Source organism: Parambassis ranga, chromosome 2, assembly GCF_900634625.1.
Source record: "Parambassis ranga chromosome 2, fParRan2.1, whole genome shotgun sequence".
NCBI lineage: Eukaryota > Metazoa > Chordata > Actinopteri > Ambassidae > Parambassis > Parambassis ranga.
The window spans coordinates 21,035,359-21,323,716 of record NC_041023.1 but is presented as its reverse complement, the minus strand read 5'-3'; the positions used below and the strand labels follow the sequence as shown (position 1 = coordinate 21,323,716).

General features: G+C 42.9%; 1 protein-coding gene across 10 annotated transcripts; it reads left to right on the top strand.

Annotated features, from left to right (window-relative positions):
• Positions 1–123,903: 123,903 nt before the first annotated feature.
• celf2 (cugbp, Elav-like family member 2) lies at positions 123,904–280,191 on the top strand. 10 transcript variants are annotated; one of them, XM_028420431.1, is made up of 15 exons: positions 123,904–124,149; positions 155,716–155,751; positions 220,743–220,939; positions 231,411–231,493; positions 244,134–244,182; positions 246,728–246,862; positions 251,567–251,646; positions 258,857–259,018; positions 260,456–260,519; positions 265,298–265,432; positions 268,817–268,942; positions 271,905–272,084; positions 273,341–273,484; positions 274,730–274,902; positions 276,801–280,191. In XM_028420431.1, exons 1-14 carry the CDS (start codon positions 124,097–124,099, stop codon positions 274,855–274,857), a joined length of 1,572 nt encoding a protein of 523 aa, XP_028276232.1. In that variant the 5' UTR covers positions 123,904–124,096; the 3' UTR covers positions 274,858–274,902; positions 276,801–280,191. The 10 variants fall into 10 exon arrangements, with proteins under 10 accessions (XP_028276232.1, XP_028276166.1, XP_028276159.1 ...); XM_028420365.1 differs by lacking the exons at positions 123,904–124,149; positions 155,716–155,751 and adding an exon at positions 166,767–166,891 and having other exon boundaries at positions 268,817–268,930; XM_028420358.1 differs by lacking the exons at positions 123,904–124,149; positions 155,716–155,751 and adding an exon at positions 166,767–166,891.
• The last annotated feature ends 8,167 nt before the right edge of the window (positions 280,192–288,358 follow it).

The following is a 288,358-nucleotide window of genomic DNA, read 5'->3' as shown; positions in this document are numbered from 1 at the left end:
CCTATCCTTTTCTTCTCTTTTCCTTACCACGCTGCCCGACGTTCACCAAGGGAAAACAGATGCTGACCTGTTCTTATGCCTGAAGAGAAAGAAGAAGCTAACAAACAGGACTTGCCTTTTTAGACAGCCAAAACCCCAATCCGTCCACTGTCCACAGGTCATACCGCATGTTTTCAGGACTGTGCTTTCTGTTGATCCTCCTTATAATCATACAAACAAGCATGTTCTTTACAAGCACAGAAAATAGATGCCTTTGGTGTTTAAACATGAACTTTGGAAAGTTCACATCTAGGGTCCGCTGAGGCTGCTCCTCAGGGATGCCTTTGGTGGTAATAGCCTCCAGCATTAACATCCACCTGACAAGTAAAATGGAGGAGAAAGTAAAATGTGGTATATTGGACTTGACTTTACTTGACTCAAACATCAATTGCTGTCTTGTCTCGGGTTGTGATGTCAGTCACGTAGGTGACATGGAAGGTGAAGCCCCGACAAGAAAAAGACAGAAGCGTGTTCGTCAGCTCTTGGCTTCCGTTTCTCTTCACTTGAATGTAATTTCTGACAAGGTGCTACTTTTTAACAAGCTAACTGAAAAGCTAGCAGAATCTTTTTTTTATTGGCCGATGCTCCAAATCACATCAGTTCTACTTTGCATTGCATTTTTCATTCTGTGCACCACATCCTGTCTTTGCCTTTTTTTTTGTTGCCTCCATTTTGTATGGGGGCTTCCAGAATTGTGTTGCTGAGATACAAATCTTATAGACAACCGACTGTCACAAAATTCTCCATCTACTGCTGGTGTCACATGCAGTCTCAACTCTGGGAGGCATCCATGTTCATTGATCAGCAGTGTGGTTGTCTATAAGATTTGTCGTTTCTCTTCCTTTCATTTGGTTTTGGTTTCTCCATGTCGTCTACATCTGATGGGAGAAGTTAGCATATGCTTTGGATACAAGTGTGTATTCACATGTGCATCAAAAGACCAGATGGAGTTCTAACCATGGTTTGTCTTAATGTACTGAACTCCCTTGCACAGGTCTTGACATATAGGGGTGAAAGCTGTGTCTGGTTGTGTTGCTTTTTCTGAAAAAAAATTGAACAGTTTCTACATTCTGCTTGATTGGGATATAGTCCAACTTATTGTCTGTGGGCAGACACAGAAGAGCGGGCTGGTTATGGTTTGTTTTTGGGCTACCCAAGCCTCTTGCCAACTTACTTGCCCCTCAAGTGATAATACACGAGGGTTAGCCTGCTGCCTAGTTAAAAAAAAATCCCTGTCATAATACATGGATGCCTTTAGCTTAACTTTGTAACTTTTCTTTATTGTGAACACATAAATCCTTTGTCTGTCATTATACTCCCATATTTTCCCCTTCCTGTCCAGTTTTTTTTATTGCCCTCCTGCCTCTCTCTGTCTTACCTACCATAAGAGAGTTCATTACTTCCACTCCGCACATCTGACAGATACATGAAAGTGTGAAAAGTAAAGCTGGGATTAGCCTGTATCATTTGTATTGGTCAAAAGGTGAAAGGGCAAGTCCAGCTCTTTGTCTCAGCCATGGTGTCGTATATAGTTATGTATGTACCGTATGTGTGTGCGATCTAGCCGGTGAAGTGAAGCGAGGGAGATGGGCTGCCGGCTGTCAGTCTGATTGGAGCTCTCGATTGTCTGATCACTGGTCCGGAAGCTTGGATATTACATCTCGAGAAGGACTTTAACCTCAGCATGTGTAAGAGAGACCAGTGTGTATGTCTGATAGTCTCTCTTCCTGACTCAGCTTTCTCGTCATCCTCATTCCTATCTCTTTCAGTCACTTACCTTATCTTAGTTCTTCATTTCATACCTCTCCATCTGTGAGGGTATTTGTGTATTTGTCTCTCTTTGTCCCTCTGTTTATTTGTCAGTTTTCCCCCTGAAGGCGTCCTTGATATTAGATCGTGAAGGGCAACATGTTTCTCTCATTTAAGAGTCATTTTTGTCTCTTTTGGAAGGCAAATCAGAAAAATGCTTGAGTTATTTTGAAGGTTAATAGAGTTGTACGGTAAAAGTTTCCTTTCTTATGCTTTATTCCCTTTAAAAAAGGTTCTTTCATGTGAGTATGAACACGAGATTCCAACTCTCACCTTTACCCCAGTGATTTCACAATATCAGAAATTTAGATTATATTTATAATCTCTTTTTACTGGAAGCATATTTCTTGAACTTGGAAGCAGAATCAGTTTTTCAGTGCAGGCACAAGGAAACAGGAAGCCTTAACTGTTCTACTGTTCATCATTGTGCATTTTCTGGGTTGCATTTTTTTTAAGTCTACTTGTCTTTTACCTAAAAGGAAGCACAAGGCTGGATTCTTGTAAGATGTTTGCTAGTAAACACATTTTTTTGGCTAATAACTTGCTAGCTACAGCTTGCATGTTGGGTTAGCACCAGCATGTAACACTGTCTCATATGTTTTTAAAGCTGAACAGAAGCATCTACTGGGCCAGTAAGAATGAGTTTTTTTGAAAAAAACAACCTTTTGCATTCTGAAATTTAGGACTCTTTCATGATGTTTCGTGTTCATAAACAGCATGCTCCACAATTTATTTTTCATTTATTAAAGGTGCTTTGATTTCTTCAATATGTGGTATGGATTGGTCCAATAATGCTGCGATCAATCCAACTGTGTCTTGCTGTTGCTTCAGAGGTGGACAGCATAATGTCACTTTTCAGTTAAAGGCCAATATTTATCAGACTGAAATATTTACAAACTGGATATTACCTCCATCCTCCTCGTAGCTCCTTCTCTTTCCCCCACCAGTGGTAAAAATGCTCTCCCCCTCTCATTAGGGCCTTTATTCCTGCGGATTTATTTCATTCCTCCTCTGCCTCCTTCTCTCACTCTCTCTCTCTCTCTCTCTCTCTCTGTCACCCCCTCTAATTTGAAGTGCAATAGTTTCCCTCTGGCATGAAAATATTGCGTCATTCATCATGTCTCTCTAATTCGTCTTAGATATCCTCCACCACTCCACCCCCTCCTCCGATCACCCACCACCCCTGCTGCACCACTTAGCTGTGATATTGCCCAGAGTCAATGAATACAAGGCAAGTTATATCCATCCGTGCAGTGATTTTTGATACATTTGAACAGACATACAGTTCAGGAATGTGCTATCACTCTCTTATGGCCCTTTCACCTATTTGCACACACACACACACACATACACTCACCCTTGAACTGACTGTATGCTCTGGGCGGTGTCTGCCTGGGCTCATTGCAAGGCGATGGGTGTGGGCCATTTTTGCGGCTCAATGCTCAGTGCTAAGCTGTTTGCTGCGGTGACTGGCCAGAGGTGTATTGGGCTAAATTGAACTGGCTGCTGATTAGATGGCTACCTATCGATAAGGCCGGAGTGGAATTTCAGCTTCAGCTTGTGTGTGAGAGTTGAAATGTAACTATGGGCTCACCTGTCAGTTTGCTTCGAAAATATTGTTAGTAGAGTCGAGCCTGGGCCAGAAGTTTCAGACCTGCTCCTCTATTCTGTACATACAGACTTCTTTGCTATGACTGCATCTCTTCTAATAATTTGTGCATAAATTATGTTTAAATTTGCCATGTCATGATACATAATTTTTGTTTTGACTTTAGAGATGGGCAAAAAAATATTGTTTCTGTCTGAACAACCAGCTGAGCCAGTCCAAGACTCAAAGATATTTCATTCAGATTGATTTTTAGATTTAAGAAGCTGAGCAATCAGTTTTTTTCTTGATTAATTTTCTGTTCATCAAGCAGAGCAGAAATGGTTGATTATTATTATATTATAATTACAACTGCCTTGTCTGTTTACAATAAGCCCTTCTATTTAAAAGAAAGAAGCAGGAAGTGGAGGGAAAATGTGGCAAAGATAGCAAAAATTCATAGGAGGGTACAGACATGCATCTAAAAAATTATCTATAAATTAGCATGCTGATCAGAAGTCAAAAGTTAAATGTTAAGAGGTCTTTTGTCAAGTATTAACACATCTTAAATAGACCTTTGTAGACATTTTGCCACATCATGATCAACTCTTTTATTATTAAACATTAGCAAGAAGTGACAGTGTTGAGTGACTTGAGTAAACATATTTTAACTTTCTGGTTGTTTTTTTTTTTTACAAATCAGATCAATTGTTTAAAGATTTTTTTTATGAATAGATATTAGTATTCATAAACATACAAAATTTCAAATGCTGTGGAATGAAGTTGTGACCATCACGGTCAGGTCAAATAAGACTTTAAGAGAATTGATGCTTATGTAGGCTGGGTATGGACTATTTTTCTATGGTGTGTATGAATTCAGGCCGTCCAGTGTTGGTCATATTGATGTGAGTTTATCTGCAATTCATCTGCCTCAGACGACACAGTGGCTTGCTGTTGTTCCCATTCACGGCTCTCGCTATCATTATCCCTGACAGAATAAAGCTGTATTGAGCGACAGCATGTACCTTGCTCTTATTAAATTGTGTGTGTGTTTCTGTGTATGTCTGTGTGTGTGTAGGGAGGGGGTGCATGGTGCTACAGCAGGCTGTCTGTGATACTGCTGACAGCAGCATTTTGCGTTGCTGCTCTGGCCATACTGACTGCTCGCTGTTATTATTGTGATCACTATTAAACTCCGTTCAGGTACAATGTGATGTGAGTTTTTGTCCCACTTTATTTGCGCTGAGAGGTTCTTCTCTGTTTTTTTCCTGTAGAAGAGCTTATTGGCTGACAGTGTAGACATTAACTGCAATAGCACACACTGACATATACACTGCAGAGAGTGTCAGTGTAAAAACGACAGCTTGGGTTAACTCAGACTTATGTAAGTTTATTAAAACAAATGTTTTTTGTTTTTTGTGGATGTTTCAAGTAATATGTATTGGTTTTTAAAGACTCTAAAACTATTGAATGGTGCAGACATACTATGTGTTCCTTTTCTACAGCCTTGTCATCAGAATACCATACCTGTACCACGCCTTTTACCCATTGACAGTTGGGATAGGTTCCAGGAGGCGCTTATGATCCAAAGCACACCACATCCTCACTCCACCACATGGTGGAGGCAGTTCAGGGTCACTAGTCACTGGTGGTTTATTGGTGGTGTGACTGCTGCTAGAAGCAGCAGGATGTATTCTGAGGTGTATAGATCTGTACTCATTGAGTGACATGAGTTTCTTGAGGCGGAGAACTGGGATATTCTTCACTGACCAAGTCAGTCACCTGATCTCAGCCCAACAGAGATTTTCACTTACTAAAGACAAGCAGCTGAAGGCAGCTACGGGAAAGGTCTGGCCAAGTATATACAGGGAGGAAGCTTGTTCAATTTGGTCACATTCTTAGGTTCCGGCAAAGGATTTTGTTTAAGTATTGGAGGCAGTTGTAATGTTTATAGCTGTTGGCTTATTCCTCTATATGTGAGCCATTAATGTGTGTGTGCTATAATTCCTGAGAGGTTATTGTCAATTTTAGTCTAAAATACTCACATCTCGGATGATTCATTTCAAATTTATTGTAGTGGTGTACAGAGGTCAAATGCCAAAGACCTTAACATTGTTCCAATAATTATGCTCTTAAAGGTAGGGCAGGAGATTTCATTCTGATGCACTTTTTGTTAAATTACTGTAGCTTCTCTTTACAATCTGATAGCAACCAATTAGTTTGGCAGTTTATAGCTATCTAGCTATAAAATGCTAAAAACATCACCCAATCCTCCGGGACGACCCTGCGCGGAGTATTGGCTTGTTGTCACTGTCTTCCTGCTCAGCGTGCATGATGGCTGAAGTCACAGACTGCAGCTCGTCTTCAGGTAATGCACGTTCACGTGATTGGAGGCGTGGTATCGGGGTGAGCTCCGAGAGAAAGGGGCGTGTGTTTACTTTTGAAATCTGGCTGACTCTCATTGAGTTTTCAAAATCTCCTACCCTACCTTTAAGCAAATGGCCTACTATGCTCACTTGTTAGTCACTGAGTCTGTAGGTTGTTTGGTGGCTGGCTTGGTGAAAAATGCTATTAGAGTAGAGTGTACCGAAAGGGGAAAGTTGTAGGATTGCTCAGAAGTTTTGTAGAGTCAGATTCACCATTAACCCTTTTCACATTGTCTATTGTCATTATAGTAAAAATACGTATTTGTGCAGCGTTTTATCAATGGCTAGTGTCTGTAGTAGCACATTGTTGGCGTTGATGGTGTGTGATGCCTTTTTTTCCAAACTCTCGACAGAAATAAAAACCTGTCGGCTCAGTAATGGCATGTGTTGGTCTAATCATGATAAATAGTAACACTGATGGAGTCTAGTGGTTCTGCTGTGTGGGAGTGACACTGTTAGCTTAGCATGGCTATTTCAGGGCTCTTCCATGTGCACCCACACACACGAGTGCTGGCACTCACATGCAAAAGGAGTGTTGAACTCCATTAATACACAAATGAAAGCGGAGGCCTTTGTGTCTTTTAGCTCTGTAGTTCTGCAGTTCTTTGTTCATAGAAAGAAAGCAGGATTTTTATTTCCTGCCCCTTTTTGTCATATCAAAGCACTAATTTAAACATTTTATGTTTGCTTCGTGGCTACCACATGCGGGAAATTGAGAATAAAATGACAATTTCTGTTAGCATTTAATGCAATAAACATTCAGTCAATAATGTGCGAACACTAAAGGACAAAAACAGACTTTAATTAATTGCTCTTGGTAATTCAACCTCTCATGTCTCTGCTGTCTTTCTGTCTCGCCCACTCGCCTCCTTACATCGCTCCTGGTTTCACCCCAGCGCATCAATGGAAACGTGACGCCTCTGACAGGAATACTTGTAATTATCCTCCCACACTCCTGTCTCTTGAAGGTGATTGGACGGCAGGTCCCGTTCCGATGCACTAGCCACCGCCCACGCCAGATCTGTCAATCACCTCCTGCGAGCCCCCCCCCCCCCCCCCCCAACTCCCTCTCCTCCCAATCATCATCACCCATCATCCGATCCCCACTGCCACCCTCCAAATGCTTCAGCAAGCGCCTCCCACTTGGGATCCTGTGTAGAGCACATCTCACATTAAATGCAATTTAGGTGAGCTGACAGGTGAAGTACACACACGTAGTGTAAGCACGCATAGAATCACAGCTCAGCCTGGCAGTGACGCACATTCAGTCACATAGGTGAGTAATTCTAAACACTTGTCACTCAGATGCTGTCACACTCAGGAGGTTATACTTTTTTTATCCAGTCTGCTTCTCTTTTTTGTCTGAACTTCTGAATTTTATTATGTCAAATTTCTTTGCAAATTAGATGCATTTTGTGGCCTTAGGTACAAGTCTGCACATTCATTTTTCCTACATTAATACATTTACTATCATGGAGCCACAAAGGGCCACTCAGACTAGCAGGATTCGCTAGCCAGATTTGCGTTCAGACCTGAGCCACATTTAAGCCAATCCGGCTAGGTCCACCTCCAAGAGGTCAATCGAGATCTATCCGGATATTTCCGGATTCAACGTTGTTCAGACACAAATCTATTCAGATATATCCGGATACAGCCCGAAACCCGCTCTAGCCGGATATATTTCCCCAGTGTGAACGGGGTCTAACTGGTCCTACAGGCTATATATCAGCAGTGGAAGTGTAGTAGTTCCTGGAGTCGAAATGCACCTTTGGTCTTGTTTCTGTAGGGTGCCTCATAGTTTACCAGGGCTGCTCACAGGTGTGTACCCTGCAGTTGGTACTTTTTCTACCTAAAACAGGTCTCTATGTGCTCAAACATGGCATTTTCCTGTAGTTCCTCCATGCTAAAAGCACATTTTGCTTCTACTGGGTTGGTTGCATCTTTAGATGTCCTTTTGATATTGTGATGTTGTTAAGGGCCATTCAGATGTACCTACCCATTCCTGCTGGGGTACTCACTCTCCAGACTGCAGTGACACCCTGCAGTGCTCCATAATTTCACTGTGAATCCTGATTTGGGTGTCATTCTTACGTACGTCCTCAGAATAATTATTTTAGCCTGAGTGATCTTGGAATTCCTTTAAGTCTAATACACATACCACTCAACAAGCTGAGCAGTTCAACTTTGACCAAAAGAAAATGTCACACATTGTCCTCCTATAAAACAACACTAATTGCTTTTAAATAGCACTTCTAGAAAAGTCCTTGAGTGTTTATCATGACAGTAGCGACTCAAAGATCAGTGAGTCTTTGTTGGTCTGAATGAATAAGTCTCTGCAGCTCATCATAAATTGCCAGGCATATTAATTAAAGGCTCACCAATGCTCTTGAACCTATTACCTAGCCTCCTGCTAATGAACGAAATGATAGCAATTTTTTTTAAGAATGAAAAGGAAGGAAACAAGCTTTATCTAGGAGGATACTGGAGGCAAGAAAATCACTTAGAGCTCTTTCACTGCTTCACCTTTACAGAGAAATAACTCTTTCTCTCCTTCCCACTGCCCATATCTGTGCTGTAATGGCAAGTAATTTAACGCAAATTAACATTTTGACATGCTCCTCAGGGGTTGAGAAAAAGTAGAGAGGAGAGGATAAGAGAAAAGAGGAGGAGGAGGGAGTATGGAAAGGAGACAGGACGAAAAGAGGACGAATTAGTATTTAATTCACTATGGTTGAATCTTTATTCCACAGGTTAAGTGCAGTTGTCATCAGCAGTCCCATTGGACGAGAACCGTTAACTGTGTAATGGACTTTATAACCAGCAGCCCAGAGTAGATGTTGGACAGACAGAGGACATTGTAACCACACAAAAATGGAAATTTAAGTTTGATTGGTCAGTTCAGATGAATTCAGACATCTTGAATTAGACTCTCGAGTGTCCCTCTGTTTCTTGGGTAAACTGATAAAGAATCCTCTGGACTGGGTTGGGCCTTGGGTACCCAGACTGCTGCACTCACAGTGCAAGAAAGAACGCTACTGAAGGTCTGTTGTCCCGGCAGAGTCAGACCGTATAACACCGTATGACTGCTAATGTGTTTCCTCTGCTCCTGTAGGACCTACATCCTCAGGGCAATATCTGAATCAATATTTAAATCTTCATGTTTGCAAATTTGAATATCACTAAAGTCACCCAGTCCACTTTCTATCTGTGCAATAGTATCCTCACTCTTAGTCCACTTCTCTTATTGGAGTTGTTAGTATTCCTGATAGTATATTCAACACCTCTATTTCTAAAAGCTGTTCCATAAACAGCCTGAAGGTAGTAGGTGGTAGGCCTATTACCATGGCTTATCTAAGCATAGTCAATGGAGTTAAGACAAACCAACTAGCACGTCATGAGCAACAGAGCCAAACAACACGCACTCTCTGGGAGTGGGCTCACCTGTATGCACATGTGCTTGTGTGCGCACGCGTTTGTGTTTGCATGTGTGTATGCGCATCAGGCCGCTGCAGACAGTTGCAGTGAATTTTACAAACGCCACCATGTAGACAGAAACACATAGAAACTGATAGCAGATATGGCACAAGAGGACTGGGCAAGAGAACTAGAATGGGTGGCGCTGCAGCGAGTGCCGCCAGTGAGAAGGCAGAGAACTTCACTCGTACAACGCGGACTCTCTCTGATAGCAGGTTCTATACATGAGCATGTTTAGTGTCGTGGTGAATAGTGGCAAAGTGTTGAAACGGTGTTGAGCAGCTTCACAGCTCTCTGTGTCGCTGTAACGTCCAAGCCCTGCAGCGCTGTGACGCACCGTGGCGATGCAGACAGCGAGCTGACCGTGGTCTGCTCAGAACATCCCGTAAACGTTACACAATGAGTTAAAAAAATAAAAACTACCTGTTGATTTGACACATTTTAAGACAGAAGCCACGGGCCATATAAAGTCCGACGGCCTTTATACGCTACGACGCACCGGAGTGACGCCTTTTGTCATCCAGTCTCTTTGGCAGCGAGAGGGAGAGAGAGAGAAAGAGAGGAAAACAAACCAGCATGCAAATGTAATTTATCGCGGCCGAAAAACTTAACTTATCATGCAATTAATTGATTTATTGTTTATCGCGACAGGCCTAGTCATACCCCTACGCCACAGGACACAGAGCCACCCTGCACAGAAGGCGTTAACTTTGAGAGCCCTAATAAATATATATCCGAGTCCTGATCGGGAGGTAACATCCGATTCCGATCGAGTCTGAAATCACGGGCCCGATTTCCAATAACGTGATCGGATCGGGACATCCCTAATAGAAGCTGTCAATGCACTACAATTGTATTTGAAGATACCTAATTACTAGGGATGCACCGAATTTTCGGCCACCGAAAAACATTTTTTTTCACCGAAACATCTTTCTTGCCCAAAACAGGATGTTGTTGTGATGACGCTCCAGCATGTCTGCGGTGTCTTTTCTCGCTCCATTTGAGCAGCTAACTAAAGAGATCCACTCCTCTGATGCAGCTGACGTTATTCCTTTAAACGCAGCACTAAAGCATCTTCTAAGCAAAGAGGTTGAGACGGACTGCGGAGTGAAAATGTTAAAAAGTACACTCGTAGTCCGTCAGCACACGTTTCACTACTCGGATTCTCTGCACTTCATCACAGTATTGATCCACGTCATAGTTGGATGTGGGAATAAAGCAGCGCGCACGAGAAATGATCCAGGCTGCGTGGATGCGTAGAACCTGCTTGTAAACGGGGAAGTGCACAGCGCGTCCTCGCTGTCTGATATGTTCAGTCAGATCCTACAGTAGAGTGCCTCAAATCATAGACAGATTTCGTTTTCTGCTGGACAATTTAACAAAATGATTATTTATGCACTGGCCCTATTTAAATAAGATGTACACATAATGACACATGAGTGGGGTCAAGCTAAGTTATTTCATTTTATATTGTGCATTGTTTGAATGTGCTAAATAAATATTTTCAATTGCTTTATTCTTTGAAACATTAATATTAAGTTGTGCATTTGCAATGCCTTGATTTTAGCAAGGTCAGTACACAGTCATAGCCATTAATGCAATGGTACTAATAATTGGCATAATACGGTTTGTTTCGGTTTTTCGGTTTTGGGCCTTGGATTCCCCATTTTCGGTTACGGCCAAGATTTTCATTTTGGTGCATCCCTACTAATTACCTATTAGATATTTAACCATTGATGTCAGTTTAACATTTTGGCTAGTTTAAACAACCACCGATTGCGACTTTCAAGCACCCTTGGACCTCATGGCAATCCCTTATTTCTGGTGCTGCTTGTGGAATGGCAATAATCTTTCACACTATGGAGCAGATAATATGAATGTATAGCTGATACTACTTGAGATATTTGCATGTTTTCTTTTGAAGAAATGATAGGAACTGAAAGGTCTTCACCCAACTTTACTAAAAAAAACACTTTTAATTGCACGGACATCTTAAATCATTCTGAAACAAACAACTTGCAATTAAGTTTTATGGTATCTTTGTGTGTCTGCTGATTCTTTACCTTTTATTATTATTTTCTTTATCTCATTCTCTTTGTCTCTCGCTTCATATCCCCAGCAGGGCCATGTGGATTAGCACTGAAAGCTAATGAAATGTAATTACCGCCTTTGTCGATAAGAATCGATCGGCTTGGGTCTCACAGACCCCTCCACTGAGAGGGTCCCGGAGGGGCCAGTGTACCGCAACACTACCCCCCCTCCTCCTCCCCTTCCCTCCACCAGTGCCCAGGCTCTATTTCCTGTCTGGTTGCCATGAGCAATGGGAGATAGCATTGATAGGGCAGTATGAAGTGGAGTCAGATCTGTCGGACGGTCCCTCAGCGTGGCCTTGCAGAGGGGAATGAGATTCCTTATCAAATCAGCCAGATTAGAGAAGGGTCCCAGGGAAAATGTCAATTCCTACATCAAGCACAAGAAGATCATGTTTTGGCACGTTTTGTGTGCGCATGAGATGAAATGAGTGTGTTAATTTGTTCTTCCCTCTGCCTCACCTTGTGTGAACCAGAATGTGTTTTTGATGGTAATTTATATTTCTAATTATGATTTTGGTTTGAAAATTAAGTTGGTTAGTTTCAGATCAGTTCTTTTTTTTTTAAATTTTATTAAAACACCTCATGGCTTCGCAGCTGAACAGATGTTTCGAAAAAAGAAGTAGGAAGACTGAGAAAAGTGGCATCCTCTGTGGCTGAGAGGATGTTCTTGACATAAATCTTAAATTGTCTATAGAGTAGATGAGAGAAAACAGGTAAAGATACTACAGATAGGCTGACTGATTAGTGGCAGTAAAGTGAAGTTCTGAAGCTCTGGTGGTGAAGTACCCTGAAAGTTTCAACATTATTTCTATGGTCTGCAGTGAATGCCTGATAAACTATTCCTTGGAACACTCACAAATGTGCAAGTTAACGTTTACTTTATAGAGGGAGAGACTTATTTTTCACTTATGCGATAGGAAATTAATTCTTTTTTTCATGACCTTCACTGCTTGTTTAGGTTTTATGTTTTTTTGTTGCATTCTCACATCGACAACAGCTGAAAAGAGTTCATTAAATACACATTTTGACCTCGTCTGACTTTAGGTTTTTCTAAAGAATGGAGTATTTTCCCCTTTGTCGCTGTTGTATATTTAATCTTACAGCACAGAATTACACATGCAGAAGGTGACTTCACATGGCTGGGGAAAGGGCTCACGCCTCTATGTGCTGCTTAATGCCCAGTTTGAACTAAGATCACTGTTTAGTGATCTTATAAGACCATTGCATTGAATCTAATAAACTTTGGTAGGGCGTAAAGTCTGATGCGTGCACATTGTACAATGACTATTTACTGAATCGCAGGCGATCACAGGTTACGACGTATGTCAACATGCGAGGAGGAGGAGGACGTGGACGCGGAGTGACAGGTTGTAGCAGCTGTCACTCTGTGAGACAGTCATCCTAAATTTCTGACACTGCTAGAATTTTATCTCAGCTTGTCTTTGGTCGCAAGACGCTGACAACGGCCGTCGTTGAACCTGTCTCACAGTGCGACGTAAGACCACCGATTTAGAGCCACGACCAATGATATCTTCACGATTCTCCTACTAAGCTTGTCTTTTGTCTGCGACAGCTCAAAATCGCAGTGTAAACCGCGCATAATGGAGAGAAGCAGGTTCAAGTGCTGAACACTTTCTAGTTGCTTTAAGTGTTAGCTGAGGACAATGCTCCCTCTGTTTATCTGTCTTATCAATGAGGGGAATATTCTGTGCACACTCATGCTGCAAAGTGCTAAAAGCTCCAATGATTTCTGTGAACCTCTGAACTTTCAACTGACATCCTATATCACTGCAAGAAGAAGGCAACAAAGATGCCTGCACAACTGTTCCATCATTAACCCTGACTGAGGTGTAAAACATGATTTTTTTTTGGATGAAACTCATTTTTTGGGAAAGTATTTCTGTGAGGTAAATGGCAGCAAGCAATGGACAAACCGTGTTGTACCTCTCCCACACACTCGCACACATTTCTGTGGTGGTATGGGGAAGGGGCCAAGTGTGTGGGAGAGATGGAAGGGAGGATCGATAGAGCAGCGAAAGAATGCTGTAAACCATGAAAGAAGACAAAAGCCTCCTGTTTTCCCACAGTGCACCAGACTCTGTTAGCCTGGGAGCTACGGCGCTACCACCAACACTCTTACTCTCACACTCTCATACGTACAGAAACACTTGCATGCAATCACCTGATCAGACTAATAAAGGGAAGAAATAGTATGTACTCAGGAAATATCAATAAGCATCTCTGGGAGTGAACACATACTTTAGCTGAGGGAGGAATAGCATTATTCTGTGCTCCTTCACACCGCCATCTACGTATGGGGGATTGATCTTTATTCTGTGTTTATATCCTGCGGTGCATTGCAAAACTTAGTTTATGCTTCACCTTAAATGCCGCTGTGTGTGTCTCTAATGTGAAACTCTTGTGTGAGACTTTTAGGCTTTCTTTTCAAAAATGACATTAGGTCAATATATATATATATATATATATATATATATATATATATATATATTGTACATTCTGAATACATATCTGGCATTCCAGCAGGAAAAATCAAAAACTTCTTCAATGTTTATTTTTGTTATTAAAAGGTTTTTAGCCATGCTGTGTAGCAGAGTGCTCCCAGAAAGGCTTCCTGTTGGCTTTAGGGATCCTTAGAGCTTTCCTCTAGTGAGAGATGTTTTTTTTTTTTCATGAATAAATGAACAAAAATGCTAAGATGTTTTGGAAGTCATACTTTGGCGGCTCATTTCTGTATGTGAGAAAAGTCTGACACATTCGGAAAAAGCAGCAGGTGAATGGTTATGAAGGATAATAATTAACTAGTTAGATAAGTTGTTGTTGAAATCTTCTTTACGAGTGCCTCAGCTAGCGCTACGCTAAACAAAATCGAGAGGCAGAAACACAAAACAAACTAAGCCTCAGTATAGTGCTAGCCACACACGAATCCAGCTGTTTAGAAAATGAAACACAAGCCACACAGTCGGCACAGAGCGAGAGGCAGTCGGGTGAACTACATACACCAATACAGCCACCTTGAGGAAACACCGTCATCTTCTTTTAAAACTTCCTGTCCTCCCGCTGATTGGTCCAGTAATTATCGCTGCTGGTGTAGATCAGCCAGTCAGCGAGCACCGTGGATGCACATCATCATGACGCCGACGTCGGGTAGCTTCCGTGACGTCACCCGTTTGTTTCTGAAGAGCCGTTTTGAGGCTCGGTGGGAGGAGAGCTCTGACCACCACCATGTTGGCAGCGTCACGTCCACCAAAACTCCAAATATATGTACAAATAGGGGGCGCACGAGTGGAGTTTGGGGGGAGGCCAAATGCGCTTGCGGCATGAACTACACGTTTTGACACTTCCGCATGGGCTTCAAGGTTGCTGCTTGGTCCAAACGAACAGCAGATAGGTGTAACCAAAGCAAACCCTCAAAAAGAAGTTAAACGGCCTAGGGCTGAAAAATGGTGGAGATCAGTACAGGTAATGAATTGGTTCAAATGTAAACAGTACCTAAATCTACTTATTGTGAAAGGACTTTGACAATCCCACCACTTTTTGATCATTGATTTTGTCTATAGTACATTTGTTTGTGACTCCTTTAGCAAACGTTAGCTTTAACTTGGGTTATAGATATTATAAATTCCACACATTCATGCTAGTGCTTTATTGGGGCTGAAAATACTTAACATTTAAACTGATAGGTTAGTGCTCTTTTGGCTTCATTCAAGGCCTCTTAAACGGACTAAAATTCTCTGACACACACATACTAACACACACATAGTGCAGGCCCAGTTTTGGAGCACACAGCGCAAAGAATGGGCACAGCGTGTATTTGTTTGACCATACAACAGTATCACAGCAGTTAGCACAAAGATTGGGTTTATTTAACAAGCATCTAAGCAGAACCAGCAAAGCCCTCACTAATAATAACTCAAACAAATGCCCTTGAACTGTATGAGAGCAGTGGGAATACTATTAATACTCATGTAAATAACTGCCTATTTTTAGCAGGCTGTTGTGCTGCCGGGGCATCTCATCATACTGTCAGAAAACAGGGAGGTGTCTGGGATGACTCCGATGAAAAAAGTTTCTGTAAACACTCAGTGCAGATTAATATACAGAAGCCCGTTGCCTTTGCATTTTGTGGAATTAATTTTTCACAGCTTGAGCTTCATTTTTGGGTGTGTAGGTTTTCACAAAGCTTGTTGCTATACTTGTTGCTTCTCTTTCCTTCTGGAGCGAGACGCTGGCATTATTATCATATTTACAAGATTTATTGCCAGCACCCATGTAACCTAAAGATTTTTCTCTAAAGGCCACCTCTTTTTTCCTCTCAACCTTCTTCCTTCTTGGTTTTTATTTCCCTGCTGCGTTTTCTTTCCACTGACAGCTGCCTGCCCATCTATCCCCTTTTTCCTCACCCACCATCCTTCCGTTTCTCTCTCTTTCTGTCAGTTTGTCTTTCATTTCGTGCCCCCAGAGCGGCAGGATTCCTGCAGAGGAGTGGCATTTGGAGAATCTCACTCTCCTATTGCTGTCTCTCCACTGGGGTTAGAGAAAATCAATCCCACTAATTAGATCTGTGCATCACTGTTATTTTGTCTCTCTCTCTCTGTGTGTGTGTGTGTGTGTGTGTGTGTTCTGCATGTCCTGTAATCTATATTTAATGTTAGGAAGCAGAGCTTTAAAGAGCGCCACAGCTGGCCTGTTTGCTAATTAATGACATTTTCCCCTTTAATTACCATTCAGTGGAAGCCTCTGCTCTGCTCCTCTCTGTCTTTGTCTTTGCATTGTTTTTTTTTCTGTCCTTCTCTCACTTTTATTTCTTTTCATCTTTTCCCTTTATACTCTCAGAAGTCTCTCTTTTCAATCTTTTTCTTATTTCTTGCCTTAAAACACTGATCCTGGTACAGTTTACCAAAGTCCAAAGCAACATCTTACCCCTCTGTGACTGTGCCTCCACTGCAGAGCTGCATGTGATGATTCATCAGTCATGCGTCTGGACCACCTGGTCTTAAAGGGATACATACACATATGTTGCTTCAGGGGCATTTTGCAGCTCTGTTGCTGTCAACCTCATGAAAGAGCTCAAAATTGACGTCCTTTTCTGGAGACCGTTAAAGATTGTTGGTTCAAAATGTAACCAGAATCCAACCAGCAGTTGGAAAGATATTGGAAGGAACCACTCCCACTAAAGACGGGAGCAACCGTAGTACCATTGCTAACGTTTACTTCTTGTATCACAATAACCCATCAGGAAAAGTCCCATGCAAGCTAGCTACCATTGTTGGTTTAAAAATAGGTGATTTTGCTGTAATAATCAATCAAACCCATCTGTTATTGATGAGGTTGCGTTGGTGTACGCAGCTATTGTCAGTTGCAAATGTTTGAATGGTTTGAGAAGCACAGAACTCTATATGTTTAAAAACTTTTGATGGATAAAAAAAAAATCATTGTCAAATTTATATTTTTCTATATATCTGCCCTCTTGTTTCCATCTCTTTGTGGCTCAGATCTCAGATCAGCTGTTTGTCTCCCCAGGGAGAGAGAGCGAGAGCTGAGTCTCCATCTGCCTCTCGGCCTCCTCGTCCCCTCCTCACCTTCTCTTCCTCTCTCTCTCGTTCTCTTTCTCTCTCTCGGTCCTGCACCACCTGTCAGATGCTCGTCTCTCTCCCTCACACCACTCCAGTCTTGATCTGACTGTCAAATTAGTTAAAATTGTTTAACAGAAAAACAGAAACTCTGAGACAAACATTGCTATTTGTGAGTTTATAAAAGGCTACAATCACGCGTACTTTTATGAAAACTGTTTCTGTCTGTGACATAGCAGGTTAAGGTTATCAGGAAGTGACCAATGTTCCACTTTCTTAATGCTGATAAATCAATAAATCTCCATGTCAAATTAACAACCTTTCATGTAGGGTAAATGTCTGAAAAGAAGCAGCAACTGCTTCTCTTTGTTGAGAATACAGCTCGGAGAGAGGGGCCACTGTAGGTCCTCTCACTAATACTAAGCAGAATATACTGTAATTTGCCATGAGTGATACTTCCAGATATAAACACAGGTATGATAAAGGACTGACTGACTCATAAACCTCTGTGACTGTGTGTCAGTCGGTGGGAAAGTTAGCAATAAGTGTTGCTTTGCCTGTTTTTTCTTCTTCTTTCTTCTCTAACGAGGATTAAAAAACCTCCGAGATCAAACTTACTCAGTTGAAGACATGTTGGCTGCCCACACCTTGTCGTAACACCTCAGACGGAGTGCCTCGACACGGCTGACAAAGCACCCGTTGCTAAGAGACAAAGTGAGAAAATAGCATGGTACAAACAGAAAAACCTACAGATTAGTCTGAAATGCAGAACATGCTGGCATTCAGACCCTTAAGTTCCAACCATTCAGTGTTTGTTTTGATGTCTCAATCTGTTTCATTCAGGGAAAAGCAGCGTTTCTTATCTTTTTTAACCACTTAAATTTGAGCAGGTTGGGCAGAGAGACTTTGTCGGATGTTTAATTTGTCTGCTGTAAGGAATATGAAAAGACTGAAAACCCGTAAATAAAGAGAAACCATGTAGAAGACACACGCTTGTAAGTGGTCCCTCTTACATATGTTTCAGACCTTGATCAGATGGAGTTTTTTCCAGGTACATGTTGCTGCATATTTTCACAGACAGTATCTGACAAAAGAGCAAAGGATGCAGTGTAGGATTCCTCCTCCATCAATAAAAATGACCAAACTTCAAAGTCCCTTAGCAGCAGGAACCAACACCATGAGCTCTTAACAATTACTACTTTTCAGCGAGCGAATCATACTGTTGTTGGATGTGTGCTGTAACCATGGTAACTGCTGCAACCTAAACATATACATATATATATATATATATATATATATATATATATATATATATATATATATATATATATATATATATATATATGGCCAGACTTGAAACATGATGGGATAGGTTTGAGAATGTGTTGGTAATTCAGGGTCTGGTTCCATGACTGACTGAAAGTTTGGCTCTAAAGCGAAGTGATCTGTGTTTCTCTGCTCAGGATTTAAACGTTTTTATCTCGATGTGCACCCGATAAGAGAATGCAAAATGTTTCCTCTTTGAGTGCTGCTTTAGACTCAAATATTCAATGTTCTGCTTCCTCCTTCAGGCTCACTGGCTCCTACATCTTCCCAATTTCACTCCGGTTACATTCAAATGGTCACATTATCCTCTTTGTTTTTGCGACATTGCAATTTTGTTTATGACTAAATAGAAGAAAGAAATCTTTTAATGCACGGCCCCCTGATTTTGTTGTGTGCGCACACATGATTTTTTTTTCTCCATATCACTGCATAGACGCCACCCTACTGCTCCTCAGGCTGCAGCAGTTAGGACACTTGACCGGTCACATTAGATTGGCCATTTGTCAACCTCTAGCGCCTGAATCGGCCTGTCCTTCCGTTCAGGGTCTCTCGAGTACAAGCACTGTGAGAATACAAGGATTGAAATGCACCAGTTAGCTTAATTCTGTTCCTCTTCCCCCTGCAGATGTCCCACTGCCAGTCGCCTGAATCAAATCTCACCCTCCAGTCATTCATTCAGAGTTGTGGGATGTGGGCTGTCTCTGCCGTGTCTACAGCACTGGCTGTTCCTTTTGCCTTTATTTACGCTGTGTCTGTGAATATCCCCTTGTATCCCACAGCAGCAGATGACATATCACATCCCTCTCAAGCTTTTGTCAGGCAGCTAAATCCAGTCCCCATTGGTTCGGCGGGCCAACCGCAGATTGGGATACCTTAACTCACTCGCTGCAAAGCCCCAGCAGACAGTGGCTGCGACCCCACAGCTTCCGATCAATTCCACTTCCTCTGAATATCAGTAAATCAAGCAGCAGCAAGATCCCTCCCCTGGTCCGTTGACGCAAACTAATTCTGCCGGTTTCCTCGATAGTGATCTCACTAAGACCCCAGTGAATGGTGGAGAGAGAGAGAGAGAGAGAGAGAGAGAGAAAGAGAGAAAGAACTAGTGTTGTATAAAAAGCAAGCCAACAGGTCTGCGGAGCAGGGATTAGTGGGTAAAGTGGATTAGAAGAGGTATTCTGATATTCCGCCCAGGCTGCTCGGAAGGTCTTTAGAAAAGCAGAGAAACATCTGCTGGAGCTTAGTGAGGCAATGAAAACACTGGAAATCAGAATGGTTAGAAGACACGCGCGCTAACACAGTGAGAGATTTAAAACAACGAATCCATGGCACGGGAACATAACAAAAAACCTTCCCACTTTTATATATATAAATGTACACACAGCAGCACCCCGGGGTGCTAGCATTCTTGGCTCTGTGTTTGTGCATATGTGTATTTTTATAGATGGAGTATGTGTGTGATTGCACCAGCTCGACAGGTCCTGGCAAATTAGAGCTCGTATCCCGATTGAAGTCTTTGTGTTTTTGAAAGCCACAGGACATGAAGTCTCCGTCGCTCTTCTTTTACCTCCATCTCTTGTTGTCTGTCTCCTCTACCTTTTATTTACAGCTCCATTGCGGAGCTGACATAATGAGGACATGAGTTTCAAATGAGATGAAATGAGGTAAAACAAGGCTGCCTGTCAGCATCGTTTTCTGGACAGCTTCTAAAAACAGCCGCCGTCGCTTCCTTAACTGGGCCATTAACTTAGAAAGGAAGCCTTCAAAGTCCTGCTTTGACTGAGCAAACAGTCCAGCAGGATGGTAATGTGCAGCAGAGTGTGATGCCGCTTTGATGGGACAGGCAGTGCTGCACAGCTGAGTGCAGACATAAAGCAGAGATGGGAGAAATTTAGGATCAGAAAGAACTGTATGACAGGACGTTACTGTACTATTTTTACTTTTTCCACAAGACTTGAAACTAAAATTATGTCAGTATCCATCCTGAATCCTAAAATGAGAAGGCTTCAACTCATTGTCATCTTCACTGTGTGTTCCCAATTAATCTTTGATCTTTTGGATTTTTCACTGTGTGACACCTCCATGGTGGAAAAAGAAGAACTCTTGATTTCCCAATTGGTCTACATCCTTACCAGATTAAACTTTAAATTTGGCATGACCAAAATGGTTGAAAGATCACAGCTCACTCTTCTGAGGTTCTGACTGTAGGTTCTTCCGGATCTAGTTGAGGCACTTCATAAGAATGGCCCCCTTAGAGGTCTTCCAGGAATGGCCAGCTGGCCAGAGGGCTACAGGTTGACTAAGGGACTCACTGGGGGGATTATTCCTTCAGGCTGGTCTAAGAGTGGTTTAGGATCCCCCAGGAGGAAGGGGCAGATGTTCCTGGGGCTTTGGTGCTCCATTTGTTGCTCTTGACTGATTTGAAGAGTCCAGGATAATATCTTCAGTTTGCACATTTTTCCCCCTTTGGACCAAAATTTATGACACAGTATATATTGAGTTTACAGTGATATGAAATGGGGGCCTCATTTGTACCCAGCTGGACAAAAGACCCACTAAGACCCACTGAGACCTGGAAATATTTATCAGCAGTAGCTTCGATCGTCAGTGAGGGACACAAATTTTGGCTTCTTTCCTCCCACAAAGCTCTGATGGGCCTGTTGTCTCAAATATGAACAGTCTGGACTTTTATTTTGAAGTCATTGACCAAACCAAACAGATTTAATTATCGTAACCTTCCTGTTCTTCAAAAAATCTAGTGATTAAAATATCTGGTCATCATTAATGCTATGCTAACATTTAATGACATACGCATACTTGCCAACCCCTTACCCTGGACAAATGATACACTTTTACACTGAATGTTAACATGCTCCAAGGGGATGAATGTGTTGTCTCACTCTGACCTTTCAACAGCATTATGTGTATGTACGTGGCGTAACTAAACGTGCAGGCATTTTTTTTTCAATGTGCCCGTGTGTCTCTCCACTGATGCGGCCATAAGTCCAGTCAGTGTGTTAAATATTGATGGCAAGCAGCGCCTGACCAATCCCTGGGGAGTGCAGTGTAAAGGTTGTGGCTCTAACAGCAGGCTCCTGGGAGCTGCAGTATATTGCTCACTTTCCTCTCCCCAGGGCCACATTTTCCCTCTTTGCCTCTGTGGACTCACAGCTGCGGTAAATGCACCCTCTATTTCCCCTAAAAAAAAAGCCATAAGATATCCTCTGCCAAATCTGCAGACTGCCACACAACCCCGTCCGTTTATCTAACACAGTAACAGTGTGCTGTTTTGACACCAAAGGAAAGCCAAACAGGCTTTTCTGATGCACGTTTTCTTCTTCACCTGAAAACAAGAATAGCAGTTTGAGGCAAGTGTGGGCCGAGGTAGTTATTTATATCTCATAGAGGTGGAGAGCAGGCGAAAGGGCAAATCATACTCATGAGCCGACTGCTACAGTATGCATTTAAAACCATGGAACACACTGTTCTTTGGTTATTCAGCCTATGTCTTCTTTGAAGGTTCTGATCAGCTAATGCGCTAAATTAGTTAGCGATAGTTGTGACAAGTGGATGGAATTATTATGATGGGAACTTCATGTTAAAGTAATTATCTTAAGAAGCTTGTAGGTGTCAATAACATGTGATAAAACCTCATTTTTAACTCACTTACACTTGTCTTCTTCGATCAATGTGCAGCAATCGTCTCCCTGGTAACCAAAGAAGAAAGAGGGTGGAGATATGGATAGCTCTCTTTATTATGAAAGTTCTTCAGCAAGGCTGGTTGTGTTGTTGTGTTGTAAATGTTTTGTTCTGTGCAAATAGGTTGAACATATTCACGTTTATATATCAACAATTTGTCCAAAAAAGTGTTGGACATCAGCTGCATATTAATATTAGCCTGCGACAACCCAAAGGTCCCCTGAGAACTCTGAGTTGTATTTTGGATGTGCAGAGTTGGACTGGGGCACAGTAATTGAAATAAATTCATCCACATTGCCTCTGGTCTCTTTTCCTTTATGTTTGAGCAATAACAGTGCAGCTGTAGAATTTGGGTCCTCGTGCTTTTGAATTTCAGCCAGAAAAAAAAAAAAATCTTCACACTCCTGCAGAGGTCAACGTTTTAAAGAGAAACCCACAGCTGATATACCTTTCGGCGCAGACAGTTTCATTTTCAATAACAACACAGATGTTCTGAACATTTCAGCAGCCAGGTGAGAAGCCCCCCTCTCAGCAGCAGCCTCATGTTTTGAATTGGCCCGTTGTTTGTGGAATAATGTATGCATCCACCCGTGTGGTGCTACACAGAGAAGTGAGTGTCTTTGTGCTTATGTTACAAATGTCTAAATGCAATATGGCCTCCAGGGCTGTGTCGCAACCAGATGTTCATTTCCTCTCACACTCTCACTTTTTTTTGTCCTCCCTGTTCTCAGGCCAGATGTCCGTCTCTCCCAGGTCCTCTTCTGTGTTTGGGAGTGTGTGACAGCTTGCGGTCCCTTCCTCTCAGCTGGATGGTGCAGCACAGGTGTGCAAAGGTTTGTGAGTTTAAACTATACTAATTTATGGCTCCTTGTCCTTTACTGCATGGTGTAATCAGGTTTATGACCATGTAATTTGGCTGGAATAGCATTAAATCCATTTTTTAAACACATACTATATTAACATCTTGTAAGTTTAAAATGTGGGAAAACAGCAGCTGTGGCCAGCCACACATAATCATCATTGGAAGAATTATTTGTTCCACAGTGAGAGTAAATGGCTGTTTGTGTGGTGTTACATTATAACACCTGAACCAGGAGCTACCTAGCACATTAGCCAGCTTGCTAACTAAAATCAGCTCAAACCTGCCTGGCTTTGAGTAAAAGAGGCATTAACTGTGGGGTTGATTACATCAACAAAGATTTTAATTAGCTAATACTCCGCTTTAATTTCATCATCCTCGACTATATATGGATAAGCTGATCAGAACCTACATACCTGATCCATACATGGATAAAAATCCACACAGTGAAGGTGGAGCCAGATATGAAACACTGCTTGTTTCAAAGCCTTAAAGTTTCAACCACCTTTTTTTTTAATAGAATCATAACGCAGAAAAGATGCTTAGGAGAATTTAGAAAAGGTGTTATCACATTTTTTTGTCCAGCAGAGGGCACTCATTTTACAGTGTTTGTGGTACACTCAGCACTGCCTGCAGCACATGTAGCACATGTACGTGTCACAGCTGAGGAGTGTTTGAATCGGGGTTAAGCGATCGTTAAAAGAATATTAGAATTAGCATAATTTGACTCCTTAAAATTGGATTTTTTTATTTATATAAATTCTCTGAAGCTCCACCAATGGGATTATTTCTGCTGGCTTTGGGAAGGACAATCCGATACTTATTCAGACCTGGATTTATTCTTGTGCAACAATAATCCCAGACTGAAGGTCGCCGTTTTCCCGCCTTATTGTTTCCCAGCACACTGCTGGGTGTCTCCATGTTGTGCGCGCCACCACGTTTGAGATGGAGACAGAGGGGAAAGACAAACAGAGACAGGGTGTGCGGGATTGTGCATTGCTGTCAATATAGTCACCGAATTGAGTTATGCTCCTAAAGCTGCTCCTGCAATCTGGCCTCCTCCTCGTCGTCCCCTCCCCTCAGCTTCTCTCTGCTCCCCATCTACTTCTCACTCTTTCAATTTCTCTCCTTCACACACATGCTCTGAGACTGCGTGTATTTGTGTGTGTCTTTGTGTGTGTGTGTGTGTAGGAGGCATTTTGGCAGCCACTGGTTGTAGAGTATAATAACAAAAACTGTCCGGTTGGCATTCTCACACATATCCCAGTACGCCCTCCGTCCTTCGCCCTATCCCCCTTCCTCCTCCTCCTCCTCCTCCTCCTCCTCTTCCTCTGCCTCTTGTTTTCTTTTTTACTATCCCTATTCTCTCTCTGCCATCTTTTCACAGCACAGATGAATCTCTCTCCTTCACTCCTACGCTCTCTTTACTCCTCTCAAAATCTTTATCATTTGCCTATCTGATTCTCTGAAGTAGTTTCTGCGCTCTACGTGTCGAGATGCTTGGGCAGTTCTTGCACTTTAATTATGTACAAATCGCATTTGTGCACTCTCTGAGGCTGTGTGTACTGTTATAATTCTATCCAGGGAGCACCAAATGTCCTGACAAGATTAGAAAGATGAGAAGCCTTCTGATGTGTGGACATTTTGGCGAGCACTCATGAGTTGATTTAGAAGTAGAGATGACCTGATTTGAGGGCTTTGATTTCAATACTGGTATTCTGGTAAGGTCTATTTCTACTCTAAAAAAAGCACACAGTGGACTCTGGAATAAATCTGGGACTAGATACTGTGTTAATAAATTAAGCTATGACAGTCAAACATGTAAAGAGAGGTGGCTGTTTGAGTTTGATGTCTCTTCAACCAAAAATACTGCTGTGTAATTGACCAACTGATAAACCCCTCCCCCTAACAATTACTGTCAAGTCATGGCTTAGTATATTGGCATCAGAAGCTTTGAAATCTGTTGAGGATTATATTCACATAACATCAACAGATGTCACACATTTGTCACACACATCTATAAGACCAGATGTCAACATCACTTTTTTACACATGTAGTCAGGGTTAGGTAAAGATCTCATGGTTTTGGACCTTTTAACAACACCAAGACAGTTCCTGAAATGGCCACTTGAGGGCTGGCTCTGAAAGTGCCCCATAGAGTACTGTGTAAAAATGTCCGACCTATTTAGCATTTTTTAGAGCCTCTTAAAAAAAAGTGTCGCAATAGACCGTTGTTAGGAACCGTTACAGATCCGCGGCTCAGCTTCACCCATGACTGATCGGACTTGTCTATTTTTATTGACAGTTCTCTCTCTTGGAGATATGGACAGCTAACGTCTGTATTTTATATGACAGCTATAAAATCACACCTGCAAGTTAAAAATAATAAAAATAAAACTGAAGGAATATGCTATTAATGAGTGTTAATGCAACAATATCTAAGAAGTCAGACCGTTTCTGTGTACTCAAACACAGATGGGACACAGGTTTGCCATGAATAAATCTTCACAATATTATAACATTTTAAGGTTATTTTAATAATCTAGGGTCAATTTCTTTCTCTCCTGTTATTCTACCTATAAAAAGAAAGCAATTTGGTTTTGTTGGTTCTAACAATTTATTTTAATTAACATACAAAAGACCTTTTATCCTTTAACAAAAGAGTAAGTTCGTCATTATTCAACCATCAGCTAACCACTTTGACATGACTAATTTTAACTGTAGTTAAAAGAGGTTTATTCTAAGCCACAGGAGCTGTTTTTTTTCCCAACCAGCGGTTGCTGAAATTGTCAATCTGTCAACATTTGCTTCTCTGCAGGAGAATGATCCCACTGTGGTCAGATAAAACCCTCAGCAGTACCTGCTCATGTAACCAGTCGCTGGACTGAGTCAAACAAATCACAACCAGGACAGGCAGCATTGTGAAACATACGAAAAAGAAAAGACCGCACACTGCACTGATTCACTGAGGCTTTTTATTTAAAGCATGCAAAAAAATTTGAGGAAATCAGTACATGCAGGGATAAGGAAGCATTGGTTTAATTTTAAATGTGCAGAATTCATCATGTCAGAGGTTTTTCTGCCCACCATTGTTCCTCTCGGTGACCCATCCGTGACACCTGACACAGATATGGTGGACTCAGAGAAAGTCAACAAGAATACATTGAGAATATTCTCTCAAAGTACTGCCAGACCTGTGAAATGAATCATATATTTGCTCCAAGAGCACCGCCACATTTGATGATTCGTGAATCAAGCGGATGGATGTGTCTTATGCATTAAAATCAAGATAATCAGCCTGATAGACATACTTGATACCAGATACAGTACCTGATTTACATGATGAAGAGATTGATTACTGCAGCGCTCCATTCATTGGGAAGTAAAATATGCACACATGCCTTTACAGAATCAGAAGGTGGTTTAGCTAAATTCATTTTATGAGAAGGTCCATGGTGTTGTAAGCCTGTCCTGCTTCAGAGGCTTCTGAAAATGTGCCAGAGAATACAACAATCCAGCAAAATACATAAACTCTGCATTTATTTAGGTTTTTAAGGACTCTGCATCTGTACTATCACTCCAACAAAGACACACATCCCATATAAATCATGGAAAACAAGCTCTTTTGATATTATTCTGCTGTTGAAGTACTTCAATGAATGTACCTTGTCCATCTGAAAGCATGCAGCGGTGTAAAAGGCTGTCGTGGAAAGGTTGTTGTTCTGTCATTTTTCCATACAAAGCAGTAATGGTATAGTTTTCTTTGTAATTAGAGTCCTGCGCGGCTGTGCTGAGATCGCCACGTCTATTCCGAAAACAGATGCAAGTCCTTTAACCTCAATCAGTAATTTCCTGTAATACAGGCAGCTTAAACAGTAGCCCTAACGAGTCCACATTGTGCGAGTGTGTGTGTTTTTTTAAAGACATTCATTAAAAATGGTCTGATTGTTTGAGGAAATGTTTTGGTTCATGTTGAACAAAAAAAAAGAACTTTAAAGGAGATAATGGCTCTCTGGTTAATGGCTTTTTTCAAAATTTCATCAGTGTTGCTTTACTTGTCTGTTACGAGTAGAGTGGCATAATTTGGGTTTATTTTATGAATCCCCCCAACCTACTGTCGTCTCACGTACACATACACACAGTCGGAAGAAGAGGGTGATAATAGAATCATTGATGAATGGGCTGAATGCAGTTAGGGAAGCATGAAAGAGAGAGAAGGGGCGTGTTGAGATTAACGTAGCACAAAGCAAATTGGGTTTGCCATTATTACACAATTCAGACTGCAGAAAGCCCCTAACCATGAGAGACAAATGAGGCCTGAGATTCATAAAAGCTCCATTAACGGGAGCAAAGGGAGTGAGGGCAGGCCGTCAATGGGTCTGTTTAATACCAAACATTTATAGATCTGTGTCTATGGCCTGTGGCATGTAATGACTAAACTGCAGGGCTGCTGCTTTCCATGAACGTTCAGGATCAAAACAGATTCTTTCAAAGCTTGTCTTCACAAAACCCAAATCTGATCCTTAATAATGCAGAGAGCGTCTCTCTCTTCTTAGCATGTTTTTATTTAACCGTTTCAACTTTTTAATTAAACTAAATCTTCTTCACCCCGTGGTGGTGCTTTGCAAATTTCTATCGTCTACGCAAATCTCCCATGATTTTGTTCCACGCTCAGATGTTGGCATTAGCAGGTGCATCTGGAGATCAATTGAGTTGTCAAGGACTCCATAAAGCCATCACCATAACCATAACACAGCCACTATCATACTCCACTTAACTGACTGAGAGCACATCATCGCCCATTCAGGCTAATGTGCTAATACGTCTTAACGCTAATGTCAACGCAATGGTGGGACTCGATGGATGAGGCCTCCAGCACAAACCAGATTATCCGGCCGTCTGACTGTCTCTCAAATGGCCGTAGTAGGGAAAATAGAGTGTCTCATTATCATCATCTGCAGACGGTTCGCCACTAATCTATTAAAAAACGATGCCATCAGAAGCCTGTGAATATTTGCTCAGCGGGCAGGAGTGCAGACTGGCAGACGCAAGTCCCTGCACACTCATCACAAGTAGTGTCAGCGCGCAATGTCAGGCGCGTATGGGTACAGATGGAGGGTCAAGTTTCAAACTGAGTGAGGAACGAGGGGGGGTGGGTAGGTGGAGTGTTTCTGGGATTGTTTATTGCTGAGCTGTAATTGGATAAACCTGGTGTCTAACCTCTTTAGGCCTGTCACATTGTTTCACCCTCACGAGGCCAATCTCAGGTGCCCTGATTGAGTTTAGGCACAATTGAACCCCCCCCCCCCCCCACACACACACACACCCACACACACACACCCTCCTCCTACTCCAGTTTGATAGAGCGCTGAGCAAAATAAAGTGTGTAAGAGCTGACAAAATGTAGAATTTTTAAATCATCACTTTTTGTTCCTCTGGGCTGCAAACCAACAAGAAGCTGCCTCAGGACCATCTTTGAACTAGAAAACATTATTGCCACAAGCTAACATATGGTGGGGTCTGTTACGATGAAGACTGACATCATCCACCTTATATAAATCTTCCTTAGATAAACGATGACAACATCTGTGCAGCTAAATGTGGAAAGAAAAACAGTTATGGTTTATTTGTTATTCGTCTTGCTTTATTTGTAGCAACAGGTGGGATCATGCAGATGTTGGCTTGGTTAATGTGCAATGAATTCTGTTTCACTGTCCCTTCTATCGCTCAAGTGAGAGAGTAAAACTGGCTGTTTGACCCGAATTATTTCAGAAAAGAGCAGTGTCCTGCCAGATCTAATCACATCTAACAGGTTTGTTTTTTATAGTTGCCACTGTTCGGATCAATCAGTCACTGGCTTGTACTCTTGGCACTATTTTAGCAAGAAGAGAGAAAACCCACCAACAAGTTGGGACATTGTGTGAAATTTACATTAAATACTAAATATATTGCTGTATATAATTGATGATGGTGCAAAGAATATCTCCTTTATTTTGGTGTCTCTGCAGCAAGAATCCAGACCTGTCACCCACTGGAGACATTTTACAGCAAATGCAGCAAAGGAAGCCTTGAACTGTTGAGCAGCTGACAAAAAGTAAAAAAGTAAAAAAACAAATTCAAGTTTGCAAGGTTTTTTTTGACTAACCCATGTGCACACTTCTTCCGTCTGGCACCCAGTCACACACACATGTAGTCGGCTCCTTTCAGGTTTGTCCATTCAACCTCTCATGCCGATTCGTGCCCCTCTACCGTCCTCCCTTTCAGGAGTTGCTTTCCAGAACCAAGGTGCTCTTTACATTTGAAAGACCAATTTCTTCTATTGGATTAATTCATCAAAGATGCCTTGGAGCTCAGTGACCACTACAGCGGGAGCAGAGGAAGGAGACATGAATGTAGAGGGAGCATGAAAGGCCTGTATCACTGACTGTCTGCTTTTCTATGGACATTTTACTTGGAGAGCCGACTGTAATCCAAAGAGCCCGTGACACGTTTAAACCTTTTGAACTGGTTTCATTTCCTGCTCATCCTCCCTTTTTCCTATTGATTCCCATTGATCTTAACTCTATTGTATACACGCCTTCATCACATTAGGCACAGGGTTTTTATGGGGGTATGTGTATAATTTGGTGCATGTGGTTGAAAAATTAGTTATATTTGTCCAAATGGCGCAGTCACCGTGAACCTCTAAACTGCTTTGGTCTAACCCCAATTTGTTTTTCATTGGTTCAGACTGCGATGTCATCCTTTTAAGATGAAAAGCTCAACGTTCTGGCTGAGCTGAAACACAATCCAAACTGTGGTTTCCCCTCTGTTTACAGCTTCATGCTAGACTTTCCATGAGTAATTACTGAATAACAGATGTCAGCACCACATACTCTTGTGTTGACTTGTATGTACTGTGGCTGCTCTGATGTGCCAATAGGCCTCATTAGTACAGCACTCAACTTTAATCTTAAACACTGGTTTAAGCCAAGGGTTTCTGCCTTATAGAGATTGGTGGCTGCAGTTAGTGCTGCTCCATGGTTTAGGGGAAAAAGTGTTCTTCCAAACAGTTACACTATGTAACAACTGTGGTTTCATGCACTGTTTCAAGCTAGCAGATATTTTAAAAATGGAAAACTAGAAACTGAGAGATGTTGACCACAGCAACTACTGACCCTTTGTAGGTCTTTCAGTGCCATTTTTGGGGGTAGAGAAAGCTCCTAGTGTGGGTGTTTGATTAAACTTAACTTCGAAGCAGCATAAAGATCAGCAGGACAAACTGAGACAAGATGGAAAGGAAACGTGAAAATAGGCCGACCTATGAGGTGAGGCTGATGCTGAAGATTGAGCCAAGAGATATTGATTTATTGATTAGTTACATGAGTGCCCCACACCGCAGTGGAAACACAAATGCTGCACTGCATTTAAAAACGAGTTGTTACTGTGGAAGCCCCAAATTACAGTGTTTGGAAAAACACCATAGGTTGGCCAATATGCCTCAAAGAAGGCACAACAAGAAGATGTTTTGGAACAATTTAAAACTGCCCCCCCACTATAAATCTCACAGCATTTTATTTTCCAGTTTCCCCTGCCCTCATTGCTTGGATGACCATGATAACTTGTTTGCCTCCGTTGGATTAAAGTGAGTCAGAACGCGCCGATTTAACTTCCCTCTTCTTTGTGACCTGGGATACCTCTGAGTTTTCTCTGTCTCTGCGTCCCACAGTAGAGCCACAGGTTGAGTCTGTTAGCCGGGGTTGCATCCCTGTTCATTAACCAAGGGTTTGATGTGGCCCCCAGATGACAGCTGAGCCCCTATATTACCTCGGCCACTCGCCAGATTTAAAATCAAATTAGCCGAGCGGCTGAACGAAAGCTCTTTAAAGCTCCCTATGTGCACACACACACACACAGAACCACACAAACAGAGAAGTATTACATATCCAAACCTCAGACTCAAATGTCTGCCACACGCTGCTGGATCTTTTGTTTGTATAAGGGAACAGTATATGTTGTACAAGATAAACATATTATGAACATTATGGATATTATTCTAATGTTTGTAATGTATTTTTATAAACAAGCTCTAATAGTCCCTGCCGTTGCAGAATGCCCATCAATTCAGCAGCACAGACTAAAATGTGCCTGTTGTTTCTCTCAATTAACTTAAAGACATAATTGGAAAAGGCTAAGTAGCTGTCGTCTGTCTTCAGCGTGGGCTGGAAGTTCAGTCAGTGGCTTTTAAGATGTGTGCGGTTGCTACAGTGCGATTTGCAGCAATACACGACTGTCAAAAGCAATGAATCACATTACTTAAGTCAGTCATTAAAGACATGCTATTCCTGTTACACAAAGTACTCACATCAGCAGCTCTGCGCGACTCCAAAGCAAGCTTTTAAAGCCCTCACCTCTGACATTCCTCTGTGTGTGCGTGTGTGTGTTTTTTTTCAGTTCTGGCACACTCTTTGGTGTTTAGTGCTTACTGCTGTGTGTTTTTCTGAGATCACTTGTCAATCAAACGGCACACACAGATGTCTTTGTCCTTGGTTTCGCTGTTAAAGAAATGGAGGGAAGGAAACGGTAAACGTGAGGCTCAATAAACTTTGCACTGAAGTGGCAAACATTTCGTTTGTTGTACTTAAACTTTCAAAATGAACAATATTTACGTGCTTATACAAAGAGGAGATGAGCTGATGGTCTGATGGAACACCGCATTCCATTATGTTCACGCATGAGCCCATGTAAATTTAAAGAAATTTGATGTATCAGGGTCTTCAGATATCAAAACGATATCATGCCTCAGACCATGACTGACACCGGCACGATGGCATGAAGAGTCTGGTTGTGTGAAACAGGAGGACGTCACCTCCGATATCTTTCTCCTCACTTGCAAAAGCATTCCTTTCACAGAGTCTGAGCAGACAGCAGTGATCTCAGTGATGTGGTCAGCTGTGCATGTAGTACCACAAGTTGACTAATAAGAAGGAAACAGACTGACGCAAGTAGACCCAATCTCTTGCCCCCATGCTGCTTCTTCACATTCCCACCCTGCCACGTCTTTCTACACCCACTCCCTGCTGTAATGAGGGTCCCCGGAGCGCCGGGAAAAAAAAAAATCTGCCCTCTTTCTTTAGCCCCCTGCCGCGTGTGTTCATGTAGTGTGTGTGTGTGTGTGTGTGTGTGTGATCATTTGCTTATTAGTGTAGCTAGCCTGCGCCAGATTTGTGTTGAGGTTGAGCACAAACAGCAAGTCCAGTTTGTGAGAAAAAAACTCCACATTAGAGATTTACAGCATTATTTGTTGTAGAATATCAATAAAAATTTAGTATAATCTGAAGAGCTAATTTGATTTGTGTGGATTTGAATTAATTAGAGCCAGCAAAAACAGACATTTTTACATTTTTACATTGGCTTTATTTCTCAGCTTCAGAGGTTTCTGCTTGGTTAAAACAGTGATGGTCAAATTTATGTTGGTCAGACATAATCAGTGTGTTGTGCTAATTAAATGGTCTTTAATGAATAATGCAACACCTTGCTTTAGTTCAGTAGATCAGCCAGTCAGATGTTGCTCAGTATTTTCCTGTGTAAGCACAACTGAGATACTAGTTTACTGGCATAGCAGCTAGCAGCTACATTAGTCATTAATTAGCAAAAGTGCATTGACACATATAGCTAGTGATTTTTTTCAGTGTTCAGTAAATATAAGAAGAAAGAATCGGTCAGGACCTGCTGTGAGTGCCGTTCAATAAAAAAAAATGACATTTAGGTGTGATTACTGTGTACGCTTTTAATATTGGTCTGGATTTCAATGCATTTTTTTCATTTGCAATGTGCCATATTAAACTTAACTCTTGCTATTTACACTTTACATGCATATGCAACTGGCAACGTCTAATACAGATTTATGTCTGATCCTCATAAATTCGATGCCATTTTGCCTGTCGAAGGCCCCAAGGAAACACAATCAGTGTAAATGTCAGGTGAAATGTTGCTCATTTCTTTTCTTCTGTCGTTGGGAAATCAAGATGTAGATTAAACATTTTCACTAATGAACAAAGGCAGCAGCTATAATCGTACCCAAAAGATGGACTTAAAGCATAAAGTGTCATTTTTTTTTTCCGATGGACTGATCTTTTGTGCCTTTCTAAATGGCATCGGGTGGGGGCAACTACTGCAAAACCCACACACAAAAGAATCGTTGAGGCCCATTACATTACATGGAGATAGACTGTGTGGGTATGTCAAGGACTCTTGCATAGCCATTACTGTTAAAAAATAATTGATTGCATTAACCTGCCCTTTCACCATTTTACAAGTCCGATCCATATTCCTAAGTGGCCGTGTAGTGTGTGGGGTTTTAACCTAAGAGGAAACGGCGTAATGATTTTGTCAGGCCTGTATTGAATTGCTCAGTGGTGTTGATGTTACTCATGGTGTGCTGCTTTTCAAGCATTCACACCGCAACAGAAATGTCAGTGTGTTGTGTTCCAGTACACACACACACACACACACACACTGGACATTTTTTTCCTTGCTTTTTTTGTTTAGCCAGCTGGTCAAAGGCTTTCATGAGATTATTTTTATTTGTTTGTTGAGGTAAAGGCACCACTGATCTATAGGTTTACCTTTAAAGGGAAACTTTGCACTTTGTATTATTTGAGTGTGCTACTCCCAGAGCTTCTCACAAGCCAAACGTGTCATCTGCTGAAGATGTCATAGCATGCAAGGCAAATAGCTGCCTCTTGCTGTTGTTACATCTAAAACATAAGTGCTGGCCAGCACTTTGTTACAGCCAGACCCCGATTGGTCCAAACTACCCATGGTTCAGATGCAAGCGCATAGCGTGAAGCCTGTTAGTATGGATTTGTTTGTGATTTTAGGTCATTTGTAAGTTAACTTAAAGTCACGTTTGAAGGATTTCCTCAGCTTTGAATGTCCAGAAACAGTCAAAGAAGTGAAACAGCCAGCAGATACTGCGTTTAACAACCAGTCAGTCTGCAAACTGATCAGTCTGATATCTGCTGAGCCATCTGCTCGACTTGTCATCTTTTGTTTTTCTTCTTGACTTCATAGCTTCTATATCATATACTCACTTTTTTCTGGTTGACTTGAGAAAGCAACACAGTGTAAAGTGCAACATTTTGATGCTACAAATGCTATTAAATTAATAACCCCCTCCCTCACCCTCTCTCCCTTCCTTCCTTAGTGTCTCTCCCTCTCGTTCCTCTTTCAAGGCGGTGCTGAGGGAGAAATATAGATTTGATAAGGCCGCTGTGTGCGCGCGCTCCACATCCATGCAGAGAAAATACATTTCCCTCTGGACAGAGCCAAGCCTCATCCTTCCTCTCTGGAAAGATTACAAAGCAGGCAGAGTTGGCGAATGACACAATCTGCCTCGCTATCCCCTCCTCGACGGCAGGAGGCTGCTTCTACACCGGCGTCCATAGGTTACGATGACAAGACTCCCAAACTGCTCAATCTATAACGTCTGGTGCTGCACATGTCTGCCATCTTGTATATTATTCAGCATTATGTACTTGCTTCCTGCACGCCTCACAAACTGCAACTCTGATTCATTGCAAAGGGAATAGAAGCACTTTAAACCAGCTTTATTATGGAGAGCGCAGTTCTCCACCACAGCACCTAGATAGATGCTTTGTTATGTCGAAGCTTTATTAGTACTACTAAATCACTTGATAGCAGTGTGGCTGAAACGGAGATAATTATTGACGTTGTATCTTGCAGTTTAATGGCGTGGCACCGAGACATGTAGCTCAACGAGTCACAAAGGACCCGCACGTTTTTTTAGTCCTTCCTGCTTCTGCACGTTTTGTCTTTCGTTAGATTCTGCAGATGCTTCAGTTCGCTCTTTTATCTTTCACTCCTGTACGATTCCCTTTTATCTATTTTTACTCGGTCCCTCTTTGTCTTCTTTTTCGTCCCTCGCCTTCCTCTCATTACATAGTTTTGTGAACATTGTTTCTTGTGCCTTGCATTGCTACACAGTGCAGTCGCATTTAAGCCATTAGTCTTAAAATGTGTTTGTGTCAATGCATGGCCTGTTGTTGTTGTTGTTCTCCCACCTCCTCCTCTGCTTTTTCTAAGGCTGATGTGTCTTTCATTACCGGGGTCTGACAGCGGTGAGCTGAGTGGACGTCTGTTTGTCACCCTCTAATGGGGCTTGGCAGCCTACAAGGTGTGCACAACACCTCAGAGAGAGTGGCCTTATCCTTCTGTCTCCCTCAGTGGAGGAAAAGACCAATAATGCTGCCTCGCACATTCAGTCCACTGTTCAATTTCACTTCACGTCCGCGTCAGTGCGGCGAATTGGATCAGGCACCTATGGACAAATTCCACGTCCAGTTGACTTGATGGAAATTGACCAAACCTTGCCAGGATCTCACACGGCGCTGGCTTTGATCCCTCTGCCGCTGTCAATTGCAATATACAGTTTAGAAGTAAGGCCATCTAATCCATTTTGAGTAAATCCTGCTTTTTGGTGTCAGCCCATCGACCCACTCTCAGCTGTACTGTTGCTTATCTATCTCTCCTGAGCAAATGTTTCCATTTGATGGATTCCCAGACAGAGCCATATTAAAGGCATGGACCACCAATTGAATTCTGTGGTGAAAAGAATTCACCAGATCTGAAATAGGAAGACTTGGTTTGAATTAAAATATAGACAAATTATCCAAAATTTGACTGGAATTCTTTTAGTTATATCTGAAGGCAGCAACTGTCAGGGTTTCAGGTTTGAGCCAGGGCTTTTGTGTTGAGGTTGGTTTGTGTTACTTCCTGTTTTATTTTGGTATTTCCTGTTAAGTTCTGTATCACTGACTCTCCTCTCGTTTCAGGTGTCTTGACTTCCCCCTCCTTGTGTTCTCCCTCCTCCTCCTGGTGATTACCTGATCCTCCCTCATGTGTCACACCTGTGTCTAGTTGTCTACCCTGCTTCCTTTGTATTTAGTCTGCGTCCTCCCTGCACTCGGTGCCAGTTTGTCTCGTCACCTTGGGTAATGTGGGTGCACATTACCAGCCTTGACCTCGCGATCTCCTGGTAACTTTGCCTTGCCTTGTTCTGGACTCTCGTTTATGATCAAGTTTTGTTTTTGCATTTTTCCCACGTCAAGTGTGATTTTGTGTTTGGTCTTGAGACTGTTTGCCCTCCTGGCCTTTTTATTAAAGACTCTGCTCAGAGCACTGCACCGCATTCTGCGCCTGTGTCCTCTTTTTTTGCTAAGCCTTGACAGTACAAACTGGCCACTATGGACGCAGCAGATGCGGAGGCAGTACGCTCGGCGCTGGCCACTCAGGGCCGAAGACTGGCGCAGCAGGAGGAACAGCTGGACCGCCTCCACCAGTCCCTCGTGGAGGTCTCGGGCAGCTCCCAGCGCCAAGCCGCTGACCTGGGGAGCCAGCTCGACCGCCTCAGCCAGCAGTTCCAGCTGCTCCTTTCTACCCTCGCTCCTGCTGTCCCTCCCACTGACCGCGCCGAGGCAGCCCCGCCGGCTCTGGCTTCCTCGCCCGCCTCGCCGTTCCAGATCCCGGTGCCCACGCCTGCTCGCTTCTCGGGCGACTCCGGTGACTGCCGGCCCTTCCTCACTCAGTGCAACCTCCTGTTTGGCCGTCATCCCTCCGCCTTCGCCACGGATGAGGTCAAGATCTCCTTCCTCATCTCCTGCCTCTCCGGACGAGCCGAGGAGTGGGCCACCACGGAGTGGAATCGCCGCACCCCTGCCTGTGCCACCTACGCTGATTTCACCAGGGCCCTCTCTCAGGCCTTCCAACGTGCCCGCCCGGGTAGGGAGGCAACCCGGGCTCTGTTTAGGATTCATCAAGGAGGAAGGAGCGCCCTTGATTACGCTATCGAGTTTCGATCCCTGGCCGCTGACAGCGGCTGGAACCAGTCCGCTCTGATCGGAGCCTTCCTCAACGGTTTGAGCGAGAAGTTAAATGACAGAATAATTTCTTTAGAGTTACCTGAGACTCTTGATGAGCTGATAAACCTTGTAACCCGTATTGATAATAGACTACGTGACCGTACGAGGTCGGAACCATCACCCTGCTCCCGCTGCTGTAAAAGCACGGGGAAACACTCCCCCACCTCTCTAACCCGTCCTTCTTCTACCCCCACAGGTGACCTGCCAGCTGCTTCACGGGGAGAGGAGCCCATGCAGCTGGGTCGTAGCCGGCTGTCCCCGGCCGAGCGGGAGCAACGGAGACGGTCAGGTGAGTGTTTCTACTGCGGTCAGGGGGGTCACGTGGTCGCAGACTGCTCAAAACGCCCAAACGCCCCCGCTCATCAGTAACGGTGGGCAGTCTGATGAGCGGGAGTAAGCAGCCCAAGAATTCTAAATCATGTCTACTAAGTTCCACACTTATTTTCAAGGAGGGATCCACCTCCGTTCTTGCCCTTGTTGACTCTGGTTCCGAGCAAAATTTAATTGATCTTGAGCTGGCCAGGCAGGTGGGTGTTCGCCTGGAGCCTTTAGTTTCCCCCATCTCTGTTACCTCCCTTAACGGTCGCCTAGTTTCCACTGTTAAGTTTATTTCTGACCCCGTGCACCTTATTGTTTCTGGAAATCACCACGAGCACATTCGATTTTATGTTTTTTCTTCCCCCCAGAACCCTGTAGTTCTTGGTCACCCCTGGCTAGTTTTGCACAACCCGGTAATTGATTGGCCCTCCAGCCGCCTCACCGGCTGGAGTGATCACTGCCATGCCACCTGCCTGCGCTCAGCTCAGCACCCGACCACGAACCCTTCTGGCCCAGCGGAGACGCCGCCCTCTCCTGATCTGTCTCTCGTCCCTCCCGAGTATCATGACCTGGCTGCAGTTTTTAGTAAAGATCGGGCCCTCTCCCTCCCACCTCATCGGCCCTATGACTGCTCGATCGACCTCCTGCCCGGGGCCCCGTTGCCCAAAGCCCGGCTGTATAGCCTGGCCAGGCCGGAGCGGGAGTCGATGGAGCAGTATATTTCTGACTCTTTGGCAGCCGGCATCATCCGTCCTTCTTCATCTCCGGTGGGGGCGGGTTTTTTCTTTGTGGGTAAGAAGGACGGAACCCTCAGGCCCTGCATTGATTACAGGGAACTTAACCGCATTACTACCCGCAACTCTTATTCTCTACCACTCATGAACTCCGCCTTTGAGTCCCTCCAGCAGGCCCGCTTCTTTACGAAGTTGGACCTGCGCAACGCTTACCACCTGGTGCGCATCAAGGAGGGAGATGAGTGGAAGACTGCTTTTAACACACATCTGGGGCATTTTGAATACCTGGTGATGCCCTTTGGCCTCACTAATGCCCCCGCAGTCTTCCAAAACTTGATAAATGATGTACTCCGAGACCTTTTGTATCGCTTTGTTTTTGTATATCTAGATGATATTTTGGTGTTTTCACGGAGCCTGGCTGAACACAGGCGGCATGTTCGGCTAGTGCTCCAGCGGTTGCTAGAGAACCGCTTGTTTGTCAAGGCTGGTAAATGTGAGTTTCACTCTCCTTCTGTTTCTTTTTTAGGTTTTGTTGTGGCGGAAGGAGAGGTGAGACCCGACCCGGGGAAGGTCAAGACCGTGCTGGAGTGGCCGACCCCGTCCAGCCGGAAGCAACTACAAAAATTCCTTGGCTTTGCCAACTTCCTCCGGAGGTTCATCAGGGGCTACAGCACGGTGGCGGCCCCCCTCACGGGTCTCACGTCTCCTTCCGTCCCCTTCGTTTGGTCAGCCGACGTAGACGCCGCTTTCCATCGGCTGAAGGTTTTGTTTACCTCCGCGCCTGTCCTGATCCAGCCGGACCCCTCCAACCAGTTCATAGTCGAAGTTGACGCCTCAGATTTTGGGGTGGGGGCGGTCCTGTCTCAACGAGCACCGCAGGACAACAAGGTGCATCCGTGCGCCTTCTTTTCTCGCCGGCTTACTCCGGCAGAGAAGAATTATGACGTGGGTAACAAGGAGCTCCTCGCCATTAAGCTGGCACTGGAGGAGTGGCGTCACTGGTTGGAGGGGGCCGAGCAGCCCTTCGTGGTCTGGACGGACCATAAGAATCTGTCCTACATCCGGACCGCGAAGCGGCTAAATTCCAGGCAGGCGCGGTGGGCTTTGTTTTTTGATAGATTTCAGTTTGTTATTTCCTACCGCCCTGGCTCTAAGAACACGAAACCTGACGCCCTCTCTCGCATGTACGAGCCACCTGAGGCCCCCCAGGAACCAGAGACCATCGTGCCCCCCTCCTGCGTCCTGGGTGCACTTTCCTGGAACGTCACCAGGGAGATCCGGGAGGCCCAAGCAAGGGAACCTGATCCAGGTGGGGGCCCCCCTAACAGACTTTTTGTCCCCAGCAGCACCCGCTCTAAGGTTCTGCAATGGGCTCACGCCTCCCGCCTGACCTGCCACCCCGGGGCCCGCCGGACCGAGTCCTTCCTCCGCCGCCGCTTCTGGTGGCCCGGCCTGGCCAAGGACGTCCGTGAGTTTGTGGCAGCCTGCTCAACCTGTGCTCTGGCTAAGGTGAGCAACCAACCCCCAGCTGGAGAACTACACCCCCTTCCGGTGCCAGGTCGGCCATGGTCCCACATAGCATTAGATTTTGTCACTGGACTTCCCCCCTCTAAGGGCAGAACCGCCATCCTAACCATCGTAGACCGGTTTTCTAAGTCAGCACATTTCATCGCCCTATCTAAGTTACCCACCGCCTCAGAGACTGCCCAGCTACTAGTCAAGCATGTGTTCCGCCTCCATGGCATCCCAAATGACATTGTTTCTGACCGCGGGCCCCAGTTTGTTTCTCAGGTCTGGCGGTCCTTCTGTGCTGCGTTTGGTCCTTCTGCTAGCCTCTCCTCAGGGTTCCACCCCCAGTCCAACGGCCAGACGGAGAGGACCAACCAGGACCTAGAAGCCGCCCTCCGCTGCATCTGTGCCCGCCATCAAGCCACCTGGAGCTCGGACCTCCCCTGGGTAGAGTACGCACACAATTCTCTCACCTCCTCTGCCTCTGGTCTCTCTCCCTTTGAGTGCTCCCTGGGATACCAGCCCCCCCTCTTCCCGGAGGAGGAAACAGACATCTCCGTCCCCTCCGTTCAACACCATTACCGACGCTGCAGGCGTATCTGGAGGGAGGCCCGAGCTGCCCTGCTCCGCTCGTCTGCCCTGAACAAGAGGCTGGCTGACCGTCACCGCTCCAAGACCCCTGCCTACACCGTTGGACAGTCAGTCTACCTCTCCACTGCCCACATCAAGCTCCGCACTGAGTCCCGGAAACTTTCCCCCAGGTTCATCGGCCCCTTTGAGATAATCAAGATAATCAACCCCGTGTCTGTCAAACTCCAGTTACCACGCTCCATGAGAATCCACCCGGTGTTCCACGTGTCTCAGCTCAAGCCCCGCATCTCCAGCCCTCTTCAGCCTCCTGCCACACCACCTCCACCTCCAAGATTGGTCGACGGTCAGCCAGCCTACACCGTCCGGCGCCTACTGGATGTGAGACGACGGGGCAGAGGCCTCCAGTACCTGGTGGACTGGCAGGGCTATGGCCCTGAGGAGAGGTCGTGGGTCCCCACCTCCCGCATTCTGGATCCCTCTCTCATCCGCGACTTCCATCGCCGCCACCTGGAGGCGCACGTTGAGGGGGGGGTACTGTCAGGGTTTCAGGTTTGAGCCAGGGCTTTTGTGTTGAGGTTGGTTTGTGTTACTTCCTGTTTTATTTTGGTATTTCCTGTTAAGTTCTGTATCACTGACTCTCCTCTCGTTTCAGGTGTCTTGACTTCCCCCTCCTTGTGTTCTCCCTCCTCCTCCTGGTGATTACCTGATCCTCCCTCATGTGTCACACCTGTGTCTAGTTGTCTACCCTGCTTCCTTTGTATTTAGTCTGCGTCCTCCCTGCACTCGGTGCCAGTTTGTCTCGTCACCTTGGGTAATGTGGGTGCACATTACCAGCCTTGACCTCGCGATCTCCTGGTAACTTTGCCTTGCCTTGTTCTGGACTCTCGTTTATGATCAAGTTTTGTTTTTGCATTTTTCCCACGTCAAGTGTGATTTTGTGTTTGGTCTTGAGACTGTTTGCCCTCCTGGCCTTTTTATTAAAGACTCTGCTCAGAGCACTGCACCGCATTCTGCGCCTGTGTCCTCTTTTTTTGCTAAGCCTTGACAGCAACACTGTTGCTTTCATCCTATTTCTACCACATATCACACATTTCTTTCCTAAATCTTAAACGATGTGTTTTTTTCTGGGATATTTGAAAAGCTCATGAAAGTGATTGTTCGTTTCATTTAAGCATAATTTTGGTCAGGATGTCAAACACCAGTCAAAAAAACACAGAAGCTGAAAAGCTGGAAGAAGAGAGGAAAATGGAATTATGCTGATAGAGAATGGAAATGAGACAAAGCAAGAGATCAGAGTGAAATGATTAGAAGACTGTCAGCAGATGGAAATGGTAAAGAATAGAGTGAATGAGAGAAGGGATCTTAATGTTATTCAGTGGGTCTGACTCTTACGGCCACAATGACCGGCCTCTAACCAGCATTACCGCACACATTCAGACCAGAGCCAACATCCCTACCTTAATTTGTTTCCACATAAGGCAGAGGAGATGGAGGTGGAAGGGCTGAACACGATGTGGGAGTCAGAATCACGCCTTTCTCTGCTCGCGAATGAAAGATGAAAAAGCCAGATAGATCTTTCCATTTTTAAATGCACCCCTGCACCCGGGTGTTCAGTTCCAAGTGTGTGTGTGTGCGTGCTGATTCATTTGTGCAGCGTTTATCTGCGTGCCAAGTGTGTTAGAATAACGGGGGGAACGCTGGCTAATAACAAGATGTTCCTTTGAAAATCGCGGTGCATTCATCCTGGTGTGTTCTTTCAGGCGAGCGGCAACAGGGCGAAATGTCAACCATTAGAAATAAACAGCCTTGTCATGACAACTCTTGACAGAGAGAACAATACCGCAGAGGAAGTGAGAGAGGAGAAAAGAGTGATAGATGTAACGGGATGAAAATAGAAAAGGATGGAAAGGCAACGGGGGAAAAGTGAGCGAGGAAGATGAAAACACTTCCCTCTGAGTCAGCCTGCCAGTCCCTCCTTCAAAAGCGTCTCTCTCTCTCCTCTTTATTTTTTTCGCAGTCTTATTGTGTTTTTGGCTAAAACCGTGCAGGAACCTCAGCTGTTCAGCAATCCACAGCGGCCGGCTGGTTCTCCTTTTTCCTCAGTTTGTGTCTCTGCTATTAGCAGATAGAGTTGTTATTTATTAGCATATGTGATATATTGTAATGTTGACAGTTGTGTGAAGACATTTTCTCTTTTATAGGCAGAATTATTACAGTCAAACAAAAGAATTTTTTATTTATTTTTTCACCACATCTCCAATAATAGTTCTATAGAGAGTTTAATTAGTTTTCCCTCTAAAATACACACTATGTAGTGTGAACGTTTCTTGAGATGGAGGTGATGTTGGGTTTGGCTTGTGTTAGTAACTAGTGAAAAAGAGAAGTTGGCAGAAACATGACCATACTTTCTTATTTATTTTATTCTTTATATAGAAAACTACTGCAACAATAAGTATTAACATTATTGTTAGTCCTCATTGGTTTTGTCAGTTCAGGTTCATTAGCATGAGCTACAAACAGCCAACACAAATTCAAAAAAAGGTGTAATTGATGCCATTAATTTCAATGATGTGATGAGTCCATTCACAATTTTGACTATAAGGCAAGAAGTGACAAGCTAAATGCATAGCATTTATTAAACCCGATCAATTACAGCCTCTTAAAATCCTACTTTCATTGGACATTTCAACCCCAATTGATTCCTTGACCTTGAAAACATATCGTAAGGATTTTAGGTCAAATTGCCATCTCTCACAGTTCCATGATCAAAGATGAAAAATACAAACATAGAAGAAATCCAAGATCCGGTTCATCACCAATATCTAATCAACAGTTCCTTTGCCCAAGGCCAGTTATTTTAACAGCAGACATTCTGTCAGGCTATGTTTGGAACCACCAGACATTACATTTGTGGCATACAGAAATAACATGTGACCAAACAACTTAAATTGTGACAAGTTTAAACATAAAGTTTAAATAATTACCGTCCTCAACATTAGAACTAGGCAAATGTTGGTTAAAAACAAAAATCTACAATTATGCTAATATCTTCCCACTTTGGGGAAAGTGTGAAAGAACTGAACAAAAAGCTGCAGACTGCACACCTTATCTCTAATGTGACGCGGGTGTATCAAGGCCTGTTGTGGCCAATAGATTAATGAACTGTCATTACTGGTTGTCAGCGCTGTGTCCACCACACTTATAGTGTTTTTCAGTGATGGACCTTCGCTTCATCCCTGGGAGGTTTATAAATTGCTGTCTGCCAAAAACAAAAATGTCAAATTACTCACACCTCCCTTGGAGTCATATTCAAATTCTGCAAACCAGCCAGAAAAAAACTGGCACTGAGTTTTTCATGTACAGAGTGTAGATTTGAAGTGCTTGTTCATTTTTTTGTTTTTGTTTTGTTTGGTAAGGCAGTTTTCTACCAAACTTGAGCAAACATCTGAAAGTAGTAGATGTTTGAACCATTATGTGCGGTTATGTAATTTAATGGTAGCTCATCAGATCCTAGCTCACCTTGTTATCCAGCAGAGGGCACTCTAAAAGTTCAGCTCAGCTCAGCCGGCTGTTTGTGTTGTTGTTGTTTTTTTGTTTTGTTTTGTTTTTTTAAACAAAAAATGGAGGATGCTTGTTAGCAAAGCTGTCCAAAGTCAAAGTGTGTGGGTAACAGTGTGTGGTGTGTGTACACTCTTGGTGAGAAACTAGAACACAGATTTTGGGTGTTTCCCAGGACACATTTTTCGAATGTTACCCTCAAAGGCCCGTTTTGATGTCCAGGGTACCTTGAAAGGCCTGAGTCCTTTATGTTACCATTTTGGGTGGGTGCTCGTATGTTCTCAAAGCACTCAAACATCTCTGTACATACAAAGAATGCAAAACAGCGAGCAACACTCATGCACAATTGAGAGACTGCTCCATCCACTTCAAATCCTAGAAGGCAGTCTTACCCAGCCTCTGAAGGACTGGGCTTTGAAGGATCTGTCCTACCAAGAAATAGAATCTCTCAGGTCTGTGGAAGCTCATTACTGCCTCTACTGTGAGTAGCAATGTTTAGCTAATGTCTCCTCTGTAATAATGACTATACTGAAATGTGGAGAGTACTAGCAGACTGCAACAATCTGCCAAAGCACTTAAACTGCCATCAGAATATACCATATTCTTTTAGCTTGTTGGTGATACATCATGGATTCTGTGGGTGTGTGTTTGGCATAGTATTTATTTCCAAGTATGATGAGGTTGGAAAAAGCCTCAGCCCCGCAAGGCGAATTCCCCTTTTCCCACCGCACACCACCTGGGATGTCAGTCCTGATTGTTCCAAAGTGACACCCAACACCCAGATTCTGCCATCACTTGTCGGCACTCACAATAACACTCTCCCCGGTCCTCCCCTCCCTCCCATCCTGTCTCTCCATTCTTTTTCGTCTATTCAGCTGCCTGTCTGGAGCAGTGACTGGCTCATCCTCATTTGCTCCACTCATATCCCAAGACTTGACATCGCCAAGCAGCCGCCACTGGCTCCTCTCTCTGCCACTGATTGTTTTTTTGTGCTCTATCTTTTTAATTGGTACTGTACACACAAGCTTCATCACGAAAGATTCTGCCCTCATAACATCAGGTCGGGACCTTGTCTTAGCGAGTAATCCAATTTTTAAATGTCCTAATGCCATTAGATTTAGATTTATTCTAAGTGGGAATGCATCAATGGGAGGCAGAGAGATTTAAGATGGACAAGAGGTGATGAACAGAGGAATAAGAATAAAAAAAAGAGTTCCAGCTGAGATTTTGATTGGGCCGTTCCTCTCCAGGTTGTAATCTGCCTCATCTGTAATTAGTGGCAACAGTGTCACAGTCAGATATGCTAAGAAAGTAAAGACACACACACAAAAACATGTAAAAAAGTAAATACATGCTTGTTTACATTCATAAAGGCACATGAGGAAACAGGAAATGCACCCAAACTCAGAGCTTTAAGATTCTTATTCACAGTTTAGAGAAACCAAGTGCTCCATCAGCAGCGGCAGAAGGTTGAAAGCTCATCTTCCCTCTGAAGCAGATAAAATGAAAATATACCAGAAATCCACTGAGGGACAAACTCCCACGTTATGCTTTTATATCCGCTCTGCCTTCTGTAAACACTTAGAAGCTTTCCTCAAAAAAAAAAAAAAAATCACCCATCGACACACATTCACTCGGTGCTGCATCTCTCTGCCTTGGCTCCGCAGCAGATCTTATGGTGTCTTGCTAGCCCCGGGCTACATGCTGCTCCTGATTGCTATGCACCCGGACTAACGGCACATCAAAAGTGGCCCCCGCACAGGGCTTGTGTGTCTTTATGTGAGTGCGTATGTCTAACATAGGTCATTTTGGCTCTTTTTCACAGATTAAAAGGCTCGAGACAAATGATGAGCAAACCACGTAATCTCTCCCTCTGTCTCCGCAGGGTGTGATTTAATAAGATTGATTCTCACAATAAATGACTGAAGAGGCTTTTACACCTCTATTTTTACATTTTACTGCCAGTGACAGCTCAGTGCTGCGTTGTTAGATTTGAATGCTTGTGTCAGTCCCCTACATATGCATAATACGTTTAAAGAACCAAAGAACAATGCTCTACTCTTAAAAGATGAGAATGATATGTGAGTTTACATGAATTTGAATAATTGATTCCAACATTCATTATCACAGAGGTTTGGCCTAGCGTGTTTATAATCTTTTTAGCTTGCACAGCAATGCCCATTTGCGACCCCTCATCACAGACTGAATGTGTTTATGAGCTTTAATCACTTCAACCACACAGTGATTTTAAATTGTTTCATTTAAATATTTTATAGAGGGCTGAAGAGGTATGATCCAGTGTTTCACAAGAATGAGATTAGAGAAACAATGAAGGGAAATAATTATGACTTTTGTACAAAAGAGACGTCATTTCTTATTTTTTATCCCGTTGATAAACTCAGCTACTAAGCTGAGCTTTATTCCACTGTAAGCCCATATCAACAGCACAGATTACATTCACATCAATCCAGGAGACCTAAGCCTAAACCTTTAGTTTGTTGATTAAACAAGTGACTATAGTACTATAGAGCACCACTGATGTAGTGCCTTCATTCTAATAACGTCAAAAATCGAAATATAGATTTGCACTACCACTCAAAAGGTTGGGGTCACCAGGCCAGTTCTATAGCTTCTCTGATCAGAAAAACTGTTTCAGCTGTGCTAACATCATTTCGCAGGAGTTTTCTAATCATCAATCAGTCTTTTAACACGATTAGCTAACACAATGTACCATTAGAACACAGGAGTGATGGTTGCTGGAAAAGTGCCTCTGTATAACTTTGTATATATTCCATTAAACTAGAATAGTCATTTACCACATTAACAATGTCTAGACTGCATGTCTGATTACTTTAATGTTATCTTCAAAAAAACAAAAAAACATTTCAACAAACTTTCGAACGGTAGTGTAGCTCACCTTTAACTAATAATATTCTGCATCAATCCTGTTAAGGGTGCTTAGCCACTTTAAACCTAAACAACAACCAACTCAGTCCAGCTTTAAATCTGTTAAGGAAACGAAGTTCTAAATTAAGTTTGGTCCACTTTAAACTTATTTGGGAGCTGTCCATCCATCCGATCAATATTTTGATAAGTATGCCTTAGACATTTTTGGCAAAACACAATTTTGTACAGCCACATGTAGTCCACTTTAACATTGATTGTGCCTCAAACTGTGTTGGGTGCCATTGCTTGTAACCTCTTTTTTTCGGATCTACTCATCTGCTTTTATCAGTTTTCATCATGGTGCATTAAAGCTGTTTTTAAAACTGCTGATTTCTGCCTAATTTTATACAGTTTCTGTCCCCTTTAAACCTGTTTTTTTTAGAGTCCACCTTAACTTTTCATTTTATGTCTCACATAGGGCTGGGTAGATGAAGTTTTGCGTAGAGTATGTTGTTTACAATATTTTTCTTCCCCACCATTCCTGTGTTTATGTAGACAAAAACACATCATGCGTCATTTTAACATTTCACTTTCTCTGGATGGGAACAGAGCTTGACCTCAGCCAAGCAGAGCAGCACTAGCTCCAGGCGAAAAGCACATACACGCTCTTCTAAGTCTGTTCAGAATGCATCTATACCGTGGAGGAAAAAGGTGTGAAATCACGATACACTTCCATCCAGTGAGTGAAATTTGTTCGTTTTGTCACGCATACAAAGTCGCACGGTTATTTTTTTTCTCTCCCCCCTACTTTGTTTACCTCTTGCTGTGAAGGTGTGTTTCATGAGAAAAGTGCGATGGTTGCACCTGTCAGTCCCTGCTTGTCGAGCCACATTTTCAGCAGAGAACATGCACACGTGCCACCTATGTTCATAAACCCTGTGAAACTGCCAGAGTTGTTTTCCTGCTAATTGCCTATGCTAATTTTATCTCCAGATTTGCAGTAAAAGTATTAGTACAAAGTGTTTCTTGGCGCTTAGATGTTTTTTTTTTTCTTTCCCTGATGTCCTTAAAAAAAAAAACACTGGGGAAAAAATCTGGCAAACCTCAACAGTCAACAGCAAATCTTGAAAAGTTTTAATCAAAATGGTGCACACAATTTAGGTAATGAATCATTACTTCCCTTTATCACAGCCTGAAGTTTATCGATTAGGACAAACCAGATGAGGGAAAAATACATAAATCACATACATGCAAGATGGAGACTTATGGGTTCTTTCTTCAACAAAAGCCTCAGTGATTTCCTTTATTCCCACAAACATGTGTGCCCCTTTCTGCTGACCGACAATTGCGGCCCTCTCTGAAATACGTCACTTATCGGTTCTGGCTGCGACCTCTAATCACAGTGTGACCTTTGAACTCGTGAGCCCTGCCGCTGCTGGGATATTCCCATTTGGATGGCTTGGTATTGACTCAGAGGTTATTGGTTCAGCTAATTGCTATTTGCATAGCTTTATTAGTATCCCAGCACTGCCTCTGTGACATTTCGCTCCTTTTTTTTCTTTCTCCCTCTCTGTCTCTCTGGCTCCGTCTTGTTCCTTGCATTCTGGGGAGAGGAATTAGACAGTGTTTGGTGTGTGATTAAGTATTCATGCTTAAAGTAGCAACGGGTAGATCTCAGGAGAGAAAGCCATGGAGGAGAAGCGCAAACATTAATATGCGCTTAATAACTCTTTCTATCTGCTTCCTTGTTTTCCCATTCTGTTTTTGTCTGTCTGTCCCTTGCTCGGTTTTCCTCCACATATTTTTTTGGGGGGACATGATAAAATAATGAATGTGAAAGGATGAATGGAAATGGAAAAATCTCATAGCATTTTTAAGTTGTTTTTTTTTTATCCCAGTAAAAGGAAGTACATATCAATGCAGCACACATTTGTAGGACTGAGATGGGAACTTGACATGTCTGTGCCTCACTGTTTCAACATGATGTGGATGAGTTTTGTTTCTGACCCAGCATCTCTTGCCATTGTGCAAGGCCTTTCCTCAAATCTTGAACAGAAGGAATTTCTAAAGAACATCTCTGAAATAGTGTTGTTGTCACAATGACTGCTGTAGAGCAAAGCCGATGACTCTGAGTCTGTGTTCCGACTGACGTCGGGACTTGGGGGTAAATGTAATGCTCTTATTAATTTGAATGAGACTGCTGCATTGTCACAGATGTCCCAAGCGCAGAGGGCTGCAGCAGAGACAGTTCATTTCTGCATTCCTGGCAGCAGCGTCAGTCATTTGAAATCTCACAAATTTGATTCTTGGGATCAGGAATTTGATCCGAAATCAAGAATCAAAGCACAGATTTGTCTTATCCGTTAAAGGATATAAAGGTTGCAAAACAGTTGTTAAAATGGCCAATCTGATCTGTGGAAGACTTGCTGGTTAGTATTACATTCTTCTCCTGACACCTAGCAATCTGCAGTTAATATTAGCATCTAGAAGTCCATTTTACAGCTGTTCCTGGATTTTAAAAATTCAGAATTCCAAACAAAACAATCTGTCTTGTACCTTTGTCACTCTCTGTGCTCCTGTCCTCTCTGGCTTGTTGTGTGTCTGTGTGTATTTGTCTTGTGGTCTCTCAGCGTACAAAGTGTGTGCGACCGGCTGACTGAGTGAGTGAAATGTCAGTCTCATTTCGCTGTTATTACTTGAGGGACGAAGAGGGGGGCTTTACTCTGTAATCTCAGCCTCCCCGCGGCCGCCACTCAACCACTGATGTACCTGGAACACACTTGCTGCAGTTACAGAGAGGCTTTTAAACACCTTATTCTCACACTATTCCATTATAACCACAAAACAGTTTTATATATATCTGCATTCCTGCTGTGCGCAGTACTGTGAAACTGCGGGTAAAGGGTGACAAACGGTTCGGCTAAAAGCATCACAAAAAGAGCGTTTGATTGATTGATTGTTTGTGATGGATTGGCCTGTGGGGGTATGTATCAGAATAATGAACACCTCCATGCCAGGGGTGGTTATGTAAAGCACAGACTCTTGTGAAAGACCTTTTGTCCAAAACACTTGTCAAGAATTAGCTGTGAAGGAAATAATGGTTCTGCGCATGGTACCGGTAGACATGTCAGAGTACAGTTCTCAGACATTTAATGCTGCAGTGTGGGGATAATGCATAAGTGTTTTTGCAGGGTTTCCCACGCTTATAATCAGGGTTGAGTTCTTAGCGAAGTTTTAGAAAACCCATCCTACCACATTTTAAGCCACATGCTCAGGGCCGAACCACTTGTGGGTTAATGAGGGGCAGCATGTGGGTAAGAAGCAACTGTCTGACATGCTAGTAGTTACTTGCTAGTTTTAACAGATCCTTAGTAGCTTCTTTTGTGTCCTCTGTGACAATCTGTTGATCTGGTGCGCCAAAGTTATCAAGCGGTTGCCCCTGACTGACAGATGGTTCATCAAATCACTTTCTAACTTTTCTAACATTAGGTTAGAGCCAGATTCTGGTGAGGTTTCTGTGGTAACTTCCTTTGGGTGATGAACTTGCTTAATGCTGGCTTAATGAATGTTAGCAATCTCTTTCCCATTTTTGGGTCCTTTGTCCCAACAGCAGTCGGTCTGTATAACATCTTATCTTGTTCCTCATCTCTTTTCATCTCAAAGGGGGGTCAAAGAGGGTTATTCCTTGCCATTCTAGTTTTCGTGCAGGCTCTGGATTGTTTTTGATTTCCACCCATGAACCTACAGCTCTTTAGATTCCCTCTGATGAACTTTTAAACACACTCAAACACCTGTTGAACAAATAAAATGACAAATACACTTAAACTGTCTGACTTCTTCCTTCCATGCACAGCCCTTTGAGAAAGTGCGTAGATATTTGTCTAACGAGGCTCATTGCAGAGCAGACTGTGGGTAGTCACCCCCTAAAGGCCCACTCAAAGGCAGGAAAAGCCCTAAAATACATGTATGAAGTCATGTAAAGCACATAATAAAAAATTATTATGCTTAGGCACAGCAGGGGTCAACTTGGTGGGAAACCCTGCTATGTTCACGACGATTTACCATGAAGGCCATCCACATATTTAATAATCTGGAAGCAGTTTTATGTGTTGAATTACTTAATGTTACGAAGACAACAACACTTCAACTTTGCTCTGTTTTTGCGGAATTAATATAATAAACACAGGAGATAATCTGCATAAGTAGTTGATGTTTAGTTAAATTTATACTCCCTTTTTAATGCCATCTATTTTCCCCTTATTGCGCTTTATGTACCTACCACTGGAAAACACTTACATGCTCCATAAACAGGATTATTATAGATCCCCCCCTAAAGCATAATGTTCTGCAGTTACAGGGATGATTATTTTTTTTCTCCAGCCGTCCAGTTTTATGTCAAGCACCAACCACTGGCCTCTCCCGCAATGAGGCAGCTGTGATCTGGCTGTCTGTGAATATGTTAGCATGCCAATGAGGCCCATGTAGATCCATGCTGCGCATCTTTTCAAACCTGTGTGTGTGTGTGTATATGCACTGTGCATATACACTGTGTGCCCTCAGCCCACACTCCGCTGAGCCCAAGGGAAAAGGTGTCTCTTAAAAACACCAACATGCGTCTGTTAACTTGCAGCTAGAGATGCACAGCAAGAGGTGAGGCGGGTCAGTTTCATATCACAAATGTGTTTTTATTTATTTGTTTTTCCCCCTCCTGCAAAGGGCGACTTGAGGAGGAGGAGAAGGAGGAGAAGGAGGAAAGGGCAGTGAAGGAAGGAAGGGAGGAGGAGAGGAAGGAAGGAGGGGAGTAAGGGAAGGGGCAGATGAAATTGAAACAGAAGTCGGTAGATAAAGAAACGGGACTCTTCATTTTGCCTTGTTGTGCAACCATGTATATTTCGCCGTCGCCATCGCTTTTTCTTTCCGTCTCTGTGTCCCTGCCCTGCAGCATCCCGTGATGATTGATACGCACCCAAAGCGAAGCTAGCTACAGAGACAGAGAAAATCATGCATAAAAGATGAGCACAGTTTATTGTGTTTTCCTGGGGGCCGAGGGGAGAACCGAAGTTATGGATTTATGCGGTGTGTGATTGGATGAGAGCCCGGACCCCTATGGGACAGATGTTGAGGAGGGAGGGAGGGGTGAAAGGTGGTTTAGGGTTTGGAGGTACAGAGCAGGAACTTGTGTCTGACAGGTGTGGATCACTTTATGACAAGTGGCCGCAAGAAGCCGCAGGTACTCGCCTCAATGCCTGCGATGGAAGTTGACATCATAATTACATTATAATGGCCGCCTCCACCTCTTCATTCTGCAGCCCGATGGAGTGAGTGGGCTCCTCTGAACCCCGGCAGAGGGACGGCACCTCGTCAGGTTACGCTGATTAATTGGTTTGCTGATACACCGGGTCACTCCTTATTCAGCATCGGATATCAGCCGACATGATGGATGCGACGCAGTTTGTTTGATGACAGTGCTTAATTGATCAATTTCTATGGGAAGCCATTAAAGTGAAATCATTCTAATGAGACATTTTGATTGGATTCCACACAAGTAGCTTGAATATATTTTCTTCTTATTATGAAGAGTTTAAGTGTCCTATTATACTGTATGTATGCAGTTAATGAGCTTTTTCCACCCTGCCACGAATAAAATGAGGCTAAATATTCTGAATAATTGGGAAGTTTATTGTAAACGTTTTGACAGGAAGATTCAAAGCGTCAAGTCCTGAGTCCTGAACTTTATGGCCATCTGCAGAAAAAAAAAACACCTAAAAACGATGTAGTGTAGTGCGTGGTTTCTTAGGACATCACTAAAAAGTGACCCAAACGTATACAAAAATGCAAAAAAGTACCAGTAATACAATATGTACGTATCTCGGTGCAAATGGAATCAGGATAAGGAAGGAGGAGGAGGAGGGGAAGCAAGTGTTTTGTGTTTGCAGTATTAGCTCCTCTCAGCTAATGCAGCAACTAATTTTGGGGAAAGACTCAATAACAACCTTCTGTATCTCTGTTTTTGCATTCTGGGAAAATGCTCTTTTTTTTAGTTTGCAGCAAAGGTGCTGAAGTCCATGCACAGAGCCCTCAGCCAGTGCAGCAGTTATGAAAGTTTACCTCTTGATTATGGACAGGTTAGCTGTGACTCGGTGATCTCTAATCACGTCCATCTCTCAGAGCAGCCGCTATTGATCGGTGGCTGCACAGCAGTAGTGAATCTACCTTATTGATCTGCTTTGATTCCTTTGTTTCATCTCCCCATAGCTCAACTAATTGGCCTATTCTTTGTCGACAAGATTGACTTTTATGCCTGATATTACGGAGCTGTATTTGTTCCCTTGAGGGGAAAAACAAATTAAAGGGAGTGTTTTTTTTCACATTTCTTCTCCCCTCTTCTTCTTTCATACTGATAAAATTCATTTGAATCCCTTTTATACAAGATGCTCATAAATTCAGAGAAGAAATCATTATTTTCTCATAAATGTGATGATATTGCTCTCATCGGGAGGCCTGTAATGTAAAAGCACTTTATGAGATGGGCTATCTATCCCACATGTCATATGACAGCTAGTGTCTGTCTCTGATTGGCTGAGCAACATTAGCAGTAATGCCATTTCATTAAAATGAGACACATGGACTTTCTCTATGTGGGTGCAGAGGATTCACCTCGTCCCCTCTCTGTCAGAGGAGAGTTAAAGATGATAAGTGACCCAATGGCTTCCATTCACTCTCTCCCTTGAAGGGCAAGGCTTTTTTATATAGCACCATTTATACACAAGGCAATTCAGAGTGCTTAACATAGATAGTAAAAAGCAAAATTTTAAAACATTAAATTAGGATGGAAACAACATAGAAATTAAAATAATAAAATAAATAATTAATAAGAAGGATTAAATGAGAAAAGTGCAGTCATCAAATAGCTGAGATTAATATATAGGAATTTAAGAGATTGCTGCAGTAAACAAAAAGGTTTAAGGCCTGACTTAAATAAACTGACTTTTTGAGCAGACCTCAGGTATTCAGGAAGGTTGTTCCACAGGTGAGCGGCAGAAAAACTGAATTATGCTTCACTCTGGTTGGTCCTGACCATAGGTACACACAGCAGGCCTGTCCCTGATGATCTCAGGATCTGGATGCTTCATAAAGAACCAACAAGTCCATGATGTATTTTTGGTCCAAGACATTCAGTGCTTTGTAAGCCAAGAGTAACGTTTTGAGATGTATCGCTTGACTCACAGGAAGCCTGTGGTCCAGTTTCCTGGTATTACTCAGAACTCTAGCAGCAGTGTTTTGGACCAGCTGCAGCTGCCTGGTTGATTTTGTGTTAAGACCTGTGAGGATGCCATTACAATATTATACATTTCTGTGTCTTGTTTAGATAGAAAGAAGCAATGTTTTTTAGGGGACACGATGTCTCTGTAAAGACTGTCTGTCTCCATGACTGGCCGTCTAGTAAACAGAGATGCATTGATGTCAGTGTGTCCCCTTTAGCCCTGAGGCCAGTATTGACCAATGCATTACTAGGAGGTTTTGTCCAACTGGAGTGATTACAGCGTTTAGCTGAGATTTACTCAGCAGTTACTGAGACGGAGCTGTCTGAGGGAGATGGACTGCTCTACAGGCAGGTTGTGGGTTCAGTTCCTTGGGGACAGGTTTGTGAGTATCTCCGAGTGCTGCTTCATTACATCTTGCGGGTTATTCACAGGGAGGATTATGGATGCATATTTTCAGTGAAGACACAGTGAGAGGCCTAGGCGATGGTATGAGGCAGAGCCCGGTCACAGAGGCTTTTCTTTCTGCATCAGGTGTGGAACAAGAAATAAATGATCATCAAAGGTTAAGGACACACAGATGGTGCTTGACTGCAAATTAATGACAGTTCTTAGAACATAATGTTGAATTCACTCAGCATCATACACTGTAACAAATATAGGGGAAACTTTAATAACTTCTTCTGCAGTTTTGGGGTCTCTGTGAAGGCCGGCATGTTGGCAGCATTGCTGCTGTAAAGTTCAGGATTATAACATAAAGGGGTTTGAGGATTTACCACCTTTGGAATCAGTCCCAAGAAGCCACTCAGGGGTCATTCAATCAACTGCACACCAAACACCTGTTTCCTGGAACTAGCTCCCATATTGTTTTAGAGCAAGTCATTTTAATGGAGGTGGAGAATAGGCTGTTATATTCCCTGAATATTCCCTGTTATATTATTCTCATTTCATTTTCAGATGTACACTGCCGTTCAAAAGTTTGGGGTCACTTGGAAATGTCTTTATTTTTTTTTGAAATGTTGTAATCAGACATACAGTCTAGACATTGTTAATGTGGTAAATGACTATTCTAGTTAGAAAAGGCTGATTTTTAATGGAATATATGCAAAGGTATACAGAGGCACTTTTCCAGCAACACTCTTATGTTCTAATGGTACATTGTGTTAGCTAATCGTGTTAAAAAGGCTAATTGATGATTAGAAAACTCCTGTGAAATGATGTTAGCACAGCTGAACTGTTATGCTGATCAGAGAAGCTATAGAACTGGCCTGGTGTCCCCAACCTTTTGAGTGGTAGTGTATATATATATTATTTTCAGGTGTATAAGATAAGAGATAAGATAAGATAATCCTTTATTAATCAAAAACAGTGTCTAACCTTTTAAGGTACAAACTATAGTACAAAGTAACTACTCTAAAAAAAACATTTAACTAGGTAGAAGTGGCATCGCTATAGCGACGGCGTATTGAGCAGCATCAACAATTGTGAGGCATGTAGGCCAAAAATGGGAATTTGATCTTTTCCTAACTCTAACCAGCAGCTTTAAATCATCAATTTAAAATAAAAGTTAAAAAAAAAATACCTGACCGATGAAGTACACAGACCCCTTCTCCTTGGTAAAAATTTGGAGGTGTGCCTGCACAAGACAGATTGATAGTCTTTATAGCTGTAGAGATTGCTTTTCACATGAACATGTTGTTATGAACAATCAAAGATGCAAGATATAAATAATTAGTAACATGTTGACACAAAAGGTTCATGATAGTAACCTAACCAAGTAATGGTATTCTAATAATCTTGTAACTCTGGAAAATACCTGTGAAATTAATTCGGCAGCTATTGGTTTTACGGTGCCTCCCTGTGGGCAAACTAAGGCCCATTAGCTGTAATGAAAATGACTGAATCAGCCCAGCTTCCTGGCAACTTGAATATTTCCCTGAAGACTCCTTTCACTTCTTTAGTGTTGTGCATGTATTGTCATCCTGTTCCTGCATTAACTTCTGACACATTTTGCAGCCTGGAGCAAAGGTATGCAGGCGATGAGGGTGAGCTTCACCGCCTCAAGCCAGAAAAATGTAGCTTTACTTTGTAATTCCTGTCTATAATGTTTCCTCTTGGTGAGTGGACATGCATGCGTACACACGCAAACACACTTCTGGCTATCAGCATGTCTATGAGGCATGACGGTTGCTCCGCGCTGCATGTTTTCTGCGGTCGCTTGGTTTCCGAGCCGCTTCCACATCCGAGCGGAATTACAGGCGAGCGTGAGAGCGGCCTTGTAATTTTCAGTGAGGAGGTGTCATGTTTAGTTACGCTCTCTGTAATGGAGAGCTCCTCTTTTCATTACCCTTGCTTTTAAATGGGCCACACCATAGCAACATGTGGTGGTGATCAATTTGAATGTCATTAACACGGGCGGCTTTAAGGTCCAGCCTTCATTCTCTCCACTCCCTAAACCGCAGTAATTGAATCAAGGAAACGGGCGGCGTTGGAGAGCTCCCGGTCAAGCAAACAAAAGGATTATTAACATCGCCGATGACATTGTATTTACAGGAGAGGCTGAGGGAACTGTGCCATTTACAAAGCAATTTGCCGCTGTGATGATGCAAGAATAAATAAATGGGAATTTGTTGTTGATTTGTGTGCGGGAATGGGGAGTGTGACATGAGGGATATGGCAGCCGGAGGAGTCATGCACATCCTTAGGCGAGCTTTGAATGACTGGGGACAGTGCTTTAATATTCTGTTTGATGCCTTGAGTACAAAACACTGATGCTCAACATTCAAAGCACAACATGTCCTCCTCTAACCTTTAAGAAGATTAGAACTATGGAAGAAATAATAGCTTTCGAGTAAAGGCTTGTTTTTATGTTTTTCGTGTGCTTGTTGATTTAGACTGCTGTGGTAGTGTCGCGGATGGCAGCTTTAGTCTATTTTCTGTGAGAATAAAAAAAAATCCCATCTGTAATTTGTCTTGATTAAGCAGGGTCTCCATCTGCGAGCACCGATCTCTTGTTGGTGTCTTTTCCCATTTGCAATATATTTCATTCCAGCAAGGTCCCCTGTCCACTTAACACCCCCACCTCCTTCTCCAAGCTAAAGATTAACAGATTAGAAGTAACATGATTGCCTTCTTCCTCTTTTCTTTTGTGCCTTTTTTTTCTCATGAAGAACTGAGCAAGAAGGGGGGAAAATCATCAGCTATGATTTGCTTCTTTGTGTCCCTGTCTGCAATATCAAGCCAGTCGAAAGCACTTAATGTCCCCGCTATTCTAATTTCATCTGTCATTCTGGCTCACATGACACATATTCACTCGCTCTCTCTCACACACACATTCATTAGAATTCGGCACCAATGTATAGTGTGACCAGACCTATTTCTCCGGTGTAGTGGTATAGAGGCCTGTCACACACTTCAGCAATGCGTAACCAATAACTGAAAAAACGCATGACTGAAAAGATGAAAAGAGATAGAAGCAGATGAAGTGCAGTAGAAAGTTTTTTTACTGGATGGAGAGGGCAGAAGAGAGGAGTGAGCGATAGAAAATGATGGTGGGGGGTTGGTGGTGGAGGTGAAGCAAAGGATGGAGGATCTAGCAGGCTGGGTGGTATTAGTAGGGAAAGCCTCTCTCTACTCCGGCTAGATAAGAGATGGCCCTGGCCAATGATGTGGAATGGTTCTGATTGGCTGAGCCTGATCCCCCAGCAGAGCGAACCAGGCTCTTCTCCCGGTGCCCGGAGCACTACCGTAACACTGTCGGATATTTCATACTTCACTCCTACAATCCTGACTCCTGCAGGGTGCTGTAAGTTTGACCCCCCACCCCCCATCCCCCATCACCCCACTGTTCAACACTTTGACACTGAGACAACCAGCACTGCAGATGCCTCTGCTCTCATTCCCTGATCTTAGTGGTTCCATTGTGGGATTTTTTAGACATTCTTGATCTGACAGAAACTGGACACACACCATATCCCAAAGCTTCCCCTTCAGTTTAATTGAAGCTGGCATCTGTTCCAGCTGTGAGCCATATGGGAAAACTTCACATTAGAAGAAAATTGGCTGAAAACTGCTGCGTTGAAGACTTCAGTCTCCTGGGCTGCGTGTCCCCACAGCGAGTGTACTCACTTCGAATCATCATCAGGTCATTTGTCCGCCATAAACAAAAATACGCTTTTCAGGTCACTGAAAAAGCAGTGTTGACTGCTGTAGAGGCCACGTGCATACTGGGGAGTCCTTGTATTGATATCGTGGGCATTTGATTAAATAAGCTGTCTAGTATTGTTCTGGTATGGACAGTCTACTCAAGAAATGGCTCTTTATGCCGTGGGGTTGTCCGTTCATCTGCCCATTGCTATTCAAGACCATCTGCTTGACAATCACACACATATCAGGGACGCCGTGCAGAAATTTCTTAAGGTTTGGCACAAACCTTCAGCTGGAGTTGTAGATCCATCACTTGAGCTTCACACAAAAAGGTCAAGGTCACGGTCAGCTTCACTTTGATCTTAGTCATTTATTCTTCATGAATTATAGAAAATGCCAAAACACATAGTTCCAAGATGGCTGGAGTCATATGCAGATACCTTGAATTGAATACAGCCTGCATCCATGCCTCACTGTGCAAAGCATGACAGCTAGGGGACCTCATAGTTTACCATAAACTGCCTTCACTGCTCTGACATGGCTGTTTGTTCAATCTTCTAAAACACAACCATGACTACTTCTGGGCATCCTGACCTCACTGTTACCTAGCAAACCATCTGGCTATGATTATGTAGCATGAGACATTGGCAGCAGTGGCTGAGGAGCCATCTGGAGAAGCAGGAGGTTTTTGTTCCCAGTGGGCTGGTCAACCTGTGGGCCAGAAGTGGTGGGAATCCAGCAAAGTTAAAGCGATAGTGTATTGTCGTCCGAACAAGAAGGCATGAATAAGCAGAATGTGTCAGGGACTGCCTGTCGGTCATTTCTTGACCCTGAAGCAGCTGGAACACGAGGTCCAAAGAGGGTCATCTCTTGGCTACAAACACAAAAACCTATCTCAAAACATGTTTTCGCTGGTTTTTTTTCTCGGCCTTGTCACCACTTGGCAGGTCTTACTTATGTGCTCAAACTGTTGCTGTCAAATACATTTTAAGCTGCTTTTAAGGCCAAAAAACCTGCTCTTTGACTTACCACTAGCACACCCTATTATTTAGGTCTATACTCTGTGCATAATATGATGAATTGAGTGCAATCTTAATGACAGTTTCCGCAATGTACCAGATAGTTAAATTATTTAAAATCACAATTAAAGTAGATATGGCTGAAGTGGTTTGGCTCCAGTTTAGGATTCACCATATCTGACACATTTAACAACATGTAATGAGCCACTAAGTGACTTTACTTGAAGTGTTAATTACAGTTAATTATTTCAGATAAAATTTAAATGATGCTTGAAGGGAGACAAGGTCAAAGCAGTGAGTGAAAAATACTGAGTGAGAATACTGCAATTAGTTTTGGAACATAATGGGAGTTACACAACAGAGATGGTGTAATCTCTGACAGATCAACACAAATCATTATCAAAGATGTAAGGTGTGTGTAGTGTCTTTTATTGTGACAGTAATCTCTCCGCCGCACAGTTTCATCCTGTCTTTATCTATGGCATGCCATGTGCCCCCATGTCTGTCTGTCCTTTCCATCCACTGTCCACGTAGTAACTTCTTATGGCTGAGAGAAAGCTTATAGCTGCAAGGTCAGACCTAAAGTCCAAACCTCAAAGGCCCACACAGCACCCGCTGGACACAGCTGCAGATTGCTGTCTGACTGAACTGACCATGGACAAAAGAACTGGACTGTCACTGGGTCCTTTTTTTTTTTTTATGAACGTTTCAACATCGAGGCCCAGCCGGTTTTTGAAGTTGAGTCTTATCGTGGTGAGCTGCACAGATGAGATGCTCTGTATCCTCACTTTTATCAGATCAGACGCTGACAGGAGGGACGTTAGCAGGAGGCGAGTCAGCTGCTTAGAAACCTGCTGGAGGACATGAAAAGATTCCTGAGAGATGAGGACAACTTGGCTTTCTCCTCATCATCCTCAGACTGAGCTGCCTCTGCTTGCGTGTTTTATGTGAAGACCTACTTACTTATAATATAGATCTATTACACAATGCCTAGATGCACCTTGGTTGGTAGTAGAGCTTTTGGTAGACTGATAGAAGTGGGTAATTAAGAAGAGGCTATTTGTGAGTGGTATTATAGACTTCCTTCCCTTTCAAGTGTTCTATTTCCTCCTTTAGGACCAGTAAACCTCCTCTGGGTAATGGCAGGGCCCATCCTGACAACCCCTGAGCTGCTTTACTTGAAAGTCCCACTTAATATTAAATATATGTGTATATATATGTTATTTACCATGATGTATTCATCCCAGTTGTAGTACAACGCAACTGACCTGATGAACATTAGCTGCGTCTGAATTTAGGGTTGATCCTTCAAAAGCTTTGTGCGAAGGCGGAATGCATCAAAGTGGCACAAAAAGAATGCTTTGATTCAAAGTGTCCTTCAAATGCAGCCTAAAACGGCTGGCCTTTTTTTCCTGGTTACAAGAGATACAATGTAAAGACACTTTGCATGATAACGGATCACAGAGTTTGTTGTACAACAGTGAAGCAATCACAGCAACTCCTGGTCTGACCAGCAAAGGCCACACCTTTGTAGACTTTGTCCTTTAAAGGATGTGGCCCCTACAATGATAAGGAGCCATCAAATTAGATCTATGTCAGTGATTTGAACTTGTTTCCTTTGTACGTTAGTGCCTGTAAACCTGTGCATTTGCCTGACACTGGTGTATCTCATATGTGTTGCTGCACATTCTTTGTTTTTTTGTGGGATTGTGCGCTCAGAGATACTGTGGGTGGTTTCTCTGCCTCTCTGGCTCAGCTCCAAATAGCTGCACTTCCTCTCGGATGTGACTGCAGCATCCAGCTTGGAGCTTACACCGGGAAAGCGAAGGTTATTGGCTGCAGTGTTCAGTGGATGAGGAGAGATCAACCTAGACAGAAAGAGATATACCTTCAGGTGAGAAATTAATTGAGCCTGTAGATTTTTGTTGCAGTGTGATACTTGAGCTGTATTCTCACTGCCTGGTTGTGTAACTTCTTTTTCAAATACCCTAAGAACATTTTAGCACTAGTTCGTGGAGCACACTGAATAGAGAGGCATTAGGTCTGAGGAGTCAGACTTTATATATATGCCTGTCAGCTGCAGTCAGGCCTGTTTTCCCTCAGTAGAGCTGATGACTCCATAACCACATCCACAAGGCAAAGCGATGTCAAAAAACCAGGAAATCACAAGTAGCACTTAAATTATCCTGTTTCATTTCTGAACTGAGGGAAGTAAAAAATCTTCATAGCAGTGTGTACGTGTGGTCTGTGTTTTCATGTGGGGCAAGGTTTCCATAGAGACTAGGCCAGCTAATCCGACGAGCTGTGGAAGACGGAGAGAGCAGGTCTGAAGTGCTCAGCATTACGGCGGCTTCTAAAAGCTCCCTGCCTCTCAGCGCCTTAGTCTTCATTACCTCCACATCCCCTTTTGATTGGCTGCGTTTATCCTGAGTACCCCAGGTTTGGGAGGGAACCGTAACCCCATACACCCCCCACTGCCAACAACACACACCGCCTGCATCGTTCATGTTGTCATAGCAACCCCTGAAGGCAAGAATTTGGACTCATAAACTAGATATTGTATTATGTTGTGTACCTGGTACTTTTCATCCTCCGGCCCTGCCAAATGTACCAAAGAGTGATTACACAGTATAGATAGTGGTATAAAAATTATATAAAACTGATTTTTGCCTGCTCTTGGATGTGCTAAGTGGCGAGATAATTTGGCTGTTCTGTTTGGTTTGGATAGCGCTGGTTTGTTCAACACTTTGGCAAGCTTTCAGTCATCCTGTGATTGAAATAGGAAAATTAGCTGGGGGTCTTAAGCCCCTCTGCCTGTGCCATACAGTGCCCAGTGTGTTCACATTGCTTATCTGGAGTCAACTTGGATGCTCCAGTAGAGTTTTTTTGGGGGGGTGGGGGGTGGGGGTAAATGCTGGCTAGACACTGGAGCCTTGCCATGATGCTTTGGTTTTTGGGCAGATGGAGCATTAAGATTTTTTTTCTACACAATATGAAATAACTCATTACATGGTCTGTAGTTAGACATTGAAGCAGCATGACATGCTGTCATCTTTGCTGAGGGGCCATTGCATCATTAGCATTAATTTGGAGTTGTGTTTTTGGCGTCCAACCTTTATTATGTTTCTCGCTCAGTTTTTGGTCTCCAACTGAAATATTTGGCTTTTTAGATTGTAAATGTGTCACTTTCTTTACCAGCTGGTTACACGTGCACCAGCTAACAAATGATCAAACCAAACCTAGTTTGGCCTCGACTGGCCTGATGCTGATCTGAGACCACAGTATGGAATCCACATGCTTTGTGGATCAGTGCAAAAAATTGGCAGCTTCTTTAAACACTGTTTAAACTCCCCCTTTGATAAATAGTATCTCAACCCTGCAGAATGGTATCAGCTAAAGAGAAGGTAGTGGTCCCCTTTAAAAATCAGTGCTTCAAAGTACACACATGGTTGTACACTGGTCTTTCCCGACAAGGAAATTCATTGGTCACCATTATTTCTCTCCCAAAAGGCTCAGCTTTCATCTTGACTCAGCATCCGCTCTTTATTCCTCCTTCTTTCTCTCTAATACACACATGCAAAATCACCCACTGAAAGCTTTTCATCTTGTTCTTTCACACCTTTTTTCTGTTCTCATTTTAGACTCCTTCTGACCCACATACTTTTTATTCCTCTTCAAATTCCACCACACTAACCCCCTCTTGTTTTTTGTCAACTTCATTCCAACCTTTACCATTTGCTTTCACCACCTCAGCTCCCTTTAGGTTTTTGTTTTTTTGTTTGTTTTTGGACATTCATATTTGACCATTTCCATTAAATTCTTGAATCATATGATTCTTGTCATCATAAAAAAGCCACTAAAAGGCTTCACAGAAATGATATCAACAGCATTATTAAACAGGCCTGACCTGAAGTGTATCTTTTGAATTTTCTCTGAAATGAACCATAACATTTTTCCAGCTGCTCTAAAAGAAAAACACTTTGGCTCGCTTCCAAAAGCGTAGTATTGATTGTGGTGTGCTAGCTTCTGAAGCAATTTTATGGTTAAATTACTGTATATTTTGAAGCTCTTTAGAAACTGCCTTGACTAGTCTTGAGTGCATTTAGGCTAACGATGTCTTAGAAGTTTGGAACATCTATAATTCTTTCAGGACAAAAAAAATGACTGACCACGGATTTACACCAGACGCGTTGTGTAAGCATAGCTTCCATTTTAGTCAGTAAAGCTATACCAGACACGTAGCAGTGCATATGCGTTGCTCAGTGAGTTTTACGCGCCAGTTCTATTTTGAATCTGTGTCTTTACCAAGACGCGAGCAGGCAGGAAGTCCAGCACCAGAACACTACAGAGAATCAGGTTGATTTTCAAAATAAAACTCCAAACTCTCCTCATTTAACATTGCAACCAGTAGAGAAACACAGCCACGTATGAGGAGAGATTCATTTTGGAAGTAGAGAAACAGTTTTACATGATATAACATGCTTTTTATAAAGATATCAGAAAGGAAAAGGCAGAGAGAGAAGCAGCAACTGTTTTCAGAGTGGAAGATGAGAAGCTGCTATGTCTGTACGTGTGTCGATGGAGTAAAGCTGGATCCATACTCCACGAGACAAAGACATTTCCCCCCCCTGCAGACGTTACGCCCACAAAATGACATCATTTTTTGTCTCTGACCGCCCGCTGATCCGCACTTCTGTGCACAGGGTCTGGGCCGAACTTTGTCTTTCAAGGCTGTGCGGCAACCATGCTGTGATTGGTCGGAATTTATTGTGGGTGTGATGAAAGTGGAGAAGCGCAAGAGCCTCTCCAGGTATATAGGTAGGTGTATAAACAGCACTGATTCAACAGATTTAGATAAGACCATACCGGTTTTGCATGATGAGCAATAAAAGAAAGAAAGAAAGGCAAGTTAGGGTGATTTGTCACCAATAACTCCAGACAGCCATTCACACATACCAGATGGTGACTTTTACCATTCTATATACTCCTACATACCCGGGCATAATAGGCTCGTTAACAATGTCTGTATATCTTTGCTATTGTTACTTTTAATGTTGCATCTTCACAGCTCATCACCGGACAGTTTGAAGTATCGCAGGCATATTGGAACACAGTAGATGTGCAAATGTGGTCATAAAGGCACAAACACTGAATCTTTGCTATTGTTACTTTTAATGTCGCATTTTCACAACTCGTCTCCGGACATCTCACGCTGTTGCAGGCACCCTCTCTGTATAATGCCCTCTTGCCATGGCACAAGTCCTTGTGGTGTGTTAAAAAACTCAGTAAAGTCTTTCCTTATAGTTTAGTGGGCGGGCCGTATGAGGAGTTCTGCACACACGCGTCTCAGTGCGGAAAAGACCTTTTTTTTATCTCTTACCACCCGTGGAGTGCGTTCTCCGCTGTTTGTCTCGCGGAGTATGGAACAGCCTTAAACAGAGGTTTCAGTAACACTGTAACCCAGCCTGATACATGTAGAGAGGACATGAACCATCAGGTTAACAGGCAGATTACTACGTGATTTTGTGACTCTTGCGGCAGCTCGAAACATTTGCACGGATACCCTACACTTCAGAATCGTGCCTGGTGGGAGGACGCAACAAAAACGTGCCGCTTGCGTTACGTGGTTGATTATACAGCCAGTGTAAATCGGGGGGAGACATAAAGAGTAAAGAGTAAATATCAGATATGTATATTCCAATAACCTTAGCACAAGGGGATTGATAAGCAGATATAGGATTGGCAAAAATCAAAGTGACAAAGTAATATGTGTGTATTTATTTTCTCTTTTGCTCCACCATCAGCCTGACCCCAGTCATATATTTTCATAATGTGTATCAGCGACTCTCATTAGGGTAAGGTCAGCCTGGTGAAGTGGTAATCGCTCCCAATCAGCTGCACTATCATAAATTATGCAGAGCAGCCGTGAAATACTATTTATAGCTGTGGCTATGGCTAAAGCATCTATTAGCCATGCTGGTTAGCAAATGAAGCCTCCTTGTCGACTTTTAATCCCCCAAGGAGGTGAGTCCTGGTTACCGAGAGGCAGACCAGGGGAATTTCAGTGGTAAAGATTATAACCTTGACTAAATTGTGCCAGATATTGTGTGCATACATGTGAGCTTTGTGTCCTCGCTGGCAGTAATGTGAAGCAGAGCATGTCTTTTAATTGGTAGCTGGGGTGCTCTCTTTCTGGAGCTGTGATGTGCTTGCTCTTGTATTCACACACACACATACACACACATCCACACACACAATGCCAGCCATAAATCCATAATGGAGGGAAAGACAATGGCACATGAGGTAATTTCTGTCCAACCACACCCACCAGGCTCTAATTGCGCTGCAAGGCATGTAAAGGAAAATCAGCGGCTGTGCAGGGCTGGACTGTCAAACCCTGGGAACACTGTGGCTCTGACAACTTTAATTGGTAGTTGTCGTGTATATCCCTGTCTTCATTAGCAGCCCAAGACTACCTGCTTCTCCTCCCACACATGCACACACACACAAGCACAGCTATTGGTGAAAAGGTCATTAGATGTGCTTGGTTTAATAGCAGATTGTCATCCACAACTGCCGGTGTTCCACAGACTCGTACACTGAAAAAAAAAACGCTCTGAGAGGTATTTTCATTCACTTAATTCAAATTTCAAGAATACCCACTCACATGCATTGTAGGCGAGCTATGGGCTTCAAAATAAGTAATTATAACAGAGCCACTGACAGACTGACTTTTTTTTTTGCCTCCAACCTCTGAAGCCTTTTTAAAGCAATGTTGCTTAAGAACCTGAAAGAAATGTACGTTGCTTTGGAGTTTTAACATATATACTGTATATATATATATATTTATTGAAATCTGACAAATTTTTCTTGTTGGTAGGGGAACCACATCATTTATTAAAATGATGCCGTCTTTACGGAAAACGTTTTTAAAACAAAAACAACTTTCTCTCCATGTGGCTGAGGGGAGAATCCAGTCCTTCCAGAGCTTCCTGAGGAAGAAGCCCACAATGACCTCCTTGGGTCTTGCTGGTGTTCAGGACAAGATTGTTGTCTGAACACCATCCTGTCAGGTGCTGGATCTCCTCTCTGCAGTGAGTCTCATCATTGTCTGATTTAAAACCCACTACGGTGGTGTCATCTGCAAACCTCACTATGATGTTTGTGGATTGAATAGCAGAACAGTCATGTGTGAACAATGTGAACTCTTATATTATATTTTAATTTCAATGCAGTTTCACTAAGCAACCCATTTTTTTCCCATGATCTGGGCTCACACTTTGCACAGTGCTAGCAGCTGCAGATCATTTAAAGTGTGGTGTCCATTACATTCTCTTTGTTAAAAGTAAATGCTACTGGGATGCAATGTATGTTGGGATGGGTCATGAAGGACCCAGTGCTTCCTTCATTTCCGGGTATCACCTTGCGAATGGGATTGCCTCTTTTTTACAAGTCCAGTTGCCTTGCTTCAACATTTCTCTTTGTGTCACTGTGCTCCAGTATTGAGACACACCTCTTGGTTTACATAGACTCTCCATAATAACTTTAGTGTAAAATAGCCCTCAGCCATCATGTATCACTTCATTATTAATTGGTACTACAAACACAGTGCACTTCATCAACGCAATTCAGGGCAGTGACACACTGTGTTGGTCTGTCCAGCATACACAAAGATAAGGGTGTGTCTATCACTGACACTATGAGGGTGAGCCCTGTAAGCTCTGCCTTCATCGAAAGCAGCCACTCTAGGTGGCCAAGAGAGAAGCTATGCATTATTGAGGAAGGGCTTAGGGGGGGTAAGAGTGGATTAGTCTGATATTAACCTCCAGAGGAAGAGAGAAAGGAAAGAGGATGACATGATGAGGATCACCCCTAGCCATTCAAACTGCTTTAATTAAATCCTGGTTGGAGAGGCCACCACTCAGACTCGGAAAAAGGGGAGAGGGAAGAAGAAGAGAAAAGGGATGAAAATGAGGAAAGGTAGAGCAGCTGTGAAAGAGACTGATTGGAGAAAATGAAGAAAAAGGAAATAGGCGAGGAAAGAAAGAGGATGAGACGAAAGGAAAGAGTGTGTGCATATCAGTGTGTGTGTTCGCTTGCAAAAACCTCCCACTGTGATGAGGCAGACTAATGAGTTAGCCTTTTGCCATGCTGGTCACATGTGTGCGTGGCTGACAGGGACCGGGGCGAGATGATAAATCAGCAGCAGAAATGAGATTTATAAAAACCTGATCTCCATCTCAACCTCCTGCCTTGCTCCCCGGCCACCCTGTCACCTTGCTATCTTCATCTGCAGAACTTAGAGGGGCCGGCGGGGTGGAGGCTTCTCTTCCAGATATGTATTTAGTGATATAGTTTTTTGTAAATACAATATGTTGTACATTATTGTCCAGCATTTCAGAAATCGAAGGCTACCTCTGATCAAATAGTGATTATAATAAACTTCATACTCTTCAGGAAACCTGCAGTTTTGTTTGCCTGCTCTGCCCCCGACACTCTGAACTACACCAGCTTAAAACTAAAGGCCTTTCTGGCTTCGAACTTACCACTCTTACGGACACATCTTACCTTATCTAAGCCCTCTACTGCCCATTCAATCCCTTACCCACTTACTTAGCAAAAGCCTGACCGTTTTCATTGACCCCTCTCATAACCTACATTATAATATTTCTCTTTTATCTGGTCTTGTTCCAACACCCCTCAAAACTGCTATTATAACCTCCACAATCAAGAAATCAGACACACATCCCAACAATTTCAATAACTTTCGACCAATTTCTTACCTGCCATTTTGGTCAAAAAGATCAAGGTGATCCTCTGTCTTGCAGTAATCTCAATGCACCAAATGTGCATTGAGACAATCTGGTTTCCGTGCATTTTACAGTACAGTGAGTGCCCTGGTAAAAATCACCAATAACCACAGACCTTCAACACAATTTCTCACTTAAGATTCGTAACACTTTCAGCACTCACCTTGTTCCACTCGTACCTGTCTTCATCTTAAAAAATGTAAATCACAATCCTCCCCTGACCTCTGGAGCTATGTCCTGGAGCCCCTTGTCTTCATCATCTATTTAATTTTTCAGTTTCATTGCTACCCTGATGACAGCCAGCTCTACCTGTCCACCAAGCCGACTACTCGACTACCCTTCCACCATATTCCCTTTGAAATCAACACATGGTTTTCACACAAGTCTGACAGTTTCTTCAATGACCATAGACAACTCCATTGTTCCTCCATCCCTTCAGGTTAGGAGACTTGGTGTCATCCACGTCAACACACTTTCCTGCAATGCTCACATCAATAATCTGCTTCCTTTCCTCTACATAATATCAACCGGCTCACACCCAATAGCACTGCTGTTCTGGTACACACCCTGGATATATCCCATATTGATTATTTTAATTCTCTTCTTTTTGGCCTTCCTCACAAGTTTTTCCAAAAACTACACTAGTTTAGACCAGTGTACACCTAGATGTCATCCCTCAAAGACTGCATTTCACAGAGACATAACTTAGCTATGTTTTTGAGGGGTCCTTTAATGCAGGCAGGTGGATCCTTTGACACTCAGACTGTCCAAAAATTAGTTGGGCACTTGCTGAAAATTGAACTTTCACAGCGTAGTATAGCAGAGACAATTCCTCCCGGCTCTTGGTTTGACCTTTGCATTCAGTAAAGACAAAGCCTTCTTAGGCTGCATCCTTTAAAGAATGCAAGCCCCAATTTGAGACCCAACAAAGTAAATGCAACCTGATGGAGTATTTATCTGCTACATAATTAACTTGGGTTAGTGGAAAAGTGATCATAGCTAAGAGTATGATTGTTGTACTTCGATAAAACAGGCAGAACAACTACAAAGCTAACGTTTTCTGTGATTTCTGTCATTATATACAGTCTTCAGTGTTTGAATTTGGGGTTATCTGGTTTTACTTCATGGCCTCAGTGAGTGAGCCTCTTTCTGACACGAGCCAGCAGAAACTCAGTTTGTCAAAGGTAGAAGTTACTATATTGCAGGGTTCTTGCGCTGGATTTCATTAAACTCTAAGATCATGTTGTTATTTTGTTCAGCCCCTTGTAGGTACAGACTTCTGTACGTATGCCTGTGAAACAGCTCCTCCCTCAAAGAAATGCCATTAGAAATGGACAGGACAAAGCTGCTGCTGCATGTTTTTAATCATGAAAAACAATGGCAGAGAACGTTAGATCGACACTCGACAAGTTGTCGAATAAAAATGGTTTTTCTGCGATGTATCATCATGACTTGTCAGAGTTTGCAAGTACAGTATGTGCACACAGTTTCCAGGCTACGCTGCCTGCACAGATAATACACAGCTCATATCAATCACCTCATCAGACTCATCTAGGGGCTTGAATGTAATTTTGTCTCAATGTGGTGTGTACACATCGTCTTAGCATTATCAGTCAGCACTGCCACAAGTGTGGCTCATTAGAAGTGCTATTACAGTATTGTAATAGGGAAAGCCACAGCAAGGCGTGAAGGCACAGTGTTTGATTATCTCCACTCCGCCTCGTTGGCTCCACCCCTGCTCATCCTGATCTCTTTCTTCTGATCCATCCACACAGCCGTGTGCTTTAATAGGCCTGTGTGTAATGAGTAATGAGCAAGCCTACAGCCAGGTAGAACAAAGCTCAGGAAATGGATGTGCACATCAAAGAATGAGTACACACAGAGCTTCACAGAAGATGACCAGAACACTGAGGCTGTTTTATTTGGTTAAATTAACAAAGTCTTGTCTAGCATAGCATTTAAGTTTGCAAACATTATTTTAAGTATAATATTCAGCAGCAATTTTCAAAGAATGGTAAGATGGGTGGTTTTTTAACCCTGCATTCTTTTTCTCAGAGTTTACCTTTCCTTTTCAAATAATCAGATATATATAATCAGATTTTATAAATACATCCATTATACAAACCATCTAATTGATCTGGTTTGCTGTAAAGGGGAAGCAGAAAATCCAGGCCTTCCCTGAATATCTTTTGGGATCTTCCTCCAGTCACTCTCATAAAATCCCCCCAACACATCCTGGTTCAGGTCTCCAACCAGCTAGCCCTGCTTAGTAGACCTCTAAACCTTCAACCACCTCAATTATCTCCTTTCACTGTGGAGGATCTACCACAATCTTTCCTGGTTTCTAAATGTGCCACTCAGTTGTGGAGAGAAAGTCCAGCCAGCACATTAAATTCAACCACTTGTGCTATTGTTTTCTTTGGTCATTATCTAAATTTATTTACTATAGTTTAGGACAACAGAGAGAACTTTGCTCATTGCTCAGCCCTCTCTTCATCATTATACCAAAGCCACTGTATCACTGTAAATGCTACACTCCACCTATGGCTGATTTCATGGTTCATTTTTTCTCCATCACAAGTAAACAAGACCCTGAGAGACTCATTTAAGGTTAAAAAGAGTAGAAACTGCATTTGCAGTCCCTGGAGTTGCACTTCTTGTATCAGTCACAGTGTGATTGATTCATTGATCTTGTTAATGATGCCACTTTGTTGCATATTCCCAAGCATTCTGGTAAAGAACCCTCTCCCTGCACTCTGCATTGTGTTTCTACAGCTCTGGGGCAGGCAGCTATTATCAGGCCAGAGACAGCGGTATTCTCTACACATAGTGTGTCTCCTGTTTACTGTGCTGTAATCTGTTGAAATTATTGATTTTCTTCACTACCACTGTACAGTAGGCTGAGGCTGTGAATGGAAACGAGGTGTGAATTCTCCTCCACCAACATGCAGATAAATGTTTCCTGGATACCCTCGGTGGGATGAAAAGGTTGGAAAGGTCACCTTAAAAGTAAAATAAATAATATGGAATCTGCTTTTTAAAATAAACATAATTCTGTGTTTTTGTGCAGCATACCTTTATGCTTCATCTTGTGAACATGGCTGCGCAGTGGTGGGATGACAGACGCAGCGGGGGTTGTGTTGGTAACAGCCAGGTAGTGCCATGTAAGTCTAGACTTTCTTTTCAGTTGATTAAATTCCTTTACTATCTGAGGGTGGCAGGGCAGGTATAAGCATTTCATAGGCTTGTAAATTACAGGATGAGGTGTGCATTTTCAAAGAGTGGCACAATTACGCATGCCTCTAGTGCTGTGGGTGCCCTGATGAAATCTTGCGCAACCCAGTATCAGGCCTGGAAATGCACAACCCAGGCTGGTTTGCCATAAATTGGTTGGTGACTCTGCAGGGCTTTGAATTGATCAGCACCCTCCAGACCATGCTGTGACAAAAGTTAACCATATCTTCAACAAATCAGGACATGTAAATAAGGAACATCCCTAAAAAAGTGACAATTTCTAACCATGAATGCCTCTTGGACCCACCACTCTAAAATATAAATAGATCTAAACAATGTGTACAACCAGAGCACAACCACAGAACACGTCTAATGCTTGCCCTAATCGGCTCACATGAAACCCCTGTTGCCACAATAAGAAATGTATGCAGTCTAGTTAAAGTGGGCATGTGAAAAGAACAACCATTCAAAGAGTAAATATGTCATAAAAGCTTATCCCTAAAAGCAATCTTACATATATGAGAAATTATAATGTAGTTGTACAATTAAAAACTAAATATATTAATATTTGTAGTTTGCTCTGTTTTTTTTTTATTCAGCATCTGATCTGGTTCGTTGACATGACACCCCCATCCTTTGTATGAGAACTATTCTCTACCCCTGTCATCAAGCCGAATGACAGGCTATCTTAGACCTCTATTGTGCCAAGCAGACTGCGGCACACATTTACTCTGAGAGCAGATAGCACTTTTCCATTTACTAATGATTAGTTTGTGTCCCAGCACGAGGGCTGTTTGTACCCACTCTGCACAGGAGAATCATATTTTATCAAGGAGAGAGGGGTTACAAGAACAGGGGAGAGAGGCTCTGAGTGTCCTATTACCTATTCAATAGTTTTATGTATTTCTACCTAAGAGGGTCCCAAATTTTAGAATAGCACTTATAGCAGTAACATTGTGTCCCCTTCTCCAGCACTCTTTGTCAGTCCTGACTTTGTTAAATTTGGGTGATATTCAATAGCCCAGCTGTTGCAGACAAGATATTTTTAATTGCATGAATCTTTTTCTATTAGTCTTCCTCAAACTTAAAAGCAAGCAACTGTGGCTCACTGTTTCCAGGCTAACAAAAATGTACCCTTGAATTTTGATTAGATCTCACTCAAAAAGAGTCTTCGTACAAGTACCACAATTCACCTGAAACATATTGTCCATGGCAGCCCCTATCAGTCATGTGACCATCAGTAAGCATGCAGCACCCTCATGGAGAATCTTTGCTTCTGCCATTTTTCAAACACTATATTTACCTCACAAACAATGCTGCAGTTTTATGATGAAAGAAAAAAATAAATAAATGAATATAAGAGAGTTAAACGTAGACCCCAGACCTCACTGCTTATGACATGCTATCTACTCAGTCAGTTAAACACTAACAATTTCTGCATCATATGATTGTCATCAACAAACATTGTGCAGTGGAAGTGGCTAAATATATATTTCGTCATATGTATTTACTTACAGCCTGTGTGTGTTTTTAAATGTGTGTTTTATACATGTGGACCAACGTTTTGATGGACGGGCACCAAGCTGTTGTATTTGCAGCAGAGATTCAGATCCAATCAAGTGTGCCTTCACTGTGTTTATCTGCAGTCTATACACACAGGAAGGCCCAGACACACTCATGCTGGAATGTCACTAAAAAATACCTAACTACAAGTCCTTAAAGAAAACTCATAATCACTGGCACCCAAATCACTGCCCCCCCCCCCCCCCCCCCCCCTGCCTTAACCACTGGGTTTCTCTCTCCACCGCAGCTGCTGCCTACTTATGGTAGAACTTGCTGAGAGAATAACAGGCTGCTAAAGCTTCCAATCTGACCGCTTACCACAGTGCTAAAACATCAGACACAACCACAGTCTGCTTTACCCTCTGCTGGTTTGGCAGCTGCAGTTTGGTCGACTGGACGATGTGTGTTGTACATTGGTTCATGACATGAAGTCTGAGAGACCTCCCTCTTCTCAGAGTTGACTTCTGTGCAAATCAGAAACATGTTTTAAAGTTAACAAGCCAATGATAGCACTAATAAACTGCTTATCTTCCCAGAATCTAAATTACTACTTAAAATATCTAATATTTAATATTCAAAGCTAATAATGGCCCCCTCTTGTGCAGGTTTCAGGCCAGCAGAACAGAAAGACAAAACTGTGTCACAGGATGGCAGGAATAGATCTGTGTCAGCTGGAGAAAGTACGAGATAAAATGCTAAATACTAGTGCTGGCCACAAAAACTTATCTTGTTTGTACATTTGTCGACGTATTTTAGTGCCTTCGGTTATTTTGCCAACCAGGAACTGGATCAAAAGCAGAACTTGTAATTAAAAACCAACCCTACCAATAGATAAATGGTGGCAGTAATGTGCCAAGAAGAGGATCCACATGCCAGAAAAAGTCTGTGAAGAAGACTGTTTGCCAACACAAATGGTTGCATTAACTATATGAGCTTGTTTCTTGGGCTTTAAGAATCGGTGTTCTAGTGAGAAACACAGGAGAGGAAATTCTGTTGCATTTGTGTGAATTGTCTTGAATCAAATGAATGAATGAATGAAAGTTTCCTCGGTTTTTAGCGCCATAGTGTGTTTTAACCTGGAGGCACACTCCTCAAACCTCCCTTCCCCCAAACTACTCAACCTGATTCCTGTCTTTGAAATAGAGAGAAGAACGTGATTGAACTGCTCTCTTTTATTTTTCCCCCTTCGCTCGTTTCTCTCTGATTGAATGTGTTTTATCTATTCGTGCGAGGGGGTGAGGAAGAGGAGGAAGAAGGGAGGGAGGGATGAGGAGGGGTTCAGTGGCACAAGTCGTCATGATGAAAGGGGTCTTTCACTCCTTTACTCTCCCCGTCTTTCCTCTTTTCAGCCGTTTGAGGCGTCTCATCAAATGGGCATGAATAGTAGACGTGACACTATCTGTCTCTTCACCACCACCACCCCTCTTCTTAGTATCTCACCCACACATCCTTCCATCCTTCCCTCCCTCTCTATCTATCTAGACTCTGTCCTCTATCTACCTGCAGCCACAGGCATCCAGTCGCCCATTCACTCGCTCACAATGGTCCTCAGTGACCACTGACAGCAGGCCAGAGGAAAGAAAGCCAAGTTCAGGCTGAACACTAAAGATCACAATTGTACTTTTGGTACCTTCCGTTTGCAACAAGGAGTTTACCAATGGCCACTTTTATGGCACTTCAGCAGTGGATTTTTTAGCCAAACAACAGATGCAGGGGGATTGAAGCTAGCCCCCAAGTGGCTATTTGAGGAGCTGCAGTTTTAGCTTTATAATCCCACCCTGGGACCAAACTTAATGTTTTGCATGTTTTGCAAGGGCCAGTGCAGCTAGATATAATCTATGGGGCACATCTGTCCTGGTATCTTTCTGAAACCACATACCATCTTTTGCTGCCGGTGCAATCGCTTTTGAGTGCAGGCATGAGTGTTGGTTTGTCAGCAATGAAAACATGACACAGAATGAAAAACAAAAGATATCTCATTGCTTCCAAAACATCAAGCATCTCTGCAACATTTGACACTGTCCCTGAGCTTCCATCACCTCACTGGCCGAAAGGACCAATTGCTGAGCTGCCACTGGTTTCTCATTAGTGAATGGCTTGGAAATCATTCTTAAACTGTACTTACACTTAGTGTATGTGTCTACTTAGGTTGTGTGTTTTTGGATCAATGAAATCTAATGGACCACATTTTGACTGTTTATATCACGTGAACCATTTTCTTTCTTGTGTTAGTCCACTTCAGAAATTTTGGAGGAAATATGTGCAGAATAGTTGTAAAAGCTGCAGCTGCTCCAAGGCTGCCGGGCAGCTCATAGAGGTGGGAATTGAAATTATAAAGGAGTCAGGTTGAGAAGAAAGAAAAGGTGGTAAAAGCTCTGCAGTTGAAAGAAAATGCTGGCAATCGGCGAGCAAGAAAGATAGGGTTAGGAGATATGTTTAAAAGGGTGCGCATGAGATGGATAAGGGGAGGAGTGGAATGAGAGAGGGTGAGAGATAATGAGAGGGAGAAGGAGAGAGCGAGGGGAATGAGAAGATAGAGACGATTTCCTATTCCGTCAGACGCACTGTGGCTCATTCATTATATTCCCCAGGCAATTACCCAGGCCACCTGCTTTGTCTCTCCCCTCATTGTTTCCATCTCTTTCTGTCTCTATCTTTCTCTCTGTCTTTCACTCGATCTCTGTCCGTCATTCTTCCTATTGCTCCTTCACCATTCCTGTGTGATCCTTGCTGTTTTGCCAACTCTTTCCCTGTGCTCTCCTCATTTCTCGGTTTCTCGCCCTGCATTGTCTCCATCCTCCTGATTTTGTGTGTGTGTGTGTGTGTGTCTGCTTGTTTAATGTGAAAAAATGCTGACAGATTGGTGTGTGTGTGCGTGTGATGTTGGGCCAGTCCTAATGAGCTCAGCCTTGCATTTAGCAGGATTCCAGGTCCAGGCTAGCTGCTGCTTTACTTGTCTCATACGCAGAAATTATCTCAACGACGTTTTGGGTTTCCGACCTATAAATGTTCGCCGCTTTTCTTTTATTAACGTCTTCCTTTCAAAACACAACATTACCTAATCGCTGTCAGTGTAGGAAATAATGCATTTCTTTTCCATTGTCTTTTAAGCCGTATCTGGTCTACCTCCCTATTTTCTTCTCCTCAGATGCTGCAATTTTTGCTTCATCAACTCCCTCACTGTGTGTTTATGAGAAATGATAATTACCCACATACAGTAATGATTTTCATTATTTGTAACTTTAATTCCCTCTCCCTAAAAGAATTACCTAACCAACCTGGCTTGGCAAATACATATTGGAAGAAATATGATGCCAAAAAAGATTTTTGTAATCCCCAAAATATGTATTTTTTTTTATTATTGTTTTAACACATCTGCAAAACCCTACTATGAATCATCGGGGAAGTTGCCAAAGAAAACTGCTCATAAAGGATATGTGCTTTCAAAACTTGGCAGGTGATTGGATGAACCATCTTTCAGTCAGTGTTCATCATGACCCTTAGCTAAACCAGATCAACAAAATGCCTTTGAGGAAACACTCGATGCTAAGGAAATTTGTTTCAGAAGCTTCTGTGCCATATTCTTGTCAACCTTGGTGACACATTACACTCATATGACTGCAGGAGGATGTCAGACAGGTCATTTAAATCACCTTAAAAAAACTGACTGTGTAGTGTAGTATATGTAGTTTTGTGTTTGTGAGCTCCCTGATAAATTGTAAGAATCTGACAGTGAATATTATCCATGTCTTTATAGAAAGATTTTTCTGAGCTTTAGGTAGTCTTTGTGTTAAAAGGAAAACAAACAAAAGGCAGATAGCAATTCTCACTGAGAGAATTAATTGGCTGAAAGCTGCCTGGATTGCCTCATTTTTGCGGCAAACATACACAGTGACTTTAAGAAGGGTATCTCATTTCAGCTTTGTTTGCAGTCGTCTGTTTAAAAGGAAAACTGTAACATCAGTTTATCGTAACAACTCGCGCTTTCCTCCACAGTCAACAAAATTGAGACATCTGCCATGTTAGATTCCAGCTCATAAAACAGCATCGGTCCTGTTGGCCATGGTTTGGGGTGTGATGAAGGGGGCTGTCTCACTAAAGGTCAGATGTCGAGTCCCAGCTGCCCAAGTCGCAGCAGGGGTTCACGGCTGGAACGATTGGGTTTGGCGATGGGACAGCCGAGATGTCATTAGGACACAGTGGGCTCTAGCATTAGACCTCATTACTGCACTCAGATGGATCAACCCAAATTACATCCTGGCAAAAAAGTGCATTCACACACAAAGACAATAACAACTGGAGCTTTCTCTCTCTCCTCTCATGTATTCTATTTCTTTCTCCGTTTGTGTGTTGTTGAAAATGAAGACATTTAAAGCCATTATGGGGTAAATAATAGGTGTTGACGAAGAGGCTGTGGACAAATATCATTAAAATGCAGAAAATTCTTTAACACAGCAACACCTTTAGCATGTGATCCTCCCATCCCCCATCGATGGAGTACAGTAGTCTTTTATCTCCTACAGTAAGAAGACACACCACTGACATTAAACATACTACATGGAGGAAATCATGAATATTTCACTGTGAAATTAGGTGTGATGCCATGATTCCACTCCTAGCTTATAAATAAATTCATTTAAGCTATTGAAAACACTGAAGTATGCTCAGCTTCCTACTATGATTTGCTCCAAATTCTGGAGTTTGTGACACCACAATATCTAAAAAGAAAGAAAGATGTTTTTAGGATGCAAAATGAAGCTATAGCACATGCAGCTAATCCGCTGTATGGATTCCCTCATAATTTTTCATTAAACATAATTTCATAAAACCCTATACAGAGCGAGCTCTGCGTAGCATCTATAAATGCTGCATTCTGTCTCTTTGCACTCACGTTGTGATCCATCCTTAACACAGTTCATAAATACACATTTTAGCACTTTCAAGCACGCCTGCAGCAAGCTGCAGACGCCCACGCAAACCCCAGATTTCATACATGGGCAGGAATAATGAATTTTTCACATGTCCAATTGGGCCGTGGATGTGAGATGTGTGTTTGTGCTGTGCTCTATATGAGGAACCTAATAGATCCTGGTTATTCCCCAGCAGTGACCTTTTGCCTTGTGTGTTATCCTGGAGTATGTGGCCCGTTGTTTTGACCCCCAGCAAACAGCAGACTTAAAGAGATCAGACCCAGCATCACAGGCTTTGCAGGGCTGCAGAAGGTGCTGGTAGAGGTAGTATGAAGGGAGTTCACCGGGCAGGGGTTAGACTGAAATACTATTGGTTGACAAAAGGCTAAAATTAGTGTGTTATTCTAGAAAAAAATGTTTACACTGACATTATTTCCTGAATATGAGTTATTCTCTACAGCTCTCGTAGTGTGGTTGCAGATGATGAGCTGCCTCTCTCATTCAGTTAAAGAAGGGCCCTTCGTCTTGTTGTGCATCATTTTTTAAAAAGACACCCTGCTTTGTGGACAAACCCCAAACAATAGGACCCCCCCCCCCCACCCCCCAACAAGTTCATGATGGACACTCTATTCTGAAGCTAATAAATTGTTTTTCCTCCCATGGTTTCCCCAGTGGTGGTCATGGCCGCCCCACCATCTTTTTCTCTTTTTTTTCCTCCCCAAAGCTTTACAGATCAAACTAGACTTGGTCCATAAACAGTCATGCATGCAAGTGGAACCAAACACACTGGCTTTTCTCCATGTGGATCGGTCTGTCGTATGTGCATCTCAGGCCCAGTAGGCGAATACAGTCTGAACATACTGGCTTTGCTTTAATGATCAGTGAGCAAATATACTCTAATAGCAATACAGCAAGGGATTAGGCATGCAACACACACAGATACGGAAACATAAACCCAACCATGAAAGGATTGGGGACTGCAGTTTCGTACAACAGTTTTATATTTGAAACCTTGGCAACCATTTCTTTATAGAGAGAAATGACAAGAAACCCAATTTAAATTTTCCTTTGCATTTTCATGGTTATTCATAGTTAATAAGCACCAAGATGCAGAAAACAGCAGCATCCAGAATTTGAGTCAACATAAAGTCCTAGTCTAGGTCACCCCTGGTTGATTTGGGAGCACAATTGTGCATTGTGTGTATTCTGTTTACTACACAGCTAAACAAATTTAGGCTGTGGGCATTAAGTCAGGAAGAGATCACAGTCTCAGGGTTTTGAACTTGGATTGACTCCTACAGTATTAAGGAATATTAATTCTGGCAGAGATAGGTGTGTGATGGAAATACCCAATGCATGCTTCTTATTATTATGTGTTACTTGTTTTATGTATGCACCAAATCACTAAGGCCAATCCTAGTAATGTGAAACCATCTAAACCCAAACCGTGATAGTTTTCTAAATTGTTTATTCAACAGGACATACAGCAAAAATCTTCCTACTGGGAACTTGAACCCAATCTCTTAGAGAAAGGGTGGAACAATATTTTACCACTACAGCAACTATTGTTGGCCTTTGAGGTCCACTACCGTCGCCACATGATCAAAAAGCATGTAGAAGAGACTCTAGCTTGCAGGTAACAGTGAAAGGTGACATTTAAGAGGCGTTCTTTTGATAATTAGGTGGACTGTGTAAGTAAAGCATTTGGTAGTTCACATTAAATTCACATTATTTGAGGCTGGAGGACGCTTACACTTCTTACCCAAATATGTGCTGGTTTGTTTCCCCAAACCTTTTAACAAGGTGCAACGTTTGAACAACACAAAGAGGTACATTAACCACATTGGTGAGAATTAACCCAGGTCAAATTAAAACAAAGGTGCTGCGAAACGCAGGCAACTCATAAAGCCAGTAATTACTGACCCTACAAGAATGGACAGTCACCACATTTAGTAACCAACTCATTAGAAAGCAATCAGCCACTGTTGTTTATAGACCCAAAATGGTGTGCAGCACTAGATGGTGACATCACTGCTGAACCTTAATTGGCCAGAGGGTTGCAGTCATCCAGGATTTCCGTTGGCTCCGGGCTACAGTAGATCTGGACCAGCACTGGCCCGGAGCTTCCATTTATCAAGGCCAGGAAAATGCTGCAGGCCCTTTGGAACAGTGATACAATGAGCATGCCTGTTGTTCACAATTCCGGTTTTATAGGCAGTGTTAGTAAAAATATGTTATTTTATGTAACTAGACCACATCTTTTTATAGGCAGTGTCATTAAAACGGAGCTTATGTAAGGCCCTCCTCTGCCGGGCAGCTGATAAAGGCAGGTCACTTGCCAAAAAGAAAAAAAAAGAAACCCCCGCTCCCCTTCACACACACACACACACACACACATACTCAGCACCCCACACCCGCTGCCCAACACTCACCGGCTGCATCACACATGCACCATGGGAACCTGTTACCATGGTTACAGCTGGCAACTGCACCACTAGGGCCCTGGCAACCCACCACCCACCATCACCACCCCCACCACCACCACCGCTTCCATCAGTTGTCTCGTTTTCTCTCCTTCAGTCTACCTTTATCATCTCTTTCTTTCTCTCTCTGCACCTTCTAAAGCCCCTCCCATCTGCCCTCATACCCTCCTCCCTCACCTTCCTTCACCCCAGCTCCCTCCGCTCCCTCTCTGTCTCTCTGAGGTGTTTTACTGTGGTGTAGATTTCAGGAGCTGTTTTCCCCTCAGTCTCATTGGACTCATTAGTGTCTTTTACTGAGGCTCCGTCTGTGCTGAGCGTGCAGCAGAGCACACACAGGCCTGTGTGTCCTCACTTGTGTGCGTGTATGTGTATGTATGTTTTTGATATTGCGATTGTGTACCAGCGTGCAGGCAGGTGCACGCTACTGTGTGTTTTTGTGACTGTGTGCCGCTCATGCAGGGGCCTGAGCAGCCCATAATTATGGGAGCTTCAGGCTGATGCTGCCTATGTTTGATTACAGTGATCAAGGGCCAAGTTATGGAGACTAAAAGTGCCATCACCTAGTGTCACTGTGCTTGTGTGTGTTGTGTGGAGAAGCAGGATAAGGCAAAAGTGTTACACATTAACTGGAGCAACTGAAATTGTTGAGAGTTAAATCACCCTTTCTGTCAATGACAAGACTTGTTGAAATGTTTTTGTAGACTTCTATTATTTGCTGGTGTTTCCCTTCATTCAGACTGCATGTGGCTCTCTCTCTCTCTCTCTCTCTCTGTGTGTGATTTGGTTTGTGTGTGTAGTGGGGAACAGAAAAACAGAGCAAAGTAAAATATTTATGTCAGAAGTTCACATTAAGAGGAGCAAAGTAAACCAGTGGGAACTAAAATCCCTCCTTCAGTGTAAATTACAAGCAAGTGAAAACTCCACATTAAATCCAAATATGAGTGAAGGGGTAAGTGTGAGTGGAGCTGTTGTAGGCGGGTGAACTGTTTTTGTACCAGGCTGTAAACATGTTTATTTCTGCTGTACAGTTGGATTTATCAGCATGGAGGTCTATGGGGATCAAGACACTTTGGAGTTGGCCCTCAGGTGGCCATTTGCAGAACTGCACTTTAGCAGGACAAGCAGGTGTATTTTGACCGCAGGAACTAAATTACCATTTGGGCGTGATCTGCACCCTTGCGAAAATCACTCCTTGACGTGGGTCAACTTGAGCAGCCTAAAAGCTACAGCTTGAGGCTTAATGCTTGACTGCTGAAAGTCAACATTGTGCCATCTTTTTCTTTGAACTTTGACCAATAAACAAACAAAAAAAGACCATACTAAAAGCTACATAAAGATCAGCAGAACAAACACCATCACTCTCATGAGCCTGGAACTGCAGTAAAAACACTAAAGATGAACAGGATCGTACATAATCACACCATCTTGTGCTGCGTTCCTCTGGTCAAAGAACCCCTCGACTACACGAGTTCCCCTCTGTGGCATAGCGAGTGAAGCCTGTTTAGTGAGCGTTATGTGTAAAGCTTGACATTGATTGGCGGTCATTTATAAATGATGGTGCATGATGTAGTACATCCCCCTGGATGGCAGCGAGTGGCTCAATAAAACATAAGGCCTCCAGTCAGTAGATAAAATATTAAAAGGAGGCATAAAGGATAGGGCTGCTTCTCCCCTGGGATTTGCTTTGTGTGAGTGTGTGCCTGGTTGATTATGTGAGCATTTGTAAGCTAATTGTCTGGGCCTTAAACATTAAATGTCAGGCCAGCTGTGGTTAAGCTGGTGTGAGTGTGGACTGATGTGCACTTGCTTAAAAAAATGTTTTGGTGTAAAGGAACATTTTGCGTGCATCAGAAATGTGACAACTGTTGTGTTGCAGATGATGCAGTTGCGAACACTGAATGAGTATCTGTATCTTTTGCTATCTTGTCACAGACGCCTCCTAAACGCCTGCAGATAGCACAGACAGTAGACATCTCGGTGCGTTATCGCTTCCTGTTTCCTTTTGTCGCTGTGACAAAAAATTCAAATGTAAGAAAAAAAAGGGGGGGTGAAAATGCAAAGCGAGGGAACTCATTTGCCGCTGAAGTCCCGTTGCCTGCTGGGGCGCTGAATGAAGAGAAGAAGCTGGAGAATGGTTTCTGTTCAGGGAGCTTTTCCACATTCCACTGCTTGTCAGAGATGATACCTCTCTGCCTCTAATAGGGGCACTGGAGAGGACAGGCAGCATCTGCTGTCAAAACCAAATTATCTTCTGTCAACAAAGCAGGGAGGGAGAACCGGCACCTCGGCCTAGCCTCTTGGTCATGCTCATACATTTCACTGTGTGGCCATTAGGGGTCACTTAAGGGAAGGCTGAGTTATGATTTTTTTATTTATTTATTGACTTCTGGTCAGAAGTGTGGAGCTAAACTGCAGCTCAGTTGGAATTGCTGTTGGATTAGGAGGAATACATTATCAGCTGGCTTTGTGCCCTGAAGCGCTCTGACAGTTTGGTGATGGAGGGGACAGTCCAGAGAAGCTCTGGGTCTCCCAAGAGGAAAATTATGTCCTGCGTGGGTGGTACAGAATCACATTGTGTCAATATATGGCACCTTGAATCAAATTAGCTCTGGAGGGAGGACACTACATTTCGATATGTAGCTTAAGTGAAGGATTGCCAGCTGTAATAAACAGGTCAGTGATATAAGATACAGCAGCTAAATGGAGCTGCACTTTAGCTATAATGGGAGCGAGCATGAGGGTGCAGCTGCCTGCACACCAACAAGTCTGGCAGGCGAGGTTGACGACGAACATTTAAAAATCTGCGCGTCTGGATGCAGGAACAGAAAACTGAGATTTTACAGGAAGTTCACAAATGCTAGTTAACGAGATACGTCTTGAACAAAGGTGCCTTGATCGCCACCTGCTGTTGATTGCTGCCACTCTACTTAATGTGTGTGGTCCCACCACACATGCTGCAGCGAGTTACAGAAGCGTCCCAGAACAGATCATGCCCTCTGCTCCACTACAGTTATGCGTCAAGTCTATTTTGGCGCTCAATTGCTACTGAGATGTGTCAATTTGCATCACCCAAACCAACTCAACCCAACCCAAGCAAGCAGGAAGTCTGGCACTAGAACTTCTTTAGTGACTGGAGTCCAGCACTCTAATGAATTGATTTTTACATGAAGTCTATGGTTGAGACTCTGGCCTAAGACTTCTGTGGCAACCGAGGACCCACTCCACAATTTGTTCCTACTCTGTAATCAAAAGTTGATGAACACAGTATCTCTGGACAGATGGTGCTCTGAGGGCCTGCATAGTGGTTCGCTTAAACTGCCCACTGAATCTCAGGGCTAAACTTGGCTTTAATGAGGTTCACTATTCGGACTACTTGATTTAAAACTTCATGAAACTCTGTGGAAAGGCATTTAGAGGCAAGTACCTCTCGATGTATGACAGTGCGTTGCCTGGACTGACGGTGAAACCCCTTTCACCCGAGCTACAACTCTGTTGTGCCTGCCAGTCATCTGTACAGACACCGACAAGCAACGCCAAACAGAATCATCTGATTAGGACTGACACTGACAGTACTTTGAAATCATAATATCTGCCAGTCCAAAGGCAAATGTCGGCAGACAGAGCCTGGTTGTAACCTTTCTCCGGCCCAGTAACAGGAAGGAAGTCCACATGTACGAACAGTGTGTCACAGATGTATAGTTTCATGTTCACTCACACACACTCACACACAGCTCACTTCCTCACCAGGCTGTTCAGTCTGTCTTCCATCCGTCGGGCTACGTGTCCGTCTCTCTCTGTAAGTGCCTGTGTCACTTCATTCCTTGGCTGCATCTATTTTTCATGGAGGTAAATTGCATGGCACTGCTGTGCACTGAACTCTGCCTCTCTAATCCGCACAGATGACCTCTAATAACGCCAGCCCTCCACTCCTCAAACACATCAACAGCTCAACATCCACACCGGCTCTCCCTCATCACACCCGGCCATTTATCTCTCTCTCTCTCTCTCTCGCTGCTTTGTTTCCCTCTTCTTTTTGTGTGTCCTTCTTCTTACAGTTGGTCCCTACCTTCATTTAACTTCCTCATTTTTGTTGTACATTTGTCTTTTTTCATCCTGTTTCCTTTTATGTCTCCTGTCCTTCTCCATCATTTCCCTCTTATATATTTGACTTCCTGAATACTAAGCAAACACTACAGCACTGTATTTACAGTACTGCATCAGTGTTACAGGTGTTTGTAGACTGTTTGGCAGGCGAGCTGGTAGCCAGAGTTCACATCCTCTTTGATTTGATGGATGCTCAGGCTGAAGACAATAAACAGACGCTTTGATAGCCCACGGCTAAATACAACACCACATGCTCCTTTACACTGCAGAGGAGGCTACGATATGGCCTCAGGCACTTTGTCCTGTGACTGTATGTTTGATAATGGAGGATTGGCAGGATCATTTTTGTGTTCGGTAGCTGCTGACTTGCAGTTTGGAAGAAAGTGATTGTTTTTTAAAATATTATTGTAAAGAAATATATGCCCTGTTATAGCACAGTATGTGCATTGTCCTATGACCAGATGTATACAGCCACATTGTTAATTCCATATTGCAGTTCAGTTGTATATTTGGGCCATACTACCAGCAGGTCGTAAATAATGTGCTTTATTTTAAACATTTCTAAAAACACAATTACAACTATAAACTCTGCTTTTTGTGTTGGCAGAAAAACCATCAGCTTTCAGTGATAAGTTCAGTTTCAGTGTTTTCCTTTGGACTGTGTTGTTATTATTTGATTTTCAGTCTGCTTTTGCCTAAAAAAACTGTGTATCATTTTGCTTAAGTTTCATATTTTCAGATTAGGTGAAAAATTACAGGTTCCTACATAGTTTGATATTATTTTTTGAAGCCTTTAGGCTCATAAAACTTCTCACAGTCTCTTAGATGAAGCCAAACTGCACTGTCATTTTAAGGCAGGTCTGTTTGTCTTAGTTTGGAAATATGAAGTTTCATACGGGTCAGCGTGTGGGGTTGGTGTGGACATGATGCACACACACAACCACACACTGGATTTTCTGTGTCACTTTCTTTGAATAGCCAGGCTGCTCATGACTAAACACAGACAGAGTCTGAAGGGATGGAATCCAATCACGTCTGACAGTCTGTGTCAGCAACACACACACATTCAGACAACAACACCTCACAGAAGAACAAACAGTGTGTCAGAATCTTGTCAACACTTATCAGTCTGTCATCCTGTAACTACTTCTACATTGAGTTTTTCCTCTGTCCTATACTTTTAAATAAATGATGACGTAACATACAGAATGAGCAGCATCACTCGGATTAGTGAACTTTCTCTTTGGGTGTTGTCACGTTCGTGTCTCTGCAATAAAGCAGCTGTTACTACAATGAATAGATGTAAACCCATACAAATATCACTCCATGCTTTTTGTCAAGCTGATTCCACAAGGCCAGATTATTGGCTAAATGCACAAAGCAAATATATAAATGTAAGAAAATGACAGCATAATTGACCAAACTGATGCAAATCAGCACTGTAAAAGATAAATAAGGGAGGGAGGGAAAGGGGCAGTTAGATCGCTGCCCTGTGCAACAGATAATCAGGATTGGGAACGGGGATCTTTAATGGCTGTCAATTAAAAACTAATTAGAGGGTGTAAGCTCAGCTAGATCGGCTATCAGTCCATTTATCATCGCACAGCTGTCTTACACACACACACACATTACCATATAGACATTGTATTCAGCAATTTATTTTTCCAAGTCTGCCCCCTCCAGCACTTGTGCGCTTGGAGAGAACACACACACACCTGCGCAGTCGAGCACAGACACGCACAAACACAGACAGTAAATACATATGGAGCTCATTCAGCTCCAAACCAGCTGTAATAGCCACATTCCCTCCTCCATCTCTTTCATTTACAAGGACAGAATTGCCTCTGAATTGATGGCAAATAGTGGAATTTGACCCAAATGTATTTCTATAACTGGCTGTGAACAGATAGACAAATGAAAACACATGACCTGATGAAATTGCAGAAATTCAAATTCCGTGAATGACTTGTGCCGTGACAACCAATTAGCCACAAATGGATGTATATATCTCCAGGGGCATCAATCTAACTTCATACGGGGTGTTTAGTGGGAACGCAGGTCGAGTGACTTTGCATTTCAGGCCTCGTGAAACATACTCAGACTCTTGTTCACAACAGAAACATTTCATTTAGTCAAAGTTCAACCAGAAATTTCACTTCCACTAAGTAATGTTGCAGACTCTTTATTATTTACATACAGCCATGCATGCAGGGAAAGCAACTGGCAGAGGCATAAAGTCTTGAAAGGCACACTGCCAACTTTCTTTTTTGACAGTCTCAAACTCCCATATATCATACTAGGTTAGTTTTAAAGCCCACGCTTATGTTGCGCGTCCTTGGTGAAGCAGGTAAGGATGTAAAAGCAGCTGCCCTAGAAGTAATGTAGTATTTAAGAGGTGACTTGGAAGAAAAATGACTGAAAACTAATGGCAAGGTCAGCCTTTTTTCATTAGCTTTGTATAGACTCTGAGTAGCCATGTTGCCCTGCATGTCAGACCTCACTCAATATGGGGTCCAGGCAAGTGTTTTTGCAGCATTGTAAACTAAAATTTTCTTCCACCACTCAAGTACACATGGACAAATACAATCAGACAGATGCTATAGTAGAATGGCAGCACAACAAACAACACATGCATCGTTCCCACAAGCTGATATAACATGTTTTTGACACCTGGATCATACACTTTAAGCAACAAAGTTAAACCTTCCAGCTTACTTGATCAGTTAACACCATCAACATGTCTGATTGGACAAATTCATCTTGCCAGGCTTCGAGTTGGTTCGTACCCGTCGCCGTCCTTTGAGGTTGTATTGGCAGTTTTTGGTCTGCTTTTGGGTTTGTTAGCAATTGTCCTATTTCCTGACTAACATTTTCTACCAACATGCTAACTGCTGCTTGCTTACTTTGAGAAATCATCATGCTGCATTTGCGTTCCTGTGTCTGGTTTGTCTGATTGGTTTGTGGTAAAACTGTCCCTGAAAAATGGTTTATCTATTTGCCAGCCAGGTGTTGTTTTAAATGTGTGTCTTTTTTCCACACATCACATTTTGTTCATATAAGATAATTGTAGTGATTCTGAGCAAGGGGACAATGTAGAAATCTCTAGTTGTGTTTGAGGCAGTGGAGGAAACGTTGGTACATGCTGCTCCCTGTAAATTGTTTATTTTCAATGATACCACATTTTGTCATCTTCCTTGTCAACATTTGTCACTATGGGTGTGCGCACCACTGTATGTGTGTGGCGTCTAGACAGGAGAAGCCTAATCTATTTTCCATGTTCCCATCCGGTCCTGTTGGAGCCTTTGAATGGCAGATAAACAGAGCGGGGCTAAGGCTGAGGCTTCATCAAGAGGATTAAGTCTGCGAGTCTTATCTCCAGAGGAGCCTCTCTGCCTCCTCTTTCTCTTCCCCCTTCCCCATAGGCATTGAGGACTCTCACCGTGCACTACAGAGTTCACTCCCAGTTCACACACTTTACTGTACAAACCGCTGCCATAAGCTCAAAATCACACAACACACATTGGGATTGGTGCAGCCTCTGGCGAGCTGATGTCGAGTAAGGATTCCACAGCAGCGCAGATAAAGCAGTCCATTTACAAGTTTGTAATTTTTTGGGTGGATTAGTGTCAGACGGAATGAACGCAAATGGATTAATTATGAAAATGATGGAAAATGGAGCAAATATGATGAAGTAAGACAAAAATCACACACAAGTATTAAAATATGTCTTGTCTATTGAGGATGCTGCCAGAGAAGAGACCCAGTCACAGTGCTGCTACACGCACACAACATTTGAATATGAAAGAAAATCTGAAACATCCATGATCAATTTTAAATGACACACAGGAACGTGGGATGGAAACGAGGACAGAGACGGAAACCTAAAGTTTAAACCTTACTGAGCCTCCTGTCAGTCGAACGGCTGGCCTGTTGCCTTTAACGTAGCAAACAAACACATGCATTACATAAATGGACACTAATTGAGAGGTTTGATTGATGGTGTTATTGATGATTAAGCAGGTGGTAGTTTTGCCTCTGCGATGTCTGTAATCAGAAGCAGAGTAAGATAACAGTGATTTTCACAAACATTCGCCGCACACGAGCCCTGCAACGTTCCTGCTCTGGAATCTACAAATGTCTGTGGGTATCAATGTTGTCGTCACCAAAACATAAAGCTGATCATTATCAGTTGTTTGTGAGAGGAGGCCATGTCAGCTGGATCACTCAATATCCACCATAGACTGTAAGTGAATACAAACCTTGGTTAATCCAAGTATGGGCAATGGTTAATGCCCAAGTGGACAGCTAGTGACCACTGATGGATTTTTTTAACATGGAGGCAGAGGGAGAGAGGTCTACCTTAGCCCTGGAGCTTCCTGCTTATAATAAAGGGGGTCCAAAGCTGTCTTCCGGACATTGAATTTAGCTTTTAGCATGCAGCTAGCAACCTGTAACAACACCTACCTGTCACGTAAAGCAACCACACCCCAAATTCAGCATAATTTTAATGCTGTCCTCAATGACATTTTATTTTCATTTATTAAACTTTCATCTGACATTGTAAGCTGTGGTTCATGATGAAATATATACGATGAGACATCAATGTAAAGCATCCAAACTACTAGGGATGCACGATAACTGTTTTTTTTACAACCGATAACAATAAATTAACTTTTATTATTATTTCAAGTATTTCAAGCAAAACTCTGTTTTTGACGCAAGGCGTCTGGTAGAGTTAGTGTCCATTGGTTTCTGCTCAGAGTTGCAGGTAGCTGATAATCTACTCAATAAACTGCAAGCGCTTGCTTCTGCTTCAACAGGCTCCTCAGCATGTAAAACGTGCTGTTCCATAGTTAGAGAAGGTTGATGCAAGGCGTCTGGACTTGTAGAGTTTTCTAGAAGACGTTTCGCTGCTCATCCAAGCAGCTTCATCAGTTCTAACTGTTTGGTGGGGAAACATGGTTTATATGTGGTTACAGACCTATGTGGGTGGGTCTGGGTAAAACTTAAAAAACTTACAAACAACAGCACTAAATGTTTCCATACTTACCTGTGACGTTCTGGCTGACTGGGCCAGGTGTGTCTAACGACTGGCTAACGACTATGAAACTGCCGGAGGGGGACTGATTGACAGCCCTTTGTTCTTGCTGTGAGTATGTGCAAACTTCCTAGGAATGGATGGAATCACTGCATTGTATGTGGTGGAAAGATGATGTCTGAGGCCACCACCTCTGTTAAGGGAAGGTTTTTCCAGCTTAACATAGATGGCTTCCTTGACTCCTCTTTCATACCACCTTTCCTCCCTGTCTAAAATGTGAACATTGTTGTCCTCAAAGGAGTGTCCTTTGTCTTTGAGGTGGAGGTGAACAGCTGAGTCTTGTCCTGAGGAGGTGGCTCTCCTGTGCTGAGCCATTCTTCTGTGGAGTGGTTGTTTAGTTTCTCCAATGTACAGATCAGAGCATTCCTCACTGCACTGGACTGCATATACACATTGCTGTGTTTCTCCCTGGGAATCTTATCCTTCGGGTGAACCAGTCTCTGTCTCAGTGTTGTCATAGGTTTGAAACGGACCGGTATGTCATGGTTGTTGAAGATCCTGCGGAGTTTCTCTGATACTCCTGACACATATGGAATGGAGATGTTCTTTCTCCGCCTGGTGTCGTCCTTCTTCTTGTTGTTGGGGGGTCTTGTTTTTGTGGCTTTGATGAGTGCCCACTTCGGGTAGCCACATGTTTGCAGGGCCTTCCTGATGTGGTGTTGCTCCTTCTTCTTCCCCTCTGAGCTGGTTGGTACAGTTTGTGCTCTGTGCTGCAGGGTCCTGATGACTCCCAGTTTGTGTTCCAGTGGGTGGTGTGAATCAAATAACAGGTACTGGTCCGTGTGTGTGGGTTTCCTGAGACACTCTGAGACAGAGACTGGTTCACCCGAAGGATAAGATTCCCAGGGAGAAACACAGCAATGTGATATATGCAGTCCAGTACAGTGAGGAATGCTCTGATCTGTACATTGGAGAAACTAAACAACCACTCCACAGAAGAATGGCTCAGCACAGGAGAGCCACCTCCTCAGGACAAGACTCAGCTGTTCACCTCCACCTCAAAGACAAAGGACACTCCTTTGAGGACAACAATGTTCACATTTTAGACAGGGAGGAAAGGTGGTATGAAAGAGGAGTCAAGGAAGCCATCTATGTTAAGCTGGAAAAACCTTCCCTTAACAGAGGTGGTGGCCTCAGACATCATCTTTCTACCACATACAATGCAGTGATTCCATCCATTCCCAGGAAGTTTGCACATACTCACAGCAAGAACAAAGGGCTGTCAACCAGTCCCCCTCCGGCAGTTTCATAGTCGTTAGCCAGTCGTTAGACACACCTGGCCCAGTCAGCCAGAACATCACAGGTAAGTATGGAAACATTTAGTGCTATTGTTTGTAAGTTTTTTAAGTTTTACCCAGACCCACCCACATAGGTCTGTACCCACATATAAACCATGTTTCCCCACCAAATAGTTAGAACTGATGAAGCTGCTTGGATGAGCAGCGAAACGTCTTCTAGAAAACTCTACAAGTCCAGACGCCTTGCTTCAACCTTCTCTACGTATGATGACCTGGATGACTGAGAATCTTCATCAACATGCTGTTCCATAGTGTGGATATGTCCTGCTGCAGCCGTGCTGTTTTCACTCCTAGTCGTGTCTGTAACTTCGCCAGACGGGAGGTAGCGACTTTTCGCCCAATTGACACACACTCAGATATACTCCTTTGGCTCAGCAAAGCCTCGTTTACAGCCAGCTGTAAACTTCCGCAGAACACATCGCAAATTGCAAATGCATCGTCTCTCTCTGAAATAGTGAAAAAGTCCCACACTAATGACGGCAGCGCCATGTTTGTTACCAAACCACTATAAAAACAAAGAAGAAGAAGAGGGCCGAGGTTAGGAGGGCAACAGCCAATGGCAACAGCCCTCTTCTTCTTCTTCTTTGTTTCTATGTTGGTTGGCCATGCAACAGCAGCATGTATCGTGTACTGTAATATGTGTGAAATCCAAACCCTTTAGGTTTACTATTATGGGTTCTATTTTATCAGGGAAAATTGTAATTATCGGCGATAGTTATTGTGCATCCCTACAATCTACCCTTCCTAAGCATCCACAGCACGTAGATCTGCTGTGACTGCAGCCTGTAGAAGTAGTTCCTTCATTGTTGTCTGTGCTTCTCAAAATGGCTAGACTCTTATGATACGTTGTCTTTTTCACAGTGGATGCCTGTAGTACCTGCGTGCATGGCTGGTTTGGCTCATGTGTTTGCCTCCTGCATTCAGTCACACATTGTGGCCCATCACTGTTAATGATGAGAATTAAAACACTAAACAAACAGGGTGCGATTAAATCTTTTTCATGAGTTTAATTTTTTTCATTCTGTGGTGAGTCGTGAGTTTTGTGTGTGTATGTGTCTGAGCTCTGTATGTGTGTGTTTGCTTTATAGCCGTGAGGCAGCAGCTGATGATAATCTCTCGGAGGGGTCGATGTCGTGGTTGTCACGGCAATCTTCCCGGGGCTGATGTTGGCTGACGGCTGGTGTCACCATTGCTTTCCATCACTGGCCCTCTGATGGCTCTCATTTCGCTCTGTGTGTGTCTACATGTGTCGGAGTGGCTCCCAGTCGGTGTGCGTTTGATCTGCTGGTTTTTAGAATTGTTACTGCTATCAGTGATATTCTCCTCTATTTTTATCACAGGATTTAAATGGTTAGCTGCAGGGGAGTGTATCCATGATCGATAAACATTCCACTTATCTTTCATGCTTTTAATTATTCCTGAAGGCAGGAAGCTTGAGCACACACTACACTACACACTCTCTGCGTCCACTCCACATTTCAGCACCCACAGCAGCTCATATTTACATCTGTTCAGTGTAAAATAGCAGCTTGTCCGGCCTTTACAATGAATGAATGAATAATAAACAAGTTCACAAGTGCAATTTATTTTCTGTGATGAGTTTTCTGATTAAATTAGACAAGTTTGTTTCGGTCTCAGCGGGTTTATCTGCTTCTTGCTTGTGAACGTGTGTGTGTCAGTTCGTGTGTGTGTGTGTCGCCTCTCCGCCTGCCTGATTTGACTTGCCTGCAGATGGCAATGTGTTACATTTCTATAACAGTCTCTCTGTGAAGCACAAGTGCTGCTGCAGCTCAGACTGGTATGCAACTCTGTTTAAAGTTGACATCGCTGAATGGGCCGGGGGGGGGGGGGGTAATGAATACGTACTTTGCATTTCAATGACTCAACTTTTTCTCATTCGGCAACTTCATATTATTTCCTTTATTTCCTTTTGACTCATTCCAGTCGAGACAGAATGAAAGTGGAATTGAAAAGAAATATCTGTAGCTTGTAACATATTGTGATGGGGCCTTGTTAAAGTGACATGCTATAATGTGAGGGAGGGAGAAAAAACTCAATAAACACTGCTGTCAACCTCTCTGTGTGCCTGATTTTCCATTGTGCCTTAATTCATCATCTCAAAGCTGAAAATTTGAGTCTAATTCCACATCTATGAGTGTTATACAGGTTGTCAGCGTCTACAATGATCTGTCAGCTCATGCAATGCTGCATTTTCTCTACAGAGAGGGAGAGCTGATGGAGAGAGACAGAGACAGAGGGACCATATGGAGTCTCATAGTTTTAGATTTCTCTCACAAATGCTTTTCTCAAACTGACTCGTGTTGTTTTTATTACTCCTGACAGTAGTAAACAGCTGGTATGTGTGTGTGTGTGTGTGGGGGGGGGGGGCATATCTGTCTGCTGGGTGTGTTTATGTACGTGGGCTTTCATACCTGACTCCGTTTGTGTGTGTATGTGAAATCTAAATGCATTCCAGCACTCTGTTTACGGCCTGCGAGAAGTGTGTGTAAGAGCTGATGCTACACACTCAGAAGCCATGTCCAATTGAAATAGATTGGAGCCATAGAGGCAGGGTAATTCTGGGTGTGTATGCAGTCCTGCTGTAATCTTGGTACTCTCCCACGCCTTGTCTGGTGGTTTTCTCATACTTTTTTTTTTTTCTACACATAATGAGATCGATAGCTTTGTGGGTGCCGGCAGAAAACACAATTGCAAAATGAAAGAATTAGCATTTGTCCTCAGTGATTCTGTTCTTCTTGGTGTGTTTTACATGAATCATGTTTCTCAATTCTGTTCTGCCAAACTGTGTTTTTAATGTTTGAAGCAGATTTCTTTGAATCTGTAGAAATGTTAATTATCTCATACGTCTACTAAGCTTATGCAAGTGGATAAAACAAAATATCTATAGGTATAATAATGAAGCCAATAGAGAAATGACAAAAAATGCAGGTGAACACTTGAAGGTGTTTTCAAAAGTAAGTCAACTGTCCAACTTTATAGATGAAATAAACATGTTTAGATCCACATAACATGGCAATTTTAAATATTTCTAATGTCATTTTGGGTAAGTATCTATGGCCATAAGACAGATGTTTTTTTAAATACTTTTCTCCTGTTGTTGTGGTGTCTCACCACTCTGTGGAAGCAATCATCTGAATCTCAGCGTGGATGGATTCGCGGTGATGGATGAGTGGATCAGCTCTTTCCGGCCTTGCCTCGCTCTGGCACAGATACTGAGGGCAGTTGTTTACCCATCCAGCTGGACAGCTGGTAGGCATGTATCTGGGATGAGGTTGATGAGATTGATCGGATAGTTCGGACCACTTTTTCTTCCCCGCACAACTTCACAATCCCAGTGGAGATGTTGTTGATAGTGAGCGAAACCGTAGGCCAGAATAACCACTCCATAATTGTCTGATCATCACATACAGTTACTCTGGGGAATATAAATAAAGCACAAGGCAGCCAGATCACGTATTGTATGTACACATCTAGTATCATGCTTTGTTTGTGGCATCAGCAGTTGAAATACAAATCAAAACATAAACCAGAGGCACCACAAGACTGCTGTTAACCACTTACTTCCACTGAGAATCAGAGCAGTGGAGTCACATGTGAGCCCACTGATATGGACATGTTTGTGACTTTGACCTCCTCTCTTTGGCTCTGTTTGAATGCATCCAGGCTTAGAAACACTGCTGGTGGGATTTGATGTTTTTATCTTTCTCATTGACTGACAGGTTGAAGCTAAACCTCCCTTTGCTCTCTTCTTCCATCTCTCTCCATCCTTCCCTCTCTCTTGTTTCCTTTCTGTCTATTTGTGTCTAGGAGGACAGACATTTCAGGAATAGAAACCCAAATGCTGCTCAAGATGCACACAGCTGATCTTTATTCATAATTTGATGACACTGCGGCAACAGGTAATAATATCCTCTGAGACTGAAGTGGTGCTGTTTTGGTAGACATAAACTTTGTTAATATGGAAACTGTTGAATGATAATCAACTATATTAATATTCCTTTTACACCTTTGCTTTCTTAGGGCATGACGGTGGATGGAAGATCCTTCATTAGATCTGAAGCTAAAACACTGCAACGAAAAGGTAAGTGTGAACTCCGCATAAACAATACTGAAGTATGCAAACACCACAACATGTTGACAAATATCTACATCCACAAGAATCCCCAGATGTAAGATTTACAGTGTATTATGGGATGGACAGGTTGATTTTGACTAAAAAAGATGTTCTTCGGGGAAAGGCGGTGATGTGGCCAGCCCCACACTCACGCCAACTCAACCCACACTTCCATTTGTCTGTTTGCTCAGCTAACGCTGTCGGCATTTGAGCTGCAAGTCCTTTCTTTATGACTCCTGAGTGATTTAGCCCTGAGAAGCAGAGTGCCCTCTTAGAGCAGTCAGAGCCACTCAGCTCTCAGTGGCAGACAAGAGGATGGGACATTCAAGTGTTGCCTCTAAACCTCGTACATCCAAACATTTCTGCGCTTTTCCTTTTGACTCTTAAAAAACTAGAAGCTTTGGTAAGATTTTTTTAAAATCCTTGAACCCTTAAGAAAGCTCTGTGTTTTTTTTTATATAAACTCATAATGACAGCACTTAGCTGCAAACTCACACTCTGACCTGTACAAGGAATGTGGAACAGTTCTTATGCAGGAAGTGATTAAAATAGAATTTGTATGAATGAGAATGGGACTCTGCAGCTAGCTGGTTAGCATGCTACTTTCAGTTGATATCTTGTCAAAACAGGTAAAAGATTATACATTATATAATCTGGATTTTTTCAGAAGAGAGACAGTTTAGATTAAAATTCTCTGACAGAAATTCAGCTGGTGTGCACAAGATTTAAGAGCTGCTAGTGACTTGATTCAGCAACAGTCAGCTTCTCTTCCACAATGCAGCAGGACGACAGTATTTACCCATCAGCTAATGGCCCAGAGGTCAGGGGTGACAGACTCTCACGTCTCCACTGCGACCTTTCTCTCTGACCTCATCTCATGGTCGTTTGGGTAATGCTAGACGATCCCACTGGCATTAACTACACACACAAACACACAAATGTGCCACCCTCTACTCGCACACATACACACGGACACTGAATTATATGTATGCAGGCAGTCGCACAGAGGTGGACACACACACATCATCCTGCATGAGAAATTCATGCACACACCTTCATTTACACCCACACACGCACACAGTGGATGTGTCTTCATATATGCGTTATAGGGAGATAAAGCTGAAAGGTCAATTCCATTAGACGATCACCTTTTAATGTCACAGTGCCTGGAAAGAGCAACTGCGATCTCCACATCTCGGCATAAGATCACAGCGTAATCACACCAGCAGCAGTCCATCACACAGCTCTGGAGCATTTACACCCGCACACTTAGTCCACAGGATGTACCCATCTAACTCATTCCTCCAATGTGCTCAGTGTTTCTGCGGAGTACATGTTGATTCACTCTGGTGCTGAAATCGAACCTAGTGAGGAAGTTTTGGCATTTATGGGCATTATTTACACGTGATGACAGTAAGAGCCAGATTTTTTTTGCCATTTTTCTTGTATGCCAACAGTGTTTTTTGGAAAAGTGTCTTTAATTAGGAGTCTAGAGGACTCAGGAAGTCTATGAGTGATGTCACAAAGGGCTCCACTATTGTTTTAAATCATTTTGGCTAGACCATTTAAATCTCAGTTCCTCAGAACTGGGTGAATGCAACAAGATCCATCTTTCATTACCGCAAACTATATCATCGGTATCTCGAAGTATTGTTGTTGTGGACAGTTTTGTTCAAACATTGCTCCATGCACTGTCAGTGCTGCCCACTGTCACTGTGTAGATGATTTTAATACCATTTCCTGGCAGCCCGTGTGTTGTTGTGGATGATTGGCTAGTCCCCTGAATGGCCCTGATTGGCTGGTGTCAGACTGAATTTTCCGAGGCTAATCCCTCTCAAACACGCAGACCAATACACATCTTCAGACACGCCCACACAAACACACACACACACACACACACACACATACACATACAGAGGCACACAGTCAAGCTCGCATCACCACACAAACACAGGTGTTTTCTCTGAATGCCCGCCACATTGTCTGAATGTTAATTACATGCAGAAGGCATCTGGGCCCGTCCATTGCTAATCCTCTTTTAATTATATGTGTCCTCACAATGACACAAGGTTTACAACAGTGATTACAGCCGTATTAGACATAGTGGAAAATAGGTAGGGGGACGTCAAGGGAAATGGCAATCATGATAAAGCAAATAAGAGTGCTTGTTTGTCCGTGCTATGATGTGGTGATAGCAATGGTTTGTTTGTTTGTTTGTGTGTTTGCTTTTTTTTCTTTCAGTCTTCCTCAGACCTTTTATATATGCTAGTCATTCTATACATTGTAATTAGAAGTATTAGGAATGTTGTTTATTTACACTAAAATCTAGAAGACTAAGCCCCGTTCACACTGGAGAAAGTCAATCCAGCTAGAGTAGGATTGAATCCGGATAGCCTTTAAGCTGGATACGTTGAGACCTATTTTCAAATCTGGCTATCCCACATGCGCTCAATCCAGCTTAACCCGGCTTGTTTGTTGTCCTCCAAACTACTAGGTGGCGCCTTGTAATAAATAAAGTCAGTCAGTTCATACGGCTTTTTTTAGGTGACCCGGACACTCTTCCCGTGAACCGGAAGTATGACGACGCTAGCGGGATTTGCTGGCTGCATTTGCGTTCAGACCTGTGCCAGATGTAAGCTAATCTGTCTAGATCAGTGGGTTCCCAACCTGTGGCTCTGGAGCCACCTGGGGCTCTTTCATCCCTCTGTTGTGGCTCCCAGGCGGCGAGCTCATTTTTGGAAAATAATAATAATAATGTGAATAAATAATGGCTGTTTAAATGTATTTTATTTATTTAGTTTTTTCATAGTTATTTCAATAGTTATTTCTTTGGAGATTGAAATGCTCTTGTGATATTAAAATAAAACTTTTAATATTTTGTCAAAATATGCGTCATGGTTGCGTGCTGTACCTGTGACACTAGACAAACTTGTGTTAGATAGCCTTCATGGAATGACATTCCTGACACTTATACATATGAACATGGAAAAGTTTGGGGTCCTGTTGATCTTTGGATCCTCATACTTGTGCGAGCTGGTGTTTTCCATCATGAACTACATTAAAAGTAAACACCGCTCGAGCCAGATGAGAGCCCTAATATGGATACTATACGCTGTGCAGTGAAGTTCAAGAGCAGAAATCACATTAACCAGGTGAAAGAAATAATTAAACAAGCTATTATTTTGAAAATACATATTTTTATATGGAAAATACGGAAATTGAAGGTTATATATATATATATATATATATATATATATACTTTTTACTTTTTTTATATTCACATTGTTCCATTGGTCCAAAAAAGACTTATTTTCAGAATCAGAATCAGAATTACTTTATTTATCCCCGAGGGGAAATTCTTTTTTGTTACAGACAAATAGAAATTTAAAGATAAATTGAAATATAAAATTGAAATATATAATAAATATCTAAATACCTAGATAGCATTTAAATCTGTGAGTTGTATCTAAAGAAGAACATATTTACTATTGTATAAAAACCTTTGCATAGTAAAGAGCATGACATGAATGTACCAGTATGCATGTACAGTGTCTGAGTGACTGTTACAGTTCAGAGTTTGCCAGTTCATACTGGATGTACGTGGTCTCTTTGGCTACTACTTCACTAGTTTGTTGCTAACTTTGTCATTTGGTACTTTGCAATTGTGTATATAGTTATACACATATTGTATATAGTCTATTTTTCATTATAAGTTTCCCCCAAAAGTGGCACCAAAACATTGAACTTGCAGCTATAAAACCAAAACTTGTAAGACTTTAAATTTTGTTCAAAGCCAGCAAAGTTATTTGCACAATCATGGTGTAATTAACTACAGTATAAACCTCCTTCCTTCTTCGAACAGTGTGGACTCATGGTGTAAACAGAACAAAAGATACTGTTGATGTAGCTAAATATTCTCAAATATCTCTGCAGCTCATGTAGTTCTATCATGTAGCTTTGTTTTCTCCTCTGCACTGCTGGCCATGTGTCTTCCATGCATCCCTGGCCTTCACATGCATGCTGACCCACTCCAGTGTTCTGCTGGATTTTACAAGTGTGTCGCACATGCAGAAAAAAGGGATTTCTGCGATTTCCTGCATTGCTGTTAAATATGGCTAAATGTTGGCTCTGCTCGAGAACATGCTGTCAGCTCTCTGCCAGTCAGAGCCGCTGAGGAATGTCCCCCCAAAGCTGGCAGGCCGCTGCAGACCGAACATCTGCTGCTGTCCTCATCCCAGTCAGAACAACACACAGAGTGAGAGCTACCAGGAAATAGCATAGCGTAGCTGCTGGAGCAGACCTGAGGGATAATGTGTAGCTCAGGGCTGTAAAAAAATAATAGAACACACATCCAAGACCTTTGTGTAGTGTCTGAGCAGGATAGTGTGGATATTTGGGGACCAAAGGTTGTCCCAAGTGTATGTGTGAGAGCCAGGAGGAAAAAAACTGTATGAACACACACCTCCTCTGCTTTAAAGGGTCCTAAGGGAGCTCCTCTCAGTGTGTAGGGGGAAACCATGAATAAAACGCCCATTTGACCCTCGTCGCTATAAAGCCTGTCTTTGTTGGGCCTCACAGGACCCTCTTTATCCCTCCTCCATCCTTCTTTTCCCTCCTCTCCCTCTCTCGCAGATGAAATCTTGCCCTTTTGTTTTCCTCTCCATCCTGTCATGGCAGGGCTTTCATGTAATATTCATTAGGTTCAGTGGGGTTTTTTTTCTCCTGGAGATGTACAGTGGACAGCACAGTGGTGCCCCACATTGCAGCGGTGACCTTAGATCCCAAGCTAAGTTGACCTCTGACCTCCAGCAGCGCTGGCTAGGATCCTCAGCACTGCTCATTAATCACATGGCCACAAGTGTCCTCCAAAATAAAGGATTTGTAGGCAGTGTGCCGGTGGAGGGTGGAGCTTTGTGTGTGTGTTAAATTGTAGCAGATTCTTGTGAAGATTGCCTCTGGCCTCTATGTCTGTATTCCACTTCAGGACAATGGTCTCCTTTAGTGTGTTGTGTGTGTGTGTGTTGTTGAAGCCTGATGTGATTGTGTGTGTGTTGGAAGAGGCTGGTATGTGAGTGTGTCTCCGTGAAGGCTGCATGGCTGAATACTGACTCAGTATGCCTCTACTGTCTGTCTTCTCACGCAGAGAAGCGGTGAGATCACATGCCTCACACACACACAGACTATCACACACACACACACACACACACACACACACACACACACACACACAGTGTCAAACTGTGACTGCAATTTTAGTACAACTTTTAATAAAAATCACATGTTGCTGTTTTGCTCCTCTGATACAGTGTGGCAGAAGCGTTCCTTCTTGTCTTCTGCATGCTGCTTTATCTCAACAGTTTCATACCTGAGAGGCTCTCCTTCTTTAACAGCAGAGCAATGGGGCACATCACACCCTGTTACTGTGACAACAGAGAGACATAGAGTCAAGGTCCCACTTCTTTGAGTGCACCAACATAGGTCCATATTTTGTGAAAAATATATATAGTCATCAATCTGAGAGACAAGTCATTTTGTTGTCCTGTTTGTATTGTGTCATGGTGTCCTCCTGGCAGTGCAGGGTCACCAGAATGTCTGAGTGAAAAGGTTAGCCTGTTCCACTCTCCTGTCCGGGATTTTGCTTAAATGGCATTAGGTCCATGTATTGAACAGAGCACAGAGAATCTCAGTGTGCAGTGGGAGGTTGTCTTCTTTTCTGGAGACATTTCATCATCTTCATTTTAGCCAAGTTCAACATCAGTTCAGCATTTTTACTAACAATACTGAAGCCTGATTAGATGGAAAATTTCAAAATCATGTCAGAAACATCTTTGTGTTAATGTTTTAGCTCTTATGAACATTATGTCTGTTGATTTGTGGTTGTTGTATGAGTGATTTGACCCTTCAGGGGCCACATGGAGTTTTTAAGTTTTGATAAAGTTTTGTTTTGAATAAAAAGTTTTTACCTGACAGCAGCAGCAGCAGCAGTACAAATACACCCACATAAATGTACACAAGCTAATAGGCAAACCAACATTCACGCAGGAGCATGCAAATCTATAAAATGCACAGCACACACACATTCTTTATCAAAATCAGCTTGGGGGCGGTGCAGCCTCACCCCTGACCTTGTCAGAGCTCCTCGACAGGGGCAGCGCCCTCCAGCTGAGAGCAGCGAGGAGGAGGAGGAGGAATGAAGGATGTTTACAGTGCTGCTGTATATCTGTATCATGGCTGCTGTTTCAGTCTGCTTGTCTCCACCTATCTGTTTTCATTCTTCACCTCCTCACTATCAGCCAAACTTGAGCGATTTAAATTCTATCTGGGCCCCGAAACATCTGTCACTGCCTTATCTGTGGATAATGGAAAGATTTAGTGGCATTCAGAATTTTATTGAGTCGACTCCCCTCTGCTTTACTCTATTGCCACTTTCACTCGGCTCCTCCATCTCACATATATCATCTCTCAAACGCCCACACAAAACACACACCTCTCACATAGAGGAGCATATACACGTGTTAACATACATACCATCCCCCTCTAAATCCCCTTTGTTCTCTGTCAGGCAGGGCTCTTTGCTCATGAGAAAAGCTGGCTGGTTGGTTGGTTGAATCATCTTCCATTCTCCTGCCTCCCTCACTCCCTCCTTCTTTCCTTCCTTCCCTCCCTCACTTCTCTTCCTCTTTGGTCTCTTCCCTTCAGTTGCTTGTGCCACCAGCTGGGCTTGGCGTCATCCCAGGCTGCCCTGGGTTCTGCTCAACTAGCTTTTCCGCTCTGGCAGGGCACCACAGGCCCAGCATGCTGTGTGAGTGTGTGTGTAGCAAGAAGACAAGTCTGTGTACATTTGAATCTACATATTCCACCAAGAAATATGTAATTATGCAATTGATTAAATAAAAAAATAATCGCCTGAAACTCATTCTATTTAAGTTAACCACTAATGCTCTACAGCAATTTAGCAACAGCGTATATTTTGTTTAGAGAACAATGATTAATGTAGCAGCATCAGAAAGGAACAGACGGATTGTAAGAACTGCAGACGCAGACCTGCAGGTTACCACCTGTTAGTTAACATCTTTGTAAAATCATCATTAGTTCCATATGGCGAACGTATACATGGTGTTAAATCTGATTGCTAGTTAGCTGTTTATTGAATGAAATCTAGTCTTGAGCAAAATGCAGGGAGGTGACATGCTGCCACATAGTGTGCATGGAGTTACTAAATGCTTAAGAAGGAAAATCCTGAGCACCATGGATGTATTCTCCAAGCATCATACTTCAGAGGAGGGACAGGGACTCCCAGTTCTCTGTGTTTCCAGCAACCACAGACCATCTGGTAAAGCTAGGTAGAGTTTTGCTTTATGTCTTATGACTCCTTTTTCTTTACGGCCTGACCTCAACCAGAAGCTACACCCAGTCACTGCAGAGAGTGATCTCAGCCCATTTTTATTACTCGTGAACACGACACAGAAACACTTTAACTCCATTACCTAGAATCAGAATCAGAAATACTTTATTAACCTTGACCTTGATTGGTCTGGTGATACTTGAGGTAAGGTTTGCGAACACGTCTGTGTTTAAGATCCCGACAAACCTAACTCAAAAAGAGAACTAGGAATTCAGTAGGACCTATCATACCTTTGAAGCCCAGGAGCAAAGTTGGCCAGCTGGGTTTCCCAAATCTGCGATATGCAGGTCCAGAGATGTGTCTGATGCATTATGTAATCCCAGATTTCAGCAGTCCACTTTAACTGTTTTCTTCAGATTATGGAATGAGATTTCATTGGAAAGACTTCCTTACTAAGGTTTTCACTAAGGAGTCGTTTCTTAGTTAAGGAGAACTGAGGTTCTTTGGAACCTGGACTTTGGATTTTAAGTGCTGCTCAAGTATTGGGACAGAAATATAAAGAATTATGCTTTGGTTAAGTGTCACTTTGTGTCAGTTTTTTTGTCCCAAGCTGCAGGGATTCAAACTGTGATGTTGTCACAATGCAAAAGCCTTGGAAACATTTAAACTATCAAGAGGCACTTAAACTGTCCGGTGAAACAAAGAACAAACATGCGGAGGGTGACACACCTGCTCAGTGTCAGAGAACTGCTCTGAAACACCTTCTTTAAATGATGACTTGATTAACCAAAAGTATGAGTTAACAATGAGAATTGTCAGAGGAATAATGTTCTTTTTAACTCTAGAAAAAAATGTGTTTAATCTAATATTTAACTGGGCTTGTAGTAATCCTTACTGTTTGTAGGCCTCAACAGAGTTTTGGCCCTCCTGCTTTGTTCTCCACTCCCTCTCTCTCCACTGTGCTATCGAGCCTTGCTCATCCCTGCCTGAAGAACCCTTAAACCCAGGTGAAGAGTACATTGTTTCCACCTGTCTCTCCTCCCACACACACAATGACAGCAGGCCGACCTGGGCAGCAGTTTGTTTACTCTGATAGAGCTCTGTTATTCGGCTCATTATTCTCACCTCCTCTCTGTCCTCTCTCTATCGGACTCGACACAGACATGACAATGACGGTTGTGTAAGGGTTCATGTGCAAATTAATGCTCGTTTCCAAAGCAAAAAGGTCTCTCAGTGTGTGTGTGTGTCTGAGTGAGACAGAGAGGCAGAAAGGAATTCATTTTCAGCCATTGTTGTTTGTCACATGAGTGAGACACTAACAGCTGGTTCTTATACTGGACAGATTTGAAGGTCAGTGCTGATATTTTTTATTTAGGCCGCAGACAGTTGATATTTACTGCTATCGTTCAAGTTTGAGCAAACTACAAAGGGACATTTTAACAGTATACCCAGCAATTGGATGTTGCGGTTTGAACAGCATTGGGTCCTGATAAAGTGTTTCTGTAATCCCAAAACAACACTGTAAAATACTCCAATTTTAGGTACAAAATACACAGTCAGGGTAAATTCACTGAGAATTAGGGGTTAGTACAAATTGTCACTACTCGGTAAGGTTTATAAAAAGATCATGGTTTGTGTTTGAGTACCATGCAAGGACACTAAGGCATATTCTGGTTGTTAAGTGCTACCTTCAGTGTTACATTGGGACTCTTTAAAAATAAACTAGCTACAGGCTAAACATGGAGAATATCCACAAGGAAAGCTTGCTGTAAGCATTAGCATCACCTGCAACTGCAGATTTTACCAAGGATCAAATTGAGGAATATGATGGCATTTTTCTGCCATGTTGCCAGACCTATTGGAACTGAGATTTTAAGCCAGTTGGATTGAAGGTATGCAAAAATAGTACACGCTCCTAGTGCAGCATGAGTCACCAATATTTTATTATGGTTTCAAAGGAAATTACGAACTCTACAATGACATAAGAATATCTACAAAATGCCTTTTTTTAATCTATGCTGACATGACGAAATGCTGACCCCCATGTATCTCTGAACTGACAGAGTGTAACATACTTCCTGTTCTGTGTGTGAGTACTGTTGGGCAATAATCTTATCTCTGCCTGTGGATTGGGTGTGATCCTTTGGGCTTGTGTAAACCCAGCCTCTCACTAAGCATCTGTTTCCTCTGGCCTGCAGGGTCGGTGGACAGCCGGCTCACACACACACACACACACACACACACACACACACGTGTACACACGTTAAGACCTCCAGGTCTAACAAAGTGTGTTATGAGTTTGCAGGGGGGGCAGTGTTGGTTTTGAAGCGTGTGTAGAGACGTCATCACATGTCTGTGGCTGTGCGTGTGTGAGAGGGTTTGTGTATATGTTCAAAATCCTGACGATGTGACTTTTCTTGCTCCAACTCAGGTCTAACCGCCCTCCAGCTTCAGAAGATTTTCCCCACATGTTTTTGAAGAGCTCTCTCCCCTCTCTTTAAAAATATGCCTTTAAAAACACTAGTATTGGACTGAATAACTATAGAGTAACACAGAACAGCTGGTGTTTATAAAATTAGTAACTTACAAAGCCTGCACCTCTACTTTGGGGTTTGTTTGCCCTGCAAGGCGAAAGGTGAGTTGCCGCTAACAAGGAGAGGTTACACAACAGGATACTTGTTGAACTTTTCAAAAGGCCCACAAACTTAATTCTCCTTTTTTTGATCTTACAAGCTAATTTATTTTTCTGGTATTTATTAAGCATTATGTGGCTTTTACTGCACAGCTGATAAATACTCCATTGGCTGCCTATGCTGGAACCCTTAACCTGAACTGACTCTAATGTGACATTTTAATCAGATTCCACACGAGTATGCACAAATGTGTTCATCATCATCATTATTATTATAATGTTCCGTTCTAGTGATGAGTTTCTGTGTCTCATAATTGCTGTTTTTGCCGAGGCCCTTCCGCTCTGCCAAGAACACAATTCAGGACAAAACACTGTCTAATTTTTTTAGCATGAAAATGTAAAAAGATGAACATTGGCACGGCGAATTAGCTGTTGGCAGGTTAAGTCCAGAAAAAACTGGGAAAGCTGCTCTCAGCTTTAACAACCCATACATACAGTAATAGTTTAATGTTAGTTTCCAGGGTTAGACTTTGTACATGTTCTACAGTATCTGGACTTTAAACCTTCTGTGCGAGGGGCCCGGGGTCTTTAACAGACACTGGGATGGCCATAAGTCACTCCTGTCAGACAAGAGGAAAATCAAAACCCTCTGTCACAGCAAGACAGTCGGCTGAGTAAAAAGGCTTCTGCTGCACACACTCTGGCTCGCTGTCACACACATTTCAGTGACCCAAGAACAAGTTCTTCTCTCCTTATTTTTTTTCTCATTCTCAGTTGAGCGTGCAGATACTTGAATGTCTGGCTGTGTATCTGGCTGCATGTGCGGACGTTCACAGAGTGGTGTGTGCGTTTGTGATTTTGTGTCTCTTCTCCACCAGTTCAGCACTAATGAGGCAGGTGACAGTGTGGGTCTGAGCGATGGAACAGAGTGTCAGCAGGCCTACCGACTACCGCCTGGCTCTGCATGACAACATGGTGGGAAGGACACTGGTGAACAGTACAAAGGAGGGAGGGAAGGAGGGGACAATGGAAGGACAAAGAAAGGGATTAATGTTGCCTTAAAAGGCTGCCCAGAAATAGTCCAGACCAGTTTGGGCTTCTGAAGGCCGCTATCAATAGTTTTGGACTGAACCAGCTCCTGCTGGCATATGGCATATTTGCATCTAACTCGTTTCATGCCAAAGAATTTCCCAAAATTTCAGTAAAGGGGCGTTTCAGAGCCCCGTATGGGAAATGTCAGTAAAAAAGATACTACTTTTCCTGTGTTCTAAGAGAAAGAAGATTCTATCACATGCCTGTTTTCATGAGAAATTTACCCCAAATTTCTGTTTTTGTGCAACAGAAATCCAGTGAAATCTGGGTGGAAGTACATGAGCAGGAGCTCTCAAAAGACCAACTTTTGTCTGAAAAAACTTCCATGTTTTCTTGAGGAAACTTTGGTACTGTCTCAGAAAACTTTTGTACTGTTTGGCTCATGACATGTTTTTGAGCTTGTACACAAGCACAAAAAATTGACCAAGGTAGGGATACGAGCAGAATACTTTCAGTGACTGAAAAGTTTGCTGAAGCTTTCTCTGGTAAATCAGCACTGAAGCCATGATTCAGTCTTTGAAATGGATGAAGTAGAAAGACTCAACATCGGTTGGCTCTGCACAGACAACTTGTGCTCTGGAAATTTAACTAAAACATCCCAGTTGCATGTGGCTGAATTTAGTTGTCCTCGCAAGATGTGTTTTTCTTTAGGCTTCCTAGTAGACTTGTAGATCGATTTTTTTCCTGCACATTGAGAGGAGCCTGTTGAGGGTCACCACCTGGGAGCCTCCATTTAAAGGTCTCCACGGCACAGCCAGCTGGGTAGAGGCCACAGGTGTGACCCAGCATTCCTCCAGGGATTGCATCTCCCAGCTGGAACTGGGAGCAGCTAAGGATCTCCCAGTAGGAACTGGCGGAAATTGGTAAGATTCACATAAAAGTGTGTCCTTTGGTTTAGTACAGTCTGTGCATTAACATTATCTAACTGTCTGTTATCTCTACATACAAAAAAATAAAAAAAGATTTGACACAGCTTTCCTGATTGGAGCTGGAGACAGGAAGTATAAATGAGAAGAGGGGAGTGAGTAGAACGATTGGCTGGAGTTTGATATGCTGGAATTGAACAGTGGGATGGATTTTGACGATTTTCGAGTCTTATCTGCAAACAGACAGGTTTTAGTGCTGGAATGTGTTCTGACTGACACAACACAAACAGACACACTTTATCCACAAGTTTCAATGCTCACAATCTCTGCTGGGTACCATCATTATCCTCATCATCTATACCTCATCTATAAATATCAGACTTTCTCTTTTTTCCAGCTTTCTTTCTCCCTTCTCTCCCTCCATCTCTGTTTGCTCTTTTTCTGGGTCACCTGCTCTGCTCAGCCCTGACTGAGATATTCCAGCTTCAGTTACATTCACAGTTTAATGGAGAGAAGGGGGGAAGGTGCATACACACACACAAACATGTATATGTAGTTTTGAGGCATTGTTCCATTGGATCTAGTTGCATGCAGAATGGATTATCACACTCAGTAAAGGCTGACATAAACATTGTGACAATACATACACAGAAGCTTTTCTCAAGATTCTAGTAGCCACAAAAGAGATGTATACCACATTGACAGCCGTAAGAGTGCACTTAAACTTAATTCTCCACTGAGAATCAATGCATTGGAGGTGTTTTATAGAAAAGAGCATAAATAAGTAAAAATGTTTTCCAATTTCAAACTGGCAGATGGATGACAGCTTTAGCAGGGGTATTTATTAAGAGTTGATTTGCCACCTTTTGTATTATGTTCATGTTTTTTTTTGCACTTGTTTCTCCACAATCTAGATACATTGGCTAGCTGTACATTAGCCTCTATGGTCAACAACCAATTGGTTTGAGCTGCTGTTTTAACCAATAGTGTTGAGACATCTACAACCCGTCAGTTCAGAATACTCAATAATCATATGAAACCATTGACAATGATAACTATGTCCCAGTTCAGAGGCTGCATCCTTCAACAGATTAGAAGGCGCAATGATGATGTCCCATTTCAAAGTGGCTCTCAAATGGAGGAAGCTAACTTTGAAATGTTAGTATCACCTGCAGGTTGTTTCTACAAGCCTTCCATAACCCAGACTGTCTCAATTAACCGCTGTTGGTGCGACCTTCACCTGCAGTCACATCTCCGCTGTGTCCAATGACGTACGAAGCCCCCAAATTAGGACACAGCTAGTGTGTTAGTTTGCTCGCAAAACAGATACAACTGAGACTTTTGTCTTTTATTATTTAAGAATATTTAAACTATACTGTTGTAACCTGCCTGTCCACTTAAATCTAAATTGGTTAGCACAACAGGGACTAAAGAAAACCCAGGAAACTTCTTTTACCAAAATTTTGTTCTCAGTCTGCAATTTGTGCAGTTCTTTCTTCATCCTTTGTGCTCACATCATTGCGGATCAGTAGTTACAGGTGTTTTTGGCTTGTGGAAACCACATTTACTTGTGACAGCTTGAAGAACAACTTGATATAAGCCTGAAAAGGTGGGAATCAGCAGTATTTCTCAGCAGAAAACACAACAATTTTGAGTAAAGCTTTGTATTTTATTCAGTGTCTGGAACTTGGTCATACATGAAGGAAATTTTACCACTGGTAATTTCCTCTTTTGGTCTGTTGGTGGAAGCTTTTGGATCAGCCTCAGGTTACTGACAGCACTAATTACTAAAATGTTGACACATTAGGATCTTCTTTTCATCAGTGCAAACATAAATCTTGCACACACATTATACAGCAGTAAAAGAAGCAGAAGTGGCTTCTCTTTAAAGTTTTCTTTCCGCATTGATTTGATGTCGTGGTACAATAATAAAGCCCTGTTTTTTATTTTATTTTCATGGAGCTGAAAAATCAGGACAATCCAGTGAAAAGCTTTCACCTGGGACTATTCCTGTCCCTCCAGAGGTGTGAAGTGAGAGGCTAGAAGGCCCTCTGATCACAAGATAAAGGCAGAACAACAGAATTAGCACTTCAAACAACAAGGCATTGGTTTAAAAAAAAAAAAAAAACTACAATAATAGGAATACACACTTCATATCCGCCGGGGTCAGAGTAAACACAGCCGCAGAGTCAGTGCCATTTTAATGGGAGATTAGCCTGGATAGAGGGAGTGATGGAGGAGAGGAGAAGGACAAACATCCACAGCCACTTGTAGCGGTTGTGCGCAGATGTGTGTATGTGTTTACCTACTTGATTGCTTGTCTTTGGGATGCAGAGGGGGAGCGCCGGCAGGCAGATAGTAACATGAATTTTTTTTTTCTCCACTTCAAACCTAATAAGGACTGACTAAGAGGGCATGGCCAAACAGAGATGCTTCTGTTTGGCAGCCATCTTACACTTATGTTCAGTCACATTTTGATGAATGAGCAATTTAGAATTAGTAAATAGGTTGTTGTTCATACATCTTAGGTTAGGTTAGGTTACTCAAAACATCTCAGCACTTCTAGAGGGAGCCTAGGTTTTTACTGCTTCTTCCTCTTTTGTTCAAATGTTTGATTATGGTGAAAGCACAAATATAAATACTACAAAGCTTCTGGCTTTGCTTTCTAATGACCACAGTTGTTGGCCAGCAGGAAGTCTGTAAGCCATCATGCTAAATTTGTTGTCATACCATAGACTTGAGTGCACAAAACCTGACTTCTCTACCCAAAGATTTGTTTTTCTGGTAGAAATAAGTGCAAAAAAGTGTTTTCATACTCTTTGACAATGCATTATAAAGAGTTACTCAAGCACAGTCAAGTCATTGTCACACATTTTTCCATCTATCCTCAAGGCATGCCTGGGAACGAGCCCAACATTTGACATCTTCCCAGTGGCATGCTACACCTGTTATCCAGCTTTTTCATTGCTCTTAATTATCACATGTCATCATGACAGCTAGTGTTCTGGCAGCCTCAGAAAGTCCCATATACAGTGCAGAATTGGCCATAAAAAGCACAGAGGGTGAGATGTGACTTCCAGCACGCCCGGGGAGTTTTATGGGTTTTTTTTTTTCCGTCACAGGCAGGAAGGGTTGTATGGAGAGATCCAGGTCTGAACCGAGAGTAGAGATTTATGACCGGGCAATGAGCCAACGTTCAACGTGATCACAAATCATCACGGACACAGCTCAGGAGAATATCGGCCAGACGAACAAACTTGATCAAGAGCTACACAAGGATGGGAGAAAAAAGAGAGAAATAAAGACATATCCTGATTTGGGCTGGATTGGATGGAGGGGGTGGATGTATTTCAAAGTGAATGTTTGGCAGTTTAGATGGAACACAGTTTCCCTTCCCAACAGAAGATGAAAACGGACAGGAGACGATGAAAGGATAAAGCAGCAGGCGGCTGGGATGAAGAGAGAGCTGTTCAGGTGTCTTAGCCTGGGGACACGCAGGAAGACTTTTAAAAAAATTCTTACAATTTTTTAAAATGAATTGCAGCATGCATCAAAGCCTCACAATGGGTCTTCACAAACAGGACTATCATCCTTCTCACTTAAAAAAAAATCACACCTTTATTCTCACAGAATATCACTTAGGCACATTTTCAGATCTGAACTAGAAAACACTGTCTGTTAGAAGTGCCAACAAGACCGTACCATGCTGTTCTTAGCGTATTCCCCTTATTTCCAAAGGATACTTGGCCAAGCTATAAAGTTACAGTGCAGATACTATAGCAGTAAAGTTTCCAGCATGCATGATCAACGGTAACCGATATTCCCAATGAAATAGTCATAGTAGTCATAGTCATTAATAAACAAGGTCGGGTCACTTATCCCTTTTTTCTTTGAATACTGTCATTATTGGGGGAAGGAAAGTGCTGATAGGAGGCTTGCTGTCCTGTCATTTATATCTTCTGCTGGGAATCCAAAGTTTCCATCTGAACTGCCAAACATTCACACTGAAATACATCTACGCCCTCCATGAAATCCAACCCACATCTGAATATATCTGTATTACTCAGTCCTCCACCTTTCCCCTGTCCCCGGCCAACAGAAGGCATCTGTTGGGTATTGATCACACCTGTAGTCCCTTAATCTGAACCAAAGGGCAGCAACATTTATTGTTGATGTTTTACAAAAGGTGAAATCTAATGACATAACAGGCTCACGGGTAACTCATGTACTGTGATTTTTCTCTTTATGCTACATCATTGGAACACGTTGGAGTGTTGGTTTGTTGACAGATGTGTGCTGAACAAAAACCTGCCTCATCTACACCTTACTTATGTGTCCTGGAGTACTTTTGTTGCCTTGCTCAGAAATGAAAGTGCTGTAATCTGACCAAATATTAGTGTTCCTCTAAGTGATGGTATTATAATTTACTGTTGTTTGGGAGACTGAATTGTTCTCGAATCTGACTAAAGGGCAGGAAATAGTAATGGTTTGTTGTTACTTTTAAACAAAGGATTGTGCCAAATGGAATTAGTGTTGATGGTGAAGGGGGTAGGGTGGTCCAGATAACTTGTCAGTTTGCCACCAGGTTGTCACAGTCGATAAAACATGGATGAATTTTAATTGTTTGTGTGAGGCAGTCCAGAAAGCTCAAAGGGTAATATTTAGCTTCTGAACCCACTCAGTGGTTTTTGCTAACCTCAAGTGGCCGTGCTGCTTCATTTTAACAATATAACAACTTAGCATGTGCTTCTGCTGCGCCAAAGTTCATAAGAAAGATATCTCTGTCAAGAGTAATTCACTGGAGGGAAATGTGTGAACAATACTTGCCAATTGCTGCCTTTTGTTGTTAAAATCTTTGATAGAGCGTAATGGCACTTAGCTGGAGAATGTAAACATGGATCACTTGAAGTCGGTCAAAAATTGTGCAATGTTGCTGTTTTGCTGGTCTGTGTTTGAAGCATCAAACCATCTCAAGTTATAGAAAAAAAAATCCCTCCTAAGAACAGCAGCGTTAGACATTTCATTGTGGGGGAGGAGGAGTCTCTGCTGGTGGAGGGGTATGACAATGAAGTGTTTAGATAAAGAAGGCTGCTGTTTTAGGTATTTACTTGTTTATCTGTAGCATGACTGTCAGTTCTCATCTGGGAAATGAGTGGTGCAACCTCCTGCAGTGGAACTTGTTACTGTGATGGCCAAAAAAGGCAGAGAAGCTTGTTGCAGATAGATTGTTGTGCCCTAAACCCAACTAGTTCTTAAGATTTAGTATAATTTATTGACATTTGCTCAGTACGTAAAGAACATTAGAACTGACTCTAGTTGTGAGTAGGTTATACATTCCTCACTAAAGCTGTTCCACATCATGAAATGCACTTATTAAAGGGCAGATGATAGTACAACAATGTTACCATTGGGTTTTTTAAGATCACTTTCATGGTTTGTTCCAAAGGCTGTGTTTTGGATAGTCAAATTAGTGTCTCTGACCTGTGTGTGTTTGGGGTGGGTGATTTTATAGAATGGCGTTGCAGACGTTGCAGCTACAGTGAGTCAAGTAGCAGTTAGACCAGCCATCAATGTTAAGAGCTCACTTCTCAAACTGCCACCTCCAATCACACTGATGCTGTCCGCCTTAGCTTTCTGATTTCACCTAATCAGGAGTGTGTTTGCCTAATCACAAGTGGGTTTTTAAATTTTCATTCTGTAAACTTGTTTGATTGTGAAGCCACTGCCTCTCTCGCTCTTTCTCCCTCTTTTGGTTTCTTAATTTAAAATGAAATCACTCCAGCCGTCTCTCTTCTTCTGTACTGCTAAACCTTACAGTGTCCCTGTAGTGCATGAACTTCAACCAATAAAAAGTTTGCGTGGAATCTGTATGGTAAACAGCTGAATGGGTGCATGTTAGAAGGCAGAATAAGAGGGAAAGGTGTCACATTTAATATGTTAGTGCAGAAGTGTTGGAAGAGGAGAGACAGTCAGATCTGGGATAGCTTCAATAACATCCTGAATTCATCTCCAGCGCTGGCTGTATTTCAGCGCTCTCAGGCTGCCTCATCTACAGATCCACGCCATGTCCCACACCTACACTGCGAGTCCTGGAGTCCATGATAAAGGCAAATGAAAAGAGGTAATATAAAAAAATCAACATAATCATGTGCATAATCACAACGTTGGCACTATGTTCTCAGCTTGAGCTCATAACGGCGATATGAGATTGGAGTTTATTGCATTAATCATGTAAACGTTGCTCTTGTGATTAAAGCAGAACTGCTGTTTATTGCTTGTAATTGTATTCGGGTCGGGCTACGCTCCCAGGAATACCACGCGCAGCATTAATATTTGATGAACTGACGCTGGATCAGGCTCGGGGAGCTGGTTCCTCTTTTATGTTGATCTGGGCCTGCGGTATTGGAGCTGACCTCAGAGCAGCCCTCATTTCTCTCCACAACACTTCACAAGAGCGCATTTGAATATCCGCGTCAAAATTGTTAGCTTGCAATATTCTTTTCATTTTCCCCTCTATTTTTATCAGCAAATCCAATATGGGGCATGAAAGAATGCGCATGCATAAAGAATACCATCCATATGATTGCTCAAGCGAGTGTAGGGGAAGTAAGAGGACATAAAGTGCTCAGAAACAACAACAGAGAATGAGACTGTGTCCTTTTTGTACTTCTAAAAGCTCTTAAAAGCAGCACTTTTATCATATGATACTGCCGGGCTTTAAAAAGAGTCTGTTTTTAAAGGAGGAGACAGATGTACTTTTTACCTTCCTCTCATGACCTCACAGAGACAGACCTGAACATGAAGCAACATGTTTTTTTTTTTAACCTTCCTCGTATCTGTCTGTCTGGTCTTCCTTAGCAATTTGAAGCTTTCTTTGCCGTGTTGATGGAGAGAGGCACACAGATCCTCTAACTCTTCAACTTCAAAAGCTTTGGATGGATCACCGCAGCTCAGAGCACGTCCAAAACAGCCGAGGGTCTCCCGCACTCTGCGTTTTTTTGTTTTTTTTTTCATGTGACGTCAGGTTTAACCTGCCCCGCAGGGGTGAAAAGCTTTGTTGAAAAGATTTAAGTGCTCTGCAAACACATGTAACGGCTCTGGGAAAACTTCCTCCAGGATGACGTGGCCCTGTGCAGCCATCCAGGAAAATTTGACAGAAATATGCCAGAGTCTCGCTGATTCATTCACATGTCACCTTGTTGTCAGTGTTAACACACACAACATGTGTGACAAGTGTAAAAAAAATGCTGCTTATGCAATCTGTCGAGTATCGGAGGTTTGGTGATGTAATTATGCAGCACTCGCACGATGTGAAAGCTGAGTTGGTCTTTTTTTTCCTCCATGGAGCTCTGACCCAGAGCTTTCTGACAGCTCAGCTTTGGACTCCCTCTCTGCCCTCCTCCTTCTCCCCCCTCATTCTCCCCGATGTGCACCACAGCTTGGAGCTCCAACAAGCCTCCCTCTCATCACTCTCTGCTGTCACATGACCGCCCCGATGGAGTCAGACCATTGTAGTAGACATTTTTTCCACATGGGTATCAATGTGGTTCATATAATGCAGTTTGGTCACTCAGACAATTTGACTCTTTTCTTTGCACCCTTTACATTCTAACAGATTCTACTTTCTATCAGCAAGGGTTAATGTCCTTTGCTTAGCTTCATATTTATCCTCTCTCTGCAGTGTGTGTATATAACAGCTCTCTAGAAACCTAACAGGTGACAAACTCTGTCCAGTTGTATTCTATTTATTGTTCTTCTTTAAAATAAACAGCTTTTGTTGGAGTTATAGCAGAGATAATGTCCACTCAGTGGTCTCTGCCTTGCCATGTTAAAAATCTCATTTGTTCTTATAAAATACATCTTTATGCATTCTTTATAAATGCATCACAGTGAAAATATCTGTAGTAGCCTTCAAAATCATTATTACCTCATTTCCTGCCGCTGTTACATGTATTTACAGTTAAACACTTCAGAAGCAGTGGAAGGAGGAAGAGAAGGATGGAGGAGAAGAGGAGGGGTGTAGTTCAGAAGATTCCTGAGGAATGAGAAACAGATGATGGTGTTTTTTCAATTAAAAAGTCAGCGTGGACGTGTATGTGTGTGTTTCCTCAAAACTTTATTGGATGACCGTCGCCGCAGTCTGCTCTACTCTGGCAGCAATGACACAATTCGGATGGTTTTCCTCCTCACAGTCAGATCTGTTTTGCAGAGCCTTCCCTCCCTCCCTTCCTCCCTCCCTCTCATCCTCCTCCGTCCTTCCTTCTCCTTCCCCCTGCTCGGCCCTGCAGCGGGTTCCACAGAGGTGAGTGTGTGTGGGAGGGCATTGCTGTGGGACTGACAAGGATTTTTTTTTCTTCACTGGCCAGTAAAACCAGCTCACGATTGTCAAGACTGGTGCCGTATGTTATGAAACAATATCTTGGCAGGCTGTTTTCTCTCCCACCCACTGCTTAGAAGCAAGAAGTCATAGTCTATAAACCACACGTCCAGAGATGATGACATCCCTGGCTCTTATTAATGCCGTTAGCTTAGTTAGGAGTTTGTTTTTAGCTGCAGTCTACAACCTCCTCCTCTACTGCGAGCTTGCTGAAGGCTTATTTTTGCTAGTTTTGAATATATATTTTTTCCTTTATTACTGTTCAGTCACTTAAGGCAGAATGGCTAAACAGGAAGTCACTACATGGTGAATATTTACCTTATTTATCATTTCAAAAATGATTTTGATGGTGCTGTGTAATAGCTGAAATACCATATTAGGACTGCAGGGAGGAAAGTTTATATGTTCTCTGCAATATGGTGGGAAAAAATATGTGAATATTTGGTCAGAAAGAGGAACAATATTGGCAAATCGTCGTTAACCACAGACCTTATTTTGGGTATCTAACCACAAACACATTTAAAAACACCACTGATTTAAATTTAAAGAGGAGGGCACAGGAACTGCTAAAATGCTAACACTCTTTAGGGTTTTTGGTCTCATTCCTGCTGTCCCCCATATTGACTAAGCCACACCTACACACCACTATCCTTCACTGATCATCAACTAACCGCATCTGCGTTTAATATTTAACTGTGAAAGTATCCTTGGAGATGAATAAGGCTGAAATTCTAACATATAAAAGTGCTGTGTAAATGCAGTCTATTCACCTTTTACTGTCTAAAAGTGTGTGTTTACTGGCATGTTGAGAAGTCACTTATTTTTTCTTTGATGAAGCTCCTTGAGTTAATATTGAGTATGTTAGTATGCTGACATGTCAGTAATTTCCACTTTAAGTAAACACTGTGAGTCCTGCCTTTACTTAAAGGAATGCTAGCTCTCTCTCTCTTTTTGTAGTGTTTGCACTCATCTCCAATTCTGTGACACACACACACACACACACACACACACACACACACACTATACACAGCATCAGACAGCCATAAATATCACTCTGCCACTCTGCTACAGAATGATGTATGAGCCTTTGACTTGTCAGTGTGCCATCTTGAACTAGAAAGAGCACTCACACACGCACACACACATTCATCTCTGACCCTCCACCCCTCCCACAAGGCGCACACATACTGAGGTAGACATGTTTCATCAAACCAGTGAACAACGCGCCACCCTGCCCTTGGCCAGCCCCGCGGCAGCCTGGGAAATGGAGTGTGCTGGCTCGCAGTGACCTCTGCACCAGCAACAAACTGAGAACTATGTCCAGCAGGGGAAGTGTGTGTGTGTGTGTGTGTGTGTGTGTGTGTGTCTGTGTATGAAAGTAATAAAAGATACAGACATGCACATAAACATTTTTGTAGTGGATATGTGGCAGCAGCCAATGGAGAAAGAGATGTGGTAAAAAATATCCGGGAAGGGAGGCAGGTGCAGGGACACACACTCACATGCACAAACACACACTGTGAGGTACAGAGGTAGGGTAGTTATTGGCGGTGGGGCCCCCGAGGCAAAGGTCCACAGATGGGGTTGGAGATTGTCTCCTCCTTGCGTCAAATCTGCAGGGCTTTAATTGGCTACTGCTCCAGGTGTCCTCTGACCTTTTTGCACAAATGACCACAGCACCTGAGACAAAAAGAGATTTCCCATCAGGTATTGTTTAGCAAAAGGATTTCCTGGACTGGTGTGTGTTGCCGGATCAATGGGGAGGCCATAGACGGGGAGAATGGAATGCTTTTGCTGCTGCTGACATATTGGGATTTGTGTGGTATTTTGCAGCTTGTTTAATTCCCTTCATAAGAAAGATAAATGCGGGATTTGACCAAAATAAATGACATTGATATTAGCCACAATACATGGTACTGCACAACATAAGAATACAGGACATAAATAAAACATTAATCTCAGGTTTTGTTTGAAAATAATGACATTAAATGTGACAAAAAGATTAAATATGAATAGACACAATAAATAAAATGTTCCCAGCAACGTATTTTTTTACATTTAAAATGCAAACAACGTCCTGCTCCTGGCAGCTCTATTCCAAAAATACTGATATTGGTATCTGCCTTTAAAAACCCATGTCAAAGCCTGGTTTAGACCCTGTGTGACTGGTAGCATTATTTTATTCATGATATGAGTGAATCAGTGTGGTGCATAATGCTTTTTAAGCTATTCACACAGAGAAAGAGATGGAGAGGAAATTGGGTGAACTGCATGAAACGGAGACGCCGGGATAGAGAGAGGGGTTAGAGAGAGTGGGAGTGGGAGACAATGAAATACAGAGGAGGAAATGAGAGAAAAAGAAAGAGAGAATAAATATGCTGGATTTATGCGGGAAGCAATGAGGCCACCTCTCTCTGGTAGGGAGGAAGTGAGAGCGAGGGCACTTCCTGTTAAAAGTGTGCCCACCGCTTTCATAACCCCCTCCAAATGTAAGAAAACACAACAGTTGACAGAGAGAGACGACAACGTGATCCAAGAGACGAAGCAACACTTCCAACTCAGTGTTGGTAATATTCAAAGCGTAAAGCAAGAAGTTTGAGGCTTTTACTGCTTTCAATAGCTGCTGTATATAAGTGTCAGACTAATGGAAAAATCACCTCCCACGTGTCCTCTCCCTTCTATTAACTCACTGAAGTCACTTATAGTTGGATTTATGTACAGATCTGTGCCCACGATCAAGGAGAACACATGTCCAGAAATCAGATGAAACCCCTTTGCTTCCTGTCAAAGTGACCTGTAGTACTATGCTTCAACTCTTTCTGGGAGAGTTCAGCTCAAAATCAAATATTAATACTTTTTTTCAGGCTGTAGAAATTCCTGCCTTCTTGTGGTATTCAATAATACAATTGAAAACCTCAGTAGCATGTCCATCCATTCCTTGTGTTTTTTTTTGTTTTGTTTTGGTTTTTTTTAACCCTGGGCCTGTACGGAGTCACAGGAGGTGCTGGAACCTAAAACAGCTGTCAGTGAACAAGGGGCAAGATACATCCTGGACAGGTCTTCAGATTATCACAAGACTTTCACAAGAATTTATAGTCTTTATTTAACCTTGCTTGAATGTGGGAGGAAGCCAGAGTATCCAGAACATGCAAACCTTACGTCTTGCTAACCACTGTACCATGTCACCCCTTCAGTAGCAAAGACCTGGTTACTTAAGAAAATCCAAAGACTGTAGGACCTCTTCCTGGAACTCAGTGGGACTTTGTTCATATGTTGTTATGATCTTCTTCCGACATTAACACCTCAGTGTATTCCAGGGGTCTCAAACTCAACTTTCCTGGGGGGCCGCTTGGGGTAGAGTCTGGGTCGGATCAAGTATTTCACAACAAAAAACATTTCAAATATTCCAAAAAAAAGTACAACCGGTCCAATCTTCTCAATCTTTATTAATAACAGGTCAGAACATGAACAGTTCTTCAGAACATAGAACCTCAGAACCTCTTAGTTAATCACGTTCCAACCATGTGACCAAGTTGGCTATCTTGTCAACAAACACCACCAGAAGCTGTCACGTGCTTGAGCAATGGTAGCCCATAAGTGATAAAACAATATAAAACACACAGGGCAAGCCTCAGCAAATAAGTGTGTGTGAGAAAAACGCTAACTGACTAACACTAAACTTTGATGTCAAGTGGAGGGCCACAAAATATCAGGCCGCAAGTTTGAGACCCCTGGTGTATTCAGTTGAACATGTCCTCCATGTTTCTCCAAACCTTTGGCCCTGGTGATGCCCTCCATATCCTGCCTTCTGCTCCTCTCAGGTGATGATTACCTATTGATCACCGGTTCACACAATCGTTTGGTCAATGCTCTAATTGCATTTTCTCTTTGTGTGGTCTACACAGAGAGGGGATCGATCATCGGCTAATGAGAGATGTTGGTCGGGGAGGGGGAGAAGAATAAAAAAGCAAGTTGTTCTAAAAACAGGCTACTGTATCTGAGTTCTAACCCTCCTCCTCTATTAAATCTCAGCGTTGCTATCATTCCTGCATCTTGGCGTCATTATAGCCCACGCAGTATTGACCTTAAGTCAAACCTATCAATATCTACACACACATGCACACACATAAGGATTTATGTAGACGTTTGTGAAATAGTTGGTGAACCGTGGAGGTGAGCTGCAGAGGGAAGCAACTGTAGACATGGAGACAGAGCAGGCAACACAAACGAGAGCTGTGTCTCAATTTTTAGGGACGGCGGGGACACACTGTCCCAGTTTAAAGGCCTAACTGTGGCCTACAAAGGCCTACGAGAACTGCACCCTCATAGACAGTGTCCTTCAAGGACACATTCAAACAACAAAAAAAATACTACTCAACTCCACTAGTTCTTTCTTTCTTGAATCTGGTTGGCACCTTTCTGTGTGGAGTTTGTGCCTGTGTGGGTTTTCTCCAGCTTTTTTCCCAAAGACGTGCATGTTAGGTTAACTAGAGATTCAAAATAAGACGTAGGTGTGAGCGTGACTGGTCTGTCTGTCTATCTGCAATAGAATGGTGACCTGTCTAGGGCCCCTGTCCCTGTCTCTCACCCATTAACAGCTGGGATAGGCTCCGGCCTCACATGACCCTGCAGTACAGGACAAAGGAGAATATGGACGGATAGAAATTTCAGACACATTAGGAATATCTTATATATTGAAACTTCTGTATGTGAGAGATTTCTCCCAGACACAATATATGTCCCCCTGGCCAGTGGAGGGAAGACAGTGAGAGAGTTATGTAGAAGACCCTCTCAAGCAGAAGGCATGGAAGGTCTTCTGAATGGATGTTTAGTGAAAACTCCTCTCTGTGTCACCCATCTCTGCCTCATCCTGTCGTTTTCCGTTCACTTTCTCTTCCTCTCTGGCTTTCACTGAGCGAGTGGGCTGCATATTGATTTTTGCTGTTGAACTTGTGCCCCTCTCTCTCTCGCTCTCTCTTTCACCCCCACAGACACAAACTGACGGAGAAGTTGATTAGGAGCAGCTCTAAATATATCCTCCACCACCACCACCTACTCCTCCTCTTCTTCTTCTTCCTCTTCTTCTCTCTCTCTCTCTCTCTCACCCACTCACTCTCTCCCACACCGGTCCATTCGCTCATTCTCCACATTTTCTCTCGCTTGGACGTTCCTCTGCCAAACACTTTCTCTGCCTCTCTCCATTTCCTTTCCACTACTCTGAGCACATCATTTGTTAGCCCAAAAAAACACATAGAGAGAGAGACTCAGGCAGTGTTGCCAGGTTTGGCTGAGAATCATATGATAATTTGTCAAATTCAGGAATTATTGATAAAATTCTTTGGTGTCCATTTTCTGAAGCCTGATGGGAAAAGCATGAATGTGTATTTGTAGTTGTGTAGATACAAGTGTGCATCCGCCAACCCACGTACTGTAGTTACATCCATACATTTTAACTTTGTACTGCTTACTTTTTTCTGCATGACTCACCACTTCACCTCAATAAACCCCACACACTCATGTGCGCACAGACGGACACGAGTAAGGCTTATTCTCTTTCAAACGTCACAAGAGTGGGAGATTTTTTTTAGTTAAGTAAACACACATCAAGATTAATCACAACTGGAAAGAAACAATGTAGTGCTGTTTCACATGCAGGTCCAAATAAAGACAAAAGGCTGTAAACATGTTTATTTCTGCAGTAAAGTTGGACATTTGAACATGCAGGTCTAAGGGGATGGACTCATTTTGTAGCCACCCTCAAGTGGCTATTTAAGGAACTGCAGCTTTTTAAATTTAGTTAACTATTTGCTGTTAATTGATTTTTGTTACTAACTTGACAAATTTTCACCAATTTTCTTGAAACTGCAGCGTCTTTTTGTGTGCAGAGAACTTAGTTGTGTTGCTGTTTTTTTAGAAATCTTTGCAGTTTAACAAATATTTTTATAGTATAATAATTTTAAATGTCATTAACTTCTATTTCTCTAACTATTTACAAAACACTCATGACATGTTGTCCCTCTTAAGTAATATAAAAATAATTACATAATTGGCAAAAATGTGAACAAACTGTTTTTTGTTTTTCTGAATGTAGGTTCACTTTTAGTCAAACTTTTTCACCTAATTTCACATTCTTTCCTAATTAGTTACTAACTTTGCTGCAGTTTGCGGCAGAGCAGCGAGCATTTGTTTGTAAAATCAAAACAATTAGCTGACTATAGCAGCTTTAAATGCTACGCTTTGGAATAAAAAATATTGTTTCTTTTTGAAAAATAAAAAAAAAATTCTGAAATAATGAGAAAGACAAAACAAACGGTACATGGAAATAAAAGCAGCAGCAGGAGTCTTCCTGGTGTAGTTGGAGATTACAGAGATGGAGGAGGGAGCCACTCTGTTTGTTCTGCTTCCATGTCCACTGTCCTGGAGGTAAACACAACAAGTGAAGGCCTCCTGCAATTTAGCACACTGATTGCAGCGTGGGACAAACAAACAAACAAACGCGTTCGCTGGGGCCGCTCTCCTGGGCGTGCGCCGCTTTGTGTCCCCCGATTTGAATCTCATTTGCCTCCTTTTCCTGGTTTTGAACAGTGGCTGATGTGGAGCTGAGCAGCCAACCGCTCTGCTCATTGTTTGAAATGGGGGGAGTTCTCATAAACGGAGCATTTTCAGACAATGAGCACGTGGGCGTATGGCTTTAGGCATATTTGACAGGATCAAATGACTTGCACAGAAAAGAAAATTCTGTCGTTTATGAAATAATCCCCCCATACTTATTTCATCCACATCCTCTCCTCTGCTTGTTTTTCCTCCTGCTCTCCCTGTTTTTAAGTGGATTGAGGTAAAATAGGAATCTGTATTCAGTGGGTGGTTTTATGATACACAGACTTTGTTTAGATTTGAAATGCACATCACATATGCATGATGACATAAACCTCAAGGCTTGTCCTCAGATCTGCCTGATTTTGTTGAATAAAGAAGCAGCAGAAAATACAAGGTGTTTATCATGCTGATATTGTTTTGGCTCTGTGGTGTACATGTGTGTGTTTTTGTGTGTGTACCTGAATGTGTCAATGAGCGTCCGAGTTTTTATTTTTAAATCCTTTGCTGTAATAATGGGATCAGTGAGTTCAAGCAGGCAGTGACAATAACAGGGCGTGTGTTCACACAGAGGCAGCTGACTGTACTCATTTGCATAGCTTGTTCACAGAGTACCAGTACAGGAGTGTGATGCTGGGATTGTGTGAAGCTGATGCACCTTTCTAACACTTTCCAGACTTGCTGTTGTTTAGCTGTGATAAACCCCTCTATGGTTGGCAAAGCAGGAAGTAAGCTGATGTAATATGAGCACAAAAGCTGCCTCTAGCTGTCTCTAATATGGGGCTGAAACTTTCAAAGGACGAAGCCCACAGGGGCTTGGCCTTCATAGATTGAGGACTTTGGTATCAATTCATGCTCCTGAATGAACTACAAAATATTTCAAGAAAGATTAAATCAATTAAAATGATTATATTTTTGTATCTGAAATACATGGGGAAAAAGTTTTGTTTGCACCTTCAAAATAAAATCAGGAAAAGAACCAATTAAGACATCACATTTGCTTCAGTGTGTACAATAATGAGATGAAAACAGCATTTTCTATAAGGAGAAACCTGTTGTACAGATAATTAAGAGGCTCCAGTCAATGAGCTCACCTGTCTCTCCTCTCATGCAGACAGGTGTTCAGCTGCATCGCTACAGACGCACCAACACCCACTCCGAGGCCTGCCAGCCAGATTATCGTGCTGAAATTAGAAGTAAACCATAAACTCTGTTTGATGTGTGTGTGTGTGTGTGTGTGTGTGTGTGTGTGTGTGTGTGTGTCCAAGCATTTTTTCTATATGAGCATGAGAGACAGAAATAGAGACAGAGGAAGAGGAGAGAGAGAGAGAGCGAGAGAGATGCTGTCAACTCTCTCCCTCCTCCTCCTCCTCCTCCTCCTCTGTGAAGCAGATGTCCAATTGAGTCTATTTAAAGCCGGTGCAGTATGGCTGCTGATGCTGAGAGCGCCGGGCTGTAGCATTGCATTACTGTTATGTCTTACCTACAGTGTACTCAACTCTGAGCACAGATTCTCCGTTTGCTTTTTTAGAAAGTCACCAGAAAACACCACACAGCATGGATTTTAGCTGCAGCTTTAAAAGAAAGCATAACGATGAAGCTGAATTATGTCTAATTTTTTCCCCAAAAATAATAAAAAATAACAAGCACCAAACTGGTTGTGGTTTGGCACAGACTCTCAGTCCTGCTCTGATGTCCCAGACAATTATCAGAAACAGACACAGTTCTGACACTGTCTTCTTCTGCTTTTTTTTTCCATCGAGGCTCATCTGTTTTTTCCCAATGAGCAAATAGATAGAAGCTCAGAAAAGGTGGGATTTGGCTGCTGCCGTGTCATTCTTTGCCAGGGATGACGCATCTGCTGCCATGTTGAGGGGAGGGGAGAAGACATAAAAAAATGTAAAAAAAAAACCTCCACACACAGTTATCAACAGGATGTGGTGGTGTCAGACAGGAAGTCAGCACTGACAGGGGCTTGCAAAGATAGAGAGAGGGATGCTCAGCAGGGGTGTGTTTATGCCTCAAAGTTAGCAGCTGCATATGAATTAGTTCTCAACTCCGGTACGTAAAGTCACATGGTTTTATCAGAGGAAACTGGTCAGTTGAGAATGTAAAGAAACAGGAAGTAAATGTAAGGTTACATTTTGTTCTTGTATGATTCTTTTTTATGGTAATTCTGATAATTCTCAAAACTAAACAGGAGTTTTCTTGTGTTTACATCCAGTAAGTGAAGATGCAATGAAACATGTTGACAGGTTAGAGAGAAAATGAAACAAAACAAGAGGTGTGTGAACTGTTTCCCCTAGCGTGTGTCTCTGTCTGTGTGTGTGTGTGTGTGTGTGTGTGTTTAAAGAAGGCTAAATAAGTTCCCCAGGTGGGATTAACCATCCTCTGCTGTATATCTGTGCTTTTCCAGCAGCGGCAGGCTGCCTGTGAAACGGGGACCGGTGGAAGCTCGGAGCCGCGTCTGCAGAGCGCAGGCTTTGTACAGGAGGGGGCGGAGAGAGAGAGAGAGAGAGAGAGAGAGAGAGAGAGAGAGAGAGAGAGAGCTTTGACAGCGCTCATCACCCACTGAACAACCAGGACGGGTTGCATCCGAGCAATCGCTGTCATTCGCAGACGGAGTTTACAGCCTTTGCGCCGCTTTTTCTTTCGATCTTTTTCTGCCGCACCCCCTCCCTCCTCTCCCGGTGCTGCCCGAGCCAGTCGACCATGGTTTCTATAATTTCAGACCTGGACCCCCTGAAAAGCTGGAACGTGTTAAGGTAAGCGCCCGGTCAGTTTCTCACACAGCCGCGCCATTGTGAGCAGGGTGATAGAATAGAGACAGAAGTGTGCGCTGGTGGTTTTTGTTTTTTGGGGTTTTTTATCTGGGAGAAAATGAGGGTGGGACGCGGCGCAGGCTGGAGGTCGCCGCCTTCTGAGCCGCGCTGCGGTGCGTAATTACGCACGGTTTTTTGCCGTTTGGCGATCATCTGCTGCCCTTCTTTCTACTTTTCTGAGCTCCTCTTCCTCTTCTCCTCCGCTCCTGTCACGAGTCTGACGCATGCGAGCTGTGTCCGTGTACCTTTCATTAACCCTCCATGCTGCCCTGCACGGTGCTTCATCGCCACCATCACTTCCAAACTTCCTCCATTTCCAATCTAGAAGTAAGAATAACAGTCATTTATCACCCCCGCCCCCCTCCTCCCACCCCCCAAAGCCCCCCCACCCGCCCCATACTGATGTGGTCCCTCCAAATGCTGAGGAGTCTGCCAGAGAAAGTACGCCCCTCCAGGAATTTATCTTGAAACATTTACTCATGGCTGATTGCCTGCTCCTTTTAGAGAACATTAAATTTTATCTCCAGAGCTTCAAAACATGTTTTCAGCACTGCTCCGGCAACATTTATTTCTTGGCTCTGAGGTCCTGATACAAATTTGCCCCCCCCCCCCCCCAATGAGGTCAAAGGTGAAACATTTCAAGCTTGTCTTTGCACACTTGTCTTCTTTTTTTTTGTCAACCAGCTATTAGACTCATACTCAGGACACATTCTCAGACCTGCAAATCATTATGAATACATTCCCTGTCATTAAGCATCTCAGCAGAAAAGCCTATGAATTTAAAAGCTGGATTTTAAAAGGCCTTGTCCCTGAATATTTCAGCCCTTTGATAAATAAGTCATTATTCCCTCGACAGACTCGGCGGCAGTGACGGGGACTATCGCAAATTCTATTTTAGAATCGGGGAGAGGAGACAGAACCCTCAAGACCCTCGAATTATTCTTTTAATGCTGCCTCTCCCCCTCTTTTATCATTTTTATCCCCCCGCTGCCCTCCATCCCGCTGTCATTATCCACAAATCCAAAATAGAAAATGAGTGGAGTAATGTAGAGCAGGCATTTTTCAGTGATGGACGAAGGGGTGGGGGGTGTTAAATGATGTCATTTCCAAACAGGCAGTGATGACCATTCAGACTGAGAAATGGGGCATGCAGCTGACCTGACACACACTCATAAATAGCCACAGTTTCTCTGTGGACACACACACAGTCCTTTCCTGTCGGCCTATTTAGGACAGATCTCCTGGCAGCATTAAAAATGTTACTTTTTTAAGCCAATTTTAGTTTGACACGTCGCCCTCGCGGTGTCCATGTTTGCTCAACAGGTGGAAAAATCAAAGGTGAGGAATATGGCGCAGGATAGGAGTGTTTACCTCACCACTCTTCTCTTTATTAAACCTTTCTTCTTGCAGATTAGAGGCAGGAGCAGCTGTCCCTCTCCAAAGATGATGCATCTTAATAAAGACCAGCTTACTGCCGGCCCGTCTCGCACACTCTCTCGGGGGTCACACACACACATACACATTTTTACAGAGGCGCTTCCAGAAACACTCCTCAATCGTCTATGGTAATGAAGCACCTCAGCTCGGCAGTTCTCGCCGTTGTTTTTCTCCCTAATGAGACTTACCTCCGTCACACTAAGACACACACACACACTTGGAGATGCATATCATAAACACAGCGCTAACAAGACACTGTGTGAGTCTGCCGAGAACCATTCGGAAGCAAGAGATAGAAATCATTTCAAAATTTGAAATTTGAATACACAAAAATCAAATGTAAAGAATTGAAATAAGAGACCTCACCACTGTGACACAATTAGGCGGCATGGTAGCACATTAGCGCAATTAGCTGATTAATGCCTCATTTTTTAAATGCAATATGACAAATGTGTGTGCATGCATGTGTTATCTGATCATTAGCAGGGCGTGTCGCCGCCTCTGCAATCTTATATACTGTATCAGTCTCCACACACATGTACACACAAACACACACACACTCATGTTCCAGAGAGAGAGAGCTGTGGATAGATGTTAGAAATCCGCCCGTGCCTTTCGCGGTGCACGTCACATATCTGAAGTGCAGTTCACTTATTCCATAATGAGAAACAGCATGCATATTAATTCCATCTGATTACATCCAGCTTCCACAATCACACACACACACACGGCTGAGACGAGGTGTGTTCTGTATTCAATTATGCAGTGGAGAGCTCAGTTTTACAGGCAGGAAGTTAAAGATGCATTTTTACAGTGTGTGTTTTCAGTCTCTTCCCTCCAATCATCTCACTGCAGCTCGACTGCGCTCCGAGCAAATGAAAGGAGGAGGTCGACAGTTAAAGTTAGAGGGGAAAGAATGGGGGGCAGTGGGGTTTGACCTTTGACCCCTCAGTGTTGGTTTTTAATTAATCCACTTAAAGAGTTCGTCTGCCTGCGTTATGTGTCGATTTATATCCCGCCGGACCAAGAGGAGAGGCACAAATCCATCCAGCCTAATTACCAAGACCACTGTTTGAATCTTTAAATCCCCTCTGATGGTGTGTGTGAGTGGGAGTGTGTGTGTGTGGTGCTTTATCTGTAACTATTCAGGATTATGCTGGTTTTAACTAAAGAGTGAGAGCGGGAACGTTTCGCAAAGGCAGGTAGTCAAAGTTTTGCTTTGAAATTAAGTGTGTTTTGTGGTCTGAGATGGGTTTCAGGCTCACAGAGCTGCACGTCACAGGACACTGTCAAACATCGAAGATATTTTTATGTTGGGACAAGAACAGTCAGTCTCTGTGGCTAAATGTGACGCATTTTCTGGAATGATTCAGTCATGTAGTGTTTAATTTTTTGCACTTTCTGTGTTTTTCCATCTTCAGAATTAAGGTTTTTTTTGGTGAATGATGCATCTCAGCCAAAGCTTTTTGTTAGCCACCACTTTAAGCCGTGTGACAAGTTTAAGTGAAGGTAATGGCAGCAGTGGGGAGGGAGGGCTCAGAATTCACTCATCGCTTCCCACAGCTGTCAATCACAGCCTTTGTGGCGGCAAAGAACAATACGGCATTCAAGTGTCTGAGTGACGGAGGCGGACGGGGCGGGCAGAAGGAAGAAAGAAAGAAAGGGGGGGGGGCTCCAAATACCCCACCACCACCACCTTCCATACGGAATCAGCAAGAGATAATTATACAGTGGAGGCAAGAGTGCGTCACAAAAGAGACAAGAGGGGAGATGACAGAGAGGGATGGAGACTGGAGGGGCAGAAATTAGGAGGGAAAGAATGAGGTTATATTTTAATCATGAATATATGATTTGCAAGGCTTCAGATTTTAGAGATTGTACCTCAAAGAGTGAAAGGGAGGAAAAGATTTGTGTTCGAAAATTCTTTTCTGGAAGTGGAAGTAAAAATTTAAAATCCACATCAGAACGTTTGAGAGTTGTTCCTGCGCCGCCTCCTCCCGCCGTCACAGGCACAAACCTGCTTATTGTTCTGCTTTTACAAGTTTCTGATTGAGCTGCATCACTGCATCAATTCTCATCCTTGTAAACATTATGTGTGTGTGTGTGTGTGTGTGTGTGTGTTCGTTCCTGTCCTCTGCATTTCTTGCCGGATTCAGCATTCGTCTTGTTTGATTTCCTCCTAAAGTCAGATTACCTACTGCAGGCTTACAGATCAGACAGCACACACACACACACACACACACACACACACAGAGAGAGAGGGAGGACATTGTCTTTCCCTTTAATGTTATTTTTGACTTAAACAAGTGTTGTTGGCTGTCACGGCTTTTTTTTTCTTTCCTCCGATGAAGATCGGCTTACTCAACAGCACCCACAGGGATTTAAAGCACAACTGTAACACACACCTCACATGATGCTGTGTGTGTGCTTGTGTTGCTCATGTTGTCAGCCCAAGAATCTGATATTTTAGGGTGTTATTTTTTGGTTGAGACCTTGTAGTTTAACCGTCTAAACTCCAAGCAGCAGTTTCTGAGTGTTTTTTTTTTTGCCCTTTCACATGTCAGTAAGAGTGGGAGAAAAAAAAACTGGGATCAGTATGTTCAACATTTTTTCATATGGGTGTTAGAAATAGTGGAAAACAATAGAAAACTTCACAGCCTAATGGTATTTATCTGTGTTTTACAGCCACTACACCAGTTTTCAACTCATATCAGGTGTAGAAAGCCTTCAGAACTGCCAAATACTCACTGAAGTTTTGTCTGCTTGTGACTGCTGGTCACAGGTGAGCCAGTAATGGCTTCCAGGTCATGAGGAGGAGTGTAGATTTTTTTTGTTTCATGCAAAATCATTTTTGGAGAATTTTGAATTGAGACATGCAGGATGAAGCTGTTGGAAGCTTAGATTTCAACACATTGGACACTTGGGTCGAAGGGTTGAGGTCAGTTCCACAGGGAATGGATGTGAATCTGTGATTGTGACGCAGTCTGAAGTGAAGGCATGATGTATACGTCTGTGTGCTTCTGTCTTTTGTGTTTATTTTTATGGCATCTTCTTTCTGTGTTTCTACCTCTTTTATGATCTTTCTCTGTGCTTTCTTCTCCCACTCTTTTTGCCAATGAGCGTTTTTTCCTCATTCATTTACTGTTTCAACTCTTAACTGCTTATTACATCTGCTCTACACACACATTCACACTCATACACTTAACACCACTGGCCAAAGTGACAAATCTGTTTAATAATGCACCACCTGGAGCACAGCACTCTTTCTCCCTTTTTTCTTTCAGCGACCCTCTCTCTCGCACACACACACACACACTAGTCATTCCTCTGGCTGTATTTTAGTGCTGTACTTTGTTATAGTCTCATTCTAGGAGGTAACACCGCCATGCGCGCCGCGGCCAGGCCCCATAAAGTAGCTTTACACGTGCGTTTTCCCCCCAGTGACACACAACTGTCTTCATGCCGTATGGCTTAAGAGACACAGGATGTATAGGCTCCCCCCCCTCAACCTCCTCTTCTTCATCTTTTACTTCACAATTCACAGCAGATATCCACCCCCCTAACACACTCACAGTGATCGTCTACAAGCATGTAACCAAGAGGGAAAAGAGGATGGGGGGGGGTGGGGGAAGTGAGAGGGAAAAATAGATCTTGTCAGAATAAATAAACAGCCTTTCCTTGCAACCAAAACGAGAGAGCTTAGCGGAAGCGGGTGAGGAAGAGGAGAGAGAGAGAGACAGAGGGAGTGATGAGAGGCAGCGAAGGAAAGAAAAACATTGGCACACCGCCTGGTTGGGAAAAGAAGGGAATAATCTCTTTGTGTGTGTGACAGAATGATGCTTGAATGCAGCCAGATAAGTGAACCATGACCCGAGGCCACACAAAAAACCAGCCGACCTTATTTTGGTTTTGGAGGCCAGCAGGGCAGACTGAAGCTGTGCAGCATGAGGCTACAGATGCACATGATCTTCATTTTATTGATGATGTTGTAAAATAGTTTCAGGTTAACAAAGAGGACATTTTTCATTATACACTCCAAAAATGGCAATTTTTCTGAATGAGGTTTGATTTGAAAAAGGTCACATTTAAAACACTCTCAACAGCCTCTCAAAAAAAAAAAAAAAACGACCGTCATCAGATTCATTCCAGAAAAAAATATCCTGAACAAGGATGCACAGTCGGCCACACTGCAGAGAGACAGAAATGCAGAGGGGATGAGAAGGAGAGCTAATGAATTATGGGTGGCCTGCGAATACAAAGAGAGGGAGAGGTCTGTGCTCCTCTCGTCCTCCTGGGTTATGGAAGTGTCACGCTGTCGGTGTTGCCATGCAGATGGCAACCCCACTGGAGAGAATTAAATAACACAAAGACAAATAAATAGGAAAGGAGACAGGAGATTGTTTTTGTTTTGTTTTTATTAAATAGAAACAGAACAGGAAGTGAAGCTGAATGACTGCAGAGGCATCATGATTTGTGGTTTATGAAGGTGCTGCCAAATAAGCCCTCATATAGTCAGAGAATTCCTGAACAATCATCAATAATGATGGAGGCAGACAATTGTATTTTCCCCCTGTTTACACACAGGGTTCACAAAAAAACAAACCAAAGCAGACTGGTACAGTAAAACGAACACTTATACATGATGCTGCACAGTGCAGCAGGGTGGAGTCCTCATAGCCAGAATATAGAGTGATGTAACAACCAGAGCTGATTCGCTCCAGACTCTGACTTGTCATGTGTGAAAGATTATCTGACGGTGGTGTGTATGGAAACCCCCTAACTTATACTGGACGTTGGTGATCGATTTATCAACTTAAAAATGTACTACACAATGGTGCCAAAGGACTTACAGTGAATGGTTTGAAAGTTGATTTATTAGGGGTCCCCATCATGTCCCTCCCCACAGGACATTTGATATATAGACACATGATTGACACGTGGTTTATATAAAGCAGTTTTTTGTTCTTTTTGTAGCACTAATTATTTTCTTGTCTGTTCAGATCAGGTTTCTGTTTTTTTTGTTATTTATCTGAAATTAATTTAAACATGTCAGGTGTTTTTTTTATTGACTGTTTCAGAACAGCTCCCACAGGAAGTCCTCTAATTTAAGTAGAACCCGCCTTCACATCAGCTGCTTCAGGCTATACAGCCACATTAATGTACGTTTTGCTTTAGAACAATCTCTGTCCAGATCTGCGTTTTTGCAGAAATCGCCATCATAGTGTCCATGTAGGCCAGGGGGGTCATGGGGATTGATGCAAATGACTCACATAATATGCAGCTGGTGCTAGCATAAAAAAGGTCAATAATAGCTGTAATTCTTGATGATCAAGGCATGTAGCGACTCAGTAGAGCCAATCAGGGTGTAGGTGTTATCGCCCCCGTCAGCAGCCTTCTAAAAAGTCTCCTTAAACTTTGAAGGCATGCAGAGACGCTATGTTAAAAAACACTCAGGAAGATCATTGTGGACATGCCATCATTCTAATGCACTCCTTTGTTGATTCCTCATGCTCTGTGTTATGTATATTAAGAGTGGAGTAGTTCTCCCAGCAGAGTCCTTGTTGCTGCTTGTTCTCTTAGAGTGGCTGTGATGAGCCGGGCCTGTTTTCCTGTATCACAGCTTCTACTTCTCTCTGTGCTTCTCTGCGTGTTTCATAACTCACTGTTAGACTCTAGAAATGCAGAGTCATCTCCAACTCAAAGAGGAAGTGAAAAACAGTCTTACAACATCTTGTGTTGTGTCACATTTCTGGCCTCTGATTGGCTGCTGTATGACCACATGACATATTTATTTATGGCAGAAACTCGGTTGAAATTTATTGCAGCTTAAAGGGACATGGCTACATTGACTTAATGGACAAAATAATAGAAACAGCTCACAGAGGGAACATCTGAGTTGCCTTACTTCTGCCTTACCCCCACAGGACTATGGAGGGGGGGGTAAAGAGCAGGACAGACCACAAAGGAAGATAGCTGCCGATGCTGCAGCTGCAGGAAGACTGTGCGCCTTATGGGAGTGGACTGTTGCTTAATGTTCTGCTCACAGTCGATTACTCAAGAAGAATGCCCCACAGCCGTCCTGGTCATTACATTACACCTCATACTGTCATACAGTGTGTGAGTGAGTGTGTGAGAGAGAGAGAGAGAGAGAGATGCCTATAAAGACAGAAAATGTGTTTTTACCATAAGGGATATGATTTTAGGCCATTGTGATTGTCTGCATTGTCACTATTTGGACACCTATTGGCAGTTTTTTGTACTGTGTTGAATTATAAGTGGAGCTTATCAGTGAGAGACTCTGCTTTGCAGGCCTTTGTCTGCTCTTGTTCTTTGATGCTGGTTCACCATAAAAAGAATCATAAGAATCATCATGTACGAATTTAACTTAAAGCCCCCACAAGGATGTGAGGTGAGGCCAGAGTTGGCCTTTGTTGTTCAATAGAAGCTGGTGCTTCTGATAGAAGCACCAGCTTCTATCAGTTTGATAGTCTTTATCTGTACTTGTTCTTCAGTTTTGGTTGGGTGTCAATATATAAGGAACTTTATCATGGTGAACCTGATTTTGAGCAACCAGTGTAGCTGCGTGCATAGCTTTATGACCTCACGGTGACATTATGCTGGCCTTTGTTGTTGTTAAAATATATTACCACCATGTGCAAATCTGATTTTCAAAATTTGCCTTTGTCAGCCTTGATTTGTCGTTTTATATGTTTACTGGGTGTTAAAATATATTGTCAATATAATGTGCAAATTTAATCTGAAGCCACTAAAGTATAGCTCTATGCTTATATTTGTGACCCCACAATGGCGTGAAGCAATGCCGAGGTTGGCCTTTGTTGGCCATTGCCTGCACTCGTTCTTTAAAACTGGTCCGGTGTTAAAATATCATTATGATATGATAAGCTGATTTCAAGCCTCTAAAGTGCAGCTGTGTTCACATATTCATGACCTCACAAATGTAATTAATACAGCTACACAGAGAGAGAGAGAGGGTGGCTCCTGCCAGTCATTGCAGTCCTGCGTCTATTTAGTTTTTTTTCTTCTTTCTTTCTTTTCTTTCTTCTTTTCCTGTTGCCACCGTTTCAAACAAAGCGTCTTCTGATCTTTTGTGTGCGCTTTCTATTTGACATAATCCTTGTGTCTGTTGCCGTGGTTACAGTGTCTTAATGTACCATTGATGTGACTGTATGTATTAAAAGCACTGACTCCCGGCAAAACTTTAAATGTGTTTCTGTGTCTCTTCTTCCTTTCAGACTTCTCCCTCTTTCTCTCTCTCTCTCTCTCTCTGTCAAATATGCGACATTTGTGTTTTCTTTGTGTGTCAGACAGAGAGCATGTGTCAGTGCTACTTTGTTACTGAGAGGATTTAACTGAGAGCAGGTTATTTTTGGATTGAAAGCTATACTAGCTACTTGGCTATTTGCAGTTAAGATGCTTTATTAAAACCAAACCAGTAGAAATGCTACAAGTTGTGTTGTAGTATTAGAATGAAAGCATGTAAATATTAATTAAATTAGCTCAGTGTGTGTAATCAAAATAGATTTACTGTTGTAATCCTTGTGTGTGTGTGCGAGTGTGCCATTATTCTTGTCTGTGTCACATCTCACACACAGTGAATGTGCAGGCAATGAGCTCCGCCACAGCAACATTATGACAACATTTCATCTCATCCCCTTGACGCCATACTTTGGAAGATGACGGTAATTTGGATGAGATGTTTCGAGGCCTTGAGCCCCCCCCCCCCTTAACTCACTGACAGTCCCCCCCAGTGCACTGCTGCATTAAACTGAGACTGGAGCATGAACGTATGGCCGGCTATTAAATGGCAATCACACACAGAAGAGCTCTTTTATAGATGAACACATTTCTGCTTAATAGCTCTCAGAGCAGAGTCGTCCAAATATGACATTTCAAATGAAATGCCGGCACCTATTAAAATCTTTGCTGAAATCTTTCAATTTGTCAGTTTTTATAGGCTGTGGGTTGGAGTGAAATCTGGATTGAAATTCTCTGTCCAGTTGTGTTGAGCTGAACCAAGCATCAGACGCTCTTTTTCTAATAGTGTCATGCACAGTTAACCCGGGGGGTGCCGGCTGATGTTGAGGCCTCTCGCAGCAACAGCATCGCCCAGCGGCTTTCCTCCACTCCGCGTGCTTAGATTGCTGCAACCTCTCACCACCAAATGGCTGCTCGAGGGTGGAGTTAACGTCATCACCTAGCCCTGTGCTCACCCCCCGAGGGTCCCGCTCCACCCTGCCCCATTAATTTCAAGTGCTACTCATATCCAAGTCCCCACCTCCCTCCCAACCCCTTTCCATCTTCTAGCCCCCTCCCTCCTTCCATCATCACCTTGGTGCGCCCAGCCCAATCTCAGCACTCTCCTGGCTCATTTTGAGCTGTAATTGGACAGGAGTCCCGGGGGATGGTCGTCAGCACGCCCCAGTGCCTCGCATCCCATCTCCAGAGTAGAAACGCACCAGGCCATGGTCGATAAGCAGTGCTCCCCGTCAGTCCAACATTCCCTCCTCTGCTAACTTTCAATGGGCAGAGTGACTGGGCCTCACTTCAAAACAAGTGTCCCCTAAGAGGCTGAAGCAGGCCCATAGAACCAACACCTAAAGTGCCCATTGTGTCTAATTTTTGTTTATATTCATGGTGGTTTTCAGTCATACATGAGGATACCATGAATATATAACCTAGTCTTACCACTTTATTAAACAGTTAATCCTCTGAACCCTGAGTAGTTTCTGGGCATTTTCCACCTCATATATCAGTGTGGGCTCTGTGTTCACTACAGTCTGTCCTGCAATCATGGGTAGAAGGAGAGAACACAAAAGCATGTCTTTGATTATTGATTTTACAAATCTATAAATAAACTGGAATCAGTTGTACAACTTTTTTCTCCACACAGATGTTATCAATACTAGAGAAAAAATGGAGCTCCACATGCCACAGATATTTAACTATTTGCATGTGAGCCTCCTAGAACTTCTAACATAATCTTTATCAGCATCTTTAAACACACACACTTTTTAGGATAATTTTTAATTCAGACATGTAAAATGAAGTGTTTTTATGTCAGTTTTGAGCTTATATCATGCAATGTCACATTCCCAAACTAAAGGGTTGTCACAGATGATATTTCTCTATAAGATGATGCCTGAAATGTCATCTGTAACTACATTAAAAGAATGTGTTGCATCCCTTATTTATGCAATGGAATTTTATTTTATTTCCTGTGGGACACCAACAAGTGCAATTCAATATGTTGGAGTTCTGAATTCCTCATTAAGCCCCTTTAGCAGCTACAATCAGCAGGGCCGTGATTCTGCCGTCCTACAGTCTCTTTGCACACACACACACAGTCGTATATCTGACGGTGGTGTGTTTGGATCTCTTCCTGTGCCAGCTTCCCCCCCCCCCCCCCCCCCCCCGAGCAGCATTTGTGCTGGTAATCTGTCATATGAGCCTGTCTCATCGGAGGCACAGGAACATTTGGAGCTGCAAACACAGAGCTGGGATAACACCCTAAAAGCTTCCTGCTCTTCTCTTATTGCCCACAGCTCAATCCCAACTATCTCAAATCACTCTCCTTATCTCCTTTATTGCCGAAGCTTGACGGGCACTTGACAGTTGAGGAAAACTCTTCAAATCGGGCCTGACCAGATCGTTGTTGTTGGCCATCAGTGCATACCTGCAGCTCCCCCCAGAGGCCGGTCTGCTCAGGCTGTTTGAATGAGTGTGATTTCTGGATTTAAGTCTGGAAGATAAAGTTTTTTTTTTTGGTTTCCGGCCATCTGTTCATGCTGTAGAGCTCTCAGACAGTCTCAAAACACCTCGTTTTATATAATCACTCTCATCGCTGACCTGTCTTCTCACTAGCTCTGCAACAATCACAGCTGAATACTGTGTGTTTGTGTGTGTTTTCCTGTTGCCAAGTAGAAAAGAGAAGAAGGCAAGTGTGTGTCGGGGCTGTATTGGCATTCGCACACCAGAGCATGAAAGCGGCGGCGTTAATAATTGAAAGAGTACTTAACGACAGGAGCGCTGCCCTCGCAAGACAGCTTTTAATAACCAGGAAGGTTTCATATTTCTAGTTCTCTTCTTTTTCATCTGTGCCTCGTCCCCACCGCTGCCACCTCCCCCCACCTCCTGCCCACTCCTCTTCTTCTTCTTCTTTAGAGGCTTTCTCAGCTCTATTCAGGAGCAAAGGAACGCTGCTGAAAAAGTATCTGTCTGCCTTTTAAAAAGACAGAGGAAGAAAAGGTGTATGTGTCCGTGTGTGTGTGTATTTACACTATTAAAATGTGGAGCCTTGTGCATGAATTGATAGGCTACTGTTCCTATTGACTGGGAAGTCTATTTATTTCGTCTTCCACATTATCCCTCCGTCCCTACTGCCTATTTGAGAGATATGTATTTGTTTATGGGAGCGCTGCGTCTCTACTCTTAATGCGCTCACTGCTCACCCTCATTAATTCGCTTGATGGTCTTTGATTTGCCGGGCATCACTAAGTCGCATTAAGAAATGTATTTCCCAGCTCTTACTTAACAACACTTCCAGAACCAACGCAATTAAATGCACATTTAAATGCTTGAGGTTTCCCACAAAATTCATGAGAGGAGATAGGCCCTTGATTAGCGCCCCACAGAAAATTAAGCAGCCGGGGAAAAAGGTGATGCTGAGGTTTTTGGTGAATGGCGCCTTATTTAGTGTGCTTTCTTTCTGATAGCAAAGAGCTCATCCTGGTAAAGGAAGCTAATGAAGCATTTTCTGTGTAAGAGGAATGGTTTATCCTGTAGGTGGTGGTGAATTCTTCACACCTCCTGGAGACAACAATGTGTCATTTAGGTACAGGTGTTTTACAGGATCTACTCTTATGAGGCAGCCTGAGATCAGAAGATGACAAGCAAGATAGGCAGTGACTGGCAATGACGACATGATAAACAGGAAGTCCCAAAGGCTTCTACCATCTGAAGGACACACTTCTGTAGACTGAGTCATTCAAAAGATTCACACAGAACTGGGACACAGCTTCTGTTAGAAAGCTAGCTAGCATCCTTGTGTTTGTGTCGCTAAAACTGATCTAAAACACCAACACCAACTCTGGGATGTGGGCAGATTTCTATTCAAACATGCTCTTTTAGGTCCAAGCTATGATTAAGCTGTTAGCCTACAGCTTGAAACATGGTTAAACCATATTCTGTGTCCAGGGCACTTCACTTGTAGGTGCTGTTGTGTAATCACTCTCACTGCCAAAAGTTGGAGATAAATACTTTGAAGGCGACCAGGTTGGAGCCTCCCTTAAAACAAAAATAGGACTTGTGAAGTGTGACAACCGATGAACTAATTGCAGATTTGTGCTGGAACCAGCCTGTTCTTTGATGCCTCAAATTCACATCTTACAGGACTTCAAGGATTGGAGTTGGTGCCATTTAGCAGTGGGCACCCGTAACCAGTGAGGAACCAGCATCACTCTCCAAACAGCTGTCCACCTGTTGGGCATTAATCTGAGCATTATGGGAAACTCAGACTCCAAAGCGAATTTAAACATTGGTTCTACATTAATAAATGATGACATCAGCTGGTTTAAATTGATTTACCCCAGATACACCACATGAGGCTGCCACCATTTCAAATCTTCCATGGCTACACTATAAAAACGTATGTATACAAACAATCAACTGAGTGAGTGACTTAATACACTTATATCCATTCATTCTCATGGTGGCATATTTTTTTTTCCTCAATTTGTGCACACTCATCTCATTTGCATGTTTCCATACCTCTTGAGCTCTGCAGCTGAATGGGCCTAATTGAATAGTTGATTACATATTAATCTAATTAGTCTGGTTCAGTCGTGGTCATTGTGTGCTGAATTCATTTCTTCTGTCTTGTTATTGTGTGTTCTCTCAGGCCAGAGGCTGTCACCGGCCCCAGATGGTTTACTATAGCAAAAGCTGCTGATTTAACTGGGAGCGCCTCCCTTTGTCTCAGGATCAGACCATCATACTACACTGTGATCACAGCTATGAGAGAGAGGGGGGAGAGAGGGGTGGAAACCATGGATCAAGAGGGAGTGGGAAAAAAAATATCGGGGGGGGGGGGGGGGGTGAAGAAGGAAAGAGGCAGAAAACGATAGGACCATTACTGTTGAGGGTGAATATCACCATATGCGAGTTTTCCATGAAAAGGCAACAAGTGGAGCCTAATGGGAAATATGCAGATATATGCAAATGTGTGTTGGATGGGTCGCCCAAAGGCCCACTGGGAGATTAAAGCTCTTCGGGATGGAGAGGGCTGTGGAGGAGACCAGCACTATGAGCTCAGTGCAGCAATATTAAACACGGAACAATTTTAGGCCTTGTTGTCGAGTTCATCGCCATTAATTTACCAAATAGATCCATGCTGATGGCAGCAGTCTGCAGTGATCTATCAAAGCATATTGGTAGCCAGTGAAGTGATCCAACATGGACATTTCTGCAAAGATGGAAGCGCTTGTTCTTTCATTGTTTTTCTACCGATTCTGATGTGGGTACTTTCCTGCACACAAGGCCCCCCTCCAGGGCCTTAGATGTGGATTTGATGGATGAGATCCCATGGCCGCTATTTCACACCCTTTTGCAGGTTGATCGGCTCAAAATGACTCCAGCAGAAAGAGAGTGAGACGGTGAGGAGAGGTAAAGGCAGTTAGGACTTTACCCTCAAGCTCTCCACCATTCACGCTTCACTTCCACATTTGATCCACGGCAGTCTCTCAACCTGAGTTTGCCGCTGCAGGGATGGAAGTGCTGCCCAGAGAGTTACAGATGTTGTACAGACTGAGCAATAGAATAAGGGAGGGGAATCCTAAGAGGCCGTGTCTGAAGCCTCTTGTCCATTCGTATGAACGGTAGGTGGATCACATCAAAGGTCAGTAGTTTTAAATACATAAGACACGGTTGGTTTGTGCAGGCCATTTAAAACAACCGGTTTTTACAAATCTTGCACCCTCCTGTGGTCATATGAATGTAAATAGTGCCCGTTCTATATTTTGTTCAGGATGGTCCATGGTAGCCATGTACAAACATTATGGTATTGTACTTGCTTTGGAGTCGCCTTCAAGTGGCTACTTGAGACTGCAATTTTTGGCATTGTTTCTCATACCAGTAGTTCCCACTGAAAACCCTAATGGAAACCATGATCCTTTGCTGAATCTAACTAAAGTAACTGTAATGCTAACCACAAGTGGGAAAAAAAGTGAAACTGATGTTAGCAACAATTCTCTGTAGCACTTAAAGTAAGCCACAAGGTTCACGAACCTCTACCTGACATCTGGCCTATTGCCATTTTTGGATACAATATTATGAGTACTGTTAGTACTGTATGTGCTGGTTCTATACATGACCTCTCTGTCTTAAAGCAGGACTGCAATGACAGGTGTTAAGTCTCAAATGTTCACATCTGTTCAGCCATGTTTGGCAGCATCATAAATCTGCATTTTACTGTTAAACATACCATTCTCGCTGTAAAAGCACCTATAAATCAAAGCTGTGGCGTTTGCAGCCTCACCCTCCAAGCTCCGACTTTCACAGTTACTTTTTTTTATATAACTGTACAATGTTTTGGTCCTCAGAGCTTAATCAAGTATATTTTCACAACTAGGAGAAAGACCATGGAGTGCTTGGGTTATCACGGGTCAATTGCAGCTCTCTTAGCCTCTTTCTCTTGAACCCTATTAGAGCAGAGCAGGGATGGTGCTCTTGTTTAATCCTTGTTTCATGTTGGTTGTGAGCCTGGCAGCATTAGCTCAGTCAGTCTGTATGCATTGGACTTCCTGCTGCTTAAATCTGAAACAGCCACAAAAAGACAGCCAGCACAGCTGGACTTAAGCACCCACCTAAATTCCCTCTATACCTCGCCACAGATTACCTTTCCTCTCCGAACTTTCCGTTCACTTTTTGTGTCATTTGCCGGGACTTCATTGGAGACGCTTCTTCTTAAAAAAATGACTTTGTTGGGAACTGCTCCTGACAGTGGAAATAACCTTGCGCTTGCCAGTCTTGTACTTTCCTCCTCCTGTCACACTCAGCTCTCCTTTCAGAGCCTGCGTTTCTTTCCCGTCACACACCAGCTGTATCGGGGTGAAGTGAAACAAGATGTGATCAGCCTAATGTGATTCTCATGTATCAACAGACTCTCTTGCCTCGTCGGTTTTCAACTTACATAACCGCTAAATTCCTCTCAAACAACACCGGGCCTCTTTGTTCCTACTTTAGGGGCATGTTGTCATAAAGTGGGAGTGTTTTGGGACGCCTTTACTGTATCCATGGAGAAAACCAAATAGCGATGATTAAGACACGAGGCCAGGTTGAGGCACTGAGCCAGCGGCTGATTAAGGCTGTTACTTCGTAAGTAAGAACTGTTGTATTCTAGGAAAACTCAAAATATGACATACACCAATAAGGGAAATGTACAAGAGCTGATGTTGTAGGGGATTGTTAAGCAGAGGAGATGTGCTTCACTTTGAGTGTGTGTTTCTGTGTGTGTGATAAAGGCTGACATCCCCTGGGCTTCAGACCACTCTGTCTGGACATGCTCTTGCAGCGATGCCTTCTTTAATGGTATTCCTCTGCACATATACTCTCTGTCACATCCATCCATCCTTTTATCCCTACATTTGTCCCTTGCTTTGCTCTGCTTGCTCTAAAAAAACATGGCCCTCTTTGCATTGTTGGGTTACCAGCTGTAATCAATCCAGGTGCCTGTTGTTACATCCCATTTTTAGTTCATTTATCTGTGTACCTGTGCTGACAATGCCCGCCTCACCGTCCAAATAGCTGCAGACATTTTTGAACCATTCATGTTAGAATTCTCAGTACATGCATACAATTTTGTTAGCATTTAAGTATGTTCCTAGAAAACCTTCTGATGCTTTCTGTTGATAGGATTTCTCTGTAAATGTAGATGTCATTCATGTTTTTATGGCTGTATATCTGTATATTTTCAGTCAGCAGAGCAATCATGTAGGAAAATTCTCAAAGTTTCCAAACTCTTCTCAATCACTTGACATCTTGACTGATAAAATGGCTGTTTCTTTTTATCCTGGGGCAAGACTCCTTTATCAGAAAACCTACAACAGGCACTCTTTGGTCTCCTTGTCATTTGTTTCCCTCCTCTAAGCCATGGTTATCTAACTATGTGCAGTCTTCTACATGTGAAATTGAGCAAGCCCACTAGAGACGCTCTCATAGGGTCTGGAGTGGGACTTGTCCACCAAGTGGGGCTAATTATGCAAATCCCTGCCTCATCCTCATTGGCCGGGGTCAAAGCTGTGATATTAATGATTAAGGAGCACTGGAGTGACAGCATGAAGAGGAGGAGGAGGAGGAGGAGGGGAGAGAAAGGGCGAGTGTGAGGGATTTTGAAGAGATTCTTCTTTTCACATATACAGTATGTATATCTGCACTCATGTCTCTTCCTCATTCTTCCCTTGTTCCTGCTTTCTGGGATGTGTTCAGCAGGGGGAAGAATCAAGCCTTTTATCTCTCAGCAGTCAACACTTCCCGTTTCCACAGCGACACACTGCTGCATAGCTGCAGCATCTGGGTTGTATCCGTAGCGACCCCGGAACCCTGACAGGTCCTAATCTAAAGTCGCAGGCCGCAGCAGGGCAGATCCTGTTCTCTTTCTGTGTGTATGATCTTCTACTTCTGTCCTCAAGAGGAACAAATACCTCTGCAGAGATTAAAAAAAGACCAGCAAATTCCATCAAAGGGGAGACACTCACTGAACTTCCAGATGGGTCTCGGTCTTAAAAATAAAGTTAAGAATAAAGTTAAGAATTTAAATGAGGCTTAGGCTGGAGAAAAAAGGTTAAAGGAACTAAAGACAACATTATGAATAGCTGGTTTAAAGCAAATGCTGTCTTTGACTTTGGTAACCTTCCGTCTTAGAAGTGAGACAACCAAGTCTTACAGAGAAATGGAAAATGGCTAAGTTGGTCCAGAACACAGGCGTTTCACAATAAAGGCTCTCCAGAGTTTCACAATAAAGGGTTTACACTTGAAGTTTCATTCTTACCCTGTTTTCTGACATGTCAACAGAGTTCTTATTTGGTTTAGGAACTAGCAACTGTTGTTAGCATGAAATGTGTAATCATTCTTCAAGGATGTGCTGCCAGATGTGTTGTTTTGGTAAAATACACATAGTTCATAGAAAAGGTAGCATAACACTTTTTTAAACCACATGTCACATTAGTAGTAAGACTAGGAAGTCAGTTGAGGGGCAGCTTGAGACAATAATCTGCCATACCCACAAAAAAAACTTTGTCCTCTGTGGTTATAAAAGTGCCAGTCTCCCTAAAACCTGCTGCCTGTCACTCAGGGAGTGAATGTAGAGCTGGTAGAAGCTGCACCACGAGTGTGGTTGAACATGTGTTGGCAGATGTGTGTGATTGTTTTTAATAGCTCTGCCCTTCGGATGCTTGAAGCCGTCTGCGTCTCATTTAACAAGTGTGTAATGTGTTTTCTGCACGGCGAAGTCATGCAGGGCTCGACTCGGTATTGGATCTCTGAGTTAGCGTTGTTAGCTAACAGCTGCTGAAACCAGAGCTCTTCTGTGAATCCATCTGAGTCTAGAGAGACCAGAAACCCTGCCAACACTAAAGCAAGCCAAACCCTCCCTCTATTCTATCCCTCTTTCTACTTACTCTCTGTCTATCCTCTTTTTTCCCCCATTCCCCTTCTTCCTCTTCCCCATTCCCCAAGCATGAGCAATTCACAGTTAATTCAATTTTCCCTCGGCTGGGCTCACATGGGACAGCATTGGAATTCCGGTTTGTCATGATAAAATGATTACACGGCATTGTGTTTCTCCGGGCGCCTCCCAGCGCATTTATTAGAATCTGTCAGTGTCGATGTAGATCGCCCAGCCAAAGTGCCCGTCTCCACTGCTCCTCCTCGCCACTCCACTTCCCCTTCCCTCCCTGAAACTGGTTATTCCTTATGAAATACGTCGCTCCTGGCAGACGCATAATCTGATTACATCCGCTAGATTAAAAATATATTGAATTTTTTTCCTCCCGCTCCTTTCTCCTCTTCTCACATTTTAACCCTTTTTTCCCCACTTCTTACCTCTTCTTCTTTCCTCCTCCTTTGGCCTCTTCTTCCTCCATCACCAGACTAATTTTACCTTGTTACATAGCACAGTATGACTGATGTTGGTTTAGTACTCGTGTAGATGTGGGACATATTTCATCATTAATGTTAAACTATGATTTCGGTGTCTCATTTCTGGGAAACAGCTCTATGAGAGGATGGTGTTTTAGGTTTTTTAGCTTGTCATACAGCATTAAAACAATATGCTGTCAACATTATTTTTTTAGTGTTGCATAACCTGACACAGTGATGTATTAAAGAATATATATCATCTAATAACTCAGGGCTAAGACAGATTCTGTGGTTTAAAAGTATTAATTATGTTTTCTCCCTGTAGTCAGAAGTCAGATGTTTCCTTATATGCAACGATGGTTTTTTCCAGAATGTGAAATATTAACCTCATATTACGTTTTTGTGGTGATGACGGACTGACTGACTAACAGGTCCAGGTGTTTGAACAGCTCCGGTTTTTGTTCATTGACAAACCAAAACATCAATTTGAATCCTGAAGTATTTTAAAAGAAAAATGCTATCAAGCCCTGTGTGCTGTTATCCCTTATCCACATATATCATATGATATCTACTCCTGCTCCAGCTGTCAGTCCCTCGCCTTAATTTGTGCTCACAAAGTAAAAAAAAATTTGACTAAAACTCCCTGATGACTTCCACATGCCACCCACATTTCCTCACATCACCTTCTTTTTCTTTCCCCCCTCCCCCCTTCCTCCCTCACCCCTCCTCTCCTGTCTGGATAATATTACAGCTTATTATTTTTCATATTTCCATCTCTCCCTTTGCCCATACCGACCTGTCAGTCAAGCTGTCATGTGTGATTTGGAGCTGTCACTCACACTCTGGGTTTCGGGTATGGGGGTCCGATGGCTTGTTTACTGAGATGTGACTGGAGGTGTCATGCTGAATAAGCCCACCTCACCTCCTCTCACGTTCCTTAAAAGCCCTGCTCCGTGCTGCCAGGAAACCTCCCCACGGGTGTGAGGGGTCGGTGGCTTGTGCCAGGTGGGATGTGGCTAATGACCATCTCAGTGCCACAGTCGATTTTGGGTGGTGGGTTTAGCGTATGTGCAGCCCTAGCTGCATACATAGGAGTGCTTGTCAGTGTGTGTGTGTGTGTATACTCATTCTCTCAGCCAACCAATTATTGTCCTGAGGAGCCAGCAGCTGCCGCCACCATCGTCTTCTCTTCCACTGCCATCACTCTTCCTCCTCCTCCTTCATCCCTCCTCTGCGTTGACAGGGGGAGAGTCAGAAGGGAGTCTCAGCCCCAGGTCCTGCTCCCTTGGGGAGTCATTACACCACTGTGGGACAATGTCACACACATAAATGCACCAAGCAACACACAACTTCTGTCTCTTTCTATCTGTCTCCATGCCACTACACCCTTCAATTAAGCCCGTGGCTTTCACTTTGGGCACTTGATGCATGTTCACATTAACACACACACACACACATATGTGCACACTCATTCTAATCCTAATGTTCCCTCTACATTTTTCATTACCCTCTTCCCAGATGGTACCTGGTCCACTGGGTTTTGTGTATAATAGAGCCTTTCAGATAGATGCAGAGTGTATGAAACTCACATGTTATCCTTTGTCATCTTGAAATATTGTGAGATTATCCATGTGTGGTTGGTGGTAGAAGTGTGTGTGTGAGTGTGTTTGTGTTGCCACCTAGGTGCCGTCCCTCCACTGTGCACCACTATCTATCCTTCACCACTCTTTCTTTATCTGAGACTGTAATACAAACCAGATTGGCCTTATCTCGGTTCTCTCACCACACACACTCCTGATTCTCAGTTTTGCTTGCTTCTACATGTAAACACACACATACACGCACACTATCAGTCTCCATCTGAGAGTGGATATGCCAGCTATTTCACTTAACCATGCAGGGTAAGAATGCTAGCAGTTGGGGGAAAAAAGGAATTTGGAAGAGCTGTGGAATATTTCACTTCAACCATGAATGCTGTGTATAGATAAGAGCGCCTGACTTGGAGTGTGTAACTATTTGTACATACGTGCTCACACGTGTGTGTCAGTCTTGTAAAGATTTACCTCCGACACACTCGTTAATCACAGAATTCATTAGTCACAGAGTCTCTAATTGTTTACTTCCCCTGCGGCAGTACTACACAAGGTTGCCGGCCCTCCCTGTTACAATTTTGGAAGAACATAATGGTAAATTAATTTTCCTGGTAGCTCCGATTCGATTAGTCATTTCTGAGTACACTCTATTAGCTGGGAAATTGTGCATTTGGAAGTCGGAATAGAGAGTCTGGGTTTGATCGCGTTGCCTACCTGGAAAAAAGACAAAGTAGCAGAAACAGAAAGAGACGTGTCGAGGAAGAGAGATGAAGTAATGAGCCTGAGGGATGAGTTGGAAGAGAAACACTCTGGTCTGCTTAGAGTGGCTCTAATGTAGACTGAAGCACAGTGAGACACAATGGTAAGACAAATTTGTCCTTTAATAAAAACACAATCTACTAATAAAATCAAATTGATTCACTAATTGGTGGCTACATTGCAAGTGAATCAACTAAAACAAGACAAATACAAACAAATGAGCCTCCAGAGCACATTTACGGATTTTATTATTTCTTTGTCCATAGCTGTTCTGAATGCTGCTTCAACTGAAGCTCCTCAGCTGGGCTGCTGGGAGTCAAAGAACACTACAGTCACCAGTTTCTGCATAAATGCTTCAATTACTGCTGTTGTATATATAATAAATACCAACTACCAACTGACCCAACTACTGAAACAATGAGTGATGGGGCTTGTTTGGCACATTGGTATCTGTCTTTTGTCCATTTTAAAGAAGCTCCTTCTGTGCCTTCCTGAGATAAAGTTTGAGTCCAAAATATGTGTTGTGAAACCACAGGATTCCACGATCCTTCACTTTTAAACCATGTCTTATCAAATTTGTGTTTAGATATTGATTGTGTGAAGTCACAGTGACCTTTGACTACCTAAACTAAATCAGTTCATTGGAACAGTTACATCAAATTTGAAGAAATTGCTTTTACAAGAAAGTAGGATGAACCAATTTGTTTACCAGAAATGGATTCAACTGACCTTTTAGAATATAAACTGCACATAGGTGCCTATTTCAGTGTAAAAAGCTAGAAATTAAAATATTTTCATGCTGCTGTGAATATCCAGGAAGCCCTGTTCTGATTATTAGTAGGTCAAATGTCCTGGCGGCTTAAAGCAAGCCTGAAAAGAACACATTTGGACGTCAAGGTTCTTTTAAGTTTAAAATAACCCAGTTTCAGTGTGAAGTCAGTGCTTTCACTAAAATACTGTTCAAACAACCAGTTCAGCTCTGTTTTAAAGTAGACCTTCTGACATAGTTGAATTCAAAAAGAGTCTTTTAAACAGACTCGTTGGTGCGGCAGCCTTCTCCCCGACTGCCTCTATCACTGATTCAACATGCTGATTCAGCCAAATGACTGCTGATACCGGCCAACTGCTCCTGGGCTCGCTGGATAAACGACAGGTGATGTCGTTTGCCGTCCTGCCAGCTGAAAATGAGGCCTTTATGTTCTAGTTTTGTGCTCCAGAAACCGGAGTGTGAACTAGTTTGTGAAACCGGTCGACTAATTATCTTTAGAGTGGCCTGACTGGAGACAGTGTGTCTAGTCTCTTCTGTGCACCACTTTTTATGGACATGCATGCTTGTCAGCTGCATAAACATGTACAGTATGTGACTGCTGTGTTATGTGGCCTGAGCTGCATATGGATGAGCTAATGCGGGGTAATCTGTGCTTCAAGGCGCACGTGCACTCGAACACACACACACACGCAAGCACGTCCGCGCTGAAATACAGATACAATAGAGCATATCACAAGTGAACTTACTGAAACTATGCATTATAGATCAACACACACTGTCTGTTTCTTTCTCTCTCACACATACATTTGTTCTCATTTCAATGAATCTCCACGCACACTCACATGCCACATCACAAATGATGGGATTTAAACATCAACAGTATGAAATATTCATGTGTCAGTGCCAGCCGCTCGAGCAGAACTAACACCAAGGGGGATTTGCCTTCAGATCTGAGGATACTACTGCATTCATCCCTCTCTCTCCCTTTTTCTCTTAACTCTCTCTCTCTCTCTCCCTCTCCCTGTTGTGTTGCAGCATTCTGCACAGTTGTCACGGTTGTTGTATACCAGTGTGTTTCTGAGTATTGTTCTGGTTTTCTGTGATATCGCCTTTCCACTCTCAAGTGTTTTCATGTCAGCAACTTGGAGGGAGGGGCAAAATGACACACAGGTGTTCACCTGCCTTACTCTTAGCTCAACATGTGAAGAGGGTGGGTTTTTATTTTTGAATTATGATAATATTTATCCTTTTGAAGTTACACACCGGGCTGATTGATGCGATGAGTAACCTGGAAAAAGTGCATTTTAGAAGCACCTTAGTGTTACTTTTCTGTCACACTAATGTGCAGCTCTTGCTCACAAGCATCTTTATTTTATCAGTACAGTTTACAATTTCCACTCAGTCCCAGCAATACATGTTAAAAACAAACAAACAAACAAACAATTAACTGTGAGTCCCTCTGCCTCAGAATGTGCACACTGGGAAAACAGCCGTGCAACACATGCAGGAATTTGGGCCACTGTACAGTAAGTCTTTGGAGAGTTTCATTAGAAATCCATTTTGTGGCATGTGTTTTAGCACATGTGTTATAGCAATAGAGCCACATGGGTCATTTATAACTAGGAAGTAAAAATAGCAATGAAAGACAACAGGAAATGACCCGTTTACTCTCACAGCCCTGTGAATTTCTGTGAAAACTACATTTTGGAACAGTGTGCTGCACAGTGAGCAGTGATGCTGCAGTGTAAACCAATGAAAAGTTAAAGTGAAACTTTAATAAGGTTTAAAAGTTGCAGAGTAAAAAAAATAAAAAATAAATCTGAGGTGTAACAGAAAAGTTTGCAGGAGTCTTAGCTCGGTGAAAGCAGAGTGTGATGGAGGACACCGAGATACAAAGACTGCCAATGGGGGGGGACTTGGAGAGTCAGATAAGGGTCCAGTGGTCATCGTTCCTCTTGAGATTCATCCCTTTTTCCATTTAAAAGATGTGATTACACCGCAACAATGCACGCACACGCTTTTACGCACGCTCTGCCGGCAGTGGTGATCCAATTTAGGAGGGTAGAAGGGTGGGATAAGGAGATAGCGGGAGCAAAGAGGGGAGCGGAGGGGTGGAAGGCAGCCATGTAAGAGAGGCAATAAGGGAAAAGGAGGAGAGAGCGTTCCCTCTTTCGTTTGTCATTCTGTCTGCACCGTATGCAGATGAGGAGCTAATATGATATCTCTGCTGAGCTGATGGATGTTTAAAATGATATGGCAACCCTGAGCAGCCTCGACGCATGCTGCCTGCCAGGGATGGAGTGTGTGTGTGTGTGTGCGTGTGTGTGCGTGCTTGGGAATGTGATCGTTTGTGTGTGTTTATATCATTGTAGAAATGCTCTCAAACCTCCATTAATTATGTTGCACATTAAAGTGGATATAATCAATACAGTATATCAAATGACTGTGAAGACGATATGAAAGGGTTTACTAGAGAAATATCATCAGATCTGCAGTTTCACTCGGCCTTATCAAACTTTGTAGCAGCTTTTATTACTTTGTTTAGCTGTTTAGTCCATAAATTAGAATCTGATGAGAATAAGAGAAACCAGAAACTTAAATTTGATCACTGTTACTTGCAGTGCTACCGAATAAAAACAACTAAAGTCTTCTGACATGTTGGTAGTTCCCCCAAATCATCACAATCCAGTCTTCAAGCTAAGTGCCTGTGGCCAAACATCGAACCAATCAGTGCCCTTGGTGTCAACAACAGAAGTGGCCTGTTTGGCTGACAGATGTTTTGTCCTGTGTGGTTAGCATTTAGCTGCACATGTAAACATGTAGAACTTTTTCTTATAAGACAAGCCCAGTGTGTACAGATCAATATTCAATCAAACTCCATAATACTCAGAGTAAGAATCAATGATAGTCTCTGGCCAATATTAGCTTTTTTAAAAAAGAAGATGATAGTTTTAAATCAGTAAGTGCATTAGAGTTTGTCTCTGTGTGTGTGTTTCATATTGTCATGGTGGAAATGAGAAGTGGGGGTGGCAGTGAAAGCAGGAGGAGAGGGGGGGGGGGGGCAGCACTGATTGGATTCTCCACAGACTTTATTAGTTAAAACAAAGCCAGTTGTCCATTTGGGCTCTTTCACAGCCTAATTGATATTGATTTACTGATTTGCTCAGGGGTGATTTAAAAACATGTACGCCATTATTGTCAAAGCAGCTTTTCCTCTTCTCTCTGTCACTCTCTGTCTCTCAGAAAGCATCCAAACTTTTTCTCTTCAAATCACCCCTAACAACCGTCTCCACCCACTTTTTTTTTATCGGCGTCATATTATTTTATGACATAATTGAGAAAAATGGAGGAAAAGGATTCTCCTTTCTACCTAATTTCCCTCTATGATTCTGGCTTATCGGTGCAACTAATTAGCCTGGGTTATCTTTTCATTGTGGACCCAATATGCAGCTATTGTAGCACTGATAGATGATCACTGTCCCCATAATGATAGTTATCATAAATGGTTAGTGGTTGGCTAAGTGAAGCATTGAGATCAATGGCAGTGGTGTTAGTGTTAGAATGAAGGAGGCCTTTTATCATGTTGATGGATGGCAGGCCTGTCTTTAATGTGACATGTTATGATCATATCAATTTGTCCTCGGTTCTCATCGACATCACTTTATTGCCTCTGCGTCTCTCACAGTCCATCACCCCGCACTGTAAATTCAGACCCGAAATGGGAGCATGCCACAACGCTCCATAAACCAACCATTTCTCTTCCTCTACTACTCTCCTTTTACCTCCATTCTTCTGTCTGGCGTCTGCTCTCTCCCTCCCCTGTTCTGTTTTGATACCTCTGTCTTCCTCTGTTTACTGTCTTCTTCCTCTCAATCCTTGACAGACATCAGCAGACAACCTGAACGAAAGAGTGAAGGAATCAGACTGGGATTAAAATGTAATATCAGACTATTAAAGAGATTAGTGTTTGACATTTCACCGTCTGAGCCACCTTCCAATCTGATGAACTGGCATTCATGATATTGATTTATTTCCCGGCTTCTTTTATCGCTCCACATTCACATGGACAGCAATAGATCTGATATGGTGGCCTTTTATGAGGAACCTTGTCACTGCGGCCCGTGGCGCTAAGTAGCAGCCAACACACTGCCAGGAACGATTGTTTAGGGAAGTGAAGTTTATTCATCAAATCCGTAGTTTTGAAAGAGCAGCAACAAGAGGGCGGATAAGGACGTGACTGAGTTCCGCTTCTCAAGAGGACAAAAACAAGGTCCTGGTATTGAACCTGTTAATGAAAGCTTCAGACGGAACAGTGTGTCCACAAAAGAGCCTTAATTATTTTCAATTATGAAAAACCATCATTTCAGGTCAATTATGTTGCACATCCGTCAAGGCTAACAAGGTAGCCAGACATGGTTGAAGTCCCCGATTAGTCTCTCTATCATTTTTACCTCTGCTATAATTTATATATAACATATATTCCCCCTGTAACTACTGTTAGTCACTTTATTTATACAGTCTGTTTACATTGTCCATGGACGTTTTGGAGAGTCATAACATTTATGGCATGGTAACTTGTACATACTTTTGTATGTAACGTTAAGCTGATCACTTAAATTGTCCCAAATAAAGATTTCTGAATCTTCATCGGAACACGGGGAGACCTTACGATTGCAATGCACCACGTTTTTTGTAGGTTAAAACCATCAGAACTGACATGATACTTGATGGAGTCTCTCTAAACTATTTTTGATGCCCACAAGGGGGAGCATGGCTGCATTAACACAGGCCACAAGGTTAAGAGACAATACTAAGTAGCCTTGTCAGGAGAAAGGATACAAACAGTGGTTCATGTTCTGAGTGAAAGTTGTTACCATGGAAACAAGAAAAAGGGTGGAGACGCTTGTTGGAGATTGGTTTGTAATTCTTGTCATAAAAACATAATCCAACATGGCAGACAAACCCCAGACTTCTGGTTAAAGGCACCTTGCACTGTTAAAAGTGGCCCAAAAAAATCTAATGTGAAACTCTTCATTTTAAATGTAAAACAGTCATTATGTTAAAAATATTCTTCAGCCACTCCTCACATATAATTTCACCGCCTATCCCGTCTCCTTCGAACCCTTGTGCTCCTTCCATGTTCGCTTTGCACCATCTTATCATCCAGCCACCTGGTAATGGCCTCGCTCTCTGCTCTGCACACACCGGCACTGTATCCGTCGCTCCAATCACAACCTTAATGCATCTCAATTTAACCACTGTTGTAACACACATGCACCCCCATTCTCTCTCACTGATGCACATACAGCACACTCACAGAGTGTGTTCTGTTGTGAGCAGTGACAGGTCGGGGAGGGTGGCATCAGTAATGTGTGACGCATGCCTCCATAACACAAGCTTCATTTGCATGTGTGAGGAGGTCTGGGCTAATGGAGCTGATCTCTTGTGCTGTTATTAAATGGGGAGAAGGGGAGGTGTTTATGTGTGTATATGGGGGGGGGGGGGGTTATTAAAAAGGAGGAGTGAAACACAAAAAGAGGGGAGGTCTTCTCTCTTTCCCCTGAAGAATGATGGATGATTCAGGAATCTCTCCTTCACTGACTTTAGGTCGTTGTACATTGTGCAGCGGACTCACAGAAACATGTGTGTGTTTAGCCTGCACACCCTTTGAATATCACGAGGTAAATGAGGCCTAACACACTACTGCCATTTCTCCCTTTGTTCACCTTTTACCACTCAGGTCGTTTCTCTCACTGCATTTAAATGTCCTCAATATGTCACACATGCATGCATGAGCGCATGCATCCCTGATAATGCACTCGTTCGCATGCACACACACACACACAGCCTAAATAAGGTCTGCTGGGGAGATTGTTTCAGAGTCGTTTTAAATAGCACATACACACACATGCGTGGTTTTACTGCGGCATGTTACAGGGTAATGGCCTTTTCCAGTATCATGCTTGTTGCATGTAATACCAGCCTATAAAATAATAGTTGTTACTACAATAAACTTATATAGTCATCCTGATGCCTTATGTTTTTATCATCATATGCAATGCAGAATTAGCAACGCTAACGTGAAACCCTGTGTTTTATAACTTGACCTCTGGTCAGCTTGACTTCATATCAGTCCCAGTTTACAGTAAAATACTGTGATGAAATATCCATAGCCGCTCCTGCTGCGCGTTTTCCATCCACATGCTCACAACATCTGCACAGTTTTGCCAGAATATGGCTGAATGCACTGCTTGTTGTGGTGTGGTCAGAAGCACCAGCCAAAACTATGATTTGCTTGGAACATACTGAGGGTACAGACAGACAGCAGAGAGGCGGATCAGGAGCAGGAGCAGGTCACTTTTTCTGCTGTTAAGGTCCATTAACTTCCAAGTGTCACCTTTGAAGCCTTCAGTTTTGGGTGTAATATTCCTTGATGAACTGTCTTTGATCCAAACACATATGAATAGATCTGAGTCAGTGCTTTTATTAACCGTTGAGTCATCTTTTCCAATAAACCTTGAATGCAGCATCCCTCAGAGGATGATTAATGAAATGGCAGCTCGTCAGTGTCGTCCAATCCTCCTCTCCCTTCAGCGCTTTGGCATGGCTGCCTGTTAGACTCATCATCCAATGGGAGAGCTTCTGGAGGCGGGCCAGCAGCTTGCATCTGACATCATCTTAAGATCTGGCAGAATGACTCTTACTGTCTCTCTCACACACACACCTGTGATGGAGATAAGATAAAGACGAGGAAGCAAGTGGGAAGGTGTGAAAGTCAAGTGTGCGAATGTGTTTATCGGTGGTTAAAGATGTGTTTTGATTGGCCGGGGAAATCGTGGGCGCAGTTTGTGAGGCGGGTTATGTGTACATGTGAAAATGCAGGATGGCAGGTGAGAAGGAGAGAAGAAGCGTTAAAGACAGAAAGTGTTAGAATGACACAGATGGGCTGCTGAGAGGAGGAGAATGCACAGCGGAAAAACAAGAGCCGAGACCCTCTCTGGGCTTTGAGAAGAATCTTGTATCAAATTGATTTAGTCTTGCAATAATTAATCAAACATCCAATCAGCACAAAAGTAGATGACAACAAATGCAATAGTAGATTAATAATTTATCAAGCAGAAATGTGAAAGATTATCTTGTTCAAGCTTCTTAAATGTGTGGATTACCAGATTTTCTCAATTAAAGATCTTTGTATTTAGTTTTTTGACTCATGAAAATACGCTTTTGCTTTTTTTGTGAATTTTAAAAGAGTAAAGATTCTCAATTAAATTAAGAAGATTAACAAATCATTAAGAGATTAAACCCGCAGTGCACAGTTTAAGGCCTGCGGGTCAAATGTAGCCCACTGGCCCATTTTATTAGGCCCACTGTGGCATTTTAAGGGCTAATTATTCTGAATAAAAGGAAGACAACCTTTAAAACAATAACATCATTAAAAAAAGCACTTTGTCTCATGTGCAGTGAGAGTGCTTCCATCCATCCATCCATCTTCCAGTGAAACTTTAAGCATGGCATGCTGATTCCTTGTTGCTGTTCCAAGATTTCTTTGATAACAGACCTGTTGCATAAGAGTTTAATGTGGCATCACATTCATGTCACTTCTGATATTCCTCTTTGTGTGTCTTTAGGTGTGTGTTCATGAGTTGTGGGAATGCTCACTGCTGTGACAGCTGCCTCATAGTGTGTGTGTGTGTGTTGTGTCAGTTCTTCTGTTAATCACAATGTCTCCAAACATGCCCACAGTGCCGGCCGTGTCCCGCCACCTGCTCTGTCTTTGCACCGTCGCCCGAGGAGCCCCTTTCAGCTTCGTTTTACATCTCTGCCAGGCCCGCAGCGGGCGTGAGGGGCCGGCAGGAGTTTGCGCGTGGGCTGACACACAAGGCCAAAGAGCTGTCTGTCATTAAGCATAAGTCTGGCCCGTTTCCACCTGGACACTGTTTTCGCCATCTGTTTCCATCCCATTGATCAAGTCTGACCCAAATCTTACTGGCTGGACTTACGGAGATCGACTCGGGGCGACTGATGCTCCAAAAAAATCAGACCTGAAAGCTTTTTGTTGTTGCTTTCAGCAAAATCATCTTCTGCGTTTGAAGAGAGGTGTTTGTTTTAGAAGTAGCTCTGCTTTGAGTAAGTGGAAAATGTTTATGGCATAAAAGGGCTCCATGTGTGAAGATAAGCTCTGCGGTGATTGAGAGGTTTTTCAAGTAGTAATCTGACATTACAGCTACTTCGGTGAAGATTTTCAGTTTTTACAATGAAGGATAACAGGTTTTGATGTTGACCCATCTTAGCTCAGTCTCCTCCCTGTGTGCCAGAAGAAGCCATGCTAATGTAACACTGAACACAGAGATTACATTTCAGCACAACTTAGACCTTGAAGTTAACATTAAAAATAAAAAGATATATTTCCTTCATTTTTTAACCCAGTTCCACTTTGTTTTGGGGACTTTGTCTCTATCAGAAGCTTGCCTAGTTGCGTGACTGTGCCTTTAGTGTCATCATACTCTGTTTTAAACTCATGTAATTAAGTTTTATTAGAATCTTTATAATTGCCTTCTTCTGTAATATTGAAACTATAAAGAACCATACAGTGGTAATGTGTGAGTTAATAAGTAACAAGCACTGTGGAGTGTATAGTGTTTTGAGTGTATAGATGAATATGGATTTGTAGTGTGTAAACCTGTGAGTGCGAACAGTGTGTGATGTTCCATTTACCCTTTTTCATAATTCATGGAATTGGGAAAATGGACTGAAGTGGAGGTAGCTATCCTCTGGGTGTGTGTGTGTGTGTGTGTGTGTGTGTGTTGTAGGCTGTAACAGGCTGAGCATTCTGTGGAGATGAAACAGACAAGAGTGTGTCTTTGAAATGCAAAGAGTAGTGATAGCGGTGATTGGCCACTGTGTTGAGGAGGAGCTAAGAGTTTTTCTCAGCATTTCATCATAATGCTCTCTCTCTCTCTCTCATACACACACTTAACACCCCTCACACACACACACACACACACACACACACTTCTTATTAATAATAGCATTGTTAATGCATTATTATTTTATTTACCTCTGTGGCATGGCAGACAGCTAATTTGGTGCAGGTTTGAGCTCTGGAGGGTTGCGCGTGTGTCTTTTTGTGTGTGTCTGCATTTCACAGAGAGTGATGCTGGCTCGCACACACACACACTCACACTCAGTGTCTAGTCCTGGGGCCTGGGGACCAATTTATTTACATGCAGTGGAAGAGGAACAGAGAATTGGAGGAAGAGATAAAACAAAAAGAGAAGGAGAGAGAAAGAGGAAACAGCTGAGAATTACAGAGAAAACCCAGTGGAACATGCAAGTTTCTCTGCTGCTCTCAAGGACGGACATGACCAATTCACTGTTTAGGGGTGTGTGTGTGTGTGTTTGCAAACTTAACACAACTAAATGATTACTTCTAATATGATGCTATCATAGCCCTGAAATAAAATGGATAATATTTGTACTCAGGTGAGAATAGTCCCTCAGCAGCTATAACCCCCAGAACAACAGGCTACATTTAGCTTCTTTTAGTTTTAGGAATGATCTGTAAACTGTTCTTTTCACACCCACTCCTTCTGCTTGGTGTGAATAGCTTTATGCACCTTTACACACCTTTTTGGGCGCTTGTGTCTGCCATACTACTCCTGTGTGCAAATAGCCACTCTGGCTAATGCATGGTAAAATATGGGTCAAAAAGAGACAGCTGTGCTTTGAATTGTCTGATTGGTTTCATTTTTCTGCTAATATTCAGATCTTTAAAGAACCTGTGTTCTTCTTGTCTTGCAGGCAGGACGCCAGTGACCTCTCTGGACCGATACAAAGGTAGCGTAATCTATTTTTTTTCCCCTCTCATTCCTTTCTTTCCCTTTGGCCTCATCTGCAATGAAGCATGCGGGCTCCAGGCTTCAGGCCAAACGCAGACTACATCAACACTAGAGTGGTGTTGATGTAAGGGAGAGGAGAAGAGGAGGGAGGGGGTCCTGTAGACGGACAGGAGGAAGATGAGACGAGGTTGTGAATAGAGAGCCAGAGAAAAAGAGAGGGAGAAACAAGGGGAAATTGGAAAGAAGAGATGTGACGCGCTTCAGATCTATGGCTGAGGAGGGTCATTAAACTAAAGCCTTCGGCGACAGAGTGACACATCAAGCAAAGGGGAGGGGAGGAGACATGGTTTAAATAAGGGCTAATCTTAAAATAGCTGCACCTATTTCTCATCTGAGGCATAGTTAACAGGAATAGGATGAATGTTCTGCCCCGAAAACCATCAGCGCCGTCCGCTAATTTACATGGATGGAGGAGTACAATCAACTCCTCATTGATCCATATAAACTCATGAAGATCTGTAATGCACCTTTGATGCCTTATGATCTGAATTATAATCACAGACAATGCCTAATATGAACTAAAACTGTTAATGACCATCTATCTAACAAACTTTTTAATAACACAACGTCTTATAGGATCCATAATGCACCAGCAGGCGTAGCTGGAAGGACGGTAGAAGTCTGAACTCATAAACTGAGCAAGCAAACAATAAGAGAGGATAAATGTACTGCTGATAAAATTGTGTCTTTTTATAGAAGTTATTTCTTTTTTTGTATAAAAAACAACAAAAAAAAGATGGAAGGTGATGAAATGTTTCACTGTGATGGATCACCTTCTGTATCTTGAGCGAGGTTTAAGTCTCTGTGAGCTGATTTTTATTTTCTTGTATATACTGTAGTGAAATGAACTGAAGCTAATGGCTCCCCGGAAAGTCAGAAATCCATTTAAGAAAGCTGCTGGTATATTTGGAAAATACTCAGCAGTAATGTAAAGAATATGTGATTTTAATGGGCTGAAGCGTGTCTGGCCGCTCATGTAGTCCTTTAAGTAAATCTATGAATTCATTGTTGATCAATTTAACCTGTAATATAATAACAAGTGGATACATTGCTGTGCTGTGATTCTCAAATCCGCATCATTTTTTAATAATATAGTCTTTAGATATATATCAGTTTATAACAGGTATCCACAGCAGGTAAATCAGCTCAGATCGAGAGCAAGATCCAGCACAGACAGAAGAAGAAGAGACAGTGGCTGTGAATAATTAGGCAAAATAGTTTGCTTTTGTTTTTCTCTCTGATTGGAGAAAATAGGCGAGGCTGTGACTGTCGCATGAGCACACACACATACACACACACACTACAACACTACAACACTAACACTAATGAACACTGTGTGTAACCTGCTTATCCACCACACAGCTGCGTCATTCCGGAACGTGTGTTTACTTCCTCACTTCCACCCTCGACCCCCCACAATCCCTTGCAAACACACATACACACTCACACAAAGGAGAACTGGGCGTATAATTTGATCCTGCGTTCTCCTCCTCTAATGAAGCTCTCTGGCGGTTTGACTGACACCCAGCTCGTTATTTAAGTGTCTGTTTTGGGCCAGGAGGAAGAAGAGGCGCGAGGAGGAGGGTGAGGAGGAGGAGGGGGAGAAAGAGATCGGGAAAAGTGGAAACAAGGGACTTGAAAGAGAGTAGGAATTGGGAGGATGGGGAGAGATAAAGGGACGACAGGAAATGAAAACAGGCTGGAAAGATGGAGCACGGACAAAGGAAAAGAGGATCCTGGGAGTCGTAGGGAGAAAATGAAAGAGGGGTGTAAAAGGATGGAGAGGAGTTAGAAAAAAAAAGAGGACAACAGCAATCAAGAGAAGAAGACAGTTTGGGAGGAGGCAGCGTTGATGCCGGAAACAGGGGTGATAAAGGGGTTTGAAGGGATTGTGTGCGTGAGTGTGTATAATTGCAGGTCTTTGAAGGCTGATAATTAGCAAGCGTGGCTCCACAGATGCCTTTCAGCATCGGTCATTACGAGCTGCAAACCTACTATTGGCTCTGACATGACCTCCTGAGACGAGGACGGCGACAAACGCATTCAATGCATGCGTGTACTGAGCTCACGCCACAAAACCAACCAATTGTGGTTGATTAGCGTGAGAGTAGCACAAACCCACAAGTGGAACAGACACAACAGCTCTCCAAAGGCCTCAACCTCTTCGGTATTAGGGCTGCAGGTGCACGAGACGCACAAATGCACTCACACACTTCCTGTTTACACAGCCATACCCTCATAGACAGCAGAGACTGTAATTACAAGAATTCACACAATGTGGCGTCCCGGTACACTGCGTCCGTTATTGCCTCCCCAGTTGCCACACGACAACAGCGTTCCCCTGCTACGTTGGCTGCCTGATGCGTCGCTTCTGGCCCCGCCCTCCCCTCCAGTATTCCCACATCTGAATATGTATGAGACAGGAACTGCCTCACTGCAGGCAGGAGACAGTGGCTCGAGTATTCTCTCTCTGTTATCAGTGTTAAAGGCTCTTTCCTGAGATCTAATTTATCCCCCAGCGAGATGAGTGACGCACTTTCATGTTCGTTTGGTCTTTTGGCACCAGAACTTATAGGTAAAGATGATATACAGCTTGCAAATCTACAGGAAGGTGCAGGTTTGCAGGGCTCCAACTCATCCATAAACAAACACTGTATAAGGACATACTTGAGTTTTCATGTACGCCATATTACGCCATACTACATCAGCATGAAGCATAAACACGCAGATGATGCACGCTATACAACTATGTGCCACGTCGTGTCTCATCACAGCAGAAGAAGAGGGGTCAAAATCCTCTTTGGGTTTTTAATTGTGTGAGCCTGTGCTGGTGTCATGCTCACTGTTCATTCATTTTTCATCTAAACACATGAATTATGAAGAGCTGCTAATGACAGGGAGGGACAGAGCGAGAGAGAGAGAGCGGGAGTGTGAGTGTGTGTGTGAGAGAGAGTGAGACAGAGGGTGAGAGCTGGTTGGGCATCTTTTCTTTATCACTTCCTTACAGTCTCTTCTCTCTCTCTCTCTCTCTCTCTCTCAAGAATGTTATTTTTTCTCTGAGTGACACTGGGGTTCAATTTGTGGACAATACACACTCACACACACACATACACACACATACTGGGTGGCAGGTGAACATACAGTGACCCAGGAGTGGCAGGCTTCTGTATGTGTGATTCAGACCATTGACCTGGAACACATGGGTGCTGAGAGAATAAAACACACACACACACACACACGGAGAGAGAGAGAGAGAGCACACCTTTATTGCTGTGGCTCTCTCCATAGAACCACAACAATACTGGCCAATCATTGCTTAATGATTTATTTGTTAATATATGTGTAATAATGTTAATACATAAAAATCAAAATGTTTATTTTTAGTTATACATATAAAGTATTTTCTTGTATTTTGCAATCTACATTTACTTTTTATATGTAGTTTTACTTTCATTATATGAACTGCATTTTTGTCCCCTAATGGTTGCCATGATCATAAACCTCATATTAAACTGGTCCACAATCTCTCTCTCTTACACACACACAGACACTCATACTTTATCTTCCTTTCTTCCAAATTCACATAACTGCTCACACACACACACACACAGTGGCAGCAGCATGCCCCAGGGTTTTCTGGGATAGTGGAGTGTTTTTTCTTCCAGCTGATGCTCTCCGAGGTGGGGAGAAGCTCACGTCGTGGTGGGTGTCGTCTTTGCATTTCAGTGATTTTTTTCCCCCCCACAAACACAACATATATTTATAATTAAGGGATTGTTATAATCATATATTCAAGTCCTGATTGCATGTGTGCAACTTCTACCGTCACACAAAACATGGTGGTTGCAGTAATTAATCATTATCACATTAAGTTTAAAGGCGTTTGTATGATTACCACGCTGCTCTGTTATAAAGAAGCAGACTAGTTATTTTTGTTTCTAAATCATTTCCACAAGAAAAACAATCTTTCAACAACAAGAGAATTATTCGTACTTTCCTTCTTTTTTTTTACATTTGCTTATTTGCACGTTTCCACATTTGTCTTTTCCTATGCTTAGGCACGTGTGTGTGTGTGAATGTTTTGTGTGTGTGTGAGATGCTGGGGGAACTCGGTGTGACGTTTTTTTTTTCCTCATTTTTTGAGAGGCTCCAGATGGCTGAGAGACAGGTGAGCCAATTAGTGAGTCTCACTACACAGCAACATCATCACACCGACGGAGCACGACAGCCACACACACACATACACACACAAAACATTCCTCATGACTGCGCTGTAGTGTTACCATTACCACCATAATATTCTGATGTGTCTCTCAACCCATCAATACGCTGTCATGAGCTCGTCGATGTTGCTCTGGATATAAAATTGATTTTACAACATGTAACGATGTTGGGAATGATGACAAATGATCCTCTAATTTTAGCTTATTATCATGGCCGCCCGCATACATATGGCATGGTATGTCTATAGTGGGGCCCATTATGCATGTTTTATACGACCCAGAAAACAGGCATAATGGGCAGATTTGAATTGATTTGTTTGTGTATTCATTTATTTTCAAGGAGCCAAAAATATTTCAGCAAGCCTCGCTGATGTTCATTATAATTCTAATGAAGTCGAAATCTTCACAAAAGAGGAGAGAGCGGCAGGAAGATGGCAAGTCTAAACACAACAACAACAACAACAACCTTTATCTCTCCCTGCCTCTGGATCCCTCTGTTTCTCCCTCCTTTCCCTCTCATGTCGTCTCTTTTGCTCTGATTCTGTGCTGAATAGCTGAATATTAGACGCAGAGAATGCAGATTTTTGCTGTTAATTAGCCGTCAGCCGCTGTGGAGAACGCCGCCACACCTGACCCGGCGCACTGCTCCTCTCCTGGCTTCTAAATGTGAACAATACCTGTTCCATATGATGCGACACACCACGCACCTGTACTTATTATTTAGATGGCTTCTGTGTGTTTGTGTTGTTTTTTTTTTTTCTTTTTGTTAAGGGATAATTGAGCAGCCATGACAGCTGCTTTCCCACCTAATGGAAGGGGACAAATTAATCTCCCTGTGCTAATGTCTGCAAATGGAACAGGACCACTCCTGCCACCTCCACGCTCAAACACCCTGACAGGAATGAGTTGAGGATAATGTAAAGCTGCGTCAGCTGCTCTGATGATGGATATGATGCAGCTCGTTGAGGTTTACACCTGAAGATAGTCTCTATTTTGGGATCTCTTGTGATGCAGGTCACACGTTTTTAAGGGTTTAAACTTGAAGGTCATAGATTGTTCTTATGGACGTAAAACATGGCCTAAGACTAGGATCTTTAACATAAGAACTTAGACAGGACAAAAGACCTGAAACCAAGGTCCTCAGACCCAAGACTTGGTCCTAAGATTTCACCCCACTACCATGTCTTGGATCTTAGACATGAGATCTGTAACCTGACACTTCTGCTGTAATACCCAAAATGTGGATCCAAACCTTCAGGACTGAGATGTAGACGATGACTGGGACCTAAGGTATATAACATGGACCTGAGATCTGACCAAAAAATTGGACCGGAGGCACTTTGACTCAAGTCCTGAGATCCAAGGCTTAGACATGGCCAAAAACACATCTTTCTTTCTGTATTATAGTGACACATTAATAACAGTAAGTAGACTCTAATTCAATTCAATTCAATTAGTAATGGGTTACTTTTTCTCAGTGGGTTTGCCACGCTGTGATTGGCAGCTTGGTTCAGTAGATCCAGCTGAATCTCTGCCGCTAAATTAAAGTGTATCTTTTCACATTCAGTGGCCATGAATCTGACCCTGAGCCTGAAAAACGTATGAAAAACATGTACAGCTGCTTCTGCTCAGACACCTGCGTGGCATCAATCAGCCTGCAGCCTCTGCTCATGTTTGTACATATACACGGTGTTTTGCAGAGGCGAAACGGGGTGGGAGGCCAGGTGAATGTCATCCTATTTTCCCATCTTAATAGCCCATGATCCTGCTGCCGTTCTGCCTCCTAAGCCTCTTTCTGTGGATGACCTCCAGGGAAGATTGTGTTGCTGCTGCCGGAGTACAGAGGAGTTGATTACGCGGCAGTGCCGGGGCTTTGTTCTAAGCATATGCCCGTCCTTGGCTTTGGAGGGAGAATGAGAAAAGAGATAGATGAAGAAGAAGAAGAGGAGTCTTATCTCTCCCCTGGGGTCTTACATGCTTTTATTCCAGATTGTCTTGGTGACCTTCTGGCCCCACCCAGTTCATCTCCGACCCTCCACTGCATCGCTTGTTTACTGTCCCATAATGACATTGTCAATGGCAACAATACATCCGCTTATCGTGAGGTGTCTGCCGTCACAATGGATGAATGGCAGCTTAATGGAAAGGCGAATTTGTCCCGTTGTCATCTCCAAGTCTTTGGAGGCGCTCTCCTGCTAGGCCGTGTGTGCCGGTGTAAGATAAGATTAATTCTTCATATCGCGGGCAGATTGCAGAATCTTGTATCTAATGCAATTTTTATTTCTCACCCCTCTCTTTCTCCCTTTTCTTTCAAACTGCACAGTCAGGCATTTTTTTTCTTTGGGAAAAAAAAATCTAAATAATTTACCTGTGTTTTGGTGCATTTTCTCCCGTCCTGTACTTAGAGGGAGAGTGGATAGAAATGGAATGGAGACAGACAGGAGGAAAGGCAGATGAGTGTGGTTTTTTCTTTTTTTTTTTGAATGGGATGAACGTGAGCAGCATGCTGAGCAGAGCAAGAAAAGGGAAGCGGAGGATGGCAGGAAGGAGGTGGAGGGAGCGAACCCTCGCTTGGCTCTCAGCTGGAGAGGGGCCTAAGAGGAGCCTGCAGACTTTGGTAATCCCTCTTTTATTAATGTGAATTCAAGCTCAGCAGAATGCAGGCTCACAGACATAACAGCGTTGCTCACAACTGACTGTTTTTAGGCCTCATCTGTCTTTCACGTGCCTCGCTAGCATGGCCCGACCCCGTCCCATCTCGCCCATTTGACAGGCTAGTAAATCGCAAGACATTTAAAAACGGCGTGGAGTCTGACCGCCATCCGGCGTGCTGCTGTTCATGGAGCTCTTTTGATCCCCTCTCTGCACAGGTCCCAGCCTTGGTTATTTATTTATTTATTTCTCTTATTTTGGCACAAAATGCATCCTGCGTCCTCACCGTTACCATGCCCTGCACGTTACCATGACAACCCCCTTACATCACTCAGTGCCCCCCATGTAGCCAATGGGCATTGACCTTTTGCTGTCAGAGTGTGTTAGGGAGCGAGGGACACAAAAAGAGAGGGAGAGAGAGAGATGGGAGAGTGGAGCAGGCGCTCAGCAGAGACAACAAACACAAATAGGTCATTAAATTGTAAACACAATTTAAAAGAGACAGAGGCAGCTCGGTTTGAGCCGTGGCCTCAAGTTACTCCGATGTCAGCACCCGAGTGTGTGTTTCCAGCAAATGACAAAAACAAGATGCTCATCCTCATGTCGCAGCTCAGTGGGAAGTTTATAAAGTGTAAAAACAGGGATTTAAATGGGGCTAAATTTGGCATGTTGTGAGGTGGGAGCTTCTGGAGGGTACCGCTTTCCCTGAGCTTCTGTCTCTCCCAGACACTGCCATATGTCCTCTGTTCTCCAGCAGTAGCCCTTCAACACAGAAGCACATGCAGGGAGCAGGTTTAGAGCAGCCTGCTGAGTGAGAGAGAGAGAAAGGCAGACTCAGACCTTCAGAGAGGTCCTCATTAGATAAAATGGCTTTTACTGTGTTTTTGTAGCTTAATTTGTGGCCTTTGGCTTCAGTAACCTTAAAGCAGTTTTTGTCCTCTAATTAAAAGTCTTCTAGAAGATTTGCTAAAGACTAAAAATATTGTTTTAGTCTTTCAGGGTTCGGGTTCAGACCCTACCTTGGTTAGATTTGTAGGATCATAACATCACACAAATACATGTTGCCAGGCTTCAAGCTTTGTGTGTGCAGCTGAACCACGTGTGGTTCTGACCAATCAAAAAGGAAGTACCAACAGTTATGGACATGTTTGCGTGTGACAACAGTGAGAAGCAACTTAGAGACTTAGACTAAACTTTATTGACTCCCTCAGGGAAATGAATTAATGTTCTTTTATAAACACTTTTCTTGATTAGCTAGCACTTTTTTTCTAAAAGTGCCTTTTATATGCATCTTTTTTATGCATATCTCTTCTGTTTGTGGGTCTTTTTACCTCCAGTCTTCGGTTTCTTTCTTCAGACTGTCTCCATTATTGCATCATTTTTAGATTTCAGCTGATAAGTGTACCTGTTTATGCATAAATTCTAAATAAAAGCAGTGATAAAGGAGCTGAATTCCTGCTTGTGTGAGCTGTTGGCAGTGTACATAACAAATCATTGGTCATCATTTGTATATTATAATTTGAAAGCATCCTTCCATCTCCGCTGTGTGCTTCTTTTACGTTCTGTATTATTATGCTCTTTACATTCTCTGTAATAAACAGCCAGCGGCGTATGATCAGCAGCTGCAGCATCTGTTTGAGTGTGAGGAAATGTGTGTGAGATCACTACATCAGAGTGCTGAGTAGCTCTCTGGCCTGTCTGTGGCTCTTATTCACCACTTTTTTGTTGACGAGCTTGCCGTATGTCAATATTTGTCACCGCCGCACGCCTGCCATCAGTATTGGCTTGGACTAAGTGCAGTGAAAGGCCGATCCGATTTGAATGGTAAACAACAGAGGCGGAAATGGGTAATGAAGTTAGAAGTCAGCAAAAGTGTCTGCTGCATTTTAATGGCGATGGCCCGCACATACCGGATAATTTAGGATTTCAATTGTTGTTGTTTTTCGGTGAAATGCAGGTGTTTTGTGAAGACAGACGATTTTGCCCTGTATGCCAAACATTCTAATGAAGCTCACGTACAATCCATAATTTTAACTATCCCCCACCTGCCAGCTAACGCACACACACACAGTATGCAAACAGACATGGATAGCACCCATACACATACACACAATATGCAGTAATGAAGCTGTTCTCCTCTCCTCTCTTTTTCGTTCCTGGCTCAGTGAAACATGCATAAATCATAATAAACAGAGAGATGAATTTTTAATCAGCATCTCACTGCCTGTGTCTTCAGCCCCTGCCTCCTATGGGGAGGAGAGGCTGTGATGTGCCAGGTATATGGAGCCTGATCTGGCAGCGCATCCTTCGGGATGCCTACTCACTGAGACATGCCTGTCTGGGCTGCCCCTTGCTGGGCATGATCTGCTGGACCGGGCCACCTCTCCCTGTTGATAAGGATGACCCCGGGCAGTCAGGCTGTCTGAAGCTTCCAGTCCATTTAAAACAGGATACCAATGGAGGGGAAGACACGACGTGCAGTTAGGGAATATACATAAGGTATCAATCGAGCACACTAAAAGTTATGCAAATGATTTGTGTGTATAGTAGCGGCTGTAATTTCTGCAGCACTCCTGTTTTCCCCCCAAAAGCATCCATTATGCTGTTTTTCCCATGAGAGCTTTTTCTCTGGAGAGCAAACAGCTTTGGCCCAGCCTTTTGTCCTACATTTCTGTACAGCTTTACTGTCACAGAATGGGATGTGGTCTAATCTTTACCAAAAGAATGAACATAGTTTGGTGAAATTTTGGAATTACAGATATTTACTTGTGTCTAGGATTGTCCTCTCTTTACCCTTGGAATCCTTCCTTCAGGATGGTACTAGTGCTGCATCTATTTTAAGCTTAAGCTGATAAGTGGTGTATTTTTATGCATAAATGATATAGTGCAGCTTGAATGCCTGCAGAAGCAGAGAAAATAGCAAAATAACCAAACCTATTTTAGACAAGCTTTGCTTTGTCAGGGTGGGATGAGTAAATTGTTCATTTAATCAGATCTCTTCCCTAAAAATTAAATATTGTTTGTAAAATGCTTGCACATTTGTCTCTTTTTGCACTGTATTCTTTAGAAGCATATACATATCCAGGTAGTGATGGACCTTTTACAATAATTATGTCAAAGACACAGATATTTCAAAAATAAATGAGTTTTTTATTACATAAATCTTTTATTCAGCTATATCTAGTGGGATTTTTCAAAATTTAACGCACAAATTGAATATATATATTTGTGTGTGACTCTCAGTGAGATAAGAGTCCCAAGACTGGTCTGGATCCTGGGAAAGATGCCAGAGATATTGCATTTCTTTGCGATGTACTGATACCTCGCATTGAGGTTATTTATACACCATCTTAATAAACTGAAATCCAGCGTACTCTTGAATGGATGTTGATCTTGGCCTCCTTCCATCGGTTCAATACAACTTCACTATGATGCACCGGATTTATTTACCTCATAAAAACTTCATGAAACAGCAGTAAAGTGTGTTGTGCTGGTTTATTTTCCACTCTGTCTGCGGCTGTGTATCTAAAGTCTGGGCCGTGCTGAGCCAGGCCAAAAACACAGACTTGATCTGCAGTAAATGTGAATAGTGGGCATTGTTGGCATGGCGAGGTGCCGGACTGGGCCATGCCCAGCGGCCATTCAGCCAGACCAGAGCTGGACTGGGGCTAGGTTGTTCCAGAGCTGTAGTATTAGACTCAAATAGGCCCACAACATAACAACATGAGCTGAGCTGTCACAGGGGATTACTTCAGCTAGGCAAGCCAGCGGGGTCTCCACTGCTCTGCTGCTCTTCCAGAGAGAGAGAGAGAGGAGGAGGAGGAGAGAGAGAGTGTGTGTGGAGGGTGGGGGGTATGGGGAGAGGGGGATATAGAGATGGAGGGGAGGTGGGGGGGGGGTGCTTGTTTCTGTGTGAGAGAAAAGGGAACAACGGCTGAGAGGAACAAGACAAGAGAGAGGGAGACAGCTTGTTGAAAGCAGTGGGAAAAAAAGGAGAAGAAGAAGACAAAGGAAGAAGAGGAAGAGAGAGAGAAAGAGAGAGGGTGCAGCTTGTCATCTGATTAGGTGCATTTGTTTGTTTGTAATGTTGGAGCACTCATCCGAGCTCGGTTTTGTGAGGAAAGTGTGCGTCGATGCCGCATGCTACCCCCCTCCTGCAGCCGCCAGTTCAGGATCTATGAAGGCCGACGAGCTTCTGATGAGGTACACACACACACAACACAACACACATGTGGGTGACAGTTTTTCTGACCCAGATGTTGTCTCCTCATGTTGTTACTCTCCTAGTTCAGGTGTGGCATTGTTGTATGGTTGTTGGGAGGAGCTAAAGGAAGCACGGGTGCTGCAGGTTTTGACACTGTAACACCTCCTACCTGGACTCAGTGTTGTTTGGAGATTTCTCACCACTTTCCTGCAACTGTTTGCTCAGCCAAGCGTAACATTCAGCACTTGTACTTCTCCTTTTTTTTCTCTGTCTTCCTCTCTGTTCAGCCCTCCACCTGCTGCGTTGGAAGCATTGTGTCCGGGACCAGCAGTTAAGACTGAAATATTAGGAAACAGAAACAGTCTGACTCACAGAGCCATTAACAGCTTTTCTCTGCTTTTAAATTAAATATCTGGCTGTTCAGTGTCATTCACCTTTGACTTCATTCACAGTTCAGTTATATTTATTTATATACCGTATTCATCATACAGGTTTTGTGTTTGCCTTTTGGCTGATTTACATTTTTGTATTATTCCACCCACACATGCATGAATATGTATGTGATTTATTTTCTTACTTTTTCCTTCAGTCTTAGCATCTCGCTGTGTCAATGCTGAGTCTGATATCCTGAAGTGACAAAAGCTTAACTGCTGAAACTGATTAGTTCACTTGAGACTTTACCTGTCAGCACTTGGTTTGAAAAGGGGGCGGGACACTGGTGGCACAAGATGATGTCCGTTCAATCTAACAACTAAAATCTGATTACAGGTACATGATTGTTGGCAGCTGAAATGGATAGCAGAAGTCATGGGCAGAATACTTATGAGGTTGGACTGTTTTTCATGAGCTAATCAGACCAAATACAAACCAAGAGTAAACTGAGGATCTTTGAAAGGTAGCAAGCAAATAAATTAGATGCATAAAATTCACTTTAAAACTATAGGCAAATGAGAAAAATGTTGTCCTCATTATTTCCACACACCTATATCTACCAGTTTGAACTCTTCAGGATGCTGAGTGGTCCAAATCACTGATGGTTCAGCCACAAGCACTTAGCTTGAAGCCTGACAGTTGCAAAGTTCACATTGCAGTACTTCCAAGTCATCTGCCAGTGGTTTCATTGTAGCAAGTAGTCACATTAACAGACCCAAAAGGGGCTTGGCTTCAAGCTCTGAGAGAAATTGATGTCATAACGCAGGGAAAAATGAGAAGGAATAAATGAGAGGAAGAGGATGAAGAAGAGCAGTGACAGCAACAGGAGGGGAAGGAGGAATCTGCTTTGAAAATAAGCCACCCAACTAATCTCTCAATCAGCCTTCCCTTTGCATCACTACTGTATTCCATCATTTCAAAATTACACCTTTTTATTTATAAAAAAAAACAAATTCCCATCACTTATAAATTGTTACAGCAACACCCCACCAGCCACATTCTGTCTGATCTCCCGTCCTGTTGCATAAAAGATTGAGACAGGCTTCTGCTGCGCACCTGATCATGAAAAACAGTCATGCTGAGGTTGACTTGTTTTGCAACGAGTCAACATATTTCATTGATGTTTGCAGGTAGTAATTTATTGCACCATAATTTACTGACTGAATCGGTGAATGCTTCATTGGGTGACAAATGAAACTGCTTTTGAGGCATGCACTTCATTTGCAATTTCCCCCTGAAAAAATATGACTTTGAACGGTTTCCGCACCAAGCGGTTTCTCTCTGCCAGAAATTTTCCAGATTGTTTAGCCTGTGTGCAGTGTGGTGGGTGGAGGTGGTGTATCCAGCAATGGACAATGTATTGGTTGTGAAATTGTGAAATTTTGGGACTAGCATACATACATAATGGATAAAAATGAATAAATGCCAAAGAGCACAAAGTTTAGACTTAAAGCTTTAACTTATACCAAGCGTGGCCAGATGGGTAGAGGCCAAGGCCAAGCCTGGGGAAGTAACTATCCTGCAGCATCTTCACCCTAAAAAAAAGCTTCAACAGAGGACAGTCGGGCTTGACACATTTGATGCATTGATGGAGCTTCAACTTGAGTGTATTCACATCAGTTCAGGATTTGTAGAGGTGTTTTATCATGTGTCTGGTACACTTGTTTAGAACAGTTACTCTAAAATGGAAAGAAGCTTTAGGAGCCCAAGTCAAAATCTGCGAAAGAATGACACTGCACTTTGTGTCACAAAAGCATAAAGGTAATCAATCCATCCATGTTCACCACAAATTGAAGCTGAATTCCACTGCTTTTACACGTCGAGATCAGTTTACCAGTCACTTAAGATACTACTCAGCCACTAAAAACAGTTGTATGGTGTTGTTTGCTGCTCTGAAGAGCCTTTTAAAGTCTTAACAAAAATACTCATGGGGCTTCGCTGCTTTGGCAACAGCAAGTTTTTAAAGCCTCCATTACAAACTGCAGGGAGCCGCTTGAAACATGGATGTTTAACAGGGAGGGTCTGATGAAAGGATCCTGCAGCTGCAGAGTTTCTGGAGCTAGACTCATACTTAGGGACCTTAAGTCAGGGTATCCAGGCCTCTGCAGTATTGATTTTGCTGGTTCATTTTGAGGACTCTGAGGTTCCTGACTTTCTGCTGCTGCAGTACTTGGAGTACTTTGCCAAAGTTAGAACCTAGTAGCTGTTTAACTTTAAATGCAATGAGTAAAAAATGTGTCACTTCCTTTGCTCAGTCCTCTTCTTTCCTTCCTGTGGGTGTGCTGACAGTTAAACCAAGCATCCACTCCCACTTACCCAACACAGTGTGCCTATCTAATGGTGTGGAGGATATTAGTCTGCTATTAGAGATATGGCCACTGATTTTAGAGTCACTGTCCCTTACTCCCATTTCCTCAGATGGGTCAGAGCAATGGGCGTTTAAACACCCCCCCACTCCACCCACCTCCCCTGCCCCCTCCCACTTGAATCTGCTAAACCAGCCGTCGAAGCCTCAGCGACGGGAGCGCACCTCTTCTCCGCTACAACGATTTAATCTGCCGAGCACCTTTTCAATCAAAGAGTGTCAGGCAGGGCCGCTCTCAACACGACTCTAATACAATGCATGGACACACACGTACAGGAAGTGAGGGCGAGCGAGGGCGCTCCAGCAAATTCTCTCATGTCACACACACACAGGCTCGCACCACATGCCCAGGCTCGGATCAATACTTGCAATCATACAGGTGACAATGGGCGCGGGTTTATCAGCCCCTGATTCACACCCTGCTATCATCACCTTCTCAAAATCACACAATCAAAGGGGAGGGAGGAGGGCGGCAGTGGAGGCAGAGGGTGCATATGTGAAAGAAGAGGGTTGGCCCGAGCATGTGAGCTTGCAGGTACATGAAATGTGTGAATATGTGCGTGAAATGAATTGAAATGGGTGTGAAAGTGCATCTATTTGCAGGCGGATGCATATACACATCCTTTTGTATTTCTGAGTGTGTGCACAGCTGATGTGTTATATTCCTCCATTTTTCTGAGTGTTTAAGTGTGTGTGTTGGTGGGTGCACATACAGTACATCTCTGTGTGTGTGTGTGTGTGCATGCACCGGTTGTTATCAGAATGACACCATCCTACTCTCTCTCCTGCAGCCCCAGAGGATCAGTGGAGCTGCACCAGTTTCAAATGAAAATAAATGAGAGGCAGTGACCGCTACTGCCTGGGTCCCACTTTAATGAGGAAAAGGAGCAGAGAGGGAGGGAGGAGAGGGAGGACAGAGGTGGAGGAGGGGAGGAGAGAAGAGGACAGTCGGGGTGGGGCAGAGGAAGAAGTGGGGGTAGAAATTGGAAAGTGAGGGAGAGATTGGTCCGAGTTGGCAACGACAGGGCCGAGAGAGACGAATGGAGAAGTGGGGAGGGGGGAATGATGAATGGAGAGCCTCTCTCTGTCACTGATGTGATGGCCAATTACAGTTGGAGCACGCTCCCATGCACTGCAGGTGGAGCGGACGCCGTTTTGAGTGGCCGAAGAATATCCCTCCACCCTCCATTTGCATTGAGAGGAACAAAACAGTGCAGTGGGGGTTTACTGGGATTTAACAGAACATTTAATGTCATGCACTTTTGTAGTACAGATTTGTACTTCGACATTCGACATTCTAAACATTCGATTGGTCCAAACCACCTATGATTCCATTACGAGCACACAGTTTGAAATCGTCAGATGGATTTGCTTGTGATTGCAAGAATTGAGAAGAAGAACTTTTATTTTCACTATTGTAGCCGAGCAGCCATCTTGGATTTTTTGGAAAGTTGGGGGTTCTTTCGTCTTTGTTAAATCTTACAACCAGGACCTGAGATTGCCCACATTCTTGGTTCAAATGGAATGAGTCGTTATGTTATTAAACCATTAGAGGGCATCTAACTTCATTTTTAAGTCTATGCAGCTCCTTTGTAATGTTAATTCAGTTTTTAAAGCCTCTCCACCATTTCCCTGAATTATTTGACCATGTGTGACCCCAACTGACTTGAAGAAGTGCATGTCCAAACAATCACCCCCTGCAGGGCTCTACAAACAGCATCCACCACAAAGTGGGAAGCCAAGCGATTTTAAATTAATACTCAGGTTTTGTAAGCAGCCCTTCTAAAGTTTGTTCATGATAAAAACGTTATCATTCAGAGCGTAAGGTTAAAGCTGCAACTTTACTATACTTCAAAGCTTCCCACAGTCTGTTACAGGGTGGTAAAAAAGCATGATTATATCCTTGTAAATAGCAAAGGATTAACCCCAAAAGAACTTGTTGAGACTGGAGAGATATGAGGTCTTCCCTGGATGGGCAGTGGTGTGTTTCTACTCGACTGCGGCTGAGTGTTGTCCGGTCTTGTCTAGCAGAGACTATTAAAGCTAGAAGACAGCAGCATGGTATAGCCGGGAGGCCTCTTCAGGGGCAGAGGACATTCAGTGTGTTTGTGTGTGTGTGTGTGGAGGGAGATAGAGAGAGACAGAGAGAAACCCACGCATATGTCATGTCGAGACCACCAGTACAGACATTAGTGTGTGAGGGTCAGTGAACAGGTCAGGAGGTATTTGCTCGACAGTGTTGGACCAGATCACAATGTCCTGTAATGCAGAGTGTATGTCTGTCAGGGTCATAAAAATGATGTTTCTCTCTAACTGTTTGAAGCAGTCAGTCGTCAGCTACTTCCTGCTCAAACATCAGCATTTATCCGTAAAATGTCTATAGGAATTAAGTTATGAGGCTCCTCATCTTGAGTCTGTAAATAAATATGATCAAATCTTCTGTGACATCACCCATAGTTTTCTGAAGAGCAGTTTTGAGTCTAGGTGGGAGGCTCCAAATATTTGCCACGTTGAAAGACTCTATGCTCATGGTTTCAAGCCAAAAGTGGAGCATGCCACTATTTAATATCTCATCAAGTCTGATCCATATAATTTTTTTTTTTTATCCCTGAGCCACTGACCCTATCCTCCGTTCGTGTTTTATATGATACAACTTATTTATTGTGAAAATCATTCCATGATAGCAGAGACTAAAACGTGTGGCAGCATGTAGTCTGTAACTAAAGAGATCAAAAGCCTTTAAAGTCACTCCTGGATCTTCATCTGATTCCTTTTTTTGTATGAATCCAGCCATTAAATGCAGATATAGAAGCACCGAGCTGATACATCAGTTCCACCACAGCGGGTTTGTGTGTTGTGTCAGATCATGTGCAAAACAGGTCAGCAAGCATTTAGAGGCTACAGCCCCACAGGTGGAGTGGGGATCCATGTTAACTGGAACACCGTGTCCTAACCGGAGTTCGGCAAGGGCCAATAACAAACTGACCGACAGAGAGAGAGACGAGGGAGAGAGTGATGGAGGAGCAGAGACAGATGAAAGCATGAAAATGGAGGAGGGAAGGCAGCCGGAGAAAATATGAGAATGACATCTGAAGATTGAGCTGTGAGAGTGATGGAGAGAGTGTTAGAAAGAAATGTCGGCACAGATCCATCCTCTCCTCCTCTACTTTTATTTGGTCTGCGCTTAGCAGAATGAGAAAGTAGTAGTGAGACTAGACCAGGCTGGGATGCCTCTATCATCCTTTCATTCAGGATGTAGTTCATCTACTAACACACACACGCACAGTGTCCAATATACACTGATCAAAATGTGTTTTTCCATCTTTGAGTGGTGAGGATGAACAGTGGCAGTCAGGGTCTGTCTGGTCCGGGCTCCTCACATGTCCACTTAGGCTCAAACGCAGCTGCTTGCTTTTCTGAATTATTCATGAGCCCTTCATTAAATATTCACATGTGAAAAGCCGGCGCCATCAGCTACCCACAATCCCCTCCTCTGGGTGAGATTCAAGCAGGAAGCAAAAACAGTCTTGGATGATAGTTTGCCTGATATTTTATTCTATTCTTTTTTAATTTGCTTTGTAAGATCAGCTATTCCTGGACCCGTCTCTTTGTTTCTTTCTTGTATCTCAACCCTCCCTCTTCCTCCTGCTCCTCCTCCTCTGCCCTCCCCACTCCTCCTTTCTAAGTGATCGATTTATATTGTTCAGGCAGCTGAGCCCGCCCCCCCCCCCTCCTGCCTGAGGTGAGAGAGATGAAGGCAGAGAAAAGATAGAAATAACTAGACGTAGAGAAAGAGGTGAGATAGACAAAAGTAGGTGGAGGGAGAATGAGGGCAGAGGCAGACCTTGCCATGAGGAGAATCCTGGAGAACACAGAGCCTCTGGGCCACGAATGATAGGAGAAATGATGGTGGGTGGAGAAAAGGACAAAAGCAACAACAGGGAGAAAATAAGGTACAACATGAGATGTTCACTGGATCTGGCTCTTGAGTGCAATGCAGGCATAAGGTGTTGGCAAGTAGGGGGGTGTTTGGTAATGTTTAGGGACACAAACTACTTGTGTTAGTGGTCTTCAAACTAAGTGTGTCCCCTTTCCGTCACATGGCATGGTGGGATTGACTTCCCCCTGAGAAATGTGTTGATTCCTTGTGTTGCTTTTCTGGTGAGGACAGTTTCATATTTACACTGTGGTCTACTGCTAGGGCTTTTGGACTTTAGTCAGCAGAGGAAACAAGGTGTAACATTTCATGAAATCTCTTCAGGAAGCCTTGGCAATGAATCAAGATGTGGAGGTTTGAGGTGACTGAACAGATGTATCTGTTATGTTCCCACCACCTGTCAGAGCTCCACTGGATACCGGAGACTTACTTGTTTATTTAGTAAAAGTTTAATCCAAGCCTGACTTCCATGTTGCCTCACACTTTTAGAAACAGCTCTTGTAAAGTCCGTGTGAGCACAAATCCATCAGTAGTGCCCAAAACGTCTTTGTGTTGAATCAGCAGAATAGGTCAAATACCAGTGAATGGCACAGATGATTGTTTAAGAAGACCATGAAAGAACACAAATAGTAGGCAGACATGGTCTCATCCACGCTCCGTACTTGACAGAGGTTTATTTCCCCTGTCAGACCTTTCAGATGCTGTTGATTTTACTTGGTAATAGTCACCTTAAAGATCCATCCACTGCTTTCATTTTATGGCAAGGTTTAGCTGGCAGCGCTTCAAGGAAGTCAGTTTTCTTTCATGTGACACGACCATCACAAGGTCCGTGGACAAAACACAGTCCTTCTTTATGCCGGGCTTCATTATCATATGGAATGCATGCAGGTCAGGATCAGACCTCTCTCTTAACATCACATACAGCATGTTGTTCAGGGTCATGCTGTAATTCCCGTCAATTACAGGACGTGTTATCTATGGACTATAAGGTATTAAATAAGGCTTCAGTTCAGTTAAACGTTTTTCTCTCAAATTTAAAACCTGATTCTTAAACATGTTTTTAACTATTTCTCCAACATCCACAGCCAAACAACTGCAGCAGTGTAAACACATGCCAGCAAACATATGCATCATATTAAATGCAATATCGAACAGCTGCAACACAAATTGCATATTAAAACAATGGCACGAGCTGTCGGATTCACATGAGTACATTGAAAATAGACAATTGTTCGCGTTTTATTAATGGATGGATGCATTTTGTTTGGTGAACAGGAGGGAAGGATTTGTTTAGAATTTAAAGCAAATGAGGAGATTTGATTGCACAATCATTTACCAGATGTACATGAGAACATGCACACTGACAGGCCCTATTCAAAACAGCAGCTGACGTGCCTGCACATACTGAAACAGGTGTTTGTAAGCCTTTGGCAAACACAACAAGGAACATACATATACATATACTAACTCCCATCAACACCTGCGTTAATGTTAAGGCTTTAGGAATCTAAGAGTAATAGTTGCTGTCTTTCTCATTCTCCTTGGTTCCGAGTAGCATATAATAAGCAGAGTAAAATGTAACAGATATATAGCCTGCTCCAAATATTTTACACATTCCAGCCTGTCCCAGAGAAGTATAGGAGACATCTGTGTTTGACTTCTCTTTATTCTCTGCTCTCAAACGTGGAAAATGAAGCTGGTCTCACTCCAAATCTGTGACAAACGGATGTCAAGTCAGAGGTTTAAAGGTCCTCATTACAACGGTCAAGGTAGCACCTCAGCATCAGTCTTCAGTGGGACAAAGCAATATACAGAGGAGTGTAAAAGTATGCGACAGTTATATGAAAGAGTGAGACAAAGTCTTTTAAAACAGGGGACCGGTCATTATAAAAAGAGTGGGCCAAAGTGTTGTAATAGAGCAGGACGAAGCATTATAAAAGAGCGAGGCATGATATAAAACAGTGTGACAAAGCACTATATAAGTGTTACATGCAGAAAATATATGCTGGTGTAATTACTGTCACTGCCAGTCAGGGGAAACAAAGATTCTGCACTGTAGCTTTAAGTCAAAGTAGGACAAAATATTCCAGACTCCATGAAAGATGCAAGGCTTGAAAAAAAAAACATCCAGTGTCTGTTGTTAACAAGTAGAGGTGCAGCAGGTGAAGGGATGATTGTGTTTTCTTTCAGTGTTACTCTGTGCGATGCTCTTGTCAGTGCAGAAATGTGTTCAGATTTGGGTTATGATCTGAATTAACTTTCATGTGCATCCGTTCAGGCCTGAACATGAAAGACTGTGATGGGAACACACACAGACGATTATGATGCAGCAGTTGGTTATATAATGTATTGTACAGCCCCTATTCTGAGAAGGGTCATGTGCGGTGAAACATGCTGCACCATCCCGACTCCCAGGACACTGCAAGCCCTAAGGCACTGATGTAGGATCAGCCTTTCCCATCCATACTCTGACCTCGGTCCTTGCAAGTAAACATGCAAGATGACCCTTGAGCGGAGCCGCGGGCCAAGTCCCACCCATGTTATACACTTACCCTGCTGTACGTGTGCATACTGAGCACATTTTTTTTCCTCCATTGACCCAGATACTCATATTCTTCCCCCAGAGAGCTGCCTCTCTCACTCTAAGAGAGGCTCATTATTTTTACTGGAGTGCCTCCCCTCTTTTCTCCTATAGAGGAGGAAGAAGGAAGTGGGGCAACCTGGTAGTCATACTGTACAGAGGTGCATTCAAGCCCACTCTGGTTCCACAGGGAGGCATGCTGGATCCACACAATTAACACACCATAAAATAGAGTCAGCAAATTTGCAGCAAATTATGGGCAGGTTCATTATTACAAGACAATCCCCATGTGTAATTGCACCTCTCCAAATTTGGCCAACTCATTTGATTGTAAATCACCTAACTGGCCGTGCTGTTATTAAGTCACTGAGCTGAAGCATGTGTGATATTCACTTCTAACAGTTTGCATGCACTGATTGTGCAATGCATTTATTCATGGCATTAGTATCAGAGCATCCACTATAATTAGCTCTGTGTCAGAGTAAGAATCCAGTAAACTGACATTTGGTTTGTTGATTGTTGTACAAGTGGTGCATAATGCATGCTCTCTTAAATCCAGTAACAAGCACAAACACACACACACACAGTGGGCTGCACTGGTGTGGGAGTGTTATTTTAGATATCTGTGAGATGAAGAAATATAATCCACAAAGGCCAGTTTGAGTGGTGACTGAGGAATTTTTTGAGTGGTTTGTGAGATGGGGCTGGGAAATGTGTGTTCCTCGGGAAAACAGCACAATTATCATCCATGTTATGTAGATTGCTAAAGATGAACATGAAAAACATGAAGCACATGCAGCGTAGACTAACAGTGTAGATGGCAGATTTAGGTTCTCTAAAGTATACGACTGACGCTCAGTGTGCAGGCTCCAGGCACCGCCATCATGGCTGCACTTGAGTCCTTCTGACTGTTGGGCAATCCAAATATGGGCAAAGGAAAATGACGCGACAAAAAAAAATGATAAAAGATCTTAAATAAAGCCTTTCACAGTCATGATCAAGTAGGCTAAACATGTTTATTTTCTCTGTAACTTGGACTCTTTCACATGGGGGATGGCTTACTCTTGGGACCAGCCCTCAAGTGGCCAATTGAAGAACTGCAACTCTGATAATTATCCCCACCACAGGAGGGCGCACAGCTACAGAAACACTTGCTGTTTAAATATGGTCTGTGTTTAAATAATCCAAACGCACTTCCATAATCAATTTGTACATGTGTTACTCCCTGTACATATATCCTAGTTTACATTTGCTCTTATAATTACTTTATATATATTTAAAAATGTTAATTGGTTGTAGGTTATATGGCTTTTCCATTTTGTGGCATGGAGTTATGTGTTAAGAGCGTCTTTAACTGTCGTGAAAGTGTTTAATTTGGTTGTCTGATGATGATTTAATGCTTATTGACAGATGATTTTTATGTGTTTCTATCCAGAGGTTATTAAAGGACCTATTCTGGTGCTAAATATGAATATTTCCTATTTAAACTATCAGCCTGTGTATAATGGAGACATCTGTGTACACGCTGCTGGGTAATGCTCTGGTTAGAGACGTCTCTGGCTGAGGAGACCTAATAGTTAAAGATCAGCTGCAGCGCTATGCGCCACGCCTCCCCGACTCGACACCTGGTTCTCCAACAGTCCGTCAGTTGCGCTGTTGCGGAGCGGTTTTTCAGACAGGACCGGCGGAAGAAAAGCAGGAGGGAGGGAAGAAGAAGAAAAAAAGGGCGAATGGGGGAGAGGAAGAGGAGAATGTGACAACTGCTGGATGCGGACAGAGTGTGTGCGGCTGGCTACACTGCCTTTGGGGAGGCCTCGGCTCTTGCACCTGTCCCTCTCCGTCTCCGCGGCCAGGCGCAGTTTGGGCGAGAGCGACGCTCCTTTATTTATCAGGCGGAGGCGCACACACACACACACTCACACACGCGGCACTGTACGAACACACATACACAGGGCAGGCAGGCAACATGACTTCATCCTACAATCTGGATTTTCTGCCCGATATGATGGTGGAGAGCCGCCTGCTTGTTCCCGGAGACAGAATGTGAGTTATTCGCTCTTCTTATTCTCTCTTCTTCGTCTGTGATTTTTTTTACTGTCCTGAAAAGCAGCTGTCCGATGTGGAAATGTTCTGCTGCCTGATATGTGACCAGAATCGGGGTCAGAATGAACGGCTGTGACTGGATCTCTGTGAGATTGTGTTAGTTATGGCTTGTTGTTATTAATATCCGTCGATAAATTGTGCGGGGATCGCAGGAGCGCCCGGGGCTGTTATCAGCCATAGACAGGATGGTGATGAATGAACGCCATTATGAGGAATTAACGCCACCGCCGTGAATAAACCTTGTCTTTATGAAGCTGTATTATCTGCCGCGCGTCGTCAAATTGTTCTAGCCCGTCAGGTCGACTCTTTTTAGCGCATCGGCTTCCCATCTCTCTCCGTGGATCAGAGGAGGGGAAGTTGCTTTGATTTGCGGCTGCCGCCCATGTAAACCTGTGTCCGGGTCTTTGCTGGGCTGGAAGCTTCGTGTTCGGGACTTGTGTGCAGCCGGCAGTGGGGAGCGGACCATGCTCAGACACATAGAGCCCACAGAGTCAGATCTCCATTCTCCCTGCTGCTTGTAAGAAGAAGGAAAAAAAGCGCAGGAGTGTTCGCGGTCACATGAGACCGATTCAACTCCACCACAGGCGTTTTAGCGCGTGTTTTTCTGTCCACTTTGGACACTTGAATGAGGTGAGAGTGCAGCACAGTAGCTCGCTGAAAACGCGCAGGAATGCACGGATGACTGCTATCCCGTGTGTTTCAATTGGATTTACTGTAATTCAGTTAAACTCTGGAATTTCTAGAGCACAGACAAAGGGAGGTTTTCATCCCCACATCACGGTCATGTGTTTTTTTTTTTCAATACGCAGCGCATGTCCCACTTATGTCCCCTCAGCTCACAGCGCCTGTTTGTTGATGGATCATGCCCCCCCCCCCCCCCCCCCCCTGTATATTGTGCTGTATAGTTCTTCCTCTCATTTCTTAAGAAGCCTTTTTTATTCTATGCTGCATTTAACTTCTGGTGACTCATGTGAAAGGATAGAACAAATGTAATTAAGTGTGAATGTGTGTGTGTGTGTGTGTGTGTGTACTTTTGTGTATGCTGTACACAAAAATCATGCAGCAGCTGGAGGTTAGTATGTGTTAAGAGTCTAAGCCAGTGATTATTTTACATCACAGGAACATGTAACCCACATGAATGCATCAGTAATAATGTGCATTTGTGTCATTTTTAGATTAAACTCCATTGTGGACACACATGTGTCCGTAGACTCTGCACTCATGTGCACTGTCCTTCTTTAGAAATGTTACCTTTTAAACACAAATTGTACAAAATGTGCTCAACAACGATTGCGTGTTCCACATCTGACACATCATCAGTAGATAAACACAATTTTAGTTGCATTTTTTTTGTCACACAAGGTCTGAAGCCTCCAAACAAAGGAGGTCTGTGAAATTTGTCTTCAACGTGGAAACATCCTAAACACCTAAAATCAGATTTACATGGCCTCTCTATGAATTCAGTGCAGTTTGTGGCTTTGTAGTTGTGCTGTTGTGCCACATTTCATACAAAAACTTGAGTAGTTATGCAGCCACGCCTTTGAAAGTTAACATTAACATTTTACATGTTTTCTTTACTTAAACATCTGTTTGTGTGTGTGCGGTTAGTGGCTGTGTAGCTAGTGGATGCTTAGATTGTATGTAACATATGAACAGTGCTGTGGGCTCATTTTCACCTCTTCATGCAAACTATATCACACATCCTGTGATCCTGGTAACTGCGTAGACTATATTAACACTATATAAAATGAGCCATATAAACAATAGAACTCATTTACAGCTAGCAAAGCTGTAAATGAAGCGACAGGATCTGAAAAGCAGACACATTTGACACAGACTGCATGAATCCCCCCTGAATCACAGTGATTTAAGGCCGGGGCGTGCACTCTACCCCGCAGAGCCTCTCTCCATTGACTCTCTGTGTAGTCCATTACCCTGATGCTACAGTGACGAGACGGCTCCCTCATTAATCAGTGTCATCGGCTCTGACGGCACCGGCCCTGTATACAACCAGCTGGGGAAGACAAGGAACTCATCATACTTCCAGAAACCCCTCTCTGATGTGTTGTGCATCACCACTTGTGTGTGCCCCACAGTCAGGGGACATTTCTGAATAACATCAGCCTATCTGTGTGCCCTCCTACCTAGCTGGTGAAGAGGCGGACAGGTTGAACCAGATAGTGCTTATGGAGATGACACTTTGCATTTATGTGAACACGCCTCTTGAGCCAGGCAACTTGAGAGAGGTGATTTTAAATTTTGTTGTCTGGTTAAAATCTGCATTCCGGCGTCTACAGAAATTCTCTGTCCTGATGATTCCTCGTGGTCTGATATTGGCTCTGTTCCCGTCCTGCTACCTGTAGCGACTCCCTCACTGACTCCGATGGCTCCTGACAACATCAGACTTGACAAATATTAGCTGAGATCATATGAAAACTAAGTGGAACCAACAGTCTAATCTCTTATCTCTATCCAGTCCTATCAGGCCTGGAACCACCAAAGTGAGAGACTCAGGAAAAATGGAGGAGCACCTTTGCCCTTTTTTCCTTTTCCACTCTTACTCCAACTCTGAGGCCGGGGGCTGGGGGGGTCTGTCTCTGGGAAATATGTGACCCTATCACCTCCTGCGACTCTGTCTCGAATCCCCCCATCTGGTAGAAAACTGTAAGGTTCTTTGGAGGGGTCTCTAACACTTTGTTGTACAGCCTCAAGCAATATTCTTTTTTAGCACAGCAACCATGTAGCTAATATCTGAGTAAACAAGAACACAAGGTTGCTAACTGTAACAAGTACACTGTGTTCAGTGGACCAGGCAGACAGGCTCGCAATGATGCTTGAAAATTCTTACCAAGTGTGTACACAGACAACCCGAATGTACAGCGCCGTTTCTCTTCCTGACCCCCACCCACCCCCACCCCCACCAAAGGCTGAGAGGACACAAATCATGGACGCAGCAGCTGAAAGGGTCCTGTGACGGTCATCACAAGGTTCTCATGAGAAATGTATGTGAGTTTCTGTGTGTTCGGAGGATGGACGCTCTCTGCAGAGAGGGACGAGAGGCAGCTCTGGAAAAGCTGTTACCGCCACTACTTTTAATTTATTCTAGTTAAATATGGCCATTGTTATGCAGACCTTGATCCAAATGTCACTTAATAGGAAATTGCAATCTGGTGATCACAGGAAATAGAAAATCAGACATTCCCTGCAGCGTTCCAATGGGAAAGAAAGATTAAATTAAAAGGATTATTTGCAGATTTTTACTGTATTGCCACAGTGTGGAGAGGAGGAGGACTGAAGGCTTGAAGTACGACTGTCTGGATGGACATCGGGTTGGATTTGTTGTGATTTATTTGCAGGATTAAGAGGAAGAATAAGCAGTGGAGGTGGTGGCTTTTTGTTTCTGCACTGTGTGAATGGCACAGTGTGAATGAAATGAGGAGAAATGCATCAGCAACAGGAGAGGAAGCTCTCCGTCATTTCTGTTACGGCTGTTTTTGTTCATAATGTTGTTATTTAGGCGAGAAACATGTACAGTATGTGTGATATACGATGTGATGGAGTCGTCTTCACGCATCACCAGCTGCAGCGTTGCTTTATGCTGCTTTCTCCCAATGTGTTGCTCGTGTATGTGTGTGTGTGTGGTGTCATAATGATGAATGTCTTTTCTCTGCTGGGGCTCAGGAGCAGTTGTCTGTGGCTGACACCGCTGTGTGTAGGTGGTGATGTATCACGACCATGTGTCTGAGGTCTCTCTGTGTTTGTGTGTGGCAAGGGGTGTGGTTGTGTAGGAGAAAGTGTGTGTATGGATGCACGATGGGGTCAACAAGCGTCTTTATCTGTTATAATTGGAAAGGTGTGTGTGGTCACACTTTTATTTCCTGTGTGTTAGCCCTTTCTCTTCCATACATACACAGCGTGGTCGCACTGCATTTATGGCATTACAGTTCACCAAACTCACATCACTTTGATGATTATATAAAAATAAAATCATCTTAAAATCTGACATTTTAAGTCTTTATATAGTATCTTTGGTTTATTCTTAAATATTTATTGTTTTAAATTAGCATATTGGCTAAACTGCAAGTGTAGAATTTTATGCCTCACTTAGCAAGCTAGCTAACTTCTGGTTTAACCCTCATGCATTGTTCGCAAACACTACCCTAATGTGTTGTTCGGGGACAAAAACGTCCCCTAACTTTAACGGTTTTAAAAATATATTAGATAAATATTTTTTTGAAATTTTTTTGCATAGACCTTTTAATTAACTTCAGTTCTAATCAACAGTAGTGAAAAAATCATTTTCCCCCAGGATTTTAACCCTTTAATCACCAATTTTATGAGGGGTGGTGCTGAAAATTGAAAAAAAAAAACACAAAATGGCTCATTTTTAATAGAAAAGGTGAATGTGGACTGGATTCTTTTGAACCTTTATTACAGTCTTGGTCATGTCAAACATCAGTAAAAAAATTGACTTGATTGCATTATTAGTTTTTGCACAGCACTGGATTTTCTTTTTTTCTCCCTAATGTGTTGTTCGGGGACAAAAACGTCCCCTAACTTTAACGGTTTTAAAAATATATTAGATAAATATATTTTTGAATTTTTTTTGCATAGACCTTTTCATTAACTTCAGTTCTAATCAACAGTAGTGAAAAAATCATTTTCCCCCAGGATTTTAACCCTTTAATCACCAATTTTATAAGGGGTGGTGCTGAAGATTGAAAAAAAAACACACAAAATGGCTCATTTTTAATAGAAAATGTGAATGTGGACTGGATTCTTTTGAACCTTTATTACAGTCTTGGTCATGTCAAACATCAGTAAAAAAATTGACTTGATTGCATTATTAGTTTTTGCACAGCACTGGATTTTCTTTTTTTCTCCCATTTTGTCCCATAGACTTACATTATAAACACACTTTTTTTGACTGCACAGCCATGGCACTACATAATCATGCATTCTTGATTGTTGGTGGTTTACCCTGTTGGTAGGAGGTAAAATTTGTGATTTTTACAGTTAACAACTTAATTACCATATTAACCCTTTACCTGCAGGCCTGTGCTCATGTAGTGTAGTTTCTGGCTTGTATATGGAGTTATAGGGAGTATTTTAGCACATAATTGTGTGTCTACACACTGTGTGTGTATGTTAGAGAGGAAGAGAGCCATTTGCACACTGATCTTGTTGTCTGTGAGTACACACAACCACAGAGTCTTCATAGTAAACAAAAACAAAGAAAGTGTTGCTATGCACGTGTGGCCCTTTGATGTCTACAGGTGCAGACTAAACAAAACAAAAAGGCAAGTGGTCTTACATGTGACCTTGTGGTCATTTGATGGTGAGAAGAGCAGAAAGCAACATGAAGAGAGGATTCACTTGTGCACAATCTCTGGAAATGATTGTGCAGCCTGGCTCTATGAAGGGCCAGGCTGTGAAGCTGTGAAGGCTGCACAAGTAGATCCGTCACTTGTTCACAAGCGAATCCTTCATTCGTTCACAAGTGAATCCTTCACTCATGCACAGGTGAATCCTCTCTTCATGCTGCTTGCTGCTCTTGTCACCATTAAATGACCAGGAGGATGCATGCAAGTCCACTAGTGTTTTTGTTTTGTTTAGTCTGAACCTCTCAGCATCAAAGGGCCCGGCACTTACTTTTAGGGCTGCAACAAATTTACTTTACTTTACTTTACTAAACCACTTTTAATACTAATTTTAGTAGGGGACTAAACTGTAGATTAGATTTGGTTAGTCAATGATTATTTATTATGTTATCAAGTTATCTATCTATGGTGTCTATTTAGTAACATGCACATGTACGTATGGTCGTGTGGAGCGCAACACACCATGGAAAAGGGGCACTTAGACCTCACTTAGACTAATTCAGTGATCTCAACTGAGACACTAACCTAAAAGTAAAGTCACTCTACTGGAGGACGTGTTTTCCGAAAGCTAAAAAAAAAAAAAAAAAACAGCTATTTTACCCATCCACAACTTCAGACGCCAGAACTCCTGGATGTTTTCATTTTACATGCTTATGCATTGCCGTTGTACGTCTGAATTAGGTACACTTCACTTACTTAGTAACTTTATTTTCCTGACTTTCCTTCCCTGACAGTGTGCAAATGGCTCTCTTCCTCTCTAACATACACACACAGTGTGTAGACACACAATTATGTGCTAAAATACTCCCTATAACTCCATATACTTAAGCCAGAAACTACAGTACATGAGCACAGGCCTGCAGGTAAAGGGTTAATATGGTAATTAAGTTGTTAACTGTAAAAATCACAAATGTTACCTCCTACCAACAGGGTAAACCACCAACAATCAAGAATGCATGATTATTTAGTGCCATGGCTGGGCAGTCAAAAAAAGTGTGTTTATAATGTAAGTCTATGGGACAAAATGGGAGAAAAAAAGAAAATCCAGTGCTGTGCAAAAACTAATAATGCAATAAAGTCAATTTTTTTACTGATGTTTGACATGACCAAGACTATAATAAAGGTTAAAAAGAATCCAGTCCACATTCACCTTTTCTATTAAAAATGAGCCATTTTGTGTGTTTTTTTTTCAATTTTCAGCACCACCCCTTATAAAATTGGTGATTAAAGGGTTAAAATCCTGGGGGAAAATGATTTTTTCACTACTGTTGATTAGAACTGAAGTTAATTAAAAGGTCTATGCAAAAAAATTTCAAAAAAATATTTATCTAATATATTTTTAAAACCGTTAAAGTTAGGGGACGTTTTTGTCCCCGAACAACACATTAGGGGGTAAAATTTGCCCACAGTGTACCGTTGACCTATGAAAAATTTTAAAATCATATTAACAAAATTTATGTAAAATTAAGCTTATTGAGGAAAAATGATTCAATTTGTCCACATATTGACAAAGTTATGGCCAAAATAAACAGAAAAATTTCTCTCAGAGGACAAAAATGTCCCGAACAACGCATGAGGGATAACTTAGACAGTCTGATTCTTCACCTACATATTCCACCTATTGGGTAGCTTCTGTTTGGCTAGCAATGGCAAGTTTAAACAGTGTCTACTAACTTTGTCAATTTTGTGTCACATAGATGTGTAATTTGTATGTCTGGAAATGAATGGAAGTGTTCATTATCTTTTTAGGTTTATTCAATTTGTTAAAAATATAAGGTGTCTAATAATTGAGCATGCATGATGTGATAATGTCTCTCTGTTAGAGCATATTATTCTGTGTTAGCATGCTAGCTAATCTAAAAGTCCTTTATATATATTGCGAGCCAGCAAACTGCTGCCTCTTTATCACCTTGGTAGCTTTTGTTCTGCTTTCATTCTCACATGGCTGCTCTCACCCAAACCTGTTAAAAATCTAAAAAGCTATTTTCAAGGCCTACTAAATAAACATTGATCCATTTGTTATCATTCAAAAATGACACATCCCACTTAGCCTTGATGTGTTTCAGTGACTTACATGATAACTTATTGAATCCAAACACAAGCAGTTAGCTGTAGCTGGTTAATGCTAACAATCTGCTCTTTGTCGGTGGGGAAAAAAGAATTTTCCGTTCCTTGTTGGATATGTTAAAAAACGTGTTTAACTTTTTTAATATTTTAACCATCTTTTATAAATCTCAGCTAGCATAGGAATTGGGACTGCAGCTGATAATCACAACCTTGCAGGAAGGAATTTTGATCTGGCACCTCATGCTGTGACCAGAAAGTGCAGCACACCTTCACAGGGCTGCATCATTTGACACATCTCAATTGATTCCTCTGGTTCACACTTGTGTGCTGAAAAAGAAGACTGTGGGTGTGTGTTTATTGTTCTTAGCGAGAGCCTGAACATGCATCTTGCTTAATCTGATCTGCTCATGATGGTCTCATCACTCTCTTCTCCCACTGGCAGCCATGTTCCCTGCAGAGCCTGCTGCTTTCTCCCCCCCCTCTCATCTCCTCTCTTTGATTCTTTCCATCATCGTACCATTTTACTGATTAATTTGATTTGACATCTCAAGAATGGTTAGGTGCACTTGAGTTTTTATCTCCCTGCCGTGATTGTTGTTTCCATAGCGTGCAAGTGTGTGAGTCTGCAGCTCATTGGACGTGGCTTATTCAAGTCAAGAACACGTTTACACAGCATGCACAGACACACACTCACCTTACCTTATGAATTGCGCTGTGTGTGTATATGTGTGTGTGAGAGTGTGTCTTCTGTTTTCTGAGAGGAGTGTTTCAGCATTTGGCCTTGAAACGAATGAAGCATGCGCATGCTTTCAGTGCTGCATACACACATTTCCACCCACATAAATACGCAGAATACACACCACGTGACACACACGCACACTCTTTACAGGCACAAACACAAACACGGTCCCCACGTTGTTCACATCCCTGGGCAGAAAAACAACTGAATCTTGAGGGACTGTGAAAACACAATGATGATCCCTCTCCCCTTCCCCTCTGTGTCTTTTCATTCCTGCCTCTCATCGTAAATAGTCAGCCATTGCATTTGTACGGTGCGGCGGCGGCGTTACTCTGCCTTGCCAGAGGGAGAGCTTACCTCATGCATGTCTCAGTAGATTTTTTTCCACCCCCCCCACCCCCCTCATCCCTCAATTTATCCCTCTTTGGCCTGTATCTTCCTCTCTTTCTTTCTGCACTCCCACTCTCTCCCTCTTTCTCCATTCAAGCGTGCTAAATGCTTTACCTCTGTCAACTCTTGAGTCTGAGAGGAGCTCATTATTGTGGAGAAGGAGAGGAATTTGGGATTAGGAGCAACATTTGTGGACTGAGGCTCTTGTTGATCTAAAAGAACCATCAGAATTACAGAGAGGGATAAACCTACCTGTGCTAGTTGGCACTGTTGTTCACTAATTATTACTTTCAGGAGATCATCAGGAAAAATATTTGATGTAAAACAGTGGTGGACACATCATTTCTTCTCTTTTCTTGATGTTATTCTTTGATATAAATCAGATATATTTGTCATATGTTTTAATATACCTAATCCAAGGGGTTATTTGAGAGCATTCTCATAGTGAGGGCCTGGCTTTATTACTGTGTGCAGATGCAGACAGTTATCATCACAGTCATGTTGGGATGTTTTCATAAGCACTATCCTTGAGTTGTAATGTTAACTGGTCAGCAGTGTCTCAATTTAAGGGCCGGATTCTTCAAAGAATATGGCCTATGAAGGCTTGGCCTCACTGAAGGATGCATAGAGCATCAGGTCAGGTCTCTAGAGAGGATTGGCTGTGGTATAGGCTTGCATATAAAAAGGGACGTCTTGGCTAGATGCAATTGTATACTTGTTTTTAGGGCAAAGATGGCCGCCATTTGCAGATTTTTGCAAGAAAAACATACTTCTAAAACCCCCAAAACTAGCATTAGTAAGTGAGTACCTAGTAGATTGGCCACCTGTTGAATGCCACAGTGCATTGTTACTTAACTGATGTCCACCTGCTGAACCAACTGTGGCTTGCAGACTTTGATCTCATGCTGGATGCACACTCTGGTCTTCCTCACACATGTGTTGGGATGGTTAGCTTGCACGAGCACAGCTGTGAGACCACGTGAGAGAGCCAGCCCGGTGACATTAGACGGCACCGAAAAACTTCAAAGGGGCCCGACCGCATGGCATTCAAAGGTCACGGAAAGGTCAGCGCCACCTGCTATCAGAACACCTCCCACACCACAAATCACATCCTGGGCTCTCTTTTCCAGACACTTTGCTTTTTAAAGCGATAATCCTCCGTGTCCTTATTGTTTGATTTTTGTTTCTCTCTCAGGTGCTAAATGTTTATGTTCTGCGGCGTCTTTCGCTCTTTAAACAAAGCATGACCGACACTGTGAAGCCTTTTTTCCTGGATTTATGGTTGATTAAGTTCAACTAGGTGGCACTCATTACTGTGTTTGCTCATGCAATGCGGTTCGGCTTCCATTTGTTCAAACAAACAAATTGTACTTGTGAATCATATCCCTTCTTTGTGTTTCCCAGGGAAGACAAAGTGAAAATTTAAAACGGCACAAATGAAATCGTTTTTATGACTGGCGGGGTGGCAGGTTGAAACACTGTTGTGTGTGTGTGGAATCAATGAGATGGTGGCGAAACTGTAATTTTCCATGAAAGATGATACATTATTACTTTAACAGCATATCTTCAAATGCTGGCAGGAGGAGCAGGGAGTAACTTCAATCAGCTGGTGTAGTGCTTGAAATGAAAACCTGCTGGCTTCTGGGCCTTGATGGCACTTGGTTATCAGTTATCTGACGGCGCAGAATAAGATTTTGATGGGTGGAAATTATCCATTAGTGTGTCATTTCTACCTTAACCACTAAAGTGAGTGTTCATTTGAAGGATGAGTGGACAGGCTGTATTTATTGCTGATAGATTTGGCCAGTAAACAGACCTTCTTATGTTAATGATCTGAGCAGGTGGCAGTGAAACCTGTTTGTCTAAGTTTCAGTGCTGTTTCGTGGTCTGGATTCAGTTTCAACAGCTCGTCAAAACAAAATTCTGCCACAAATATCAATTACACTTTTTAGTGATGAAATATTCATGAACGAGACGTAAAAATGACTATTAGGACAGTCCATTAGCCTCTGGAAACCTTCTGGCCTGACCTTATAATTTAATCTAACAAGGAATCAAACCTCCAGCCATGCATGAGGGATTAATCTGAGTCCCAAACCTTAGGGTGCCGCCCAGCCACACCGACAGAGCGCAGACTGCCTCTTCCTCCCATATATCTATCTGTCCTGTCTCCTCTTCTCAGTCTGACTCTCTTCATTTCCATCTCCCTCCCATCTGTTTTATGTGGGTGCTGCAAAACAGACACACACACACACAAACACACATATCCATACACAGTTGCCGAGCTGTCAGGTCTAACCTTGACTCTCGCAGAGAATGAATTGTAATGCAAAGAGGAGGGCGGGGGGCACAAACAGGATGTCAGAGAGCTGCTGCTCGTCTCTGCCCGACCTGCCTTTTCTTCCCTGCAGAGTCCAACTCTGCACAATCTCTCTGTTACAAGTGTTTTTCTCTCGTCTCTCCTCTCACTAGACCACAATGGTTACCTTTCCTTTTTTTTTTCTATGCGCTCACCAAACTGTTCCCAGGAGTTTCAAAGCAAAATACAGTTCAGGGAAATGACTCACTTTTGTCAAATAGTGTCAGCAGAAGCACCAAAGAGATTCCCTGTATCCACAAGGTCGTTTGACTTACATCAACTACAGGCAAAAGCCGAGAATGAGGGCTTCTGTAGAAGGCTATGCAGGTGTGTCATATGCATCCATGGACCTAATGTACAGACTGTGTAGAATGTGCACTAGAATTGGAGCAGTTTTTGGTTTAGGTTCCAGTAGATGATGAAAGAGTTTAATGGAACTAGGGATTACCCAAATATATGGTCACTGAACATATAAATCAGTGCAGATTATACATTCCTGCAGATGCCCATTCACTTTCACATAGGGAACATTCTTTAGGTACTTTACTTGACAAATACACAGTACATTTTCCCCTTCTATGGTACAAAACTTGATAACATTTGGTTCTTGGCACATCTTTGTCTGTCTGGGGTCTATAAAAGCATTTGCCAAATGGTATACAGCAGAGCAGCAGGGTCGTGCCTGCAGTAAACCTCACAGTATAGTGATAGATGTGTGTGTTCCAGATAGTGAAGTGATCGATGGGAGTATTGTTGGGAGGGGTGTTTCAGAGCTGCTGTTATTGTGTTTCGGAAGGCTAAGGGGAGACGGGTGTGTATGTGTGTGTGTATTGGGGGGTTGCTACTGTGCAGAGCTTGACGGGTTTATTGAGAAGTGTGATCTACTGCACCGCCCCGGGACTCTTAGATGTAGTTAGTGAGGGCAGGAAAAGAAGGAGAGTTGGTGACGATGAATGGATGAAAGTGGAGGAAGTGTGCGAGTGAAGACAGCAGGAAACTGTGGCAGGAAGTGAGGATGCGGCAGAGGTGGGAATATATGTGTAGGTTATCTGTTGATGTTTATCTACTGTGTCCTGAGGGCTTTTGCAGTCATAACAGTGATCTAATCTGCACCTCTGGAGCACACACACACACACACTCGTTCTCAGTGCCCATGCCACCAATCATCCATTTAAACCGTCATCTATCTGCCCTTCATCCAATCCATCCATTCAGCCCACATTTCCACTTTTTAATTTATCTTCGCTGTTATACCGCAGAGTTCCCTCCCATCCCTCAGTGCGTGCCTCCACTCCTACAATCCAATTGGCCTCATCTCTCTCTTCACCCCCCCCCCCCCCCCCTTTCTGCCCATTTACCTTCTGCTCGCCTCAGGGTAGAGTGGACTTTTAAAGGCAGAACCTGATGCCAAGCATTTCCGATGGAAGCTGCTGACTGCTGATACTTTGTGCTGATAGTCAATATCTTTCAAATTGGCCAATTTCATGGTAAAAATATAATGTATGAAAGATTGTGCAGAGCCGGATGGGTGATAGGTTGGGGGGTTAGGGGATGGGCAATGAAATGCTTTCAGCGTTGTCTTTATTAAAACCTCCACTGGGGGGCCTTAGAGCTGAAGACACTTAGTGGCATTGTAGAGCAACTCAGCAGTGCTAACTAATTAAGTTAGGGTGATGTAACCACTTGAACCTCAGAACTTGCTGCCACATTTGCAGATAAAAGAATCAGACTTTAGCATCGTACGCAACAGATTTGAACATATAATAATCCAATAAATACGAGTTTTGTTCAACCGCGCCTCTCTGTGATAGACGGGACTGCATGGCCTAGCATGCCTTGCATGTTCAGGGAAATGTAAGATGCTGAGTGGGTTTTGTATGGACATATTTACTGTGTATGTACCATGCATATATCACATGGCAGGTGATAGTGGGGGATACGTGCGGAAGTAAAGCGTGTGTAGAAGAGATCCTTTATGTAATGAGACTATCCCTGTTGCTGCCTGGGGGAAATTATGTAGAAGTATGAGGCACAAAGCACATGCAAAAAAACGCTGTGCACCCTCTTTGCATTCACCTCAGTGAGAATGTAGCACGTTTGCCATGTTTAGATGAAGGTTTGAGTAAACAGGCAGCCATAATAGATCAGTGGAGCGTGCAGAAACTAATGCCGTTTACCAGTTTTTTTAGAATGAGCATGCCTAAACTGTGCTGGAGGATTGAGTTCAGAAATTTGTGATTTGTACAGGTCTCACCTTTTATTGTGCTTCTGTGCCCCCAGTGAATTGGCACAGGTGGCCGTATCAGGCATTACGCACAATGCGGAGTCTGACAGAGGGCGCCGCATCGCACAGCTATAATGGCTCGCTAAAACCAACGCCTGGTTTTTGTTCCCCACTGCTGTCCCCCTTTTTTCAAAGAAGTGAGAGGGATTCTCCCTCCTTCAAATGCCACTGCTTTGGCGCGGCAGCTGTAATTTGCCACTAAGAAACCGAAACATGAGGTGTCTTTTGAGCCATTGATTCCTGTTGGCTTGAGCCTTTTGAGCAGCATAAGGGATAAAAAAAGAAAAGAAAGAGAAGCTATCCCTGCAGATGAAATGCTGAAACATCTGGTGCATTTTAGCTCTACGCTGATAGATGTTGTAATACTTGTGTGTGCACGAATGTGTGCGCTAAGCATGCCCTTGAGCACAACTTGCTTAACCATGCATGTATGTACGTCCAACAGTGTCTTGCTATATTCTGTAATAACCCGCCACAAGGCCTCTCAATCCCTATAGGAAGTGAAGGAGGGAGGGAGGATGATGCTGTGGCGTACGTGGCTTCATTCCTCTGAGCTGCTACTGATCAAACAGGCTGGATGGCTTTGGCAGAGGGGGGGGGAAACTGAAAGCACCACTGGAAAGACATTAACACAAACGGGATAGAATCTTTAAAAGGAGCGCTCAGGCAGTCTCCGCTGCTTGGCTCATTTCCCTCAGCACAGATCTATTTTTTACAGTGTCCCACACCATTTCCCACTCAGGATGATCAGCTCGTGTGATCCGTCTGTACGTGTGGATGTGTGTGTGATCAAGGCTCCCCTTAAGTAAACCTAATTTGTATAATTGAAAACAGTCATCTGATGTGCAGTTCAAAGATAGGGCAGACGGTGGCAGCGGTCGTAAGATGTCACCCAGTGATGCATAATTTAACACCTTGCCTAGTTCAGTGCCAAACATGGCCTCTTAAATGTATCATTCAGTTGTTTAAATATAGATTATTACAAGCTCAGAGTGTTTGTATTTGGCCGGAAAAGGTAGCTTTTAATTCTAGACTCCGTTGATGTCCACATCGTTCCCCATCCTGCCTGCCTGCTGCTTGGCAGACATTCAACCCAACCCTACTCTGGACCTTGACCAAACTCTAACCCTAGGCCTGGCTCCAGAGATGTATCCTGGTTCTCCTGTTCCCTGCAGGTATTAGGTTTTATCTTTAACCTGGACCTGTTTGACTTGCGGGAGCAACAAAGCTCTGAGGATCCTGAGATGATGCACACTCTTCCCTTACAACAAGAAGGGAACTTGCAGCGACCCCTTATTGCCACCATGACCTTGATGAGTCAGGATGGAGTGTTTTATGCTCCAGAAACTGCTATGACTGTTAGCACCTTTCAAAATGAAAAGCACACAATCACCTCACTAAAAACGCTGCTTTATTTGTCCCTTGGCATTTTCACGGTACAGGAAGTGCAGTTTTCACTTGAGGAAAGAAAAAATAATGTGAACAGCTCATTTTTAGAAAGGAAGTCTTATTCTTTCTGTGCCAAACACAATGATTTAAACTTATCCAGCGACTTGCTCCCAGTTATCAAAGCTGCAGCGTGATAAGGGTGCCAAACCTATTTTTCAACCAAACCCAGAGACATCATTTTTGTTTTCACATCTTATTGCTGCCGTTTGATGGAGTAATCTGTCAGAGGAATTGCTGATACAGAGGCAGCAACAGTGTGGTCCTTTTAGCAGAGTGATTGAGCACGAAGCTAAACACTGCAGGGGTGTAGGGTTGCATTCCCTTTCTCGGTCTTCAGGGAAGGAAACATCCAGACTAGCTTTTATTGGTTAAAAACAGATTTTGACTTTCATGATGTCTTCATGGCATCTTGATAAGCTCTTGTAAACAGTGTGTTGTTTTTGGTGGCTCTGTGTGTGTATGAATATGTTGTTCAGGGCAGAAGTCGTTACCATGGTACCCAAGAAAATGGCAGAGAAGCTTCTTGTAGATACTAAAAAATTGCCTCATGAGCATGTCATGAGCAAATTTTGTGAGAGTTTAATCCTAACCTTAATTCCGAGTGGATGTGAGCTGTTGTTCTCAGTTGGTTGTGAGGCGCTTTCATACACAACATGCTCCCACAGTGGATACAAACCCCAGCCTCCTGGCTGAAGGTGTGGAGCAATGTTCAACCACCGCCAGCCCCCATTTGCTGACTCCTGGCAGCCTTTACCCTTGGATGAGCCCCATAGCTGACCATAGAAATGTCATAACAAACACTGAGAATTATACACAATCACATGTGCAGTATGTTTAAATGACAAGGAAGTATCTGCCAACACAACAGGAAAGTCGAGAAGGTTTGCATCTGTGTTTCAAGACACCATTACAGGCAGATTACACAGGAATGGGTGGGGGGGTTATAAACCATAAATCCAAGGCTATTTGAAAAATGGCCAAGCCTTTGTATACATACAGTGTGAGTGTGTGTTTGTGTGCGAGTGCGCGGCCTCTGGGCACATTGTGATGCCGTTTTGGACGGCTGCCCTCATTCTGATGTCCCTATCGACTTCCTGGCCTACATGGCCGAGTACAGGCCTGTTTTCCACTGCAGGTCGATACAGACTCAGTGCTGAGGGGACAGCCCGAGGCTTACACACATTCACACACACACAGACACACACAGATGCTTGCACTTAAACACTTACAAGCATGGAAACACAATAGTATCCCCATGGGTCAAGCATGTTCCTAGAAACACAGCTGGGGTAGACGATGGATTAATGTGTCCGGGAGGGTGTGCTGCTGTGTGCTGTGACAGGAAATCCAGATTAGTGTGTTTTAATCCAGATGTGTGATAGGGTCACTGATGTTGTAGCTTTTTGGACTAAAGCAGATAACAACTCTGTGATTATCAATGCCCAATTTGACATTTTGGATTTTGGAAGTCACTTTTTACAAAGCTGGATTACTCAGCCGTCATTCTGAATAGCACATTTATGCCTTTAATATCAGTGTCTTCACAGTAAATGACATCACTGTAACATCTCAGAGCAAGTACTCTTTTGTGAACTAAACTCCTTGTGTAAAATTGGTGCCACTTCAAGGCTCACACAGTGTATCAGGAAGTGATTACACGCTCCTCCAAATGCAGACTTTGGGGTGTCCCTTAAACTATCGACATTCACAAACCAAAAACTCCACACACTGTCCTCTCTCCTTCCTCACTCTTCTCCCTCTTCAACCCTAACACTCGTTATTACTACTTAGAGTACCGCACTTGCTGACAGGGAGGTTCCTGTTGTGTGTACTGTGCATGTGTGTGCTGTAAAACACCGGTCTGATGACTCCCATGGGTATTTCAGAAGCTGCAGTTGCTTCTCTAAAGTTCAAGCAATTACATTTTCCATCCGGGTGCCATTTGCCAAACAGTCTGTGGCTGTGTATGAGTCTGTTTGCATATATGGGCATCTGTGTTTGTTTATTACATATACTGTACTCTTACAACCCGTTCACACTGGTCTGGTCTGGTCAATCCAGCTAGAGTATGATTGTATCTGGATAACCTTTAAGCTGGATAAGTTCAGACCTATTTTCAAATCTGGCTATGAATCCCGCTCTAGCCGGATTGCGTTCCCCAGTGTGAACAGGGGTTTAGTAATATAGAGGAGAAAGAGCTGCTAAAGGTGTGACTCACCTTTTGTGTGTTGGTTAATTAAATTATTATGCAAATGTACAGTGCTCTGACACTTGATGTTGCAGTTTGTCTTGGATCTATTACAGATTATTAGCTGGTGAAGTGAAGAGCAAAATAAACTGTGCTAATTGTAACTATTAATTATTTTACTATAGGTAACATCTGGTAATATTTGTTGATTAAATGATGAATATATGTAGAAAACGCTTTGTTATATCTGTGATTTAGCTCAATTGATAAAATCCATCAATCATACACTTCAAAGAGGGTTTGAAGATGTGAGCCTGGACCTCAAACGGGGAAGATTCGACTCTAAAAGTCAGATTTTCAATGCAGCAGTACAGCACTGGGTCAGTGTACTGTGGGCAGTCAGAGTGATGTGTTTGGCATGCTGCAGTAGATGTGTACATGACCGGAATGTGTCCGAGCAGCAGGTTCGTGTCAGCCTGGTGTAGAATTACAGACTAGGATTGCACCAATATGCGGCTTTAAAGGCCAGCGCAGATAATTTTGGACTGAAGCTGCCATGTTTTAGTTTTATGTCCTGGCCAAAGATATCCAAGAGAATGAGAAGCAGACAGATGGAGGGCCGCAGCATAAAGGCTGTGCAACAGCAGAACACTCTACTGAAAGTCAGGGTTATGACACAGCAGATTTTACTATCTGCATGAGGAAGGATGTGATGATTCACTTGGTAAGTAAGAAGCTGTTCAGTTTGAAACAAGTGAATGCCAAATAAATGTGTTTTATAGCACCTTTTTTTCATATTCTTCATTCATTTTCTTAAAAGTTTGCAGGTGTGTGTCTGTATCCATCTTCTCAAAGTGAAGGATCATGGGTATTAAACCAAAGTAGAGGCTATGAAAATGCAGTTCTGTGACAATTTTAACACTCTTATGATGCTAGGTTAAATTCTGATTGGTAACAAATGCTGCTGCCCCCAAGTGAGAGAAGACAGCCACAGCAAGTAGACAAGCACCAATGCACTTCAGGATTTATGCTACTTTAATGGCTAACTGGTAAAGGTAATGTTAGCATACAGACACACAGAAGAAGTTGTGGAGACCTCCGATGTTACATTCATGTTGTTCAGTATCTACTAGACATATATATTAGCAGCTATTTTGATCATAACACCACTGTGTGTCGTTGTTGTGGTTACAGGTCATTTTGTGCCCCCCCCCCACTCAAACAGTATTTGACAGACGCTCAGTTTTCTTTGTGAAATAACATATAAATAATGAATCTGAGGAAAAAGGTTTACCACTAATAGCCTTGTTGTTGTTGGAAAATGTTTTATTGGAGCTAAGGTAGCATCCCTCTCCTGCTATCCAGGTTTAAAATGATCACATCCTGGATGTACTGGACACACAGAGGTGGAAGCGATATTGATTTTTTTTTGTCTGACTCTGTGTGTGTGACAGCAAACAGTTCCACAAAGTGTCATTTTTTTGTGTGTGTCTGTCAGACACCGTGTCCCTGCCTCTTTAAGAGAAGCAGAACAGCAGAGTAACTTTTGCTAGTTAGTGCTCAGGGTTGAGTTCCGTGTTTGCAGGGATGGTCTGGTTGAGCTGACGAGAGGGTTTGGGAGACACAGAAGTGGATCTGCCGGGGCTGTTAAGTTTGAGGGTTGGTATGTGTGTGTGTGCGTGCGTGTGTGTGTCAGTAAGCAGAATAGGCTGCCAGATCTGCCATGGCTGCCATAGGCCTGACAGGATGACAGCTGTCACCAAGGAAATAGAGAGAGGAGGAGGAGAGAGGAGAGACACTGCCTCAAGGGAACACACACATACTCTCTCAGACAAGGCTTGATAGTTGTGCGTGTGTGTGTGTGTGTGTGTGTGTGTGTGAATTTTAGCATATGCGTGTGCACAGCCAGGTTTGTTTGTGAGAATGTGATATAATATTTGATATAATTGTTTCAGTAATGCACACACTTGTCTCGACATCGATAATTACTGTATGTGTATTTAAAAGGAGCAATGGGACAGCAGTGGTATAGGTTTAAATGGTGTGTGTGTGCATGCTTCCCTTGTGTGTGTACATTTGTTTGTGTGTTCTGTGTATTGAGTTTGGTCTGCTTCATTAGTTTATATTGTAAAATCGATGTTGCCCATTGTGGAGCGACCTGCCTCTCTTCTTGTACTAGTGCGTGTTTGTGTGTGTGAAGTAATAGTGACCCTGGGGAGAAAGTGTGACACAGGCAGTGGGGGGGAGGTGCCCCCCTAAGTGACCTGGAAAGCAGACCTATCCATCAACGCTTTCTTCTCTCAATCCTTTGGCTGCTCTCTGTTGTCTTTTCTCTCTCTTCTATTGGGCTATTACAGCAATCACTGCTGTTGAAGCTGCAGTGAGGACCTCTCTGTGCTCTAGTGTGTTCGTGTGTGTTGGAGCAAAGTAAGCATTTCTGGGATGCTTCTTACCCCCATCGGAGCTGTGTGAGGTTATGTGTATTTAACCCAGGGTAGCCAGGCCCCGCTAAACCTAATGGTCTTAGTAAAGAAGGAGAGGAGAGCGAGAGGAAGGGGTGAAGACAGGGATGGGTGCATGCGAAGGGAGGGATGTGGAGGTGCAGACAGACTGTTAGCATGAACCTGAGCTCACCTGTGCTCCAGACAGCTTCATCTAAGGCTCAGTGAATATCTTCAAAGACCCATGAATTATTTGATATTATCAGAAATGTGTAATTTGGTTAAAACATACAGTAATCTGGGGCAAATATTAGTATTTCTTTTCCAATAAATCCAATAAAGCCCATAGATAACATCCATCCATCATCTGAACCCGCTTTGTCCTGCAGGGCAGGGTCACAGGGGGGCTGGAGCCTGTCCCAGCTATCTACAGACATAGAGAGCATGTTTTTTTCAATTTGCTGTATATTAAACTCATGTCAAACAGCTATGTATCTCAGCTAAAGTGTGAAGTGTCTGTGTGGTCAGATGACAGAATTGAGGTGTCCTGGAAGTGCACATGGAAAAGAATAAAAGTACACTTAGGTGGGACACACTTTTCAGTCTTTTTTTTATAATGTATTTGTTGCTTATTTTGCTTTGTGTTGTTCTTTGATTGTAGTAATCAATTGTTATAAACATTAGCATTGTATCATGATCATTTATTGTTGGATTAAAATCTATTCTGTTTGATGTAATGCTAACTATAGCAAACATTTGATAGTGTGCACATGCTGAAACCAACTTTAAAGTCATTTTACTGCTTAAGTGAACAGTGTTAGCTAGCTAATTTAGCAGCAACGTTTTCATGTTTTCATTCCATGTAACACTGTGTTTTCCTATATATGGTAGCTAGCATGATAAATTAGCTTTGCACACTGAGGCAAGACAGTTTGGACATAGCATCACTTTCTTCTGGGTCCTTTACCTTTGCTACGTATGAGATTATGGCAAAAATTACATAAATGCCTATAATCTTATATTTCTGTAAGCTCAGAGCTCAGGAAGACAACAGACTGAGACTGTAGATACAGTATTTAATATACAGCCCATTATTTGAGGGTTGGCCGGTGACCTCCAGCCTGTCTTAAATAGGAAGAAACAAGTTGTCTCTGTGCACAAAGGTGGTCCAGTTTTCTCTTTGAACGTACCTAGAATGGACTGAAGTGTCATTCTGATCATTTCTCCACAAAAACAAAAATTCAGTTTAGAGATGTCAGTGAAAGCTGTGAGAGTGTCCAACACCACTGTGAGCCAGTGAGTTGGGGTCAAAGAAAGCTGCCAAAGTATCTTGCCCGGAAGCAAGCAATCAAAATCAGGATCACGTTTTATTCCCCCGGCATCCTGCAGAACGGTGTGCGTGTGTGTGTGTGTGTGTGTGAGAGAGAGAGGCAGGGGTTAAAAAGAGATGATTAATCAGGGGGTCTTGCAGTGTGTGTGCGCGTGTGTGCATGTGTGTGAATGGGGTGAATGAGGGTCTGGCATCCAAGCAGCAAGGTAATGAGTGGAGCCACAGTGTGTGCGGACCTCTAGCCTCTGCAGTGGAGAGGAGGAGAGGGGGGCATGAGCGGAATACAGAGACGCTGTTTCTCCCGCTGATGGCTCTGTTGGTTATGGATGAAACAGCTCCAGCCTCTTTTAGAGGCACAATTCACTGTGGGAAGCTGGATTTATTTCTCTCATCAGCATAAAGGATGTAGCCTTGATTTGATGCGTATCATCACACATAACACGTCCCTCTGCCTCAGAAGAATAAAAGAGAATTTTATGTCTCTGTTTATGATTAAAAAATATAAAAAGAGAAATGATACACTTCTATATGAACATATCTGTTGCACATTTCAGCAAAACATGTGTTAGCATCAAACATTTCTTCAAAATTTCCTCATTATAAAAATATATTCAAATTTGCATATTAACATTTTTTTTTCTAACTACTTGACAACCAGGGTGATCTTCTCCGCTATGATTGGTTAACGTTAACGACCAAAGTAAGCTCCACCCACCATCCATATAAAGTGAAATTTGCCCATGAGTGCAGGACAAGTCATCAGCACGATGTGTTTGTTTTTCCAGGAAATGAACAACAAAATGTATACATAACATTTTTGACATTATTAGATCAGATGCTGTGCTAAGTGTCACATGTAAGGGTTCTCTTTTAGCTCTTAGCATAATCAATGTGTCAGAAATATTCAATACCATTGGTGGAAAGGTGTGACGCTGGTTAGCTATAGGAGCACAGTTCCTAAGCATATGCTTGTTGTTAATATTAGTCCACAGTATCGAGGCAGCATCTGCTGGGACTGTGATGCATCCTTTACTGAATAAGAATGATTTACCTGCTGCTGTTTCCTTCCTGGTTGTTGAGCACCTTGCTAATGTGTTTGTCACTTCCTGTATCTATTAACACAGAGTTTTGGATTCATGGTTTTCAGAGAAGATATGTAAGGTCTGCGGAGACATGTTTAAGTTGCAATCCACTTCCCCCTCTCCAGCACAATGAGTCAGGGCTTTTTACACGCTAGTGGGATACAGATGAAACTCAGTGTTCACAAACACTGAAGGTCACGCAGGAAGTTTGAGTTCACGCAATCAGGAGCGCCCGAGAGATCCGTGCAAGGAAGAGAGAATGCAGCGTTATTAACTCCCCCTGCCTGTTCTGATCTGTTCCCACTTGACATTAGCAGGAGAAAATGACATGCTTTTAGCCGGGGCTGCTCGTATAAGAGGGTTACTGCTGTCATTTAAAGGCAAGCGCTGGTGGGAGCTGACAGGAGCCCCCGCTTCTTAAGAATAACCTGGTTTAGAAGATGGAAGGGAGGATGAGAGTCTGGCATTTTAAAAAGAGCAGAATGACTTTCTTCTTTTCCTTTCAGGGCATGTGTATACATGAATATCTCAGTTTCATTAAATACTCCAGCTTAACCCCAGCTTTTACATCTAGCCTGGACTTCCACTGATTTCTGATACCCTTAAGCTAATTTTTATCTTGAACCCCCCTGAACCCCACACAGCAGTTTCTAGCTGTTTCTCCTGACTGATACATTTTTAGTGACTGCAGGCTCATTGTTCACTGCAATATAAAATCCATGTGATGAAGATATTTAAACGTTTAGCCTCTACAAATCAGTTGTTCACTCATTCAAAGCCTGCAGATCAGCCAAATATGATTCCATAGAGCAAATGTTTTATTTTTGGCAAGTTTGTAATGTAGAGGTGCAATAATCAAACAGTACACCACACACGATCTATTCAGATCCGTGGAATATGTGGAAGTCTGGGGACAATGTCAGGTTTTGGTTTTGTTAAGAAGCACTTTGAGGCTTTGTTTTGCGTGTATGGATGTAGAACAACACACCACTTCAATCAATCCGAAGCCCTAATTAGGCCTCTGCCTCACCTTGCCCAGCTGTAATGATGGCGTGGCCACATAAAAAGCTTCCTTGGTGTTGTTTTCCTCCACTTCAAAAGCTGTCTCCCCGCAGACTGCGCCGCCATGATTAGGCAGCAGGTCTTTAGGTTTGTTTGTCCTCTGTTTTGTTTCGTCATTAAAGTTGTCACACTCTGTTTGGATCAAAGCGGCTTCAGGAGCGGCACAAATTAACATCCTAAATATTAGAGGTGACACCTCGTTAATGGGATGTAATGTGTCAGCGGGGAACCGGGAGAAACGTGAGGCTGTGTACGTTTTGGTTCTGGTATCAGTTTGCGGTGGCATTTACGTTCTTTGTTTTTTTTTTTCTTGGCGTGCATTTGGCAGCCATAGTTGTAATTAGGAGCGCTGCGAGACGTTTTGCAGGTTGTCAGACAGTGGGTGTGGTGCTGAAGTGTGATTGATGGCGAGTGGGTACATCAGCAGGCACTGTGGTGACTGTGGCTGGCCTGAGAGTGGCAGGTGGCTCGGTGTAAGTGCTTCTCTGACTGGCAGACATCGTAGCCTTTTGTGGTTCTCCGGGAGGCTTTCACACAACTTTTAGCCAGTTAGAGTGTGTTGGTGAGTGTGTCGCTGTGATCCCTCTGAGGAAGGCGGCTTTTTCACAGGTTCTCAGGTCTGATACGCTTATGTTTACACTTGTGTGTACCCACAGTGAGGACACACACTAATGAGAAGAAGGCCTTTCTTTAATGAGAAGGCCACATCACTGTCTCACCTCCGCTGGTAAACAACTATAATCACAATAACTCTTCCTATAGTTTGTGCGACTTGTCTCTTATGCCACATTTGCCAGGCTCAGGGAGCTTGTTAGTATTATTGTCAAATTCCTTCATGAACACACCCTGCAGGCACACACACACACACACACAGATGCTCACAGCCAAATCCAATCTCAGCTGGCCAGACTGATGTTGAAGGCTTTTAATGCAGCTGTCATCAGCTGCACACACACACATTCTTTTACAACATATACCCAAATGCACAGAGGTCTGAGGGGTGTGTGTGTCTGTGTGTGTGTGTGTAGAGGAAGGGGAGCAGTGACACTGCAGTTAGCCTCCTTTGCCATTCCCACCGCATGGCTGTCATCCTGCGCTTAGCTTAGCGTCTTCATCTGCAGAGGATTAGCATGCAGCACTAGCCGGCACTATGAGCTGAGTCTCCCTCTCTGATTAGGCGTGATGCATTTGAAGCCTCCACAGGGAGAGAGAAAGAGAGAGAGAGAGAGAGAATACGGCAACACAGTCTATGCTGCTCAGCACATCGGCTCATTGTATTAAGCTGTGTGTGTGTGTGTGTGTGTGCGGGATGTTAAGCAGATGTTTAGTGAATGCAGCTTAGTGAAGAGCGGGGCTCGCTATATAAAACAGCCGAGGAAGCGTTGATACAGCAGCATCGTGTCCACTTTTGCTTTTGTATTGTTGTGTCTGAGTCCAACTTAACTCACAGAGACACACCTGAATTATATTACAGCAGCTCAGTGGCTTTCAAATGAATACATCTGCTGCAATAAGTTTATCTCTTAAGAAAAGCTTGTAGTCTTTTTTTTTCCATCCCCCCACAGTTAGTCCTCCACTGTGTTTTGTAACCTGGCTACAGTGGCAGCGGCTCCCACATCCCCCTATTAGGTTTGGAGGAAGATGAGTTCCAGTTCAGCTTCATCCAATTGGGGGAAATGGTTGGAAACAATGACCAAAGACAGCAGAAACTGTGCAGTGTTGGCAGAAAGCTTTTGACTTTGTTGAATTGTATTTTTTGGCATTGTGAGCCTTACACACCTCACATTAGTTTGACATTGGCTAATATACCTCAATAAGAAAATTCTCCTTGTAATTTACATCCCTGGCTTGAAAATGTCACTCACCTTTTGCAGTAATCCTGGCTGGGATCCAGCACATAACCCAGTCCTTCACATGAAATTAAAAAAAGCCCATGGGACAGAAGTGATCATATCATATCATATAAGTGGTTGTTATGGAAATAGCACTTTATTTTATTTGGAGGCCTCAAGGGAGCAGTGAAGGTATCGCAGAAAAGAGAAGAGAGTGCAACAAGTCCCCTGGGTGCTCATTATGGCGCGCTGTATGTTACAGGCCAAAACGCATAGCGCACATGCATACAAGCCAGATGTAGACAGCAGTTTTCTATCTCTCATATGATCCACTGATGTAATAAACCAGGTCAAGTTGAAAACTGTATTTTAGCATACAGAGTCCAAATTAGAGTGTGCCGATTCTTCTGTGCTTGCTGTATATATTTTCACCAGTCCAGTCTCCATCTCATGTCTCTGACATGTGGGACATATTCTTCTTTACTGTTAGATTTGTAGTCTGAGCCCAGGTTTTTCTGCTGTTAACCTGTCGAGATGTCTGTACAGTGACGCAGAAAATTGAAGTCTGATGTGCCAGCTGGCAACATGTGGTTTGAATCAGAGGCTCTTAGACTGATGATTTGAGTCATCAGTTTGCAGGGGGGAGCCTTAGAAGCAGCGGTGAAAGAGGCAGTCGGATCCTTTCACTCAGGAAAAACCACAAGGAAAACAGAAAGATGCTCACTGTGTTAAATTATTCAGTCGACAGGAGGAGGAGTGTTATTCTTATTTCTTTAGATCAGAAGTTGTTATGGAATGCAGACATGGCAATCAACACAGAGTTGTACCTTCAAACAAAACACATTGTCACAAATAGATGTTGGCAGGTTTGGTCATAGTGACAAATCTAATGTGGCTATTAGGCCAGTAAAGTAGCAAGAAAAAAGTAAAGCAGCATTTTGGCATCAGAGAGATGGGCAGATAGATTTCATTAGAAGTTCCTTTAGCAGCATGTATGTACAGAACAAGGCATAAGAAGGCAGTCACTTCTTTTTCTAGGCAGCAAATCACGCTGTAGAAAGGATGGGAGTTGTAACTGTGGTAACCAAGACCCAAAGAAAGATGTTTTTTGTAAAACTAACCCCAATATTTAATCCTTAAACCCAAACACAAGGAGAAAAAGCTAAAGGAGTGCAAAAGAAGCCTAAATGTGGCAGCTCCTCAGGTGTGGCAGGGTTCATCAAGGTTTTTGACTCTAATGACCACGAGATGGGTATAAGAATGCATCGCTAAAATCGACCCTGTGTCAGGTTGTTAATAAGACCAAAAGACAGTGTGCGTTAGTCCTGACTGTGAAGACCTTTGCAGGAAGCACTTATACAGGAAGTTTCATCAGGATCTGATAATGTATCGCCCTGTAATATCTTGTCCACTGCTGCTCCACTCGAAATGCAAATGATAAAAAACAAGTTTCACAGTATGTGGCGAATGATGTGATTTGATGTGAACGATACGAATCTCCAGAGAAACAGGCTGAAGTCTTGAGAGGAGCGGCACAGATGGAGGGTGGGATGAATGGGAGAAAGAAAGAAAAGGAGGTGAGAGAAACAGAGAGGTGGGTGATAGACGGCTCCTCCTGCACCCATGGGTGGCGTTGACTGTCTTTGTGTGTGCCGTAGATGAGTAATGGCCTCTGACGTGCACGTCTCTCTTGTCTCGTCCTCCATCCGTTTCATCATTACATGCCATCAATCTCCCCATCTCTCAATCTCCCTGTCAGCTCCCTCTGTTCCCTTTCTCTTCCTCCCTCAGACGCGCTTATGCCACACTGTCTGTAAAGTCCTCGGGGGTGTTTAACTCCTCACCACCACTTCCTCCTCCTCCTCCTCGCTCTGTTTCTCACCTGAGCCCCAGTTTAATTTCACTGTGCTCGCGCACTTGTGCACACACACTCAATCATCCCCTCGCCTTCACACACACTTGAACAAACATGCACATGCACTCACACGCTCAAAAGGATCTGTCAAGAGTAATGGTGTTTAGTGTAATTTACTGTACCGCCGTTGTAGCCTCTGCTTTCTCAATAGGAATCATTATAGAGATTACATAATGGGGGTAATTTTTCTTCTGCTGTATACAGCGCTGTGATGGCAGTACAAAGTGTTTTGGACGCAGGAGAAAACCCTGTTAGCTGTAGCTGAGAAGTAAATGGGTCCGGTGTAGCCTGACTAAATCAGTGCCCGTTAGCCTCCCTCCCCTCTTTTCAAATCTATGTCTATTACTCTTAACAAACCAGAATGGATCTGGGCTATCGATCTGCTGGCGAGGGGAATGCTCTCTTTGTTCACACACTGTGCAGAACTGAAATTCTCACACTTATATGTTAGAGTGTGTGGTTCAGATGCAGCGACTGTGTGGGAAGCTTCCCTCTGCTGAAAGAAATGTGTCCTTTCTGTGACTCTGAAAAAATGTTTCTTTTCTTCTTCAATCATGGAGGACAGCAGCTGTCGTTGGATTGGATTCACAGCAGTTGTAATGGATTCCAATGGACACCCAGAGGCACTGCAGAAATTGCTGTCAAACTGCACTGTAAACAGGCCACTGCATTTTGGACATAAACTTTATTCAAATCATAAAAAAAAAATACAAAAATAAAAATTGAACGCTCAGGTGGCAGAAGCCCATCGCAGATGTTTTATAAACTTTAAATATCAACAGCAGTGATTTGAAGCTTCTCACAAAGCGAAACATTCCAAGTCCACCATGATTATCCTCAAAAATCCCATAATCCAATGCAGCTACAAGATATTTTTTGTTTTGACTCCAAGCTCTGCTTCCATGTGTGTGATGGCGCCAAAACATTGAAACTTTCAAGGCAGCGTGTAAGTGCACGATCCATACTCCAGTCTCAGATTAGTGTTTTTTCATACAGGAGTCGTAGGGTTACCAAAAATCCATCGCTGATCGAAGCCATGCCCCTCGCAGCACTGATTGATTAAAACTTCCTGTAGTGTGAACAATAGAAGAAGTATTAACCTGCCAAAAGTTAATATTAAATTTGTGTTTTCACTGTCGGTTAGGTTTAAAAGTCTTTGGTGGGCTCCTGGCATGAGCGGGAATTCAATTTGCGAATTCAAAAGGGTGTAACAAAAAAAGTAATTCTGGGATTATAAGAAATTAATGTTACCAAGGAGCACAGCAAAGTCATAATATCACTTCTGAAATGAGTAATAAATAATGCGTAATACTGCCAGGTTCCGTTGTGATGGAGTAATTGACTCTCCTCTGCGGTGCTCCGAGGTCATTACCTCCCCAGTGATGATTCATGTGTTCTCTAATTGCTCTGACATCATCCATGTTGGATACACACTGTATCTCTTTAACACACACACACTCCCTGCTTCCTCTCTTGGCTCAGCAGCAGATGAGGCTGCCAATATTGTATTTACATTAAATGTGGATAATTTGATAGACCCTTGGAAGAAGTTTGCTCTGGCGTCAATATGGTCTGCACAGGTGTCTAACCTTGACTCCTCACCCAGCATGGCTATTCATAGGCCATTAATTAGAGCAGGATACTGCTAATTAACACACAGGCGCAGTGGCTTTTTCTCTGGCATACACACACACACATACACTCCCTTCTTCCCCCCTGCACTCCACTCTCTTCACGTTTGAGTTCCATTTAATGCGCCCTGTTTGATTTGCCCTACTAAAGTAATGAGTTTGGAAAGCAGACAAAAATTCTGAAGTGTGTTTTGGAGGAGCCTCGGGATAATTTGAAGTCCTGGGGCTGGGAGTAGAAGTACGCTCGCTTGCTCACACCCACACTCGCACACATGTGCGGAGATGCACGCTGTGTGAGTGTCGATTGTCCCACGTATTTTCACAGCAGAGTGAGAAGTTTTTACGCATTTTAAATGATCTTCAGAGAAGCCAAGCAAAACAACAATCTGAGGTAATAGTGTTTTCATTCAGAAACAAAGTACCGGTTCTGTTTGTACAGAACAAATGTTTATCAGCACGACTTGGCGTATCTACTGTGAGGAAGAATACAAGTTCACATCCGTCAAGACAACTCCAGTCCACTGACCTCCACTTATCCAGCCTAACACATACAAGTTGTAGTAAAAATCAGGTTAAAGGTCTCCAGGTAATCATAATAAGACTACAATAAATCTCAGGTGTTATTAAAACACTGAAATCTGATATCAGTTCCAAGTCAAAAGTTTATGAAGATGAGTCCTAAACAGCCAAGATCATATCCTCAGGCTTCTAACACCAAATCTTAAGTCTTAGGGGACAAGTCCAAGTCCAAATGAAGCCATATAAAATCACTAGTCCTAAACGTTATGTAACAAGACCAAGTGAAGTCTTATGTCTCAGATTAGTCACAATCAGTGTTAATTTTGTTGATGAATCATTTTCGTCATAGTTTTCGTTAACAACTTTTTTTGCTGATAAAAATGAGACGATAACTAAATAAAAACTAACGGTGCCTAAAACGAAGACGAAATGTACTGACACTTTCGTCAACGAATAAAAACGAGACAAAATTATTGATGGAGACGAGATCCAATCAGAGAATTTTGACTGTGGAAGGGAGGGACGAATCAGGAGACGGCGGCAGAGAGCCAATCAGAAGTGATCTCTCTGCATAAGGACGTTACCCCGCGATGCTGGAAGAAGGCGTACTCATGCATGGTAACACAACACAGGAGAAGAACAGACACACAGACACGTTTGATGTCAAGACAAACAGGACGGTTTGCAAACCATGTGGAGCGACTATCAGTGGTAAAAACACAATAAACGTGAAGTGACATTTGCAGACGAGTCATCTTAACTTCCGTTCAAAGATACGCGTGACAAAATCTATAAATTAAGACACTGCTGCTGATGGTTTTACAGCGCACCGTTTCTAAGTTGTCACAAAAGTGTTTTGCTGTAGTTCTGGAGTATTCATGAGGAAGGTCATGACTGAACAGTGTATTCAAGGAGAGCAGCTCACTGTTCACTGGCTCTTTTGTGAAAAGGTAATAGCAATTAAATAAAGAGGTGTTTGTTTCAAATAACACAAGTTAAAGCTGTGCCTGTTTTTATTGCACTTCAAACCTTAATTATTTCATAAAAAAATATATATCATAGAATTTTAGTCGACTAAATCCACGGCAGATTTAGTCGACTAAAATTCTTTGATATTTAGTCGACTAAAACAAGACTAAAAGTTAAAAAATGTTGATGACTAAAATGTGACTAAAATCCAATGACAATTAATCACAAGACTAAAATAAAAACTAAATCAGAAATTGCTGCCAAAATTAACACTGGTCACAATGGCTCCAAAATGAATCATGTGGAGTCAACTGAAGACACAGGTTTGTCCAGTGTCAGGTCAAGTCAGTGACCTCTGAATACTAATCTTTAAACTGGCATCATGTCTCTATTAAAGGCAAAAAGCTTCCTCAAGATTAAGAGTGGACCTAATAAAAGAGAGCAGCATTCATCCTCCACAGCCAAATCCTGTTGACTAAACAGTAACAGCTGTGACGCTGGAGTTTGCCGCCGCATTTCACATCCCTCCCTCGTGCCAAAAAAAAAATGTGCCAGCTACATTACAGGCACTTAGAAACTGGATCGGCACTGACACACTCTTTCCTCCTGTGGTTTACATGGAAACACGCAAGCTAGCACCCGCTCAGGTCTGCGTGATGCTGTCCCATCAGAGGTAAAGCCCCGCTGGGCTGCACAAACAGCATCATTTCAAACATCAAGTGAAAAGTTAAGTGAGAACAAATGATATATTTGGAGTCCGGATCCATGCCGGAGGGAGGTTGAGTTATGAAGGGAAATAGGGTGCAGATGAGCCTTCCTCCTCCTCCTCCTCCTCCTCTTCTTCTTCTTACTCCTCGTCAGCATTCAAATGCCATACAGCAATCTGTGAGCCTGCAGGAAGAGGGAGACAGACAAACAAGGATGGAGTGAGAAAAAAGTGAGAGAGGGAGACAGAGAGAGAGATAGTTCATTAAACATTTAGAGGGATGGAGAGCAGACAGGCCTCTCCATTTCTGTCCTCTTACTGTTCAGGAGATAGGAGATTGAATGCAGGTCTGCCTGTGCACCAAAATACACCACTGTTAGCGCGCCGTGTGTTTTCTGTCACGCTGAAATCCCTGCTTGGTCTAGATAATGGCTTGGAAATGTAACAGCACGACCCTAAATAAGGCAGCCTCCGTCATGCTGTAACTCTGCACTTAATCCCTATATCACAATACGCATACGTACACACGCTAAGACAAGCACCCAGGGCGATGCAATTCCAAGGTTAGCCAAAGGAATTGCGTTAGTCAGTCTTACCCGCGGTGCATCTGCCTCTCCATATGAACTGAAGTGTATTTACCCTTGTACACACCTCTGTGTATTGTCCCATTTAGCATGGTTCCCACTCATGCATCCTAATGGCCCCAGAGAGCCGGGGAGTCTCTTCTGTCTGTTATTAGTGAGCAGCACAGATCAATGGGCTCCGGGAGTGCACCACTAGGCCTGTTAGCGCATCCCTATTCAGACCCACTGAGCCGTGGCTAACGCTGCAGCGAAAGCGTTTCGCTGCTATAAAGTCTCAGAAGTGGGGAGGCGCACCTGTACCCGGCCCGCTTCTGAAGTCAGTGAGAACGCAAGAGGACATCTGTGAATAAGAGACGGTGCACGAAAAGACGCTTTCAGGTGTGACACCATGTCCAGTGGGGGGTGGGGTTTTTTTTAAATGGCCACATTGCCCACTTTAGAAAGATTTTCTCACTTACTCCTCCTGTTGATGTGAGGCCATGCAGATGGTTTGGGGTTTATTTGTCAGCTTTTGAAATGTTTGTCTCACACATTGAAGCTGCCACAACAACACAAAGGAGGTAAAAGGAATTTATTTTATTTTTTGTGCTCAAAGCATTGACAACTTGCTCTGGAAAAAAGAAAAAAGAAATAAATAATAATGGCAGCTCTCAAGAAGTGTCCCTGATCACTGGCAGACACATCTGTGAACAGTGTGAGATTTTTCTTCACTTTCTGTGAGTATAATAAAGATAAAAGCCAAATGTTGGCCAAATGACCAGGGGGGTGATGGGTGATATGATGCCTGAAATAGGACACACCCCCAAACCTGACAGCCAATAGTGGAAACAGGTGACCATGACGTGTTTTATTGGTGAAGAAAGGAACATTTCTTCATGAAATACGTGTTTTTATAGCTTGTGAATTAACGCTGGCTGCAGTTTGCGGTCCCACAGGACACGCTGGATGTCTTCACTGAGTCATCCATCTGACATGATATTGGTATTGTGACAGTTTCAGGGGCTGTTGTAGAAGCGATCAATAAGGAATGCTGCTGGATTAATTTAATGGGGCGTTTTATTTGAATCCTTCACAAATATGCATTGAATGTTTTTTTATTACCCTGATTAGTATCATCATTACAGTGTATGGCAATGGTATCATCATTATTCCACTGCCAGCCTTGCTGCTTGTTTCAGAGTGCTGTTCAGCACTTATGTGGATATTATTCTGACAGAAAGGCAGATTGGAAATAAAATACAAAAACATATTGAATCTCAGTGTCAGATGTCAGGTGGATGAAGTGTAGAAAGTCTCACTTTTGGCCCACGTGAATCCCAAACCTTTGTGTTGAGTTGAAAGTGTTGAGGCTCTGAGCTGTATGTGCACACACACACACACACACACACACACACACATGAATAATTAGGCGATCCCTCTCCCTTTCTCCACTCCATCAGCATATGTCAGCATATGGCTCCCTCCTCAGAGAGACTGTTGAACAGACTGATCAAGGTTTAATTTTGCCCTGGAGGATCTGACCCGAGTTGGAGGGCAGAAGGAGAAAAGGGAGCTAGGAAAGGAGAGACAAAAGTAAGAATGGAAATGTGGTGAAGAGGAGGGGAGGACAGCTTTCCTTCCAAACAGCTGTCAGGCTGAACTGTCTCCTCCAGTTGACCGGTTCGATGCTGTTGCCTGGCTTGTTGCTGTCAGGCTTCCCGCTCCTTACCGCACACACACTCCTGTGCATGTGACAAAACATACAACTGTATTGAGCCATCTGTTCCAGCGCTAATTGGTATGCATGACAATGTTTTTCCAACCCATAAAACCTAATGAAAATGAACACCCCACCCACCCTAATATCCCTTAATGCTATCACCCGTTTGCCTCCCCCCTTTCCATCCCCCCCTGCCTGACATTATAGGCATAATTACACCATCGTGGGCATTACCAGGCCTCTGCTTGAGGCACTTTCTGTCCAGGAGGCAGGTCCAAAGATTGGAGATGCCCTGCTACTCTCAGTGAAAATCTCTCAGCTGTCTGAGATGCAGGGCCCCCCCCAACCCACCCATGCATCCCATAAACATGGTTCAAAGTGTGAATTGTTACAGTTTATTGAGTAAAGCTCTTGGAAATGCAAGGGCTGCAATGTGCAAGTGATTTCCTCTTTAGTACTGATGGTATGCTGAAGGAATCAGACAGGAAAAGACAAGAACCAAAAGCCTGAGGAGCTCCACATAGAAACTTTATTTATGAATGAGCAACATCTCTGTTTTGTGTGAGGCAGTAAGTTTCTCCAACTTCTCTTGTTTTAAATCTAGAAAGGTTTCACAGTTCATCACAAGATCTTTTGAACATCCAAACATGGTGCAAAGAGGTGGTAAAGAACCAGGTAATATTTGATCCAAAAAGACCATTTATCCCACTGCTGCAGCACAGAATTGTCAAGTTAGGTCATACAATATAGATCAAAAAGCCGTCACATCCAGTCATCACACTAGCCATGTGCCCCTTGTTTCCTGCCAGGGTCTGTACCAAGAACTTAATTCAAATAGTCATCACATATTTTAAGAGCTCTTTTCAGACCAGACTCTGACCTGGACTTTACCTGGATTTGTCAAAATGTGCATGCCCGGTTTGGGAAATGTTTTGGAGATGAACTTGTCGTGAGTAACTGGGTCATGTTTCAGTTGCATTTTGCTGTTGCTTCAAATAAGTCAGTTGCCATTTATTATGCTCCAAAAACACTTCATCAGGCCAAACAAGAAAAAATCACTGTCCCTTTTAAACAGCCGGAAAGAAGCAGTTGCATTTGGGTTTGTATTGAAAGAAGAGGAGCACACAGACAACTTAGAAAAACTGCCGGATAGAAATGCCCAGGTTGTGTTTTGTGTTTAAAGGGAGCCTGAGGTCAAATGCACACAAGTTGCAACCACTGTGAAATGATCTATGAGGGGAAATTACAGCACAAACAAGTGCTTAAAGATGTGTCCTCGCAGGGAAAAGTAACTTCTCAGTGTCTGGCCCCACACACACAGACACACACATAGACACACACAGAAAGCATTGTATTGCCCTCTTATGCCAGCCAATAAATAGGCTTCCTCCGGCTGTCTGTCTCCACTGTGTTCACCTATTCACTCTTGCTCCCAGCATCCTCTCCACCACCACCACCACCACAACAACTGCTCCTTCTCCCCTCTGAGGTCAGGCAGTGTGTGTGTGTGTGTGTGTGTGCATCTTTCTACAAGACACTGCAGAAAAACAGGCAATTTCCGTGTTTTAATTGGCCTCCTATATGACGATAGCAGCCTCTCCAAATTCTAATAGAGGCAATATAGCTTTTGTAACCTGTGTAGTGCAAACTGTGTTGAATTTTGCTCACAATGGGAGACAATTGTGCCGAAGCCAGTCCAACAAATACACTTGTGTTGTTAAATCAGCCTCCTTTTTTTCTCCCGTCGGCTTCTCTTTGTCTCTCCGCTGCCCTTATTATGCCTGTTTTTTTTTGTTGTTTTTTTTTTTATGTCCTATGGTTTTCAGCTCCCCTTTAGACGTGTCACAGCCAGTGTGCATGAACACACCAGGGGGATTTATTGTTCAAGCGGAGCACAGAAATGGAGGTGTGACATGTACAAAAAATTGAGGTATTACTGTAAAACACACACACACACACATGAACAGAGGATTCTTGGTGACTTTCTCTAACCTGCGTCCCAAATCTGGATCAGCTGAAGCGGTACCAATCTGATATGATCCCTCTCCCCCTGTCCGCTCTTTCTTCTGTTGGATCATCATTGTTGGACCGTTTTGTGGAGAAGCATTAGTCAAATGGGCCATCATCCCCATCGGCGAGTCAGATGATGACTTTTGGCAGAACGCAGCCTCAGTGCGATGCCAGACAATCAGAGTCGTTGCCATTTCATCACATGGTCGCACATGGACACGCACAGGCGTGCACGCAGACTCACGCCACAAACAAGCTGTTTCTTATTAAGCCTGCAAACATGAGAGATTGAGTGAGAGAGGTGATGAAGGAGAGACAGGGAGCTGAATGCTTTTTTCGGCCAGAGATAAGAGGGGAGAAAAAAGACACACCACAAATCCAACAAAAGAGTCAGGGGTGAGAGAGAGTGTGTGTGTGTGTGTGTGTGTGTGTGTGTGTGTGTGTGTGTGTGTGTGTGTGTGTGTGTGTGTGCTTGTGGCGCTGTCATCCAAAGAGGCACCCTCCTGCCCAACACCCAGTGCCCCACAGCTACCCTTACCCCATGGCCCTCCGACACCACTGTTCCCATAGCAACAAGATAAGGGGGGAAAAGACATGGAGGGGGGTGAAGAAGAAGTGTGCTAAAGATTAGGAAGGAATTTTGCTGCTTCTGCTGCCTGGATTTGACCAATCTGGTGTTGAGGCTTTAAAATGTTCTAATTCCTTTTCCTTTCCGTCTTTCTATGCACACACACACACACACGCACACACACAGAAACTCCAGGACAAGCTAGAAAGCATAATTAGTGTAGCTTATTCGAGGAACTGCAGCGTCACAGCAGAACGTAGGACAAATGTAAGAAACATTTTGTGGAAGTGTTTTATAGGAAACCTTCCCATGTTGGAATACTTCTATTTTCATTGAAATAGAGAGGTTATGAATTTCATTTTGCTGATTTACCCTCCTGAATGAAGAGCACACTACTGTCATCGCTGACCTTTGACCTCACAGTCTCACAGATAACACAAGTCGGACTAAACCGATGCTATCATGTAAGGAGGCTGAAAAGGGAGCAGCTGTAGCCACAGCATATACTAGGACCTGGAGTATAAAGTGTATGGTGCTAACCTGTGTTAGCAAGCTAGCCAACATCAATCATTAGTTTGAGAAAATGTGTAAATGTCATGTCTCTCTAATCTAACAGTCGCAGTGACGCATCGTATTTTGTCTAGTGTTTGTGTAATTCCTCCCACTGCTACAAGAGGGAAACAGCGATGTTGTATCTTTAAATGATCTGCATTTGCTTTAGCTCTTTGCAGAAACTTGCTTTAGTTGTAAAATCAACATCAAATCTATTTTTGTCCAAACTTAAAGTGAGTAGAAACCAACAGCTGCTTTAAATGGCTGTAAAAATATCCAGAATTCAAAGTCGTTCTTACATGCAGTACATTTGTGTTGTCTGTGGGGAGTATACATGACTGGAACACCGGTGCAGTCCTTGTACTGTCGTGTTTCTTTGGATCAAAAGGTCTTCAGTTGATGTGCAGAGTAGGCCACAACTACAGCAATCTCCTCCTCCGCCCGTGACAGTGTTCCTCACCTTGTTGTCTCTTAAGGCTCCTGGGAGTACATGAAATGCGAGCCTGCTGCATGTATGTGTGAGGAGGCGGCACACGATGACTAACTCACAGTTCAAGTTTTCTTTTCGCTATTTAAATAACTCACACACATGCAGGCAAGTCGCACAAGGGGTTGTATAACATTTGTACTCGCTTTGAAAAGGTCCTCATTCATTAATAACAACCTTTTTTTCTTGATGAACCTTCAAGAAAAACCTTCAGCTTCAATAGAGATACAACACTTTCAAATGCCAATTTTCAAATAACTCATATTCCTAGGAAACTGTCCTCCACTGTTTAATACACGCAGGAAGATACAACACATAAGAAGCCACTAAAATAAGAGCCGTTTCACTTTTTATTCATGTGTGTCGTGCATCAGTGGGTTTTTCTTCACATGCCGTGTGTGTGTGTGCATGAAAAGAAGAGTGCTGCTGCATTTGTGTCTCCTCTCATTAGCGGGTGGCGGCGTGCGGTAGCTCGTTAGCACAGAGCTAGCTGAGCGTCAGGGCACTGGCGCAGCTTCATTAGCTACTGTGACATTTATCTGATCGTTTCCCCGCGTCGCATGTGCTGCCATGTCTCCATGGCAACAACACAGGCACACACACACACACACACACGTATAAAGGCAATCATTCAGTCTCACACAGGTCCACTTCTTTCAGTTACTCATGCATGCTACTTGATCAAAGCTCCCCCACCTGCATCTTATAGATACGTCATTATATATATATATATATATATATATATATATATATATATAGTGACGTGTGTTCCAGTGGCTGCCATCCCAGAGCTGTTAGCTAATGTGGGCAGATTATTGCTTATTGCAAAGTTCAAGTGAATCACAGGCGATATTGCACTCCCTCGTTTGGCTGGTACACGGGGCCCCTTGGGAGCCGCTTTACCTCGCTGTAAGTCACTCACAGAGAAATAAATCAGCCATTCATTTAGTTTGAGTCTCTAATCCACCGCGATGACAGATTCAGTTACAGACAGAGAAAAAACGGGAGTGTGGCTCTCATGGTGTGTTGTGGTGAAGTTGCTAATCTTGTTTCCACATTCAGGGGTATGTGGTGTGTGTGTGAGCCTGCACTTCACACTTCATTTTCATGGACATGAGTAACTTTGAATAGGCCGTCGGTATTTAAATTGGGCAGGGTAGCATTAATGGATATCTTTTACTGGTTTTTACACTCTCGATTTGCAGCTGTATCTGCTCTCAGCCACATATTATAAAATGTGTGAGCACCACAGTTAAAATCCTGTATGATTTCTTCCAGTGACCTGGAGATGTAAAACTCAAATTTGAAAGACTCCTTTCTTCTTTGCCCCTTCATTCATTTCTCGTTCTTTGCGTGGTGAGATTTAGAACATTTGATATATATGACTTTTCTTTTTCGATCAGAAAAATCTCACATAAAATGGTATGTTCTGCTCTGGTGAGCGCTCGGTTATGGGTTTGCTTGTGTATGAAACTCGTGCAGGAATCTGTCAAGGTGTGAGAATATGTGACTGTCCAGGTTCGGGTGTGTGTTAACATGTCGGTAAATGTGTGTGCGTTTAGCTGACCTTGGTGACTACGCTCCCTCGGGGGGAACTGATGTTTCTCACTCTGCTTGTCAACAAGATTAGTTCCCCTGTGGGACCGTTACACACCCTGCAAACATGTTGCCAATGAGAAGAAGTGTGTGACAGCTCGGCCCTTCCACGAACCCGCTCCAGTGTGTGTGTGTGTGTGTGTCTTTGCGGCCTGTGTGTGAGGGGTTAAGGGAGTCAGAGAGGATGTGTGTTTTAGAGCAGAAACAGAAGGGAAAAACAGCAGGGGGATCAACGCAGCCAGCTTGAACTGGAGCGTGTGTGTGTATGCATGTGTGATATGCATGTGTGTACGTGTGCCTGCTTTCTGGGGGAGCACACGCTGAGCTCTGAGCTGTGCTTACTCCTAGACCTGGCTCATCTGCATCCGTCTCCTCTCTCTTACTCCCACTTTTTTCCTGCCCAGCTCGTCCCTTCTGTCGCTCTGCTGCCTGTTGGACTCCTGCTGTGAACAAGGCCAGCAGACGGGATAGCAGGTGGTTAATGTAGTCCAGGTAGCTCATCGCTGTCGCCATTTATTCTTCATTTCTTTTGCCTGAGATTGTTTTTCTTATTTTTTTTCAAGTAAAATGCCACTGTGGTCCCTTGCTATCCAGCTTTTTTGAGTATCTTTCAGCTCAGTGTTTTGGTACTGCCCTATACCGTATGATCTGAGCCGAGTGCTGTTTGTATTCTATAGGCTGCCGTACCACTTCCTGAAAAGCCAAGTCTCATTGGTCTGCTCTGATTGGTCAAAGTTGATGCCCTATTTCTCCTCAGAGAATTAGGACGCTAAAAGACTTCAGATTGCTTTGATTAATTTATCAGAATTGAGTAGCGAACACTTTATAGACTTTAATCAAGGCCTTTGAATCTGAGCCTTAAAGGTGTCTCTGTCTCTATGCTAAGCTAGGCTGCCAGAGTTTTTTCAAAGCTAGCTGATATTTTGCCAAAAGGAGCCGAGAGTATAAAATGAAGATGATGCATGAATTAATAAGTCACCATCAGCAGGTTTTATGGTCATTGTTGTGTAGCTGTATCTTCTAATATGAGTGTGAAGTGAGGAAACAGCCCTCAGCTGCCGCTTCGAAGACCTTTTGCAGTCTGACTAAGCTCTGACACACACACACACACACACACACACTCAGAGTGTAGATCAGCCCTCAGTCACGGCCCTGTGCTGCAGGGAGTCCGGAGTGATGGAAGCAATAGTTAAGCCATTAAGGCAAACAATTGGCTCAAATTGAGAGCGAGAGAGAGAAAAGAAGAGGAAGAAGAGGAGGAGAGGGAGGGAGATGGAGAGGCTATGGCAGGAGTGGATCCACTCAACGACTTAATCCGAGCCCCAGGACACTCTCCTGCTGAGCTTCACACACTTGCGCAAACATCCGCACACACACACTAAAGCTCTGTCTGCCTCCAATAACACCTTGTCAGTCTTGGCCACGGGGCGATGGAAGAGGCGCTCATTCCTTTATAGTTAGGAGAGTCGCCTATTTCCAAACACCTCAGGAGAAGACAGAGCATGCAATCTGCACAGGACAGCTCTGTGAGCATTCGTACGCCTTATGGCTGCCAGTGTGAAACTATTCATTGTCTTAGCGGGCGGAGTCAATGGTGGAGGGGAGCACAGGGCGGACAGTGTCCTGGACGAGGGAGGCGCTCCTCTGACACCGGCTATTGTATCGTCTCCCCCGTGGACTCGCTCAATCCCCACAAGCCTCACATAAACAGCCAACAATGAGGGATTGTCTCCAGCCATTCCCCCCTTTATTTTGCATCCACACACACACACACACACACACATCAGCTCTGTGTGGAGGCATGATGTGCTGCAGTCTGAACCCAGCGACCGCCGGGACTCATCCGATACGCTCGCCGTTAATGTGTCCAAACATCAGGGGCAGGAATTGCTCGCAGACGCCACCGCGGCCTCCACCCTGCACCTATATTCTTTCCCTCCGTCAGCTCCCCAGCCTTGGGGGCTCCCTCAGCGCCCAGGCCCGCACAATTTATCGGACAGCTTAGCAAGAGTGGTTATTGCCCCTGAGGACTGTTAGCGCTGGTTTGGCTCGTTGACTCCTTCTCCAGTTCTGGCATTTTATTTGACATGTCCTTTAAGTCCTTTAAAGAATTGGGCGTTTCTGCTGAACGCCTAGGCTCTTTCTGCAAAAGATGGATGGCCCGCGTTCAAAGGTCTGCTTGATTTTTTCCTCTCTCTCTCTCCCTCCTTGCTTCACTCTTCCCTTCTTGCTGAGCTTTATAGGGTGGTATTAGTGTTGTCAGCTTACCAAGCTCGGGATTTGGCTTTGTTTTGTTTTTGCCTCTTAAGATAATGCTATTTCATTCTCCTGCCGAGAATAACAAAAGGGAAAGTAGAGCAATAAAACAGCACAGCCATTGACTTTGGTTTCATTAAATTGGTTTTCAGCCATCTTAAATAGACCACAGGCCTTGATGGCTGTGCTGTGTGTGTGTGTTCATGGTGTTCTCATCTCCAACAGGCCCCACCGTTGAAAGCCTTTATTTGAGTTAGTATTCCAAATGCACAGAGTGTGTGTTTTGTGAAGATAAGTGTTAGTAGCTCGGCACTTCACCTCCATTCCAGATGTGGAAATATAACCAGACCGATCAGCATGTAAGCATCTGTGTTCTGTCAGAGCAGCCTGGAGGTCTACTGTACTGGCTCTGCAGCCTAATCCCTCACACAAAAACCTCACATTAACACGCCGCTTACCCAACCTCTGTTCATGCATGCACAGTGGACAGCACACACACACACACACACACACACACATACATTTATGAGGTGTCTCGTCTGTAGATATGCTTTTGTTGCTGCGCTGTAAAATAAGAGGAATAAAAGTTCAGCCTGGTGCTTCAGGCTGGATTTACTGCCATCCTGAATACATCCATCGCTACATCTCCTCTATCAAAAACCCACATTTAGCACCAGAGTGAAATGTCACTCTTTCTGATGTGTTGGGTCAGTATATATCAAAATTGCCAGCTTCAGGGATATCAGTCTGTAAAAGCTGAATTGAAAGCTGTAAGGAGCGGCTGAGGTGCTCAGTAGAATTTTATTAATGTGGTTCCCACTGAGTTTCAGTGTTCCTGTGATGTTTTTAGAGGCTTTTATGTTGTAGTTATGATGGAAAATCAGTGACTTTAGGGTCCTAATGTGAGACATATCTGTCCACTATATGACGTCACAGCCAGAAATCGGAAAGAATTATTTTTTGACTTTTTTCTTTCTGATGGGCTTTGTTGATTTACAGCTCAGTTAGAAATATATACAACCAAGTCTGAGCTTAAACTCACCATCCATCCATCATCCATTAACCCGCCTGTCCTGCAGGGTCACGGGGGGGCTGGAGCCTATCCCAGCTAACTACAGATGAGAGGCGGGGTACACCCTGGACAGGTCACCAGTCCATCACAGGGCATAAACTCACCATTTAGTTATCTATTAAAAAGTCCAAAAAACATAGTCCATTTGCAGTACCAAAAATCCTTTTCTCACTGCAGCTAGGAAGACATGACTGACTCATGTGTAACTAGCAGTCACATGGCAACAATTCAGTGATTATCTGCAGGCTTTGCAGTAATACATCTGCAAAATGCTCTATATACTGATTACAGTTTATGTACTTTACTTATTTTTGTAAAATCAATAATCACACAAATTCATTTTTCTTATACTGCACACAAATATGTTTGTGTCCTCTTAGCTTGTAGTTGCTGTGCTGTTTCCATAGAGGTACGGGACTATATATTGCAGTGAACAATAAGCTGAGCCTGAAGGAAACTGAAGCTTATAAAGGTTTAACCCCCTGGGTGCTGGTTTGTCCTGTTGCTGCTGCCCGACATATTAATGCTACACAAAGATGACTGGATGAAAAAGTAATTAGTGTAATGTTTTCAGCACGATCTGGAGTATTGACATGTGACGTTATAATGTCATATGGCATTAAAAGTTGGTTGTAGCGCATCGGATTGCATAGCAACAAGGCTATATCTCTGTTCTTTGTTTGATTTTCTTTCATTCTTTTTTTATAGAAAGTCACGGTAGGAGGCCGACCCCCCCCCCCCCCCCCCCCCCGTGCATAAGAACACTATATATGTATGTGATTTGGTTAAAGGGATACACTAGTTTGGATGTTTTCCTTCATTTGCAGAAGCTATTAATGCTTTAGGACAGACAGTAATTTATTTCTTGTAGTCTGAAGTGATAATATTAGAAATGTAAGACAATCTAGGAGCAAGCAAACTAAAGTGGTGTGACGAGAGGTCATGTTTTTCAGTAAAGCATGGCTTCGGCATTTTAGAGAATTACAGCTCCTACATATTCACTGGATGACCTTCCACACGGGGCTCAATGTGAGGTTGTTGTCATCTTGTCAAACTCCCTTTTAATACAAAATTGGGCAAAGCGTTGGTGCATCATGGAGTTGAAGCACCGTAGCCAGGCAGCTAGCAGTTTGAATGGCTTTACAGATTACCAGTAATGTCTGTGTTCTGTGAGAAAATGGTGGACATGTGTTCCCGAAAATCACACAGGAATTAACATGTGTTAACAACCTCCTAATGTTCTGCTGTCTGTCTGTTTCCACAGTAACGGCACAGCTGGAAAGATGAACGGGGCACTGGAGCATTCGGACCAGCCGGACCCGGACGCCATCAAGATGTTTGTGGGCCAGATCCCACGCTCCTGGTCAGAGAAGGAGCTGAAGGAGCTGTTCGAGCCGTATGGAGCCGTCTACCAGATCAACATCCTCCGAGACCGCAGCCAGAACCCTCCACAGAGCAAAGGTACTGACACATCTCATCTCTTTGTGCCACCTATAACACATCCAGACACACAGCAGTCAATCTTCCAGGACCTTCCCACCTATTTAATGGCAGAACAAATGATATATGTTCAAAACTACACAAGCAAACACATGTATTTCGTGCACCATTTGAAGACAAAGAGTCGCCCTGCCAGACTTGCACAGTCAATTGTGCGAAACTGCATGATTTGCAGCTATTTTCTCCCATTCCCCTTTTCTTTTTCCCCTTTGATGAATTCGTCAAGTGTGAGAGCAAACAATGGAGACAGCAGCAACGAACGGGCAGACAATAGCGTTGCCATATTAACAGGCATCAACTGGAGTGGGGGCTGATGACACTCCTGATGAGACATGGAGAGTGGGAGGAAAAGTAAATAGAGAAAGAGAGAGAGGAAAGCATGAAGCTTGCATCCAACTGTAAAGCAAATTTTTAAGAGAAGTTTCAAAGTGTTACTTTGCGAAAATATAAAGTGAGTAAAGCCCGTAAAACAGTGGAAATGAATCAGGGAGTTATTATTTTAATAACACCTCTTGTTAGGGATGTCCCGATCAGGTTTTTTTGCCCTCAAGTCCGAGTCATTTGATCTTGAGTATCTGCCGATACCGAGTCCCGACAGCGACTCATCAAAGTCTCGAACCCAGGACCTCTCGCACCAAAAGCAACTATCATACCCTTACACTACAAGCCACAGAGATATCCTGCACAGGAGGTGTTAACTTTGACAGCCCTAATACATATATATCCGAGGCCTGATCGGGAGGTAACGTCCAATTCCGATCTAGCCTGAAATCCCTACCTCTTGTCGATGCAGCGTTGCTTGGAGTACTAGCCCAGGTTGCACCCTCCATGAAGGACAAAACTTAACATCACTCATCAATATTTTAATAAAATATTTAAGTTGGATAATCAGCTGTTAATTTTGAAGGATTAGCTTTTGGATCCATCCTCAAGTGGCCACTCGAGGAACTGCAGTGTTTGGCACTCTTGGTTTCCGTTTCTCAGCCTGGTTCGACATGGTTCATACAGAATCTGTTTGTCACTCATCAGAATAGATGATAACATACCTTCCAGCCTACTAGTAGATTGAGGATGATGCCTGTGAGCCACGATAAGAATTCTGTCAGAAGATAACCTTGAACTGGGCTGCAGAGTACAATCCTGAGAGGTCACCAGGGATACAGGCGAAAAATCCACTCTCAAATTCACGGTCAAAGGCAGAACACTTAACCTCCACACTGCAAATGTAGTTTCCTACAAACCAGTTTTACTAATGCAATATGTGTGTGTCATTTAGCCAGCCTGTGCAAAAAAAAGGACCAGTCATCAGCAGAAATATTCTCCGACAGTATTTACTTTGTCATTATGATTTTTTTTTTCATTTATACACAGCTACATTCTGGAGTCTTAAATTATACAACCCATTGAGCTCTAGATTTGAAATGTAATTTTCACATGTCCTTCACCTTCCTGCACCTACACCTCGGTCTGTTTTTAGTATCCTTGTCTCTCTCCTGCTTCCTGGCCTCTCATCTCATTCTGAGTCATGAAAGCCTGCAGACAGCGTTCTGCCAAGACCCAAATCAACCAGGTTTTTATTTTTATTTATTTTTATTTCTTTGCACACCGACACACTTGTAACACTCTTTGCGTTTGTGTGTTCTTAGCCTTGAGATGACTTCCTCTGTCTGCATCAGTCCCCCCCTCCACTCCTGTCCTTCAGCTCCCTCAAATCTCCTGCTCCGTCGTCACTACCCTTGAAACGAGTTGTTTTAGTGGTTGATGAGTCAAGAGTATCACTCAGTATTGGGGGGGGGGCCACCACCATCATGCCTTTCATTTTTTTCTCCTCGTCTCTCTGTATGCCTCATTTTTTTCATTTTTTTTTTCTTTCTGTGCTGTGAGGTGGAGTGTATTAAGAGGAAATGTAGCATTTGATTGGGCTCTTACCGGCCTTGTTATTCGCAGGCTTTGAACACTGTTGTTGTTTTCTCACAGTTAAGTAAGCTGCCCGGCCTCGTCTGCACCGCTCAGCCCCCCTCAGCCAGCTGCACTGCTGTAATGTTCACCGGTGTCAGGGAAAAACTGTGGTCCCCCTCTGCTCTGATACCCCTTCTTTGTAAACTAGCAGTCTGGATTTAAATGAGTTTGTTAGTCCCACTGAGACACAGGAGAAGTTTTCAGCTACAACTTTCCCTTCTTTTGGATTTTGTTTGCATCCTCATTAGCCGACACTCACCGATGTCTGCAACAACAAAAAAACATGGAAACAGCACAACACAGTGAACGCTAAATGACAGCAGAAATTTGGCAAATACAACACAGCTTCCAAATGAAACGCTTAGCTCATAAATGTATGGGAGGGAACGCTGCGTGAGCCAGAAAACAAATGAAAGAACAAGATGAGTAGATTTTTTTACATGGTCTGAAATGATGGCTCTGCTCCTTTATATGTCCTTGAAATAATCCAAGGACAACAACATGAAACCAGCTAAACAGACTGTAGCCAGACGCTTCTGCTTTTATGGCAATGACGTGCATTTTTCTTGTTTATGTACTAATTGCAAGAAGTGAAAAAAATTTAAATTATCTAAAATTATGATCAGAATGTGTACTGATGTGGTAAAAATATGAAGTGTGCCCCTGACCAGTCTACCTTGTAGCACTGCAGTGTTAGCAAGCTACACATTAGACATGCTGCTGTTTACTTTTGTAAATTCTGGTTGAATAGTGCAGGCAGCAAGGTGGTGCAGTGGCTAGGACTAGGGATGTCTCGATCCAATCACGTGATCAGAAATCGGGCCCCATTACGTCATTTCAGACTCGATTGGAATCGGACGTTACCTCCCGATCAGGACTCGGATATATATTTACTATAGCTGTCAAAGTTAACACCTCCTGCGCAGTGTACCTCCTTGGCTTGTAGTATAGGGGTATGGTAGTTGCCTTTGGTGCGAGAGGTCCTGGATTTGAGATTCCAGACCCTGGAGCCTGATGAACTCCCTGATGGATGGTTTGATACCTCATCTCTGGTATGTTAGCATGTTTTCCATCAGTCTCGGCTTCCTGACCTAAAGCTAATACTTGTTTCAGGAGGTAAACATATCTTTTCAGCGTCATCTCATTTTAACAGTGTTTCTCATTTTGAGATTTTTTTTGTGTGACTTGGGCAGACTTGTTATGAATAAATTAATGATTAATTATAAGACGTCAAAGATAAAAAAAAAAAAAAGCCAAGAATTAATGCTGGCTCGGAGCTCTGCTGAAACACGGTTTGCCTGGTGAAAGTGGATATCTGGATCAGTGTAATCCTCTCGTCTTATTATTGTCATCATCTGCTGTAAGAGCCATTTGAGAGCGTGCTTCAGCTTGACAGAAATAAAATTCCTCCTGCAAACACACAAAAAAAGTTATTTCCTGAATGTTTCTGGCTGCACACGCTCTGCAGACACTCTCTTCTTTCCCATCCTGTTCAGGTTAGTTAGAAAACAAATAGCATCATTTGGAAAATGAGATTTTTGTGTCTCATGTTGTGCGTCGCCTCTTCCACACTTTGACCCAGGTGTGTGCATTTAGACTGTGTGTGTGTGTGTGTGTGTGTGTTTTTTTTTTTATGCTGACTAGGACAGTCTGGGGAATATCGCAGCACTACTGTTGGTTTAATGTGTTTGGAGTTAATAACCAGATGAGTGGATGAGCGGAGGAGAAGTGAAGAATGGAGCAATTTGGCATTTTATGCTGAGAGAAAGAGAGAGATGGAGGGAGAGATAAAGAGAGAATGAGACAGCCAGAGCCAGAGGGGTAAACAGAAAATGGTCCTTTTGCTAAGATACAACCTTAAGCGCCATGACGGGTTTGTTGCACTGTGTGTATGTGTGCGTGTGTCTGTGTTATGGCAGGGGATGTGCTATGTCATTTATCTTAATGATACAGCATAGACCACATGAGCTGCAGACACACACACACACTTATGTACACATATGTACACAATAATGTCTTCATCAAGTGCACACAAAAGCCTGCAAATAATTCAAAATATACAGAATTAAATTATTGTTATCTGTGTGATGTAGCCGCCTGTAGGAAACACAAAGGCAGCACACACAGCGGCTCCAGTGCTCTCTGAGTACGAGGACTGTGCGCTCAAATGCATCAAACAATAGTCTACAGCAAGTTAGCTTAGCACAAAAACTAGCACTGTGTCCCAGATCACATATTTCTATGCTTAAACTTGCCATTTTGAGCTGATTAGTGTTGACGATGACAACATGGCAGTGGAGTCGTTTCTAAGCAGAAGTTAGCGATAGCTTGGTAGCCCCATTAGCAGAGTGAGAGCAATAGTGTTTTACTGTGTGAACAAATATACACTGCTATTTCATGTTTAGCCTAGTATTAGCATGGAGGTAAATTTATGCGTTGTTCTTTTTTTTCGCTGTTTTCTCTAGTGTTGAAGCATCTAAAGATTAAGATTATGATTAAGATTAAAATGTATTTTATTTATCCCTGTGGGGAAATTAAGTGTAATTGCGTTGAATTAAATTGGTCAGTTTGATTGAAGAACTCCTCCTTTATCTGCTTCTTTCTTATTTAACAGCATTTATACACTACACTACCTAAGATTTAGCTTGAATTTAAAAAAAAAAAAACATTTATAATGTTTTCAGTCTCTGACTGCTGCCGTCTGACCTACAGCCAAAACAGAACAGCTGAGAAGGCGAAGAGAAAAGGGCCACCTGTAGAAATATCAAACCTTCTAATCTGAGTGGATGACGACGCTCTGCCACCCACACGCCTTGATTGACAGCTGATCTCTGGGGAATAGCTGGGAGCCACAAGTGTTTAGCAGCAAACATAGACTCAAAGGAAGTCGCAGATAACACTCCTCACCTCTCCGCCATACCAGACACCTCACAAAACAAGAAGTCCCGATCAATACCGGGCTGCTGGCGCCTTCGCTTCCTCCTCTGAAATGTCATCTTGTCCCCTTAAATGACAGATAACCAGTGATGATTCTGGACATAATTCAAGCCAACAGATAAACAGGCAGATTAACAGCATCTGATTTTCAATCAGGCTGCAGCGACTCGACTGAAACTGTGAACTAACGGCACGCTATCTAACTGTATCCTCATCGCTCGGCTATGGCAACCGCGAGCTAATGCTCTGCCGTCCAAGACAATTATCTGCTCTAATGGATTCAGTTGAGACGGGCCCGACCTGAGACTGATTTATTTCCTTCTTTCCTAAAGCAGAGCGGCCAATTATATCGCCTTAACTAGACGTTAGCTTTTTTAGCCAGCTACCCAGGCCCAATTAGAGAGCAGCTGCAGGTGGATTTTAATGGGAGATGGTATGTGTGTGTGTGTGGATTGTCTTCTTTCGTCTCTGTGTATTCTTTTGCATGCCTCAGCGACAGAGAGAGTTGCTTGGTTATAAGTGAAGTTGCAGACCCCCCCCCAACACACACACACACACACACACACACACACAACACACACACACACACACACACACACCACACACACCCCTCTCTCTTTCTGGCCAGATAGTGGCTTTGATATCTGGAAAGTGCTCATGTTGTTTTTGCAGCAAAGAGGGAGGAAAGAAGAGGGAGAGAGGGGGGTGACATTGGTGCTTTTCCACCAAAGTAACCAGTGGATTGTCTAGATTTGCGAAGTGCTGTGAGCTGGACTGGTTCCTGCGCTAACAGGATTAGAACATGCAGCCAAATACCCGTCAGAGACGTAGCATTGTTTGAAGCCATCCACTCATCCTCTCCCCGTTTTTCCATCTGACAATCTGTTCTTTATTGCGCTGTCAGATTCAGAATGTGTTCTCTGTCATTTTCCCCCCCCTCGTCCCTGCTGTCACTCAGCGGCTCTTTGACACACATAAATTATACACATTAAGGGCCGTTTTTTTGCAGCTGCACATTGACGGATGAGGGAACAGCGAGAAAGAAATAAGAGTGGAGTGGAGTGGAGTGTGTATCCCGAGCCACCCAGAGTCCTGTGTGAGCAGTAATTGCAGCAGAGTGTAGTTAATGTGGGTCAGCGGCTGAGCAGAACCTCCGGGGTCAGGAGGAATGTGGAGGGAGAGGGAAGGAAACCTGCAGTGAAGGAGGGAGAAAGAGTCACTGTAAGCACCCGCCTCGGGTGGAAGGGGCTCGGGGTGAAGCTCTGCGATCCCCCCCCCTTTACCTACCTCCTTTTTCCTTTGCTTTTAATAAACCATACTTCCACTCCTGCTGGACCGCAGGGTATCGCTCCTTTTCAGCCCCCACCCCCCCTCTCTCCTCCTCCTCCTTTCACTGATGCGACCTCACATGTTTAAATACAGGAGCCAAGAAGGTTCGGACTGATATGATAAAACTTCAGGAGATAACAAGGCAGATTTAAACCCTGGACAGGCAGTGCTTCCAATCCAAAATCAGTTTTGTGCAACTGGAAACACACTCTGGTGTTTTGTGTACACGGCTCATATAATGTTCCCTCTGTGTGTTCCCACCACACACACAAACTTATACGCTGTTCACAGCTAATGGCTACCATTTGATAATTTTGGCAAAAGTGTTAAGCTAAAAAAATATTTTCAAAGTATTTCGTGCAGGACTACAAGGTTAACATCGATCTTATATACATCTTATATAGCGCTTTTTAGGACACTCAAAGACACTTTACAGATGCATTATTCATTCATACCACATTCACATAGTGGCATACACCAGTGACTGCACTGGAGGCAATGTGGGTAAAGTGCCTTGCCCAAGGACACACAACAATGACTAGGGCGGAACTGGGTTCCGAACCGCTGACCCTCTGGTCTACCACTGAGCCACTGCTGCTTTTGCTTGTGCTGCTTTTTCCTATTGCTTTCAGACACATGCTAACACTAGTGAAAATGTTAAGCTACTGTGATTCGTTACTGAGACTGGTTGAAATTAGCTTGTGATTGACAGATGCTTTATCCAATTATCTACCCAAATGTCTTTTCCTCAGGCCTCTCAGATATGAACTGCGACATCTGGCCTGTCAGGTTAGCTCATCAGCAGTGAGTGGTCATGTTTTTGTTTTTATATTTCAGTGTCACCACAGATGTAACCATTTCCAGCAGATTAAATTAAAAAAACACTGTCCGCTACGAACAGACAGCCTCTGAGAGAAAGGGACACTCTGCACTGAACCCCGACTAATGAAAGTCTTTTAAGTAGATTAGCTGGTGCTCAAGCTCAAACTTTACCCGCCCACCTACTGTACTGTGTGTCGAGAGAGAAGGGGACGTTCTCTTTCAAAATTACAAAAGAAAAAAATAAATAATATGAATTAAATGTACAAGGAAGGTAAAATTGCAGGGCAGGCTGACACCTCTGCAGCTGCTCTAATATTTTGTGCCTGATTCTTAAATTTAAAAAAAAGTGCAGTCCAGTGCATGAGCCTGAAAGCTCCTCTACAGCACTGCGAATCAGCCCCCCTCTGCTCCTCCGCAGCTCTGCTGTCTTGAGCCGAGGAGTCCGGGTCGACCTGTTGTCGGAGGGGGTAGATGTGTTGACAGAGGCGGGGGGCAGTGGGTCTTCGCTCAGTCAAAGGCCCCCTTCAGCATCCATGAAGCATTTATGAACCAGCATCTCCCTCCTCTGCTCTCTATTCCACTCACAGCCGCTGTTCCTCTTCCCTCTTCTTCCTCTCTCTTTCCTTCCCATGTCCTCCCCATATGTCTTAGTCTTTATGTTACACACACATACACACACACACAGCAGCAGCTTCTAATAGATTTCTCCTCTTCAGTCTGTATTTGTGCGGGCACATCTCTGGTGTGTGTTTTTGAGTGTCCCTCTTCAACAACACAAGCGGAGTGTATCTCCTTGCTCTGAGCCCTCTTGGCCTTCAGGTAAATGTTTGTGCTGCAAGACTCGCACACACAAAAACACACAAATTGGTGTAAAGAGCGTATTAATGCAGCACTTTTCTCACTTGTTCAAGGTTGTCATACAGGTATATTTGTGTGTGTATATATAAAAAAAACACACACTTCATATGTGTGTGGTCTCTCTGCAGCTTTGTGTGTGAGCCGTGAATGTGCTGACTCTTAAACAGGTGGAACTGGAACACTGCAGGGAATGTCTCTGCCTGTAAATGTGTGTGTGTGTGTGTGAGAGAGAGAGAGAGAGAGAGAGGTCCACTCCTCTGCTCTTTGATCCTCTACTTGACAGCCCACCACCTGGGACGATCCGCCACATGCCGAATGGCTCTCGGGCTTCGGCTACACCATGGGAATCACAAAACACAGCGGCTAACGCGGTGCTAACAGCCAACCCCTCCCTCTGCACAATGAATGCCTTCAGAATCACTAATGCTAACACCAAAAGCTAACCTCCCCCCATATACAGGTATGCAGAAAGTGCCACAGGAATCATAATTCAGTGTGCGGCGGCTAGCAGCTAACTCTCATACAGTGTTATTGGAATTGCTAATCGCACACAAGGGGCCGAAGCTTGAACACAGGTGCAATTGGAATTATAATGGAATTATAATACTGAGGCAATACTAAAAAGCTCCCTCTTGAGTACTCATAGCATTCACTCTGCAGCAGGCATGCAAGGAATATACAGTTAGCATGCCTGACACTGAAATATTCTGCTAAGATGCACGTTTCACAGAGACAGTCTCATATAGTTTGGCACATTTAAGTGTATTTCACTACAGATTCAATGTAATTCTTAGCTGGACCTATTTAGCAAACTAGCCTCCATGCTAACAGTGTCGCCATGTTGTTAAGTGGCTGGTTTCTATTTGGTGTTTTTTGTCTTTGCTAGACCAGTTCAGGATACTAACTGCTGACAGTGTTGGATGTATTTAAGTGGCGTCCATTAGCAATAAAGCTACAGTATTTTTCTGACTATAAGTCACACTTTTTTTTCATCCTTTGGCTGGGTATGGGACTTATACTCAGGCGCAACTTATATAAGTTATATATATGAAAATATATCATTTCACATGTTTGTTTGTTGACAGCCGCTAGAGGGCGCTCTAGGCTTGTCTACCTCCAGAGTTGGCGGAGTTGTTCAGAACAACACAGAAGAAGAAGAATTCAATGGATTTAGTGATTTGAAGTGAGAGTCCTTACTAAGTCTGATTTTTATAAATCCACAGTATCAGTTTGGTGACCTACATGGGATAAATTGTAAAAAATGTTACCGAGTGATCATCTGTCTGTCAGTCATGACTGATTTCCTCTCTTATCTCTGTGCCTGTAACCAGTGGAAGCTGATGTTAAAACTCTTGGTGGTAAATTAACACTGATAGTTGAAGCAGAGAGCTTATGGTTGAGTGAAGTGACACCCGGAGCCGTCTCTCACACTGGGGGTCACAGAAGAAAAAACACTAAGCTGAGGGTTATCCCTGCTAATACGCAGGCACCGCACCATCTGAATCACAACACCAATCACGTCGCTGACGCCAGGCTAAGGGCCAACTTATTCAACAGCCCTGGCACCCAGAGGACACCGCAGGAATTCAGATCCATTACGCTCCCAGCCTCATCAAAGGGACTCTGGGATTCGGATGCTAAACCTGCTCCAGATGCTCGCTGTTGGATTTCACTAAGATGCACTGCGGGTCGAGCGTCGAGCGGGGCCGATGTCTGCAACACACAGCCGCCAGAAAACCGGTCCGCCCTCATTTACGCTGTGCCGTCAACACAACGGGGAGGACAACAAAGCAGATGTAAACAATAGCGCACTCCGCACATTCCTGGACAATTAAAAACACACACAAATTAATGTGAGGAGCAGTAGGTCCAAACACATAAACCTGTGAGTGGGAGGATGAAGCCGCCTGTGGCTGCAGGATGCTTATGTGTGCTGACCCTGTTAACCATGTCAGCAGATGTTTGATGTAAAATAATCTGTGTCTGTTTACGTTTGTGCCTCTTTAAAGGGACATTTCTACAAATTGTCACCAATTCATGTCCCCTGGATACCTTGATGTGCCCTTTTTTATCCAAAAATATTCAAATTTTGTTGCATTTTAACCTGTAAATATCTGAATTGCTAGAAATCATTCAAACAGAAGACAGTTAATGAGTCAGTAAGCATGAGCAATAAATACTTTCCTCAGTGAATGAGGGATAAAGCAGCTGTTTACTGATTACTCAAGGATTAATGAAGACAAGCCTTTCTCCACCACCTTCCCTTTTACTGCTTATGTGTGTGTGTGTGCACACATGCAGTGATACATGTGCACACTTCCTCAAGGCTCAAGTCATCAGTGTTGAAACAAATCCAAAAGCCTTCCTCTCTCCGCTAGGATGTTTTGTCCTTAACATTCACTCAGCGTCTGCCAGTGTCGACAGGTGATGCCAAGCAGATGAATAGAGAAAGTGCTCTTTGTTGCTCCTTATGCTCATCCTCCCACTCTCTCTCTCTCTCTCTCTCCCTCTCTCTCTCTCTCCCCAGGCTGCTGTTTTGTCACGTTTTACACAAGGAAAGCTGCCCTTGAAGCCCAGAATGCACTGCATAACATAAAGACCTTAACAGGGGTGAGTGTGTATGTCCTCAATTCTCCAATGCCTCTACTTCCTCGTCTAATCACACACTTACAGCGGTACCCCAAGGCGGCTCCGCCTCTAGCCGGTGCGTGTGTGTGAATATACTAGCTTTGGTGTGTTGCACTGCTGCCACAGTGAATTTGCAAGCGTGTGAGTGACCGATGGTGTGAGCAGGTGAGCAGCTGACTGACTGAGTTAACTTCAGAGAGAAAGTGCATGCTACTGTTTTTCTGTGTGTGAATAGACGAACAGTTTGTAGTGTTAGACTTTAAATGTTCTAAACTGAGTCATATAATGAAGAGAGTGTGATGAAATAATGGTGTTATGTTGTCAGACATATCTTCTAGTCTGCTAATATGCTGACACATCTTAAAAAACCATCAGTTAGCTATTCACTAGTGTGTTTTGTACTTTGTAAGCCACAACCAAACATTATTTCAGACATCTAACCAAGAATGCCATTGAACCTATCTGAGTAGCAGGAGTGAAATGCTTTGTTTGGATTTTAGGCCTCATTCCTGCAGCACTCTCTTCCCATTGCCTGGTTCAGCTAGATGAGCTCATCTGTTTTCTTTAGCAGAAATGTTTTTAGGGCTCTTGGTGGTGGCTGTTTACATCAACTCCTTGCTAGTTTCTAGTCACTTCCTGTTGCTGGTGGAGTAGTGGGTTGACTCATGTGTACACAGCACGTCATGATAGCTTTCTTATCTCAGGGCTGTTTTAACTGAATTACACAGCGAGCCCTTCTCAGTATAAAGGCACATATGATGTAGGCTGACATATGTTAACAATACAACGCACTAGGAGAATATCCTAAAATCAGGATAACTAGTAGATAAATTAGCCCAACATGGTTGCCCAGTGAGCACTACAGTGAGTCATTGTTTTGGAGAATTCCAGTGTCCTCATGATCAGACAGCATTGTGCTGCCACTGAGCGGTCACAAACGTTTAACTGCTTCCTTTGCATCTGTTACTGTTTTTTTGAACACTCGTGCATATGCCTGCCTATAAAACAGTGTTTTTGATGCTGCTTTATGCAATATTGTTCCCTCCTGTTGCCCAGGAGAGCAATAGAGGAAGTGGGCTGGAGCTCGCTCTCACTTTCAGCCCTGAGTGGATATTTAAAGGCCCCAAGATCCCTTCCGCTCAGGTTATTGGCTGCTTCCCCGCCTCTCTCTCTCTCCTTGGCTGTGCCAGCTAACTGGAATCTCATCAGTTGAGCGCCTGCACTCTGTTACTTCTGTCAGTTGGATCAGCGGATAGCCCTCCTGGGCAAGGACAGGGTGGATGCTATACGAATCCCAAAAGAGCCGTACGCCGGATTTATGCTCAGGCGCCTGATTCGGAGTCAAGCTTGTTGTTTTGCACAGAGCCACCGTGTTAATTGCTGGTGGAATAAGTATGTTAAATTTGGTCTGTGTTTCCTGCGCAGTGAGAGTTAGTCTCTTATCCCTTGTTGGAGGTGTGAAACAGCCCTGGGGAGGACACATACTGCAGCAGTTTCAGGATTATAGGAACATGAAATCGCCTTCTTCTACACCATAACCCCCCTCTCTCTATTCTGTCTGGTCATCCCTCCTCCTCCTCACGAGCGTGCCTCTCCTGCAGCACAAACACAGCATAGTGAGACAGTCTAGAACATTAAAACAAAATAACTGTGCAAGTATACGAATGCTTTTGTCTGAATTCATTAACATCAGCCTAGTAGCACATTATGATGTCAACGCTGCTCATGTTTTGCAAAGTAATGGCAGCTAGCAAGACTACAGTCATACAGAGTCATTTCTGTACTGTTAATGCACTAATTATTTATTTATGCGGTAAAATTTCAACATGGAGTCTTTAGTCTCTAGCCAGGTTAACATATCCACCGACCAGCGCCTTGAAAGATCACTAAATTTATCTTGTACAGCGTTTCTTAACAAATATCTGTACTCTTACCATGCTGGAAATGTTACTTTATCACAGATGTATGACAGACAGGTTTGAATGTGTGCTGTCAAACCACGAATCTTAAGAAGAGACAGCTGAAGAGTGATGGAGACGCGTGGAGACGCCAGCAGAGAAGCGACGGGCGCCATTTCATTTGTTGATTTTTTTTGTGGCAGAAAAGCTCAAATCTCACTGCTATTGGTGTACAGGGAGAAAATAATCACATGCACTACAGACCCCTTCATTTACTGCCCTCGTAAAAAAAAAAAAATGGCAGTCATTCAACTGTATCTGCCTTAAACCAACATGGCTGCCGGTTGGCGCTGCCAGCACCGGTGCCCTGTCTTCCAATTTGGCGTCTGTCCAGCTCTCCACTCTGATTGCATCTCTGCCTGTTAGGGCCTTGGTTTTGGAAGGAGAGATAGAGCGAGGGAGGGGAAGACTGCCAATACAAACATTGTTCCACTGGCTTTTTACAAGCCGGCAGAGTGGGGAAGTTAATAAGCAGGTATTGGTTTTTAACTGCGCCCCGTTTATTGCTTTGCCCTCAAGCGTGCCGGAGTGCTCTACTCCACCTTTTTCCCGTCCATCTGCCCATCACCCTTGCTGACCTCCCGCTCAATTTCTCCCTCTCTCTGTCTGCCTCTCCTTTTGTCTTGACGCGCCTCACTCAGCAATTAATTCGCCGTCCTCATCATCGGATTTTTGTGTCCCTGGATTGCTCCTTCCCCCTCACTGCTTTCTCCTTTTTTCATTTTCAGCTGAAGTGGAGGTTTAAAATTGTTAAAACATTATTAAATAACCGACGAATGATCTGTCATTATGCTCCCATTGATTTAGTGTTCATCTGAGGGACAACTATGTACACAGCTTCATGCACCACTTTCATCATTTTAAATATTTATATATTTGTCATTTTTTTACCTACAGCTAGACCAGAAGTGCTTTTGAGGTAGTTTTATCCTAGAACCTTTATCCTGCATGATGGTGGGATTTTGTTTATGTAGTTTAGAACGAAGTGATCCCTAATGGTGGGTTCTATGTCAGATCATGAGCTCCCATGAGAAGTTAGGCAGACTCAGGCAGTGCAAAGGTGAAGATAGACACATCTTCCCACGCTGAGCCTCACACTTAACCTATAGCTGCATGCTTCGCTCTATGAAGGTGTGGTCTTCACAGGCCGTGATGGTTGCGCCTTCCTCTTTATAATGCATATCAGGGTGTTACATATCAACCCTATATCATGCTGTCCTGCTGAAGACAGGCTGCACACTGCTGTGATGGTGCCAGTATTCAAATGTGTCTATCAAAGGCTGTAGCCCCCGAATTGAAATGCAGCAAAGATTACCTGCGAATCAGTGAGCGAGGTAGAAAACCAACAAAAAGTGAATTACAGATATTTTTTAAAGCTTTTGAAATGAACAAGCTAATATCTACAGTAGGTCACACCTTTTACTGCAAAACTAAAATGTCACGCAAAAAACAAAACTAGTTTTTAATGCTGACCACCAATGCTAACTGCTACCATAAGATCTTCAGCGGTCTGTTAGCCGGCCCATCACAGACGATAACTGACTGACAGCTGATCCAAATATTTACAGTCAATAAAACTGTAAATTTCAGTAATAGCAGTGTTGCTAAGCAGCACACTTCAGACATCAGCAGGTGTATTCATCTGCAAAAAATAAAAAGACAATAAAAAAACAAAAATAATTAGTTATCTGCATGACACACACAAACACAGAGTGTTTTCAGTGAAGACAGATAGGCAAGACGGTTCCTCAAAGAACAACAGCTTTCACTGAAGTTGTTCCTAATGACGCGCTAATGAAGCTCTGGGGGGGTGGAGACAGAGTGTGTGTGTGTTGCTTGGAAAGCCATGTGTTCATCTCCAGCATTAATAGCACTAGTGAGGTCTAAATATGCTACACACACACACACACACACACACACACTAAAGACCTAACATAACCCATCTATCGTAGAAAAACATGCCCTGTACCCCCGGAGCGATTTAAAGCCATAAGACACATCCCCTGCTGCACAGCCTGATCCACACCCCTGCATGACTCTTACACACACACATGCTCACACACTTTTATGTGCACACCAGCTCCACAGTTTATTGCATTACATTTTTTCCCCCCTCTCACCTTTTTTTTTTAATTTCCCCCTCCTGATGCACTAATACAACACACACGCTGAGACGCACACACACACACACACACATGCTGCGAGTTAAAGCCTGTCAGCTTGCCTGTCAGACAAGGTTGTTTTAGATTTTCCACTAAATTGAACTCTTTCATTAGTGGCTGACAGATGTCTAAATGCCCGGTGTCTCCCCTCTTCCTCGACGCCCACTGAGAAGGGCCCCGGGGCTGCTGTTTCCCCCCCCGTCTGAAGCTTGGGTTTTGGAGAAAGGCGGATGGAGAGATTGAAGGATGAAGGGAGGAGGGGTGAGAGCTAATCTAGGACGTGTCCTCTGGAGTGCCCTCCAGCTTGGAGAAGTTCAGGCTTTTATCCTCGTTTTTTTTTCCACTCTCTCTTTCTGTCTCCTTCGCTCTCTCTCCATCCGTCCATCTCTTTTGTCCTGTTGAATCTCTCCCTCCATCTTTCTCTCTCTCCATCACTTGTTCTCTTTGTGAGGAAAGGATGAAAAGCTCTTTGATTCACAGTTTCTCTCAAGGATATTTCACTCTGACGGTGAGACAGAGGGGAGGGGAGGAAGGAGAGGGAGGTTGATTACGGTGTTGGGTGGGGTTGGCGTGGGTGGGTGGGTGGTTGGGGGGGGGGGGGGGGGGGGCATCAGATGCGATCACTCGAGCCCCTGTCCTCCATGTGGGCGGATCAGAGCGTTTGTCGAGCGCCAAGCTTGATAAGAAGCGTGGGGCTCATTAAAAGCTACCGTCGCACTGAGACCACACACAGGTCCCTACTTACCTTTCTGCTGGTGAGATGATTAGTGACGCTCTGCTGCCAGAATAGAGGCTCAAGGTTGTGTGTGCTCACACACAACCAAAGGCACATCAAAGGCCCCTCATCAAAGTAAGTGTGATCTGGAGCAAGGTTAAGGTTTAAAAGCAGCCGTTTATAGTCCAAAGACATAAGTCATCTAATCGACCATTTATTATTTGAACTTGGTGGACAGAGTGGCAGATAGAGGCGCGCACTGTAAGCGATGATGTGCATTATGCTTTTCAATGATGTGAAAAATCACATTCTTTCATGCAGAAGCCCCTGTGGTCTGAAGGCTCTAACTCTTTGAAGGGAACTCATGTGCTTGGCTTTTAAAATGGAAGAAGAAGGCCATGGCCGCTTTCGCTGTGCAGGACTCACTGTTGGCTTCATATGAAAGCACAATTTATCAGATTAAGTCTGTATTATGCTGGAATTTAAGGCTCACTGCAAAATGTAACGACTATGTTAGTCCACAGTAAGGTCTTTATTTCACAATAAAGCTCAGCTGCTGTGAGATGTGACATTTTCTTTGGTCCATCTTTATCCAAAAACTGGATCAGGACCCACATGTGAATGTAGGGAAAACATTTTCAGGCATCCATTTTTGTGGTGTATGGGTTTGGAACCACCCTCAAATGGCCATTTGAGGAAATCCAGTTTTTTTAACCCTTGATTTGGTTCATCAGCTCTCAAAAGGGAGGTTAGATGATTGTATGTTTAAGCTGATGGGTTGTTTATGGCTTATAAAACTGACTGATAGTGTTGCAGTCTTGTTGGACTGTCTGCTGTACCATGGTTGACCAATATGGGGGCCATATCTGACTCTTGTTGATTTTTTCAATATAAATTGCACGTTATATTTAATGTTAAAAAATGTTTGTGCAGCCAATAGCAGCCAGATTTATCCACCCTTCATAGGAAGAATTTGAGATCAGCTCCAAACTCTATCAATCAATTCTGTAATGAGCTCTGAATATAATCAAAACAGATCCATCATATTACAATCTATAAAAGGCCAGCATTTATCAGCTGTGTGTTTGAAGTGTGTTTTCATTAAAGTGCCTGATAGCAGTGCAGCGAGGGGAAGAATGCTCCATGTCCACAGCTTGTCAGTCGATGTGTGTTGTTTGTTCAGGTGCAAGCCTATTACACATATCGCTGCTCTATCACAATGGCTCTCCATTCAGCACTTAAGAAGCCAGCGGCAGTAAGGGAGGAAGAAAAAAAAAGAGAGGAGGTAAGTCACACTGACTGATGCACCAGCTGATTTACTCTTCAGACCCCTTTTAAAAGATTTTGGCAACTTGTGGGCTGCCACAAACAGGCTCCCTGTGAAACCTAGGAAGCAAATGTAGGTGGTGCTAAGCCCCCGAAACAGCGGAAATACAGCGGTGTAGGATATTAAATTTATCATGTAGTAAGCCGAGTGTCATCAAACATTCATGTGTTATAGCCTGGAGGATATTATGCAACAAGCTGAAAGGTTAGACCTCGGACAAGTGGTTTATAAAAAGGCTGAATGGAGACAGCTGACCAGCTATTAGAGCAGCACACACCAATGTTTTAAATATGCATTTCTGTGTGTGTGTGTGTGTGTCCTCATCTTTAAATCCTGCTCGCCTCCTCACAGATCATTTAAGTCCAGAAAAACAACAGTGGCTCATTCATTCCAAACACCACACACACACATACTCAACCATTCCCACAGCAGTGTCATTACAGAGGCTCATTATCGAAATCAATTCAATTAAAGGCTGTAATTGCTGTAGTGAAACCCAAATGCTATCGCAAACAGAGCTGAAGGAAAGCAAACCTCATCGATGCACAGATCCTCAGTGTGTGCGTGTGTGTGTGTGTGTGCTCTCTTATTTAAAGAAAGAAATATTAATCGCTTGTTTCAAATTAACTCCACTCACCCCGCTTTTCTCTCCAAGTTGGTGGCAACGTTTAAGCATATTGATTTATTGGGGGGGAGGAGGAGGAGGAGGAGAGGAGCAATGGCTGTAAATGCAGGCTAACTATGTTAAACACTTAGAGTAGTTAGTGTGGAGACGCGATGCAGCATACCTAATGCCAAATCCCTCAATCATTCTGCACACACACACACACACACACACACACACACACACACTGGGTTAATTGTTTACAGAGCTAAATGAAGTGGGGATAATGTAGGCTAACTGTGCGCTAAGCGCTGCTAAGACGAGGGATATTGTAAAGGACAATTTGATTTATAGCCGAGTGTTTGCTGAAAGCAGAGCGAGCTTTAAAGTCACTCTTTATCAGCGTGCAGGTGTTTGTCGGAGTGATGTGTCAAGTGTGTGTGTGTGTGTGTGTGTGTAGGGGGAGGTAAAAGCTCAGGTTTGTTTTGTATTTGTCCAACCAGCTATATCATAAAACACAAGCTGACGCTGTATATTCAGTGTCATGTCAGCTTTTAAGCCAATGATGGCTTCAGGAAGCGACATGAGGATATGAAATGATGGATATATGCCCGCTTGTTGATCTTAGACCTCTAACACACCTGCATCCCCATCCAAACTTTAGCCTTACTTTGTGCATAAGATGGACAAACTTCTGCAGCAGACTGTAGGTTGGCTGAAGGGCAGTTTTGAAAGTCATTTCTTGTCTCCTTGAGTCAAAGAATCCTTTCTAGGCTGCATTTCCAGGATGCTGCATCATTAAATTCCTTCAAGAGTGTATCCTGCACTTTTATCACATTACTACTACAATAGTATATTACAAATACTTGTTAGACTGCTCAATTTTTGTGTCTCACCTGTCCTTTGAAGGATAAGATTTCAAAGGATCCACCCTATATTGACCACCTATGTGTAGTGGTTTAAGCCAGGGCCATCATTGGAGTGCTTAAGTCTACCTGACCCCTTAACTATGTGTAGTGCTAACAGTCAAACAGTAAAATGGCATGTTGACATCAAGATTTATACGATGTGCAGTGTGTATAATCAGTCCTAATATCTCATTAGTTTAATGCAGATCAATTCTGTACTGCAGAAGTGTCAATGAGTGTTTTCTAAAAATGTGAGGTGTCTTTTGGTAATGATCACTGTCTGGAGGTCATACGTGTGCTGCTACGCCTTTGTCGGTGTGTTGCCAGAGATAGACTTTCAGTTGCATGTGTGTGTATGTGGCCAGTCGTATGGTCTTGGTCACCGATATTGAATCCCAACTGTGAGGGCCATCTGTCTGACTTTGACCCAGCAGCTCACCGTCACACCTTCAGAGGGGAGAGGCAGGAGTGTGTGTGTGGTCACCTTCCAATATGTGTGTGTGTGTGTGTGAGAGAGAGAGAGAGAGAGAGATAAAGAGTGCAGCATTTAGTATGTGAGCTCCTCAGTTTTTGGCACATACACTCCGGTCATGTGAACTTGGCTGTTGCTTTGAAGGTGCCAACGGCTGGTAAAGGACACACACACAAACACACTCCTTACAGCACACACACTTCTTCTATTCCCAGTATGAGCCTCAAGTTAGTCCTGTGGCTCCAGGACAAGTCAACCTCTGACCTTTTAAGCACCAGGGCATTCTTGAAAGACATCGGTGGGGTACAGGAGGCAACAGGGGATAACGTTAACCTAGGAGCAGCAGTTAACATTTAGGAAGTGTCGGGTTTCCTGCACTTGATGCACCAGGCGGGACTATTTAACAGCCATCCTGGAGGTGCAGTACAGGCCATAGACTGGGTGCTCTGTACACGACGAGGATATAAAGGTATAAAAACCTCAAAGGGGGTAGGGGGGTGAGCAGCTGGGTGACATTTCATCAGCTAGTCCGACAGATAGACACCTCGCCTCAGCCAGAAAGCGAAGGGTGATTAAAGAGACTGTCCTATAACTGGAAGGTCGTAAAATCCATCCTGGCTGATCCCTCTGCTGTAATGTGGACCTTATGGTCCCCATTTTCTACCCACATAAATAACCTATGGTGATTGGATAAGTTAATCCTGTATAACTGTAACTTATTTATGGGCATATTAAACCTCGATCACACAGTATTTTATAAACGACTGTATGAAATCAGGTGTCAAACCCAAAGGGAACCAGCCTGCTAATGCTTTATCTCATCATTACATTTTTTTATTCTTGCCAATTAACTAATGAAACATATTTGGTGGAGGTGCTAGAGACCAAAAACAGCTGAAAGTAGAAAGAGGACTTACTCAAACCACAGACAGATGCTAGCTGAATGTCACAGTACATTAGTCATATTGAAACTTTAAAATTAAAAAGGCCAGACAGCTTTATTTGTACAGCATATTCAATTAAAAACAGGGATTAGAGAAGAACATAAAAATAATTAAAATGGAAAGAGTCCAATTAAAAAAATTACAGAACATTGCAGGCATTGTAAAAAAAAAAAAAAAAAAACTAAACAAAAAAATATTGTCAAACATCATGTGAGATGTTATTTTAAAGGTTTTTTTGTTGCATGGAACTGAGATGCTGCTTCACCATGTTTAGTTCTAACTAAACATGTACATGCTAAATTAACTGGATGCTATTGCTGTTTTACATAGAAGTGTCGCTGCCTCCATTAAAGGACCTGGCTACAAAGGCCTGGCCTTAGTTGGCTGCAAAGTTTGCACTGACCTTGCGATCTTGACAGCTGTTTGTGCTTGCTGCCTGCTGTTCAGACATTAAAGCAGGGTCCGGTGTGGCTTTTTTTTTTTTTTTACTGGTGCACGAAGCTTCTTAGGACAGGAAAAGGAAGGCTGAGTTTCATTGCCTTATTTGTAGAAGCCTTTGAAAATAGGACGAGCAGGTCAAATGTGAAGGATGCAGCGGCCAAATTGAGGTAGAATGAAAGGGGAAGTGTGTTGTTTTTAATTTAAGCCAGCTTAACAGGTATCCACAGATACACATTGAGGCTTTTATTTTGTACTATATGGATGTGATGAGTGGATTTGATTAAGTTTTAAATAAGAAACATGAATGAAGTGATCCCCATGCCATCCTGGAACAACAAATGCAAAGCAATTAAACAATTTACATCATGCTCATAATAATAATAACACACTGCAGTGATTGCAGAGCCACTCAGAGGAGTTATTATTCTCAGCCATGTATTTCTTAACCAGTAACAACATTGTGGCACTCATTATTAGAGGCCTGAGCAGCTACTTCCAGTTTGCACATTAATATGTAAATGAAATGTTAATCAATTTTCCAAAGGTGTGCATTTATCATGTGTTTTACAGCCATGCACAGCGTGACTCAGTCAATCAGGGCAGAACAGTGCGGTTTGTAAAAAGGCAATTCAAAAAAATGGTTAAAAACAAATGGTGACACTTTTGCTTCAAGAGTAATGTGGATGCATTACGAGCAGGTAATAAGCCTCTTAAAGCTCAGGCAAACTTTTTACTATGTAATAATCGAACATCGGGGAAATTACATTCAATTGAACGGTACAGCTGCCCTGTAAAGTGTTGAGCTCTGATTTAGTAAATCATGTTGTGATTAATTATCATGCAGTGGCTCAGAGTGGCTTATGAAAACCACTTCAGTTAAAGATTTACAGACTCATGGCTGGAAAAGGAGGTTTTTGGCACAAGAGGACGAATTAGCTCTCAGGTAGGACTCGCTGTAGCAGGTAAACAGGAAGTGGAAGCTAAACGCCAGCGCAGCATCACACGTCTCTATGCGGTGACTCGTTTTTTTATGAGTCTGAGTGTGGCGAGGACTTTTGCCGGGCTCCCGCTGAGTGCATAATGAATGGCAGACTGCGGCTGTGGGCCTGCCAGGCAAGAAGAAACAGCACTGTGGAATTATGGGATGGCAAAGGAGAGTCTTGCTTTGTGGGTCTCGGCAGGAGCTTGCCAAGATCAAACATGTCGACAGCACCGCCGCCGCCGCCCACCGGGCATTCTGGGTAGACAGACCTGAGGTGGAGACGCCTGAAAGCCAGATGTTGTTTTTATTTTTTTTTTTTTGTACCTGCGCGATTGTGTTTCTGTACATGTGGGTAGATGTGTGTGTGTGTGGAGCTGCTGGCAGTGTTTTTCAGGAGTGAATGACGGCAGCATGGCGGATGCTGTCATGCCTTTTGTTTTTGTTTTTTGTTTTTTTTGTTTTTTGTTTTTGCCTTCAGAGGACAGACTTTGAAATGGATTAACGCAAACTGACTTGATGTGACTTCCAGGTTTGCTTTGACATGACTTTCCTTCTTTTGATGTGGATTCAACCCCCACGCACACACACACACACACACACACACACACACACTTCATCCATGTCCCTGCATCTGTCCTTGTGTTAGTGATACTGCACTGAGATTCCAGCCTGAAGGGCTGCAGACTATTCCTGCCTGTCCAGTGTCTCTCTTCCCTCTTTTTCCTTCTCCTGTTTTGTCTTTTTTTCAGGTTGTCTTTGTTGACATGTTTTTATCTCATCATGGCACTGTTTTAATTTTTAATGTTTTATTTCTTTTTCACTTAGATAAGTTTGCTAGTTACAAGACTTCAATGTCTTTGTTTGTTTTGATTTCTTTAATTCATAAATCTCTATTTACTCATTTCTCAATTTTTCAATCTTCCAATCTGTTTTGTCCCCCACCATTTACTGCCCCCATCAGGCAGGTTTCAGAACTAATTAACGGATTCTGTGTGTGTGTGTGTCTGGGACAGGTCTGAGAGAAGATGGGGGAAAAAAATCAGGGAGTTAGGATGATAAGGACGAGAGCAAGAGGGAGAGAGTTGGGATAAAGGTGTGTGATAGAATTGGAAGATCAAAGCCTTCTGTCACAGCGTGACTGAGCCCAGGGGCGTTATGGGTAAGACGGGGCACATACACACCTGTACGGATGCACACGCTCCGGCACAGACACACACACACTTACTCGCGGCTGGTATTTGACTCTGAGTGTGATTGATACCGGGCTAGATTTGGAGAATCACTGTCATTCGTCTCTGCGCAGATCAAACAGCCACATAATCTCCCATAAAGGAAAGAGAGATGGAGGGAATAAAAAGAGGGGCAGAGGAAGAGGAGGAGGGAGAGAGAGGTGACAAAGCCCTCTCATCTGTGAAGTGTTTTCTTGTTTTCCATAAAAGAAGACCCACCACCTTAAAAACACATACATCATTCAGCTCCATTAAACTGCACATCAGAGAGATATCCAGTGTCTAAAGAGACAAGCATATCACGTATCTCCACAAAATACACAGCACAGTACGATCAGAGTATCTCAAAATGCTTTGTCTTTGACACTTCTGTCTATCAGAAGCCAGCCAATCAGAAACCTGCAGAGATCCACATCATCACTTCCTTTGTCATGTCCACTCACCAATCTGTCCCAGTTCAACTGCAACCAGAAAATGGGGGAGAAGCTTGTTGGAGATGGGGGAAGAACATGTTTTATGTCATAATCTCTTTCCCTAAATATAACCAAGTCGTTTTGGGAGCTAATGGCCCGCAGCATATGTAAGAATGTGTTCACTGCTGTGTGGCAAGGAGACAAGAAGACAACTTTCATGTGTTTATGTTGGGTAGTTTTGCAAAAGCTAGACAGAAATGCTGAGCAAAGCTTCTTCTTTATGTCAGTTTTTGTTCTTTGTCTTGACATTAAATGTTTGTTTGTTGCTGTTCTTCTTGTTCTTTTTTCTCTTCTTCTACTGTTTTACCAACCATTGTAGCAGACACTGGTCAGACATGTTTGTTTGTTTGTTGTTTAATTGTTGCAGACATTCATAATGTTTTTGTCTTTCCTTTCCTTCTCTACAGATGCACCACCCGATTCAGATGAAACCTGCAGACAGTGAGAAATCTAATGGTAAGTGGCTAGCCACACACACAGTGATAGATGCATCAATATCACACACACATGCATCAATAGCCTTTTTGAATTTGCTTGGTAATAGCTATCTCATCCGTGTGTTTGCTCACTGGTTGACTGGCAGGTGGGATGAGGGGGGGAGAGAAGATTGGACGAGAGACATAAGAGAGGAGCTGAGAAAGAGCTGGTGCTGGTCGAGGGAGGGAGGGGGGTGGTAAAATGCTGATATATATAAGTATATTTTTTATATAAAGATGAATTATTAAGGCGCTTCAGACGGAGGTCATGGAAAGTTGAATTGTTTTGGCCTGGTGGTGAACCCGCCTCTGTCCCCTGTGGCTGCTGGCTCATACAAACACACTGTATGCACTCTCCTCTACACATGTCTTAATGCATCTACTTTACCCAACAAGCACAAGCACACACAGGCACTGTCACACACCTCATCCTCAGATCACCCTGTTTTTTGCAGATCCAGTCCTGAATTGATTTCCTATTCTCTGCCCCTCTTCTTTCTGTTAATTCTCATCCTAACAAGGAGGCTGCTGGACAGAGAGTGTGTTGCTTTAAACGATACGTCTGCCATGTTTCTTTATTTATTGTCAACAGCGGGGTCCAAATTCAGGTGGCTGCATCCTTCAAGGACACAGACCTGGCCTTCATTGGCTTTGCAGCCTATGAAGACATGCTGGTCGTCTCACCTAGCAGCCACCATCAGCAACTGAAACTGATTCTTATATTTAAAAGTTTACTGCTTGGGCGTTAAAAAATTCACTCCACTCAACGACAACTGACTCCTGACTGTAAACAAAGACTTGATGTTCGGGTGTAGTTTTGTAGAAATCAGTAGAAAGTAATTCCTACATTCGGCTCAGACTTCACTCATCTCTAAGGTTAAAGCTCAGGCTGTTCTCCCTTCAATTTGTAAACTATTTTTCAGCTGAGCCTCCTGCTGCTGCTCAAATAGGACAAAAAAATAAATGTTATTTCATTTGGAAAAAACATGAAAAACAAAACCACATTAAAAACAAACATCTTTCCAGTTACAGATTAGCTCTGGATGGATAATCAGGTGCTAAATTTCTCCTAATAACACAATTGAGCTCAAGAAATCAGCAAATGTTCTTGTATAAAGTGATTTATTTTGCATGGCAGTGGAGTGAGAAAATGTCTTAGATGAAGTGACCCTTGAAGCTGAATATGAAAATGACCAATCTGACACCATCACAGAGGTTTACTGACACGCAGGCACAGCGACGCCGTCACCCGCTCCACTGATATGTGACTTTATAAGAAATAACCATCAGAAGACTTGATAAAAAAGTAAGAATGGAGACCATGTGTTTCATATCCATCCACTTAGTGGTAATGACCTTTAATAAACCCGCTATAACTGTGACACATGGCTGCTCAGAACTTCAGTCGGCGGAGGAGATGGCGGATAACATTTTCTTTTTTTGTATGTGCGTGTAGAAACTCAGCATGAAGCCAATCTTGCTGCGATTTATCCCAGAATGCAACACTGACTCCAGATCCTCCCCGAGCCGGCGTTATGACTCTTATCACCCGCCTGCGCCGCCTCGTCCGAAAAACAGAAACAGTCAATTGTAACAATATCTCCTCTCTTTCTTTTCTATCGACACGGAGTAGGCTAAATTAATTACATTGCTGTTAGACTTGTGGTAATCTTTCTCTGGAGTGATGCACACACACACACAGAGTGTGTACAAAGGAGTTAAAGCTTTTTGAAGCAACACTTATCTTGGCAGCGTATCCCGACGGTTTGTTTTTTAAACACACAAACAATTCAAACAGCAAAATAAACAAGTGCGCTATTGATTTCCCAGAGTGCAACAGACCGCTTATCTCTTTCGCCTCGCGGTAAGAGCTGACAGTTTCCTCATTAAAAATGAATTGGATTAGCATTGCATTGAATGTGGTGGGAACACACACACACACACACATTGTTTCTGCGATTTCACTCTCAGGCAGATTCAAACTCACACACTGAAGTTTCTGGCCGTCACCTGCAGCCGGCTCCCATTCCTCGAGATTGCACCGTAGAGGGAGCAGTTGTGTCAGGGAGGAGGAGGAGGAAGAGGAGGAGAGGACAGAGTCTCAGCGAGCAGTCGGTGTTGAAGTGATAATGAGACATTGATCAGAGCGGCGCAGATGGCATGATGAAATACACGAACTCTGTCTGTCTCCATCTCTCTCACACTTTCCCTCTTTTTCTGGCTGTTTCTTTTGATTGCTGTTTTTTTGTTCTGTCTCATTCCCTATTTTTCGCTTTTTGTTTTTTTTTTGTTTTTTGCTTTGTTCTCACTTTTTATTTATATATTTATTTTCCGCTCAAGAAAAATTTAATTCAAGTGCAATTTTAGGTCTGCTACTCCCATTAATTACCCAAAATCAGTGCATACAGTGTTAATAAATAAAGGGATCATGGGGGAACATCATCTGTTTGTGTTTTTACTTGTGATAGTTAAAATATGTACATTCTATGAAGTCAAAATCTGACATGATCTCTTCCGTCCTGCAGCAGTGGAAGACAGGAAGCTGTTCATCGGCATGGTGTCGAAGAAGTGCAACGAGAACGACATCCGGGTCATGTTCTCTGCGTTCGGACAGATCGAGGAGTGCCGGATCCTTCGAGGGCCCGATGGGCTCAGCAGAGGTACCTGTTCTGCTCTGACTCACTCTTATCTGCTCTGAATATTACTGCCTGAGTGGCGGCTGCAGTTCATTGTGTTCGGCTCCACTCACAACCCTCAGAGGGGTTTCCCAGAAGCTGGCTGGTTGAAGACAGAATCCATTCACATTAAACTTCTAATAAAAAAAAATCACACGATTCCTCTGACAGCATTTCTCTGACTAACATATTAACTGACATGGCCTTCTAAGCCTTTTGTGTGTAAACATGTTTTTTTTCCTGAATGAAAGTCAACCTTGAACCACTGATGAGTTCTGAGCGGTGTAGGTGGGCTCTGAAAGCTGTATTTGTCTGCAGCATCAGATGTTTCAAAATAAAAGCTCAGAAAATGTTTTGAGCTTTTAGGGGAGCAAAACCAGTTCAAATCAACGCTCAGGCCATATCTGTTGTTTTAACCACTTATATTGAAAACAGGGTTATTGTTTTAACTCCATGAACTTTACATAACGCTCACATCCTCTGTGCAACAGGAAGTCCAGACAGTGGGCCTCTTATGGGTCATTATTAACTGAAAGTGATGTATGAGGACTTACTTATAAATCCTAACAGACCGCAGAAGGCGTACTGACAAGAGAAGTACACCAATAAAAGAGTAAGATGAGTCAGCTAAGAATAGTGTCAACCAGAAAAATTCAGACCAATATGGCCGCTCTGTGATTCAGATCCTGTTTCCAACCAGCTGCTCGGTGGAGAATGTTTCCCTTCAACAACATCAATGTTGGAGGAAATGTAAATGAACTGGAGCAGCACAGTGAGGCTGCTGTGGTCACTGTGAACACATGCCTCTCCTTTTGCTCTGTAGATCTCTTTTCCACCCCTCTCTCTCTCTCTTTCTCTCTCTCGCTTTCCCTCGCTCCCTTTCTCATTTTCTCTGCCCCCCCCCCCCCCCACACCCTTCCTTCTACTCTGACCTCTTATCCTCCATTCACATCCTTCGCCTCCCCTGCAGTTCAGCCTCACTGTAAGCTAGTCCTAATCTCTTTACAGAGCAGATTGACAGAGATAAATGTCTTTGACAAAACAGAACTTACATGTCATAGCCATTAGCTTTTATTTGGTGTTATTTTTAAAAGTAAGCAATCCAAACATGATTCTGGTACCAAAATAACCTACAATAGGCTGACATTCTCAATTTACAAAGCACGACAGGTTCTAAAAATGTGAAATGCACCCTCACATTTGATTTAAATATGAGTGCATCTCATTAAAGAAAAGACTGAATATTAACTTGTCTTTTGTGCTTGGCTGTTCTCGCTCCCAACTCACAGAACTGCAAAAAAATCCCAATTTTTTTTACATTAAAGTTGTAGATTTACAGAAAAAATAAACCACAAATCATAAAGTCATAAAAAGTATTTTTTTTTTTTAATGTAAGCCTGATCATAAATGAGCTCGATTTTAACATGTGACTAATTAATTTAAATTACATGAAAAATGTTAAAAACATGTACAAAACCTCACATTTTAAATTTTGTTTAAATATAGCCCTCAAACACAGACACCTGGTCTAATAGGTGTCCTGATTTAATTTAATCAGGTCTCATTTTTCAAAGTATATTACATAAAGTTTACTTTCCTGTTGAGGAAAACACGGCAGTTTGGGCTAAAATTCACTCACATCTTTAACCACATATTGGAAGGTAAGCGTCTCCTACTGTTTCTCAGTTGCCATGGTGACGAGCCCTGCTTGGCAGGAGCTTGTGTCTCTGACTGCAGCAGCCTTTTATTAGTTTGTCGGACTGTCTGAAATCAATTGGCGCTAAAGGGGAGCCCGAGAAAGTGAGTTGGGAGCGAGACGGGGGAGTTTCAGTCAGCAGTCTCATGTACACAGTGTACCTGGCCACCATCCTCCCACCTTATCTCCACTATTCTCCCTACAACCCCCCCTCTCATCACCCCCTTCCCTCACCCCCAGACCTCCCCTTTGTGGATTGTATGTGCTGAGGAGATGGAGGGGCTTTTACAAATCTTTGTTCTCCTCTTCGTCATCGTCACACAGCTTCCATGTCGGTCACATATATTTTTCTGTGGTCTGTCGGACGTTATGGATGTTTACAGAGTCTCTATCACAAAAAACTCAAATTCCCAAGCTCCTTTGCTTCACCCTGGCTGTCCTAGAATCCTCTCTTGCTTCAATTTGTACCCTTTTTTACCTCAGACATCCCACACCGGTCTCCTTCTCTTCCCTTCTCTCCCTCCTTCCACACTTCTCTCCATCCCTCCTCTGCTCTTCTCTTTTGTCCTCATGAATATTTCACACGGCTGAATCCTCATTTCTGCACAGCTAATATAATCCACTTAGGAATCTCTGGTAGTCCAGCTCAGTCCTGGCTACTAAATAAACGCAGCAAACCACGATGTAAATAAATAGGTCTTTATAGATTTTTATGTGCCTGCTGCTCCCCAGAGACCCTCGGTCCCACCTAGCCTCGCCACTGAGCTTCTATTAAACCCACGGTATCAATCAGAAGAGCGCTTCACCATCCCGCTATTAATAAAATATGGATCACACCACCAGTGGATGGCTGGGCCTGGGGAGCTACCCTACTTTCATTAAAGGACTGTTTGGTTCTCCGCTGACGACAGAATGCGGCCCGCGAGGTATTTTTAGCCACGTACCATCTCTGCGTCGCAGAAAAATAAGACGTGCAGGGACCAACCAGAGAGTGTGGCCTCCACCATGGCTGCTTTTAATTCATTAACAACTTTGACATAAATGAATCAGGCGCTGAGGAATTCTTTATTCAGGAGCTAAAGATAGAACAGGTTTTTTTTGGGTCGGATGGGAGGGCTTCTGAGGAGACAAACTGATGAGTCTCCATCAGGGCCAGTGGAGGGCGCCGCCCCCTTCCACAGCTGATCTACTTCTTGAGGCAACCTCCCGGAAAATAAGCAGTTAAATGACAGATTGTGGGCTGTCTAAAATAGACAGTCCCCTGAATCAGTTGAGAAGAAAATGACCCTCTTTTTTTTTTTTTTTTACTATCTATCTATAGTAGCAGCAGTTAGCGTAGCAGCTCAGCGCTGTAAAGGACACATCGGAGGGTTTGCTAGGTCAGCGCCGCAGGATGGGATAACCTTCATACGTGGCTTTTCTTAAGTCACACAATCAGCTTTGACACAAAACTTTAACAAGGACAGAAACATGGAAAAAAGGAGGTCAGAGGTGTTTGATGCAGGTTTGAAAGCAGGTCTGTGTGAAAACTACAGATGCTGGTTTGACAGTTTGATACGCCGCCTTTAATTGAAGCAGGCTTTTATTTTCAGTTCAAATGTTACTACATTTAAAGTAGTGATAAAAAATAATCACTTCACCTCATAATTTTTATTTTCAAAATAAAAGCCTTTCACTAGACAAAACAACCCAAACTTCTTTTCATTTATAATTAAACATAGCAATCAGTGTTAAGGTGCAAGATGACCCCTCAGTGTCTGCCTAATGCACAGGAGCTAGAATATTTACAATTTGAAATGATAATATCCAAATTTCTCCCATCTTCAACAAGCTTCTCCGCCATTTTTCTGCCCTAAGATTAACATGTGCTCCTTCACACAACCACTGGAGGGCACATTGCTACAAAAACACATGTTATTTCAAGTGTTATTTTGTTAATTGGTCAAAATAAAAAAGAAATTCAAAATTCAACATGTCCTCTGTTTACTTAGCATGAAGTGTGTGTCACTGAAAAAGTGAGAATCCATCGGTCTGGTTCAGCCTGGTTCCATCACAGCTTGTGATAGAAGTGAAAGAGGACAAAGTTCGTGCAGATTCCTCAACACATCTGTCCATCTTCTCTACCCCCATCTCTTCCTCTCCTCTTCCTCCCTGCCCTTTCATCCCACCCTTACAGACTCTAGCTGAGTTAGCCAGCTGAACCTGAACATGTGTGTGTCTGTGTGTGTGTAATCAGTTCAGGCCTGGCTGCGCTAACATGGCTTGGTGAGTTTGTTAGCATATTATTAGCCTGGGGTGTTGTTGAAGCACTTCTCACATTATCTCCTCTAATCACTCCCTAACCAGCCAGACAAACACAACCTCGCCTCACCTCTGCCCTGCAAACAGCCAATAACACGCTCCCCTCCGGCTGCGTCCATTGTTGATTGGCTAAAATCATTGTCAGTCACGGAGGAGAAGTCAACCACAACTCCTCTTCATGTCTCCTTCGTCTCTCTGTGGGTTAAATTAATATGATTTGCTCTCTGATTTCTGTCATCCTGAGCCCCCAAGATGTACTGTCCCTCCGCCGCCACGTCTCTTTCCCGTCTCACAGAGAACGAGAAAGAGGGCGCCCAGTCACAACACAAATTGAGTTCAAATCACTTTGATGCAAATTTCAACAGATTTACATTGTTGGATTGAACCAGGTGTGACTAATGCGAGGAGGAGGAAGGTGGTGGCGATGGTTATGTTGGGACAGGGTGAGGGAGGGGGTTGTCATGACACTGTGCTCGTTTCCACAGCGACTGAGAACACTGTTGTCTGCCTGTGAGCTGTTCTCTGTATCAATCTCTGTTTTGGGTTTTTTTATAACAACGTGTCCAACCCTTTTGTCTTGTTTTTGTTCTTTCTTGTCTTCCCTCCTTCCTCCTCCTACTCCTCCTCCCCCGGTCCCCCTCCTCCCTCCCCCCTTCCACTGTCCCTCCATCCCTCCCTTCCCCTCCTTACAGGATGTGCGTTTGTCACGTTTTCCACCAGAGCTATGGCACAGAATGCAATCAAAGCCATGCACCAGTCTCAGACTATGGAGGTACGGTACTCTTGCCCTTTCTTCAGCTCTCTCTCCATCACTCTCTCTTGCTCCCTCTTTCAGTCTCTTTAGCTCCTTTCACACTGTACATACACTTCATCTGACAGTGCTATTGTAATATGCAGACGTGCATCTTTTTTTGCCTACATATCGTCATTTCTTTTTACACAAGTCATTGACATTTTGTAAATGAGCCTTATCATTGAACACTATAGCGGGTATAGAATGCTTGTTTACGGAGATAAAAATTGAGGTTTTGCCGTGTAACCTCAGCAGCCACTCCACACTGTTGCCACACCTAAAATACATCCAGTACTTCTAGCTAGGTTGCTAACACAAATGAGCATAAAGGGAAGCGGGCAGACACAGATATCGCCTTGAGCAAAATGTTTGAAATAGTCTATGTAGCTGTTATGTTTACTTACTGAGCATGAACATGGGATTATCCAGAGCTAACACTGTTATAAATCATTAGTCCTCACAGTCTGCCGCTTTACATTTAACAGTGAAATCATCCCTTTTTGCATCTAAGGCATCAGAAAGCTGCTGCAGTAACCCTTTTATGAACCTTGAAAACTGATAATACTATGAACGCTGAATCAGAGTGGGAATGTTACCACAGACACCAGATTTAAAAGTCTTCTACGCTGTGAAACTAGCTTAGCTTTCATCACTCGTACCTCTTATTTGCTGTTTTTTTGTCACAAATTCTCAAAAATAAACATCTCAAAAACTGGAGAAAAAAAAAAATCTGCACCTTTGACACGATGCCACAATTGGCAGGTGGTGTTACAGACCTCATCAGCTGCACGGCGACCCCGGCAGTGCCGTAATGGGTGACCCAGCCACTGCTCTTTTGTGTTCACAGTTCAGGTTTGGGGCGCCCTCGTCAGTATTGTCAGGCCGGTGACAGGGCAGCATGACAGGACTGTGATTGGGACAGAATTACATGGTATATAAGACAAGTGTGTGTGTCAGACACAAAAAAGTGGTAATAACAGGCTGTGTTAAAGGAAAAAAGACGAGTGGTGTTCACCCCTGGAGCCCGCTCATTAGAGCTGATCATGATAATCATGGCTGCTATTGATGTGCTGTGACCCTGACATGGGGAAAACGCATGCTCCTCCTTCTGTCTGTGTGTGTGTGTGTGTTCTGTTGTGTTGTCACACTGCAAATATCAGTGAAGTGTCTGTGTTGATTTATGTGGCTGAGTGGCAGCAAGCGTGTCTGTCTTCCTGAGTAGAAGGAGTGACACTCTTTTCCGTCAGTGTTAGCATTAAGCTAGAATTATCCCCGCTCTGAGCAGTCGTCTGGTAAACACTGCCAGTGTCCCTCTCTCTTTTATCACATGCGCAGGGGAGAAAAAAAAGCCTTAAACCATAACACAACGATATTGCAGTGGACAATAGCAAAACACCTTCATTTCCATTTGAAAACAAGCTGTCTCGCCCCAGGCAGACCTAAATTGCCGCATCCGTTTGTTAATGTTCCTCAGTTTTGCAATTTAAAAGTAATTACTTCGGGTCCGAATGAGAGAATGAGGTCTGCTGAATAGAGTTTGGTTATTGTCTTGGCTCTATTGCACCCCACTGTCTTAGACAGGGCATGATTTTGTGTGTGTGTGTGTGTTTGTCTGCACATATTCCCCATCACAGCCACCATGTCACAAGGAAGGAGGGGAGGGCGGCCCCTGGTGCTCCATTCATTGATGGCCCTGTCACTGTCATATCCATTCTCATTACGGCATGACATTCAGGTACACACCACATGCATACACACACACACACTGAATGTCAAGCTGTAATGAAAGTGGATATGAGCGAGACAGGTAATTCACTGTGGAACCTCTAAAGACACACATGCAGAAGAGGAGTGGGTCGGCTTGCTTGTGTTGATTTGTATTTTACATTATTCACAGACTCATTTAGCGCTCGGCTCCCCGCATGCAGCCTTCCATCAGCACTGATTTCTGATTTTTCTTTCTTTCTGTTTTTTTCTACATGACACTAGAGAGGGGCACTTGCACATTATCCTCACACACACACACACACACAGGAGCATTCAAGCGCATTCAGACAAGAGCTTAAGTAGAGCATGAGGGAAAACACAGCAGTGTCTGTTTAAATAGTGAACAAACACATCTGTCAACAGCAGAGAAGAGAGGAGACAGCAAGACTGGAAATATCCTGATTTACTGTCATGTAGGTACAAGAAGTGATTAGTTTGAGAGCCAAGGTAGAAGTAGAAGTAAGGTTGATGTCAAAATGGCTTCCACTGAGCGTCTTGTCCATGGTTACAAACTGCTGCGGAAATCTCTCAGGATCCACCTCAGAAATGACAGATTGTATCTGGACGTGTTATGTGTTTAAGAGTGGAGGAAAACTCTGTGGAATACAGACTGTCAGATGAAAACTGCGAGTGGTGTCAGTACCCTCGGTTTCATGAAAACCAAGTTTAAGTTAAAGGGAACTGCTGGAGAGGGAGGATAGAGGAAGAGATGAATAAGTAGAATTTGGTAGAGTGGTAGAGGTGGGTGTCATCAGCATAGCACTTGAAATGGATACCACATTTTGGGAGAACATGATAACAGAAGACCCAGGAATGAACCTGGAGGAACACCAGCTGTAACAGGGCAAGACTGTGGCCTGCAGCACCCTATTCGCATCCTGCTGGTTGTTTCCACTCTTTGGATTGTTCTTTGTCTTCTGGTTGGAAGTGGTAGGCGGAAGTCTCATCCATCAAACTGTTGCAGAAATCTCTCTTGAATCCATCTCAAAATGGCAGACTGCCTCCGAAAGTGCTGAATTTAATTCACATGAGTTTCAGGACCCAGTGTGACACCTTGGTCATCAGTAGTTTGACAATAGCGGTACATTACATGGACACAGTCCTGGGTGATACACAGCTTTGTGATATTAGATCATGTCAGGAATCTTGTCAGTGGTCTCCTGTGTGGTGACGGTGACCGGACTTCCAGTACAAAGGTCAAGGAGCAGTTTTCACTAGCATTGCCACCATGTCCTCATGACTGATACCAATACTTCAATGAATAATTGTTGTCAGCTAGGCCACAGACTTATCAGTCACTTCCTGTGCTGAACTGCCACATAAAGATATAAGCTAAAAAAACCCATGTAGAGTTCTCAGAGCCTCGTATTAGTGGTGGAGCATAACATGGAGCATAACATTTAGAGGCTCTGAGAGTAGTAAATAAATGAGACAGAGAACATTCAGAGAACTTAAACTCTCTTGAAAGCCATGAGGGATTGATTTTCAAGGTAAACGAACCGGAGCTTATAAGTTCAGTTTGTGTGTGTGCATCTAAGCATTCTGGGAAAGATGGGAAGTGATGTGTAATGCTCTCTTCACGGTTGTCTCAAAGAGTCGGCTTCAGGTTTAACGGCAGAGCGAACTCCTGCAACTTTTCCCTCAGACAAAACTTTTGTTTTCTTTTTTCTTTTTTTTTTTAACATGGACAGTGAGACAAGGTCACATCACAGCACAGGAGGGAGAGCAGGTGCTGAGCTTCTATTTTCACAGCCGATCCATAGGCTGTAATTACATAATTATAAATTTGGATACCATAATTATGCCAGGTGCTTATTGCTACGCCTGCAGATACATTTTCAGACCATAGGCTGTCATGATGTCAGCTCACACACAGAGCCCACTTGTCAATCACAGGTGTCATTTGATGGGAGGACATTACACATGAACTTCTGCAATTGGAGAACTTTTAAAGTTCACATTATAACCCTCTCAACCCCACAGCCCCTATTTTGGGGGGCTTTTGCATGCCCAGCAGAAACGTCTCCTGGTGAGCAAGGGTCCTGTGAGGCTTTACTTTCTTTAGATATGAAAGTTTCGGGAGGTCGGCGAAATCTCCTGAAATAGCTTTAAAAAAATGAAGCGATGCTTCTCCATCAGCATCCGGTTAATGTTCATTGTTGAAATATATGAACCCACTATGGCTATTTAAGACAAAACAAAACAAAAATATGACCACAAATTAGCATGGGAAGACATTAGTTGCCTTGTATTAACGACTTGTGTGTGCTCTCTTAACAGCCTACGGGGGAGCAGTGAAAATATTTCGGTGATGAAGTCATTATGTCGCCCCCTGCTGTTTGTTTTCAAAAGCAGCCAATTTAAAATAAATCGGGCAGTTTACAAATGTATTTTTACACAACATGAGGCGTAATTACACCCAGCAGAAAGATTTCACCAACTCCCAACAGTAACAGATACCTATGAACATGAACAGGCATCAGATCTGTAAAATAAAAGAGGATTTTTTTTTCTTTCTTTCTCCAGAGAAAGGTGCAGGTGAAAGTCTTTTTTTTAGTCCAGGGTAATTTGCCAGCATTTTTTGGTGTCTGTGGAGCAGGCAGATGTGTGAGAAAGAAGCTCTCTGAGTGGACATGCCCCCCAGAGGCCACACGGGTAATTGCAGTTTTTGACACCTGTGTGTTTATTTTTTTAGAGACCATCTTAGCGGGAAGTATTCAGACTGAAACAGATCTTTTCTGCTTTTCTCTGGACAGTGATGTTTTTTTATTTTTTATCTCACTCAGGGTTGATTTACGCTGTAATCACACTGTGTTTGATATATAAAAGTTCAAGCTGTTACTAATTGATGATGAATTATTTAGAACCCCCTCAGGTAAAACCAATGATGATTTGTTTCTATGAGCAAAAACCAACAGATGGCATAAGTTACCATGTGTTTAGCAGGCCAATCACAGTAGAGCCAGGCTTCCATCAGCATCAGACAGAGCGGCCTCTGGCCTTCGGCCCGTCTCCCCCGAGCAGGACTCTCATTCTGGGCTGCATCTGCCCCCCGCCCTCCCTCACCACCACCGCCGCCACTCTTACTGGGTGTCAGTCAGAGTGATGAGATATTTAGCAGAGATGGGATAGGGAGCTCCTTTCTCAAGGGGAATCGACTGCAGCGGCAAGGCCCCAGTCTAACCCTTTCCCTCCGAATGCAATTCTGCCGTCGTCTCCTCCACTTTATCTGTCGGCGGTCAGAATAAAGAGGGAAAATGACTGCTGGAGAGACAGAGTAAATATGGTCGAGCCGCCGTCAGACAGGAGACATGCTCATCCAGCTGATAAAGTCAAGCTCCGGCCCACAGAGGAAGGGTTGTCTGGTCACACACACACACACAGAAACACACACATACAAGTGTACAGGTGCACTGTAAAAAAGTGAGAGGTTGCATCATCTGTCTGGCTACCAGGCAGAGATAAGCAGAAAGAACCAAAGATATGTGCAGGATATAAAAACCAAAGCTACTGTATCAAGATGGTTTATGGCAAATAGCATCTATGATGTGATGTTAGCTGGAAAAAGATGGTCTGCTTAGAAGTTACATTTTATCTTCTTTTGAAGATAGTATGAGTTTGAGGTTTTCTTTCAATCATAGTATAAAAAGAATGATTTAGTTAGCCGATGCTTACTTACAGATTAAGAGTAACAACATGGTTTCAAGGAAATGCTGCGTCGACTTAAACAAGAAGCAACCGCAGGAGCAAAAAATGAAGCCAAGGCTGCAGATTCTCAAGTGTCCACTTAAAGGCTTCCTCAGAAAGTGTTAAAACATTTTAGAGGAAGTAAAGAGGAACATATTTCTCGATTGACAGTTGACTGTTTTGAGAGGCAGGTGGATCATCACTGGTGGCGAGCTGTTTGAGAAGGCGCCACCTGCTCGCCACCAAAGAGGAAACATACTGTAGCAAGCCACTAAGTATTGTTAAAAACTTGTAAGCAGCAGTTAGCATGCCTGAAGCTAAATTTTAACGTAACGGGTACTTTTTCTGAAAGCAGAAAACCCCAACAGGGATGGGTCTGAACCATCTTGGTTCAACACAAGCATGTAGTTTGAAACCTGGAAACCACTACCTTTCATGTGCATGGGGTCTCCACACAGCTTTGAACACTATTGTAGCTGCACTGTAAAAAATGGTTTATGGAGAGTCAGTTTAAAGAAATTTAATGCTGAAAATGTAGTAATCGGCTATGAAAGTTTCGGAAATTTTTGAATCTACCCGATCATCTGTACAGCTGTGCTGATTCTTGTTTAAGGACTGATTTTGCCAAACTGAAGTTTAACAGTGCTCGTAAGTCATCACACAAAACACCTGTACCTGACACATTTTCACACTCCTGACATGTGTCTGAGCTCTGAAAGTGTGCCGCAAAATCTGCAAAGTAGCCAAATCCCTCCTCTCCCCCGCTGAGCGCCGTTCGTGCCTCAAACTAAATGTTTCAATCAAAAGGTTTTTATTCTCCGGTGGCAGATTGCCTTTGTTTTCCAACGGATTTGCCCCTAGTTAGGCTTTGATTGCGAGTGTGTGAGTAATGCCGTGGTGTGATCAGATTATGACTTTGCTGTGTTTTAACATCCGCAGCGTTGTTTTTTTTTTTCTTTTATTTCTTTCTGTCTGCTTTGGGCCACATGTTACACACCTTCATCACACTGACATGACTGTCCCAATCTGTAAATCCAACATCCTGGTCACCCCCCCCCCCCCCCCCCTCTCTCTCTCTCTGTCTCCCCCCCATACGCCGACACACACACACTCTCTCTCACACACTCTCTCTCACACACACATCAAGTCTCTCTTCATATGCGATGATGAAATAGTTGGAGAACTGAGGAAATCTGTGTCTGGTGAAACCGTTCTGGACTCAGAGATAACTGAGCCCTTGTGGGGGAAAGAAGAAAGCCCACTGGCTTTAGAGTCGACTTTTCCTGTGTGACTCTGTGTGTGTGTGCGTGTCCTGTGTCGCTAGTTATGTGTGAGAGAGGGAATATTAATGGAGAGTAGGTTTTTTTTCTTTCTGGTAAAGATTAATACAAAAGTGTGTTGGTCTTTGTGGTTGAAGATTTGTGTGTAAAAAGGTAGTTTTATGCACCACGTGTTAATCAGCTTTATGTGTGTTTCCTCCCTGTTATGATGTGTGTGTGCAAACACCAACCAAATCTTTAACAAGCTTCTCTTCTGTTTTCTCTCCTTTCTTTTTCCCTCCATCCTCCTTGTCTTTCCTTTCCTCTCCTCCTTTCCTTTTGTCTCCTGTCTTCTCCTCTTCTGTCTTCATCTTTCTTTTTCTTCTTCCCTTGCTCCTCCTATTTCTTCTATTTTGCCTTCATCTCTTCTCCTCCTCCTCCTCCTCCTCCTCTTCCTCTTCCATCTCCTCCCTCAGGGCTGCTCATCTCCCATTGTGGTGAAGTTCGCCGACACGCAGAAGGACAAGGAGCAGCGGCGTCTGCAGCAGCAGCTGGCACAGCAGATGCAGCAGCTCAACAGTGCGACCACCTGGGGGAGCCTGACGGGCCTGGGCGGCCTCACTCCGCAGTATCTGGCTGTAAGGAGAGTCGCCACACCGCCCACCTTCTTTCACCTCCACCATCAACCTCCTCCTCCATCCCTTACTGCAAAAACTGAAGCACCCCAAACAACACAAAAATATTCACACATGGTCTTTTCCTCCCTTCTTCCTTTTGTCCTGTAACCCCATCTTTGGCGCTGCAATTGTTTCTCCTTCCTCCTCCTACTCCTACTCCTCTTCCTCCTCTTCCTCCTCTTCCTTCTCCTGGAAGTGTGTCATAGTGAGGAAATAAGGTTTTAAGCTCCCAGAAGATCAGATTTTTTGTTCCACATCTGAACAATGTCACACCTGATATAAAAAGGAGACAAAAGAACATTCTCTATGCAAAGTCCTTCTAATGGAATTCTCATTTAAGACTAAAAGACTTTAAGACTAGAAACATCATAAATCTACATGATGAGAAATGAATTACAAAATAATGTCTCTGCTACAGCACATATATGTTCACTGTCAGAGTCTAAGCCCCAAACAGGAATTTCTGTATGTTTTTCCTTCACATTTAATCACTATTATATCAAGATTTTAAGCTCAAGAGTTAATAATGTATTCACGTGATGCGTTCAAAGACCATCAGAACTTAGGAAATTGATTTTTTCTTTCTTTTTTACAGTTTACAGTAATTTTTGTCTAAATTTAACTCTGGAGTTCAGAGGATTAATGACTTTTCTTATCACCTGAGGCTTGATTATGACTTATATTGTTACGTTTATACAGTAAATCACTCACCACAGAATATCTCCTTTCAATTAATATCAAGTTTAAAATAATTTGAGGGATGCAAACTGCCATCTAACAAACAACGCAGCACCTAAAAATTAAATATACTGTTTTTTTATACATAGGGTTTATAGGATGGTGTCCAGCTCATTGTTTGTGCTTCCTCATCCACTCTCCCTCTCAGATGTCACTCACTGCACAATAAACAAATCAAACTTTCTTTAAAACACAAATCTTTAAAGACAAACCTTTCCTGCTTATCATTGTGTCTGTGAGATAAAAAGTCTTTGTGAACTGGGCTTACAGATTTTTCTGCTCTTTGAATTCTCCGTCTCCATCTTCTGAACTCGGAAAAAAACAATCACACAATAGAAACAAGATGTTAATTTGCTGTTAATTTAAGTCTTTGACGGATGAGTTTTTGACAGCATCAGTATTCCACTTTTGTTTTTGGAATCTAATTAGTCGGCTAGATTAGAGCTTTCATGCTCAACTTGTCTGAGAGAATCATGGCGGAATACAAACAGTGTTTGCTTAGAGGAGAGATCAAACTATATTAGCAGCTCATTTACTCATCGAGCACTGATGCAAAAACCACATTGCTAAACTGCTCGTTATGAGTTTAGCCTCATGCACTGAGCTCGCTGTAACCACCCAGCTCATTGTTTCTCCTTTTATCTCTCTTTCTTTCTTCAGTTGCTTCAGCAGGCGGCCTCGTCCGGTAACCTCGGAGCCTTCAGCGGGATCCAGCAGATGGCCGGTGAGTCAAAACTCAGTCGATAAGACTCCCCTGAAACCCCCTGCCCCTGCCCCGATCTACCGCGGTACTGCAGTGGACTCTTTGTTGCGCCTCTTTGTTTTTTTTCAGACTTCTAAAAGACGACCAAAGAGCATAACAGATGAACTCGCGTGGTGGAGTAAAGAGAGTTTGCCCCGAAGATTTATTAACTGTTGCTAAGATTTGTCTTGATCTTTTAATGAGGCCAGACAAGAGTTGTTGCCCTGGGCGTGTAACAGTAGCACCGAGGCTTTGTCAGGGATGGATGAATCACAGAAAGGAGGAAGAAAGAAAGTGAGGAAGCAAAAGAGAGAAAATGGTTAAAAATGGGCTCCTTTCACTGGATGCCTTGTACTGCAGGTTGGCGCCATCTGCTGCTCTGTGTGGGCGGAGGGTCTGTTATCTGTCATCTTCAAGGCGATCTTCAGGTTAAAAGCAAATGAACCCCGTCAGCAGTTTTGTTTTTAGTCAGCGCGGCCTCGTTGTCCACTGCAATACGAAGTCCTGCACCTTGATTTGATTTGATTTTTTTTTTATTATTATTCATAAAATATGAGGAAACCGGAGCTCCACAGGCTACTGAATGCCTTGCCTTTTTTCATGTCACGTGACTGCTGGTCATGTGACCAGTCAATCATGGCCACCTAGTGAGGAGCAGGGCAGCAGAATTTGTCGTTTTTAACAGAATCTTGTCTTATTTCATTTATCATACATCTTATTTCATTTTTTGACAATTGTTTATTTGAGACGATATGATTTTGCAAAAATGTTTCTAAGCTCAGGTTTGGTAATTTTTTTTTGCATTTGTCAAACATCATACAATCAAGGAATATCAGAAAGTTAAATTCTTAATTCAATTTGGTAATTTTTTCAGGTTTTACAGTTTACAGTTTTTTGTTAATATTTAAAAGCAGGCATCACCAGTCTGCAGGCAGATCTTTAAATCCTTTTGAAATAAAGCAAATAATGCATTCAGTGAAAGTTCAAACTCGAAGGAAGACGCAAGAAAATAGAAATAAAGTGGTGTGGGACAGTAACTCTCCTAAGTGAAGCTGCTGAAATGAAAAATGCATATTATATTAACCCAGTTCTGTATTAATCTGAGCCTTGAGCATGCCAAGAAGCTCTCCTATTAAATGTTGAACAAGATAAAATCTTCATCTTTAAGAAATATAATTTTTAGGGCTTTAAATTTAAGACTTTCCTGTGGATATTCGCTCTCCTCTCTTTTCATTAAACTCCTCACCTCTTTTTTATTTTTAAGCCTCTTTTTCTTTAGACACTCCTCCTCCTCTTCTTCCTCCCACCCTTATCATAACAGTTTCTTCATGTCACCTTTCCGCATCCCTATAGCCTGCGTGCTCTGCCTCCCCTCAGCCAGGTGTCAGCTCTTAATTTTATGTTGTTTCGTGTTTGGAAAAAACAGCGTGAAGAAGAATCTGTGGTGTTCCCTGGCCGTGCTGTCTCACTGTGACTGTTTTTCAAAAAGATTTCTCTGATGTGGAGCGCGCACACACACACACACACACACACACACACACACACATTTCCTTTACACTCACACTGACAAATAGGCTGTGGGATTTGGAAGCGAGGGTGAGTAACGGTGTCTGAATCTGGAGATCTGTTGGTCCTCCATCTGCGATAGTGAGAGAGAGCGGGTGAGCGAGCATTAGTGATTGGCAGGAGATGTGAGACAGCTGAATGACATCTGGTCCCAGTCTTTAACACGAGGAGCTGCAGAGCTGAGAGGCTTCAATTACACCAATGAGCATTCAATTAGATGCAGCCAACGCCAGCCTGGTGCAGCCCAGCTCTGCCATACAGGCTGCACACACACACACATATGTACTCACACACACTCACGTACCATCTGCACAGCCCAGATACTCTGACTCTGATGTGGGGAATAGAACGTATTTGTCTCCCTTTCTTTCTCTGTGAGGCTTTGTCTCTACTTTATTCCTCTCTAACCCAGTTATTTTTATCTCCCGCCTGCTCCTTTTCTCCGAATAACTGTCGTGAAAATGTACGTTCAATGAGGGAGATAGCCTTTGACAAATGCAAGTAAGAATTGGTGTAGAGTGGCTTTGTGAGAAGGAAAAGGAGGTTACATGTAGAGAGAGAGAGCTGCTGTAGGACCGTTTTAAGCTGACAGAGAGAAAAGGTATGAAGAAGAAATAGACGAGAAAAAAATGAGCAAAAAGGAAAATTAGGAGTCAAAGGAAAAGGAAAGAAGAAGGAGAAGAGAAGAAGAATGGGGAAAACTAGGGGAAGGAAGGAAGGAAGACAACAAAAAGCAGAAGGGAAAAATAAAAAAATGGAAATATTGAAGGAAAAGGTGGAACCAGAACACATAATAGAGACAGAAAAAGGGGGCATAAGATTAAAAGATAAAGAAAAGAAAAACAGGAGACAGGAAGTAGTCCTCCTCACCAGGAAAATGACAACATGAAAGTAGACTTTTTGATACATCATGTGACGTACGTTTGAAATTTTGTCACCGTGACAATGGAGAAGTTTGTTGGAGATTGGAGAAAGAGAAGGAAAAAAAAGGAGAAGGACATTAAAAGGCGTCGGAAGTGAAATAACACCGTCTGAAGGAGAGCTCGCCTCTGAGTGTCAGGAACGAGTCTGTACCGAAGCCACCTGTTGTCTGCCTCGTTTAGGAAGATCAGTGTCGAATTAGCACGAGGTGTGAACGTGTGTGTGTGTTCATAAAACATGATGGAAGGAGTGACGGCTGTTTGAAATAGAAATCCATTTCAGGCGCTGATGTTTCGCAGACAATTGGAGGAAAATCGCTCTGAAAACAAGATTGGTTTCAGCTTGGGTGCATTCATGAAAAAGTCTCACACACACACACACATACATGCACACTCCTCCTGCTGAACAAGTGCTTGCTTTTTTTACATTTAATTTACCAATCAGAAGTGTGAGTCCCAGTGATGAATCCAGCCATCTGTTGTCATTGGCTGCGTTCGGTCTGGTTGTCTGGGTGAAGAATATCTTTGTTCTAACCATCCGCCACAGTGTCAGACAAGATGGATCTCCCTCATGTCCTGTTCGTGTGTGTCTTCTTGTGTGTGTGTGTGTGTGTGTGTGTGTTTGTATTCCCATGGTACTGTATATACACCCTGTCTGTATATACGACACATACACCTCACATTGACAGTGTCCAACCCTTTTAAACAAGCTCATGTGGTAAGACCGGTTTCTGCTCTGATGACTGATGCTGTTTGGTTTTGCACTGACACCACATACTGTGCATAAAAACACACACACACACACACACACACAGAGGTGAAAGGTTGAGTTGTACTCACAGACGGTGTTCTATAGCCTTTGCTTGGCCATCGTTTAGGTGTTGGCATGTAGTCATTAATTATGCTTAAGTACAGGCACATATGCTAATGTCAGAAAAAAAAGATTAACAATGAGGAGAGTTCAGCCTGCAGGGCCTGCAACACAGTGATCACTGAGTGAGCTGTAGGTTTAAGGTTCTATTGGAAACTTTAGATCACCATGACTGGAGCCTGACACAAAGGATTTGACACTTTTTGATATTTCTTATAATTTCATTTATTGTAGTTAACTGTTTAATTTTAGATTTTATTGTGAAACATGTGCATCTGTTTTCTGTAAGTTATCAATTACAGGTGATTATTTCTATATTTTTCACCATGAAAAAATCAATTTGATCCAATTTGATCAATTTGATGACTTGATCCAACAGCATATTTGAAAATTATCAGCCCATTGAATGACTGTTATCAACAGTTAATTGCTCCCATTTTTGGCTGCCCTTGCCTTTACCTGTTCATCTGTTCAATGAGTGATCACAGAGGACGTCCATAGTTTTATTTTAGCTGATTAAAACTTGGTTATACAAATATAAGTCATCTAATGTAAAATACAAATCTCACTATTGATATTGATATTGATATTGAGCAACCAGTGCACTGGAGAATTATCAGCCCATTGAATGACTGGTGAAAAGAAGAAAGCAGGCACCTGTACCTGCTGGTGTCAGAGTGATCACACCCTCCGGTGGTGGTGAGATTTCTACATGTGAAGTTAAAGACAAATATTATCCTATTTTATTTGACAAAAGTGTGACAAGACATTTAGATGGAAGTGAATAATAATAATGCCTGATAACAGCCATTCAATAGGGTGATGATAATGGAAATGAGCACATAAACAACTAACTAAAAATGAGACAGGCTCCATTCATGACCTTATAATGTGAAAATTCAGCCCTCTGTTCACCATTTAGACTTTTATTCAGACAAGTATGTGTTAGCAGAGCCAAATAGGAGTTCCAGTTTTCTTTTAAGTGATATAATTGGCTAGAAAGCTTGTATAACTGGGCTAAGGAGGGTAGTTTCCTCTTGTATCCTTAAAGCCTTCTCCGCTGAGTTTTGGTCCAGAGCTGTTTGAACAGAAAAAATAAAAGTTTAATAAATCACTGAGATTATTTCTGCCTCAGAGAAATGCACCAAACACTACAATAGTTGCGTTTACTGATTCTGACACTTCTGGGACTTATTAGTGAAATCAGCTGCTGTAGTGTTTGAACATACAGCACATTCTCTCCTCAAAGCAGGAGAAGGTGCACATGTACCACTGTTCACTTCTTGTTCACCTCCGGAACTCGTGGTCAGTCCTGTCCTCCCGGTCCACCTCCAGGCGACCCTGCCACGCCTCAGCCTCGCTCCCCAGGTTTGACACCACCCTCTCTGGCTCCCTCTCTCCAGGTATGAGTGCTCTGCAGTTGCAGAACCTGGCAACTTTAGCGGCAGCGGCGGCGGCAGCCCAAAACTCAGCCAGCCCCTCCAACGCAAACCCCCTGTCCTCCAGCGCCGCCTCCCTGGGAGCGTTGGCCAGCCCAGGTAACGCCGCAGCCACTCAGGTTGGGTGGGTGGAAAGGGGAGGGGGCGGGTGGGGTGGAGGGGAGGTCCAACGCCGGGGGAAGGAGGGGAAGAGGGGCCCAACGCCTGCCTGCTGCGTCTTCTGCTCGCCACCGTTACCATTACCAGTGTTGTCGCCACCCACCACCATGACCCCGACACACCCACCATCACAACCATCGACCAATCATCACTGCCGAAGCATCTCCATTGTTCCGATCTTCAGTGTCGGTGTTGTCGACCTTCTTTCTGGCACGTTCCCATGGTGTGTGTTCCCACCGTCTCTTCATTATAATAGACCAATCATGTTGTCGATACGCCGCCTCCCTGCGTCCTCCTGTCCCACCTCCAGTGTCCATGACCATCTGAGCACTGTATTTGTGTGTGTGTGTGTGTGTGTGCGCATGGTTGTGCGTTTTGTGCTTAAGTGTTTCAGAATTGATCTCCCACACCTCACCAGACCCACACAGAATCTTCAGAGCAGCAGATTTGTTGTTCCTCCTGGTGGAGGGGGGGGGGTTGTTTGCACCTGTGTGTCGGTGTCTCAGGTTAAATATCTGTCTCCTTTTTTGTGTTCCTCCTCGTTGCCCTCGTCTTTTGCTGCTGCCCTCCTTTTGACAAGCTCCCTGTTTCTCCTCCATCACCGCCCCCCCCTCCCCACCCTTCATGTCAGCTCGGCCTCGCTCTGTGGTTTTTGCTGTCTCTCTCTTTCTTGGAGCTCATTCCCGACAGAGCATGAATATGAAAAACCCACCCCACCTTTTGCGCCGCTTCATCCCACTTCCTGGTTGTCCCTCTCTCTCATTCTCTCCACCTTTTATTCTCTCTCTCTCTCTCTCTCTCTCTCTGACTCTGAATGTCAGTCCAACCTTGGATAGTACACACTCAGGTTGAGCAGTGTGAATGAGTGCATGTGTCAATGAAGCTGAAAACGTCACGACACAGTTTGATAAATATAGACAGCTCTGCATGGAGACAGGCCAGCGTTGTGTTTGTGTTTTTGCACCATAACGCTTCCTTTACCGCTCCATTCCTCAATATATTCAGCAGCAGTCCTGCTTTGTGGGCATCGCTTTGATGAGATGAAGGGTAAATGAATAGTTTTTATTTTTGTCTGAAACAGAACAAGCTTTGTGCACCATATTTCTCACCATCTCACCCACCACCACCACCACCACCACCAACTCCACCACTGACGGGCACACATTTCACATCAGAGTGCGTTCAGGTGTATGTGTGTGTGAGTTTGTGTCCTTGTGTTGTGTTCACTTGTCACCTCTTGCGGTGTTTTTGTGTTATATAAAGCTGTAAATAAGAAGTCTTAAACATTTCTCTGCTTGCCTTTCTGTACACGTCTGTGTTACTACGGCAGCCACTTTACTTGAATATCTCTTGATATCAAAACAAACTTGCAGTTTTCATCTCCATATATTTTTTTTAGGTTATTATTATACGAAGGGTTGAGGCAATGCAGCTTGTTTATTAAAGGTTAATTAAAGGTGCTACTTGTAAGATATTTGAGCATCAGCAGACTATAACAGCAAATCAGCTGTTATAGGTTTATAAAAGAGACCCTTGTGCCCCTGGTGCTTCTTCTCAGAAGGATTTCTACATTCACACCAGCTAGACTTGAAGGACAAACAAATCATCAACAGACACCAACAATTCCTCTTTACCTGACAGACAAGTGGTGCACACTTTTGGGTTAGTCTCTCTAAAAATCGGATTAAAATGGACAAAAGCGACATAGAAGCAAAATAATCATTGTAAATAGAAGGTTTAATTATACATAAACAACATAATAAACAGATCAAGAAACAACAGAAGAGGAAACAGTAAGGATCTTTGAATGCTAGCAAATAGCAGTTGACAATTTTCACCACCTCTGTGAGAACAATATGAGCATAACAACAACTTTTATTTACACTGCTGGGAGTAAATTCACAAAGCATTTAAATTGCTTTTACTTTTTAAAGACAGGTCCCTCACGTTTTGGGTCCCCCGGAAACGGTTTTGTCTTTCTTTTCATTTAAAAAAAAAACAGTTTTTTTAAACAGTTATATGGTTTTATGTCCACAATCAGATCAGAGTGAATTGCAAAAAATAACATACACTCAGCCACTAAGGATATCCAGCAAGATGAAAAGTGTCTGATTTTACCACCAACAGTCACTTCTCTGTTATCACACCTTACCCGTAGGATGCTTATTACTAGTCAGCCTTGGAGATCCATTTGTGTGAGAATAATTGGATCCACACAATGGAAATATATTGAAAAGTATAGCAGTAGCATCCCTTGCTGACTTGAGCATCCCAGATTATGAAGTTCAAATGATTTCTCTTAATCCATTGTTTTCTGCATGTCATGTGGCAGGGATTTTTTAGCCATGTAGACATAGTGGCTGTAGGTCAAGTTTTGAGGAGACAAGGAGACAATTCTGTAGTAATTCAGTATTTCTCTGAAGGTCCTTCCGGCAAATACAACTAAATTTTGTCAGGAATAGACACAAACGGTCAGTTTTTCAATTCGGAAGGTGGTCGGTACACAGATAGTCAGTCCAGCCAGGCAAAGGTAACAAAGGGTCTAGTAGTGGGTAGTCAAAAAACAGGCTGGTGTGAAAAACCAGGAATCAGACATGCAACAGCACCAAAAAGGGGGCAACAAGGGTCATACACTAGAAAAACACCGACTCAAAAACACGCTGGAACTAGAAGGCTGGAGCGCTTGACTAAACACACAAGTGGCTGTGAGTGAAGGGAAACACACACACGATATACACAAGGGAGGGAGAGACAATGAGACACAGGTGAAACACATTAGGACGGACAGGTAATCAGCAGGAGGAGGGAGCACACGTGGAGGGGGAAGACGAAACACCTGAAACGAGAGGGGAGTTAGTACTTTCAAAATAAAACAGGAAATGAACAGAATAAAAGTAAGTTCCCCTTGCTCAGAGACAGAAACCTGACAAATATATGAAGAAACGCCACTAAGTAGAGTTTGACCTCCATTCACATGGTGTCTCTGCTGCTTCTCCCTGATTTCTTTCTCTCTGTAATAAACAACCCAAAGATACCTAAATCTGCAGACCGCTCAGTGTGCCACAGTGGCCTTGATTGTTATATTAAAACATTTCAATGTAATAATATTCTGCTGATGCTAAAATGCTACATGTAGCACTTACTAGTTCTATTCTATTGAAGCTGTAAGAAGCCTCCACCTTCATACGATGAACCTTCCTAAGGTCATTTGTATAACATGTCAGCTTCTTTGTCTCCTGCTCTCCCTCCTCATCTCTGTCCTTATCCCTTCTTTTGTTTTCTCTCCTTCTCAACCCCCCCCCCCCCTCTCCTCCTCCCCAGCAGCGGGGACCACAGCGAGCTCCAACGCCGGCGCCATGAACTCTCTGACCTCTCTGGGCACCCTGCAGGGCCTGGCAGGCGCGACTGTGGGCCTGAACAACATTAATGCACTAGCAGGTAGCGTCAACAGTGAGTATTCACCCTGCCATCAGCCACTCCACCTCCACCTCCACCTCCACCTGACTGCCCACATCTGACATCACCACTGCCACAGCGAGCCTGCAGAGAGACGCAGCGATGGCCTGAGAAGGCAAACAATAGGGTTTGACATGTGGGTTTTTGATGACTTGTGTGTGTTATTAAACGTGTCAAGAAGCTTATTTTAATTATTTGTAATTAAAAAATCTCTTATACTTATATTACATCATTATATAGTATAAAGTAAAAGGTATTTAAAATCTATATTTATTATCGGAGCAAAAGTTAAAGCTATCAGAAATCCATGCTGTGTCATGCTCTACTGTCAATAGCTATTATTACAGATGTATTGATCCAGACATTATAAATACATATGATTCAAAATAGAAAAAAATAATTCTAGTTTCCCGCTGTCGTCCCTCAGCACCTCAGCTTGACTTGAAAATAAATCTGCCTCATTTATTCATCAGGCCTCAGATATTTCACTCACTCATCCATCCATCCATCCATACACACCTCATCCATCCATTCCTCCATCCGCTTCCTGGTTGTGTCCTGGGTTATGCTTGCTGTAAGAGTGCTCATGTGCCACCCCGGCAAAGTTGGCGTGCTTCGCCCGTCACATGACTGGTGCTGTCGTTGCTGTTTCTCAGTGTTGTTGTGTCATGTCACTGTGGTGTTTTTGTTGTATCTTATTTCAGCTCGGCACTCGGACAGTGCGGACAGTAGAGAGGTCATTCATAAATCCCCATTGAAACAATGTTTCCAGAGGGACACCAAAAAGTGACGGACCTAGAAAGAAATGCTTGTTTAATGCTTTCTAAATTTTACAGTGGTTTGCTACTTATCAGAGCTGAATGTATCTGCAGTGCAATCTAGCAGGCTAATAGTGAGCTATGCTAAGTAATATGCCACCAGGATTTACATTTTTAGGTCTTTTAAAGTCACAAACGATCAATTAACAAGCTTTGCATCCAGAAACGTTCAGTTTTGTTTGCACTACTTACTGCAGTTTCAGCGTGTGTTTTCAGTTTTACTGAAAAAATTATACGTTTTTGCCGGCTTGGATGCATTTTTTTCTCTGCCACAAACATTAAAAAGCACCCAGTATGGCTGTTTTGTAATAACAAAACACAAAAATTAAGGAATTAAATTTGCTTGACGAATACAGGGCTTACCATTAAATGACAAAAAGATGAAAAGAATTTAATAAATAATAAATGTAAAATTTGACCAAACTGACCTAAAATGCATTTTCAGGGTAGCCAAATATTTAAATTTATAAAGTTTAAACAACTGAACACTTCTTTGGAAGTGAGTCAGACTCTGGTGTTCCCGAACTGTATCAGCCTGTGTGGTCTGCCGGTGTGTACAGCGCTGTGCGGTGTGTGTGTGTCCTGCCTTTGACCTCTGGGGAGACAGGGCTGGGATCTTAATCAGAGCTGTTATGACAGCAGAGATCCTGTACTACCGGCCTCTTCCACCACATTATTCTCCTCTGACCTTTACTGCTCCTCGGTTGGAGTAGCTGTATCCGCTGTGTAAATCATATACGCGTCTACTCGAATGCACGCAGGTACAGAAACATAGGACATGTGCACACACACACACACACACATGCTCGTCCTTTTTAACCGAATGGGTCGCTTTCGTTTTGCATCCCATTTTCGTCCTTGCTAACCCTTCGCTCTTCTCATAGCCCCTTCCTCATCTTTCCATCCACCCACCACCACCACCACCAACCGGCCTCATTTAAACACATCTAGGCCTTAATTGAATTGCAAAGGTCACCAGTGCAATTATTCCTGAATAAATGAGTGACCTATAATCCGGAGCGCCGCAGTGATAATTTATTTCACTGTGTCTGACGGTGAGGCGACAGGACGCCAAGCCAATGTCAGACCCCCTCAGACAAGTTGCCCTCCGTCGTGATATTAAGCTGCTACAAGCAGCTAATGAGTGTTACTGCTGCGTCTCTTCACGTTTTAAAGCGAACACACACACACACCTCCTACGTCTACGCTCCACGTGCCTGTCTGCACCCCTAAAGAGAGACGTCACAGGCTGGAACAGCAGCAATAATTACATCTCAGGGCTAAAATGGTAGGTCATGAAGAATGGCAGTTTTATATACACATGACCAAAATACTTTTCTTTTGTCAATCCACATTATCAGTGAATATAACAATAATATCGATTCAGTGATGAAGCCTTTGTAATGCAATTTAAACTACCAAGAGGAGGTGGATTCTATAAATAACTTAAATATACTTACAATTACATCATAATGGGTGTGACCGTCTTCAGTGACAGACGACACACAGTGCCAACTTCCTGCTTCTGTGACCTCCCTTTCTGAACTCCACCTCTTTGCCTGTAATTGGAGTTTAGGCAGACTGTGTCGCGGCAGATACAGAGCGGCTCCTCAGTAACCTACAGGTGATGTCACGGAGGCTTCATCCATAGTCATATACTGTTAAACATGTTTGTGAAGCTGCCTTCAAGTGTCGGGTTGTAGAGCTGCAGTTCCATAAGTCTTACCTGGGTCACATGATCCCTGTGCTGTTTTTCTTTTTGTCCGTGTCGCTGTTTTTGTTTCTTAGTGTGGTTTTGTGCATGCAGCGCTTTGTACTTTGAGACACCTGTGCAGCTCTGGCTGTCATCAGCTACACTCATACTATACTTAACTGTGTGTTCACTAATACTTGTGTGTGTTTGTGTGTGTCCTTTGTACTGATGTGCTGTATCTCGTGTGTATATACTCAGTATTTATGTGTCCTGTGTGTGTGTCGACATGTATAGTGTAGTCTCTGTGTGTGTGTATCGTCTGGTAATAGTTGTGTTTGTGTGTGTGTGTGGTTAAAACACAACCTTCAGTGGGAGCGCTAATGAGTAAGTGCACTCTTCTTTCTTTATTGTTGGGTTTTATGTAAAGTTGCTCAAATGCTCTCAGGTATGGCGGCTCTAAACGGAGGCCTGGGCGGCGCAGGGCTCACCAACGGGACGGCAGGCACCATGGACGCGCTGACGCAGGCTTACTCAGGGATCCAGCAGTACGCCGCCGCAGCGCTGCCCACCCTCTACAGCCAGTCCCTGCTGCAGCAGCAAGGTGCTGCCGGCAGCCAGAAAGAGGGTCAGTAGCCCATGGCCGCGTGTGTGTGCACACCAGTGCTGCTCGATCAGTCTCTACAGTATAAGCTTTTCTGTATTCAGTGGGTTTGGTCTGTACAAATACACAACATGACACATTTGAGCTGAAACATGGCGTCATCCATAGCAGTGTAATGTCCAGGTAAAATGTTTTTTTTTTGTTTATTGGCTTACAAATTATTATTATTATTATTATTATAAATAATTTTGTAAAAGGAACAACTTAAGCACTAAAGCCGTCTGTTTCATTGTAAATACACAAAATATGACAGATTTACTATTTTTATATATAGTCAAGGTGATTACAGAATTTTTATTTATTGCTGCTGTGTATTATATAATGAAGCTAATAATTGCCATGGAAACCATGAAATAATGCTGATATATAAATTTAAAACTTAAATCAGTCACTACTGGATACAGACGTGTTCGGTTTTATTATTATTTTTTTATTTATATGTCATGATAGAATGAAAATTAAATTCCAACACCAATTTAAAAGTCAATTTGAATATTTTATTACATTGTGAATTGAAGAAAATGTAAAAAAAAATTGGTTGCTGTGCCACCTACGTTCAGAACCTGGCAGCTGATGTTAAATTTAGCCGAAAGCTTTTAGACAGCGACTCTGAATACCAACCAGATGATGAAATGTCTGGTAAAACAAACACAGCCACGTACTGTTTGTTTGTGTGCACATCATTTCTGCTTCCAGCAAAGAGACACATTTGTAAAGAAGCTGTCTTCCTTTGACAGTCCACCCAGGAGTTCAGAACCCTCCGGGGAGACAAAGATGTGCCAAATACCGTCCCTCCATAGCAGCTTCATTTATCTAGGGAGAGTGTATTCAATTATTCTGAGAGATCTGACCTATTAGGATTAGAGGGAGGTTAAGACCTCTGACCCCTCTCAAGAGAGATGACATGCAGCTTAAAGAATGACTAAATCACAAGCGAGAGAATGGGGAACTACGTTTGTATTGTTTTGTTTTGTTAGAGCTGAAATATGATTATTAAAAAAAGCTTTCATCGCTGTTCAATGTTCAGCACAAATGCAGAATGTTGTTTAAAAGCAGTAACAAACCCAAGGTCAGGCAATATTGTGCTAAGCGGTGTGCTTGAGTTCCGTTCCTATGACGACAGCACAATGCAATCGCTGCCTCTCCTGCAGCTTTGCCTCAAATCAAAATAAATAAAAACCCATTCTGACCTTACGTCCGCTCTGCATCATCCCCGACAGGTCCCGAAGGAGCCAACCTGTTCATCTACCACCTGCCCCAGGAGTTCGGAGACCAGGACATACTGCAGATGTTCATGCCTTTTGGAAACGTGGTCTCTGCCAAAGTCTTCATCGACAAACAGACAAACCTTAGCAAGTGCTTCGGTACGACATCTACACACACACTAAACACACACACACACTACACATACACATCCCTGCAAGCCGGTTGTGTCAGAATACATGAGCTGGATTGGATGCTGTGTTAGCTTGCTCCATCATTCAAGTGTTATTTTATGTTATACAACGTGAGCACTACATACATACAACCACATGGCAATGCCAAATACATACACACTAATGGTTGTTGCCTAATAGTTGTTTTACTGACTTTATGAAAATATGTGCTAAATAGAACAATTCTTTCCATAAAGCTTGTTAGGAAATGACAGGACTTGAACTGAGACGAGGGACCCCATTCGATCTTATATTTCTTCTAACTGACATGCCTCAACTTTAAAATGCAACCGCAGCGTGGATTTATATTTGCATAGCATTTTTCTACAAGGAGAACAGATCCTACAGTATTATGCACATCCCATCTACATGTGGCAAACTAATGGAAACAGAAATAAATCAAGCATGGACCCAGGAAGGCAAACGTGTCTGGCAGGGGAGTTTACTGACAGTATTAGAGGTTGCATATATTACAGAGGGAAGTGGCGTGTAAGTGTTAGTACACCACTTCCTCCCTCTGTATTCTAACTTTCTTGCATATATTTTTGTTTGTGGAACAAACCAGTCCCCCTCTGGGAGTCATTATAATGTAATCTCTTATTATTGTGTACCATGGGTGTATTTGAATGTAGATGCAATCAGATCTTTAGACACAGAAACAAGATGAGGGAGTCTTAGCGTGAGTTTATTATTACACCTTAGTTTGGAGGTAATGTAGCTGCTGTAGAAAAAAAAACACAATTAAGTCGTAGCTCATGGGACAAACTGGGAAATCTGCCGAACAATTTGTTTGTTGTACACTATGAATGTACGAGTAGAGAGGTGGACCACCCTGAAATGTGTACAGTGGTGTTTGGTGCAACACATCACACAGTAAGTGCCATCACAACAGTGGCACACACAACTTGATGACAAGTGGTGCACACCTTTACAACAAGGGACTCACTTTCTTTCACTATTATTACAAGATTGTCATACATATTGCTTCATTGATTGTTTTTGTCATGGTAGCATGTAGCATTTAGGATAAGAAGGCCGACGTACATAATTTTACCATCATGTAATATCTGGCAGTGCTTGCTAATGTAGATGATGTCGGTAGCTACACTGATCCTGTGTCTAACCATTTACTACAACTTTTCCGCCGCCTCTTCTCCGGGTCTTTCTCCACAGGCTTCGTCAGCTACGACAATCCAGTGTCGGCACAGGCAGCCATCCAGGCCATGAATGGCTTCCAGATCGGCATGAAGCGGCTGAAGGTGCAGCTGAAGCGCTCCAAGAACGACAGCAAACCGTACTGATCTTAGCACTAGGGTCTATCTGCTCCCAATGTTAGCACTGCTAGGGTAAGTCCCCCCCCCCCACAGAAAAAAAAATGAAAAAAACAAACAGCAAACCGAGCCACGACCTCTCTACACAGGGACTCGGGAGGGGTGGGGGTGGTGTTGGAAGGGAGGGATGTGGGAGGAGGGAGGGGTAGACGACCTACAACCACCCTGAGGGAGACACACGCCTTGTTTTTTTTTCTTGCTTTTTTTAAAGATTTTTATGTTAGCTTTCAAGTATTATTATTTATTATTTTTTGACACACATGAACGCTTCCATTACCACCATTACTTTGTGCAATTTTTTTCTTTTTTATATATATATATAATGGAAGGAAGTAGCTTTTTTTTGTTTGAAACTGATTTAAAGTTTTTCTTTCTCAGTGAATATTTATACATTTTTGAGGACTAGTTACAGAGGTTAAAGACAAAAGGAGCCATGACGATTTTTGATTTTCCGTTTTTTCCTCTCTCTCTCTCTCTCTCTCTCGAGGCCTGGCGAGGGGTTCATTTTTATTGTTTTATTTTGTTTTTAGTTTTAGACGCCGATATGCACATTTGACCTTTGACCTCCGCGGTGTTGGTTGCAGGCCGCCGCTGCTTCTCCAAGAAAAAAAAAAAACACACTCTACGCCTGCTGGCAACCCGGGAGCAAAGGCTGCAAAAAAACAAAAACAAAAAACAACAAAAAAAAATACGTTAGTTGCCTCTCTTTGCCGTACAGTCAAAAACACCGACACTCCAGCTACGTCTTATTATTATTATTATTATTTATGTGAAAATAAAAAACATTTTATTTCACAGAAGTTAAAATAATTAGTAACTACTTTTCTGGGTCAGATCACATTGGTCTTTGTCATGAAAGGGATACTAACAGCATGTAAGACATTTTCAAAATCCAGAATTTGATGAAGGCTATAATAATAATAACTACTAATAACAGAGTTTATGGGGTTAAAGGGGGTTAACTGAAAATACTTGATGTTTGTTGAAAGATTAAAAAATTCAAAGTACAGAAAGCCACAGGCCTGTAAATTTTATTTGTAAAAAAAGCAGTTCTATTTTTATACAACATTTTTACTGCCTCAGATGAAGAAAAAAAAAGGATTTTATTTATTGCCTATCGTTATAAGTTATTGGACTCCTATAAAGTATTCAGCATCATTAAAGTAGACCCGTGTGGAGACGTCTCGTGGAATTGGGTTCTCCGGTGTTTTTTTTTTTTTAATGTTTTTTTCAGTGCAGAAAAACCACGATCACATTCCGCTGCCATTCGAACACCCCCCAACGCCCACTCCACACACACGCACACACACACACATATATGTGTCTCTGTGCTGTCCATCCATCTCTCTCTCTCGCTCTCCTGCTCTCTCTTTCCTTCCATCGCTCTCTCCCTCTCTCCATCCATAGTCTTCTTCTTCTGGTGTGAAGTTTATTATTATTATTTTATTTTGAATGTTTTTTGTTGTTTGTTCGTAGCCCCACCCCACCCTTCTCTCTCCTGTTCAAAACAGAAAGAAAAAAGACCCCCCCCCCCTCCCAAAAAATATTTTCTCCCAAATGACATCATCCATCTGGGCTCTGATGGATAACGCTTTGGGTGCTCTTGTTTTTTATTTGTGTGTGTGCGTGTGTGTGTGAATGTGTGAGTGTGTGTGTGTTGTCGCTTGTTACTGTAGACCTATAATATCATTTTTATATTACATTTAGAAAAAAAAATCAAAGCTAAAAATTTGTCAATGAAATCAGTGAGTGGTGTTTTTGCATTGTTGTTTGTTTGTTGTTGTTGTTTGTTGTTGTTGTTGTTTCTCCTGATTTAAAAAACAAAAAACAAAGACAGTGCTGTAGTGGTGTGGTGCTCTGGCTCTCTGTGTGTAACTCTCTCCTCTCCCCTGTTTTTTCTTTCCCCCTTTTAGAACAACCCATCTCCATGCCTGTTAGCTCATCGTTTGCCTAGCATGTCTCCGTGGCGTCCAAACAAAACAAAAAACAAACTTTAAACAAAACAAACAAAAAACAAAGTGTCATCGTCCTCCTCCCCCGTCATTGTTTTTTCTGATGTCTTTTCCGAGCTCACCTGATCATAACCTGGTTCTCCTCCTCCTCCTCCACCGCCTACTGACCTTTTGAACTTTGAACTTTTAGCTTATTTTGGACTTTGATTTTTTATGTTTTTTCTCTTTTTTTGTTGTTGTTTGTTGTTTTGCATGTGACCTCATTTGGATCTGTTTTCTGGGAGGGTTTCAGGGAGGTGTGTGGGTAAGAAAATGAATCAATGTGAAAAAAGATTTAAAGCTGCATTCATATGAAAAAAAAACAACAAAAGACTGATTTTTATGGAAGTTTTTTTGGAGAAAAAACAACAACCTGTGGCAAAGTGATGATCATTCAATATGTTTTCTTGCATTTTTTTCTTCTTTTGTGTCTTTTTTTGTCTTCATTTAAAGTAAACTTGAAAGTTCACTACAGGAATTGGCGCGTCGTCTTGCTTCTGGTGCCGACGGGGAAGAGTAAACAAAAACAAACAAACAAACAAACAAACAAACAGAGGAGGAGCGCGGGCCAGAAGCAGTCGGCGCCAGTTTCTCTGAGAAATAAGACTACTTCCAAACAGTTTTGAATAAAAACTGTCTGATCAATATTAGACTCTCTCTCTCAGAGCTCTCTAATGGTTTTTACATTTTTCAGGCAGTGTAAAGTTTTTTGATAAGGCCATTTTAAGTGGCTCTGTTTCTCATTCAAAGTCTATATATAGAACCACTTTTTTCTAGAGTAGTTTAAAAGGTAATAAAAAAAAGACATTTGCCCTGTTTGGGGGGGAGAAATGCTACCTACTTGTGTCACCTTTTGCTGAACTGACTCACAGATAGACAATCCGTGGTTTAAATGCACATGATGATGAAATGACCTATATTTTCTACTGTTTAAATGTATAGAGGATGAAAAAATCAAACAGAAAAAAAAAGAATACCTGTAAAACCCGCGTTAACGTCGGTGCTTCTCGTGAGTTTAGTTGTGGTTTCATCACACGGTCTAACGGTCTTAAATGTCTCATGTTTTTCAAGAGAAGACTTAAAAAAATCAGTTTACTTGAACAATAGACAAAGCCTTTCATATAATAGTTTTTTTTTTAATTTTCTTCTTTTTTTTAAGGAGTCCCTATTTGCTAAATTTCTTGTTGGTAAATTAGCTATATAAAATTCCTAAAATATATATAAATATAAATATATCTATATATATACATATATATATAAAAAATGTCAGCTTGTGAAGCATCAATGTCATTATTATTTTTATTTCTCTCGTGGGAAACAATATTTAGATGTGTTTTGTTGTTCGGCAAAAATGTCTTATAAAGAAAAAAAAAGATCAAGATCAGTGGAGTTCAGTGCCAAATTCTGAAGGTACTTCCTGCCTAGCGCGTCAGTGTATTTCTTGTGAAATTATTTGATAACATGGGTATTTTATTATAAGTGTTTTGTATGGATCCCTCATATTTAAAATATAGATTTAAAAAAAGAGTTTGTTAACTTGCTATTCTGTGGTCTTGTTGCCTGAAAATGTCATGTTTGCTTTTTTTTTCTTTGTAAAGATGTAAAAAAAAAAGAAAAAAGTGCCCATGTGTCATATATATATATATATATATATATATATATATATATATATATATATACACACACATGCACACACACATACAAACACACACACACTCTCGTGCAGACCTCACAGTTTACTTTGTTATGGTGCGTGAGAGCCCCTGAGCGTGAAAGCCTCTTCAGCAGCCGCTACCGCCCGCCAGCGTGCACAAACACACTTTAAACACACACACACACACACACTGATATTTTTAGCCATTGTACAGCCGTTTTACTCATCAAAGCCTTACCAGGAATCTTTTGCACTCCTAGTATTCGTATCTTGCAGACATGTTTTGTTTTTTCTGTCCCGTTCCTCAGCCGCCAAAATGGAGGTGAGAGTCGAAGCCTTATTTTTTGCTACGATTTGGCGCCGTTTGTCTCAGACGGCGGTGAGGATCATTACTGTTGTTTTTTTTTTTCGTGTATCACCTTCCAAGACGAGCACTCGCTTTCATGATGTAAGCACAGAGCAAGACTCGCTCATTCACAAACGAGCCTCGATCTTTTGAGGAACAAAAAAAAAGCACATCTCGACTAGTCCGCAACAAGTTTTTTTTTTTTTTTTAAAGATTTATTTACAAGCAAAGACTTCACTATGAAAAAGGATTACAGCCGCTGACCGTTTTTTCTCAGAAGTCTGACAAGAAAACGTGGCCATAATTCTTTTCCATACTTCTCCATAGTCTTGTGGTGCAATGGGCCAAACTCTCATGTTTAGATGCCAAAGTGTGTTACTCTCATAGTTGAGCCGTTTACATGGCACAGTGTTGTCAGTGTATTCAACTGCCCCCCCTCCCTGAAAACCTTGTTTACGGTCTGCAAAAAAAAAAAGCGAAAAAGGCAGCATTATTTTCTACAGAAGCTCACCAGTCGCCTTAACCAGGGAGCGTCGTTCCAGTATTATTCTGATTTTTTATTATCAGAGCAGAAGATGTTGTCAGTGAGTCAGTTTCGTATATATCTCCCCCCTCCACTCGTCAAAGTCCGCCATTTTTGTCCAGCGGTTGAAAGGAGGACAGTTGAGGAGGAGGAGGAGGATCTCCATCTGGTTGTTGTTGTTGTCTCCCCGGCTGAGTGGCGGTTAATAGAAGCAGGGCTTGTGTGTGTGGAGATGGAGGCGTCTTATTGGAATAGCGACGGGGGAAATAAAAGAGCTCGTTGGACGGAGAGGAAGAGGTCACGTCTGCAGGTCCGCGCACTGAGATGAAGGCAGTACAGCTTTCATTATCCTCTCAAAAGACCAAACCAATACCAAACTTCTATCTGATCTCATGGAGGGAGGCGAGCAGACTTTTTTCCTTAAATGCAGTACACAAACACACACACACACACACACACACTTGAGTCGTGCCACAAACAGCCATAACTACCTGCGTGAAAGCTGGATCTTCAACATCGCTGCAGTGTTTTATCTGTTAATGTCCCAAATTTGCCAAAATGTTGCCCAACTTGCACAGCACACCGCGTGAAGCATCTCGTCTTTGTTTCCGTGTTCGAAGCACAAACAGGGGTCGTAGAAACGGAGTTTACTGTGGAAGCGGCTCACCTCAGGGGCTGTCATGGCAGATGCTCGTTGTAACCTTTCTATCTCGTCACTGTTCACTTCTCTGTTCTCCTTCTTTACTTAATTATCTTAAGTGCTATTTATCAAACAAATGAAATCTGAAAGGAAAAAAAAACTTGTTGTTTCTTTGCATTATGGCTTATGTCGAGTTTTTTGAGGAAAAATGTTTTGTGTGTTCTCTCTTTCCGTGGCGTAAAACTAAACAAAAAAAACAAAAAAAACAGCTTGTTGTCTGTAGAAATGATCCAATTTTATTACTTTTTTTGTAGTCGTTGTTTCTTTTTCAATTCTCAAAAAGGTTTTCAGTAGTTTTTGTCTTGAGAGAAGCCAAAGTCAATGCATTTCAGTGGATCCTGTTAGCGTGATGTATGTTTGTTTGACAACACTTGGAAATCTGTCACTGGATGGGATTTAAAAAGTACAAAAAAATGCAGGCTTTCCTATTTCTACAACTGATTGTACTTATGCATTTTGTACCAGTGGAATTTTTTATACTGGAGATTAAAGGATACAACAAAAAAAATCTTAGAAAAAAAAAACAAAGCTGTCTGGCCTGGTGGTGTGGCCTGACCCTGACTGGTCCCCGAGTATGATTTCTAGCTGGCATCATGAAAGTTGGCTTTTGATATCAGATTTTCTAGAAGATCTTTGGCTTTATTTCTTTCACTTCTTTTTCCTCACCTGAGTGTTGTTCTTTCTTTCGACCTTTCGTTCTTTCAGAGCGTAGGTGAGTGTCAGATCTTTTTTTTTTTTTGCTTTTTTTTGCTTTATAAATAGTTCTAGCAAAGTTTGTCTATACAACAGCGGTAAGTTTCATTTGACTTCTGTATTGTGCCGTCTACACGATAAGACAATTATAGAAAAAGAAGGAATAGAAATATTTAGTCACCTTCAGTGGATTAATGTATTAGTTTAATAAAGAGATCAACTAATTAGAACTTTTTGCTTTTAGCTGTTTAGATTTTTCCGGTTTCTCTGTCCTTCTCTGTGAACTAACTGTGTAGCTGAAGCAGTCAGAATTATTTTTGTAAACGTATGTTCTTGTGTGATGCAGTTTTTTGCTTCTGTCTCCTATATTAAACCATTTTTCCTAATACTTGTCTCTCTCTGTGTTGTTATGTTCCAGTGGCTGTCTGATGTTGTACTGTTTCACTACCTCTGCCTGCCATTCTCTCTCTCTCTCTCTCTCTCTCTCTCTCTCTTTTCCTATTCATAGTCTATCTCTCTCATCCTCTCTTCTTTCCTCATGTTTGTGTTTTTTGTTTTGACCACATAGTAAAGTTGACTTCATCTCCAAAATGACAACTCACTATGCTGTTCTCACTAAACATAGTAAATATACATCCAGTTTGTTTGTATGTATATTACTGTGTAGCCCAAGTCGCCGCGCGACAGTCGGAAAAGATAAATCGTCAAAGAAGGAAAGAGGATCCTGAAATTTGAACATTTACTGTGATTATGTGTATTAAGGCAGGTGTTCTTTGACATACTGGGAAATGCATGATGGTGATTTTAAGGAAGATCTACTGTTAGCCGCTCAGCTAACTCACAAGCTAGTTAAAGAATCTAATGGCTAACTGAATTTGTTTGAAGACAAGACAAAAAATTTTGGAATGTCCACTTCTCTCTTTTACATCAAAATTATAGTTGTTGTGTTGTAAAGTCGCTAACTAGCTAGCTAGACGTTTTTTTTTTACTCTCTTTTGAGCGACATGGGGCTCCTGACTTGGCATCTTTTGCTTTTTTTTCTTAAAATCTAGCCCTAACTGACTGATATTTTACAATTGTTTACAGAGATGTGATTTTTCTCCATAGAATTTATATTATTTTAGAGAGAGGCAACCCACATATCATGGTATGGCGCCTGAAGAGTACAAATTAGCTCATCTGTGTGGGTGTCAGACTTATGAATGCTAAACTTACCATTTGTTGTCCAGCTTGAAAGGCTCTGAATGCCAAAGAACATGAGCTAGGTCGACTAGAGCTAAAACAACCAAGTGTATTTTCCAGAATGTTGAATTATACCTTACAGTTTTACACTAGCTCACCAGCTGTTCAGCTAACAGCTTCACTGACGCCGGAATTGGCTTGCAGTCCGATGGCAGGCTCTGATCGGGAGAAACGGTTCATTGGCCGCTGTGAACGTTTCCTCGTCAGGGATTTGCTGACGCTGTCCTCCTTCCTGTGCTGTCCGCTGTTCTGGGCGAGACCTTGTCCACTGCATGTCCTCTCTGTGTCCAATCCACTCCCGTAACTGTCTCACCGTCACAACTGCATCCCTCAGTAGAGAGAGAGGAAAGAGAAGTCAAAGGTCAAAGTTTTCACCTTTTCATTCACAGATATCGAGGAGGGTTTGATGTGATGCTTTTTGCTGTGCTTGTTGAAGGTTACCTGAACTGAAGTCTTCAAAAAAAAGAGAGAGAGAGAAGGAGTCTGCTTTTGAAAGCATTAAACTAGGCATTCAGTTTTGGTCTAACAGATCAGACAATGTACAGATGCCCTGACTTCAAAGCAGCTTTTAAATTTTTTATCTCCATTACTTCATGCTACAAATATTCACATTGCTGCACATTACGTGCTCTCTGGCACATTATGTCATCTTATCCTTTCATCGCTGCACCAGTCCAACAAGTCTGTTATTAAATATTGATTGTGAGGTTCAGATGAGGCACACAATAAACTACCCTCAATCTGTGTGGATCTAAGAGTTAGATAATATTACACCTGTGTTAGAGTCAGCGCGTTGCCTTTGATACTGGAAAGTCTCTGTATCTCAGAAGTTTTTTTTCCCTGGCCTGTATGGGATGGTTCCTGCACCTGTACATGCACAGGTGAGTACAGGAAGACCAGCATCAGCTGTCATCAAGATTCAAGGTAAGGTGACACAACCAGATATTATATTGTAAACAATATTCGAAGGTCACTAAACGCTTAAGTGTCCACATTTCAGTCATTCAGCTTCAGATCTGCTTCAGGTGACTGAATTAGGGATGTCCCGATCAGGTTTTTTTGCCCTAGAGTCCGAGTCATTTCATTTTGAGCATCTGCCGATACCGAGTCCTGATCCGATACTTTTATGGTTCTCCACAAAAGCGCATATAAATATTACTACAATGACTTTTGCCTGTTATTGCAAGCAAAACTGTGTGTGTGTGCTTGACCGTGACTGTACCACTACCACATCAACTGCGCATTTCCATGAGAGTGCTGCTTCGCCAAACTGCCTGCAACGCATTGCCGCAAACTATAAATGCTTCAGCCGTCCCAAACTGGGAAATTTCACACAGACAACAGCTCATCAAGGTCTTGAACCCAGGACCTCTTGCACCAAAAGCAACTATCATACCCCTATACTACAAGCCACAGAGCCATCCAGTGTAGCTGAATTAATCCACGGAAACGCGTTACCTTTGACAGCCCTAATAAATATATATTTGACTCTGATCGGGAGGTAAAGTCCGATTCCGATCAAGTCTGAAACCATGTAATCGGGCCCGATTTCCGATCACGTGATCGGAAATCGTTCCAGCTGTAGAGTCAGCTGGTAGAAACTGGTAGAAAGTTATTATGATAGCTAAAAAATGGGAGAGAGGTTTGTTGCAGATAAACCCTCCTGTGGTTGTGTAATACGTATTGTTGTTGGTGGAAATTATTATCACTTTATTCAAGAAAATGGCATAGAAGCTTGTTGCCTCAAAAAGTGAGTCGGATATTTTAAAAGCAGTTGGCAAACTTATTACTAATATGTCAACCTTGTGTCTCTGGTGTCATTGCGGACTGTACTAGAATCTGGCCAAACCAGACCGCTTGCAGACTTTTGGAGGTTTTTAACACTGTGTACATGTAAGCCCCTCCGTCAGATTTGTTCTTTTTTGGACTCACTGATGGATTCAGTCCTGTTATTAGAAGTTTGTGATAAATATGTTGAGTGCCGTGTATCAGCAAGAATCTGATGCAATGATACGTCAGATCATGATATAGGATAATATAAAGTACCTGCCAAACAATCTTTGGATGTAAACAACTAAAAGTATTCCCACACAAAACATCACAATACCCAAGTGTATCTGAATTTCTTTAAAGATGCTACTTCTCTCATTGTGCTGCCATTTCATGGAGCCGCAATACCGTAAAAACAGCCATCATACAGCCTCTCAGCTGCACTGAATGAGCAACACATGAATAAATCCCTCAATCAATACGTCTATTTATAGTGAGTAGACAGCAGTGATACTGGATCAATACGCCAAACACACAGACACTGTTTGCAAATGAATACAGAGGAGTCACGCTCGGTAAAATATCAGAAGTGAGGGCTGGTGTTGGAGCACAGGTAAAATAAAGTGGATTAATGCATTATGCAGCATTACAGCGGGCTATTTGTTAGCACCAAATCACACAGCGAGTGTTTCATTATACAAGCCTGCCTCCATGGAAACAAGACATGCCACGGAGACAGAGAACGCACACATCAGCCTTCACTCCAACGTGTTCCCAGTGGGAATATGGAAGCTCCCTTCCAGTAAGGAACATGGCAGCGAGGCAGAGGAGAGTGAGAAGGAAATTGGTCCGATCACAGAGGAAGAGACATGAGTGAGTTAATGAAGATTAACTGCCAGCAAAGGCCAAATGTCTGCCAGAGACGCCAGAGAGGAAGCCAGTTTATTTCTGATAGAAGTACCCAAGAGCAGGGTCAAAGGTCAGAGAGGAGTTTTGTAATGGTGTTTTTTTGCAGGGCGATGTAGTTCAGGGACAGAGCGGCGTCTCCTAGCTGAGGACGGCGAGGTCTCATCCAGGGCTAGAATGCTTTCATCTCTGCTTCATTCAGAGAGGATCTTCAGTCTGACTTCACATTTTCAGCCTAAAATACAAGCGCTGTTTGTTGAATGGCTTCCAGCCACCTGTAACAACCCTGTGGGCAACATCAGGCCTGCAACAGCGCGCTGACCTGCCAGCAATCAAAACAAACTGATTCATGCTGGATTTCAGGTAACCGTCAGACACCAGAGCTGCAGTGACTTTATGAATTTATGTCTGATAAGATGAGAGACTTAATATACCAAATTTACAATTCCATGATTGAATTTATCTCGCAAAGTTCATTTAATTTTAATAATACACAAATAAAAACATTTTTATTTATTATTTGACCAGATAAAACCCACTGAGATCAGGATCTCTTTCACAAGTTTGACCTGGCTAAGAGGTCAGCATAAATTAAAAAAGGTAAATATTAGAATTATTTTTCCCAGTCAAAAAGAATTAATAAAATTTATCGAAAAAATAAATAAATAAAGATCGCCTTTGACACCGAAAGGCAATATAAATGTTTGGTTATTTTGGGTTTCATTTACTCAAAAACAACATTTTCCAAATGGTCAACAAGACAGAAACAAAGAAACACACTCCACCCTAATAAAGAAACGTTTCCAGGGGGATCCCAAAAAATGACGGACCAACAGGTTTATTGAAATCTGCTCTTTGTGTGCGTGTTAAAAATGAAATTTCTTTGTTCTGGTCATTTATGTAGGGTTTATTTAGCCTTTTGTTAAGCGGTCACTTAATTTTTTATGGAGTTACATTTTTTGTAGTCACATAATGTTTCACCCATCAGTGTCTTAGCTGGGAACATTTATTCAAGCAAATTTACTGAATGCAACAGCCTTCTACTGGCTGATTATCATTTACATACATTTCTACTGTCTAATAACATGCTTTTAACTTTAGGAACTCTTTGAATCTACTGTTCTGCAAATAAAATGATGGAGACTGACTGAAATTCCAAATTAATACTTTCCATCAGGTTTGTGGGTAATTAAATGGCAGCGGTGATCAAAGGGAGGCCGGGGAGAGGTTTGTTTCTCCTACATTCCTTTGAAGAGCTGAACTGACTCATTCTTTTTTGTTGGGTAAAATCACTCACACATTCACTGGTATTAAGACTGGTTGGCAGCAGAGCAGTGTTTAAAACACAGTGACTGCAGGACTTCATGGAGCGCGGCATGCGCAGAGTCAGAATGATACCATGCTGCCATCTAGTGTGCAGTGTGAGGGAAGTGACACATTGATGCACCGAAGCAGCATGTCCTGCAGAGACAAAATACACACAGAGGCCGTGTGTGTTTGTGTGTGTGTGTGTACTGTTTGATGGGTTTAACACAACAACTTAGCCTTCATCAGACCTTTTATTTCTCACTGATGTTTGGGGGCATGCCAAATCTCCAATCAGTGTGTGTAAACAGAGCACACACAGGGTTTACTGTTCACCATTCATCAGGTTGATGGTGAATGTTATAGATATGGAAGGTTATGGCTAAAGCTATCACACAGATACCATGCGTATTTACTGTCACAAAAATCAGTCAGCCAGTGTGGTTGCTAACATACTGACACTATTAGCATTGCTATAATGGGTTAGCTAGGACATTTGGTATCATTTGATACTGACACAGATAGCAGTTACATTTAGCATCACAAAACTTCATGTTTATACCTCCTTTCTCTTGGAATCAACAGACTCAGGGCCCACTGCTACTCCACCCACAGGGGCAGGACAGGGAAAAAGACCATGTGGTCCACATACAGGACGTTACTGCTCAATAGTTCCTTTACTGTCTTTGGCCCCATACAAAAACATGGTGGGTCAAAGGGCACATCAACCCTCCAGGAAATGTTAAACTTATATTAATACATTAGGCTGAAGTTAAAAGCCATCTGTGACCTCTGTGTTCCACCTCATGGTGTAGTTTTAGTGCATCAGTGATAAACTGAAGAAACAACACACTCCTGTTTGTGTGTTTGTGTGTTGAAGTAGGTGGAACTGATGTAGAATTTGTCGCAGACAGCGGCACCACAATCACCAGCTTAATGGACCATGAAATCGACACTCTTAGCAGGGCCGAGCCAGCACCCTCTCATCGCCGGCTTAACACGGTCACATGATGCATTAGGATAACAAACCAACAATAACGCCTGGCGCTAACAAGGTGAGCGGTGCGGGTCTGTAAAACACAATGCTGCTTCCTGTGAGCTGCAGACTCACTGATCAATAAGAAGACACACGCATTCAGATTGTTGTTTGTTTGTTTGTGTGTGTGTCCTTGCTGTCTTCAGCTTGTGATTCACCCTAACGTGTGTCCTTGACAACTGATGGACGTGTCCAATAACTGAGCAGGACATGCAGCAAATGAATAAATTAATCGCTGACTTGGATTAAACCGGAGGAAAGTCGATACTTGGGAGTAGAAAAGTATTCAATTAAAGGAGTTTGCTGCCTTTTGAGTTTGAGACAAACATTTTTTAAGTCACTGTGAGGTTATACAGCACATCACTACATCAAAAGACTGCTGTATACTTTGAGTTTCTCTCTGCAGGCTGTTAAAACACCTCTGTCCTCGCATCAGGTGTGCTCTGAGTCACCAGTCAGCACTCTGCAGTCAATAATGCGGCCTGCCAGGGGGCTTCTGCTGCTCCTCTCTATAAACAGTGTGCTCTCAAAAGTAAACAGCGCCACCTCCTATCCCCAGCCCTCATTATACACTCTGGGTGTGTGTTCAAGGCTCCTCCGGGGGCCACGGCTGCAATAGGGCTGAAACACAAAAACGGATAGCTGATCTGAGCAACAGGAAAAGATGGGCATTCTGAGGGACATGCAAAGACAGATTAGTGCCAGTAGCTGCTTATTTTTCATGTTTTAACTTGTGTCCTTGTATAATTAATGTATAATTTTTTCCAATTTCCAATTTTAAAATAAGTCTTTACATTTAAGGTATCTAAGAGCTAGATTTCTAGAAGCTTTTAAAACTTAAATCATATCCAATTTGATGTAATCCTAAAGTAATGTGACACTTAGTAAAACTCTCCTCAAAAGAAGATGTGTTACCTGATAATATACATAAACATCTGTGAAGGTAACCTGAGAGAAATGTTTCCAAACACACTGTATGGAGTGTGTGGACACCAATAACAGGCTCTGTTTGTTGATGAGGGCCAGATGAAACTGGAGTCCACATCACAGCTGAGCAGAGAAGACTGCAGCACGGATGAACCCAGAACTCAGAGCCTCAAAGGTTCCCTCCACAAAAAGTGCCTGGGATTCATCCATTGGGTTTTGGATTATTGCAGAAAATCAACAGACTTATGACACGTACACATTTGTTCAGCAGGAAGATCTTTAATAATAACACCACTCCACTGAAGTAAAAATGTAATTTTATGGAAACTATCCTCAAAACATTTATGCATGTTTTTTTTATTTTGTTGACCATTATAG

Coding starts and splice junctions, on each gene's coding strand:
- celf2 (XM_028420358.1), top strand. CDS start 166,773: ATGTTGGAGCACTCATCCGAGCTCGGTTTTGTGAGGAAAGTGTGCGTC. Junction 220,940..231,410: donor GAACCCTCCACAGAGCAAAG/GTACTGACACAT, acceptor CTCTCTCCCCAG/GCTGCTGTTTTGTCACGTTT. Junction 244,183..246,727: donor AGACAGTGAGAAATCTAATG/GTAAGTGGCTAG, acceptor TCCGTCCTGCAG/CAGTGGAAGACAGGAAGCTG.